Below are 252,500 nucleotides of genomic sequence, written 5' to 3' on the forward strand. Positions count from 1 at the left end.
CGTACCGCCAGACATGAAATAAAACAGCTAATCGCGCTAAAGTATCTAACAAACGCTAGCTAGCTCAACACTAACTGTTTATGTGTCACATGTTAATAATAATAATAATAATACATTTAATTTATGAGCGCATTTCAAATCTCTCACAGTCACAGGATACGTTTTTCTGTGGGTGACGGTGAGCAGCGGCAGCCACATGCCCCAGCGTTCACTCAACTGGGAATAACTCAAATAGATAGAAAGTTAGCTAGCTAGCGAGATAAGCTAGCTAGACAAACTAACGAGAAATTAGCATTGAAATTCTGGTGAATGTAAACATTTGTGTCAATTCTCTTGTCACACACGGAGCAGCAACGCTCCGAAAAAATACTCACGGGCATATATTTTCATTGTTTTATAGAAACAACAGAGGTCAAGGTCGCCCTACAGTCACAGTCACATGATATATTTTTCTCTGGGTGAGCAGCGGCAGCCACATGCGCCAGCATTCACTCAACTCGGAATAACTCAAATAGATAATAAGTTAGCTACAGTAGCCAGATAGATAGAAGGCTAGCTAGATAGAAAGTTAGCTAGGTATACTAGATAGAAAGTTAGCTAGCTAGAAGGTTAGCTAGCTATACTAGATAGAAGGTTAGCTAGCTAGCTAGACAGAAAGTTAGCTAGCTAGATAGATAGAAAGTTAGCTAGCTAGCCAGCTAGATAAACAAACGGGAAATTAACATTGACATTCTGGTGAATGTAAACATTTGTGTGTGCAACGCTCAGAAAAAAATACTCATGGGCATATATTTTCTTCTTTTTATAGAAACAACAAAGGTTTTATCTTCAAGGGACTCGTTTTCACTAGACGGGATGTTGGCGGCGTGACGTGTCGCTAAATTTGCACTGCATACTGTAAAAACCCATCAAAAACTATTGGTTAAAATGTGCCGTGTGCTGTCGAGGGGGCTCGACTCACGATCTGTGACATAGTGGGGGAAACACCGTACCTAATAACGTGTCTGTATACGTGTGTGTGCATAACACTCAGCCAAAGCTTGACCGTGTCATGCTGGGAAGATTTCATTCCCATAGCCAGGCAGAATCTTAGACACACACACACACACACGGCTCTTTTGGTGTAGCTAGCTGTCACTCGGCCACCCATTCAGGGCTCAGTCACGGCCACTTAGAGCGCAGCAGACTCAGGGATTCACATGAGCTGTGATCCAATGACATGTATTTATAATGAGGGGCCGCCTAGACGTCTTTGTCGCACGCACACAATGTCAGGCAAAAAAATGTGTGTGTGTGTGTGTCTGTGCAAAAAGAAAAGAATCAGCGCAAATTCCAAAACCATTTTATCTCTAAAACCAAATAATTGAACTCTCGCTTACCGTATTTTCCAGTGTATAAGGCGCACCAGAATATAAGGCATCCCCCCCCCCCCAATGAATGGTGTATTTTCAAACTTTTTCCATATATAAGGCTCACCGGATTATAAGGCGCACCTTCAATGAATGAAACAAAAAATTCCAAATATAATATGTATATCTTATATAATATAAACATTTTCCAAATATAAGGCACACCACAATTAGCATTTGGCGTGCACAGTTGACCAACTTCATGGGCTAAAAGAAGAATTTTATGGTCTGTTATATACAGTACAGTGTGGTCACAAATGAGTACCACATTTTCCGGTGTATAAGGTGCACCCCCAATCAATGGTGTATTTTCAAACTTTTTCCATACATATAAGGCACACCTTCAATGAATGAAAAACGTTTTTGAAATATATAGGTTTCCAAATATAAGGCACACCACATAAGGCGCTAGAGTCGAGGCTGAGGTTACACACTACAGTACTTCAATATTACTTCACATATAAGGCGCACCTGCGTAAAAGGCGCAGGGTCATCTTTTGAAGAAAATCAAGGCTTTTCGGTGCGCCTTATACACAGGAAAATATGGTATTTTACTTCTCCAATTTAATGGTCATGATTATTTTTATTATTCAATGGCCGTGAATGCATCTGTTGGCATACCCAATCTTAACGCCGGCGATCAACGTTTCTCTGTCTGCAAGCGGCTATCTGCGGACGACGATAGCGCATACATTAAACATTCGGTGGGGACAGCGTGGGCAGTAGAAGAGCTCTGGAGAGCCCTACGGCCACTCATAATTGCACCATGTCTGAAGCATTGCGCCTATCCAGGGGGACTGTATTCAGCTGTAACAACATTCATTCTATTCCTAACTCCCCGTTGTATGAATCTCATGAAAAATATTGTTTTATTTCACAAGGTAACTGAACTTTAAAGGACAACCGTCATCTCCGGACAAGTTGTGTCCATAATTTGTAAAATGGCTTCAAATGACTTCTACTGAGCGTATTTTACAAAGATTCCACCGCATATAGGTATATTTTACATTTTAAGACTCGCGCTGAATATTCAGGAAGTCTTGTTTTTCAGTTGGTGACGAGTCCGTATGTGACGTCACTAAAGGACCGCCCTTTACCGTAAAAAAGACGCATTGTAGCAGTCTTTCTATCACGTCAATGTATTTTGCTGTACTTGTTTGGTCTGGGGACCTCGTGTTGCACCCAAAAGCCGCCAGAAAAGGGCGTCCAAGCGCCATATAAGGAATTTATCAGCCTGTGGAAACGGAGGTGGCGACAGGAGGTCGCCATTTTGTGCCTCTTTTTTTTTGGGTGAGAGATTTTCCCCCAATTTTGGCTCAAAATGGCACAAATAAATTCTTTAATCGATTGCAAACTTGTATGCTTTCCTCTTCAGAACTATTTGAATCATATTCATCACTGGATGTGGAACAAGAAAGCATATTCTCAGAATCTGAAGCCATTGTTTTGATCCACTAGCAATGCAAGACGTCTTGGCGTGACGTCACGAACTGGGGGCGGGACTTTCTGAAAATGCCCAATTCGCAGCTCAATTTTTTGCAGATTTTGAACACTTTAAGTCATTTTTATTGGTGTTTTGCATTTGACTAAAAATATCATACTCCGTGTTTTGGGTATTTTAGATGCTATAAAAAACGTTTTATCGTCTGGTGTCAGTTAAAAAAACAAAAAAGTGACGTTGGTTGTCCTTTAAAAGGCTTCTTGGCTAGTCGGGTTGTCACATAGTGATGGTGACAAAACAGACTATTGCCGTGTCTGGGATGCGGGTGGGTTGTCATTACCGTTGGGAGTGATTGGGCAACTTTTGAGTGAGTTCGGGACTTTTTGGGAGTCCACACTTGATGGTCAAGGGTGATGTGGCATGGACTCCATGTCAGACATATTGCTGGGCGTGATGAGGGAGGAGGTCCTTCTTTGAGTCAGCATGATGCGTACACTGGATTTTTTTCCCTGGTGTTTTTGTCCAAAAATAGGACATATACACGCATTTCTTTGTCTTGCAATTATGATGGATTTTTTAATAGAATTTTTTTTAGAACAGTTGCAAAAGAGCGAACATGTTCACATTGAGCATCATCTGGTCAAGACATGAAAAAACAAAACAGATCACATCTCAATAAAACGTTTTACATTTCTTGCAATTCTGCTGATGCAATGTCCTGTTCACTGTGCCATATAAGAAAGAAAAGTAAACAAATAATGAAAAAAAGAAACAAATATTAGTAATACAAATAAAAATAATAAATAATAGTAATTATAATAGCAATCATTAACATTTTTTTATCTTGGGTGGATTGGGGTTCAGAGGTTAACTTAAATATCTTTATAAGCACTTAGGTTGCTGTAAAAATTTCCCAGGTATCCCATAGTCTCTCAAATTTCAATTATGATTTGTACTATTTTTTTTCCTATGCCTCACTCATGTCCACTTTGTCTATTTCTTTTTTTAATGTTTGTTTGTCTTTTTTTGTTTGCAGGATGTCGTACCAAAAGAGAACGGAGGATAAAGATCATCAATATGTCGGTGCTGTGTGTACATTTTAAAATACACTGCAAATAATACAAGGCCGTCTTGCACTGTTTTTATGTCAAATAAAATCTTAGAACTGTCAATGTTGTATTATTATTATTTTTTTTATTAAATGGTGATTGACTACTTTCACCTCATCGATTTTTATGTTGAAGAACTTACTTTATTGATTTTCAATTAAAACATGCTGTGTTTACCACCTGTGTAAATCTGTCTTGTCAATAAAAAAATAAATTTTGGATTTGACCATGACTCCACAATGAATTATCTCAAAAAAGTTCCAATAGCACAACCCTGGATTTTTTTAAACAGTCTGGAATTATTTTATCCTCAATTCACTAAATGATCACACAAATTCAAAACTCGTTATTCAATTTTAATGTAAAAAAAAGTACTTTTTTTCGGTGAAGTGACCAAAAGGCCGATTCAGTTAAAATACATTTAAAAAAACGTGTTCATGAAAATAACACGAAATCTCACTCAGCGTTAATTTGGGAACTTTACTGTGATCTTACTTTTTAGCGTTGCGCTCCTTTAATGCGTTCACGGTCAGAGTTCAAGTTCACGACTCACACCGACAAATACGATGCGGCTCGGGTACACTCTTACATGGACGAAGCAATGTGCTTATACCACCACCTATCGATCGTTTTTTGGAATTACACATTCTAAATACATTTCTGAGATTCGAGGGCCACCTAGTGGATATTTCTCGCAGTTACCACCCCTCGGTTTTGGGCATATAATAATAATACTACTAATAATACATTTTACATGTATTGGTAAGCGACTTTCTAAATTACGGTACAATCCACATTAGATTCAGAGATTTTCAATTTCCAGCAGTCAAGTGGCCCAATTTTTTTTTACCACCCACCCTTGTCATTGCTCTGAAGTTTCCTCTCTTCACTTCTTTGTATCGAGCTATCCAGCTATCTATCTAGCTGGCTATTTGGCTATCTAGCTGGCGACCTAGCTAGCAATCTATTTGCTATCTCTTAGCTATCTATCTATCTCGCTAGCTCGCTATTAGCTATCTATCTAGCTATCTATTAGCTAGCTAAATAGCTAATAGCTGTTTGAGTCATTCCGGGTTGAGTGAACGCTGGTGCGTGTGGCGGCCGCTGCCGCTGCTCACCAACAGAAAAACATATTCTGGAACTGTCAAGTGACGTTGAGAGTTTTGAAAGGCGCTTATAAAATTTATGTATTATTATTAATATTCCAATGAAAAGAGAAGACACTCCAAGAGTGCGTACTCGTTTTATTTGACATTTGAAAACAGTCATATCAAGAAGTTGAGTCAAGATGGATGCCGTTTGCAGTTGAGGTAAGGACGCACTAACACACAGATGGCACAAATCAATGGAAGTTAAAACAATGGAAGTTGAAACAATAGGTGAGGTATGGAAATTGTTAAAACAATTATTTCGGATATCTGAACATGAAAATGGTTCATCACTCAAATTGTCACGATTATATTCCACGAAGTCTATGAAAAAAATGCCCCCCAACCCACAAATGATATAATCATAGTTTTGATTTTAATAGACTGTCGAAAGACAATCACTCAGAGACCTTATGAACCTCCTCTAACCACAAAAAACAACAGCAGGGGACCATCAAAAAACAAAAAATCAATCTCCAAAATGGTTGGTGATAGTTCAGTCATCGTAAAAGGGTGATTATTCCCTTGTCAGGCACTTCAAGAAACACGACAGAGCTGTGACTGAAAGGCTCCCATTCCATGTGTCGTCCCCATATAACATTTTCTGAACATTTACTGCTACCTTTATAGCGATTTAACCCTGTGAGAAATTGTTAATTGTATGAATTGAACATATCGCACACACATAAATCACAAGAATCAACGTACATTTTGAAAAATATGAGTCCTGTTATCGCATCATCACAGCATTTTATCTCAAATTTAGGCAACTTTATCATTTCTATGGCATTTATAGCGCTTGGAAAAACTCCTTTGTGAGGTGTACCTGGACCCAAAAAGTTTGAGAACTGCTGCTTAGCTACTGATAAACCTAAAAAACAATTTGAAAAGGGAAAAAAGCTGTGTTGGCTTTTCTTTTAACCTAAGCTGAAAATCCACTCAGTTTTCAAAACCTGTAAGTATTCCATCTTACTGTTTTTGTTTACATGCATACATATTTACTGAATACTTTTTAAAAGATTCTGGGAAAAAATGGATGCCGTAACAAAAAAAAAAATGAGTTAAAAACAGTCGTCAGACATGACTCAACGAAATGCGTACCCCAGTGTGACATGATAGAATTTCAAGTTGTGTTTCTTAGTTGATACATTCATCAAATATAGTAACATTTGCTGATTCAGTTTCACACAATAAATATTTAAAGGATGTTAGCAAGCTATGTTAAGATTGTCTCGCTTTAAAAGTGACCTTATGGATTTTTCCTGTTCACCCAGCTAATATATTTAACCATAGTTCTCCCTGAATAAAAAGAACAATGGATAACAAATATTAATTTGAAAATAAAGGATATTGTGTCAAAGTGACATACAGCAGTGAGTTGTTGCCTCTAAATTGAAGCTATCAGGAAAAAAAAAAATCACATCTTCAACTGAAATGTTCAAATGTCCACGAACGTTAGCCAGTTTGGGTCTTTCGCGGGGGGTGCCTCTGGCTGCCTGCTGCAACATCAGCAAACCCTGAAGAAGCATGAGAAGCATCCTCATGGTTTGTCGCAGCAGGGACAGATGGAAAACAAAAGCGAGGCAGCAGACCCTTTTTGGCACCAAATTTAGACATCCATGTGTTAAGGTCAGGTGAACATCAGTACAGTGATACCTCGGTTTACGAACCCCTTGGCTCACGAACTTTTCCGTTCACGAATGTTACATTTATGAAAAATTTACCTTGGCATACGAACTTTACCTTGGCATACAAACTTTTTTCGTACACACAGAGCTGCCTCAATGAGTGATGTGTCATTCCCAAACAAGCCCATTCTTCTCACAACAAAATGGCAGCCGACTGTTTTTGTCCTCTATTCCCCGCCCCCAGTCTTCGGTTAAAGCCACGTGATTGGTCAAGAACGCAACAGTGAGGAGGGGGTGGTATAAACATTAAAGAGACAGGCAGACGACAGTGAGAGTTTCAACTTTGATAGTTCAAAGGCAGAGTGTAGACTACAAGGTTAAAATATCCCATCAATCAGGCTGCACAAATAACCCACACAAGCCATCTGTACACCTGATGCAAAAAGCTATCAACCCAGCTAAACAGAATACAATTGATGAGGAACTAGATAAAATTATCACAGAGAAAGCACCTACAGGGGATCATTCCTCAAGATGGTGAGAGAAGAAGGCTACGTTCCTCATTAAGTGTTTAATGCCATTCCATCAAGCCATCAACGACCATCATAAAGGTAAATAAAACAACTTTATTATAAAGTACAGTTTATTTCTTTAATTATAATACAATCTCACATTTATTATACATAAAATAAGATACATTTTGTGTAGTTTTAAGGTTTAGAAAATTAGAAAGGAGAAAATTATGTTTTATGGGGACCTGGGAACGGATTATTCTCATTTTAATGCTTTCCTATGGGAAATTAATTTTTGGGATACACACTTTTCACCTTACACACTGTCTGGGAACCAATTAAGTTCGTAAGCGAAGGTATCACTGTAATAATACATTTGTGCAATCTATATTGATATAAACGCAAACATTGTCGTTGAGAGATCAAAACAAGTTTGTATTTCAAAGTTATGACAGTAATTTTTTGAAGAATGTGTTTATTTTGCCCGAATGAGAAAAAAAATGTAATTTCTTTAGTTACATGTTAAATATTGGAAGATTGCAATATAAAAAAACATATTGCATATCGTATGTTTTTTTCCTCCCCGCCGGAATATCATGTAGAACTAAATATGGACATTTTGGGAGAGCACTGGAGGATAGTTTAGTTCATAATTTTATTATTCAACAGGAAACCTATTTAAGGCTTAATCTCGTATGTGATAGAATCTATAAAAGTGGGGCAGAAAATAAATAGCAGCTTTCCATTGCTGTAGAAGGCAAACCAGAAGCCCCTCGGCATGTCAGTGACATGTACACCCTCGGTCCTTATCCCAAGTTTCGTCTGCACATGAGTACAGATAATAACCCAGAGGGCATATTTGCACTTTGCCACATGACAACAACGCATGCAGATGCTTAGTCACGTCTGTTGTGGAGCACGCGTGTTAAGACCCATGACCCACCGAATGCGAGTTTGCCTCTATTGTCAAAAAACTCATTCATCACTCACTTTTCCCAGTTCCCAGTGAAGGCATCGCATCCATTACCGTGATGCGGTGCCCATCTCGTGCAGTTTCTTCATTAGGATTTGAGTCAGGTCAAAGGTGGTGAAGCTGATCCCCACCGCAATGGGTCCTTTGACCCAGTTCATACTGAGGCCTTTATAAAGTCCTCTGATAACCCCCTCCTCGGATACGATCTCCCTCATGGTGCCCAGGATGGTGCCGTACGTGTGACCCGTGACTCCCGCCGTCTGCATGCGCCGCCGTACCACGTCCAACGGATAGGACGCAGACTGACCGATGAGGCCCGCGCAGGCCCCAAAAGCCAGCCGCTCATACGAGTAGGGCTGCAGGCGCCCACTTCTCTCTGCATGGGGGTGAAAGGAGGGGCCGGGGGAGGGGTTATCAACATTATGGTGGCAAGGCAATGTTGACACCAAAAACACAAAGAGCTGAGACATGTTATTATGGTCTACCTGCGTGAAGCTTTTTCAGCGTCTCGTATGTATAGAAGCTGAGGCCAGCATAGGGGACCACGCCCAGTATTGTGGGCGTAAAACCTCGATACAGGGTCTTTAGTCCTTCCTCCCGGGAAATCCGCACAAACACGTGCAGAATGTTGCTGTACCTAACAAGAAACAAGCACAGTTTAGTTTTTTTCCCCCATTAACTCATTCACTGCCTGACAATGTGCAAAAATGTGCCCTCCAGTGCCAGGGTTTTTGTCATTTTCACTCAAATTGCAAGACCCACAGAATATTGCGTTTTTAGGACTACATAAACATTCAATTCGGCGTAAAAAACCCTTACACTTTCTTCTTTCATCAGAAAAAAGGGTTAATTCCTAAATTATATGGGTCTGGCGTTATCTGAGCTTGAAATGAGGGTGGCTGTACAAAATACAATACAAAACATACATATTGATTTATATAATAATAATAATAATAATAATAATAATAATAATAATAATAGTACATTTCATTTATAAGCAACTTTAAAAACTCTCAAGCTCACTTTACAGTCACAGGATAAGGTTTTGTCTGAGTGAGCAGCGGCAGCCACACACGCCAGCATTCACTCAACCTGTAAATAACTCAAATAGATATAAAGCTAACTCGCTAGCTAATTGATAGCTGATGATAATAATAATACATTTTATTTCTAGGCGCCTTTAAAAACTCTCAAGAATAGCTAGCTAGCTACCCAGCTAGGTAGCAAATAGATAGCAAATAGATATAGCACTTTAACCAAAGCTGAAGCTGTAAATAAAGCACCAACATAGACAAAAGGCAAATGCTGCCCCCTCGTGGAAGGCAAAAACAAAGGTCTCACCAGCGCTTTATCGACATCTTCTCCCGCCAGAAAAAACAAAACCCAAACAAATTCAGGAATGGCGCTCCCCGTCACACTTTTCAATTCCCGAATAAATTCGGGAATGGCAGTGAATGACTTAAAAATGTCTACACAATTTCTACGCAGTCCGACCCCCCCCCCCCCCCCCTCTCTGACAACTGTTTTTATGGTGACATTTCAAATTGTCTTTTCTATATGCAGGTCATTGGGTCATTCCAATTCAAAGTGGCCTTACATTTCTTTTGGTGTAACGGCCATTCGAGCTCGCACCATGTCCAGAGGATACGTCAACATGGCTGCAGTGGTGCCGGCCATTGATCCAGCCAGTAACCTCGGGAGCGGTGGCAGGACCCTGGATCAAACACCAAACAAGAAAACAGCAGCCTTCTGAAAACCCGGACTTCATTGGAATCAATAAACTGTGAGTGTGCGTGCGTGTGTGTGTGTGTGTGTGTGTGTGTGTGTGTGTGTGTGTGTGTGTGTGTGTGTGTGTGAGAGTGACAAAGGGCATTCCAACAAACACAAAAGTAATTTTTATGAGTTTCCTAAATAAATATTTTTTTCATGTTTGAAATTGGGTTCCCACGAGGCAAATATTTTACACACATAATCCCCACCATGTAGCAAAAACGTGTATGTGTGTGCGCAAAGTTGAGTCTCATACTCACTTCCCCTGAAAGCCATAATAGTCACCCAGGAGACTTTTGTACTGCTCGTGAGCGCAGAACTGTATGGCGGCGTACGGAATGACGCGCACCATGGTGGCGGAGTTTCCGCGCCACAGGGCGAAGAAGCCATCCGTCAGGTATGTGCGGTAGATTAACCTGTAGGCCTCCTGAAATACACGCACCATCTTATGTATTTATCCGCTACTTATGACGAGTGAGTGGCTAGAGAGAAATATTGTGGCGTTCAAACTTCATTAACTTCAACTTACTTTAGCTGAGAATCTTGCTGAAGACACTGGGAGGGGACACAAAGTTTAAACTGAGTTTTTGGGTGAATAAAAAGTTAGTTGACAGTTTTCAGTTGACATAAAAAGTCTGCATACCTGCGTTAAAAGTTTTTTTTGGGAGGGGGGATATAAAAAAAATGAGTGCCTGATAAATGGTACCGGATCAATAGTTGTATTAAGTTCATCCTGTCTACATGATAACTAATTTAAAACAGATGCTTTTCTTACAGACAGTGTATTTTAGGTGTTCAATTACCTGACATGTTTCGGCGTATACTTCCGCCTTCGTCATACATGAGAGGGATCACAGAACGCATAATTATAATGATAGTTATAATTATAATTAATAACAATAATATAATAATAAGAATCAGAATAAGAATAATACATTTCATTTATAAGCACCTTTCAAAACTCTCAAGGTCACTTTACAGTCACAGGATCAGTTTTTCTGTGGGTGAGCAGCGGCAGCCACACGCGCCAGCGTTCACTCAACCCATCAGTAAATAGAATGCTAGCTAGCTAGCTAGTAGATAGCTAATAGATATCCAACAGATAGCTACCTAGATAGCCATATAGCTAGCTAGTTAGATAGTTAGCTAATACACTGAATGTCACTAAAATACACAGATAGAAAACTAGCTAGTAGATAGCTAATATATAGCCAACAGACAGCTCGCCATATAGCTAGCCACCTAGATAGCCATATAGCTAGCTGAACAACAAATGAATGAATACACATTCAATGCAGCGTTAAGAAATTTTAGACTCTTCTTTCATCAGAAAAATAGTTAATTCCTCAATGATATGGGTCTGGAGTTATCTGAGTTTGAGATGAGGGCTGCTGTCCAAAATACAATGCAATACATACATATTGGTTTATATAGTGCTTTAACAACAGCTGAAGCTGGAACAAAGCGCTAACGTGGAAAAAGGGAAATGCTTCCCCCTTGTGGAAATGAAAAAACATTGGCAGAGGCCATTGCGAGCGCTTTATTGGCACCCAAACAAGAAAAAAACAAACCCGAAAAACTTCCGGAATGGCGCTCTACTATTTTCAATTCCCGAATAAATGCGTGAATGGCAGTGAATGAGTTAAAACATTTGAACTACAGTCAAACCTCAGTTTTCGAATGTCTCGGTTCTTGACCAATTCAGTTTTCGATCAAAAAATTCAGGGTTTTTTTTATGCATCAGTTTACAGGCATAAAAGGATTCTCGACCAAACTGAGCGCACCTGAATTCCCCACTCGACTCCCCTCCGTTTCCTTATAGTATGTCACTTCCTTGTGTCACGTCTCATTGTGACTGACGCATTATCCCCGTGTAACCTTCCATTGTCAGCAGGCGTGTTTGTATTTTTCAATAAAATAAAATAAAATAAAATAAAATAAAGCAGATATTGATTACAGTGCTTATAATGGGAAAGGTTTCCGTTTTCGACCAAATCGGTTTTAGAACAGATTTCTGCAACGGACTATGGTCGAAAACCAAGGTTTGGCTGTATAAAGATTACAAGTCACATTAACAGTTTCTGTATTTTAGGCTGCCCCGGCATCCAGATTACCTTGAAAGATGATTTTGGTCCTGTCCAACGGCGCAACAGCCGTTTTGGCCACAGCTCCCGCTAACGCCCCCGAGAACAGCGAGTTGAGGACAGAGCGAGTCTGCTTCAGACCCTGCGGCGAGGAAAGTGTGACTTTTGAGTTCCATCAAACACCTGCTGGGTATGTAAACCATTTTCTGTTTGGATTGCTGTAGATTATTAACTCATTCACTGCCATTCCTGAATTTATTCGGGATTGAAAAGCATGACGTGAAGCGCCATTCCCGAATTTGTTCGAGTTTTGTTTTTTCCTATGAGGGGGGTGCGAATCAAGCTGTGGTCAGACCTCTGGCCATGTTTTTCCCTCCCATGAGGGGGCAACATTTGCCTTTTGTACAGCCGCCCTCATTTCCATTGCAGAACTCTAGAGCCAAATAAAATCAATAAACTTTCTTTTTCTGATGAAAGAAGACAGTCTAACTTTTCTTGCGCCGCATTGGATGTTTATGTAGTCCTAAAACTCTGTGGGTCCCGCAATGTGAGTGAAAATGACAAAAACCCTGGCACTGGAGTGGACACATTTTTTGCACATCGTCTGGCAGTGAATGAGTGAAATAGGAGTTGGCCTGAGAATGATTTGATGGCATCGAATAGGAAAACTAAAAAATCTGACAGGATGAACGTTACAGAATTTGTCCGCATATGCTTGGAAGTTGATATTCAGAGAAAGCTCTCAAAAAAAAAAAAAAAAAGGTCCCCCAAAGGGAACACCCCTTTATCCTGAATGTGGATTCACTCACTTCTGACTGAGTGGAGTCCCGCGATAGCACTTCTCCGTGAGTGAGCGCTGCATGTTGATCCTGGACTCCACTCCCCATGCCCGAGGACTACCAGTAGACGCCGCTGAATCCCACCACCGGGACGGCAAAAAATGTGAGCTGAAGAAAGTGGGGAGGGGGTCAGAAGTAATATCCATTTCATTTCAATAGGGGAAGAACTATTAATTAGACACAGCACCATTTAAGGTTACAGACGCTCCCCAACTTACGAACGAGATACATTCCGAACGGTCGTTCGTAAGGTGAATTCCTAAGCGTAAGGTGTATTTTGTTTTTCTACTTTCATTCCTTTCATCTCTTTGCTGCTGTGAAATGTAAATTTCTCCACTGTGAGACTAATAAAGGCATATCCAATCCAATCCAATCCAATTCGTTCGTCAGTTGATTCAGTACAATACATATTGATTTATATAGCGCTGTAACAACAGCTGAAGTGCTATACAGTGAGACCTCAATTTACAAACACCTTATCTTACAAACTTTTCGTCTTACAAATGTAAAATTTATGAAAATTAAACCTTATAATAAGCACTATTTTCATAATACACACCCACCACGGCTGGCGGAGTGATCTTCGGCGGAAGCCCATGACCGAACAGCACCAGAGGTTAAGTTACCAACAGTCCTTATGGAAGGTGACTCTCCTTCCATAAGCCATCAACGACCATCAAAAAGGGAAATACAACTTTATTTTACAGCACAGTTTATTTCTTTAATTACAGTCCTCATGTAATGCGCCTCTCCTTCCAAACAGCAATTCCCTTTGACCTCCAACGCCCTTCCATCAAGCCATAAATGATGTAAATAAAGTGACTTTATGATACAATGCAGTGTATTTCTTTCATTACAATACAATAGCACATTTATTATGCATAGAATAAGGTATGTTGTGTGTAGTTTTAAGGCTTATTTAGTTGAAAAGTATATTTTATGGAAACCTCATATGTTCATATGTTCCTCCAAAAATGTTCGTATGTACCGTTGTTCATAACTTGAATGTTAGTACGTAGGAGAGTGTCTGTATATTATTTTTTAAAACAATAGAACTAACGTATTTTCCAGTGTATAAGGGGAGCGGAGTATAAGGTATAATATTATATAATTATAAACATTTTCCAAATATACGGCACACCACAATTAGCATTTGGCGTGCACAGTTCACGGATTTCGTGGGCACAAAGTAGATTTTTTTTGGTCCGTTATATAATATTCAGGTATACAGTACAGTGTGGTCACAAATGAGTACCATATTTTCCAGTATATAAGGCGCACCAGAGTATAAGGCGCACCTTCAATGAATGAAAAAAGTTTTCCAAATATAATATAGAAATGTACATTTTTTTCCAAATATAAGGCACATCACATTATAAGGCACTACAGTAGAGGCTGGGGTTACTCACGACTTCTACAGGGGGGCATTGAGTCAGTGGAGTCACTGACAATAGCTGCGAGACATGTTGTGGCTCAATATTACTTCACATATAAGGCGAACCTTCACATATAAGGCGAAAATCAAGGCTTTTGGGTGCGTCTTATACACCAAAAATACTGTATTTTACTTCTCCAATTTAATGGCTATTATTATTATTCAATGGCCGTGAATGCAACTGTTGGCATACCCAATCTTGGTGCGCCTTATACATCGGAAATTGTGGTACCTTTTAGAGGGACTCAAACATTACGTCAAAGTTTGATCTTTATTTTGAAGATTTTACCATAAAAGTAGGTCATTGCTGTTTTCTGCCCTAATATTTAGTCTTCTTTTATTTTATTTCTTTATTTTTACACGGCTTGGCAGAATTGGTCTTTATCTTTTATACCAGACCTCGATTCCCAGAATTACCGGTAACGCTGAATGACAGTAGAACTCGTTCTTATTTATAATTTTATGTGTGGTTTTATTTATGTCGCTGTTCTGAGTTTGTAAAGTGTCCTTCAGAGCTTTGAAAGGCGCTTATAAATAAAATGGATTATTATAATTATTATATAATAATAATAATAATAATAATTATTATTATTATTATTATTATTATTACATACAGCTGAACTGTTATGGTATGGAATCCCTCACTGGTATGTCGGTTTAACATTTGGAAACAAGACCCTGGACTAAGTTAGGTCCCAAAATAACATCTGAAGAGCAACACTGTTGACTTGTCGGTGAAAGGTGTCCGGTGGACCACCGCTGAGTGAACAATAACCATGTCAGTTCCTTGGCGAGCAAATTTGTGCCTCATTTACCAGTTGCAAGCTTTTGTGAGCTCATCATTTTAGCGGGTGGTTACTTATTTATATGTTCTTTAACCTAACAAGCCTCCTACTTCATTGCGACAACATGACGGTCAATAATCAAACTGGAAGATGGAAGTAAATGTGCAGATGTCACTTGAGTGTGTGTGTGTGAATGAGTAGTCGCGTGCATTCTTACAAAAAAAACTCATCGACACAATATTTCAATCAGGGTGACTGCCAAATACCAAGTCTGCAACTTGGGTTGTAAAGGCATCAAAGCCATGTTGAATCAACAGAACAAGATAATGAGAGGTAACTAGGAAGAGAACCAACAATGATCTCCTGTGGAAAACGGAGTTCTTAACACTGGCCTCGTTACAATAATTTCCAGGCAGATTCTGACATGACGAGCCTGGGCACAGAAATGCCCCTTTTCCTTGTAATAATGGTCCTCAAATAATCTCCTCACCACACATGTTTGTAATTCACATCTGTTGTCATCTTAGTTGTTTTTTATGACAATAATACAAATCTGCCGCTCGTGTGTTCATCAAATGCTCAAAGTGGGGGAAAACAACCAAGTGATAAGATACAAGACTGGGTCATGAGTCATGACCACTTTGGGCTCCTTCATATTGACAAAATCGCTGCTCACAATATGGAGTATAGCGGCCATGAAAGATAAAGCAAAATTGATCGAGAATCGAATCCAAGTCGCGGCAGAAGCGAGAGGTACGAATCCTCTCACCACTTGACTCAAGGGGCTCAAAAAGGCAATCACAGAAGTTTGCTGACACGCTGATTAGGAATACAAGTAAAGGAAACGTTAACTTTTGTACTTATAATGTCTAGACTCGCTTTTCATATGCAATGTAGTCAGTCTTTGGGCTTTCGGGCGTTCAGTCATCACCTTGTGCCGTCACCTGCCTTGAAATGACACATCAACAGCATGACAGACAGTTGCTTACCCAATTTGACAGCGGCCCAAATTCCAATACTTTGCAAAAACTTCTCCCTGGTGGATTGTCCAAGTATAAACTAGTATTCCTAGTGGCCGCCTATCGGCATTCAAGTTAGGTTCGATTTGGTTCGATAACGCTAGCGAGCCGTTAGCTCGCTGCTACACAACTGCTTGTGTTCTTTTTTTTTTAATCGTCCTGAATCAAATGCACCGCGGTAGATGTAAGACAACTCTGTCGCGTAAAAAGGACGCTAATTTGTAAGTAATTCTATGATTCAGTCGCACAGAGGCGACTTGGAGCGGTTGACATGGTACATGCTTGCTGGCTGCTCCTGTCACAAACACACTACACAGAACCAACCATCCCTCCCTTCGTCAATTTGACAAGGGTGAGCATCGATGCATTATGGGAAATGTAGTCTGACTGGAGCTAAGCGTCTGAGGATAGGCCGGTTGTTGGGGCGTCAACAGGAGTTCAGAGTAGAAATGTCGACTTGTTTGGCCTTGAAACTCACACCCAAGCGTGACCAAAGTTTGAACCTTTTCCACGTACTGTATAGTGAAAATGCCTTTTAAATTTGACTCACCACAGGGAGACAAATTTGACTCACATTACACAAGTGCCCTTTGTCAACCGTATATGTCAAAGTATGTAATGACTAAAGGTATCTTTCTTCATCTGTACCAATACATTACAATACAATACAATATATATTGATTTATAGAGCATTGGACCACGACAGGTTTTTTTAATACATCTCCCAGTAGTTTGGCAGAAGGTATGTGTATCAATCTATTGTCATTCAGACATCAAAATCAAAGAAACAGACCCATGTTTCACACTTCATTAATTTGAGAATATATTGAGATGAGATTCAGATCATTTCAGCCTACCACATTTTATTTTGGTGTTGTGTCATCAGTTTTCCCATTTAAAAAAAGGGTAAAGAACGTTGCATCAATGTATTATAGATATGTGCAAACGATATATAAAAAAAAAATAAACACACAAGACTATCATGGAAATGATAGACAAAGGATTTACCGTGATTACACAAGGTTAAAAATAGAGATTCCAAGACTGTGAACATGATGCGTATTTTCACATGACAGGTCACCTTTGGTAACCTGGAGCTTCAAGTAAGCCAACTTTATAAAAAAAAATCAAACGAACACAATAGACGAAACAAAAAAAAGGAACTTTCCTTGCGGATTTAGCAAACAGGCTTTTCACCCCCTGCAAGAAATGCCAACTGATCGTTTCCTTAGATGGTAGTTTGTCTTACTGAAATCTTTTCGGTACAATTTAATCGGGTTTCATGGCCGCTCTTTTCCTGTTTCAGTTCGTGATGCCGCCACGTTTTCCGGTCCACAGCTCCCGTAGCTCCACCTGGCAGCCCAGGTCCCTGAGAGCAGCTTTAGCAGCATCGCCGCAGTCTTGATGGGTCCGTAGCGCTTGCAATATGAGGGCCTCCACGCCCATGTCCAAAATTGGTTGGCTGTAGTTAGGCTGATGGGAAACTAGGTTTCTGAGCAGCATGCATGCCTGTTTCTGGTTATAAAAAGTAAGGAGAAAAAAAAAGGAAATGTAAGCGTCTCATTTCTGCCTGGTGAGCAGTCTTTTTTTTTTTTTTACTTACCTGCACATTGACAATACCGAGATGTGACCTCATAGCCTGCACGGCAGCTAAGGCTCCTCCTTCCTCCATAATGACCTTGCAGTTGTTAGGCTTGCGTAAAGCCAGGACGCTAAGGCATGCGCATCCCTGCTCACACACCTGGACAAGGATATAAAATGTATCAACTACATAACAATAGAATTTCTACTATATAGTCCGAATAGGCAAATAGGACCCGACTGATTAATCTGATTTTTTTTCATTAACATATTGACACATTACAACATAAGATAAAGAAATCCACTCAGTCAAAAATATATGAATCATAATAATCATCATCATAATAATAATAATTTTGCCAGCCTTTCTCGCAGTTGGTAAATAAACACTTTAGGTCAAAGTAAAGCCAAATACAAATGCCTTTCTCGCAGTTGTTAAATAAACACTTTATAAACATATGCTGTTGAAATCATTAAAAGACAACCGACGCCTCCGGACAAGTTGTGTCCATAATTTGGAAAATGGCTTCAAATGACTTCTACTGAGCGTATTTTACAACGATTCCACCGCATATAGCTATATTTTACGTTTTCAGACTTGCGCTGAATATTCAGGAAGTCTAGTTTTTGAGTTGATGACGATGCCTACCGTGCCGTCACTGAAGGAACGGCCCTGATCCAGAAAGCGACACACAATGCATTTTGGGTACTTTGTATGGTCTGAAAACTTCGTGTTGATGGCGAAATTAGAAGGAAAACTACATCAATAACACGATGGTGAATCGTTGTGTGTTGCACCAAGACTACTATTTCATTCTAGCTGACAAAAATTCCCAGCAGACAAATCAGCCCATTTCCAACAGAGCTTGGGCGCCATCTTGTGCATTTTCTGGGATGCTACATTGGACTCCAGACACCTCAAAATGACACGGAAGGACTTCTTTAATCAATTGCAAACATTTATGCTTTCCTCTTCAGAACTATTTGAATCATATTCATAACTGGAAAGCATCTTCTCCGAATCTGAAGTTTTTTGATAGAGCAAGGCAAGACGTCTTGGCGTGACGTCACGAACAAGGGGGCAGGACCTTCTGAAACTTTGAGGTCATTTTGAAGCAGTTTTGGGACACTTTAAGTCATTTTTATTGGTGTTTTTCATTTGACTAAAAATATCAGACTGCGTGTTTTGAGTATTTTAGATGCTATAAAATGTTTTTCTGATGTCAGTCAGGAAAAAAGAAATGGTGTCGGTTGTCCTTTAAACATTTTTTTAAACATTATTCACTTAGTGGAAATTTGTTCTGCCAAATATTGCAATCGGCTTTTAAAAAAATCCCTATCAGTCAGGCCCTAAGACAGAAAATTCCTTACAGCAGAGATGGTTACGTGTCTGTTCATAGCAATGACAATAAGTTGGACCCCACCCGCTTTAACCACAGCATCTTTCACGTCATCATTTCCCGCGATGGCTCGTATTGCACTCAGGACCTGCCGCACCAACTCCTGAAAGGGCAAAAATAAGCTCAGTGACAAATGTGCATGGATTACGGACTTCTCTAAACCTCTATGTCTGTACCGCTGACTCATAGCTGTCTGCGAGCAGTGTCATCATGAGCTTCAGTCCACCCAGGTCACAAATATCTTGACAGAACTCGTTCCTTACGGCCAAACGGGACAAGGTGGCACACAGCTCACTCAAAACTGAGATATTGTCGTTATGAGCTAAAGGAAGAAAGATATTGTGGAAATGACATTTACAAAAATAAGACATCCAAAAGATGACACAGAGTATGGTATTGTCTATTTTCTTCAGATGTCACTCCAAAGATCAAGAATCAAACCATTATCGTTTGGGCTGAAACAATTCAATATATATTTCATTGATTATAATAATGATACATGTTATTTCGAAGCGCCTTTCAAAACTCTCAAAGACACTTTACAGTCACGGAATAAGATTTTTTTTTCTGCGGGTGAGCAGATGCAGCCATTCGCGCCAGCGTTCACTCAACCCGGAAGTAACACAAATGTTTGAGCAGTTATGCCGTGAATTAATCAAGTGATCTACTATAAAACTTGATTTTGCATTAATCACAATAAACATAATAAATAGTATATAAAATATAGAATACCAAAATAATAAATAACAAATATAATAATAATAAAGTAAATACAAACTAAAATTAACAAAACCCGTACGTGAGGCCGTTATACTGCTGTTGTCCACATGGGGTCACTATTGTCACCTTCCACCATAGCAGTTTATTTCTTTAAATACAGTCCTCATGTAATGCGCCTCCCTTTCCAAACAGCAATTCCCTTTGACCTTCGACCTCCAACGCCATTCCATCAAGCCATCAATGACCATCACAAATGTAAATAAATTGACTTTATGATACAATGCAGTGTATTTCTTTCATTACAATACAATAGCACATTTATTATACATAGAATAAGGTATGTTGTGTGTAGTTTTAAGGCTTATTTAGTTGAAAAGTATATTTTATGGAAACCCGGGTACGGATTGTTTCCATTTTAATGGTTTCCTATGGGAATTTGTTTTTTGAGATACACACTTTTCGCCTTACACACTCTGTCTGGGAACCAATTAAGTTCGTAAGTTGAGGTCTCACTGTACATTAAATCTGACTGAGTTGCTAATGTTTAATTTGTGACTTTAGTTTAATAAAGCGATTGAAAGACATTAGATTTTCATATTCTTTTGAAGAGTGGAATTATCCTAAACCTTGACCATTGCATCTCTTTTACTTTTTCATAACACTTACAATAAACAAGGAATATTTGTTGTGGGAACATTGTTTTGGAACTCAGAAGTCAACCCGCTTATTGTCTTGTGTACACAAAAGAAATTAGCCAGTCTCACCTTTTGCAGACTCAATTAATATCTTCAGACCGTTGTGCTGAAGAACAATCATCTTGGCATGCTCATGAGCATGCCCAAAAGTAACCCGGATATCATCGTCAAAAGTCATCATCCTGAGAGCTCCAGAGGCTTCCTTGACCAACTCGGCACATCCACTGTGCTGTTTAATGGCACTTGTCAGTAAAGGCAGGACACCTGCTTTGACCAGATCCTGTCTGTTCTGCTCATGTTTCAAACAACAATGACGCACAGCACAGATGGCGGCGCGTGTCAATGAAGAGTCAGCATGGTACCTCTTGAGAACATCCAAAAGGAAGTTCTTGCCATCTGCATCGAACAAGTCCGGCTGGCCATCGGTCAGCGCAGCTAAGGCGGACAAAGAAGCCAACGTGGCTTCCTGATCTTCCAAACTCTTTTGGCAGTAGGAGAGGATGATGGGATATGCGCCTTTCTGGGCTGCCAGGTACCTTTGAGCAAATCCAAGTGAACATTGCTCACTGAAACACTTTATATCTAATGCCACTTTCGTGCAGTCAGGCGAGTCTTGTGCAATGCAGAGGGACTTGAGGGCCTGTCAGTGAAAAAAAAACATGATGCTGTATTCAGGAGGTAGCCACTTACATGGAGTGGATTTTGAGCACGTAGAAGATATATATTTATACCTGTATTATCTCATGCGTTGGCTCCTGTTGTTTGTCATCTGATGGCACACCAGGTACAGCTTTGACAATACAAGTGAGGTCCACACCTGCAATGTCCACATCATATCTCATGTAGATTACACCAGCTCGCTGCCAAATAACAAGTGATCATATATCTTTCAGGAGAGATTTTGCAAAATAAGGTTACTCTGAATCAAACTGTGCACGTATATCTAAAGTTGAGGGCGAAATGTTCAGCCCAGAGATTCATTTCAGTTCATAATCAATTAACTGTCCAATGGTTTAACCTCAATGGTTCAGTACACGCATTGTTTTCCCAATCTAACTTGTCATGATTCAGCAAATTGTGTATGGGAGTTACCAAGAAACAAACCAGTACATTTATGGTAACTAGCCGCAATACCTTGAGACTGAAACTGCTCCACAGCTTCCCTCAAAGCCTCGTCGGGATCCATTTCAAACTCGTCGATGTTTTCCCGCACTGCAGCATCAAATGTTTCTTGAGTGATCCTTCGTAGAGCCATTTTCAGATCACCCGCCCGTTTGTATGCGTTTCTAGTTGAACTCGATATTTTATTGTGCAATAGCGTTCCTTCAATGAACATAACACGGTCGATTTCCGCACTTAACGTATTTGGGGTTTGCTTCTGGTAAACTAGTACGTCGCGTAAATTCTGTCGGTGTATTTTGGTGAATTGCCGTATGCGCAAAATGGTCCTACCTTTTTATGTGCTCGGTTGAAACATACAAATATATATAGTTCCATATGTTTTTAAGCAGCTAGAAATTTTGCTACCGAGTGTCACACCCAACTGTGCACGGGCAGTAGCCGAGGGATACCATGAACCGGTTGTGAGCCAGTCGAATTAAGAGCAGTGGAACATAATTTAATGCATAATGATAGTGATAAATTATGTACATTTAATTGGATGCATTAATAACCATTTGGGCAACTAACCAACAAACTTACTACTATTAATGACCTCTGTAGTTAGTTTCAAAATATATCTATCGAAAAACGGATGGACGGACGGATTGATAATAATAATAATAATAATAATAATAATAATAATAATAATAATAATAATAATAATAATAATAATAATAATACATTTCATTTATAATCGCCTTTCAAAACTCTCAAGGACACTTTACAGTCACAGGATATTTTTTCTGCGGGTGAGCAGCGGCAGCCACACAAAGCAGTATTTGAGCCAACAAGTGTGTAAATGAATTAATTAAAAAGCTTGGCCAAAACAAACGTGAATCAAACCTCTGAAAATTGAGGACAGTGAATCGCCGTGGCGACCCCTGAAGGGAAAAGCCGAAAGGAAAAGTAGAGGTTTTATTTCACAGATCAATTAAAAGCATGAAATGGGAGGCCTCAATCAAACTAATATTTTATCAGTACTATAAAAACATTACATGTTTGAGATCGTCAGCGGTACAAAAAGATGGATGAATAAATAAGTCACCCGCTATGAAGTCATCATTGAAGTCTCACGCCGTATCTGGTGGCCAACAGCACATCAGCCGTTACGTCACACCACCAGGGGGTGGAGACTATTCGTAATGAGTTTGAACTTCTGGGACGCTTGAGGCTTTCTTGGACGCAGCGGAGAGGAGCCATTTCCTGCCAAATAGTGAGCGGTGTTCATCGTCACAGCAGTCGTCTCTTCCTGCATTCATTGTTGCGGCGTTTAATGAGGATTAAGTTGACGCCGTCATCTGGCTGCCTGCGGCCCGTAGACCCCCCCCCCCACCCCGCCCCCGTCTCCCTCACATGGGCAGAAAGAATCCAGAGTTTGATGTAGTTTCATTTTGGGCTAACCTACTTAACGCCTTGGAGCCAGATGATGCCTGAAGACTACTTTAAACATTGGTGCATTGGTGTACAAATATAATTTGATTGATAGTCATGCTCGTAACTGAAACTACACATGACTCAAATCACCTTTGCACAATGTAATACATGCCATTTATTAGCTCCACACCCCATAGTTGGTAAAAAAAACACACCACACACACACACACACACACACACACACACACACACACACACACACACACACACACACACACACACACACACCTTTGACCCGTTTTCATGAATAATATAGCACTTTACAGTATTGCACATTATAAAAATACAGTAATATCATAGTTATACAGGCATGCATACGACTCAGTAAGATGGAGTCATAATTGTATTTCTCAGATGATAATATATACAGTATATATGCCTGTGAGTACTGTTATGTCTGTTTACATTTGTTGCTGCACCATTTGTGTCACTATATCCACCATTTAAAGGATAAAACAACTGCAATGTCAATCTAAGTTGTGCTTTGGTAACTCTATCAATAGACATCAATAGACAAACAAATAAATTTAGCATGTTGTAAACATGATTATTTTGAAATAATTTACATTCAATGTACTCAATATCAATAGTAATATCAATGTTGACAAGAGGGTAGTCACTATATTGGGGTTTAAGGGTGGCAATAACGCCATTGGAAATATGTGTAATCATGGTTAATTCGCTCCTGCATTTTTTTTAATATACGGAAATTTTCTTTAAAAAGCATTTTTTCAGTCTTGACCAGCTCAGTTGAGGCCCCTTTTGCCTCGGTAGGGAAAAAGTCTGGTACAGTAGCTGGTTGGTGATGAAATAAATGACGTATAATCAAGCTAATTATTTTGAACATTTATTGGTTTTGAAGATTCTGAATTTTAATTTGGGACATGATGTAAAAAAAATTGAAAACACACAGCGGCACCACAGCACCACCTATTGGCATGACTGTGCTTCTGAATTTACAGTATAAGATGCTGGAGGACTTCAATAATAATAATAATAATAATAATAATAATAATAATTATAATAATTATTATTATTATTATTATTATTATTATTATTATTATTATTATTTGTGTTTCTAAGCTCCTTTCAAAACTCTCAAGGACACTTTACAGTCACAGGATAAGATTATTGTTCTGCTATAAATTAGAGGGGGTGGCCAGTTTAATAATACTGTACTGTATAAAAAGAAACCATTCAATCATGTTTTGTATGAAAGTACATTTCAATGTCTGTCCTTTATTATATTTAAAAGTACAAGAGTTGAATCGATGCGTCTACTTTCAAAGTATTTTTAACACATTTCTAATTAAATACAGAGTGGGAGAAAATGTTGCCACCTCTGAATACTCTCTGAACACTCTCCAAATATACTGTTACATTTCCAGTTATTCCTGTTAGCGCATACAACATGGGACACAAATAGTCACTTTTCAGGGAGGTCATTACCGCAGCAATTAATTTAGTCAACAGTTGAATGATTCGCATTCTGATATGCCAACATCATCACATTTTGCGAGTCTTAAAGGACAACCGACGTCTCCGGACAAGTTGTGTCCATAATTTGTAAAATGGCTTCAAATGACTTCTACTGAGCGTATTTTAATAAGATTCCACCGCATATAGCGATATTTTACGTTTTAAGACTCGCGCTGAATATTCAGGAAGTCTTGTTTTTGAGTTGGTGATGAGTCCGTACGTGACGGCACTAAAGGAACGCCCCTGACCGAAAAAAAAAGACACATTGTAGCAGTCCTTCCATCACGTCGAATGTATTTTGCTGTACTTGTTGGGTCTGAAAACCTCGTGTTGCACCCAAAAGCCACCAGAAGAAGGCGTCCAAGCTCCATGGAAGAAATTTATCAGACTGTGGAAACGGGCTGATTTATTCCTCACAACAGCTCGGTGGCCATTTTGTGCCTCTTTTTGGGTGAGACATTTCCCCCCAATATTGCTTCAAAATGGCACAGAATAAATTCTTTAATCGATTGCATGTATGCTTTCCTCTTCAGAACTATTTGAATCATATTCATAACTGGATGTGTAACAAGAAAGCATATTCTCCGAATCTGAAGCCATTGTTTTGATTCTCCAGCAATGCACGACGTCTCAGCGTGACGTCACGAACTGGGGGCGGGACTTTCTGAAAATGCCCAATTCGCAGCTCAATTTTTTTGCAGATTTTGGACACTTTAAGTCATTTTTATTGGTGTTTTGCATTTGAATAAAAATATCATACTGTGTGTTTTGGGTATTTTAGACGCTCTAAAACGTTTTTCTGATGTGAGTTAAGAAACAAAAAAGTAACGTCGGTTGTCCTTTAAAGTGAATCAGACTTGTCATGAACCCCTTGACCATCCTGTCGCCGTTGACCAAGCACCATGTTGGATCCATGTAGGATCTGAGAAGACTTGGCCTACAACTTGTATATATCAATTAAAAAATATACAGGTAACATCCGACTTAAGACCGAGTTCCATTCCGACCAAACGGTCGTAAGTCAAAAATGGTCGTCAGTCGAAATCCATTCAAAATGTTTAACAGAGACTCGGAGGCTAAATGACTCGCAAACTCCTCCCCTCTGGTGCCAACACACAGTCGATTGCTGTGCGAGAGTGAAATGCCGGCTGGCTGGCCAAAATCGTCGTACACGTTGCCGGCCTGCTAGCGCGTTGCGGTGCCAAGCGTATAATTAAATTTTTAAAAATAGGGTCTGGCGGTCATGGTTGAAAGTACGGGTGGTCGTAAGTCGAGCCGGTTGTAAGTCGGATGTTCCATGTATTTTCAAGAGGCAAAGTAGAAATTACTGATAAATAACTAAGATAATAAAACAAGAGTTGTTAGAGTTTTGAGACATGACTTTGAAGGTGCCACCTCTATAAAAGGGAAATAACGATCAAGAGCATTTTTACCTTTACCTTCTGTGTGGGGAATTCGCTATACGAACACATTTTAAATATCTTTTCATTTCCTTACAAATTGTTTTATTTTCTCGGACTTCCTGTCATGATGTCACATCCTGTCCGTTTTTACAAAAGCTGTCCCAAACAGCTTCTCTTCCTCTTCTCTCTTCTCTCATCGGGCGGCCTGCCCCTCATGGGAGTAGGTAGTTACATTTTGTAAGTAGTTACATTTTGCTTTTCAAAGATTGAATAATCTTTTTGTTTTAACTTTTGAGTCCTGTAACTTTTGAATAGAGAAATGAAGCAATACATTTCTGCAGACGTATAACAAGTCAACGTATGGCCTCAGGAGGTAGAGAGGGGAGACAATCAGACCTGATGACACAGCATCATCGAAAGAGAAGCTTAGGATGGCAGAATGAAGCTGACAAAGCACTCAATCGCACCAACCCCCACCTGTTAGGGTGCGGTGGCCCCCCTCACACTCCGGTGCTTATGCTGACTTCTTGCGCTCACATCCGATGTACAGTATGATGGGATTGTGGATGAGTTCCCTCCTCAGGGGGACGTAATAAAAAGTTGGAATTACAATCCAGGTGGTACAGTTATAGTCAGCATTCTACATTGTAGTAGTTAGTTAGTCCATTATATGTAAAAACGGATCTTTCAATTCATGTCGCTGACTTTCCTTCAATTCAACAGTTCATCTAATCCTGATTGTAGGAGGGGAAGGGAAAATAAAAAGAAATCAGACAAGATAGCCTATGTTTGAATTTGAGCACACAATTTTAGAGTGCCTCGTTGCCTGTGAGTGCACGTACATCCAAAAGGGAAAAACCAAAGGTGAATTTACAGTACAGTGATACCTCAGTTTACGAACCCCTTGGCTTACAAACGTTTCGGTTTACGAACGTTAAATTTATGAACATTTTACCTAGGCATACAAACTTTACCTTGGCATATGAACTTTTTTCGTACACGGAGCTGCCTCAATGAGTGATGTCTCATTCGCGAACGAGCCCGTTCTTCGAACAACAAAATGGCAGCCGACTGTTTTTGTCCTCTATTCCCCGCCCCCCAGTCTTCGGTTAAAGCCACGTGATTGGTCAAGAACGCAGCAGTGAGGGGAGGTGGTTTAAACATTAAAGAGACAGGCAGACGACAGTGAGAGAGTTTCAACTTTGATAGTTCAAAGGCAGAGTGTAGACTGCACGGTTAAAACATCCCATCAATCAGGCTCCACACACAACCCGCATAAGCACGTACACTTGATGCAAAAAGCTATCAACCCAGCTAAACAGAACACAATTGTTGATGAACTAGATAAAATTATCACAGAGAAAGCACCTACAAGGGATCATTCCTCAAGAGTGTGAAAGAAGCTTATGTTCCTCATCAAGTGTTTAATGCTGAGGAAAACGGCCACTCCTTTCCATCAAGCCATCGACGACCATCACAAAGGTAAATAAAATGACTTTATTCTACTGTACAGTTTATTTCTTTTACTTATAATACCAGAGCACATTTATTGTACATAAAATAAGGTATATTTTGTGTAGTGTTAAGGCTTAGAAAATTATAAAGTAGTTTTATGGGGACCTGGGAAAGGATTATTGTCATTTTAATGGTTTCCTATGGGAAATTAATTTTTTGGATACACACTTTTCACCTTACACATTCTGTCTGGGAACCAGTTAAGTTCGTAAACCAACGTATCATTGTATATGGCCAACTTGTACATCCAACTGATAAAATATCACATAAGAGGTCAAACCAGTTTGAACTCTGTTACCTTGTTAGCATAGCCAGCATATACACATTCTGTACACACAAAATGCATTCAATGAATATGTATCGAGCACTTTAAGTGAGAGAATGTGGTGGCGCCACAAATAACGTTGCGTCTCGAGCAGTTGTGTTAGGGTGGGTTCCTTTCCCCCGAGGCGAATTGGCACTTCTCCAAGCAAAAGACTTTCAATATTTTGCGACTGCACTGGCTTGTAAACTGGCCATCTCCCAGCCCCCAGGCAATTTCGATCCAAAGTATACTTTTGCATGAGTATGTTTTTGTCACGTCAAAACAAAATCATTAAACCAATGATCGGTGTAGCATACAGTATAAGATTTTCTACACAAGGTGAAACCATGACTTCACCTTGGATTACTTTTGTATTTTCCGAGGTTTTATGAGACTTTAAGTGATTAAGGAGAGAGATCTTTGTTTTGATTAATTTGCATTGTGAGCGCATAGAGACTTTTGGAGTGATAGTTGTTATACACCTTGCTGCAATTAACACTACAGTGCCGGTAACATCCGACTTACGACCGAGTTCCGTTCCGACCAAACGGTCCTAAGTTGAAATGGTCGTAAGTCGAAATCCATTTCAAACGTTGAATAGTGACTCGGAGGCTAAATGACACGCAAACCCCCCCCCCCCCCCCCCTTTTTGGTGCCATCACATGGTCGATTGCTGTGCGAGAGTGAGATGCTGGCTGCCTGGCCAAAATTGTCTTACGCGTTGCCGGCCTACTAGCGCGTTGCGTTGCCAGGCGTATAATTATTTTTTTATAGGGTCTGGAGGTCATTGTCGTAAGTACTGGTGGTCGTAAGTCAAGCTGGTCGTAAGTCGGATGTTACCTGTACTTCCATATTTGACAAGTGGATGATTCAGCATACCTTCTTGGCCTGGTTGAGCAGTTTTGTCATGGCTGCAGGACTTTGTTGCAGGACATACTGCCAAATTGTACTCACAAGTGAAGATGGTGGTGGCAGCATCATCATCTCTGTTTTCTTTTCATTGAACTTCCAGAAATCAAATGACATGCAGGTCATGACTAGTTCCAGACAGAACGACAGTCTCAACAACCTCTGGACATTAGGGATATATTTAGGGCCAGAGCTACCAGCAAAAAAAAAGTTAGCTGACGAAGCTTCTCGAATGAGGAGCGAAACGTTCAACACCTTCAAAGAAGTACAGATGATGCTGAAGGAACCTTTTCTTCGATGGGCCACTCCTGTACGACTGTGAGCTTACAGAGATGAAGTCTCAACAATGAAAATGTGTATTTTTCCCCGCTGACGGTCGTTTGTAGAACAGTGAAAGGAAATACATACAATAATTTCTTAAAATGGAACCCAGTTGGGGGAAATTTAACAGCGGCCCCGAAATTGAACCCTGTGGAACACCATGCGACAGTGGTGCAGCGAAGGGTAACAAAAAACAGGCATACATTCCTTATCGTCTGTGTAGACAAAGAAGGACTAATATTAATGAGGAGTACTGATTGGCTCCGTGTTTATATGTAGGTCTACAGTATATAATACTGCCTTCAGGTTGTCAAGGTTCATGGGGCAGGCAACTTTATGGCCGGGCAGGCAACTTTTCAGAGTTGTCTGACCTGGTGTCTGGTATGTTTGTGTCATGAGTTTCAGACACTGATTAAATATTGACTATTTTCACTTCAATGCTGAAAACATAGCTTACACCAGAAAAAAAATGACTAAAACTAAGAAACCGGCTCTAAAATAATTATCAAAACTAACTGAATTTGCATAAATAAGTATAGATAAAATAAACAATAAATAAATAAAATGAACAATTTCAAATGAACCCTGATCTCAAGACCCGACTGTACTCGGTCACTTGTGACCCCCGTGTGCCTGTTGTTAAGACTAATCAAGTGTAATATGCAATTCTGTAACATGCTTGTTGAGAATTCTGTCGCGTGCCAAGGTGGGCAATCAGTCCCGGGTCCCCCCTCCGCCCCTCTCTAGGGGACCTAAAAGGGGCTTCCGACTTTGCTCATCCTCCCTACCTTGAGTCTTGGTGGTCATCGGTCTTACATGATGTGATCCCGTCGCCCTGGTATGCCGAGGTGCGCATGCCCACTAAAGAGGACGCAGCGGCTCCATGTGTATTGAGGCGCATTATTTGGCAACAGACACGGCAGCGGGGAGGGCCGAAAAAAAAGAGGATATCCCCTTGATTTCAAAAAAAGCAACCATTTATCCAGGTTAACAGCAGATTAAACATTCCTTGGTCGACCATCGGCGACGAGCGGGCGACGAAGCGACCGAGTAAGTTGACTGTGTGTGTGTTGGAAGGGTGAAGTCGAAGTTTTTTCTTAGTGAGTGGATCGGGGGGAGCCTTTTATTCGGTCTCGTCGAGAGGAGCCAGGTCTTCCTCCACCTATCTGTGACGATAAAGAAGCTGATGGGCTGTTGAAAAGTAACACTTCTCCGCAGAGCCAAAGGTTGAGTCGTGGGAAAGAGAGCCAGGGTCCCGGCTTTGGCTAAATTGTTTCTTTTTTTTAATGTTCCGAAGCTTGTCGCGCTTACCGGAGCGGATCTTGTTCGGCGAAATGGTGAAATGAAGCGAGGCTTAGAACGTTTCCTCGCCGGCGGCAAGCTCCGCTTGTGGGCCGGTCGGTTACGTTACTGAGTTCCGACCCGACCATTTTTCCCTCGGGAGGGGGACAGAGAGGTAAACACAACCCCCGACGGTTCGCTACACTCAAGTTTGACTTTGTAAAAACAAGATGTTTTGGGAAAGTTTCTACCCCCTTCGTTTGAGATGACGGCTGTCCCGCATCGGAGAGCAGCCAGGTCAGCAATTCGGGGTCGGTTCTGACCGTGTGGGTCTTGTTTACAAGTGATTGTCCGCTCGTGGGACTTTTTTTTGTAAGACCACTTTGACTGGACGTGTTTGTTGTGGCCTTTTTTTGGTGGCTTTATGTGAGCCTTGAACATGCGTGCCGTGCTATAGTGACTGGTTGTTGTTGTTTGTGCGGTGAAGCTAATGTTAGCTCGCTAACTCCTTCGCGAGCTCACCTCCTCTGAGGCAGTGTCAACATGAAAAAGCCGGTTACTTGCACATGTACTGTGGGCTGGCTTTAGTTTTTTTTTAAAGGGCCGACTTTGTTTTCTGGGCTCTACCGGGTGCGGTGGAGGTTCCAATCCGCTTGAAGCCCATGGCAGCAACCACTCTCGGTTCTGCTATCTAGTTGCTAATCTTCCTACTTCTCGCTGTGACAACCGTAGTCTTCCTCCTCTTAAAGCTGAACACGCACACGCAACCAGACCCTCACGCACACCCCGTACACATACAGCGTGTTAAACATTCCATGGCTTCAATGTGTGTCAGAAAAGATCCAGGACTGGTGGCACCCAAGGTATACAGTGAGACCTCTGTTTCTTGATTCATCAGACGGAGCTTGTCTTTTTTTGTTTTCGTTTTAACAAGTTGGTGGCAAGATGGTCAAATGGTCCACCTCACACTGTATAGGTATGGGGTTTTGATTCCCAAACTGCTTCTTAGGTTTTCTCTGGGGATTTTGGTTTCCAACTACACCCCCCGCAAAAAAAATGCAATAACTCATTCACTGCCATTCCCAAAATTAATTCGGGAATTGAAAATATGACGTAGAGCGCCGTTCCTGAATTTGTTCTGTTTTGTTTTTTCTTGTTTGGGTGCAGATAAAGCACTGGCCATGTTTTTCCCTTCCACAGGGGGCATCATTTCCACTTTTTCCATGTTAGCACTTTGTTCCAGCTTCAGCTGTCGTTAACGTGCTATACAAATCAATATGTATATATTGCATTGTATTTTGGACAGCCGTCCTCATTTCAAGCTCATATAACTCCATATCATTTAGGAATTAACGTTTTTTTTCTAATGAAAGAAGAGAGTCTAAGGTTTCTTACGCTGCATTGAATGTTTATGTAGTCCGAAAACGCAATATTCTGTGGGTCCTGGAATTCGATTGACAATGACAAAAACCCTGGCACTGGAGTGGACAAATTTTGGCACGTCTGGCAGTGAATGAGTCAATTGAACATTCAAAATTGTGGTCATGTGTGATTGGGAGTGTGAATGTTTGTTTATCTACATGTGCCTCATGATCAACTGGCAACCAGTTCAGGTTGTATATTTTGTAAATTATCCTATGTCATTGAGGGCAAAAACTATTTAAAAATATTTGGAGAAACACAAAAAGAAACACATTTCCTCATGGATCGGGCCTAACTGAAAATCAAATAATGCAGTTGGCAATTTTTGCCTCCTGGTATGAGAATTTTGATTAAATGCTAGAACAGCTTCATATGTCCAGCTTAAAATCAGGAGTAATGCAACTTTGGCATACTAGTGGCACAACTGATTTTACTAGCGAGTCAAAACTGAACCCAAGTTGAAGACTGGATACAAGCACTCCGATTAACATTAAACTACTTCAAGCTAACATCAAGTGCTTTGCTCGTCGTCTACAAATGACAAGTAGTGCACAGTTTAGCCTCACCAGTGCTAGCCAGAACAAAGAGCATACAAATACATGGACCTTAAGCTGAATGTCAAGAATGTCAATTGCTGCACTAATCACATCATTGTTGTTCCATACTAACAGCGTGCCGGCTCACCGTCAGCTGGTTTGTCTTTGGTTATAAATATTGAACAAATAAATGACAGTATGGTACGGTCTGCGTAGACTCTTAGTCGTGCAGGAGTGGTCCATCGATGAAAAGGTTTCTTCAGCCGTCATCTGCACTTCTTTGAAGGTGTCGGACGGGTCGCTCCTCATCTGAAGAGCTTCGTCAGCTAATTAAAGTTGTGCTGGTAAATCTGGCTCGATTTATATCTCTAATGGACGGAGGTGGCAGACCTCTGCTCTGATAGGTCCCTGCTCTAAGGGTGAGGGGAGCAGTGGACTACTCCCTGAAGCTAATCTCATTACTTGTTCGTATGGTACGGTATATTGCTTTGAGTGTATTTTACAACACGAATGCAGATAAAGTACTTGTATGTACATCAATGTTCTGATGTATTGCTCAGTTTAGAGTCGTTATTTTTGAAGGAATTTCATGCCCAAAATCAAATAAATTTAATTAAACTCTGATGTCACAGTCCAGAGATTTTACTTTGAATGTCTACCTCAAGGAGTACTTTTTAAATGTACTGTAACAACAATTCATTGCATATTAATTTTACAGACCTCAAATTTAAGGCTTGTTTTTTTAGAATCACTGAACACAATTCCGAACAATTTTAATTAAACACTGTCATCTTGTATGTCCATGATTAAGCATTTCTAACCTTCTTCTCTGACAGCTTTCTTATAAAAGAAGCTAGCTTGTGTGCCCAAGCGTGTGTTGTGTGTTCATGTTGTGTTGACAAAGCTCAAGCGCCATTTCTTGTCGAGGCAGAAGATATGATTATTTAACTTCAGCTGTGGCAATGTTTGTACTTCTGATGAAATACTAAGGTCTTGTGTCATAATATCTCATCACTTATCAGATGGGCCTATGTTAGCCAAACAGCCCTCATAACAATGCAGTAGTACAATGGTCTTGTTTTTGATTTAAAAAACAAAAGCTTCGGTTACTTTTCCACTTGAATGTACATAATATTCACACTAGGGTTTTATTTCATTTTATATGCTTGCTAAATGTTTAGCATAGTCACTTGTAAAATAGTCATATGTGTGTACACTGAGTGTACAGTAGCACCAATGCCAGGCAAGCTAGCTACCAATGAAGAACATTAGCCACGTTTGAATGTTATCACATACACATCTTATGGCAGTAATTATTTTGGATCACTACATGGTAATTAACTTCGACTGGCTTCCTTGTGGATATGGTGATATTAGCTCCTTGGTGGTGTCACTGTAACTACTCTGCGCTGTACTTGTATAATATTGGAAGGCGAACTTCCTGCAGCAACAGTAGTGTAAACAATCATTGGGACATTGTCTGTGAACAAACGGACGGTCAGCCTTGGTGAATGGTCAGATCTATGAAGAAGAGTGGAGAAGGCTTTGTCCTGTCACTGGGCTTCGTTTCATGACATACTCTGCTGACATTGTCAGTTCAGTCCGTCAGATGGAAGAACCATGTTGGCAAAGTTCAAATTTCCAGGCGTTACCTGAATGCTTGAGTCAGAACATTATTTTTCTTTTTTTTTACCTTGTGATCCACGCTGTCAAAAGTCCTACTCCACGAATCACAAACAAGCAAGGTTAAAATTGTAGCTAAAGAAAATAGTTTGAAAGGGGAGTAAAAAAGCATTTTTTGTGAAACAGCAAAACCCTTCACTAAATTGCCATGGTGGTGTGAGGTTTAATTTAGACTGTGCTTACAACAGACCTCTTAGGTCGTTACTACGTAGGCTTAGTCATGCTGATGAGGTGACACCAGGCCTAATGGGGTAATCATAGCCAGGCATAGACCATTAGAGGTAATCAGACCAAACAAAAGAAGTAATCAGATTAGCTTCAGGGAGTAGTCTTCTACTTCCCCAACTTAGAGCAGGGACCTATCAGAGGAGAGGTCTGTCCATTCGGGATATATACAGGGCCTGAGTTACCAGCGCAACATTCGTTTGCTGACGAAGCTCTTCGAATGAGTAGCGAAATGTCCAACATCTTCAAAGAAGTACAGATGACGGCTGAAAGAAACCTTTTTATTGATCACAAACAAGACTCACTTTTTGACAAAGGTGCAACAGAAAAGATGATGTGAGCTATGCCTCACATACTGAAGTTCCAAACAATAGAAGAAGGAAGTACTTTGTTCAAGGTGTGTCTGAAAGCTCCTCGGAATGGTGTCAAAGAAGTCTGAGGTTGTCCCAAAAGTCACTAATCCCCTTCCTATTTTTCAGTTTCGTTCTCGGTGTCATTCAAACTGATGTGACATGAGGTAATCATCGATTGGACTCATGGGCTTTGCAATTTGCATAACCATAACATTCCGTTCACGTTGACTTGTCAATTCAAGCCGATGGTCATGATCAGCTCTACATTAGAAGTGTGAACCGCACATGTAGGATTGACAAAAGTCTTCTCAAACACTCAACAATAAACTTCTGTTAGCGACAGGAAAAAAAAAACTTGCTACACTGCTCCAGTGCCAATTGGCACACCACACGCGTGAGAATGCTAAGCATATAAAAAAACTGCAAAAAAAAAGCCTCAGCTGTCAATAGCTCGCGACCTCACGTATGTACGAATGACATCTGAAAAGCAAAATGGAAGAATGTCTACCTCAACAAACTATTGGGGAAAATGACAAACACTTATGGCGCAACATTAGCTGCGTACAGTAGACACCATCTCCGTCAGATCGACGCAAGCTACTTTATTTTGTCGATCTTTTCAGTCTAGGTTGTCTTCAGAGTTTCTAACTAGTTTCATTTGACGCCATATTCATGCACGGTTTCTGATTCATGTCTTAAGAGAGAGAGAGTGTGTGTATGTTGGGGAGGTGGGGCGTCTCAAAGGAAATGCATGAAAAAAAAAAGCCTCAGAGTTGAAATGTGAAACCATTTCGCCATTGAGACCCCTTGTTAAGAAAGATGAGGTTGCTTTGAGGTCCCGGTGTACATGGGCGGCATTCCCTACGAGTGTATCACTGGTACTGTGCGTCCTCCACAACATCACACTCTCTCAAACACACACACACAGATGCACACACTGTCCACACATGTAGACGTTGTGTAATGGCCGCCACTGTGGAAGCAGAGTGTCTGTTTCGGCACCTGGAGGGTTAAAACTAGCTTCGGCTTCTCCCTCAGTAGCACAAGCATGCATATGCGCACACAAACACACACACACACACACACACACACACACACACACACACACACACACACACACACACACACACACACACACACGCACGCACGCGCGATCACACACACCAGCCAACTGGTTTAAACCAGTTTTCGGGAAAAGTGCTTTTGTGTGTCCTCGTGAATCCTGGGAAGGGTCATATCGTGTGATGTAAAAGTATGTATTCAACTCATTCACTGCCAGACATGTGCAATAATAATAATAATACATTTCATTTATAAGCGCCTTTCAAAACTCTCAAGGTCACTTTACAGTCACAGCATACGTTTTTTCTGTGGGTGAACAGCGGCAGCCATACGCGCCAGCGTTCACTCAACCCGGAATAAATCAAATAGATAGAAAGCTAGCCAGCTAGCTAATAGCTAGCGAACAGCCAGCCAGCTAGATACCTAGCCAGATGGATACCTAGCCACATAGATTGGTCATAGATAGCCAGCTAGCCAGCTAAATTATAGTAATAATAATAATACATTTTTAAGCGCCTTTTAAAACTCTCAAGGTTACTTTACAGTCACAGGATCAGTTTTTCTGTGGGTGACCAGGCCCGTGTGGGTAAACGCGCCAGCGTTCACTCAACCCGGAAGTAACTCAAATAGATAGTTAGGTAGCTAGCTAGCTAATATATACAGCAATAATAATAATACATTTCATTTATAAGCACCTTTCAAAACTTTCAAGGTCACTTTACAGTCACAGGACGGTATCCTGCTAAAATAGCTAATAGACAACAAATACGTAGCTAGGTAGCCAACTATATTACTAGATAGCTAGCTAGATAGCGCAATTTTTTTGGCTTCTCATCTACCTCATTTTAAAAATTATGTATTTTTATATATACACAGTATATATATATATACTGTATTTTATTTTCTATATATTTTTACTAATTCGGTTAGGAATTTCACCTATACTGTATATACTGTACTGTATATATGGATTAAAGATATGGAACTGCAGGCATATGAACAAATCTCTCCTTGAGAGTCAGCATTGGATTTGACCCTGAGAGACACGGAGCGGGCGTTGCAGTAAAAATGTCTGTGTTGCAGTGTGTGTGTGTGTGTGTGTTTGTCTGTGAAACCGAACAAGCAACTGTCTGTCATTGCCACGTCCACAACTGGTACATTTTGTTGTTCAATATGGACACGATTGTAAAGAATTTTTTTGGGCTGAAAAAATGGGCAGAATTTTTATGAGTGGACACACACAAAAAAAACGGAATAAAATAGTTTTTCTTGCATTTGGATTCATGGCTAGTGATGAATATTTCAGTCTATGCTCCAATTCATATTCCCCCGTGTAGTTAAATTTTTTTATCTCTCCAAGTTACCTTCAATTTGATGATTTGAACACTTACTGCTTCTATATTGTGCATTATCAGTGGTTGGGAATTTAACTTGGTGTCTTGTGATGATACTAATGCACTGAATTTTGTCCATGAGACTCTTTGTTTTGAAGATAGAAACAAGAGCCTTCATTCTAGAGCAAATCTTAGTTCAATAATAAACCCCTGATGCGAATGGAAAAGTGAAAATTGATCATTTTCTCCATGACGGATGAGTTTTCGGCCATGAAATGTTTTTTTAGGCAGTGATAGTTTGTATTGGAAGCATGGAAATTTGTGAACAAATTGCAGTTGGTATGAGTGAACATGTCCTGATCTTTAACCCACTCTGTAGATATGGTTGAATAATCCACATATGAAACCAAACCCTTTTACCCTGATGTGTCCACAGGGGATGTCTGAGGAAGTCGTCCGCCAGACACGAAGCCAGAAGAGGGCACTGGAGAGGGATGCAGCACCCCAGACGAGAGAACTTTCCAGTCCTGGAAATGGAAGCAAAAAGCCTAAACTGGAACAGTCTCAACCCGCAGATGTACTTCCATCTAGACCTGAGCCACAACCGGAACAAGATGGCCAAAGTCCGACTGGGACTAGATCAAATGAGGAACCGGCTCAGTTGGTGCCACCTTTGGAATCTCAGCCAGTGAAAACCGAGGTGACCGGCGAAGCGAGCCCGGCGGACAATCAAACTGAACGCAGTGATGCCGCAAAGAGGGAGTTGATGGCGGAGAAGGACTCTGATACCACGAGCCGATTCCAGCCCACCGAACCAAAAGTAGCCGGCGGGCTGTTGGCTGCCAGCGAGGTGAAAGCAACCATCAAAGTGGAAATCCAGACTGGAGAGCAGCCAGTGGACATGAGCACTTCCAAAGGGTAAGAAACGAGTCAGTCCGCGAAGGCCGGACCGGTTTTTGAACTCACGACCTTTGCATTGTGAAGTCGACGTGCTAACCACTAAAACGTCGGCTGCTCCCGTGAAATTGTTGCTGTTATTATTGTAATTATTTTATGTGTGTGTTTGTCCTTGAGAATGGCCAGCATTCAGCCTAGGTTCTACCTGCCTCCCGGGTGGCTTTGTCTCCAGTGTACTACCCGAACAAGGACATGCGCTTTGCAAAATGGTTGGCGGTATATACGCCTCATTCTTCAATTAGGTGGAGATTATTTAATTATTTGGGCTACGAACAGACTTTTGTTAACTCATTCACAAATTTATACGGGAATTGAAAATATGACGTAGAGCGCCATTCCCCAAATAATTTGCGTTTTGTTTTTTCTTGCTTGATTGCCGATAAAACGCTGGCCAGATCTCTGGCAATGTTTTTTTCCTTCCACAAGGAGGCAGCAATTCCCCTTTTTTCCATGTTTAGCGCTTTGTTCCAGCTTCAGCTGTTGTTAAAGCGCTATATCAACCAATATGTATATATTGCATTGTATTTTGGACAGCCACCCTCATTTCAAGCTCATATAACTCCAGACCCATATAATTTAGGAATTAACTTTTTTTCCTGATAAAAGAAGAGTCTAAGGTTTCTAACACTGCATTGGATGTTTATGTAGTCCTAAAATTCAACATTCTGTGGGTCCTGGAATTAGAGTGACAATGACAAAAACCCTGGCACTGGAGTGGGACACGTTTTTTGCACGTCGGGCAGTGAATGAGTTAAAGTGCTATTCCAAATTTGATGCCCATATAATTTAGGAATTAACTCTTTTTCTGATGAAAGAAGAGAAGAGTGTCTAAGATTTCTTATGCTACATTGAATGTCTATGTAGGTCTAAAACTCAATATTCTGTGGGTCCTGGAATTCGAGTGACGATGACAAAAACCCTGGCACTGGAGTGGACATATTTTTGCACATGTGTCTGGCAGTGAATGAGTTAAAGTTTGTTTTTCAAGATTGTTTTTCTTACTTTCTACATTCCACAGAACTGACCGTAAAAGTACACTGAGGTGACTCTTGACTTGAGCTTTCGTTCCACCTCCACCCCCCCCCCCCCCGTCCTAAAATCACCATTGGAACCCTAAAAAGTCCACATATACAAAATGAAGTCGTGTGTCATAAACCGGTTCCAGCTGGCTGTTGCCATGGCGACTTCCATGGAAGAAGCAAGGAGGGTGAGGTGGGGTTTATATTCGAGGGGAAAAAAAGAGTCACGTGAGAATGACTTTGAGGTCATGTGACTGCTTTGGAAGTAGTGATTAATCCACAGGAAGTGATGATGGCGCTAAGCCCTGAGGATACGCATATGCGTACGCAGAAAATGGGTGGCTCGGGCACAAAGGCCTCATCTTTTCACGCATCGACTTATGCTTCATAAAACTATTATTGGTGATTGTGTGTGTTTGTGCGTGTCTATGCGGATGTATAGTCACATGTATAGTCTTTATTTTTAGAGGCAACCTAACACGTGTCCCGCCGGTCCGAAACCAAAATAAGCTTTCGATTGTACACCTCACATTTGGCATTTTGTTTCGTATTTGAATTATTCATGTATTTTACACACATACATCAGGCCAAAATCCATATTTACTGTCATGCCATGTGACATTTTTGAGCTTTTATATTACTAATGGCATTTAATAATAATAATAAGAAGAAGAATAATTTATAAGTGCCTTTCAAAGCTCTCAAGGACACTTTACAATTACAAAACAGGGACATAAATAAAATAAGTAAATAACAAAAATATAAAAAGAAGAAAAAAATCATAATTCAGACTTGATCTTAGTTTTACTCCATCGTGCTTTCTACTATCTTTGTGACTGCTTTATTTTTCCTGCATGTGATAGTTGTCCATGTTAAGCGCTTTGTTACAGCTTCAGCTGTTGCTATATAAATCCATATGGAATATATTGTATTGTATTAATATTAATACTAATACTAAGCCTAGTATTACTATTAATAATACTATTAACATTTACATCTATATCTATACCATTATCACTATCATTATCCAACCATCCATTTTCCGTACCTCTTATTCCTCATTAGGGTCGCCGGGGGGTGCTGGAGCCTATCCCAGCCGTTTTCGGGAGTTTAGAAAGGCGCTTCTAAATAAAATGTATTATTTATTTGTTTATTCATTCATTCATTTATTTAATTATTGCAATATTGTTTCGATATGTTGCAGTTCTTTTGGACACAAGTGCGAATTACAGGAGGAACATACTAAGATCCAAGACTTGTCCCCGTCCATCCATGCATGATCAATATCCGCAATCCCTCTTTTTTGATCCTACAGTATAAAAAAGGCGAAGCGGCCTCCATCTCCCGATGAAGAGGACGATGATGTCATCATCCTGTCGGATAACGACTCCCCGAGTCCACCTTTGAACGGTCTCAACCACTTGAAGGAATTGGACACTGACCTCCTCATGGTGAGATGTTGTCATGCCAACAATTTTTTTTATATTTATTTTTTTGGAAAAGCAATCAAAGTCATCCATTTTATGCGTCGGGTACAGAAGAGCAGCCCGGGAGAACGGGAACGCATCATCAAGCAGCTGAAAGTAGAGCTGAGACTGGAGGAGGCTAAGCTGGTTCTGCTGAAGAAACTCAGACAGAGCCAGTTACAGAGGGACACGCTTAAGGTGAGCAGACGTGGCAATCACTTCATTTGACAGAGACCTACTTTACCTCTTTGACTCGCCAATTTTATTTATTTATTATTGACGCGGCTGATTGACAAAAATGAAAGTCCCGTTTCAAAAGCAATGTGAAGTAGAATTTTCCGGATGATTGATGTAAATGTCTGATTAGTTAACCGTTTGTGAAAATGATATTTGAACCTCATTCTTGACTGGGACTCAAAAAAGGTGACTGTGCCATAAGGCAGATGAGACCATATCAACAGTGAATATACAGTATTTCAAGTTAACATTTTGAACTCATTCACTGCCATTCACCCTTTTATTCAGGAATTGAAAATATGACGTAGAGCGCCATTCCCGGTTTTGTTTTTCCTTGCTTGGGTGCCAATAAAGCGCTTGACCAGACCTCTGGCAATATTTTTCCCTTCCACAAGATGGCCGCATTCCCCTCTTTTCCATGTTACCGCTTTGTTCCAGCTTCAGTCGTTATTAAAGCGCCATATAAACCAATATCTTATGTATTACATTGTATTTTGAACAGCTGCCCTCATTTCAAGCTCATATAACTCCAGACCCAAATAATTTAGGAATTAACTGTTTTTTGTGTTGAAAGAAGATAGTCCAAAGTTTCTTATGCTGCATTGAATGTTTATGTAGTCCTGAAACTCAATATTCTGTGCGTACTGGAATTCAAAGGAGTTGACTTTTTGGAGCAGCATTAGATCTAGCTAGCTAGCTATTAGCTATATTGGTATCTAGCTAGCTGGCTATCTAGCTGACTATCTATTAGCTAGCTAATAGATATCTATCAACTAGCTAGCTGGCTATCTAGCTGAATATCTAATAGCTATCTATCAACTAGCTAGTTAGCTTTCTATCTATTTGAGTGACTTCCGGGTTGAGAGACAAAAACCTTGGCACTGAAGTGGACACCTTTTTGCACATCTGGCACTGAATGAGTTAAAAAAAATAGCATATTCACAATTTTTTGTTACTCAATTCACAAGTTTAGCAAAGCTGTAGGAACAAGTTGTTTTGATAGCATCGGTCAAGCTAACGCTAACTTGCGCTGAAACAACAATATGCAGGCAGCGTTGATGCAATTTTCTTCTTGTTTTTGAGCACTGTTTTAAAATGGTCGCAAATAATTGTCATTGTCACTGGATGACATATGGAGAATGACAAAAACCCTGGCACTGAAGTGGACACATTTTTGCACACATCTGGCAGTGAATGAGTTCAATTCATCACATCGCCATTTTACAACGAATCATTTACAAGCGTTCTCACTCTCGTTGTCAATAAATGGGAGAAAGACGCGTTTTGTGCTTTGTCGATGGACAATCGTAAATCATAATAAAGACTTGCCATTCCTCAGGCATCGGGGGTGTCCAGTTCCTCAGCTCCACCTCCTCTCATACGCGGGACGGTCGGAAGCAGCAAAAGCTCACAACAGGTTAACGAAAAAATTAGCATGTCACGTGTAACATTGTCCGACTCGGTTTCTCATCGTCCGCCTTTGTCTCACTGACAGATTATATCTGGGAGAAGTTCAGGCACGGTCATACCGCCGCCTTTGGTGCGTGGAGGGCAGCAGTTGTCATCGAAACATGGCTCCCAGATCATCATGCCGCCTCTGGTCAGAGGACCACAGGTGCGTCATCGGAAAATGTTGTTCACAACGACCAATCACAATACAGTGATACCTTAGCTGACGAACGCTTTGGCTCACGAACTTTTCACATCACGAACATTAAATTCACGAGCATATAGTCTCGGCTGACGAACTAGTTTACGACGGACGAACCAAACCACACAGCTGGCGGACTAATTTTTGGCGGATGAACCACTAAACCACACGGTCGAACAGCGCCACAGTGGCGGACGGACTAGTTTTCATCACCCCCCTTTTTTGAGTACAGACGTGGTTTGTTATCGGGTGGAGTACTTTTGCTATTATGGGACCGAAAAAGACCCCAGCACAAGCTAGTGTAAAGCCGAATAGAAAATTACGGTCGAGCAGAAGAAGGAGATCATCGAAAAACACGAACGAGGTGTGCGTTTGTGTGACTTAGTGTCCCCGTGCCAGTATGCTAAGTCGACCATTGCTAAGGGTGTTTCTGTGTTGTCTAAGCAACAGTCTTAGGTAATAGAAAAGGTTGAAAACTGCTGTTGATTTGGATTAACAAAAAGCAGCTGGCAGGGTACAGTGTGAGTGAGGGTATTATCGCCGAGAAAGCACGGCACCGTCACTCGGATATCATCAAGAGGCAACTACATCAACGACCATCACAAAGGTCAATAAAACAACTTTATTATACAGTACAGTTTATTTCTTTAATGACAATAAAATAACACATTTATTATACATAAATAAGGTATTTTGTGTATTTTTAAGGCTTATTTAGTAGAAAATGATGTTTTATGGGGACCTGGGAACGGATTATTCTCATTTTAATGGTTTCTTATGGGAAATAAATGTTCGGCGGATGAACATTTTGCCTTACACTTTCTCTGGAACCAATTAAGTTCGTGAGCTGAGGTATCACTGTATTTGGACAATTTGAAGAACCTAATGAGATTCATTACAAGCACTGTAGGGGGAGAAAAAAAATGCCTGTGCAAGGGAGCAGCGGGGGGGTCGTCATGTAACAATTTCAGGCTGGTATGGATATTTTGTTTCTTGTAAAAAGTGAAGGTTCACTCCCAAGTCTTTATCTTCGACTCAAAATCTGTGCTGATCTCAAACCCAAAAGCTATACAACAGGACCATCAACGGCGGTTTAGCCCATCTCTATATCTCCACAGCAGATCCACGCTATCCGCCAGCAGCAGCAGTTGGCCACCTCGGGATGTGGCGGCTCGGGGGCGCCGCCTCCCCTCCTGTTGGGCACCCGGACCTCAACCCCTGCCGGCCAGGGTCAGAGAAGCATGATGCAAGCAGGCCTCATCCGAGTCGGAAGTACTGCAAACTCACTGGTCCGTATGTTGACGATGTTGTTTTTGACAGCTGGACTCTACATTTGATTTCTAATTTGTATCCATTGTGACTTTTGGTGCTCCGTGTTCGCAGGTCTCGCCCGGTTTGAAGGTTTCCACCTCTGGAAGTAGTGTCATCTCTGTGGTGGGTGCCAACGAGAGTCCGGCCAGCCGCCAAGCCGCGGCCAAGTTGGCTCTGCGGAAACAACTCGAGAAGACGCTGCTTGAAATCCCTCCTCCAAAGCCCCCCGCTCCCGAGTTTAACTTCCTGCCCTCTGCGGCTAATAATGAGTTCATCTACCTGGTAGGACTTGAAGAAGTGGTCCAGAACCTGCTGGATAGCATTCACAGAGGTATGTTTGTTACGTTGCGACTATTATTGATTGGATTGGATCAGCCTCTGTCAGACTCGCAGTAGAGAAATTTACATTTCCCAGCAGCCAAGTGAAAAAAGTAAGAGGAAAGGAAAGAAAGAAGTGGAAAAACAAAATACAGTGAGACCTCAACTTACGAACTTAATTGGTTCCCAGACAGAGAATGTAAGGCGAAAACTGTGTATCTCAAAAAAAAATTCCCATAGGAAACCATTAAAATGGGAATAATCCGTTCCTGGTTTCCATAAAATATACTTTTCAACTAAATAAGCCTTAAAACTACACACAACATACCTTATTCTATGGATAATAAATGTGCAATTGTATTGTAATGAAAGAAATACACTGCATTGTATCATAAAGTCACTTTATTTACATTTGTGATGGTCATTTATGGCTTGATGGAATGGCATTGGAGGTCGAAGGTCAAAGGGAATTGCTGTTTGGAAAGAGAGGCGCATTACATGACGGCTGTAATTAAAGAAATAAACTGTGCTGTAAAATAAAGTTTTATTTACCTTTTTGATGGTCGTTGATGGCTTATGGAAGGAGACTCACCTTCCATAAGGACTGTTGGTAACTTAACCTCTGGTGCTGTTCGGTCGTGTGCTTCCACCGAAGATCACTCCGCCAGCCGTGGTGGGTGTGTATTATGAAAATAGTGCTTATTATAAGGTTTAATTTTCAGACATTTGATGTTTGTAAGACAAAAAGTTTGTAAGTTGAGGTGTTTGTAAGTTGAGGTCTCACTGTACAGGATTTGCTGTAAAGGTAGCCACTCTCACTGCGCCATCTTGAAGTCAACAACAAAAAAACTAAATAACAAATAATGTGACACAACACTAAAGACACAGACAGCCATTCAATTTTAAGCACTTTCTGCACCATCTTTGAAGCATTTCTAGATTAAAAAGGAGCGGCTCAAAGTGTCCTTTTCACCAGTGGATCAGGGACGTCATGGTGAAATGTGCACGTCTGCTACAGGATAAATGTTGAAAGCAAACACGATGCTGTAGCATCCATTGACGAAAAGAGATGGTCTCATGTAAATCCGCTTCAATTCCAAGCAGCACATGGGCTCCTTTCTTATCATCGCGGGCTTCTCAAGCCTTGCATCCATCCAGCCGCAGACTGTCCAACTGCAGGGGCAAAAAAAGCACAACCGCCCCAGAGCTGTCCAACGATGACAGTCAAATGGCACCGACATTCCTCCCAATCAAAAACGGTGCTGGCATATTCATGCTGCCGAAAAGGCGCAACCACTCAGCAAAGTCTCCTCGTTGATTAATTTTGTGGCCAAAAATGCTGAAAACAATCCGTATCTATAAGCTATAACTCATAGTGACAAAAGGAAATGCAAAAAAAACAAGACAAAAACAACAACAAAAAAGCAAATCTCGTGAGAGGATTCCAAGATGGCTGCCGACTCGGGCGCCATCTTGGACTGTATATATTACATTCATATTTATCTGTATATTATTTTGCGCAAAAATAAATCTCAAGATCAATTTGCACACGCTTGTCCATTCTAAAACAGGTGTTCTAAAACTCTTTTCCATTCAGGAAAGACGGGCTTAGCTCCACCCAAACCCACCGTCAGAGACCCCAACACGTGCACTCAATGCAACACAGACTTCACGTGTCGGTGGAGGCAGGACAAAGCCAAAGGTGGCGTCGTCCTTTGCGAAGACTGCATGTCCTCCAATCAGAAGAAGGCCTTGAAAGCCGAGCACACCAATAGGCTGAAGGCCGCGTTCGTCAAAGCGCTTCAGCAAGAGCAAGAAATCGAGCAACGGATCATTCAGCAGTCATCCTCGTCCATGTCTCACGGTAGCTCGTTGTCGTCGTCGTCTTCTTCGTCGCTGAAGGCCGAGCAGCTGGTCTCTCAGCAACTGAAGCAGGCCCGAGCGTCCTCCCTGCACCGAGGGGCCAACGTCATCCACCATCACTCCATCAAGGTCAGGATCAACAAATGCTTTCTTACTCTTGGATAATTGATTTCTCTGCTGCATTTATTTTTCTGATGACTTTTTGACTTTGATTCTTGACATCTAAAAGTGGATATCTGGGTATTCTGCAAATGACGGCTGAATGCAAGAACAATTAAAATTAACATTAACATTAACATTAACATTAACAATCAAATTTAAATTTAAATTTAAATTTAAATTTAAATTTAATAATAAATAAAAAAATAACTTTGAAATATTTTTTAAATAAAACAATATTTTAAATAAAAAAAATAAAATAAAATAAAATTAATATATATACTGTAAAAATATATACTGTAAAAAAATTACAATAAAAATAAATAAATAAAAAAGTAATTGAAACATCAACTTTAAATGTAAATGTAAATTTAAATTTAAATTTAAATTTGATTGTTAATTTAAATTTGAATGTAAATGTAAATGTACATTTAAATTTTAAATTTTAATTTAAATTTAAATTTAAATTTAAATTTAAATTTAAAGTTGATGTTTCAATTACTTTTTTATTTATTTATTTTTATTGTATTATTTTATAGTATATATTTTTACAGTATAAATATTAATTTTATTTTATTATTTTTTTTATTAAAATATTTTTTTATTTAAAAAATATTTCAGTTATTTTTGTATTTATTATTTTTTATTTAAATTAAAAAAATAAAGAAACTAAAATAAATTAAAAATACATTTTAATTAAAAAAATAAATTAAACAAAATAATTTTAAAAAGTTACATTTAAAAGAAGTTACATTAAAAACAAATCAGGTTATTTTTTTCATTTTAATTTAAATTACAATAAAAATAAAAATTAATTTTAATAAAATTTTAATTAACATTTAAAAATTAAAATCGCAATCTGCAATTTTAAATCACAATTTTAAACCACAAATTACAATTTTAAATCACAATATAAAAAATGACAACAATGCTTTCTTACTCTTCTAAAGTCGATTTCTCTGCTGGATTTATTTTTTTGATGATTTCTCACGCTGTATTAAATGTTTATGTAGTCCTATAACTGAATATTCTGTGGGTCCTCAAATTCAAGTGACAATGACAAAAACCCTGGCACTGAATTAGACAAAAATAGCATAAAAAAATAGCATATTCACTATTTTTTTGTTACTCGATTCACAAGGTTAGCAAAGCTGTGGGAACAATTGGTTTTGATAGCATCGATCAAGCTAACGCTAACTAGCGCTAAAACAACAATATGCAGGCAGGCAGCCTTGACGCAATTTGTGTTTGAGCACTGTTTTAAAATTATAGAAAAGAAATATGGTGTTGAGAAACATGTTTGTTTGTTTGTTTGTTTTTCTCTCAATACTAAAATATCTCAGTATGGTTTTGTACAGTCCGTTTGTTCATTTATGTCTTCTCTCTACACCGAAGGGCTCCCCGGGCCAGCTCTCCCACAGCGGCATGAGGAGTGTCCCCCACTCCTTCTCCTCCTCCTCCCAGTTGCAGAACGCCGTGGCGGCGGCCGCCTTGGTCAATCGGCCAGGTAAGCACGAGCATGTGACCCAGCGCTCTGTCCAGATTTCAAAAGTGAGCAGCAGCGGATTGGGCGGCGGCAGGAATATGAGCGGAGGTAGTGCCTCATCCACTGCATGGAAGAAACAGAGCAACAGCAATAAAGGTAGACTCGCATTCCTAGCAGCCCCGCCTGTGCTCTCTTTCAAACTCCTCCCCGGCCCAAAAAACGGCCCATCAGATGACAATCCTCTTCGTTTTGGTGATCCAACACTTCTCCAGGGTGCCTGTCTCCTTTGTTTACATTTTGTCTCTTGTTGGGATGTGAAGACGGCAACGTTCACACGAACACGGCTGTTGTGTGACATGTCGACGGCACAATTCATCACAATTCCAAAAGTCATGCACCTTGTTGCGACCGACGCCAAGACGTCTTGCATTGCTTGTGAATCAAAACAATGGCTTCAGATTCGGACAATATGCTTTGTTGTTACACATCCAGTTATGAATATGATTCAAATAGTTCTGAAGAGGAAAGCATACATGTTTTCAATCGATTAAAGAATTTATTTGTGCCATTTTGAGGCAAACATTGGGGGGAAATCTCTCAACCAAAAAAAAAAGGCACAAAATGGCGACCTCCTGTGGCCACCTCCGTTTCCACAGGCTGATAAATTCCTTATATGGCGCTTGGACGCCCCCTTCTGGCCTTCTGGCGGCTTTTGGGTCGCTTTTGGGTCGGGTAGGCTGGACCTAACAAGTCCAGCAAAATCCATTGACGTGATGGAAGGACCGCTACAATGCGTCTTTTTTACGGTAAAGGGCGGTCCTTTAGTGACGTCACTTATGGACTCGTCACCAACTCAAAAACAAGACTTCCTGAATATTCAGCGCAAGTCTTAAAATGTAAAATATAGCTATATGCGGTGGAACCTTTGTAAAATACTCTCAGTAGAAGTCATTTGAAGCCATTTGACAGATTATGGACACAACTTGTCGTCGGTTGTCCTTTAAGGCTTATATGAGTATGTTTAAAGGACAACCGACACCATTTTTTTTGTTTCCTAACTGGCATCAGAAAAACGTTTTGTAGCATCTAAAATACCCAAAACACGCAGGCTGATATATTTAGTCAAATGCAAAACACCAATAAAAATGAGTAAAAGTGTCCCAAAACTACTTCAAAATGACCTCGGAGAAGCCGAGTTTCAGAAGGTCCCGCCAATCACGTGGCTTTAGCCGAAGACTGGGGGTGAGGAATAGAGGACAAAAACAGTCGGCTTCCATTTTGTTGTTAGAAGAACGGGCTCGTTCGCGAACGACACATCACTCATTGAGGCAGCTCCGTGTACGAAAAAAGTTCGTATGCCAAGGTAAAATTTTCATGAATGTAACGTTCGTAAACCGAGGTATCACTTTACAGGAGGAGCTGCTGTAAAGGCAGCAACACCGCCATCTTGAAGTCTTAAAAAAAAATCTGCCGAAATATTCAAGTGACACGTTTCCGCGACACGTGCTCTGACATCTGCTCTTGACGCCCCTCCCACTAGGTGTGACAATGGCTTACGTGAACCCCAGCCTGACCGGACATAAAACGTCGGCCAGCGTCGACGCACGCCAGAGGGAGTACCTGCTGGACATGATACCCTCTCGCTCATCTATATCGCAGACTGCAAACATGTGGAAATAAAAATAAAAAAAATAAGAATACAAAGAAGTCAACCCATCAGCCACCTTAAACCCCTTCTTTGCTTTTCCCCCAATGTCTTGGTCAACAACGCACCCTAGAGGACAGTTTGGGAAATACCTTTTTTCTCCTTTCTTGTTCATTTAAAGATTTTGGTGTGCCTCATAGTGTTTAATTTGACTGGCGGCAGACAAAAAAAAAAACAAATACGTTACAAAAAACTTGGTTCTGGGTTGTCTACGGATGATTTAGTTTTGCACCAAACTGAGTCACCTCAGGCGCACCCAATAAAAATACACATTGCTTGAAGCAAATTACATAAGAGATGTAAATCTTTCATTGCATTCAACCCTGTAGTTGAATAGTTTCGTTTATTTTGTATTTACATTAAGTTATTTTTGTTCTTTTTTTTGGGGGGGGGGTGTTTTTTTTTACTTTCTATATTGTGCTTTCCGCGAATGAAGAGTTGCTTTCTGCTTATGTCTCGTTCTGTTTTAATAGCATGCCTACATTTAACACCTAATGTTCATTTTGCACCTTAGCTAACAACGCGTGGTGTTCTCGCTCAAGCCATCTGTAATTAGTACAATTTGTAATTTGCTTTTTTTATATTTATGTCAACGTTGGCATTTCAATTCGGGTGTCACATCTTTACTGACAAAATGCAAACGCTAGAGGAGCTGAATTTCTCCATCCTAAAAACATGATCCATAAATTCAAATTCGACTACACTATGTCCAACTGTGAACCCAGCAGGCGCAAGCCAATTATTATTTTTAATCCTATAACTTCTCACTGCGTTGCATATTTTGGCAGTTAGTCAGCCGAAAATGTATTGTGCAAATTATTGTTCATAATTATTTTGGTTTAATTTTTTTTTCCGAGCTCCTAAGTAAATAAAAAGATATGTTTTAACTTGCTCTCATTTGCTGTGTGTGCAATGTATAAAGCAAGGTGTCTCTGGAACCTACTTTGCGATTTTTTTCATGTTATGCAAGACAATGTAAAAATGATATCACACCTGTATTATTTTATGGGAATTAAACCTACTATTGTTTTAAACAAAAATAGTCACTGGACCAGTCAGAATAGTTGGTAAAAATGGACCAAATTGCTACATGGGCAACACCGCTCTGTATTCGTAACTGTGTTGTTTATTAAATAATAATGGATAAATGCTGAATTTAATCGGGTAGAATTTGTTTACATTTGAAATCTATGCAACAACGCGGTCTATCGTGGAAGCATTGCAGGCTTGTTTCATTTTAGTCGGTGATTTCCTATTTTCAATGCGGTCGCGTAGGGGTGCTCGAACGTCCTTCGTATTTAGTCAAAGCGAAGAAGAATTGTTCAAGTGACGTCACCGTTTTGTTTTTTGCACCGTGGAGGCCCGGGCAAGATGGCGAGCTCCAAGGTGAAACAGGACATGCCTCCGCCTGGAGGTTATGCCACCTTCGACTACAAGAGAAATCTACCCAAAAGAGGACTTTCGGGTACATGGAACTTATCGAGTCTTGCTAAATCCACCACCGATTTTGTAGTTAGTGAGCACACAGGCTATTAATACTTAATGCGGCTCAATGCTAAAGCTAATACTAATAGTTTACGCCAATGGGATGAATGCAGACAACTGATATAAACACAATCGAAATACTTTGTTAGCATGAGAGTATTAAATAGTTTATTTCTGGCTGTCACCGTATTCCGATTGCATGGATACATGAACATAAAACGTTTTGGACAGATTGGATCATTTTTCACTGCACGTCATCACAGTGGTTGGAAATCACAAACCCAAGTTTCCCATCTCAAAACCCACCTATTTAAAATCGCATTTTCTGTGTAGCTCTTTCTCTTGTTTCTATTTATAATTATATTTTATTTATTGTATTCTATTTGTGATTGTATTTTATTTATTATAGTACCTATGCTTGTCTGACTGTAAAGTGGTCCTTGAGCGCATTGAAAGGTGCTTGAAATGAAATGTATTATTATTATTATTATAAGTAATTCGACTCACAAATCGTCATTCAACAGGTTATAGCATGTTTGGCATTGGCATCGGCCTTATGTTCTTCGGCTACTGGAGAATTTTCAAGTGGAACCGTGAGAGGAGGTAGGAACATCTGTGTTATTTGCTGGATTTTGAGGAAAACAGTCGGATGTGAATTCTGAATTATGTCTTTTGTGACCCACAGGCGCTTACAAATCGAGGAGCTGGAAGCCAGGATAGCGATAATGCCACTCATGCAAGCGGAGCAAGACCGCAGGTAAACGGAAATTGGAAAAAAAGGTGGACCAGTCACGATTCCCTTTAACATTTTGATTGTAGCGTCCAATTGCATCTGACTGCAGAACTGCATATCGGATGGAGCATATATGGATCTAGCGAAAACGTTTTAGTCCAAATTGCCATTTCGATTTACATTCTCGGTTAACAGAGGGGTTTAAAGTTGTTTCGGTGTGTTTTTAGCGACTGTGCTCATCAGTTGTGGTCAAACGATTTGGAAAAGCATACATTTCAAGTGGGGTGGGTGCAGTACCAGATCTTAACAACAGAGGGTGCAGTCCCTTGTGGTTGAAGGATGAATTATGTTTTCATCGTGTGTGTGCCATTTTTCTAGCATACATGTTAAGTTGCAGAAATCATAAATCGGGAGATTTTCGTACTCGCGACTCTGTGGTGCGTGTTAAAATACTGTGAGCGATGCAGTAAAAGCGAAGTGTAAATTAGAAGTAAATAAAACACAAAAATACTTTCATTGTTTATTTATACATTCCATTAGCATTAAAAATGTATTTTGTTTATTTACATTTTCTTTTGTTTCACCTTACAAATTAACTGTCTGTTTCGTGTCAATATTTACTTTATAAAGTGAGTATTGTGGTCAAAATCCAACCAACCAAATAGTGAGACTTGATAATAATAATAATAATAATAACACATTTCATTTTAAGCGCCTTTCAAAGCTCTCAAGGACACTTTACAGTCACAGACAAGCGTAGGTACTATAATAAATAAAATAAAATCACAAATAGAATACAATAAATAAAATACAGTTATAAATAGAAACAAGAGAAAGAGCTACACAGAAAATGTGATTCTAAATAGGTGGGTTTTGGGATGGGACATTTAAGTGTAGCCGTGAAGACCCCCAAAAAACGTGGTATTCTTCATATAGTGACCTCTAGTTGAATAGCTTGATCAAACAATAGTAAGGCATTTGTCATGCTTATTAATATACAACAACATGTAAAAGGTCCCCAAGTAGATATATTTTTTATTTACTTAGCATGATGCATACTTGATCTTGGTTTCACGCCCTGGTTCTTTCTACTATCTTTGTGACTGCTTTATTTTTCCCGTATATGATAGCTGTCCATGTTAAGCGCTTTGTTACAGCTTCGGCTGTTGTTAAAGCGCGAGAGAAATCAATACGTATTGTATTGATTGTCCAAGTTGCTATCATGCAGGTTTGTTGTCCGATTGAAGATGACGCTTGGATAGCTATCTATTACCTATCTAGCTAGCTGGCTAGCTATTTATTTCCTATCTATTATCTATTAGCTATCTAGCTAGCTGGCTAGCTATTTGAGTTACTTCCGTGTGTAGTGAACACTGGCGCGTCTGGCTGCCACTGCTCACCCACAGAAAAACGTAACCTGTACAATTCTCACATTGCTATCTAGCTAGCTGGTTATCTAGCTTGCTATCTATTAGCTAGCTAGCTTTCTATCAATTTGATTTACTTCCGGGTTGAGTGAACACCGGCGCGTGTGGCTACCTCTGCTCACCCACAGAAACACTTATCCTGTGACTATAAAGTGACCTTGAGAATTTTGAAAAGCGCTTATAAATGAAATGATTATGACAATCACATGACCTCATCTCATTTGTCCTCCCGGGTAGCCGAAGAACAGGTTGTACCACTTGATGCCATTGTAGCCACTACCTCACTTGCGAGTCAATAGGGTGTACGGCAAGAAAAAGAACTGACTTCATTCTTATTACCCCACAGGGCAGTTTGAAAGAAGGCAAAAACCGCATGATGCAAACAACAGATAATCTTCAACATGATTCTTTAAGGACAGTGTGACTATGATGTACAGTGATAGCTTGGCTTACGAACTTAATTGGTTCCCAGACAGAGTAAGGCGAAAAGTGTGTATCCCAAAAATTAATTTCCCATAGGAAACCATTAAAATAAGAATAATCCGTTCCCAGGTCCCCATAAAACATATTTTTCTACTTTATAATCCTTAAAAACTACACAGAATATACCTTATTTTACGTATAATAAATGTGCTATGTTATTATAATTAAAGAAATAAACTGTACTGTATAATAAAGTGGTTTTATTTACCTTTGTGATGGTCGTTGATGGCTTGATGGAATGGAGTGGCCGCTTTCATGAGCATTAAACACTTAATGAGGAACGTAGCCTTCTTCTTTCACCATCTTGAGGAATGATCCCCTGTAGGTGCTTTCTCTGTTATAATTTTATCTAGTTCCTCATCAATTGTGTTCTGTTAGCTGGGTTAATAGCTTTTCGCATCAAGTGTACAGATGGCTTGTGCGGGTTATTTGCCAACAATTTGTGGAGCCTGATTGACGGGATTTTTAACCTTGCAGTTTACACTCTGTCTTTTAACTATCAAGGTTGAGACGAGTCTAAATGTCAGTTTTCTCTCCATTTTTTCTGTCGTCTGCCTGTCTCTTTAATGTTTAAACCACCCCCCCTCACTGCTGCGTTCTTGACCAATCACGTGGCTTTAACCGAAGACTGGGGGCGGGGAATAGCGGACAAAAACAGTGGGCTGCCATTTTTTTTTTTGTTAGGAGAACGGGCTCGTTCACAAATGACATTGTGACACTCCGTGTGTATCCTGAAAAATAGTTTGCACGCCAAGGTAAAATTTTCATAAATTTAACGTTCGTAAACTGGAAAGTTCGTAAGCCAAGGTATCACTGTATATATTTTTTTTAATCTGTTTTAACTGTTTTCATTCTCTGACAGCAACTTGCGGATGTTGAGGGAAAATTTAGAAGAGGAGGCAATTGTCATGAAGGATGTTCCTGGATGGAAGGTAAAAAAAAAAAACAATGTTTGTCATTTATATGTGTATATATTGCTTAGCAGTGCTTTTTAACTGCTTGGATTTAAACAGTGCCTTTTGACATCCTAGATTTTTCAATGACAAAATTTTTAGTCTTTATTTATTTCGTCAAAAATTAGTCATTCGGGTGAAGTTAAAAAATTAACAGCAAAAATTGAGTAATGTGCGTACAATAAAAATTCCCTTGGAGGCGAAACGTGTGGTCGATGCATATTCAGCCAGTCATTAAAAGTGACAAGCAGTCATTAGCGCATGTTCAAAAAAATGAGCTGCTGCAGGCGACGGACGACTCGCGCTTAGACGTTCGCAACTTTGAGCTTGTCAACCAGGCATCACCCGCTCGGCCGCGCCCCCTTAAACACAAATACGACATTCTGTGCGGCAAAATTGGAACCACTTTTGACAGCGCAATGACTGACAAGTAATTGATGTTCAAATAATTACAATTCTCACATTGGGAAGCTTAACTGCCCGTCACGAATGTATTCGGGAATTGAAAATATGACGTAGAGCGCCATTCCTGGATTTATGTTTTTTTTTCATGCTTGGGTGCTGATAGAGCGCTGGCTATGGCCTCTGGCAATGTTTTTCTTTTCCACAAGGGATCTGAATTTCCCTTTTTTTTCCATGTTAGCGCTTTGTTCCCGCTTCAGTTGTTTAAGCGCTATATAAACCAATATGTATGTATTGTATTTTTTACACCTGCCCCAATTTCAAGCGCATATAACTCCGGACATATATAATTTAGGAATTATCTTTTTTTCTCATGAAAAAAAAAAAGAGTGTAAGGTTTCTTACGCTGCATTGAATATTTATGTAGTCCTAAAATTCTGTGGGTCCTGGAATTCAAGTGACAATGACAAAAACCCTGGCACTGGAGCGGACACATTTTTGCACATATGGAAGTGAATGAGTTCAGTCTAAATATTCCAAATTTGATAACATTTCTCCACAAATGCACTTTGTTTGATTACTGAGGTGCCATTTTGCTAAACTTTGAGCTGATGATTCTATCTCAGCTGAATGAATCAACGGAACAAATCGTGAAATCTTTCTCCAGGTGGGCGAGAGCGTCTTCCACACGGACCGCTGGGTGTCCCCCATGACGGAGGAGCTCTTCAACCTTAGGCCAAGGGAAGAGTTTTTACATAAGCGTTTTGGCTTCTTGTGGTATGTTTAAAATCATCCCACGTGGTCGACAGCACCGTGATGGAGGATCCTCTACTTTGTAAATGTTCAATATTAAACATGATTGTTTTTGTTCCAACTTCATGGAATTGTGTGTTTTGTGTGTGTGTGTGTGTGTAGAAACTAGTTTGATTTCAGGACTGAGCATTTTGATAAGCTCATATTTATTGTGTCGATAAGTTTACATTTCAGGCCAGGCAGGTTAAAGGACAACCAACGCCTCCGGACAAGTTGTGTCCATAATTTGTAAAATCACTTCTACTGAGCGTATTTTACAGAGATTCCACCGCATATAGCTATATTTTACGTTGTAAGACTCGCGCTGAATATTCAGGAAGTCTTGTTTTCAAGTTGGTGACGATGTCTGACGTGACGTCGCTAAAGGAACGCCCCTGACCGAGAAAGCGACACACAATGCATTTTGGGTACTTTGTTTGGTTTGAAAACTGTGTTGATGGCAAAACTTGAAGGAAAACACAAATAACGCGATGGTGAATCGTGTGTTGCACTAAGACTACTATTTGATACTAGTTGACACAAATTCCCAGCAGACAAATCAGAGCCTTTCCAACAGAGCTTGGGCGCCATTTTGTGCATTTTCTGCGACGCTACATTGGAGTCGACACCTCAAAATGAGACAGGACTTCTTTAATCGATTGCAAACATTCATGCTTTCCTCTTCAAAACTGTTTGAATCATATTCATAACTGGATGAGTGACAAGTAAGCATCTTCTCCAAATTTGAAGCCATTGTTTTGATTCTCGAGCAAGGAAATATGTCCTGGTGTGATGTCACGAACAAGGGGGCGGGACCTTCTGAAACTCGCCATTTTTGGGGTCATTTTGAAGTAGTTTTGGGACACTTGGTCATTTTTGCATTTGACTAAAAAATATCAGCCTGCGTGTTTTGGGTATTTTAGATGCTATAAAACGTTTTTCTGATGTCAGTTAGGAAACAAAAAAATCTGTCAATTTTAAAGTCGGTCAGCAAAGTTTTCAGGCAAATTTCACACTGGTAGATTTTCTACCCTGATGATCTAACAGTGCATAATTTAATCAGTTGACGAGATACATCAGGAATATTTCAAAAGTATGTAAATGAAATAATAGTCCAAAGTAAGCTTTACTCCATTTATTTCACAATTCCCAAAAAGAAAAACATTTCCCATAATATCACATTGTTTGTCATTACAATGACAGACACTGAGCCACACCTTATCAGCATCTCCGTAGCAACAAACTGGTCCTGAAAAAAAAGGAACACTATGTGAAAAAATGTTGACATTTAGTTTAGGCATTTGCTGGTATTTTAGATATACAAATTTAACATTGAAAACATGTACTTTCCCGTGTATAAGGCGCACCCAAAAGCCTTGCGCTTTATACACAGGCACGCCTTATAAAGTAATTTTGCGCCAGAACAACTGTTAGCAGCCACCGACTTCACCCTCCTGTAGAAATATTGCATAACGGCAGCCTCTACTCTAGTGCCTTATAATGTGGTATGCCTTATATTTGGAAAACTAATACAGTAAAGTCTCGTTATATCGATATTCTCGGGAGTCGGAAAAAAATATCGATATAACCGGACTGTCGATATATCTGATCCTGCGGCATCAGTTCGCTGACGAAGCCTCTTGGATAGGAGGCGAAACGTCCGAAACCTTCACTTTTGTACAGATGACGGCTGAAGAAACCTTCTCATCGATCCTGCGGCATGCAATTTTTCTCCTTGCGTTCATAGAAATAGTATCGTAATAAGCAGTACTATCGATATAACGAGACTTTACTGTATTTAGATATTAGGAAGACCTTTATTATTCATTGAAGGTGCCTTACAGTCTGATGCGCCTTTATGTATATGGGAAAAAGCTTGAAAATACACCTTTCATTGGGGGTGCGCCTGATAATCCGGTGCGCCTTACATATCGGAAATTACGGTAATTAGCTTTAAAATAATGACCTTAATCACATTTTGACAAAAAAAATACAACTTTCACAGTGCTAGTAGCCATAATTTCAAACAATTATTTCATATCATTTAGCCCTGAAATTAAATTTGGTTTGGACAATATATTTTTCAACAGGCTGGAAACCTGGAAATGTTTAAAAAGTTCTTTGAAAAAATAAACTAGTCAGTCAGTTGTTAGTCTTGAAAAAACAAAATTCTGTGTGATTTTCACTAAATGTGTTTTGTCATACGATTTTTGGAGTTCCGTATTTTCCGGTGTATAAGGCGCACTGGAGTATAAAGCACACCCCCAATTGAATGGTGTATTATCAAACTTTGCCCATGTATAAGGCACACTATAGGGTGCACCTTTAATGAATGAAAAATGTTTTCCAACTACAATATATAAATATAAAACCATTTTCTAAATATAAGGAGGAGACGGGCAACAGACGACGGACGCTTGCTAAACTAAAAGCTATGATGGACCACTCTGACAGCACTGGGCAGCTCCTTCAGCCAAAGACTGTTACACCCGCGCTGCAAAAAGGAGAGGTACCGCCGCTCGTTCCTACTGACTGCTGTCAGGTTTGTCAGTTCTCAATAATCACATGGAAAAAAACTGGACACTTGTACTGTAACTATAGATTGATGCAATACAGCTACATATCAATATACCTTTCTTGATACTTGCACTATGTAGTTTTTTTATGAAACGGTTTTGCACATTTACAGTATACATCTCAGTCTGCTAACATTTGTATTTTAATATGCTTAGAATATCTTGTTTTTCTATCCTTTCCCCCCTACCCCATCCCCTTTCAAATTGCTACTGTGGACTGCAAATTTCCCCATTGTGGGGCAAATAATGGTTTTCTGATTCGAATAAGGCATACCACATTATAAGGCGCTACAGTAAAGGCTATGGTTATGCACTCCCTCATTCTACAGGGGGAAACTGAGTCGGTGGCTGCTGACAAGGCCTCTTGTGGCTCAATATTACTTCCTTTAAAGGCCAACCGACGCCTCCTCTTGGGTAGTTCGGTCTGAAAACGTGTTGATGGCGAAATTAGAAGGAAAACATAAATAACACGATTGTGAATCGTTGTGTGTTGCACCAAGACTACTACAGTAAAGTCTCGTTATATCGATATCGGATATATCGATAGTCCCGGTTATATCGATATTTTTTCGGACTCCCTTGAATATCGATATAACGAGACTTTACTGTATTTGATACTAGTTGACACAAATTCCCAGCAGACAAATCAGCCCATTTCCAACGTAGCTTGGGCACCATCTTGTGCATTTTCTGGGACGCTACATTGGAGTCCCGACGCCTCAAAATGAGACGTAAGGACTTCTTTAATCGATTGCAAACATTTACGCTTTCCTCTTCAGAACTATTTGAATCATATTCATATGAGTAACAAGAAAGCATCTTCTCCAAATCTGAAGCCATTGTTTTGATTCTAGAGCAACGCAAGACGTCCTGGCGTGACGTCACGAACAAGGGGACGGGACCTTCTGAAACTCACCATTTTTGGGGTCATTTTGAAGTACTTTTGGGACACTTTAAGTCATTTTTATTGGTGTTTTGCATTTGACTAAAAATATTAGCCTGTGTGTTTTGGGTATTTTAGATGCTATAAAACGTTTTTCTGATGTCAGTTAGGAAACAAAAAAATGGTGTCGGTTGTCCTTTAAGCTAGGCTTTTGGGTGCGCCTTCCTTATACACCGGAAAATACAGTACCTTAACTTGAATTGTCTGTGTCCACACTCCATTTTCCCATTGCACACTAATCATTTCTGGCACATCCCTCAGAAAAAAAATGTCTACCAGGAAAACTAGCATCAGTTTCAAAATAAAAAAAGACGACATACCCCGTCACCCCGCGCGGTCGTTCTTACACGCCAACTGCTAGGCGCCCACCACATCAAGGTTGAAACTCTTTCGGCGGCGACATCCAGGAAAAGACCAATCGTCAGTTCAACCTGGAGAAAAGGAACAAGTGTCAAATGTGTGCACCCACGACGATTCGACCAGAATACATACAGAAAAATATATATATTTAAAGTAAAATAAAATCCATCGGCATGCAACACTATTCATGGGTTTGAAACTCACCACTTAAAATATTCAAGGCATAAAAAGTTCCTTTTTTTTGGTGGGAGAGGATGTTGTGGTGGGTCGTTACAAGGGCAAATCAGAGGACTAATGCAGTGAACTGAAGTGGACAAGTCGGTACAATCCATGACTCAAAGAGGCCAGTGCTTATTTTTTTTTCACTCGTTTTTTGTGAACTGATGGGAATATGACATTCCAGGAGCAACTCCTCAGGTAGTCCAAAAAAAAATAAAAAAAATTCGGAGCAAAGGCTTTAGCGGCCATGTCATGTTTGTTTGTTGGACGGCTTGCGAGGCAAAGACGACTTTAGATTAAAAAAAAAAGAGCGACTGAACTTTGAGGGCATTCATGGAAACAATGACAACTGAGTTGGAAGGATGTGAGCAAAGCAAAAGGAGATTTTTTTACCTCACGTGCATTGGCCTACTCTCTGTCCACATATGACCTAGGCAAGAGAGCAGCTTTCATCTCTGAGCAGCACTTGTTGGTAGGCGCAACGCTTCACACTCTCCAAGGACTTGTCGGATTTGGAAGTAGCTGACCTCTTGGATGTAATCAAGCATTAACATGACCAAAAAAAAAAAAAAACCAGCTAAATGTTCCCAGTAGCAACGATGACGCTTCCCCAAAGTAGGTTGAAAGCTCGCTAATGTTAAGCTAGTAGTCACAATTGTTGTCAGCAAAGGTTCAAGTTTGGGAAGCGGGCGGGCGGGCAAACAGGCAGCAGTCTTTGTTTGATGGCGTTCATATTTTAACATCCCTACTAAATTCCACTAATGAGAACAAAATTTGACTGGAATCCCTCCCCATGCGCGACACTTTTTGAGGCAAGAATCCAAAAGAACATTTTCCACAATCTGTTTAATGGGCTCCGTGAAGCCGAGCTGACAAAAAAAAAAAAGAAATAAAAATAATAACCCATACAAAGAACATAAAGTACAAATCTGTTCCCGATTGCGATTTTTTTAACTTTTTTTTTTTGAAACGGAGTTACATTTTGACAAGATTAGTCCAATTCACAGCACATTTATGTTGTTTTTTTCCTTCTTTTCTTTTAAATGCAGATGTTGAGCAGAGCACAGAAGATACCTTTGGACAGACTGCAATGCTGCAATTTGCAACTTCATGAACAGCCGGCCCCTTCGGATTTGTAGTTCACCAGTCTGAAAGGAATTGACGCTTTTTTTGGGAAATTGAACATACAGGAGGCGCCAACTAACCTAAACGGTTTAGTTGAAAGACGATTTTTAGGCTGTAAAAAAAATGGCGACACTATCCCCTTCAGTCAGTCTGGTCAAATTGATATCTTTCTTCAGAGTTTAAAAAAAAAAAAAAACAATGACTGGAGGCTGATCGTCGGAACCTCAGAAAGACACAAATGAGCCCCACCCAAAGTGCAAAATAAAATAAAAAAATATTGGAAAGCTTTGGAGAAAGTATAAATGGAAAAGAAAACAAAAAGCAGCCATGATCTCGTCTGACCCCCCCCCCCCAAATTGAGGGTTTACATGGCATTGACCCACTCCTAAGTTAACATCGTCGGGAAAAGATTTGTGGTGCCCCCACCGTTAACTGAAATTGTTGCGAAACACGTTTTTTTTGCTCTCTCCTCCTTGCTTTTAAAAAGACCAAAATACTCATGGCTACATTCTTTTTTTTAAGATGCCTTTGTTACTACAACAGAACTACAAAACTAAGGTCAGCAATAACATGGACGGGTTTTCTTGAGGAGCGCATCTTTGAAATACAGCCAGCCAAGTGATGATCTTGAATCAGGGAGACGGTTTAGTCGTTTTCAGCTGAGGATAAGAAGTGGGCACACAGGTAAAGACACTGAAGTTCCTTGACAACATCCCCCACAATCCAGAAGAGCCCTCCCACATTTTAGTTTGCACAAAGGGGGGCCCCCCTCCCCACCCATTTTGCCCCTCCCCCGTCAATTTCACTTGAGAGCCAGGCAACTCCTATTTTATCGTGCGCCAGCCTTATTTGCAAACCGGGGCGATGCGGATAGCAACATTTGGTCACCGACCCCCCAAAAAAACGACACAACAACTCAGCATCGAGCAGCAAAGCAGACACGTGTGATATGCTGGGGCTGTGTGTGAGTTCGCGAAACAATTGACTCTTTTGGATCAGGGATAATTGTTACGCCAAGAGAGGTATAGACAAACAAAAAAAAAAAAAAAACAGGAAGGGACTGGGCGAACCTCAAATTGGACAGTGTCGTGTGATAACAGCCCCAACATAAATATATTCAGCATGAAATCAGAATCAATGCCTACCATAGTCGTATCCATCGCGGTAAGAGCTTGAACGGTCGCCGCCATAGCCGCCTTGACCCCTGGAAGAAATGCAAATATTAGCGTCAAAGAAACTTATACAACAGGGCAAGTTGTTTGCATAATTTGTAAAATCACTTCAAATGACTTCTACTGAGCGTATTTTACAAAGATTTCACCGCATATAGCTATATTTTACGTTTTAAGACTCGCGCTGAATATTCAGGAACTCTCGTTTTCGAGTTGATGATGTGCCTGACGTGACGTCACGTCTGGAACGCCCCTCATCGGGAAAGTGACACACAATACATTTTGGGTACGTTGTTTGGTCTGAAAACTTCGTGTTGATGGTGAAATTAGAAGGAAAACACATAAATAACGCGATGGTGAATTGTTGTGTGTTGTACCATGACTACTATTTGATACTAGTTGACAAATTCCCAGCAGACAAATCAGCCCATTTCCAACAGAGCTTGGGCGCCATCTTGTGCATTTTCTGGGACGCTACATTGGAGTCTTGATGGCTCGAATTGAAAATGGAGGACTCCTTTAATCGATTGCAAACATTTATGCTTTCCTCTTTCGAACTATTCGAATCATATTCATAACTGGATGAGTAACAAGAAAGCATCTTCTCCGAATCTGAAGCCAGTTTTGATTCTAGAGCAAGCAAGCTAAGACGTCCTGGCGTGACGTCACGAACAAGGGGGCAGCACCTTCTGAAACTCACCACTTCTGAGGTCATTTTGAAGTAGCATTTGACAAAAAAATATCAGCCTGCGTGTTTTGGGTATTTTAGATGCTATAAAACGTTTTTGTGATGTCAGTTAGGAAACAAAAAATGGTGTTGGTTGTCCTTTAAGGTACAACTCTACCTGTCAACCTGCGAGACTAACACCTCAATGTTTCCTTACTGACTAAAAAAAATAATATATGTGCGTGTGTAATTGTGTATCATTGCACAATTTTATGAACAAATTTAACATGTGAACAGGAATACTTTTACCAAGTTACAACATATTTCTATATCAATCAATAATCAAGTATGTTCTTTAATTTAAAACAGATTCTTATTTTAGAGACACTGTCTGTAAAATAAGAATCTGTTTTAAATTAGATATCAAGTAGACAGGATGAACTTAATACAACAAGTATGTTATTTGTTGTAGAGCAGTGCGGCTTTTTTTTTTTTTTTTTGCTGTGGACAAATGATATATATATGTGTAGACCCACCTATTGTCCCTGTAGCCGCCGCCGCCAGAGTAGCCGCCGCCGCCAGAGTAGCCGCCAGTCCTGTTAAAGCTCCTGTCTCCGCCTCCAAAGCCCCTGTCACTGTAACCCCTGTCGCCACCGCCATAACTCCGGTCTCCATTGTAACCACCTTAAAAGAGACACAAATTTAAATCGCTTTAAAATATTTCCCGAATACAAGGGAGTTTAGAATAATAAGCGCACCTCTACCTCTGGAACTCCCAAAACGGCCTCCGCCGGTCCCACGTGACCCACCGGAGCTGAATCCCCCTCTGGAGCGACCACCGCCCTTCCCGGCTTCATCCACACGAATAGAACGGCCATCCAGAGTCTAAGTACAACATTTTGGCTGGTTTATGGGACCATCCATCTTTGAGTGTGTAATATTTGAATGTGATATCCCGAGTGCGCTTTACCTTTCCGTTCATGGCCTCCAACGCATCTTTGGCATCGTCCACATTTTCGTATTTCACAAAACCAAAACCACGAGACCTTCCTGTCTCTTTGTCTCTGATCACATCCACTGATGGGGGAACAAGCAAACAAAAATACATTAGAGGACTACTTCCAGCAGCCTTTCTTTGTTAAGAATGTGATTTCTCTGGAAATTATGTGAATCCAAGAGCCAATAAGCTGAAGTCAAATCAGTTATGTTGTAAAAAGCATTCTGAAGGAGTAACAACGTTGAAAATATAGGCGTTTGAGGAAAACCTGAACATTTATAAATGAGAAAACCGCCAAGGAAATGTAGAAGGCAACATATATTTTAGGACCTTAAGGATACGAGTCTGAATATGGGGATTAAAAAATGTGAATGTATTGATGGCTTCGTAAACGAGGAGTTGTCCATTGAGTGTCTCATATTTTATCACGTGAAACTCCATTAAATTGCAATAGAAACAATGACGACGTTATTTGTGAAAATTGATACGATAAACGTACCTTTTTCGATGGTTCCATATTTGCCGAAGGCCGACGCCAAGGAGTCCTCGGTCGTGGTGAAGTTCAAACCTCCAACGAATAACTTTCCCTCGTCCGACATCTTTAACGGAGGAATGGGGAACGGATTGGAGAAAACGTTGTAACGGGTTCGACCAAAACGGTTTTCGAACGACGTCATTGCGTACTGCGCCACGCCGAGAGGTTAAAAGAGAATATCCATTCAGAAATAGCCCGATTAAAAAAACTACAACCGTGGTCTGTTTGAGTAATCGAGCGAGGTCAGGTTGTTGGTTTAATAACCCAAACCTGTAGCGAATTCAACCGATTAATGGAAATGGAGCTCCAAGGCCTCCAGGCCGCAAACGTGGTCAGTTGTGTTAGCCTGATGCTAACTCGGGTTAGCATTTTTCCTGTCTTCTGGCGCCATTTTAAGTGCAGACGTCCCTCTGCCCGCTTTGTTTCACAAAATTCCCATCACGACCAGATTAGCATCAAATACAGCGACCCGGACCACGTTCATAACTCAACGCACAACACGCATCGAACATATTATATTTATAAATGTATATATTCAAAGATAATCAAAAACTAACACATTCGCCAAATATATATATATATTCGTTTGCCCCGCCGAGATAAAAACCCCAAATCAAAGCATTGCATAAACGTCTTTAAATAACTAAGAACAAAAGCACCATAAAAACCCGTTCTGAACGGTACATGCGTTTGATTTTATAGGATTATCGCTGATTAAAAAGACAGCTGTACATTAAAGAAACACGAGTAATTACCTTTCGGAGGATAAAGACTTCACAAAGAGTTGTTGGGAGCTGCGGAGGGAATGAGGGCGGTAAGAGACTGTGCAAGTGTTTTACTGTGGTGGAGCTCTCCGTGGACCGCTAGGACCAATTGGGGCGGATCACGTGATTCACCAACTCGTCGACTTCTCTGTAGCCTTTACTCGCCAAAGATCGCCTCTGCCATCTCTTTTATATCGTGATGTATATATATATTTTTAAATGTAAAAGAAAAACTAAGGAAGGAGGCTAACAACAATCAGTTGTGTCGCTGGTTTGGAAAAAAACCCATGAAAAAAAATCGCCATGACGTTGCTTTGTGGGGCACAATACGCAATTGTGATGTTTTCCCTGAAACGCAGCATTATAAATTCCGACGAAATATCCTTATTACGTAGTTTCCGATTATTTTGCGCAATTATGTGTATATCCTGGTTGATCTTCGTGGTAACATAATCTCAAAAGAACAAAGACGAACACTATTTTTTAATAGACACTATTTTTTAATAAGTTCTCTCTTTATATTCACCCCATGGAAATGCTTCAAGCGTCTAACGTGTGTTCATATTGTTAATGTTGTGTGTTTTTAGAAAACCATTTCGCATAAATCGAAAGGAATCCCAAGGCGGGCGTTTATGTCACGTGACTGCAGGTCATAACGGTCCACGGAGACAGTCTGTCGAGGGCGTTCTTGACCAAATGTGACGGAAGTGAGGTAAACGGCTCTAAAATGGTTGCTTCCCTTTGACAGCGCCGACTAAAGGAACTCGTGGTATAATCATAATAAAAACAAAACGCTAGGGGAAATAATAAAAAAATAACCACAATACAGTTTATTTCTAAGCACCTTTCAAAACTCTCAAGGACACATTACAGTCACGGAATAAGTTTTTTTTTGTCGGCAGCCAATCGCGGCAGCGTTCATTCACCCGAAAGTATCACAAAAACACACCATTATTGCTCAAGGGGGTTATGTTTTTTGTGTGGGAATTTTAAAAAGAGGAAATAAATCATTTTAAAAGTTGTTTCTTTAGATGGACAATGAAAAGTTTGTGGCGTCACACGTTTGTATGATTTTGAAGTGCACCTTTCTACCCTTTCATGTCTTTCAATTCCTTGAGCTCCTTGATGTGCGTCTCACCCTGACGCACACGCTTGAAAACGGTATAGAAGGAGCTGTCGCGGGACAGAGAGATTGGGCGAACCACGGGGCAGAATCACCTCAGACTCATCTCGGACTCACAGCCTCAAAGAGACTTGCAAAGACCCGCACAGGCACGCCCGGCTTATGCCGGGCGTCGGACGGACTTCACGGCACGACTTGCTCGACTGCACGCCACGATCAAGCTCTGCGCGTCACCTGCCTGGGAGATCTCACAATGAAAAGTTTACAGTACATTTGGACATCATCAGTGAAAATGCTTGCGAATGTTAAAATGTGCCAGAGAAGGAAACAAAGATTATATTGCACACTGCAATGTGTTTTCGACAACACCAGTACACACTGATCATAAAGTATTTAATAATCAAGTCGAGCAACATTTTATGACACTACTGACAAGCCCTGCTTTCCATTGTTGCTAGTCTGCTAAATTAAATTCACTAATTTTATGATACACTGCAGCACACCTTAACGAGCACAAACATTTGAGAAAACGAATGGATGGAATTGAGACTTTTTATGGTGAATCACGGTATTTAATGACATTGGCTACAAGAGTTCAATTTCAGCAACATGGTTGACGCAAGAAAACGTGTGTGCATTGTGCTATCGTGTCGCTATTGAGCAGATGCTTGCATAGACATTATACTCTACGTTTTCACGATACAATCACATTTTATGTTGTTTCAGTTCACAGTGAGATGCGTTTGAAACCATGCTAGGGATCACTGTAATGTAAACATTGCCACCTACTGGCCTTTCAGAATAAACAGGTAACATCCGATTTACTACCGGATCGATTTACAAGCACGACCCCAAGACCCTATTTTTAAAATTGTAATTCTACGCCTGGCACCGCAACACGCTAGAAGACTGGCAACGCGTACAAAAATTTTGGCCAGCCAGCCAGCATCTCACTCGCACAGCAATCGACTGCGTGATGGCACCAGAAGGGGGAGTTTGCGAGTCATTTAGCCTCTGAGTCTCTATTCAACGTTTTGAATGGATTTTTATTTACAACCATTTTGACTTAGGACCGTTTGTTTGGAACGGAACTCGGCCGTAAATCGGATGTTACCTGTATTTCATAATCAAGTCCTAAAAGCAGGAAAAAAATAAAGCATTAACTTGACACTTTTTTTAACGTAATTGTATTGTGGGTAACAAGAGTCATGTGTTCTTTTCAATTACATGAAATTACAAGATACATTGGACTAAAATAACCCAAATTGTGTATGGGTGTTCCCCCCCCCCCCATATTTCAACAAACAGCAGCATGTGCACAAGTGATACCGCCCATGATCACTTCCAAGTCCACTCCGCTGGCCCGCCGCCATTGATCATCAGGGCCGATGGTGACGCTGATACGGGTGAGCCGATTTTGACAAGTGGGAACTTCTGCGAGCTTGCCTGTGATGACGTTGCTGGTCCATCAAAGATTTGACGCGCTTTAACTTGCAGTGCAATGTCTGATTATCTTCTGACTTGGTGTGGAATTCGCGAGGCTCTTCAGCAGCGGATAAGAAGAAGAAAAGGTGATTCAATTTAATGTCTATTGGCTTCCTATGCTGGTTTTTAAACAGCGACCCTTGGTGACAAACGTGATTGTAATATTTGCTTTGTGACATTGTCCTGAATTGAACTTGCAATCATTGTAGATTGCAAATTTCCCCATTGTGGGATTAACTCATTCCCTGCCAGATGTGGAAAAATGTGTCCACTGCAGTGCCATGGTTTTGTCATTGTCACTTGATGATAATAATAATAATAATAATAATAATAATAATAATAATAATAATAATAATTACATTTCACTTTACAGCCACACACGCTAAGGTTCACTCAACCCAGAAGTAACTCAGATAGATAGAAAGCTAGCTAGCTAATATATAGCTAATAGATAGCCAGATAGCAAGATAGCCATATAGGTAATAGAAAGCTAGCTACATCTAATGCTGCTCTAAAATGAGCCAACGCCCTTGAATTCCAGGACCCACAGAATATTGAGTTTCAGGACTACATAAACATTCAATGCAGGCTTTGAAACCTTAGACTCTCTTCTTTCATCAGAAAAAGAGTGAATTCTTAAATTATATGAATCTGGAGTTGATGATCTTGAAATGAGGGTGGCTGTCCAATATACAATACAATACATATTGGTTTATATAGCGCATTAACAACAGCTGAAGCTGGAACAAAATGCTAGCTTTTTGTCCATTTGAGTTACTTCCGGGTTGAGTGAACGCTGGCGCGTATGGCTGCCGCTGCTCACCCACATAAAAAAACGTATCCTGTGACTGTAAAGTGACCTCAAGAGTTTTGAAAAGCGCTTATAAATGTAATTGATAAAGAATATATCTCTAACAGTAATGTATTATTATATTATAACTTGGAACAAAGGGAAATGCTGCCCCCTTGTGGAAAATAAAAAAAAATGCCAGAGACCATGGCCAGCGCTTCATCGGCACCCTAGCATGAAAAAACAAAACCCGAACAAATTCGGGAATGGTGCTATACGTCATATTTTTAATTCCTGAATAAATTAGTGAACGGCAGTGAATGAGTTAAAGGCTTTCTGATTTTGATTGTACTTCCAAGCCACTTCTCTTGTTCTGAGCTTACTCAATCATTTCTAATAACAAATACAAGACAAATATACACGTCACGTAAAGAAAAGTCTGAAAGTTTCTGTCGTAAAAAAACGTGACTGAGCTTACCAAGGTCCTCACTGATTGGCTCGACATTTTGTTTGCAGCGGTGCCCCTGAACCGCAGGGTCCGAAGCAGGACAAAGGGATGTCAGAGCGCCTTGGTGTTGTGAGGCAGCTCTGAGGAGGTCATTGAGGATCTGCAGAATAACGCCGATGCCGCGGCGACGATCGCTAACGGCGCTGTGACTGCAAGGCGCCAGAGTGCCTGGTGAGAGGGGTGGGGCAATAGATCACATGACATTAAGATATTCGCTGTCATGTGATTTTTGTGACCAATTCGTCATCTACCAGGACTCACCAGAGAAAGTTCCGGAGAAAACCCCTTGAGAGTGACTCACAAAACTTTCGATGACTGCACCTGGTTGCTTGCTCGATGTAGCGGGGGATGACTGAAAAGATTGTAAAATAAATAAATAAATAATAATAATAACAATAATAATCCAGTGATACCTTGGTTTACAAACTTAATTGGTTCCCAAACAGAGTGTGTAAGGCGAAAAGTGTGTATCCCAAAAATTAGTTTCCCATAGGAAACCATTAAAATGAGAATAATCCATTCCCAGGTCCTCATAAAGCATAATTTTCTACTTTCTAATTTTCTAAGCCTTAAAACGACACAAAAAATACCTTATTTTATGCATAATAAATGTGGTATGGTATTATAATGAAAGAAATAAACTGTACTGTCTAATAAAATCGTTTTATTTACCTTTGTGATGGTCGTTGATGGCTTGATGGAATGGAGTGGCCGTTTTCATCAGCATTAAACACTTGATGAGGAACGTAACCTTCTTCTTTCACCATCTTGAGGAATGATCCCTTGTAGGTGCTTTCTCTTTGATAATTTTATCTAGTTCCTCATCAATTGTGTTCTGTTTAGCTGGGTTGATAGCTTTTTGCATCAAGTGTACAGATGGCTTGTGCGGGTTGTTTGTGGAGCCTGATTGATGGGATATTTTAACCTTGCACTCTACACTCTTCCTTTGAACTATCAAAGTTGGACTCTCTCACTGTCGTCTGCCTGTCTCTTTAATGTTTAAACCGCCCCCCTTCACTGCTGCGTTCTTGACCAATCAAAAAGACTGGGGGCAGGGAATAGAGAATAAAAACAGTCTGCTGCCATTTTGTTGTTAGGACTGGCTTGTTCGCGAACGACACATCACTCATTGAGGCAGCCCCGTGTACGAAAAAAGTTTGTATGCCAAGGTAAAATGTTCATAAATTTAACATTCGTAAACCGAAAAGTTCGTAAGCCAACGGTTTCGTAAACCGAGGTATCACTGTAATAATAAAAGACTAGATTATAAAGCATGTCTTTTATCCAATCCAACATGGCTGACCTCTCTAAAGGTAGAGGCTGGTAACGGACTCTGAGGTGCCATCATGGAATCATTGAAACCAACAGTCGTCGTTACAGGAAGCGGACAAGCGGAGTGCGAAGAAGGTGTTAAAAGAGTGCCGGGACGGCAGTCCATAGAAGGAACAACTTGGTCAGATTGCAGAGCGGCGTGTGTGATTGAGGGCGAAGAAGATGGCGACGTGGTGGTTGTGTCATTGGGGGAGAAGCTCAAAGCAGATTGGCCCATGTTGACCTTTGGGGGTGGACCTCGAATCACAGCTGAAGTTTTGTCCAGCTTTAACTTAGCCACATCCTGAGCAGACAGCTGCAGCTGCACGTGCATTGTGTGGACGCCCAATGCCAGTTTAATGGCCAAAGGTGAACGCCCGGACAGGAAATCACTGATCTGTGTAAAGTGTAAAGTTAGAAAAAGTGTTCATTACATGACTAAAATGACATTCACAATTTTTGGCCACAAAAATCAAAGAGGAGACTGCTGAGCGGCCGTCAGCACCGTTTTTGATTGGGGCGAAATGTTGGTGCCATTTGACTGCTGGACAGCCCAGTGATTGTGCTTTTTTTTTTTTTTTTGCGCCGCTGATGCGTCTGTGGAACTGTCGCGGCTCGGAATTGAAGCGAATTTACTTGAGACAATCTGTTTTCGTCAATGGATGCTACAGCTTTGTGTTTTCTTTCAACATTTAGCTTATAGTAGTCATGCACATTCCACCATGACGTCCCTGATCCACTGGTGAAAAGGATGCTTTGATCCTCTCCTCTTTCATCGAGAACTGCTTCATACAACAAAGGGTGCAGAAAAGTGCTTAGGATTGAATGACTGTGTGTCTTTTGTGTTGTGTCACATTATTTGTCGTTTAGTTTTTTTTCTCGACTTCAAGATGGCGCCGTGAGTGTGGCTGCCTTTACAGCAGGTCCTGTATTTTTTTTCTACTTCTTCCTTTCCTTTCCATCTTACTTTCATCACTTTGCTGCTGTGAAATGTCAATTTCTCCAGTGCGAGACTAATAAAAGCTAATCCAATCCAATTTTGTCGTACAGTAGTAGCCTCTTTATTTAGGATACTAAATAAAGGGACATGAAAACAGTCGTTGAGATTCACGACAGTAAAATCAACACTTTTACCTCACTTTCCGTTAATCTCTCCAAAACTTCCACCATCCTCTCAACTGTGGCACTAGAAAACTGTGGAGGAAAATGATGAATAAATATGAAGTGTCACCAAAAATGTGTGGTCGTGTATTTGAAACTTACAAATAAACCAGCTTTGACTACCCCGGGAACTTGTAAAGTCAGTCTGCTGCCATCTGCTACACCCTGTTCCACGAGTGTGCCAGCAGTCAATTGCCTATCACAATGCAAGAGGAGAGACTATTTTTAATATCGAGGGGACAACGTTATTCACGGTCTGTGCACAAGTAGTAGTACAGATACTTGTGTTAGCAAAAAAAAAGCATCTGAGAAAAGTCTAAGTATTAAGTGAAACGGTCCTCATCCCTCCACTATTTACTGAAAAAACTATCTATTAGCTATCTAGCTAGCTACCTAATAGCTAGGTAGCTGTTAGCTATCTAGCAATCTATCTTTTAGCAATGTCCTTGAGAGTTTTGAAAGGCACTTATAAATACAATATATTATTATTAGCTATCTATTAGTTAAATAGCTAGCTTTCTATCTATTTGATAGCGCTTTGTTCCAGCTTCAGCTGTTGTTAAAGCCCTATATGAACTAATATTTATGTAATGTATTGTATTTTGAACAGCCACCTTCATATCAAGCTCATATAACTCCAGACCCATGTAATTTAGGAATTAACGTTTTTTTCTGATGGAAGAAGTGATTCTAAGGTTTTTTTACGCTACAAAAAAATGTTTATGTAGTCTTAAAATTTAATATTCTGTGGGTGCTGGAATTCGAGTGATAATGATAAAAACCCTGGCACTGCAGTATACACGTTTTTTCACGTCTGACAGTGAATGAGTTAAGGTGAGTTCAGGAGCTCCCTTTCGAAAAAAAAACATGCATTTTCTGCCATCTTGTGGCTTGTAATGGACCATTTTTTGACACCATCTTTGTACTTGATTGGGAAAATAACATTCGAAAAAAGACTAACTTTACGTACACATTAAAAACTGCTGAAATACTCCAATATTTTGGATTTCGTTACTTTTCACAACGGGAATAAGAAAGCGTCGCAGGCTTACTTGTCTTGGTGCATCACGATGATTTTGTCCGTGTGCACATTAAGTTGACGAGAGAGCCGCGTCCTCAACCCATCCAGAGTCTCCCGTCTGGATACAACCAGCTCCAACTGGCCACCGATGGAACTGGGGCCGACGATCAGACGCATTTTGGAGCCGCTGCGAATCCAAGAAACGACCAACGCCCCCTTATAAAATACACAATCAGGGCAAGGAATGCAACTGAAATAGCCCGTTTAAAAAAACAGACAGCCCTATGTGACGTAAATCAGTAGATCACTCTTCAAAATGTTCGGCGACTACGCTTTCAGATGTAAAGTCAACGAACCGTGAAAGCACAAAAGGGCGAAGCTGAAGCTAGCACGTGAGTCGTCCTAACTAGTCGCGCTACAACCGTTTTAGTAAAACAGAAGACTGTCTTGCTAAGCCCCGCCTATCTAAAACTCACAGCCAATCAAAAAAAACGCGTCGTCCAAGACAAACTGCTTCTTTCGAGATCGTACCGCCCACTTTAGTCCCTCAGGTCGTCATTAGGTAAAACGCTTCTTTACAATAATAACCCACCCTGACTCCAAATTGGAAAAGAATAAAAACTAGTAGGCCAAAGCGATGCATCACAGTGTATGGTTATCTTTGTTTCTTGTCATGTTCAAAAGTGGATCTTGACATAAGCATTGGAGAATTAAAACAGGCCTATTATATCGCAGCAATGCTAATTAGCTCAACGTGGTAACGCATATAAATTGAAATATGTGAACCTTGGCTAATAGATGCCCTTATAAACAATTCCCGTATCAAATTAGTCATACGCCGTACATTATTCGAAATAATTTAAAAAAACACGTTCGGAAATGGTTACTGCGCATGCGCACATTATGCTTCTGTCAATGACCGTACGCAGCGAAGAAAAAAATACGATTGAGGATTACTTTTGCTGCTTTGCCGTGACGATCGGCGTCAGCATTGTCGTTGGCTACGAGCAGTAGAAACGTATTAAATAGGGGGGAAACATAAATTGACATGTATGAGTCACACATCACATCAGTTGGTGCAAACCGTAAAATAATAACATAACCTCCGTGGATGAAGAAAACCAATAGGAACACCGCACCACTTCATTGTCAAGGAAACGTTTCACTTGACTGTTTGGACAGTGAGAACAGGTCTGTTCTTTAGACGGTACAAAACGCATCTGTCATCCCGGCCTCTTTAGTATTCCCGTCACACCTCTGGTGCGCAACCGGGCTTCGGGGCTGCACCTGTCACATGATACACGGAGGGGAGCACAGCCTTGGCAGGGCATAGAAATGCGACTAATACGAGTCTCCTTACAGGGGCTAAAAATAGTCACGCCCACAACACCCCCTCTTTTTCCGGTCTGCGTCACATCTTCACTGCATGGCTCCAACATCGCCTGCCCACCACTCTCATTGTTCACATTCCTATTGCAATCAAGACACATAGCGACCATTTAAGCCCTTGGCAATGCGACGAATATGAGCGCCTACGGACACACTGTCAATACCATTTTCCTTGATCTCTTCTTTTCACTCACTCACTCACTCACTCACTCACTCACTCACTCACTCACTCACTCACTCACTCACTCACTCACCCACCCTCTCACTCACTCACTATCACCCACCCTCTCACTCATTCACTCACTCACTCACTCACTCACTCACTCACTCACTCACTCACTCACTCACTCACTCACTCACTCACTCACTCACTCACTCACTCACTCACTCTTACTTTTTGTGTGTGAGAAGGGCGGGTTGGGCTACTTTACATTCTTAGTCTCGCCAAGAACAATTCCAGTGGATGTCCTGCTCTCCCGTGCAAGCACAGACGTAATTCTGACGTCAGAGCTATTGGAGGAAAGACACACAGACACACACATGCACGCACGCGCGCGCACGCACACACGCACACGCACGCACACACACACACACACACACACACACACACACACACACACACACACACACACACACACACACACACACACACACACACACACACACACACACACACACAGACACCGTGTTACTCTCCTTGGCACTTCTTCCACCTCTCCTTGGTCTCAGTTGCCATCATTTCCCAGATGTGTCAAAATCTTTGGCGTGTCACACCCCAAGAGCTTGAAAATTCACATACTGGCCAGCACAAACACACAAAATAAAGGTCAATGTTTCAATGTAATAATAATAATAATAATAATAATAATAATAATAATAATAATAATAATAATAATAATAATAATAATACATTTCATTTAGAAGCCCCTTTCAAAACTCTCAAAGGACATTTTATAGTTTTTTGTTTATCACTTGGGAAAAAAAACATAACTTGTAAATCCACACAAATTCACTCAAGCATTGTCTTTAAAAGATAATGCCACAATCTTTTTAAAAAAATGTGAACAATGAATTGTTAAAGTTATTTGGCAGAAATATTACATCGGACTCCAAAATTATGTCATGGCACAATGTAGGTTTGCTGATGGCCCAATGCTGCCACCCTCTGGTGATATGCCGAACTACAACATCTTCGCATGATGACGTTCATCGCTTCGATGACTGGTATAAAATCACGTTGACGTAAATAAATAAAAGACTGAAAAAAGAATGAACCTGAATCTAGTCTACCATACTCGAAATTTCTCCTCTAATCGATTAAAAGACGATGAGTGGCAACTAGCTGTGAATGAAGGTGGGGGGGGGGGGGGCGCCGGGAGAGTTGGCGGGGTTGCATGGGGAGTCTCCGCCATCTCGCATCATCATCCTCATCACCATCAATAGCAGCAGCAGCATCGTCACGGCTGGTCACGTGCTGCGTCGGAAGCAGCCACGGGGTGGGAAGTGTGGGTGTGTCCAATGGCGTGCGTTTTTCATTCATAACTCCTGCACATCTCCAATCTCCCCCTGATTCAAGGATGCAGACAGGCAACCAGGCTGGACCGAATCCTTCGGCTCGGCAAGTTCAAACCCACCAGCTCCGAGTTGACCGAAAAGGACCGACACGACACGACCACGCAGGCGAGTCGATGATGATGATGATGATGATGATGATAATAATAAGAATGTGATACTATAAAATGTGATTGCATAATATCGTGGCGGCTATGCAGTCGTGGCTGATTGCTCGGAACGGTGATTTTTGTTCCCACGCAGGCGGGCTGGGGAACAGGAGGGGCATGTGGGACTCGGGAGAGTGGATGAGGATGATGAGGATGAGGGTCTCCACGCAGTGACGGAGGGACGCGGCTTCAACACCTTCTGTTTAGGACGTAAGATGCCAACGCATACGCACGCGCGCGGATATGAACAAAAGAGGTGGATTTTGATGAAAAGTAACTGTAGTGTCAGGATAGCGCCCGCCCAATTACATGCACAACTGGTTGTATGCACATCACAATATTGCATACCCCCACTCCCACTACAAGCTTTATTGATCGTACTTGTTACCAAAAGTGTTCTGAAATAATGATAATATACTGTAAACCCGTGGATGTCAACAGGTTGACTCATGGGGTCATTGTACTTTCTGCCATCCAGTGGAAGAAGAATGTCACGACATGTCACAGGCATCGACGGTTGATTTCTTAAAAAATACCTATATTTAACAAGCAGTTTTTTGGAAGCTTAATTCCTTTTACTTAAATCAACTCTTTTTGAATGATGATACACGACATATATATTATTACAATACATTTCTTTCACTTGAAAAAGTGAACAATTGTCCGATGCAAAATTATGCGGAAACATTTTATTTTGAAAGGGACCTCGATGCTAGTTTTACGATAAAAAAATCCTCTACAAATAAACGACTTGATTCTGAATAATAATGATAAAAATAACAATAGTACAAATAATAAAAAATAACAATAGTAAATAATAATAACATTAATACTACTACTACTACTAATAATAATAATAACAATAATAGTAATAATACTAATACACAAAAAAATAACAATAGTACAAATAATAAAAATAACAATAGTAAATAATAATAATAACAATAATACTACTACTACTACTACTACCAAAGTACTACTACTACTACTACTACCAATACTGTACTACTACTACTACTATTAATAATAATAATACAGTAAAGTCTCGTTATATCGATATCGGATATATCGATAGTCCCGGTTATATCGATACTATTTCTATGCATGCACGGAGAAAATTACATGCAAACAGGATCGGATATATCGATAGTCCCGGTTATATCTATATTTTTTCGGACTCCCTTGAATATCGATATAACGAGACTTTACTGTAATAATAAATTTGATTTATAAGCGCCTTGCAAAACTCTCAAGGACAATTTACAGTCACAGATTTTTTTTTTTTTTTGTGGGTACTTGTTTTGTTATGTTGTTTTTTTCTCAAAATGGAACCTTAATATAAAAACATAACATTTATTATATATATATATATATATATATATATATATATATATATATATATATATATATATATATATATATATATATACAGTATATATATATCGGATATATCGATAGTCCCGGTTATATATATATTATATATATATCTGCCAATGCACACTCACGTTTTGGGTGTGTGTAAAAAATGTTTTTAATACTTTATGCTCACATAATTTGTACCGCCTTTAAAAAAAAATCATGTTTTGGTTTCTGAAAATGACAAAAATCTTACACAAGCACAAACAAAAACAGAAAAATAACTTTAATATTTATTATTATTATTATCGAATCGAAACTATTTATAATTGTGTACGCAAAATAAGCTACGTCACAGTGAACCTTATAATGTCACTTAAAATAGTGATAAACCGATCTCATCTTTACATAGAAAAAATTAAAAAGACCCATCGATTCTGACTCACAAATCGGATTAAGCAGAAAATAGAGTGCGCTTTGTGTGTATGTGTGAGTGTGTGTTTACTGAGATCATCATTCTTACCATAGCTACCTTGGTATTGTATGTATCAGATATTACATAAAATACCATCTGAGTCACATGGCTGGAGAATGTGCTGCAGTTAGCTCTAAGTGCGTGTATGTGTTGTTTGTATGACTAGTCTTGTGAGGACCACTAACATTTTACCACAGGTAGTGAGGACATTTTTGACAAGTGAGGACCTTTTGGCCGGTCCTCATAAGGTTTTCATTTTAAAGGCTTCTAGAGGGTCTATATATGCATCTGTCAAAGTCTCAGAAAGGTCCTCACAAATTCACCCAAAATGATTTTTGGGTGTGTATTTTCATTTCACTTGGATACACACACTTTTTACTCACTGCGTGTGTTTACGTGTGTATGCGTGGTTAATGAGAAGAAAAAGTTCATACCACAAAAAGTAAAACGATATTTTAACCATATTCACTACAGGGGTGAGGACTTTGAATGTATCCATTCAGAAACCTCACCCCTGCTGTTATTTCAGTTTCAAGTCCACTTTTTATTTCTTTGTTTTTAAAGAAGTTGAAGTGGGAGATGGGGTGACATTTAATGTTCAAATGTTACACTAGTTCTTCTCTAAACTTATCAGCAACTGTGGTCGTCACTCCTTATCTGGAGTTATCTGGACCTCACAAAACCATTGAAACAGGAATGTGTGTGTGTGTGTGTGTGTGTGTGTGTGTGTGTGTGTGTGTGTGTGTGTGTGTGTATCAGGAATGCTACCAAGGACCTGATGTGTACATAATTACAGTATGAGATGTGAGCGCTTCTGTCTCATTCTGTCTCGCATGCACATAAACATCCAAAGGTTCCATTTTAAAGATGGGAATTATTTGCCAAAAATAACTAAATAAATAAAAATATATAAAAAAAACACTTTGAAACACAAAAATACCCGGGTGAGCGTTTTTACAAAAGAGGCATTTTCCAAAGAGACAGTATCTCTGCAAATGCACCTGTCTGATGCTAATCCATTACCTTCATGGCAGCGCGGCATTTTGGGGAAGAGGGTGGAGGGGAGGTTTAATCCCCCAACCTTCTAAAATAGTCATCCATGTGGATGCGTCCGGATGTGATTGTTTGAAAGCCTTTTATTGTAATTATTTGTTGAGCTGGGAATGACTGTAATCAGAGATAACAGCTTTAGAGGAGTATTGCGGACAAAAAACATCAAAATCAGTCCCGCAGTTTATGTAATTGCCTACAGTGTTTATCGACGCCAGCGCGGGTGGATTTTCATCAGACACTGTTGACATAATCACCCAAAAATGGTTGTAATCCAATCATCCAGGAATCACTGGTCCATCTGCTTGCTATGATGGCCAACCGAGGTAATCACAAATCTACAGTATGTTGCGGATGCAGGTAGCATAGAGCAATTAGCAAAAAAAAAAAAAAAGAATTGGGGCGCAATATTCCCCGGATAAAATGCACACGCAGAGAGCTCAGCGGCAATTCGGTGGCCATACTATTTCAAAATGAAGCTTGGTGAACTTTGTCCTCTCCCCTTTAGCTCACTCGCCAGGTTCTCAATGGGGTTGAGGTCTGGGGACTGAGATGGAGGTGGTCAAGGCCCGATTTTGTCTGGTGAACCATGTCGATTCTCACCCCTCCATTATTTACCGAAAAAGCTATCTATTAGCTTTCTAGCTAGCTACCTATTAGCGATATAGCTGTGAGCTATATAGCTATCTATCTAGCTAGCTATTTCCTTGAGAGTTTTGAAAGGGACTTAGAAATACAATGTATTATTATTATTATTATTATTATTATTAGCTATCTAACTAGATTTCTATCTATTTGATTCCAGCTTCAGCTGTTGTTAAAGCCCTATAAAAACCAATGTGTACGTATTGCATTGTATTTTGGACAGCTGCCCTCATTTCAAGCTCATATAACTCCAGACCCATATAATTTAGGAATTAACTCTTTTTTTTTCTGATGAAAGAAGAGAGTCTGAGGCACAGGTGTCAAAGTCAAGGCCCGGGGGCCAAATCTGGCCCGCCATGTAATTTTTTCGGCCCGCGAAAGCAAATCAAACATGAAATTCCATGATGTTTGCTAAAATCCTAGCAGAAATTTCATATTTTTGGATGTAAACCACAACAAAAAAATATCCTGTGACTGTAAAGTGTCCTTGAAAGTTTTGAAAGGTGCTTATAAATGAAATGTATTATTATTATTATTATTATTGACTTCAGATTTGAAAAGTAGTTATTAATTAATTTGTTGTGCGCTCTATATGTAATATGTGGAGGGGATTAAACATTTTAATGGCTTCCCCAAATTCATAACGGCCCTCGAGAAGAAACCATAACTACAATGTGGCCCGCGGCAAAATATGACTTTGACACCCCTGGTCTAAGGTTTCTTACATTGAATATTTATATAGTCCTAAAACTCAATATTGTGTGGGTCCTGGAATTCAAGTGACAATGACAAAAACCCTGGCAGTGGTGTGGCAGTGAATGAGTTAAAGGGTTTTTACACATCTGAACCAGAGCCGCCAACAAGTACGGAGGGCGCTGTAGTGACATTTCTGGCGCGCCAGAGTGAAATCTGATCAGCCGGCGTTTCGTCACAATGACATGAAGTCAAAGAAATACACAACAGGTGTTCGTGGCGGCTCTCTGTGACTTTTGGTGGTCTTCCGCAGGCTTCGCCCACGCTGACCTGGACCATGAGCAATGATTCACCCGCTCTGACAAGTCTGACGGAGAACTCAACCGTGAGTAAGACAGCGGCGGCGGCGACGGCGACGCACCCTCACGCAAACAGCTCATTGTGTTGAAGTGTGTTCATGTTAGGTCTGCTTGATCTTTCGTCAACGCCGATCGAGTACACGTGCTCCCTGACACGCGTTCCTTGACGAAAGATGTCAGTCGAGCTATAAAGACAAACAAAAACATACTGAAGAGGAAATAAGGACGTGCTTGCTTGGCCCCATATGAGCATGTTGAAAGAATTTTTAGAGGCAGGATATTGATTTGAAAAGGTTAGACTGACTGCAGTGCAGCGCCATTGTGATTATTGAATGAATGTCTCTCACAGGGTTGGAGGCCCATATCACCTTCATATCGGTTCTTTCACGCTATCCGAGAATATGGATCGTCAAGGCTTAGCACAACAATGTGTAAAAATTGTAACTATATCATGCACTCCTTTCTAACAGAATATTTGTGATTGCCATGGTGGCCGTAAAAAAAAAGTTATTTTAATATACCAATGTGAATGGGAGCCCACATTAGCATTAACATCGGCGCTAACACTCATTTTAAGTCTGTTGCGTTCATACTAGTTCCAAAGGCGGGGAGTGATATTTCAAATGGGAGCAGATATGTAACAAATTTGGGGTGAGGGGGGTATGGATCATTGGTAGATTGGCATGCATTCTTTATCCTCTGCAAAAAAAAAGACAAACGTGACTGACAAACATGTAATCTATCTATCTATCTATATATAATTTTATAAAATTATAATATAATTATATTAACATAATATAATTATATTAATATAAAATTATATAGATATAATTATAATATAGTTATAAATAATTATAATTAAAATAAAATATATATAAAAAAATAAAATATATATAATATATATAATATACAGTAAAGTCTCGTTATATCGATATCGGATATATCGATAGTCCCAGTTATATCGATACTATTTCTATGCACGCACGGAGAAAATTACATGCAAACAGGGTCGGATATATCGATAGTCCCGGTTATATCGATATTTTTTCGGGCTCCCTTGAATATCGATATAACGAGACTTTACTGTATATATATGGCATACATACAGTATATAAATATATATAATATATATAAATAAATAAAAAATATATAATTATAATAAAAAGATATAAATATAATATATATATATAATTTTATAAAATTATAATATAATTACAGTAAAGTCTCGTTATATCGATATCGGATATATCGATAGTCCCGGTTATATCGATACTATTTCTATGCACGCACAGAGAAAATTACATGCAAACAGGGTCGGATATATCGATAGTCCCGGTTATATCGATATTTTTTCGGACTCCTTTGAATATCGATATAACGAGACTTTACTGTATATTAATATAATATAATTATATTAATATAAAATTATATAGATCGATAGATAGATAGATAGATAGATAGATAGATAGATAGATAGATAGATAGATAGATAGATAGATAGATAGATAGATAGATATAAAGTCGCGGTTCGTCCCCAGTAACCCAGTTACGTGACATTAGAACAGATGCAGGCTACTCGGCTCGCTGCGGGGATTGCTCATGTACGTCTGCGTCCTCCCCCCCGTTTCCATTTTTAGCCTACGGAGGCCTCATTTCCCCACTCATTGAGAAGCGCTTGAAAATTGAATTATGGGTCTGGCTGACGTTTCGATTAGCGTCCACGAGGCTCGCTCAGCCAAGACGCACATCGTATTCATCAGAGAGTGCGGCGTCTCTTTGTTACGCGTGAGCCTGTCTGGGGATCAGAATTAAAGCAAGGACTCGTTGGTGTTCATTCTAATTCTTCTTAAATAATGCGCCACAATGAGATTCCGAGGTCATTTTCTACTTTGCAATCCAGTTCAGCATTCAAACTATCCACCATCAATTTTGACGCCACGCTGAGAAAGCCAAAATAGGTTTTGAGTGGCATGTTTATGTCAGTATTGACCGCTTTCATTGAGGAGGCACAGGTGTGGGTGTCGTGGAAACGCCAAGTGTAAAATAAAATGTCTTTTTTTTGGGGTGGGGGGGGGACAAAACAACAGTGCCGAGATGGATCCAAGTTAGTTTTTGCCAACAGGATGTGCCTCTGTCGGCGGACCAGTTGGAAAATTATGTGCTGGTCTTGGTGCTGCTGAGTATTTTCGCCGGGGGGACGCTGGTCCTGCTCTCCCTGCTGCTGCTCTTCTGCCATCGCTGTTGCATGGGTGGGCGCCGTTACTCCAGGTGGGTGTTTCACACTTTATAATAATAATACAGTGATACCTCGGTTTACGAACCCCTTGACTTACAAACTTTTCAGTTTCCGAACGTTAAATTTATAAAAATTAAGACAATTTTACCTTGGCATACAAACTTTTTCCATACACGGAGCTGCTTCAATGAGTGATGTGTCGTTCGCGAACGAGCCCTGTACTGTATAATACAGTGGTTTTATTTACCTTTGTGATGGTCGTTGATGGCTTGATGGAATGGAGTGGCCGCTCTCATCAGCATTAAACACTTGATGAGGAACATAACCTTCTTCTTTCACCATCTTGAGGAATGATCCCTTGTAGGTGCTTTCTCTGTTATAATTTTATCTAGTTCCTCATCAATTGTATTCTGTTAGGTGGGTTAATAGCTTTTCGCATCACGTGTACAGATGGCTTCCGCGGGTTGTTTGTGGAGCCTGATTGATGGGATATTTTAACCTTGCAGTCTACACTCTGCCTTTCAACTATCAAAGTTGAAACTCTCTCACTGTCGTCTGCCTGTCTCTTCAATGTTTAAACCACCCCCCTCACTGCTGCGTTCTTGACCAATCATGTGGCTTTAACCGAAGACTGGGGGCGGGGAATTGAGGACAAAAACAGTCGGCTGCCACTTTGTTGTTAGAAGAACGGGCTCGTTCGCCAACGGCACATCACTCATTGAGGCAGCTCTGTGTCTGAAAAAAGTTCGTATGCCAAGGTAAAACTTTCATTAATGTAACGTTCGTGAACCGAAAAGTTCGTAAGCCAAGGGGTTTGTAAACCGAGGTATCACTGTACTGTACTTTCCTGGAAAACGTCCAAATTTCACTTTCTATGGGAATTTTGAAGAGTTGAAAATAATATTTAGAGGCCAGTTGCGGCAACTAAATGAAATAAAAACACAAAACTCAGCAAATTTGCACATGACGTGCTTCTCATTGGACAGCGACAATATTGGAAGCGAAGCGAATGAGGGATGCCCGACGGTCGTCGATAAAGCACGTGTGTCCTTTTCAGAGCGAGTGATGACCCTGAGAAGACAAACACCACATACGTCGATGATTCTCAGCCCACCCAAGGTCAGAGGTCACGCAGTCACCATTTCCACACATGTTCGCTCATTCCTCGTCACTCCTCTCCCTTCGATGTGTCACTCAGAGATCACCATCCGACTGGATGAAACAGACGCTCTCTCTGCATCGAGCTGCCACGACGGAGAGTCGGAGAGGTTTGTTTCCACCGGGATGACTGGACGCAGAGTCTCCTTCAACGAATCTGCTCTGTACGAACAGGAGAGGATGGCGGAGGATAAAGGACGCAGGTGCGCTTCACAACATCTCTTTTTTTCATAAAAAAAATATAATAATAACAATACATTTCATTAATGAGCGCCTTTCAAAACTCTCATTGTCACTTTACAGACACAGCATATCTTTTGCTCTGGGTGAGCAGCGGCAGCCACATGCGCCAGCGTTCACTCAACCCGGAAGTAACTCTGATAGAAAGCTAGCTAGCTAGCCAATCGATAGCCAACAGATACCTAGCTAGACAGCCAGCATTCTAGATAGTGAATAGATAGCTAGCTATACGTCTGTGTAAGCTCTCAGTCGTACAGGAGTGATCCATCGATGAAAAGGTTTCTTCAGCCGTCATCTGCTAGCTAGATACCGAGCTAGCCAGCCACATAGCTAACTAGCCAGCCAGAGCTAATAGATAGGAAATAGCAAATGATACTACTACTACTACTAATAATAATAATAATAATAATACATTTATTTTATAAGTGCCTTTCAAAACGCTCAAGGTCACTGTACAGTCACAGTCTTAGTTTTTTTCTGTGGGTGAGCCACACGTGCCAACGTTCACTCAACCCGGAAGTAACTCAAATAGAAAGCTATCTAGCTAGCCAATCGATAGCAACAGATACCTAGCTAGATAGCTAGCCAGCTAGATAGATTATATATATTACTCCCTGAGGGGAGTAACTGGAAAAGGTGGTCGGCAGGGTGTGGAGGGTAGTAGTATTTTCCACGCTTTTGTCTTGATTCTTGCAGTGTTCTTGAAAGTGGGTAGGGTGGTGCTAATGATTTTTTTCCGCCTTCCTAACTGTCCGTTGAAGTCGGATTTTGTCCATTGTCCAAATGACACACCCTCCATTTACAATTTTGATTGAAGCTAAAAAAAAACAAAAAACATGTTTTTCACGACATCATGACAATTTCCCCCCGTTTTCAAGACTCGGCCAGTTTCTCTGCAAAATACAACCGAGACCCATTTGTTATTGGCCCAAGAGTGAAATTGGCTAATTTGGTTGTGAATCGCTAACTTCTGACGGTACGCCGGTGCATTTTCAGATGTACTCTAACCGAGGGTGATTTTCACCACCTGAAAAAAGCTCGACTGACTTACCTCCACCTGCCGCCGGCTCCGTGTGACCTCAAGATCCTCACCATCATGGAGTGTGATTCAACAGAGAGCAGTTCCGTCAACGTCAGTGAGGCGCCGACTCCCAAACCGCCTGTCACAGTCTACCAGGTAACTTGGATCAAAACCCCAAACTAGTTCAGGAGAAAAAAACGAAAATAATTATATACATATGGAATACTGACACTAGACGACTGACAGAAGAGTTTCTGACTGGTTGGGTCAAAGCCTGAGCGGAGCTCTGCCAGGAGACACGCATCACTCCATCGTCCTGGACCAGATCCCTAGACGGGGGTCTCTGACGGTGAGCATCAGCAGTTTTCACGATTATTCACCTCGTGCCAATTTAAATAAAACTTTATTCCCGATCACCCTTCACCCCTTCATTGTGTGTGTCAGTTGGAGACTCTCAGGGACAGAGAAGAGGCCCTAAGTGAATACGTGATGCGGGGAGAGATGACGCAGATTCCCGGCCAAACTTCAGTTTTACAGTTCTTGTCAAAACTGCGGCGCCACACCAGCCTGGAAGGAGCCGGGCCATATTTCAAACGATGGAAATTTGAACGGAGTCACCGAGCTGCCAGTCTCGATGCCAAAGGTTTGTGAGGGAGTCTTACCATTCAGAGGGCATTGCGAAAATGCGTTTATTTAAAAACAGGTTGCCATATTTCTTTTGTATGGGATGGTTTGATCAGGATCCCCGAAGAGAAGACCCTTCCAGAGGCAGAGAGCTGCGAGTGAAAACACAGACCAAACTGAGGACGACTCTTCTCTTCGAAATGGTGCAACTGGATCTTTCCCGCAAACTCCAAGTGAGACCAGTGGCCTGCAATCTCTGTCCGCTGAGTCTCTGTCACAACCTTCCATGGGTCACAACACCTCTGTTTTTATCCACGGGTAAGTTTGTCATACCACATAGTAGAATCTCAAGTCAACTTCTGAACAAGTGCCAAGTTATGGCAAGCAAAAACCAAGCAAGGTCCCGATAACGCTATGTTCACATTGCAGACTGTGATGCCTAATTAGGATTTTTTTGATTTAAAAAAAACCCATCACATTTCTTGGAGTGTTTACTGAAGTAAACATGGTCCCGGTTAAGGTGTGTCATCTCATCATCTGATATGGGCAGAAAAGCAAAGTGGGAGGAGGTAGAAATATTTTTGTGCAATGCATCTCGATCTCCTCATTTTATGGTGACTACTAACGTTATCATTCTTCTTTTTAAACCAAAAAAACAGTCCTTGAATCCATACCTAACAATCTTTGGTGCTCCCTTGATGAAATACGTTTGTTGTTCAAACTTTTAGCCAATCATTTTTCCTGATGATTAAAAATTGAATCAAGCCACATGTCTCGAGTCCATAACCTCTGCCACATAGTCTTTGCAGTTTTTGATGAAATAAAACACTTTCTGACTCTGTTCAGGCTAAATTTGGAGGCCATGGTTGTGGAAGTTGGTGGTCACAGCAGCATGACAGAAGAACCATTTTGGCAAACAGATGATTCCTCCAAACAGAGACAAAAGAGCATTTCAGGCAACAAATCAGAAGTGGAGGAACAATTAAAACCAGATGCAATTACAAGGACAGACATTGGAAGAGTAGACGCCGAACCCCAAGAGGACAACGACTTGTTCAGGCCATTGCAGGAAGCAAAAGTCAGTCAATTTGAAGACTCACACAAGAACACTCCAGACGGTGCATCATCGGCTCTTTGGCAAAATTGTGGGAAGGAAATCGAGGATGGAGAGGAAGCTCTGTTAGGAATCGAGAGGAGACCTAGAGCTGATTCAGGTTCTTCGCTTTCATTCGGGTTTCGGCAGGAGAACTTGGAGGCTCCGCCATCTCTCTACAGAGACATCTGGAGTTTGCGAGCATCCCTGGAGCAATATGCCTCCTCAGACCAGAGCAGCACTGATCGAGAGTCCATCCGGAGCGATGCAGAAAGCGTCTCGTCACTTGGCTGTGCCGGAGGCCGTCCTGGGCAGCTGCGTAGCTGCTTGTCCCAAGATCTGGATGATGAACCCGAAGGAGAAGTGATGGAGGGAAGCATCAGAGGTGCATCGGGTGAGGCCAGCGAGATGGGAAGTGGGGTCGACGGAGAAGGGGAGGTGGGACCCCGCAAGCTCCTTCAGATGGATAGCGGCTATGCTTCGATTGAAACGCCGTCCAAGGGGCCTGAGGAGATGCGCATTTTTGGGACTCCTGCGGCCCCTCGAGGGAAGACGGCCTCAGAGAGGAGATTGTTCTTCACAAGCTCAGGTAGAAAAGGCTCCGTGTGCGAGAGTACTGACACCAGATTGTTTCAGGAGGAGCTGGAAGACGATTTAACTGATAGCGTAGAGGAGAAACACAAGGTCGCTCTCGCGCTGCAGGAACCACATCTCCTCATCAAACCAATTCATCCTCAGAAACCAGAACCCCTGTCACACATCTCATCTCAGCTCTTGAAGCAGACCTCTCAACCCTCTAGTCTTCATCGACCTCGCCTACACCGCCGCGACTATAGCATTGATGAGAAGACCGACGCGCTTTTCAACGAGTTCCTCCGACATGACCCGAGATTCGACCAGCCAGATTCGCCGTTTCGAACCAGGCATCGATCGAGAGTGCACCTGCGGAAGCAGTGGCAAAGACATAAGCAATACAGCGACCCCGGATCAGGGGCTGGGGGTCGCTACTCGCCATCTCTGGAGAGGCAGAGGTTTACTCCGCTGCCGAGAGGTGACAGCGCCAGTTACCCTCTGGACACCAGGTACCACAGCACACTGTCGCGCATTGCCAGCGCGGCGGACGAAGAAGCCAGTGAGATTGCAGCCTGCGAGGAGGTAGCCAAAGAGAGCGCCGAGGGTGCGTCGAGTGACGGAGGCGCCTCAGAGATTACAACCAACGTGACCGAGAGCGGCCAGGATGACAGTCAGCAAATTCCTTCCAATACAAAAAGCACAAGCGGTCAGCGGGCCGCCGCCGGGCCTGCGCGCTGCATGGACCCTCAAGTTGACAACAAAAACAACAACAGCAGCCCATCCAACAGCTTGACGGACAAACTGGCAGCAGCGGTAGAAGAAAGGCTATACGGCAGCCTGCGACGAGCCGAGCTCAGCCAGAGAGGAACCCAGATCGTGGTTGCGACCTCTCACACCGCCTCGCCTGACCGCAGTCCCAAGTAACTTCATCATACGTACCCCAGATTTTCATAGATGAAAACATTTGGTGAATTAGTCTGACAAGCGGCGCAACACAAATACAGTGAACCTCCATTTATCCACAGGGAGGCTTCTTTCAAGCTAGTTTGTCATCTCCAGTTGATATTTAGGGTAAAACCGGCACCACAATATTCAACCAAAACCAATGTAATATAAATGTACTGTATTTTACAAAAATCCACTAGATTAATGCTAACATACAGCATCATGCTAAAGTCATAGACTTAGTGTTTTGGAAATTAGCAACAAAGTTGGGCATTTGTCAGCACGTTAGTCTGTCGGTGAGCTTTTGTCAGTGTTTCAGGCTTGACCAGTCAGTCACGAGTCGGCCATATGGCGTCGAGAATGGAATTCCACCAAGGTACTGTGCAGCTGAATAAATAAAAAATAAACAGTGTTTTGTATACCTTTCAGTCCCACAGAGCACAATGACGAGTCCCATATTGTTTTTATTTCACTGAACATCACCCTGTTTATTTATTTATTTGCTTGCGTGGCGCCGGAGTATGATGTGGACACTAGGTTCTCGACACCACTAAGATGGAATGGACTGGGTTCAAGTGGGTCAGAATGAAATACTGACAGGAACCTACTGACGGACAGATGATGCCCAACCCCCAAACAGCTATCTGAACACAGACAGCAGCAGCAAAATATACCGTAAATAGCATCCATTCTTTCTACAATGAAACTAGAACTCTACAATGAAGCGCGAGGAAACACTGCACCTTACCGATGGCCATCCTCCACCCGCGTTTCCTCTCAGACCTTAACCGCCACTGTGATGCCATGTGCTGTGACATGTGACACCCCCTTTTTACCTGCTCAACGTATTGCACATAACTTAGCGCCTCCATCTTTAGAAAGATTTTCAAGCAAATTGTGAGTTTACCGCATGCTACTACGAATACTACTGCTCCTGTATTATTATTAACTTGTATGTCTTGTATACAGTGAAAGACTGTAAAAAAGACAAAAAGCACTTTGTTGGGAAGAAACGTCCATGTCACGATTTCTATCATGAAAAACCATATCCTCCACAAGTGTCCTTGTTTGAGTTTGCATGGAAGGAGTATTTGGCTATAACATCGCCGGTGTTTGCACCACTCTCTAAAAAATGAGGGAAAAGTGTGTTTTTGGCACAATGAATGGAATGGTACGCCATTTATTTTTTTCCCCATTATAATTTTGGATCAAAATATTAGGTATACCCCGTGTGTGTAAGTTCTCAGTCGTACAGGAGTGGTCCATCGGTGAAAAGGTTTCTTCAGCCGTCATCTGTACTTCTTTGAAGGTGTCGGACATTTCGCTTCTTATCCAAGATGCTTCTCCAGCGAACTAAAGTCTTGCTGGTAGTTTCGGCCCTATATATATATATCCTACTGACCAAGCGTGGCGGTGCCGGACTCTGCTATGATTGGTCCCTGTTCTCAGGTTGGGGGGAGCAGTGGACTACTCCACTGATTACTTTCATTGTCCTGACTGATTACTTCTATTGTCCTGCCTGAGTATGAGGTCTACGACTGGCCTGATTGCCCCATTTGCTCTCACTTAACCGCCATGGTGGGGTGAGGTTCAATTTGGATTGTTCGTACAACAGACTGTTCAGGCAACATAGGCTTAGTTATGCTGATGAGGTGATACCAGAGCAAATGGGGCAATCAGGCCAGTCGTAGACCTCATACTCAGGCAGGACAATAAAAGTAATTAGTGGAGCCGCACGGAGTATTCCTCTGCTCCCCCCAACCTGAGAGCAGGGACCAATTATAGCAGAGTCCGGCACCGCCACATCTGGACAGTAGGGATATATATAGGGATGAAACTACCAGCAAGACTTTAGTTCGCTGAAGAAGCATCTTGGATAAGAAGCGAAACGTCCGACACCTTCAAAGAAGTACAGATGACGGCTGAAGAAACCTTTTCATCGATTAGGTATACCCGCACAATCTAACAATAAGGCTCAAATACAGGAGGTGCATTTGCATTCAACGTAATTCATTGAGAAAATGTGATATATTACAATGAATAATGAGAGAAGACTAACTGACCAGTTATAAGGGGAGGGGAGTAAAGAAATAAATGCAACTATTACTGTAATGCTGGTCCTATTGATCATGGCAATGCTTTATAAAAGAATAGAGCCGGAAAATTGGCCATCCTTGAATTGGTTCATACTGTATACTATACAGTATGAACCAATTCAAGGATGGCCAAATACTGTACAAATACTATACAGTATGAACCACAGTAAAATTTTGCTATATAGTGTTTGGCAAAATTTTACTGTGGAATAAACCATTCACTGTAGTCTTCCTCAGTTTGCACATCATGCAGTAAAATCTCCCATGGGGAACGTTAAAAAATTGTGTGGCATAAAAAAATAAAAAACAGGGTCAAATTGCCGCCATCATTCATTCTATGGTAACTGTACCACTGTTTTTTTTTCTCTATGATTGTCGAATAAGCATAAAGTTACCCTCCGTCGAAAATAAAGTTGGACTGTTGTCATGGAGAAGGATGACAAAAGCATTTGAATATTTGAATAGCAATACTGTTAACTAGCGATTTAGAAATATTGCTGGAATTGACAAGCGCGTGTCTGTCACATATTGAGATTTGTATGTATTGTTAAAAAAAAACATATGTTGTGGAGGGAGGGAAAAAAACAATCATGCTTTTTTGGTCATTGCCATTCTCTGATCATAGTGTCAATGGTAGTTCATGATTTCTATTGCTCATATTATACCAAGCGGTCACACCGTTTCCCCACATGCCGCAATAAAATTGATTTGCAGATCTACGGTTACCCTCATACTTGCAAAAAATCTGTATGTCATGTTCACTTAACTCATTCACTGCCAGACGTGCAAACATGTGTCCACTCCATTGCCTGGGTTTAAACCACCCCAACTCACGGGTGCGTTGTTGACCAATCACGGGGCTTTAATTGAAGACTGGGGGCGGGGTATAGAGGACAAAAACAGTCTGCTGCCATTTTTTTGTTAGAACAGGCTCGTTCGCGAACGACACATCACTCATTGAGGCAGCTCCGTGTACGAAAAAAGTTTGTATGCCAAGGTAAAGTTTGTATGCCAAGGTAAGATTTTTATAAATGTAACGTTCGCAAACCAAAATGTTCGTAAACCAAGGGGTTCGTAAACCAAGGGGTTCGTAAACCGAGGTATTACTGTTATCTCATAGGACCTCTCTTGCACTTTATACATTTAGGAAGACCTTTTTCAATCTTGGTTACTACAATGATACCTGAGAAAAATGTTTTTTTTTTGGGGGGGGGGGGGGGGGGGTTAGAGGGGTCGTATGTGATATAACCCATTTGAGAACCAATCGCTCGTCACATTGAAACGTGTCAAAATGGCCAGCTCACTGTATGTTGGAGAGCAATTTCGCACATCCCTTCTCTGTTTCACCTTGGTGACGTACAAAAGTGCGCAGGACTCTTCCTCCCTCCTTCCCACAAAGAGTCGTGACTCACCTGCTCTCTGATGTTCTCCCAGTTGGTGGCTGATGATAGCTTCCAAACAACGGGTGGGGGTGGGGGATGCTGAGTCCCTGTCCATGTGACTAGCACTATACAACACCACAGCTCCGGTAGGTGGTCAAATGTTGATAAATAGAAAAGGAGGATGGGGGGGGGGGGCATCAGAGACATTATTATTATTTTTTTTTTTAAACTTTGTTACTTCTGGGGTAAGTGAACGCTGGCGCATGGGGCTGCCGCTGCTCACCCGCAGAAAAAAATATCCTGTGACTGTAAAGTGTCCTTGAGAGTTTTGAAAGGCGCTTATAAATGAAATGTATTATTATTATTATACTATTCAGGATCTCCTCTCATACACAACTAAAATCCTTTCAGTCATGAAAAAAAACCGTAATGTATGAGAGCAGTTCAGTCATGTTTCAATAGTGTGACAGGAGGGAGTGGTGGGGGTGAACTTGGGTGCGTGAGACAAAAAAATCCAACCAAAAAAATCCAATCGTTAACACATAATTTGGCTTAATGCACATTTTGATGGGAGTTAACTCATTCACTGCCAGATGTGCCAAAGTGTGTCCACTCCAGTGCCAGGGTTTTTGTCATTGTCACTCAAATTACAGGAGATACAGAATAGTTTTAGGAATACATAAACATTCAGTTTAGCGTAAGAAACCTTAGACTCTCTTCTTTCATCAGAACAAGAGTTAATTCCTAAGTTACATGGGTGTGGAGTTATCTGAGCTTGAACTGGGGGTGGCTGTACAAAATACAATACAATGCAGTTATTTATATAGCACTTTGACAAGCTGAAGCTGTAATAAAGTGTTAAAATGGAAAAGGGGGAAATACTGCTCCCTTGTGGAAGGGAGAAACATTGCCAGAGGTCTGACCAGCGCTTTTTCAGCACCAAGGCAAAAAAACAAATTCGGGAATGGCGCTTGAAGTCATGCATTTCAATTCCCGAATAAATTCTGGGATGGCAGTGAATGAGTTCAGAGTGTGCGAAGGAGAGCATTTCATTGAGGACTTCATTACATGAGTGTGAAAAAACAAACAAACTTGGGTATTAATTCAATAGTGTGCGATAATCCTGAATTGTTTGATGCTGTTTGCGCAATCAATTGGAAAAAAAATCAACAAGAACCTTTGGGATATTTTTATATAAATAATTAAAAAACATTCATTGGAAAAACAAAACTAAAAGGGAAAAAAAGCAGAACTACCCGAACAAGACATCAGTCAGTCTGTTTCTCGTCCAACTTTGTACAGCATGCAGGTTGCGCGTTGGTGAAAAGAACATCATGTCACAGATTGATGGAAAAACCCTTTGGAGCATCCAACTTAAAGTCCGCATACCATGACGCTAGTAGTAATTTAGCATACTTGAACGGTGTCGTGTACAGTGATACCTTGGCTTACGAACTTAATTGGTTCCCAGACATTGTGTGCAAGGTGAAAAGTGTGTATCCCAAAAATTAATTTCCCTTAGAAAACCATTACAATTAGAATAATATGTTCCCAGGATCCCATAAAACATAATTTTCTACTTTCTAATTTTCGAAGCCTTAAAACTACACAAAATATACCTTATTTTATGTATAATAAATGTGCGATGGTATTATAATTAAAGAAATAAACTGCACTGTATAATAAATTCGTTTTATTTGCCTTTGTGTTGGTCGTTAATGGCTTGATGAAATGGAGTGGCCGGTTTCATCAGCATTAAACACTTGATGAGGAACGTAGCCTTCTTCTTTCACCATCTTAAGGTATGGAATGATCCCTTGTAGGTGCTTTCTCTGTGATAATTTTATCTAGTTCCTCATCAATTGTGTTGTTTAGCTGGGTTGATAGCTTTTTGCATCAGGTGTACAGATGGCTTGTGCGGGATGTTTGTGGAGCCTGATTGATGGGATATTTTAACCTTGCAGTCTCCACTCTGCCTTTGAACTATCAAAGTCGAAACTCTCACTCTCATCTGCCTGTCTCTCACCCCCCCCCTCAATGCTGCGTTCTTGACCAATCACATGGCTTTAACCAAAGACTGGGGGCGGGGAATAGAGGTGGGGAAAACAGTCGGCTGCCATTTTGTTGTTCGAAGAACGGGCTCGTTCACGAACGACACATCACTCATTGAGGCAGCTCCGTGTACGAAAAAAGTTCATATGCCAGGGTAAAGTTTGTATGCAAAGGTAAAATTTAATAAATGTAACGTTCGTAAACCGAAAAGTTCGTAAGCCAAGGGGTTCGTAAACTGAGGTATCACTGTACCGCGTTTGCTTTGTTCACTTTAAGTCTTTCCCCACACACGTCACAATGTGTCTTTTGACGGTTATAAGGTTCTGTAAAAACAAAAAAGGTAGTCAAAAGCCACTTATACAGATTTTGCAAACACATAAACAAAAAGACACGGCACCTTTAGAGGAGCTTGGGAACCGAAGACTCGTTTTAATGCCGCCCGTGTCAACGCCATCCTGGCAATCATGGCTGCGCTTCCAACCTGCCCCACTCGGTGGAGAAACGTCCCTTTTTTTAAATGTGACTCCCATTCAAGAGGATCTGCTACACAGCGGCAAAGATGAAAGGTGAATGACAGGTTGTGTCAAAGTGCAACATTTGGGCCCCTCACCGAAGGGAAAACAGCGAGTGGATGTCGGGAGATTGAGGGAATGACAAGGTGCAAAGGGGTAGTTGACCACCGTTGCAGATTGTTTTTTTTTTTTTTTTTTTGCTTGAATCTTTCAGGTGTCTTTTTGTCCTTTTGGGGCTTGGCTCATTTCCAGGAAGTGTGCAATGTTCAGTGGGAATTTAAAATTTAAAACTAGGACTTAAAGGACAACCGACGCCTCTGGACAAGTTGTGTCCATAATTTGTAAAATCACTTCAAATGACTTCTACTGAGCGTATTTTACAAAGATTCCACCGCATATAGCTATATTTTACATTTTAAGACTCACGCTGAATATTCAGGAAGTCTTGTTTTCAAGTTGGCGACGATTCCTGACGTGACGTCACGTGAGGAACGCCCCTGACCGAGAAAGCGACACACAATGCATTTTGGGTACTTTGTTTGGTCTGAAAACATCGTGTTGATCTGTGATGGAGAAATTAGAAGGAAAAAAGATAAATAATGCGATAGTGAATCGTTGCACCAAGACTACTATTTGATACTAGCTCACACAGCAGACAAATCGGGAGCTTGGGCGCCATCTTGTGTATTTTCTGGGAGCTACATTGGAGTCCAGACGCCTCAAAATGATACGTAAGGACTTCTTTAATGGATTGCAAACATTTATGCTTTCCTCTTCAGAACTATTTGAATCATATTTATAACTGGATGAGTAACAAGAAAGCATCTTCTCCGAATCTGAAGCCATTGTTTTGATTCTCGAGCAAGGCAAGATGTCTTGGTGTGAAGTCACGAACAAGGGGGCGGGACCTTCTAAAACTAAAACTTCCATTTTGAAGAAGTTTTGGGACACCAACTCATTTTTATTGGTGTTTTGCATTTGACTAAAAATATCAGCCTGCGTGTTTTGGGTATTTTAGATGCTATAAAACATTTTTCTGATGTCAGGAAACAAAATAATGGTGTCGGTTGTCCTTTAAGAGGAAAAGACAACTTTGGGAGGTGGTAGGGGGATTCATATCAAGAGACTGCAGAAACATGACAAGTTGCTATGATTTTACTATTTTTTTTAAACTCATTCACGGCCATTCCCGAATTTATTCTGGAATTGAAAATATGACGTAGAGCGCCATTCCTTAGTTTTCCGTTTTTTTTTTTTTTTGTTTAGGCACCGATAAAGTGCTGACCACGGCGTCTGGCAATATTTTTTTTCCTGTCCACAGGGGGCAGCATTTCCCTTTTTTCCATATTAGCGCTTTGTTCCAGCTTCAAGCTGTTGTTAAATTGCTATAGAAACAAATATGTATGCATTGCAGTTTGGACAGCCGCCCCCATTTCAAGTTGATATAACTCCAGACCCATATAACTTGGGAATTAACTCTTTTTTATACTTATACTCTATATTCTGTGGGTCCTGGATTTTGAGCGACAATGACAAAAACCTGGCACTGGAGTGGACAAATTTTTTGCACATGTCTGGCAGTGAATGAATTAAGAGGACAGACATGTTCATGTGACTCAAATGGACACGCATGACCTCGCTCCTAAATTCAAATCGTCATTACAAATGACAAAATACCGCCTTCAAAGTTTTTCGCCTGCTCAGTTTGTAGTCAAGGATTTTCTCAGAGGGGACGTTTGGATGTCTCCACACAAGAACGCACGCTGGGGAGAAAACAATTTGTTGCCTGTCTGGTTTCAATTCATGATTACGACATAGCCAGAAAGCTAAAACGAACGCGTCACATAAACGTTCGGGTTCGAGCTCGCGTCTTTGCTTGAATGTCATCAGTCAGTCAAGAAATGTCATTTGTCATTTTCTGCAAGTGCTCAAGATGACACCCCCTACCCCCTTTTATTTTTTATTCAAGACCAAATTAGAGCTACAAGCATGATTCTGATCTGTCACAGCTCTAGCGAAGAGGAGGAAAATCTGGTTTCGACCTGTATTTTGGATGGATGAGTACTTATGACCTTCATATTGATGCTTGATTGTGATATAAATGAACCTTCAAAATTTCCAGTTTGAAGATTTTTTTTAAAGTGCAATCTTAAATTCCCCTGGAAATTTATCCAAGCTTTCTGGAAAACTCCACATTCACAACCTTCAGAGCCCACGTTTCCACAAAGGGTGGGTCCACGGATGTACAAAGGGGCTTTTGTCAAACTTCAGCAGGTTTTCCCCTCACAAGCGTGTCCACTGCAGACAAGACGAGGACGTGGGGACAGCTCCACCTATGAAAGAGGAAAGAAAAAGGAAGATGATGCACACTTACCGAAGAAAAGAAAAAGTACACTTAAAGGACAACCGACCCCCCCGGACAAGTTGTGTCCATAATTTGCAAAATCACTTCAAATGACTTCTACTGAGCGTATTTAACAAAGATTCCACGGCATATAGCTATATTTGCCGTTTTAAGACTCGCGCTGAATATTCAGGAAGTCTTGTTTTTGAGTTGGTGACGATTCCTGACGTGATGTCACGTCAGGAACGCCCCTGACCGAGAAAGCGACACACAATGCATTCTGGGTACTTTGGTCTGAAAACATCGTGTTGATGGCGAAATTAGAAGGAAAACACATAAATAACGCGATGGTGAATCGTTGTGTGTTGCACCAAGACTACTATTTGATACGAGCTGACACAAATTCCCAGCAGACAAATCAGCCCATTTCCAACGGCGCTTGGGCGCCATCTTGAGCATTTTCTGAGACGTTACATTGGAGTCTTGACGGCTCCAATTGATATGGAAGGATTTCTTTAATCGATTTACCACCGTACCACCGTTTACTTCGGGAGTGAGTCATTACCTCCGAAGATTAACACACCCCACCACTGGTTATTATTTACTAGCCAAGTCAGAGCGCGTGGTAGCGTTTATGCTAGCATCTACGTAAAAGTGCAACTTCCTAAAAATAAAATAATGGCCTCTTTTATGTTTTATTTTGTCTTCATGGTGACTGTGAAGACTTGTCGGAGACCTGGGTAGGCTGGATGTGGGCCACAAGCCAAACGACAGTGACTAGTTGGTTTTATGTTGTTACGCGATGAGTCACTCTGGCAATCTGAATATCAATACATGCCTCTCTCGACACTTCCTCTGTGCCTCATCACTCTCCCTCCTGCATGAAAATGTGTTGCTCTCTACTCCTGCTATAGCGTAAAAGGTGGTTCTTTCAACTTTCCTTATCAATGACCCACTTACCAAATGACCGCTGCCGCCGGAGACCGAAGAGGAGAAAGGGGGTGGGGGGGTCATTGCTGCTTGCAAGTTGAAAGCTTGCGGATTTTGCTCGCCGTGGACATCCCTTTGCGCGACGGGTTGGACGAGGATGAAGACCGTCGTTCGGTTTTGGCCTTGCTGTTCAGGGACGCCACCTCTGTGCCGTTCACGCAAACGGGCTTGGGGATAGGTGGGCTGTAGCTCGCGTGTCCCGGATCGTGATAGTCTTCGGCCACTTGTCCTAGAAGTTGGCGGATTTAGGGATAAATCACTAAAAATAAACAAACAAATACGGACGCTCCCCTACTTACGAACATTCAAGTTACGAACAACGGTAAATACGGACATTTTTGTAGTAACATATGAAGTATTCGCTCCAGTTGTACATGTACATATCTTTATCGAGCATATATTTTATTAAATGCTTATTTTTCAGCACAAACCAATACAGGTTACTTGTACAAGCCTTCAACATACTTAATCAGACACTGCTCTGAGCTGACTGGTTTCCATTGATGAGCCAGAAATGTCTAATGCTAATAATTACTCTAACGACTACAGTATTTTTGGTGATTGTGTATCGTCTTGAAAATTGAACAAATCAGAATCAAGGAATTAGGACAGACAAGTGATTTACACGGGCGGGACTGACACAAAGGGTTCATATGACACGCTCGGAATGCGTCAACAACTCACGAGAAACGTGATATGTACTTAAAGAGCATTTGCACACGTGAGTGAATCCAGGAAAACCATTCGTACCCCCTCAAGACCAAAACCATCTCCACTGTACTATTTATAGGACACTTGATTCACACTCTGCAGCTCCAATTGGACCTAAGTGGGGCACCACTTCTAGATGCCCGGCCCGCACAGACATTCATCATTTCAGGTTGTTGCCTAGCAACTGATATAGGTTGTGAATTCTTTACAAAGTAAAAAAAAAAAAAAAACTGGGTCATGATCAGTTACGTCATTGATAAAGAACAGTCAGTATGTGCCACTTGAGGGAAGGTCGTCACCAATCAATTGGACACCCTTTTATTTGGAGCTTTTGTCTTTTGTCCCCCTATTGTGGCATTTACTGTCCTCTGTTTGAACCCACGGTGGACTGCGATGATTTTGCCAGTGACATTTGTCTAAGGAGCGCATCGATGGTCGATAGTTGTGTCTTTTGGGCACCTCGCAAGTTTTGAAATAGAGTGATACCTCGGCTTACGAACGCTTTAGTGAACAAACTTTTCGCCTTACGAACGTTAAATTCGCGAGAATATAATCCTGGCATATGAACTATTTTTTGGGAAACACACGTCCATGAGTTATGTGTCGTTCTTGGAGCTCCTAACAAAGATCTGGAAATGCCAGCCGACTTTTTTTGTCCTCTATTCCCCGCCCCCAGTCTTCGGTTAAAGCCGCACGTGACTGGTCAAGATCCGTGGTAGAGGAGGGAGGGGACACACGCAGCAGTGAGGAGGGGAAGGGGTTACAGAAAAACAGAGCTGCACATGAACAGGAAAGGCAGATGACAGAGCTTAAAAAACAAAAATAAACAAGTGAAGAAAAACAAATGTGAAAAGGTGAGAACATGAATAGAAAACAGTGAAATTTAGACTCGTTTCAACTTCATTGATAGTTCAAAGGCAGAGTGTAGACTGCAAAGTTAAAATATACCATCAATCAGTCTCCACAAATAACCCGCACAAGCCATCTGTACAATTTGAAGAAAAAAGACAAGCAAGGGAACCAGCTATTAATGAAGTTTCTAGTGTGTCTGCCTGCATCTGTTGCTGTTGCAATATTACAACTTCTAAGATGTACAACCCAGAGTTCCTTGAGACACTTTATGCAAAAAGCTATCCATTCCATCAAGCCATCAACGGCCATCACAAAGGTAAATAAAACGACAGTCATCACACATTCACCTTTCTCCGCCGTCTTTCACATTCCCACTTAATCATTCAACTATACATTCAATATTGGTGTGTAGTTATAAATGTGTGCTGTGAAGATGTTACTACTGAGGAAGGACTGGAGAAGTGAAGATGAACGTTTCTCTTGGAACCCAGCTAATCTTCATTTGGATGCCAGAGTAACCCAGCTGAAACTTTGTTTATACTAACAGAATTTCCTGCTCACGAGAAACTGTCTACCAAGCCCGGTCACTGTAATAAAAGGAAAGGGGATAGAATGATTGTTTAGAATAGGTGAGAATGCTGTACCCTGTCTTGTCTATTCTCCTTGCAAATAAAAAAATCAACAAAGAGACGTCTTCCCTCCTTTTTGTGTGAGTTTCAATTATTTGTTAATTTCAACTGTGACAATTATACAGTACAGTTTATTTCTTTAATTACAATACCATAGCCCATTTATTCTACATAAAATAAGGTATATTGTGAGTAGTTTTGAGGCTTATTGAGTTGAAAATTATGTTTTATGGGGACCTGGGAACGGATCATTCTCATTTTAATTGTTTCCTATGGGAAATTAATGTTTGGAATACACACTTTTCACTTACACACACTTTCTGGGAACCAATTAGGTTCGTAAGCCAAGGTATCATTGTACTAGCGGCTGCATGTTACGATTGCTTTGTTCCTCGTGTGCATTACACTGCCCTCTGGTAACCAAGGCGCGCACCCGCACACAAAATGTATGCTTTCTATTTGATGACATTATTATTGGATGTTTGGTTGCAAAAGCCCCACCCCCTCAAGAACAAACAAACCTGGCACTGTGAAATCCTGAGTGTAGATGATATCATCCTCTCCATCGTAAAGCTCGTCGTCGTCGTCGTCATCTTCGTTGTAGCCATGGAGATCCTCCAAGTATGGCACCACCGTCATACTGCGCCAAGGGTCCCTGCTCTCCGCACTGGCGGGGATGGGTACGGGGAGCTCCGTCGGTGGGTGTTTTTTACGCACCCAGCTAGCAAGCATACATCGAAGCCGTATTATAAAGGTGGCGTGTCATTGACCTAGCGGCCATTTTGTAACCATTGAGTGAATGCCTTCATTTGCAAGTGCAGACGTTTCCCATCTTACGAACATTCGAGTTTCGAACAACGGTACATACGAACATTTTTGCGGGTACTGTATGTGGAAAAATGTTTGGACAGAGGCTGTAAATTAGATTTTGTATTGAGCGCTTTTTTCTGGCCGAGCTCGCTTGCGATTGGCTACATTGGAGGTTCCAAGGGATGGATGTTCGACGGGCACCAAGGGTGACCAATCAGTGCTGAAGTGATGCAAACGAGTTCAGGCCCCATTCCGCCGAGCATGCTTACGATTGGCTGCATAGAGTATGTGGGCGAGGTGGACGTGATGCATCACAAAAAGTAATGGCACGTATTTCGGTAATTACGTGCCAGTAGCTTCAGGAATTTATTTGATGACTGTTAGAGTGTCTGTGTTTTATAGTACCCTGTTCATTATTTGACTTCAACAAGCATTCCATACAAAATATAGCACCGAAGCAACTTACGAACAAATTCAACTTATGAACGACCGTTCGGAACGTATCTAGTTCGTAAATTGGGCGCCGTCTGTCGTGGCTTTCATGGAAAATGACTAATGAGAAACCGCTTACTTGTGTTGTCTTATGTTTTGTATGGAAAACCTCTTTGCTGGGTCATACTCGAGCATTCCTGAAAAAAAAGGGCGACATTTGAAACACAACCTCTGAAAAATGCTAGTCACCAAGTTACTGCGTGAACGTACAGCTTGCTGTTGATAAATTCGGCTCAAAATGGTCACCGAGTGGAGGCAGTGAAGAGATGTGAAGTGAACAGCGAAACAATTCATCTAGGATTTTTGTCACGGCAAAGTAATCCGTTGTGACCGACAAAATACATTTTGGGCCCTTGTGTGGGCCGAATGTGGGAAAAGCAAAATGTCAGCATGATGAGACAGCAGCAATGTGTTGCAGACACAAATCTAATAATACAACAATCTCCCAGTAGCGCAGATCATACCGTGGGGCCGATTGGAGACAATTTTACAGGCCGGCTATCTCCGATATGACGCATCATCAGACAAAGACGTCACGGAGCCAGAAGACTCGTGACGCCGTGACAGTTGCAGTCGTCACTTTCTATTCAGTGTGGAGCGAGAAATTCAACAGCCATTGATCAAACAAGATGAACCCCCCTCTTTCCTCCCACATTGATGGATTCATGAATGGGGGAACATGGCCATAAAAGGAGAAAAATGGGCGACAGTGCGCACATTTAAACGAATGATTCAGCTTCAGGTCTCGATCTAGCCAGCATTTTTTTATTCCCCAGTATTTAACAGGTAGTTTACCTTGACATACGGTAAAATCGAGTTTTACCACGACTAACTATTGACCTTTTTTTGTTTTAACAAGGGTCGCTTACTACTCTGCTGTTGGCTCCAGAGCAATCGAAACGACTTCAGCAGTTGCAGGGATTTCTACTACACGTGTGTTATTTGGGTTGAGGGAGACCCAATGACTTCAAATGTCACAGCACCACCAGGTGGACGTGCTGACAAAGGACACTAGTGCAGCATCACTGCAGTGTGCAAGTAGTGCAATTCAATTTCAAATCACTCCGATCTCCCAATTTCTACAAACTTAGTCTTCTTTACCCCATCAAATGGACCACAAACGCTGATCTTGTTATATTTTTTATATATCGACTGGATATAGTGTTGTCACTATTGAATATTAGCAGTGAATATACAGCGGAATTAGCCACACGTAGCTTGACAGGCCTGGAGTTTGACAACTATGCTGTAAAGGCATTGGGTGAATCATTCACTTGAAATTCCACCAAGATTCATTCCGTATAGTTAAGGCTCACCTCGCAGCAGGTCTGAAAGGAGAGGTCCGCAATCTTCAGGAATAGTAAATTCTCCTTTTCCAATGTTCTCAAATAGCTTATAGATGTTGTCCCCCTCAAAGGGATAAAGACTTGTCGTAATGTTGTATCTGAATGGCGGAAGGGGGGGGGGGGATTACTGCGAGAGTTGTCAATATCATTTTACAACATGTTAAGGCGTATATAAAGCCTCATTTCAAGCTCATATAACTCCAGACTCATATAATTTAGGAATTAACTTTTTTTTCTTATGGAAGAAGAGAGTCTAAGCTTTCCTACGCCGCATTGAATGTTTATGAAGTTCTAAAACGCAATATTTTGTGGGTTCTGCAATTTGAGTGAAAATGACAAAAACCCTGACACTGGAGTGGACACATTTTTGCACATCGTCTGGCAGTGAATGAGCAAAGATCAATTATTGTACTTATCCAGTGTTTAACTCATTTACTTCCATTACCGACTATATTCGGGAATTGAAAATATGACGTAGGGCACCATTCCCAAATTTGTTCGGGTTTTGCTTTTTGATGCTTGGGTGCCGATAAAGCGCTTTTCCACAAGGGGGAAGCCTTTCTCCTTTTTTCCATGTTAGCGCTTTATTCCAACTTCAGCTGTTGTTAAAGTGTGATAGAAACCAATATGTATGTATTGCATTGTATTTTGGACAACCACCCTCATTTCACGATCATATAACTCCAGACCCATGTAATTTAGGAATTAACTATTTTTTTCTCATGAAAGAAGAGTCTAAGGTTTCTTACGCTGAATTGAATGTTTATGCGGTCCTAAAACTCAATATTCTGTGGGTTCTGCAAATTGCGTAAAAATTCAAGCAATTATTGGACTTATCCAGTAATTAACTCATTCACTGCCAGAAGTGCAAAAATATATCCACTCCAGTGCCAGGGTTGTCATTTTCAGTCGAATTCCTGGACCCACAGAATATTGAGTTTTAGGACTACATAAACATTCAATGCAGCTTCAGAAACCTTAGACCTTTCATTAAAAAAAAAAGTTAATTCCTAAATTATGTGTCTGGAGTTATATGAGCTTGAAATGAGGATGGCTGTCCAAAATACAATGCAATGCATACATATTGGTGTGTATCGCGCTTTAACAACAGCTGAAGCTAAAACAAATAGCTAACATGGGAAAAAAGGGAAATGCTGCCCCTTGTGGAAGGGAAAACCCATTGCCAGAGGCCATTGCCAGCGCTTTATCAGCACCCAAACAAGAAAAAAACAAAACCCGAAAAAATGTGGGAATGGTGCCCTTTGTCATATTTTCAATTCCCGAATAAATTCGGGAATGGCAGTGAATGAGTTAAAAAAATGTGAACATCCTCTTCACATGACCATCAATGACTTTGAGTGAATGTCGCTTTAAACAGCAGTTCCCAGCCTGCGAAGCGATGTGTCAGTCAGCGAAGGAACAGCGGCTGGTTGTTCGCGAGCAAATTGTGCGTTGATTGCTGAGCGCCTCGTGTATCAGTCGCGGCCAAAGCAGATTTGGGATATAACATAAATATAAGTGGGCTAACTGCGCCGTGAAGACTCACAGTGTTACTCCCGCCGACCAAATGTCCACTTTAAACCCTGAAAAGGTGTCCAGGCCGTTGGCGATCTCTGGTGGCTGAAAGGCCGGAGAACCCTGACTGGTGCGACACGTGTCGTCCTCTGCAAATGGATGCAGGGCCTGGAAGGAGCACAGTTAACATCAACATGCAGTCCGGAAGCATCCAACAATAGTTCATCGATGAAAAGGTTTCTTCAGCCGTCATCTGTACTTCTTTGAAGGTGTCGGACGTTTCGCTTCTTATCCAAGATGCTTCTTCAGCGAACTAAAGTCTTGCTGATAGTTTCGGCCCTATATATATATATATCGGTACTGTCCAGACGTGGCTGCGCCGGACTCTGCTCTGATCGGTCCCTGCTCTCAGGTTGGGGGGAGCAGAGGACTACTCCCTGCAGCTCCACTGATTACCTCTATTGTCTTGCCTGAGTATGAGGTCCACGACTGGCCTGATTGCCCCATTTGCTCTGGTATCACCTCATCAGCATAACTAAGCCTATGTTGCCTAAGCAGTCTATTGTATGAACGATCCAAATTGATTTTGCTGTTTTATGAAAATAGCTTCTTTAACTCCCCTTTCAAACCATCTATTTTTCTTTCGCTAAGGTAACCTCATTGTAGTCAAATGAGTGGTTGCTAGCTTTTAGGTGCAAATGTACTGCCGAGGCCCACTAGTATTATCCATGCGATGTTGATTTTTTTTTTTTGAGAATTTGTTTCGTTTCCCCAATGTATTGCTCTTTACAATTTTCATTCTTACAATGTTTTGAATAAACAACATTTACTTAGTTTTTTCATTTGGCAGCCTATCTTTTGGATGCACTGATTTTTGCCTTTAAGTGTTTATCGGTTTGAAATAAGTAGGAATTTTGTGTTGCCAAAGGACTGTGTAGTTTTTCAGAGACTCCTGCAATGTACCTTACATCCTCACTGCTACACCTCTCCTTTTCGTAGCTCTTTTTGTGTCTTCAGAATGTTTGGTTTCATTCCATATTCTTGTGAGTGCTCTCCTGATATGTTTTGACTCCTTTTCTCTACCTTTGACACTTGTTGGTATTAGTTTCACCCTATGCTGGAGGGTTCTGATAACTCTTATTGTTCTTCTATTCTATCTATCTGTTCTTCTATTGTTCATAAAAAAACATTTTTTTGAAGAGTTCAAAGAGTGTGTAAACTTACCTCAGCTACCCCCAGGTCAGAAATTTTAAGCGCCCCATCTGTGGTCAATAGCAGATTGCCCGGTTTAATGTCCTTGTGAACAATTCCCTGACTGTGCAAATATTCAAGGCCATCCAAGAGTTGGCAAAAGTACCTGGACAGAACATAAAAAGTGTGTGAGAAAGTTTCCCAATTGGACGTCGGAAAAAAATGTGGTTCAAGATCTAAATTTAGACCCGGAGCCTTTGCGCAAAGTGGATGAGTCTAAAAATAGAACAAATATGGAAATAGAAGTGGGGGTGAGAAGAGTGAAGGGAAACAACAAAGACATACCCGTGAGCTTGAAATATAGGAAACCTTTTTTCCGGGACGCTGTCCAGCATTTCTTGCATCCCGCACACACAATATTCCATCACCATATACGTAAGTCAGAAGTCAAGGGCAGTCAAAACGTATCAAGAAATACACTCAAAGGTCACAAAATAATTTGGCTTCATGCACATTTTATAATAATATATTTCATTTATAAGCACCTTTCAAAATTGTCAAGGTCATTTTAGTCACAGGACAAGTTTTTCTGTGGGTGAGCTGCGGGAGCCACACGCGCCAGCGTTCACTCAACCCGGAAGTAACTTAAATAGATAGAAAGCTAGCTAGCTAATAGATAGCTAGCTAGATAGCCAGCTCGCGAGATTCATTAATCAAACCCAAGGATTTGGTGCATGTTCAGATCTTCTTAAAATAGATTTTTTTAAATGATGGGAGTTAACTCATTCACTGCCAGACGTGCAAAAAAATGTGTCCACTCCAGTGCCAGGGTTTTTGTCATTGTCACTCAAATTGCGGGACCCATAGCATATTGAGTTTTAGGACTACATAAACATTCAATACTGCGTTAGAAACCTTAAACTCTCTTTCATCAGAAAAAAATGAGTTAATTACTGAGTCATATGTGTCTGGAGTTATACGAGCTTGAAATGAGGGTGCCTGTCCAAAATACAATGCAATACATACGTATTGGTTTGTATCGTGCTTTACAAAAAGGGACAAAAGGGAAATGATGCACCGTCGTGGAAGGGAGAAACATTGCCAGAGGTCTGACCAGCGCTTCCTGCGCTTTTGTTCATGCTTCACCCAAGCATGAAAAACAAAACCCAAACTAATTCCGGAATGGCGCACTCCGTCATATTTTCAATTTCCGAATCAATTCGGAAATGGCAGTGAATGAGTTAATGCTAACATACTGTCAGAGTTACAGAATCCAAAAATATGTATCGTGAATGTAGCGTTGCATGGCGTACAAGCCACTTGAGGATATATTTTCTGCTTCTCCTCATTGTAGAGAACATCCACCAACTGAATCACATTCTTGTGTTGGAGTTTTCTTAGCAGCTGAATTTCCCTGTGAGGCAAAAAAAAACCAATACAGGATTTATCAGAGGGGTTTTTGATCCATGAACCCTTGAAAACCTTGAAAACCGAAGCAAAAATCCCAGGGGAAAGTAACATTCGTCACTGAGCAGTAATGGTTTACAATCGAATGAAGGCAAGCTTTGCTGTAAACGGTGAAAAACTATAAATAATTTATACCCCTTTAAAATGGGTTCGTAAGAACACACAGACGCTACAAGATGTCGATGGGCCAATTGAATAGCACAAGGAGTGTAAATCACAAACATGTATCTGGTGCACACATGGGCAAACTACGGCCCGCGGGCCACATGCGGCCTGTTAGGCTTTTTAATCCGGCCCGCCGAATTTGTCCAAATTATCGTAAAAACAATGTCTGAAACTCATGACAAAAAGTTAGCAGACACCAGGGCAGACAACAAAAGTTGCCTGCCCCATATTCCAGGTATCCGCGAAATAGTATGTACATGCCATATCTTGCATATTCCTTGAGACAATTTTCTTAACTGATAAGGACAATTTTTCACGTTTGAAAGAAATTGGGTTGTGGTGTTCTTACTGTGCGATGAGGTTTGCACACACTACAACAACTGACGCCTCCGAACAAGTTGTGTCCATAATTTGTAAAATCACTTCAAATGACTTCTACTGAGCATATTTTACAAAGATTCCACGGCATATAGCTATATTTTAAGTTTTAAGACTCGCGCTGAATATTCAGGAGGTCTTGTTTTTGAGTTGGTGACGATGCCTGACGTGACGTCACGTCTAGAACGCCCCTGATGGAGAAAGCGACACACAATGCATTTGGAGTACTTTGTTGGTCTAAAAACTTCGTGTTGATGGCGAAATTAGAAGAAAAACACATAAATAACGCGATGGTGAATCGTTGTGTGTTGCACCAAAACTACTATTTGATAGTAGTTGACACAAATTTCTAGTAGACAAATCAGCCCATTTCCAACGGAGCTTGGGCGCCATCTTGTGCATTTTCTGGGCACCAGAGGCCTCAAAACGAGACGGAAGGACTTCTTTAATCGATTGCAAATATTTATGCTTTCCTCTTCAGAACTATTTGAATCATATTCATAACTGGATGAGGAACAAGAAAGCATCTTCTCCGAATGTGAAGCCATTGTTTTGATTCTCGAGCAAGGCAATACGTCCTGGTGTGATGTCACGAACAAGGGGCCGGGGCCTTCTGAAACTGAAACTTTCTCAGATTGTTTTGAGGTAGTTTTGAGAGACTTTCAGTCCTTTTTATTGGTGTTTTTCATTTGACTAAAAATATCAGCCTGCGTGTTTTGGGTATTTTAGATGCCATAAAATGTTTTTATGATGTCAGTTAGGAAACAAAAAAATGGTGTCGGTTGTCCTTTAAACATACATTCCATACAAAATGTAGCACTGAAGCACCTTACGAACAAATTCACCTTACAAACGACCGCTCAGAACGTATCTCGTTCGCAATTTGGGGAGCGTCTGTATTCTCCAAAAAGGCATGTCACCCCTTGACTGTTGCCACGGAAATGACATTGCAAATTAAACAGCACCGAGACCAACGGTGGACACGATACCATCCTCAACAAACATACACATGCCACGACAGGCTCAAGGATCCCACTTATGGCTTCCTCCAACGCCAACGGGACGAAGCGCTCGCGCTCTATAAACACGTTTAGCGCCAAGATTCTCTTGCCTTTTGTGAACTCGTGCGACTGCTTCCTCATGCTTTCTCTATAATTACCGCAGGCTGCCGCAGTAATATTTAATGATGTACGGTGTGATTAAACATTCTGGCATTCGGAAAGAAAATATGAACATTCAGAAATGCTGAATCAGAGGGCAAACTGAAAGGAAGTGGACAGAATGAGGGAGGACAAGTGAGCCTAAATTTGATCAATAATGTACTTTGCAAATACTATATGTTCAAACTAATCAACTTTCCTCCTGGCTTAGTGACTTAAAGGACAACCGACACCATTTTATTGTTTCCTAACTGACATCATAAAAACATTTTATAGCATCTAAAATACCCAAAACATGCAGGCTGATATTTTTAGTCAAATGCAAAACACCAATAAAAATGAGTTAAAGTGTCCCAAAACTACTTCAAAATGACCTCGGGATGGCAAGCTTCAGAAGGTCCCGCCCACTTGTTCGTGACGTCACGCGAAGATGTCTTGCCTTACCAAAGAATCAAAAGGAGAGCATAAACGTTTGCAATCATTTAAAGAAGTCCTCCCGTATCAATTCGAGCCGCCAGGACTCCAATGTAGCGTCCCAGAAAATGCACAAGATGGCGCCCACGCTCCGTTGGAAATGGGCTGATTTGTCTGCTGGGAATTTATGTCAACTAGTATCAAATAGTAGTCTTGGTGCAACACATGATTCACCATCGCGTTATGTGTTTTTCCTTCTAATTTCGCCATCAACACGAAGTTTTCAGACCAAACAAAGTACCCAAAATGCATTGAGTTTCGCTTTCTTGGTCAGGGGCGTTCCAGACGTGACGTCACGTCAGGCATCGTCATTAACTCTAAAACAAAACTGCCTGAATATTCAGTGCGAGTCTTAAACGTAAAATATAGCTATATGCCATGGAATCTTTCTAAAATACGCTTAGTAGAAGTCATTTGAAGTGATTTTACAAATTATGGACACAACCTGTGCGGAGGCGTCGGTTGTCTTTTAATATGCAACGAGTGGGATTTTTTTATTGTCAATTTATTGTATCAGCCCTACAAAGCATTTTTTTTGCATTTAATTATTTAAACACGACGTCTACAAAAAAAAAAAAATGAAAGAAAACTCACTTTTTCACATTGGCTTCTCCATTAGGAATCCTCCTTAGCTTCTTCTTTTTCAGTATCTTGACAGCCCTGCGGCAGAGGGTTTCAGAGTCCAGCATCTCTTTCACTTTGCCATACGATCCCTCCCCCAGCAGATCCCCCATCAAGTACTTTCCTATCAACTTTGCTCTCTTTCTCCGTGGCTGATAAATCACCTCGGTAGAGTCGATGCGGTGAATGAACGTGTCCATCTCCATCAGTTCATTTTCATTCAGGTAGTTAAGGTGATGGATCTCCCCGGTACTCATGACTGATCCACAGACTGAGTGTCGTGTGCAAACTACAGTACTTGGGAACAAATCTTCCAGGTGGCGGATTGTAATCCACCGTTAACCTCTTGGCCCGAAAATGATAGGTAATAAAGATAAATACTGAATATGGGAGGGAGAGGAAAGAGAACTCGGGCTGCGTTAGGGATCAGGCCAGATTTGTAAACATGATTGTTATTTTTAATTGAAAGCTGCACACTGACATGAAAATGTATTAGGTCCACCGTCTTAGTGTTTCATTGTGTGCCTTTTATATGAGACAAATGCACTTCAAAAAGATGTGTGACTTATTTTCTATTTTGTACCCTCAGGTCTATATGATTTAATGTGATTCAGCCTTATGTAGGGACAACCAGCCCTGGTTTAAGGCCATGTGGCACATTTTTGTCAAGGATCCATGTTGCCTGTTATCGTCTGCCTCGGGCCATGTAAACGTGGACTGCATCCAAACACACTTCCACTGCTAAGTTCATACAGCAGTGTCAGCTGCACATCTGTAGAAAGACCAACCCCACTGAAAGTGTGTTGCTCCTGGCTTCATGTGTCCTCCATTCCACCTAAATTATGGCTGCCTAGAAAACAAGGGTCATTTCAACATTAGTGAAACTGCACAGGTCTGAACAAAGTTATTCCATTTGAGAGCCAATCAAAACATTAGCCGGGCCATTATGAAAGACTCGGGGGTCGTTTTACGCATAGTAATGGTAGCGTTCATAATTATATACTGCGGTGACAGCGTTTAATGCAAAATTAAAACGATGCAGCAATGATAATGTATTATGCTCAACTAATTGCTAGCCATAATGCTAACATAGCCCATCTGCTTGAATGTGCCAGCTCGCTACATTGCACTTACAGAGTATACATTAGAACAAATCATGTAGCTTGGTCCACGGACTTTACAACTAAATAATTCCTATGAAGTGCAAAATAAACGAATCCGACTTTGGATGCGCGAAACGTCGTCACACAAGCTAGCGGTGAGATGCGGCTCTAGCTAGGCATCATTGACACTCCAAATGTGAAACCAAGCGCTTCCCATTTACCGGTGATGTTGGACTGAGTCAATTCTAACTGTCCGCGTCTGTATCCTAATACTAAACGAGAACATGCCCCGACGTCCACAACATCGTGGAGATAAATCCCGCTAACACAAGCTAACATGGGTTGCGTCCAAGTCCCTATGTAAACTGCTAGCTAGCTAGTTCTTTGCCAACTCCTCCGGTATGGAAAACTCACCTAAAATCCGCATGTGCCTTTGCTCAGTCGTAGGCTTTATTCGTTTGTAATATATCGCTCCTCAGACAAATCAAAGCGTAATTCCAGCCAAGTTGCATATCATTTCATATTTTTCGAACTCTTCGTATTACTCTGCCCGTCAGGTTGTCGCCATCTTGTTTACCACCCCCCCCTAAACTCAAGTCAACTCGCACCTTCAGACAGAGCGTCACTGCGTCAAATCAAAGTTTGCAAACATGCGAAGTCCAAGCACGGCAAGCAAACCCACAGACAAAACAATAGTTTTACATATAAACAAAAACCACCCCCAGAAAACAAAAGGAAGTGCGCCTCTTCCATGTTGGCACGTTGTCATTTGCAAACTACGAGCCGGTTTCATTCATCGCTTAAAAACGGGATTCACACTCTTAGGGCCACCGTTTACGAATATCCCCCTTCTGAAACTAACAAGAAAAGCATGTGTTATGTGTACATTGTTGTTAAGTCGCTACTTACTGATCCTTTCGCCAATTCTTGAGTGACTTTTACTTGGCTGGGGTCTCAGAGCTATAATTATCTCGAGTAAGCCCCTTGGGGAATAGCAAAGTGAAGGTCTAATTTCACTTATCTGTCACCCTTTTCACAACTCGGTTCCTCCAAACAGCAATCCCTCATTTCAGAGCCAAGGAAATTCCCATTGCTCCGAATAATTAATATGCATGCTGTTAGGTTAAAATATTACAGGCTAATGTTAGCATTAACAATGCGTAAACACCCCCAAACAGTGTATAAAACATAGATCCCAGACAACTCCATAATGCAGTAATATACCGATATTTGTATTAATACTGGAATGTTAAAATAAAACAGACAGGAATAAGAGAGGGTGTTGAAAATGTAGCAATGCTGAAGACAAAAACAATGTGGCACAAAGTGTACAGGACATGTTTAATTATTTCAGGTGAAACACAGAACAGTAATTGATTGTGAGACAGATGCAGTCGGAATATTCAAACTTGAACGAAACCCGACATTTCGGGGGAATCTAGTTTGTTATTCTGTTCACACACACAAGCACTATCAAATATTTCCATTGTGCAATAGAATCACATTTTACAAGCGAGTTCAGTTTTCATTTTTCTTCCATTTCCGTAAGCAGCTGTTTTCTGTCAGTAATATGGTCTCCGTGGATTATTCTGTGAAAACAAAATATTTGATTAAAATCAATGACCACCTGAAGTAGTTTTCACATATTTGTGCTATTCTATGCAAAATAGAAAAGAGCAGGAGGCATTAGGTTACCAATGGATTAGGCCTAAAGCGATAGGCAAGCATCATCCTCTTTCTGAAAGCATCGAACTCATCATCGCTTTTTGACAACTCAGCGGGACGGTCAACGCCAAACCCTGCTCCATTCATCGCTGTCGTTCCCCTGTAACCAGACACACACACACACACAAAATGTCTATACATAATTGTGATCAAACAGCCAAAATGGATCCTAGTGGGATATAATGAAATGCGTTGTGACATAATCCATCTTTTTTTTGTATTCCGTGATGTAAATAAATCCTAAAACAAAAAGAAACAAGTAAAAAGATGAATACGCACTTGTTGACAGGAGCCTTGATGCCCTGACCTTCAGTGCCAAGGCCTTCACCTTCCTTCCAGCCCATTTTCATCAGCATACGGAAACCCAGGTTCTCGACTGTCAACTTAAACTCTTTGTATTCAGAGTAATCAGGATCTCGCCCCTCCTGCAAAAGAAATTAAAGCATTGCATTCTTAATAGAATTGTAAAAAAAATAATCCTTACGAAGCTTCAAGCTAGCGATCTATCCCCCAAACTTATTTTTTTGCAAGCAAAAAAAAAATAATTGATTAATCGTTCCACCCGAAGTAGATCAACTATTCCACTGCTACGAATATTAGAATAGCTTTTATAAAATATGATGCGTGCCATCGGAAACGAAAATAATAGAAATAAAAATTCTGGTAATAACAAGAGTAGAAATCGATACTGATCCCTTTCCTTCAATTTTTTTTGATCGAGGTGACAAAACTACGGACGCTCCCCAACTTACAAACAAGATACGTTCCGAATGGTAGTTTGTAAACTGAATTTATTCTTAAGTTGCTGAATTTGTTCTTAAGTTGCTTCAGAGATATGTAGTGACAAACTCTTTCGTACTCACAGTACCCAAAAAAAAAAAGGCAGAAGAGGGCGACAAAGCTCCGTGGAAATTGTCTCCTGGGACGTTTTGTAAGCGAACATCAAATACACTGTAGTAGTCTTGGCGCAACACATAACGATTCACCATTGCGTTATGTGTTTTCCTTCTAATTTCGCTATCAACACGGAGGTGATGCAAGGTATGTCCTTTCTCGGTTAGGGGGCGTTCCTTCAGTGACGTAGGGTGAGGACTCGTCACCAACTCAAAAACAGCCTTGAGTGCTTTAAGTTTCCATAAACTTATCCAGCTATATATATATATATATACAGTAAAGTCTCGTTATATCGATATCGGATATATCGATAGTCCCGGTTATATCGATACTATTTCTATGCACGCACGGAGAAAATTACATGCAAACAGGGTCGGATATATCGATAGTCCCGGTTATATCGATATTTTTTCGGACTCCCTTGAATATCGATATAACGAGACTTTACTATATATATATATATATATATATATATATATATATATATATATATATATATATATATATATATATATATATATATATATATATATATATATATATACACACACACACACACACACACAACTGGAGGCAATACTACATATGTTACTCCGAAAATATTTGTATGTACCGTTGTTCGTAACTCGAATGTTTGTAAGTAGGGGAAATTATGAAGCAATGATTCCAACAACAGCTGACCTTGAGTGCTTTAAAAGTTTCCATAAACTTGTCCAGCTCTTCAGGAGGCAAAAAGTCTCCAATGAAGTGTTTCCCTTTGCCCATATCCGTCAGAGATTCCGCCCACTCTGAGGAAATTGACACAAGAACAGAACGATGGAATTTACGCTATGATGTGAATTAAAAGCCGGTTGCTGAAACGCTCTTGCCGGTTTCACCTCGTGTCTTCTCCATCTCCATTTTCCGAAGACGATGCTCCCAAGTTCCGGCCTCCTGGTCCACCTCTTCGTCACTGTCGTACTCGTGTTGGTGATCTTTTATGGCCTTGTCCCACATCAGCTGCATCTCGGCCATTGCGCGCTTGTGTTTCATGATCATGTCGTACATCTCTTGCATCTGGAAATGTGATTGTGGTTGGCATTCAATGAACAGCTCACATCCAATGGATAGTCGATCGATTCATGCTTGATTGACGCCGGAGTGACATTGTTTTTTTTTTTTCTCTTCTGGACTGAAACTAACCTACTATTTGTTTTTATTTCACATATTGCATCCATACAATAATATACCTCTTGTTGCTCTTTTAGTTGCCTCTTCTGGTCTTCAGACAATTCTGTGACACCGACAAGACCGGCTGGCTTCCCTTTCTTATAACCGAGACCTTGAAGATCTTGAGCTAAAGGAGAAGGGGATGTTACTGCAATATTTAATACAAGGAGTCATCTCATTCTGCTGTTATACAAAACAATGACATAAAAGAGTGCGGAAAATCCGATTGGACCCTCTGCACCCTGCCCACCACCTTTTCCAGCTACTCATTTAAACAGCTTCTTCCCCCGTCGCCATTAACTCTGGAAACAATAAGACAAATCTAACTGGATCGTGGCTCTTTGCAATTTTTCACAACCCTGTGGAACAGCATCCCGTTATAATCATTGTAACTCACACTCTGTACTCACTTGAACCACTGTATGCCTGATACTTGGCATTGCCTCACAGTCGTTCTTGAGATGTACCCCTTTACATTAAGGAATTCGATTAGATTAGCCTTTATTAGTGTTTTATTTGTCTTGTTTTTTTTGATTGAGAATCGACAGAAGTTAGCATATTTAAAAGTTTCATGCTTAGAAGGCCCACAATGGAAGCACAGAAAATCTGGGGTCAATCTGAGGTGAACAGACACAGCCTGTTAAACTGTCATCTTCATGGAGATCTGGCTTTGGACTAATTTACGATTGAGTAAACTCCTTCACAGATAGAGGTCATTTAGCCAGGTTACAAATCTATCAGTTCATGGAAAGGACAACCTATTAAAATGTCCATATTGTGTTGTTTTATAGTTGTTGGTGCTTGGGAGGTCCAGGGGCGTGGTATTCAAATCAAGTAGACTATGTTACTATGATACTAGTAAAGCGTGTTCTTCTGGAGACAAATTCCTTGTGTGTTCTACATACTTGGCCAATAAAGATGATTCTGATTAAAACATTCCTACTATGTACTGAGCGTTCACGTGTGAAGTACCAGAGAGAGATGGCACGTTGGGGTCTGGAACACCGGTTTCCTGCGAGACAACGATGGGTGGAATGGGAAGCTCCACTTTGTCCTCTTCGGACCCCCATCGACTTTTCCTCTTGCGTTTTACAGGCGGCGTCTCTTCCTCTTGGGGGTGCGGTTGAGATGGCGGAGAGAACGCAATGTGTTGTCGGGGAGGAGCATCTGGTCTCTGCGGCGCCATCGTGGACTCTGCTGCCGGAGGCGAAGAAGTCTGGGAAGCTGCGGCACGATACTCTCGGAGCTTCTCTTTGTAGTAACGGTTGGCCGGGTTTTTGAGGTCAAATAAAAAACTGAAGGGATAGATAAGATCAAAAGGCGTGTGTGTGTGTGTGTGAGGTTCAAGTGAAATATTAGTAAGCTAATGTCGATATGGATTTGAAAGAACCTAACCTGAAGGTAGGGTTATTGCGGTTACGCTCGATGGCGATGTTTTCCACCTCTGGGCCACCCTCAGCCACAAACCTGGCCAGCTTCTCGGCCACTTGCTGGGTTTCCGCGTCCACTGGGGGGGAGACTTTAAGCAGTCTATCAGTACTGGGGCTCAAATGACACTCTACTACTGTATCATACTCAACTGGCAAACATCACCAGTCTCGAGCTAATGAAGGGATAAAAAAAAAAAAATGGAAAAAAAAGAGGGAGGAGGAGCAACGAGGACAGCGCTGGTGATTGCTGAATTCGGTTGGTGGCACACTTGATGAAACAATGTCAACACACAGTTTACAGACGCTCCTCACCTTACAAACGAGATACATTCCGAGCGGTCGTTCGTAAGGTGAATTTGTTTGTAAGTTGCTTCAGTGCTATATTTTGTATGGAATGTATGTTGAAGTCAAACACTGAACGGGGATATATAAAACACAGACATTTGAACAGTGGTAAAATAAATTCACACCGACTGTAGTAAGACAACATATATCCTTGGGTCTTCAGTAAGCCATTACTGAAGCTGCTGGCATGTAATTGCTGAGTGACGTAAGGTGAATTTGTTTGTAAGTTGCTTCAGTGCTATATTTTGTATGGAATGTATTTTGAAGTCAAACACTGAAGGTGAAGTATAAAACACAGATGCTCTAGAAGTCGGAAAAATAAATTCACACTGTTGATTGCTGGCATGTGATTACTGAATGACGGCAGCCATTATTTTTTGTTATGCATCACATCCTCCTGGAGCGTCAACTAGGAAGAAGGATTTCCTCCCCGCCGACATACTCTACGCAGCCAATTGGAAGCGAGCTCGGCGGATCTGGGCCTGAACTCGTTGGCAACACTTCAGCATAGCCGGGCGCTGATTGGTCAGCCTTGCAGTCCGTCATGTAAACATCCAGCCCTTGAAACCTCTAATGTATCTGTGTGTGTGTGTGAAGCACAGTACAAAGGCCAATCGCAAGCGAGCTCGGCCAGAATAAGGCGTGCAATACAAAATCTAACTTACAGCATCTCTGTTCGCACATTTTTCGACATACTTTACCCATAAAAATGTTTGAATGTACCGTTATTCGTAACTGGAATGTTCGTAAGTTGGGGAGCGTCTGTATGTCGATATAACACTTAGGTGCGATTTATATCTGTATTTCCTGCGTCATTGTATTCATGACATCTGTGCATTCAGTTTTTCTATAAGTAAACTTTTAATTGAGGACACGGTTGTTTTGCGCAATGTGAGAAACATTGCCGTGAGACATCACCTTACCATTAACTGACGTTTTGGCAGGCGTTGGAGCATTCTTTCTTAATTCAGCAACTCTTTTTTTGTAGTACAGATACTCCATACAGTTTCTATCAAACAAAAATCTAAAATAAAATAAAATACATGTTAAAGAGTGATTCAACTAATGAGTTCAATAATGCAAATGTCTCTTTTAGACTTACGAGAAAACAGGATCGTCCTTATAGTCTTCTTTGGCCCTCCTCTCCAGTTCAGGTCCCCCCTCCGCCACAAAAGAGGCCAACTTGTTGATAATCAGTCTGGTATCCGGGTCCTCTGGGGGAGAAACTTTAAGCAGGCTATCAGTACATTTACTCTTTGGTCACCTGTGACAAAATTCAAGTTTTAATTCTGCCCAAGGAGCATGTTGGGATTGACCCGGAATGCCCAAGCAGTTTTGATGTCCAGATTTGAAATGGAAACACATAGGTCTTGATTTACCTTTCATATTCAAGAATTCTGACACATCAATCTCTTCCTCCTCATCATCGTCGTCATCTGGGGAGCAAAACACACTTGGCCTCTGGCTGAGAACTGGAGTCTTTTTGGACTGCGAGTAGCTACGAAACTGGCTGAGCATACTGCCAACGCCAGGGCGCTTGCCAGCCAAGATGTTTTTTCTTTGGAATGCGTTTCCACCTGGGGAAGATGACTGACTTTTGTTGTCAATGGGGGAACCTAGTGAAAACAATTTTAAAAAGTAAATTATTACAATGAAAAGCCACAGGAACAGATTTTTGGCTGGACACGAGGGCTGCAGCTATCAGATAGTTTTGAAATAGATTAGATAGTTTTTCCCTAACCTAAATATGTCAAAATACAGACGATTTCGGAATGTATAACAGCTTGTACTAACCAGACACATTGTTAGGTTTCTGCTTCTGCATCATCATAAACTGTTGTAAGAAGCTTCCATCATTTACAAACTTGTTGGAGGATGGTCCTTGCATTGTAGGAGAACTATTCGAATCACAAGAGGTGAAATAATGAATTTATGTTACAGTCAATATAATGAAATTGTCATGTACCACTTGAAAATTGATTTGAAAAACATTACACTGGTGATCAAAGTATGCATTTACCTTTCAGGTAGACATTCGTTTGGGGTTTGTGCATTAATTTTGGCTTGCTCGGCCAATTTGGCCTCAATTTCCTTCTTTTTCTCAGCTATCAGTTGCTCTTGTCGTATAATATTCAAGTTCATCTTCTGTTTCTGTGGCTGTACATTCTTATTTTTCCATCCTCCTCTCCCTAAAAGAAGGGGAGAAAACAAGATTACTAATCGTTTGCAGACATTCCAACAGACTTAGTTTTTGTAAGGGAACGCAATGTATTACTGAAGATTAATAACATTAAACAGACAGTGGAGTGGATGGACAGGTACAGTATAACTCCTCATTTTCTGAGATGTATTGGAGAGTAACAAATTTAAGTGTGTCAGAAGATTTCCAGAACTGGTGCTACGAAATATCGATATTTTAAACCCAAACTGAGTAATCTTTCGAGCTGTATATTCTAGTCCGTTTACAATTTCGAGTAAGACACAAATTGAGTTATTTGGGAAACCCCAAGTATCGACTTCCTTGCGGATTTGAAATCGGTCATCTTAATCTCGGGGGTCAACTGGTAAAATCCGAACTAGCTCGTTCCTACTCGTCGCATGCTATTTACGATGATAAATACTGTGGTCGTTTCTGGCTATATGACGCTAACTGACGCCAAATGCTAACACGAACCACAGTACTACAATTCAAACATGGAACATTTCACTGAAATACAATGAATATACCTGTATCACTAGACTCCATTTCTGTATCAGAAATACAATAGAAGTTTAAAAACGACGTGAACACACAATACGCAAATCTTAGATCGATGCTACGAACACTACTCCACTTGCTAATGTGGGCGTGTAAACACGAATACTACTTCCGGTAAGTGTTTTTTTTTGCCTTCGTAATAAATGTATTGTTACACGGTGCTTCAAACTTTTTTTTACCATCGTATATTTTCTTCATGTGGTTATATTCTTTAACTAAATAAGAACCACTACTAAAGTCACTGATTAAAAATCCAAAATAACCAATAATAAATAACAAGAAAAGAATTAGCGCATGGCATAATTATATTCCTTAAAATATATAAGATAAAAAGCATTTGCATTCGTCATAATTCAAAGGGCTTCTGAGAAAGATATAGTATAATTATTATCCAGGTTTTGTTAAAAAGTTAAATATAGGTTTCAATAGTTTACATTCATGTAGAAAATATATACACATAGAATAACATAGTTTTTACCAAATCATCATTATTTTGTATTGCACATAACAGGGCCCAAAGAAAGCTTTTATGGAAGATAAAATGAAATCATAAGGATGAAAACAGTCACGTGCATCAGATTCGTCTTGTTTTGATAGGCATCCCATAATGCATTGGGAAATGTCGTCTGGTCAGCTTCCCTTATCGGCCGGTTCTCGCGATCGTTTATCAAAAACCTGCCAATGTTCAGCAGAGAAATGGCAGAAGCTTCCCTTCGGCCCTGCCGGTTTTTCTGCCACCGATGTTCAGCAGAGATAAGCCCCCGTTTACCGGTAAGGCAAACCAAGCAGCACTTGATATGCCGATTTGACGAATGGCGTGATTGTGATGTGTCTAAGTCAGTTGCGTTTATGTGGTGGTGATGGTGCGGGGCAGCAGGTTTCGTCGCGAGCCACTCTCGTTGCCTTGTAAATACTCGGAGTTGTTCAACTTGTATTCCAATTAAAATCGAATAGTGAACATACAAAACATTGCCTTCACATAAATACATTTGCGGCTCTGCAGAATTGTGGCAGACTGTATTCAATTAGTTACCATGCATTCCTACGCCCAGGAAAAAATATTACTCTACGCTGTCAAGACAAATTTCTTTTTTTAAATTCAATAACTCTACTATAGTTCAATTCCAAGTAATTTTGTGTGTTTGAGTCGAAACAGCAAGTTTCTCAGCATCATGTGTGTATATGTAAGACACTAGCATATCTTCTCTGCGCATTAAATAAGAGTTATTGGATTGGATTTGCCTTTATTAGTCTCGTAGTGGAGAAATTTACATTTCACAGCAGCAAAGTTATGAAAGGAATGAAAGTAGAAAAACAAACTTTTGACTTTAAGACGGCGCCGCGAGAGTGGCTGCCTTTCCAGCAGCTCATGTATTTTGTTTTTCTACTTTCATTCCTTTCATCACTTTGCTGCTGTGAAATGTAAATTTCTCCACTGTGAGACTAATAAAGGCATATCCAATCCAATCCAAAATACATGAGCTGCTGGAAAGGCAGCCACTCTCGCGGCACCGTCTTGAAGTCCAAAGAACAACAAAAAAATAATAACAAAATAACAAAGACAATATGACAAAACTAAAGACACAGATAGACATTCATTCTTCATGACTTGCTGTACCCTCTTTGTTATATGAAGCAGTTGTAGATGAAAGAGGAGAGGATCAAAGCGTCTCTCCACCAGTGGATCAGGGACATCATGGTGGAACGTGCACGTCGACTACAAGCTAAATGTTGAAAGCAAACACGTCGACTACAAGCTAAATGTTGAAAGCAAACACGCAGCTGTAGCATCCATTGACGAAGAGATTGTCTCACATCTCCTGTCCCACATAAATCCGCTTCAATTCCAAGCCGCGACAGTTCCACATACACATCGGCGCATTCTTATCGCACGCTCCTCAAGCCATGTATCCATCCAGCCGCAGACTGTCCAACAGCACCGACCATCCGCTGAACAAAGCGGGGCTGTGAAGATGGTGCCCATTACAGGCGCAAAAAACACAATGGCATCTGTGGTGTCCAGCGATGACGGTCGAATGTCGAATGTGTAGTTACCCTCAGCTTGCAATTTTACAAACCTCCAATTCTGCCCCTCCCCAAACGTATTAATAATAATAATAATAATAATAATAATACATGACATTTATAAGCGCCTTTCAAAACTCTCAAGGACACTTTACAGTCACAGGATATTTTCTCTGCGGTAGACATTTTGTGCTGCTTTCTTGGATATTCAGACCCCAGTGTGTTCTTCCGAGTGTAATGTGATTCATTTTTGTGTCAATACCTGAAGGATTTTACCTGTCCACGGTGTGACTCTGGATTCGTTGAGGAATTGCCAGAGGAAAGAAGGTATAAGGAAAAATGATGAAATGCTGTACGAATATTGCATATACAGTAAAGTCTCGTTATATCGATACTCTCGGGAGTCGGAAAAAATATCAATATAACCGGACTATCGATATATCCGATCCTGCGGCATGTAAATTTTCTCTTTGCGTTCATAGAAATAGTATCGTAATAAGCAGTACTATCGATATAACCGATATCGATATAACGAGACTTTACTGTATTTCAATCTCTTTTTTGTTCATGCAGAACTGAAGATAGCTCTCCACCTACATCCTCCGCAAGCGAACAGATGCAAACACCCTTCCAGGTTCGTTAAAGGCATCGGTTAAAGAATTTTGCAGTTTTTTGGCATCATCCAATTCATCCCTATCATGTCTTTCCTAGACAACCACGAATCGCCAGCACTTGTTCACCTTTCCCTCCGGGTACAGTCCATTCACTCTGGGAATTTTCAATGAAAACTTTGACCTCAGAACTTGGCTGCCCACAGAAGCTAACAGAGAGACAGAAATTCAACGAGAACAAGAAAACGATTCGCAGCAACCACACGGTCTGCATGAGCCTCAACGACACCATACGCGCCATGAAGGAGTTCCCACGTTGGAAGGGTAAATATACTGTCAAGTCTGTTGTGCGTGACGCACTTTAGTGACCATCTGATATCACAACAAGACACATTATTATTATTATCATTTTTTTTTTACTGTTAATACAGAATTATCCAACAGCTAGTGAATGGGATCATAGCACCAATGGCGATGCCAAATATTGGAATGGGATCATGGTGAGTAACAACTTCGTCTTCTTTTCATCAAGTCTTATTAACTGATTGAAACACTTTGCAGGGGTGTGCTTCATTCAAACCCAATGGACTATGCATGGGGAGCAAACGGTTTGGACGCCATCATAACACAGGTATAACAATCGCCTTTTGTATGAAAATTTGGTTCGAAATGTCTCCCAATTTACACACAACCCTTGAACTCACGTGAGAAACTGTTTTCCCTTGCTGGAATTTTGGATCAAAAGGGAGTTAGCAATATAGCTGAAATGGGCTCAGCTGTTCAGTCTTATTAATCTGTTTAGGAACAATAGCATCTTTGAACTACAGACGCTCCCCAATTTATGAACGAGATACGTTCCGAACGGTCGTTGGTAAGTTGCTTCAGTGCTATATTTTCTATGGAATGTATGTTTAAGGCTTATCTAGGTATGTTTCAAGGACAACCGACGTCTCCAGACAAGTTGTATCCATAATTTGTAAAATGCCTTCAAATGACTTCTACTAAGCATAGTTTACAAAGATTCCACCGCATATAGCTATATTTTACGTTTTAAGACTCGCGCTGAATATTCAGGAAGTCTTGTTTTTGAGTTGGTGACGAGTCCGTACGTAACGTCACTAAAGGAACGCCCCTGACAGAAAAAAAAGACGCATTGTAGCAGTCCTTCCATCACGTCAATGTATTTTGCTGTATTGTTTGGTCTGAAAACCTTGTGCTGCACCCAAAAGCCGCCAGAAGAGGGTGTCCAAGCTCCATATAAGGAATTTATCAGCCTGTGGAAACGGAGGTGGCCACAGGAGGTCGCCATTTTGTGCCTCTTTTCTGGTGATCGTTTCTCCACAATGTTGCATCAAAATGGCACGGAATAAATTCTTGAATCGATTGCAAACATGTATGCTTTCCTCTTCAGAACTATTTGAATCATATTCATAACTGGAGGTGTAAAAAGAAAGCATATTCTCCGAATCTGAAACCATTGTTTTGATTCTCAAGCAATGCAAGACGTCTTGGCGTGATGTCACAAACTATGGGCGGGACTTTCTGAAAATGCCCAATTCGCAGCTCAATTTTTTGAAGATTTTGGACACTTTAAGTCATTTTTATTGGTGTTTTGCATGTGACTAAAAATATCATACTGCGTGTTTTGGGTATTTTAGATGCTATAAAATGTTTTTCTGATGTCAGTTAAAAAACAGAAAAGTGACATCGGTTGTCCTTTAAATTCTGTTCTATATCATTTGAAGCTACTCAACCAGTTTGAAAACACGGGTCCTCCTCCAGCGGATCGAGAAAGGATAAAGAATTTACCCACAGTCTCCATCACGGAAGAGCACATGGGTGAGTTTGAACATAAAAACAATGAAACGGTTAATAATAATAAATCAGATAAAAATATGGAATACATAATTGGGTGTTGAAGTCTTCATCTTGTTGTGTCTTGTTTACTTTTGCAGCTGCTGGTTTAGAGTGTCCCGTGTGCAAAGAAGACTACAGCGTGGACGAGAGCGTCAGACAGCTGCCGTGCAGTCATTTGTTTCACAATGACTGTATCGTACCTTGGCTTGGACAGGTAGGGAAGCAGATACTTGCTGGATGCCCAATGGCGCTCCACGTCCTAGTTTCAATTCCAAAATAAATTCTGGAATGGCGGTGAATGAGTGAAAAAGGAAATTTTAGAGCTGTCATTGTAATACAGTTATACCTTGGTTTACGAACCCCTTGGCTTGCGAACTTTTCGGTTTACGAACGTTAAATTTATGATAATTTTACCTTGGCATGCAAACTTTACCTTGGCATACAAACTTTTTTCGTACACAGCGCTTCCTCAATGAGTGATGTGTCATTCGCGAACGAGCCCGTTCTTCTAACAACAAAATGGCCGCCGACTGTTTTTGTCCTCTATTCCCCGCCCCCAGTCTTCGGTTAAAGCCACCTGATTGGTCAAAAACGCAGCAGTGAGGGGAGGTGGTTTAAACATTAAAGAGACAGGCAGACAACAGAGAGAGAGAGAGAGAGAGAGAGAGAGAGAGAGAGAGAGAGAGAGAGAGAGAGAGAGAGAGAGAGAGAGAGAGAGAGAGAGAGAGAGAGAGAGAGAGAGAGAGAGAGAGAGAGAGAGAGAGAGTGACAAAATCGATAGAAAACAGTGACATTTGGACTCGTTTCAACTTTGATAGTTAAAATTCCCATCAATCAGGCTCCACAAATAACCCGCACTAGCCATCAGTTCAATTTGAAATGAAAAGACAAGCAAAGGAACCAGCTATTAATGGTGTTTCTAGTGTGTCTGCTTGCATCTGTTGCTGTTGCAATATCACAACTTCCAAGATGTACAACCCAGAACTCCTTGAGACACTTTATGCAAAAAGCTATCCATTCCATCAAGCCATCAACGACCATCTCAAAGGTAAATAAAACAACTTTATTATACTGTACAGTTTATTTCTTTAATTACAATACCATAGCACATTTATTATACATAAGGTATATTGTGTGTTTTTTAAGGCTTATTTAGTAGAAAATTGTTTTATGGGGACCTGGGAACGGATTAGTCTCATTTTAATGATTTCCTATGGGAAATTAATTTTTGGGATACACACTTTTTGCCTCACACACTGTCTGGGAACCAATTGAGTTCGTAAGCCAAGGTATCACTGTACCATGATACCACAGTATTTTTTTCTCAAGGTTATCAAAAAGTCTCAATTGAATATCAAATCATGCATAGTGCAATCACTTGGATTAAATCCGATACACTTGCATCTTTTAAATAAAAATTGATTTTCTGTTTGTCAAAATGACATTTTTTTCCCCTTCTCTTTTCCCCGCAGCATGATACTTGTCCCGTGTGCAGAAAGAGTCTTAACGGCCAAAACACAGCCACGAACCCACCGGGTCTATCAGGGATGAACTTTTCTCCCTCCTCATCATCATCATCACCTTCCTCTTCCAACTCACATAGCAATGAAAACGCTTCATAGAGCCTTCATTGTCACCCTCACGTCATATTCTGGAAACCTCACGCTCTCAAGGAGTTTTTCTACAGTGGACACAAATATAGCTGTTAGTCTTAATTCTTACCGACAAGTAAGTTGAGATGAATTTGTCTCCGACTTCATCTGAGTCATCATTCCTCCCACTTGTGCTGACTGGTTGCCGGATGCTGCAATTGAGGACATTCTCCTTGGAAGCCTCCGTTGGACGATCCCGTGGGTACTGAAACAATCGGTAGGGAAAGTAAGATCTGTCTTAAGGTTGGAGACACGTTTTTTTTCAATCTCAAAGTCAAAATAAAAATAGTCTTTTTAAATGTTGCCTGTGGTGGTGCAGATGTGTTGAGGTGTATTCAGTTGTCTGAATCATGCTGAGCCAAGTATACAGCCAAGTGGATCAATTTTTAAGCATCTGCTTCTGACTATGTATTTATTTGCACATTTATTTTTGTTTGGAATTTTGCACAATGTGTAGTATTTTAATGAGACATCGTCTGAACTATTAAGTTTTTTTAAATGGCATTTAATTAGTTTCATGTTTGAAAATTGGAAGTTAGGGGTGCGATTTGGGTGGTGTTTGTATGAATTTATGCTGCATTTTTATTGAGTGAGCAAAGAAAAAAAAAATCACAATTTTATTTAATAATTCCATACAACCAATACCAGGGCATATTAAAAAAATTATCTCTGAAACTGGATGAAAGTGTCAATAAGCTATAGTGTTTTATTTCCTGATTTTAATGTTGTATTTTTACAGTGACAATAAAGTCCTTTGGAAATCGTTTTGGCAGACGTGGTTACTTTTACTACAGAATCATATAATTAACTGATTCACTGCCAGACGATGTGCAAAAATGTGTCAACGCCAGTGCCAGGGTTTTTGTCATTGTCACTCCAGCAGCTCCTGTGTTTTGCTTTTCTACTTTCATTTCTTTCATAACTTTGCTGCTGTGAAATGTAAATTTCTCCACTGCGAGACTAATAAAGGCAAATCCAATCCAAATTGCAGGACCCACAGAATATTGAGTTTTAGGATTGCGTATACATTGAATGCAGCGTAAGAAACCGTAGACTATCTTCAAAAAAAAGTTATTTCCTAAATTATATGCGTCTGGTGTTATATGAGCTTGAAATGAGGGTGACTGTCCAAAATACAATGCAATACATACATATTGGAGTCAAGAATAATGACTGTTACAGACACTCCTCTATTTACAAACGTTTTGAGATTTCACATCAGGAATTATTTTTAAATCAGACCAGGTAACAAGTTAACTTGTTCTCTGGAATACAGGCGCCCCCCCAACTTATTAATATTGAAGTTACGAACAACGGTACATACAAACATTTTTTGGGGGTATGTCGAAAAATGTTCGGACAGAGATGCTGTAAATTAGATTTTGTATTGTGAAGTTAAACTTCATTTTATTTATCTTATTACGTGCATGTACATACAGTGTGTCTCTTTCTTACATATGTAGTATTTTCTCCAGTAGTACATGTACATATCTTTATAGAGAATGTATTTTATGAAATGTTTATTTTTCAGTTCAAACCAATACAGGTTACTTGTACAAGCCTTAACATGCTTAGATAAGCCTTAAACATACATTCCATACAAAATATAGCACCAACACCAATATAGCAGCAACTTACGAATGAATTCAACATACAATCGAATTTACCTTACGAACAACCATTCATCGTATCTCGTTCGTAAGATGGGGAGCGTCTGTACTGTTGTTTACATGGGACAATTACAAATTTTGGTTTGGATTTTGGCAAGCATCATGTTTGATTACCTTTCGCGGGCCGAATAAAATGATGTGGAGGGACAGATTTGGCCCCAAGGCCTTGACTTTGGTAGCGAATTATTTTGAAATAAGTAACAGGAATACATTTTACAGGTTGTAAATGTTGTTCAATGTCCAATTGAAGGAAATCAATTCACGGTGGACGCACGAGAACGCGGTCCGAACCACTTTTGGCCAGGAGGGGGCGCCGCGTCCCTGTCTTCCAGGAGTCAGTTCGCCAAAGGAGCCCAGCCTTCCTCACGCAGAGAACTCATCCTCACGGCCCACTGCTGCCTCCGGAGCCACGGAGACCCGCGCACCTCATCTGGGCGATGCTGCCCACCACGGCCAGAGCAGCAGAGCATCAGGGGCGGAGGCGTCGGACTCGCAACCAACCGTCGTGATAGACACCGCGGAAGCGACAACGGGTGATGGTCGCAGCAGCGTCGCTCCAATTTCCAGCATGAAATGCAACAAAAACGGAGAATGCAGGAGGGACTCGGGCACCGGGAGCCTGCGCTCGATCATCTCCAAGCAGGAGAAGCCGAGTGGCGGGTCGGCGAGGGCCGACGACATCGGGGGCTCCAAGCGCGGAGCTTGTAATTCGACCACCGCCAGCATGGACGGCTCCATCACGCCGGGTGGGTCCCTCGCCGGCGGGCACGCAGGCGAGGGCGCTACCGCCGGAGCGAGCGGCGTGCCCGAGAAAAAGGACGCCAAGGTGTCCTTCTCCAACGCACCGAGCCGGAAAGCCTCGTCGTCCCTGCACGGGTCAAACCAAACCCCGCAACCCAGGAACTCTGTCACTTTCCAGAAGCCGGACGATGGACCCCCGATCGTCCCCGCCGAGGATGCAGAAGCGAGAGGCAGCCAGGCCAGCTTCATGCAGCGGCAGTTTAGTAGTATGCTTCAACCAGGAGTTAACAAATTCTCCTTACGCATGTACGGCAGCCAAAAAGCCGTGGAGAGAGAACAAGAGAGGGTCAAATCGGCCGGGAATTGGATTATCCACCCTTACAGTGATTTCAGGTAAGACCCGGTTGTTTGAGGTCCTCATTGCCCTCTACAACTTCATCATAGTGGGAGACCGACCACATGCTTACCACAGTCACTCGTCTCGTTTCCTCCCATTCCCTGTCACGACTTGTTCTGATCAAATGCGTCATTTGCAACACGGCGCCGTGCACTCAAGCCCACCCAAACAACCTGTTGTGTCAGTCAGACGGACTTAAGAGAGTTGCCAACTAAAAACACCTTTGCGTTGTGTTTCTACGGTAGCGCGTCTGGGATGGCCTGCTAACCCGTCAGACACTCTTTTGTATCGCACGCGAGCGGCGTGTGACAAAAGAGGGTGTCGCTCCAATGAAAACAACAACAAAACACATTCAACACACAGAGTAAATCTTTTTATAGGGTGTGCTTTACAAAAAAAAAAAGGCGCTAGGCTGGATGTGGTGCGTTATGTGCGCACGCTCCACACAGTAATGGAATGTCACCTTGAGCCAAAAGCGTGCTCACTGGAGACGTCATTCTACCCGGATCCTGCATCCTATATGTTGACTGGAGACTCAAACAAGCACAAGAAACGGGGCCATTTTTGTCCTCGTGCCATGCTCAATGCAAACAAGGCGATAACTTGATGGTTTTTTTTTTACTAAACCAATCAGGGACTCAATTGCACGGCATAGGTCAGGGAGGGGGGATGCCATCTTGAAATATCTTGAAATATTGTTTTCAATTTGTAGAAATGGTGGGGTTGTATTTATTTAAATTTTCTCTGCTTCTATTTTTGTATTTTGTATTTATTTCCAATTCATTTTAATACATTTTCATTTATTTTAATTTATTTCTGTATTTTTTTTATTTTACTTTATTAATTTTATTTTGTAGTTTTATTTTGTACTTTTTTGTATTTTTTAATTCTGTATTTTTATTTTGTATTATTATTTAGTATTTTTATTTTGTATTTATTTTGTATTTATTTTGTATTTTTATGTAGTATTTTTATTTTCTATTTATATTTTGTATTTCTATTTGTTTTTCTTTTTCATTTTCTGTTATATTTTGTATTTTTATTTTTTATGTATTTCTTATGTATTGTTTATATTTTTGTATGTATTTTTGATGTGTTTTTAGGTAGTTTTTATGTAATATCTATATATTTTTAATGTATTTTTATGTATTTTTGATGTGTTTTTAGCTAGTTTTTATGTAATATCTATGTATTTTTAATATATTTTTATTTATTTTGATTTATTGACTCAGTCAGTCAGTCAGTCAGCTATTCGTTCGTTCATTCATTCATTCATTCGTTCGTTCGTTCGTTCGTTCGTTCGTTCGTTCGTTCGTTCGTTCGTTCGTTCGTTCGTTCGTTCGTTCATTCATTCATTCATTCATTCATTCATTCATTCATCTTCTCCACCCTTCCCTTCTCCACCGTCACGCCACATCTAGCCCATTTTTATCCCCCCAACCCTTATCTGCGCTCCAACTTGAGTTAAACAAACCGGAATACCACAGGCCACCTTAGAGAGACCTCGGACTCCCACGCAGAACCGAACCGCAGCTGCCTACAACTTCATTGTCATGCTAATGCATGCGTGGTGAATATCCAAAGTCGAGCGTGATCACCGGGGTGCTTATTACTGTTGCAATGAAGCGCAGGAGTCGAAGCGTGTTGTATAAGTCGCAGGGTAGTGACTCAGCGCTGCACCTGTCCTGCAGAGACAGCTGTGACGGACGGGGAGGTGGGGCCCCCAAAACTCAGAGACGTTCACTTTCACGTCACCACGGGGATGAAAGTCAGCGGTCTCCCTGGACTGCATGCAAGACTCTTCAACAATTACTGTGTTTTTGGGGGAGTAACTGTCCAAGTAGCAACAAAACAAACTTTTAAACATTACAGATGCATTTTAAAGGACAACAGACGCCTCCGGACAAGTTGTGTCCACAATTTGTATAATCACTTCAAATGACTTCTACTGAGTGTATTTTATAAAGATTCCACTGCAAAAAAAAAGCTATATTTTACGTTTTAAAGCTCGCGCTGAATATTCAGTAAATCTTGTTCTCGAGTCGATGATGATGCCTGACGTGACGCCACGTCAGGAACGCCCCTGACCGAGAAAGCATTTTGGGTACTTTGTTTGGTCTGAAAACTTCGTGTTGATGGCGAAATTAGAAGGAAAACACATAACGCGATGGTGAATCGTATGTTGCACCAAGACTACTATTTGATACTAGTTGACACAAATTCCCAGCAGACGAATCAGCCCATTTCCGGGACCTTCTGAAACTGAAACTTTCTGATGTCATTTTGAAGTAGTTTTGGGACACTTTAAGTCATTTTTCTTGATGTTTTGCATTGCGACCGCTACATGACCACCCGACTCGACCACGACATCCGACCCTAAAAATGCGACTGGAAACACGCTAGCCGGTAACACAATTTTGGCCAGCCAGCATCTCACTCTCGCACAGCAAACGACCGTGTGATGGCACCAGAGGGGGGAGTTTACGAGTCATTTAGTTTCCGAGTCTCTATTTAATATTTTGAATGGATTTTGACTTACGACTAACTTGACTTATAACCGTTTGGTCAGAACGGAACTCGGTCGTAAGTCGGATGTTACCTGTATTTATTTATTTATCTATTTGTTTATTAATATATTTGTTTATTCATCTATTATGTATTTATCTATTTGTTTATCAGAATCAGAATCAGAATACCTTTATTCGTCCCGCAATGGGGAAATTTGCAGTCCACAGCAGCAATTGAAGAGGGATGGGGTTGGGGTTTATTCATCTATTATTTATTTATCTCTTTGTTTATTCATCTATTATTTATTTGTGTGTTTATTTGTTAATTTATTTGTGTTTAATTATTTATTTAAATGTGTGTTTATTCGTGTATTTATATGTGTGTTTATGTGTGAATTAATGTGTTTGTGAATTTTTTTGTGTTTGTATAATTGTGTGTGTTTGTGTAATTGTGTTTGTGTATTTATTTGTGTATTTATTCATGTATTTATTTATCCATTCATTCAGCATCCATCCATCCATCCATCCATCCATCCATCCATCCATCCATCCATCCATCCATCCATCCATCCATCCATCCATCCATCCAGTCCACAAAGTCCTGGTGACCACCTTAACTCAATGTCAATGTCTTTTCCCCTCTCCAGAACAAGTGTATGGTCTCACCTGAATCTTTGGTTTGATCTTTTTCTATATCCCCCCCCCCACTGCACCCCACACAAACACTCCTCCAAAAGGTTCTACTGGGATTTCACAATGCTGCTGTTCATGGTGGGCAACCTGATCATCATCCCCGTGGGCATCACCTTCTTCAAGGAGGAGACCACCACGCCCTGGATCATTTTCAACGTCATCTCGGACACTTTCTTCCTTATGGACCTGGTACTGAATTTTCGCACAGGAATCATCATCGAGGACAACTCGGACATCATTTTGGACCCTGAAACCATCAAGAAAAAGTACCTCAAGACGTGGTTCATAGTGGACTTCATCTCATCCATCCCGGTGGATTACATATTCTTAATAGTGGAGAAAGGGATCGATTCCGAAGTGTACAAGACGGCTCGGGCCCTGAGGATCGTCCGCTTCACCAAGATCTTGAGTCTTCTGCGGCTGTTGAGGCTCTCTCGATTAATTCGCTACATACACCAATGGGAAGAGGTGAGCCGTAATTGTTTACAAAATGAATATTTGTTACATTTGAGGAACTTCTGGCGCACAGGTTGAACAAATCCACCAACCAAAAGGTCACATAGAAGTTGTCTTGCATCCAACCAGACACTCACTCTGAGCACCTCGGTATTCATGTTCTCACCTCTCGCCTTGTGGTGTGCGCTGCATAATGTTAGGAGGATGTTTGAACCTAGACAAAATTTGCATTCTAATTACTGTTATTGTCACCTGAACCACTAACCCACCCCTCGCGGCGCCCAGCCTCCCCGTTTCCTCACTGTTTGACCTGGAAATCCCACAGGAGGCATCGAGCAGTCTAATAAGCAGCCTGTACTCAAAGGCAAACACAGTTAATCAATTAAGGAGGTGCTGAAAGAACAGGTTGGTGCAGCCCGGGAATAACGCACGGCAATAACGCCAAGGTCGACTGCAATGATATACAACAGAATTGGTGAAACGTCGCTAAAAGTGGTACAATATGGTGATGAACTCATTCAATCCCATTCACGAATTTATTTGGGAATTGAAAATATGACAGAGAGTGTGATTCCCGAATTAGTTCGGGGTTTGTTTTTCCATACTTGGGTGCTGATAAAGCACTGGCCATGGCCTCTGGCAATGTTTTTTTTCTTTTCCACAAGCGGGCAGCATTTCCATTTTTTCCATGTTAGCGCTTTGTTCCAGCTTCAGCTGTTGTTAAAACGCTTTATAAACCAATATGTATGTACCCCGCCTCGTGCCCTAAAACAGCTGAGATATGCTCCAGCACCCCCCACAACCCTAATGAGGAATAAGCGGTAAGGAAAACTGATGGATGTATTTATAGCATTGTATTTTGGACAGCCGCCCTCATTTCAAGGTCATATAACTCCAGACCCATATAATTTAGGAATTAACTAATGAAAGTAGAGCAGATGAGGTTTCTTACGCGGCATTGAATCTTTATGTAGTCCTAAATCTCAATATTCTGTGGGTCCTGGACTTCGAGTGACAATGACAAGTGGATTAGAAAATAGATGGATGAACGGATGGATTTGCATGATGAGATTTCACATCAGGAATTATTTTTAAATCAGACCAGGTGACAAGTCAACTGGTTCCCTGGAATACAGGCGTTCCCCAACTTATTAATATTCGAGTTACAAATAACGGTAAATATGAACATTTTTGAGGGTTCAGTATGTCGAAAAAATGTTTGGACGGAGCTGCTATAAATTAGATTTTGTATTGAGCGCCTTTGGGCTGCACCAACCTGGTCTTGTATTGGCTGCGTACTGTGCTTCAGACACACAAACATTAGAGGTTTCAAGGGATGGATGTTTTTGCGAGGGACACCAAGGCTGACCAATCAGCGCCCGGCTATGCTGAAGTGTTGCAATGAGTTCAGGCCCCGATCTGCCAAGCTTGCTTACGATTGGCAGCGTAGAGTATTTATGCGGGGAGGAAATCCCTCTTCCCAATTGACGCTCCAGGAGGACACCATGCATTACAAAAAGCATGTCAGGGGCGTTCCAGACGTGACATCACGAAAACAAGACTTCCTGAATATTCAGCGTGAGTCTTAAAACGTAGAAATATAGCTATATGCCGTGGAATCTTTGTAAGATACGCTCAGTAGAAGTCATTTGAAGTGATTTTACAAATTATGGAAACAACTTGTCTGAAGGCGTCGGTTGTCCTTTAAACACACATCCCATACAAATCATAGCACTGAAGCAACTTACAAACAACTTCACCTTATTAACGACCGCTCGGAACGTATCTCGTTTGTAAGGTGGGGAGTGTCTGTACATCTCATTCGACTTCCACCCTGAGTCACTTAATTGTCTCTTTTAAAAGCGGAACGGAAAAGGTGAAGAAGGCTGTTACTTGGCAGACTTTGCCATTGGCTTGATTGACTCTCCAAGCGATGCACTTTTTTTCTCCGCCGAGCTCGGAGCTGCAGCCCGACTCCAAGGAGAGGAGGTCCGTCCGGCAATGTCACGAGATCCTTTGCCTTTTGCGTTTATGCCACTATTGGCAGCGTGGCGTTGGCATTTTGCAGTGCTGAGCAGTGCAAGCGGGCCTCCGCTGCTCACTTGACCTTTGGATAATTGGATTTTTGAAGATATGATGTGATATACACACACACACACATGGACAAATGCATGATGGGAAGTAGTACTTGGCATGCATGGAAAATGAGAGTGGAGATGGGGGGTGGGTTGAGTGAGTGTCATCTCCCCTCCCCATCATGGGAGTCACATCACTTATTTTATACGGGACCTTGTCGAGTTACTCCATCGCTCAAATAGGACACGGTGGAGTTGCTCGTACAGTTAAAAAAAAATTGCACAACAGGCATACAAATTCCAATAAAGGTCAAAAAGATTTGAGAAGTTGAGCATAGGTGCTGTGTATAAACCACACCCCATTCTTCTTCAGTGGAAAATCTCAATTCTCCCTCATTGGCACTGACCTATTTTTTTCCTTATCCCTCCATAGCTTAAGGCATTGTTTGGTGAATTTGAACAACAGCAAAACAGGAGAGTGCATGCTCGACTATATCGTGGGCCATCTTAAAGGACAACCGACGCCCCCGGACAAGTTGTGTTCATAATTTGTAAAATCACTTCAAATGACTTCTACTGAGCGTATTTGACAAAGTTTCCACCGCATATAGCTATTTTTACGTGTTAAGACTCGCGCTGCATATTTAGGAAGTCTTGTTTTCGAGTTGGTGACGATGCCTGACGTGACGTCACGTGAGGAACGCCCCTGACCGAGAAAGCGACACACAATGCATTTTGGGTACTTTGTTTGGTCTGAAAACATTGTGTTGATGGTGAAATTAGAAGGAAAACACATAAATAACGCGATGGTGAATCATTGTGTGTTGCACCAAGACTACTATTTGATACTAGTTGACACAAATTCCCAGCAGACAAATCAGCCCATTTCCAACTGAGCTTGGGCGCCATCTTGTGCATTTTCTGGGCGCTACATTGGAGTCCAGATGCCTCAAAATGATCCGGAATAACTTCTTTAATCAATTGCAAATTTATGCTTTCCTCTTCAGAACTATTTAAATCATATTCCTAACTGGATGAGTGACAAGAAAGCATCTTCTCCGAATCTGAAGCCATTGTTTGATTCTAGAGCATGGCAAGACATCCTGGCGTGTTGTCACGAATAAGGGGACGGGATCTTCTGAAACTCGCCATCTCCGAGGTCATTTTGAAGTCGTTTTGGGACACTTTAACTCATTTTTATTGGTGATTTGCATTTGACTAAAATATCAGCCTGTGTGTTTTGTTTATTTTAGATGCTATAAAACGTTTTTCTGATGTCAGTTAGGAAACAAAAAAATGGTGTCGGTTGTCCTTTAAATGACACTAAAAATTCACTGAGGCCACTCTAAAATTTCACTGAGGCCGCAGGATGATAGCTGATTGGCCAAAGTATGATTGACATCCAAGGAGACACGGACTATCAGTTGTTAAGGATCATAATGGTCCCTGTCCATCATGTGTACATATAATGTTGGTCCGCACACATCATGCCATGTGCGGGTGTCCCCGCGGGGTCGTGAGCGTCCGCGCATATGTGTGTGTGTGTGTGTGTGTGTGTGTGCAGGCATTTGTGAGCACTCAATAATGGCATGCCTCTTGCCTGCTCCCTGCCGTGTGTGATGCGGGACTGACGGGAGCCTGTCATTCCCGCTCATTTATCAAACACGGTTTAATCTGAAGGAAACTGCAAAGCCGAATGGTTTCGTGAAATTTGAATTCAAGGGGGACTTGTTCGTTAACTATTTTCAGTCACACCCAATAAAATAAAATAAAAAAAAGCATCTTCACAATGGGATTGATTCTTGCTAGATTTTTTTTCAACATGTCACACTCTAGATCTTCCATATGACCTACGACCTTGCCAGTGCTGTGATGCGGATCATCAATCTGATTGGAATGATGCTGCTGCTGTGTCACTGGGACGGCTGCCTTCAGTTCCTTGTTCCAATGCTGCAGGATTTCCCCTCTGACTGCTGGGTGTCCCTCAACAAAATGGAGGTAAGAAGTAGTAGGACCAGAAATTGCCATATTGAACCTGCAGTTAGATGATTAAAGTGACAATATTTGACATGCCTGCTCCCTGTTCAGATTTTACACATTGTAATACTAATTAGTCACATGACACCAAAGATGAAAAATGGCTAATTAGGCATATTTTGGACAATTTAACTCCATTGTTTCTCGCATATGCTGTATAGTTCTGAGGTTAGGCTTGAGATTTTTGGCTGCTTATTGTAGAATTTGCGTCTTTTCCGAAACGCTCCCATCGGTTTTCTACAGCTATCCAAAGCATGCATGTTGCATTCAATGTCTTCATTGAATGCAAGAGAATCAAGCTCCAGAAATCTGGCATGAAAGAAAATAGATGGCTGAAAAAATAGCAACCTAAGTAAATAAAAAAATAATAATAATAAAAACAAAAAAACAAAATAAAAACATACAAAATACAAAAAAAGCCAAAGTACAAAAAAATACAATTACAAAATACAAAAAAAATTACAAAATACAAAAAAATTAAATGACAAAATACAAAAATAAAATAAAATTACAAAATACAAAAATAAAATTACAAAATACAAAAAAAATTAATTACAAAATACAAAAAAATTAAATGACAAAATACAAAAATAAAATAAAATTACAAAATACAAAAATAAAATTACAAAATACAAAAAAATAAAATTAAAAAACAAAAAACAAAATACCAAAAAAATACAATTAAAAAACAAAAAACAACAAAAAAACACTAAACAATATACAATACACAAAATGCAAACAAATGCAAATCCAAATACAAATGCGCCTTATGCCGGGAAACCCACTTGACATTGTCTTTGCCATGCCCCAAAAATCAGGAAAACTGAAATGAAAACTAGTTTCATCTCATACCTCCACAATTCTGTTCTACATAGATCTCAATCTATGCATATGATTTTAACATGTATCTTCAAAGATACTATGTTGAAAAAAAAACAACATTCATGTTTTTCCATTTACAGGATCTTGAAGTGATCATTGCATTTGTCGCAAGCTTTGGCCACACTGCTGAAAATGCCTCTTTAGTCAGAAGTACAAAACAAAAAACAGGCTTTGAGATTAATAGCTATCGTTGATAGGGTGTCGTTCAAAACAAAAGTCCCATGCTACGCTGTGAACCGCCTATTAGCTCAAGTGGCTGGGGCCGATGCTATTATTGGTCCATGAAAAGTTGTTGTTCGCAGCTCAGATTGTCTGGAGAGATTTTATTTGATTTTTTTTTACAAATACAAAAACGCACAAAAAATTTCACCCTGAGCTTCACCACACTGAGGTCACTATAGGAAAGATAAAAGGGGGAACGGAGAGCTGAAGGTGACTATGACTGGACAGCTGGGCTCTTTGTTGCCATGCATCTCTCGGTGAGATAAAAGCTGCTTGTTTATACGTTTATCTGTCAGCCTTTTAGGAAGTGTGGGGAGACCGCAGGCACACGGCCAAATGCACTTTTAGACAGATTTGTCCTCCCTTCAACGATAGACCGAACGTCTTAAAACCCAAGTTTTGCTTCTGGATTGGGGTGGCTGTCAATCTTGTTTTTACAGCCGCACAAAGTAGGAAGTTAATGAGATCATAAAACAAGATCCCGTGTATTTAATGTGTCGATAGGACAGTTTTAGTAGCAGGTAAGGAAATTCAATTACGATCTGGCAAGCTCGTTCGTGAAACCAAAATGATAGAATAAAACACTTAAAATGGTCTTTCTCCACATTGAATCAATCCAATCAAAACTTTTCCTTCACCAGAAACTAAAACTGGTTGAGGTGACATTTTTTTATAAACAGTTTTCAGTTGTCCTCCAACTTAAAATGGCAGCACTGAGGGTCTTGTAAGGGTCATTTTATCAATGTTCAATTTGACTATTTTTCAATGTATTTTAAATTGTACCTACCTTGTCAAGCATCAATAAAACAGGAATCGAACTACATGACAAAAAAAAAAACCAGACAATTGTCTGGAACACATTTTGCTTAGATTAACCAATCCCAGAATGGATGAGAAGGTTTCTTCAGCCGTCATCTGTACTTCTTTGATGGTGTCGGACGTTTCGCTTCTTATCCAAGAGGCTTCGTCAGCGAACTAAAATTTGCTGGTAGTTTTGGTCCTATATATATCTCCCTACTGTCCAGACGTGGCGGTGCCAGACTCTGCTATGATAGGTCCCTGCTTTTAGGTTGGGGGAGCAGAGGACCATTCCCTGACGCAACCAGCAAATTTTAGTTCACTGACGAAGCCTCTTTGATAAGAATCGAAACGTCCAACACTTTCAAAGAAGTACAGATGACGGCTGAAGAAACCTTCTCATCGATGGACCACTCTTGTACGACTGAGAGCTTACATAGACCAATCCCAGAATGAAAAACTGCTGATGTCATTGAGGGCCAGGTTACCCCGTTGGGCCACCATGAATCATATTGCGAAGGCCCTGCTGGAACTGGGACTCGTGATATCATATGTGAAGTTTGACCTTGGGAAGAATAGATAGGATTGGATTGGATAAGCCTTCATTCGTCGTGTAGTGGATAAATTTACATTTCACAGCAGCATAGTGATGAAAGTAAGAGGAAAGGAAAGGAAGAAGTAGAAAAACTAATACATGGCCTGCTGTAAAGGCAGCCACTCTAACGGTGCCATCTTGAAGACAGAGCTAAATAAATAACAAAAAATCTGACAACATTTCTCCACCCTCTTTGTTATATGAAGCAGTTCTAGATGAAAGAGGACAGGATCAAAGTGCCCTTTTCACCAGTGGATCAGGGACATCTGGGTGAAATGTGCACGTCTGCTACAAGCTAAATGTTGAAAGCAAACACAAAGCTGTCACATCCATTGACCAAAAGAGACGGTCTCGCATCTCCTTTCCCATGTAAATCCGCTTCAATTCCAAGCCTCGACAGTTCCACATACGAAATCTGATTGGACAAAATCATATTTAAGAGCCGCACCTACCACAAGCCATGAAAAAGGTGAACATGCAAGAAAGATCTATATATGATCTAATGTAAACCTACATGGCAGACCGACGGATGACAAAGTGAGGTGACGTTCGTTTCTGACTGACAGGACACTGACTCGTCCATTGCTCGCCCCCTTTTGTAGAACCAGAGACAGCCCAGTCCCCAGAGAGCCGTCACTCTTAAAGTTAAGAGGCATTTGGGCACGGGGCAGCCCGCCTAGAGCCACCTGAGACTACCCTCCCCTATTGAGTGGTTGACAACTTGTAACATTAGCCATTGTGTTGCGAACCCCGGCCATCCATCAAAGCTCACACTCCTACAGTGGCTTTGGTGGAGAGGGAGCCCTCGGGCCGAGACCCGTGGAGGGCATTGAGAACACTGTGTAACGCTAGATGACATCCGCCAGTCAGTAATTGGATTTCATAGAACTTGCAACACCTCGGGGACCGAGGCTGTTTTCATTACGTAGCGCCGCTTCTATCCATTAACTCTATTTGGTTTATATTTGGTGAAACTATCGAGAGCCTTGTCGGTCACTACGATAAGATGCTCTGTGCTGCCGCAGTCGCATGTGTTATATGAGTCAAGCAGGAAAGTCACATTTGGTTTTTTTGTCCATTTTTTTTTGCTAGTGGTTGTCGACTGAAAATGACATCACAATTGCTCAGGGGTTTAGGTCATCACCAATTATGACTCATAATCAAAAAACAGGTGGGCTATGGTTGGTCGTTACTTGGGCCTCGAGGTAACTGTGAAGGAAATTCGCCACACGAACACATTTAAACATCTTTTCTATTTCCTTTTGCATCATTTTGTTTTTCTTGGACTTCCTGTCATGTCACATCCTGCCCGCCTTTACATGACGTCACATTCTGTCCGTCTTTATAAAAGCTCTCCCAACACACCCCATCTCTCTCTTTTCCTCTTGGCTTTTTCCCTCTGCCTGCCCTTCGGGGTAATGGGGGGGTCACAATTTGTGCCGTCCCCAAATTAAAAGAACCTTCTTGTTTTTACTTGATTCCTGCTTCATTAATCATGACTTTATCAATAACTGTGATTTTCAGTCGACAGAAAGTGGCAAAATGGACGCCCCGCTGATATGGATAAATATCAGTGTATTAACGGATATTCCACAAATTCAATTCTCGTTCGACGCTCGAGAAATGCTTCATACAACAAAGAAGGTGCAGAAAGTGCTTCAGATTGAATGACTGTTTTTGTCTTTTGTGTTGTCACGTCATTTATTATTTTGTTTTGACTTCAAGATGGCGCCGCGAGAGTTGCTGTTTTTACAGCAGCTCTGTATTTTGTTTTTCTACTTCTTCTTTTCCTTTCCCTTTACTTTTCTGCTGTGAAATTTAAATTTTGTCACTGCGAGGCTAATAAAGGCTAATCCAATCCAATCCAAGTGTTACAAAAACAAAATATATTCTTCCCAATTTCGGAGGTCAGATTTCAAACTTTGGGCATTCCTGAATTCTGAAAGCAACTGACCAGAGTTGACCATTGAGCTATAAAGCCATGGGGTGAGGTTCAATTTGGATCGTTCCTAGAACCAACTTCTTCGGCAACATAGGTTTAGTTATGCTGATGAGGTGATACCAGAGCAAATGGGGCAATCAGGCCAGGCGTAGACCCATACTCCGGCAGGACAATAGAAGTGATCAGTCAGGACAATAGAAGTAATCACTGTAGCCACAGGGAGTAGTCCTCTGCTCCCCCCGACCTGAGAGCAGGGACCAATTATAGCAGAGTCTGGCACCGCCACGCCTGGACAGGATATACAGTAAAGTCTCGTTATATCGATATTCAAGGGAGTCCGGCGATACCGGGACTATCGCCGACCCTGTTTGCATGTAATTTTCGTGCGTGCATAGAAATAGTATCGATATAACCGGGACTATCGATATATCCGATATCGATATAACGAGACTTTACTGTATATATAGGGCCAAAACTACCAGCAAAACGATTTTAGACGAAGCCTGTTGGATAAGAAGTGAAACGTCCGATACCTTCAAAGAAGTAAAGATGACGGCTGAAGAAACCTTCTCATCGATGGAACACTCCTGTACGACAGAGAGCTTATACAGACGCATTGAGCTATAAGTGAGGCCACAACAATACAATCTGATGAAATCTTGTATGAGGCCAGTCAAAAACTCTTGCCCTTTCAAAGATAATAATCCTCAATTTTGGATCTTATTACTGTAGCGTGCGCAGGTTCCAATCAATACGGTTGCCCCGTGAGTGTTCAAAGAGGCATTTGAAGCTAGTCAAGAAGTCAATGTGCCGCTGATGGAAATGTTGATTATCAACAAAAACAAACGATAGTTCCCAAATGGGAACCACTTGGGAGAGCTGTTGAGACTCCCCTTCCTCTCTCTTGACTGCACTATTTCAGAATCAAAGTGCTCGTTCTTCATCTATTATTCAATCGGTTGCACTCCTCTGTTTCTCTTTCTCTTTCCATATCCACTATTTAGCCTTAGCCCACTTGCTGGAGCTGTGTTTATTTTGGGAGTCTTCCTTGAAGGAGCGGCGCTGCTGCTATTGAGTTGTAACGTTGTTTCTTTTCTGTTGTTTGCATTTGTTCGTTCGTTGACTGCTCTTAGGCTACGTTGATATTTGGTTCTCGGAGGCCATGGCAGCCGAGTTTACGGCCATTTTTTCCCCTTTATATTTCGAGTCTTACTAAGATTTCTCACAGTCGATCACGGGATCTGCTGAGTCCTAGAGGCAAATACACATTTCGGTTCAGCCCATGATTAAAAAGAAGTGCTGGAAAGTTCCCTATTAATCTATTTCATATCTCACATTTATTCAAAAATTCTATGGATGCCAAGTAACATCCAGGAAACTTTGAAATATTTTTTTTTAGCTCTGGAAGAGTCGGATAAAGGGAGTCAAAAAATTTTTTTGCCGCGGGGTCCATGATGAATTTGGGGAATCCATTAGAATGTTTCATCCCATCCACATATTACCGTATTTTCCCGTGTATAAGGCGCACCCAAAAGCCTTCATTTTGTTTAGAATGTGACATTGTCTCCTTATATGCAGATGCGCCTTATATGTAAATTAATATTGAGCCACAACAAGTCACGCAAGTACTGTCAACAGCCACTGACTCCATTATCATCGCCCCGGTAGAGGAAATAGTGCGTAACCTCAGCCTCTACTGTAGTGCCTTATAATATGGTGTGCCTTATATTTGGAAAACTGATATATTTATATATTATATTTGGCAAACTTTTTTTCATCCATTAAAGGTGCACCTTATAGTCCGTTGCGCCTTAAATATGGAAAAAATTGAACATACACCATTCATTGGGGGTGCGCCTTATACTCCGGCACGCCTTATAATAATAATAATAATAATAATAATAATAATAATAATAATAATAATAATAATAATAATAATAATAATAATAATGGCAACCCCACTCATTTCCCCTGTCAGAGATGTGTGTGACATGACCTGATGCGGACGTGAAGCGGTACAAAGACAAGATTGCAGGATTACTGTGGGAGTTTGAGAAATGTTTTCAGGTATTTGGTGAACTTGAGACAGAATTTTCAGTTTTTCAATCACCTACGGCAAATATAGCGTGCACAAAAAAATAATCAATAACTAATTTTCAAATTTGAAGTAAAAATAATAACTGTTATTGTGGTTGACATGAGACAATTTGAAATTTTGGGTCGGACTTTAGCAAGCATCATGAAATTTCACAAGTTTGATTTGCTTTCGCGGGCCGAATAAAATGATGTGGTGGACCAGATTTGGCCCCCAGGCCTTGACTTGGACACCAGTGCTGGATAACGTCACTCAATAAATGTGTAATGATTTTTGTTTAACGACTGCTTATTACCGTTACTCTCTGAGGAAATTATTTCCTATCCGCTGTGCTCAGCTGATGAGGCCTCAAAGAATCCCCCCGACACCATTCCCCTTCTACGTCTTTGTAAACGCAATCCCCTCCCTTGGGTCCTTATTTGTCTAAGCGCTTTTCCATGACCCCGCTGTCCCCAAGGCCTTTTTTTTCTCCCGCTCCTCAGACACACACGCCTTCAAGACCTTGCGTTTTTATTTCAATGACACTTTTTAACTAATTGATTCTCCCTCACTTTATTTCTTGCCAGAATGACACCTGGTCTGAGCTGTACTCCTTTGCCGTCTTCAAGGCGATGAGCCACATGCTGTGCATCGGATACGGTCGCCAAGCCCCGGAAAGTTTGTCTGATATCTGGCTCACTATGCTGAGTATGATTGTGGGAGCCACTTGCTACGCTGTCTTTATTGGCCACGCAACAGCACTCATCCAATCCTTGGACTCCTCTCGACGGCAATATCAAGAAAAGGTAGGCCAGTGAAATAATTTAAATGTGACTAAAATTCAACATTAACTCATTCACTGCCAGACGATGTGCAAAAATGTGTCCAATCCAGTGCCAGGATTTTTGCCTATTTCTATCAAATTGTAGGACCCACAGAATATTGAATTTTAGGACTACATAAACATTCAATTTGGCGTAGAAAAACCTTAAACTCTCTTCTTTCATCAGAAAATAATAGTTAATTCCCAAGTTCTATGGGTCTGGAGTTATCTGAGCTTGAAATGGGGGCAGCTGTCCAAAATACAATGCAATACATACACATTGATTTATATAGCGCGTTAACAACAGCTGAAGCTGTAGCAAAGCGCTAACATGGACAAAAGGCAAATGCTGTGAAAAAACATTGCCAGAGGCCATGGCCAGCGCTTTATCGGCAAGCATGTAAAGCCAAAACCCGAACAATTTTGGGAATGGCGCTCCACGTCACACTTTTCCCAAATAAATTTGTGAATGGCAGCGAATGAGTTAAAGCACCCACAAAGATGTTGATTATCTCCCCGTGTGGTAAACGGTCGGCATCGGTGTGTTTCCTCACCTATATTGATGGATTTATCATCAATCAATGAGTCAATGGGACAAACAGTTAAAAAAATGCAAACAACTGTAAAAAGCTGCTGTAGGTCACAACTCACATTCGCGTTCAACTCTGAGCCACCAGGCCACATCCTACAAAGCCACCTGACGCACAAATACTGCAGTCTGTACAGTAATTGCATTTGATAAAAGCAGCTTGTCCGGTGTATAAAGCACACCCAAAAGCCTTTATTTACTTCAAAAGATGACCCTTGCGCCTTATACGCAGGTGCGCCTTATATGTGAAGTCATATTGAGCCACAACAGGTCTCGCAACTTCTATCACCAGTCACCGACCTCATTTCACCCTGTCAAAGAAGTAGTGCACAACCCCAGCCTCTACTGTAGCGCCTTATAATTTGGTGTGCCTTATATTTGGAAAACTTCTATATATTTATATATTATGTTTGAAAAATGTTTTCATTCATTAAAGGCGCCCCTTATACTCCGGTGCGTGTTATATATGGAAAAAGTTTGAAAAGACACCATTCATTAGGGGTCGGGCCTTATACTCCAGTGCGCCTTATACACCGGAAAATACGATATTTATTCCCACCGATGCTATTTTTCTTTACTGAAAAGACGCAACAGGGGGACTGTGATGGATAAATGCCATATTAAATACATTTCCATGCGGGACTTAAAGGACAACCGACGCCTCCGGACAAGTGGTGTCCATAATTATTAAAATCACTTCAAATGACTTCTACTGAGCGTATTTTACAAAGATTCCACTGCCTATAGCTATATTTTACGTTGTAAGACTCGCGCTGAATATTCAGGAAGTCGTGTTTTCGAGTTGGTGACTATGCCTGACGTGACGTCACGTCTGGAACGCCCCTGACCGAGAAAGCGACACGCTTTGTGTTGATGGCGAAATTAGAAGGAAAACACATAAATAACGCGATGGTGAATTGTTGTGTGTTGCACCAAGACTACTATTTGATACTAGTTGACACAAATTCCCAGCAGACAAATCAGCCCATTTCCAACAGAGCTTGGGCACCATCTTGTGCATTTTCTGGGCGCTACATTAGAGTCCAGACGCCTCAAAATGATGCGGAAGGACTTCTTTAATTGATTGCAAACATTTATGCTTTCCTCTTCGGAACTATTTGAATCATATTCATAACTGTTAATAAGAAAGCGTCTTCCCCGAATCTGAAGCCATTGTTTTGATTTTAGAGCAAGGTAAGACGTCTTGGCGTGACGTCACGAACAAGGGGGCGGGATCTTCTGAGACTCGCCACTTCCGAGGTCATTTTGAAGTCGTTTTGGGACACTTTTATCATTTCATTTTTATTGGTGTTTTGCATTGGACTAAAAATATCAGCCTGCGTGTTTTGGGTATTTTAGATGTTATAAGACGTTTTTCTGATATCAGTTAGGAAACAAAAAAATGGTGTCGGTTGTCCTTTAAAGCAGCATGGTCAATAAAAGCCAAACTAAAATAAAAGTACCTCAGTCGAACAATCATCGTGCATTTTTGTCATGCTATTGCAAATAAGGATGGCGAATTCAGTGCTACGGCAGTGGCCTGTGCAGGAAGCAGAGCAGCCTCTCTGTTTCTAAGCAGAGTCTGTTCAAGTGGGGCGCAAAGGGAGGTCGGGGGATGCTGCTTGCTTCTGAGCAGCCAATCACAGGCCACGGGTGTGTTCAGCCAGGTAGAGGCTCGCACATCGCCAGGGGCGGGGACGATGTGGCCACGCTAATGTGTCGATGTGGAAAGGAGACGAAGGGGCGAGGGGTGGGTAGAGTGTGTGATATGATGTCCCCCTTGGGCAAGCGGGAGAATTGATGAGGTAGCAGACCTGTGTGTCCTGACAATGTCATCTTGAAGGCGACATAGTTAAACATGGCCGCCTGCTTGCTGTGTTTGAAATCGTTTATTACTTGCCGACTCCCATAGCTCTCCTACAGCTGCTATAGTGTGCACTATTTATTTAACACACACACACACACACACACACACACACACACACACACACACACACACACACACACACACACACACACACACACACACACACACGCACGCACACACGCACACACACGCGCGCACACGCACACACACACACGCACACACACACACACACACACACACACACACACACACACAAAACACTCATAGTGATTAGTGATTTTTATACAATGGACGACAATTCATCAGTGAAGTGAAAAATAGTTTTGGAACACAATGTTAATTGCGTGACTGAATAGTTACAAAATGCAAGATAAACGTCAGCCCCTGTGTGTTCAGAAATATTAAAGACATACAAATATTGTTTTCTGCAAGAAGGAGAGATACCGCCGCTCGTTCCTACCGATAGCTGTCAGGCTTCTTAACGCATTCACTGCCATTCACGAATGTATCCGGGAATTGAAGATATTTAATAAAGCGCCAATCCCGAATTTGTTCGGGTTTTGTTTTTTCATGCTTGGGTGCTGATAAAACGCTGGCCATGGCCCCTGGCAATGTTTTTTTTTCATTTCCACAAGGGGGTAGTATTTCCCTTTTGTCCATGTTAGTGCTTTGTTCCGCTTTGTTCCAGCTTCAGCGGTTGTTAAAGCGCTATATAAACCAATATGTATGTATTGCATTGTATTTTGGACAGCCTCCCTCATTTCAAGCTTGTATAACTCCAGACCCATATAATTTAGGAATTAAGTCTTTTTTTCTGGTGAAAGAAGAAAGTCAAAGGTTTCTAAGGCTGTATTGAATGTTTATGTAGTCCTAAAACTCAATATTCTGTTGGTCCTCCTGGAATTCAAGTGACAATGACAAAAACCCTGGCAGCAGAGTGGACACATTTTTGCACGTCTGGCAGTGAATGAGTTAATAAACAAGTTTAAAAAAAACCTGGACTGATGCATTGTAAATAGCACAGTAATCTTATGAGAATCAGAAAACTTTAATTGTCCTACAATGGAGAAATTATGTCGAGTCAATATGGTATATCAAATACTGTTTGCTTTTAATCATTTTATATATTTTTATACTTATGCAGTATGTAGATTTCTTTTTATGAAACCTTTTTTGGTGCAGTTGTACATTTTAGTCTGGTGACATTTTCTTTTGTGCATAGAATACAGCAGGCACTGTCTGACTATACAGCAGAATGTTTTTTTGTCTTTTTTTTGTTTTTAAAGTGAAACATTATTGAGCATCTTTATTGACTATTTTTGAAAACGCATCGGGGGATACATTGAGGGCAAGTTATAGGGAAGCTCACTCCACATCCGGGTGGTGTGACAAAATTGAAAACTCACATTACACTATAAGTGATGATCAGAGAGCGATTTCATACACTGACCCTGTTTTTTGTATTTATTTTTGGTTCCCTTTTTTCTCAAATATCTGTTTTCCTTTTTTACTTCTTTCCCCATCCGTCCCTCAAAGAGCCGCAACTGATCTTTGTCTTGATGTGACCTCTCGCTTTCCCTCTCTTGCTATCTCTTACTCTTTGTGGGTGGTGTCCTTGAGAGATGCAGTGCTGTACTGCTAGCTGGCTGCTACATGGAGCAGCATAGAGGATTAGGCGGGCAGGAGTGGGGGGGGGGGGGGGGGGGGGGGGAGTTTAACCGGTGGGAGATGAAGAGGCCTTGTTGTCACAAGGAATCCTCGTGCACAGTAAGATGTTAAATAGTGCCTGGGCTATTTCGCGTTGTTTACGTTGCTTTTGTCAGCGTTTTTTTTCTTTCTCTTGTGGTAATGTCATCTTGAGTGTGTACTTTATTCTGGATGAGCGGGACTCAAGACACAGTCACTTCCACAAGCATGCTAGTACAGCACTGCTTTTAGACTTTCAACAAATACCTTGTCGGACCTTGTCGACAAATACACAGTACAGTGAGTACTGCTTTACTCTCCCCGAACAAGATAAACACCTGAAGTCTGATGTGACACGCTTATTTGATGTTACAAAGAGCGTGTGTTTGTATGCACTTTAGGTGAATGGAGCTAAATAACTGTAAATTCCATGCTGCTTAAAAAATACATGTATTTGTTGGGGACGGGTGCTGAAGGCAAGGAAGTGGATTTCTAACCAATCGTCAAATTGTCTCCGCTGCAAAGCGTCGCCCCGTGCACTCATATTGCATTTACGAAAACAATATGCAAAGCAGATAGTGTCAAGCCAGAAAGGACAATGATGATGATGGGTGTTTGAATTCACCTCTCAACCACTTCCAGTGATGAGAATTTTGATGATTTTACAAAGAATGGCAATTAGAGTTGTGTCTATTACTGTGTTTTCCGGTGTGTAAGGCGCACCCAAAAGCCTTCATTTTCCTCAAAAGATGACCCAGTAACTTATTTGACCTCAGTGACCTATTTTGAAAGGTCACTGTTTGCGCACTATTCTGTCAATTATATAGTAAGATGGGAAATATCTCATTTTGATGACTATCATATTTTCAGGTGTATAAGGCGCACCCAAAAGCCTTGATTTTCATCAAAAGCTGACCCTGCGACTTATACGCCGGTGTGCCTTATGTGTCAAGTGATATTGAGCCACAACAGGTCTTGCGACTACAGTCAGCAGCCACTAACTCCATTTCCACTTGTATTGTGTAACCCCAGCCTCTACTGTAGTGCCTTATATTTGGAAAACTTTTCTATATTTGTATACAGTATTATATTTGGAAAACGTTTTTCATTTATTGAAGGTGCGCCTTATAGTGCAGTGCACCTTATATATGGACAAGGTTTGAAAATACACCATTCACTGGGGAGGCGCCTTTTACTCCGGTGCGCCTTATACACCTGCAAGTATGGTAAATGACATGTGAAAGTGGAGTATTGAGTGGTAATCTCCATTTCAAGAGGAATAGTAAAATATTTAACATGTAATATTTTGTTTTCCTAATGCTGACTTGTTGAAACCAATGAATTCACAACAACTTGGAATTCAACATTGTCACATGGTGTCCGTATGGGCCAAATGTTATGAAAATGGTGTTCCTGACAGCTTGTTTGCTGTAAAGTATTCCACTTGAGCAGTGTTAAACTTGAGTATTTCTTTTCTGTTTATTGCCTCATTTATCAGCTGTCAGCAGGCTGGTGAGATCGTATCGGTTGGCCAGTTGGTCACGTTGGCTTTTGTTATGTATCATACTGCATGTTTTTGGGTCGAGGTATTCTACAATATGACAAGGCCACAATAATATTGCTTATGCACCATCAGACGAGACTAATTTGTTTCCAGTCTTCACAACGTTTGAGTCATTTGTTTCAGTGCGCATGCAGCAAACCGACTTGTTATTGATCGCTAATTTCTGTTTTCGTTCTCATACAATCAAAAGTTATCTTGACTGAAACAAAATGACATTTTGGCATGTGTTTGAAAATACTTAATCGGCCTCAAGTCACATTATGTATTCTAAATATCCAAAATCAGCTTGAATTTGGTTCATTATCATTCATGCTGTTTAGTGTATGGATTAGTGCGACACGTAAGCACTTTGAGATTATTAAATTACCAGCTATTAAGATGTAAATGCGACTAACACTGGTGTTGCCGCCAATTCTCCAGCGGGGCAATTGTTGACATCACGACTGAATGCCTTTGTTCCAATTTTCAGTGGGGTTAAAATGAATCAGAATCAGAAAACCTTTATTCATCCCACAATGGGGAAATGGGGAATCATGTGCAATCACTTATTCCTGATTTATCGAACAGCTTTCAGAAAACACCACTGCAAAAGATCATCACGACAAGGGCCGAGGACACTATCAATCAGTCACAGAACAAATTTTTTTTTACTCATCAGGACTACATTTGGAGTACACAGACCACATATACTCCTACAGTGAAATACTGTATGGATGCTCTGACAGATTCAAAACCATTCCATGTTTTTCCTTATCAAAAACCCTGGATGAGGATTAAAACACGGTCATTCCTCAAATCTCGAAACTCCATCTTCAGGACAGGTGACCAGGACCACCAGAGCTAATTTGACACATGGCACCAAAGAAGGCAAAAAGGCCGATACACGGACGATTGAGGATCATTTCACTAATAAGTAGCAACCCTCGGAATGATGTGGCAGGGTCTTCAGCACTTCACCAACTACAATGACAAAAAGAGGTTTATGAATGCAGACATCTGGTCATCAGAGGAGCTAAACTGTTTCTTCCATAATAGCATTGAAATCACAAATCTACACTTGTCTTGCCTTCCAAAGGATTATTTATTGCATTGGAAATCTGTTGGCTACTCCATCACTGTCATAAAACTCGAATCTGCTCTCCTCCTGTGTTGCTGGACCAACTCGTCAAAATTCCCAGGACGAGCGAGACACTGTGCAGACTCTGCGCAGTCCGATCCGGTTGGTATGATGCAGCACATGACAGGAAGCAACAATGTTTTCTTCCTGTGCTTGCCTCCGTCGCCATGCGTCTGTCACAACAGCGCTCTGTCTTCTGTCAACAAGACAGCCTGTCACTCATCACTCGAATTATCCCGAAGCAGGATGACCTTGTAAAAGATCTCTAGTCAAACACAACCACACGGCAACATGTCCTGATAAAGGACTGATTTAAAAGATTTTTTTTCCTGAAACATCCTACAAAGTATGTATGATGTTCAGATTACAAAGTAATATCAGTCTCCCTCCCAGGCCTTTTTCATTTTCAAGAGACTTTGTAGAGATTGAGACCCCACAGAATGTTGTGCTTCCCCAACATGCACTTTTGTGAATAGAAGTTAGACAGGACAAGCTCCGATTTACTCTGTATCTGATGTTCTTCTCTTTGGCGAATGTGCTTTATAAGATAATAAGCCGATTTAGCCGGCAATGAACTGAATGAATTATACATTGTCACGACCGTTTGGGATGAGTTTGAATTAGAATTTCCAATGGAGAGCGGTTGTGGGAGGAAAGTGCAGGAAGATGAACGAAGTAAAGTGAAGGGAAAGGAAAAGCAAAGGAGATAATGGTTCTACTGGTCACTGAAAGACAAATGAGAAAATGAAATGAGTTAGTAGTTTAGATGACAAAATGTCAGCAGACAGTTGAGCTGCCACATATGTCATCCAAGTGACAGCAAATTGACGTCATTTTCTCTCATTTGGCTGATGTCGGTCCCCCTGAGACCACTGTGACACACCGGCTAATTGCTTGCTCCGTCTTCTCGGTGAAACTTCATCTGGTTTTTGCACACGGGGTAAATACCACTATGTTACATTGTTAAACACGTTCAGATTGCCAAATACTATGTGTTTATGTGATCATAGATAGCTGAAAAATATCCATCACCTTTTTAAAACTTATTAGCGTCCTCCGTCACTCCCCACACCCTGTCTACGTTACATCAAAAACGGGGTCAGGTACGGAACAGCAGCTGCTCGGGTAGAGCGTCGGGCTCTCCCCAACACCTCTCGACACCTCCATTATGTTCCCAATCAGCACCTCTCATCTACAGTATAAAAAGGACACCAGCTGTGGTGCCTCTTTTGACGCATGGGCTAAAAAACTTGTGACACACTTGCACATGTGAAGAAAGTGACTCATTCATGCAGGTGAGACTCATGTCGTGACAAACTGATACATTACACCTCATCTGGAACAATTCAAGATAATGTCATAGCATTTGTTCACTACTACTACTACTACTAACTAATACTGTACTCAAATACAGCGGTGGATCGTCAAGGCCTGCAAAGCCTTCTCTGCTGGCCTAAAAATATTTGAATCACAGACTGATGTTAATGATATTTTGTCCATGAATTCTTATTAAATAATTCCAAATTATCTTTCAGCTTCCTTTCATTACTTTTCCTCTGTTGCGCTTCTTTCAGATGTGTGTTTTCGTATTGAAGCATTTAACCAATCACATTTCAGCCATCATTTGATACTAGGTTCAAAAATCTACCCGGATGCCTTCACAATCAGCTCTGTCGCATCAAATGTGTCACCCAAACTGTTGCTTTAACCAATCAGATTTTGAGTTGGCAATGCCTTCTTGCAACCACTGGTCAACATCAGAGTTTTGACAAACTATGATTGGGTAGTCACTACCCAATCATAGTTTGCAGATAATGGTACCCTCGAGTGGACTTCACACCATACTTTTTTTCAGACATAATAATAATAATAATAATAATAATAATAATAATAATAATAATAATAATAATCCAGACAAAGCACTACTGAAGGCCTAGCGATGAAATCCACATCTCGCCACTACAATTTGACCAGTGAACCAGAGCCAGGTATGCAGTCACTGTATCCAAAGTGTCCGTACCGCCTCATATAAGGAAAGGTTGACTAATTTAGGTGAAGCTTGATAAAAAAAATTGGAGGAAACAAATTTGTGCGACTTACATTCAGAATTGACAAAAAATGTTCTTCCGCTTTCAGTCCGACTGCGTGACATCAGCGATGACGCCCAATGTGTCCTAATGGCTGTGCGTCAGAGGCTGTAGTCATCTACCAACTGTGATGCATTTAATGCTTCTCTCCGGTCCCTGAAACTAAGAGACTATTCATAACAAGAGCTATACAATTTATGCACGGTCCATATGAAGTGGAAGCAATCACCCTTAAAGTGGAGCGGAGGCCCTGAGCTGAAGCACATAATATTTCCAGTACAGGACATGTATTGAACCTTGCATTAGAGGCTTTGCTCAAGTGTTTCGCACAACGCTGATTAAGATGATCATGAGGCTAATTTTAGCATATCTCACGCCACACCATTACCGCACTGATGGTATGTTCTCAAGGCTTCAAGATGGTGTCACACGTGTCAAGGTTCTATGTTATATGCATGTGGAATTTGGAGTCCACTGATATCGAAAGGCGGCCATGACTTGAGGTAAAACTGGAAAAAGTGTATGATGTTACTTTGCTGAACTAGTTTTTTCAGCCATGTATTGTACTTGAGTAGAGTGTACTTTGTTTTTCAGACTAGAAGTCACCCTTTTTGACATTGTTTGGCTGGTCCTTCCAATGGTACATATTCAAATTTGATCTTGGATTGGCACACAAATCCTCGCTCCCTGATAATATTGCCTTTCTGTGCATTGCAGTCAACTTTTCACCAATGGTAACAAACGCATTTGTCCGAAGTTGGTTTGTCAGTAAATTTTGCCGGTCCATTATTTGCAAAAGAAGAAGAAAAGAAAGAAGGCTGACTTACATTTGACATACATTTGAATGTGATGTAATACATTTTGCATGCAGCCACATCCTTATTATGAAAGGTTGTGCATACTTGGGCAACCATACTACTCATAACTCCTGAACTGCAATTAATCAAAACTCCCACTTATACCTCTGAATGCCATACACATTAAAAAGACGCCTGTTTTTTTCAGAAAAAGGTATTTTTGGAGGGGGGAGCTTCATGAATTTTTTTGAGCTTTTGCCACGGATCTCATTAAATGTTGTACCTATTGAAATGTCCACTGTTGTTGTTTTTTAAGAATCCTGACTTTGTCCAACTTCCCTTCTATAGTACAAACAAGTGGAGCAGTACATGTCTTTCCACAAACTGCCTGCCGACTTCCGTCAGAAGATCCACGATTATTACGAGCACAGATACCAGGGCAAGATGTTTGACGAGGAAAGCATTTTGGGAGAACTCAGCGAGCCACTCCGAGAGGTGAGACATACAATTTGTGTGTGTCCATCCACAATGCTATCTTTGAACACATCATATCTTTGATCTTTGTTCCACCTTCAGGAAATTGTCAACTTCAATTGTCGCAAACTGGTGGCCTCCATGCCCCTGTTTGCCAACGCCGAACCAAACTTTGTCACGGCCATGTTAACGAAACTGCACTTTGAGGTTTTTCAGCCTCACGATTACATCATACGTGAGGGCACCATCGGGAAGAAAATGTATTTCATCCAGCATGGAGTGTGCAGCGTCATCACCAAAGGCACACTTGCAATGAAACTCTCTGATGGCTCTTATTTTGGAGGTAAGGACACTAGCATTTCTTCTTCCAGTATGTCACAAGAAAGAGTTTTGTTTTCCTTTTAACTTCAACACATTGTTTTCAGAGATCTGTCTGTTGACGAGGGGTCGACGGACGGCCAGTGTCCGAGCAGAGACTTATTGTCGACTCTATTCTCTGTCTGTGGACGACTTCAATGAGGTGCTGGAAGAATATCCCATGATGAGACGAGCCTTTGAGACAGTGGCTATTGATCGTTTGGATCGTATTGGTAAGAAAGCACTCTTATATGGCCAATAGTGATAAAGTTTGAACCCATGTATTAAAATATCTATTCTATGTTGTTGTTTTTCTTCAGGCAAAAAGAATTCCATCTTGATGCACAAAGTTCAGCACGACCTCAACTCCGGCGTCTTCAACAACCGTGAGAACGAGATGATCCAGGAGATCGTCAAGTACGACCGTGAGATGGTCAAGCTTGTGGACCTGCAACGGCCACGGGCCATGTCGATGACTCCTTCCATTGGTGGTATCTTCGCTCCCCCCGGCCAATCACAGACAAGTTCTGCTATCGCCACCCTCCAGCAGGCTGTTGCCATGAGCTTCTGCCCTCAAATGGCGAATCCGCTCGTGGGTTCGGGAACTTTACAGTCACCCCGAATGGTGCGTAGGTTCCAGGTAATGCAGAGTTTGCAAAGCCCGGTCTCCGTGTCTCCTCTTCAGTCGCAACCGCCTCAGACATTCGGAGGAGCATTTGGATCTGCGATCTCCAGCCCCCCCGTTCAAAGCCCCTTAGCAGCGTCAGGACGGACTTTCCAATATATGGCCAGCGTGGGGCCCTCGGGTTCCCAGTTGTCCTTAGTACAGCACCACGTACCCAGTCCCACACAGAACCAGCATAGGCCCGCCTCACACAAGAGCACTCACTCCCTCCACACGGGGAGCTTGAGCCAGGATACTCGAGCACTGTCTGCCTCCCAGCCTTCACTCCCCCAGGAGGGTGGGCCGCAAACTGCATCTGCGGTCCCCAGCCCTCCTCCCTCCACTCGCACGTCCAACACCTCCATCGGACCCCCGCACCCTAACATGCCCGGGCCCTCTGGGGTGGGGAGATCAGTAGGCACTCAACAGAGGGTAGCCTTCGCCTCCACACCACCCCCCAGCGGTCCAACTGCTGCAACGGGGGCAGGAGCAGGGGCTGCTGGGTCAGGGCCCCCAGACTCTGGTGTTCCCAAGAAAGATTCCATTGTCAGCCTTCCGGAGCTAGACTCTGCCAGATCTCGGCTGTCTTCCAACTTGTGACCCTGGTCCATTTCAGGAAAGAGGCCTTTTTTGTAGGTGAATCTGTTTGGTTTGGGTCAGTCCCACTAATCCCGCTGACCAATCGGCTGTTGCTGACGCCGCCGGTCATTGGGCCTGGATGTCAGCTGACGGAGCGGTGTTTCAATGACTTGGGACGTTGAGCGAAGAGAAGTCCAATGAAACTAGTATAAGGTGAGGTTGAACTGGTCTAGACTACTGTGCCAGCAACTTTATTCTTAGTATCACCCCTTACACTCTGCTTCCAAACACCTACTGTATATCGTTGTCGTTATTGTAAAGATATTTACAAAAGTATGATCCATGTAACATTTGCATACTGTGTAGAATCCATGCAATGCAATCTAGCAGGAGCTGGACTTGAAAAATCAGGGACTTGAGATCATATGACAAAGTGTTTTGAGTCCATTTTTATTTAACGTATAAACTGTCGTAGCAAAATATTGCTCTTAGTTTTGTTTCAAATAGTAGTAGAGGGGAGGGCGAACATGTTGAAGACCGCTGGTCGATCTTACATCGAAGTGTATATACTCGATGAAAAAAAGTACTGAGGAATATTCTATTCATTGTATCTACCCAAACCAAAGTTGAACTTGAACACAAAGTCTGGTTGTGTCTGTATCAACGGGAAAAAAATGAAACTGAAGAAAATGCCATTGATTTAACTGCCTTGATTCAATGTTAGAAGCCATATATTTGGTTTTTGCGTATCCATATATGTGAGTTTGTGTGGGTTTGTTGTTTTGGGCTCTTGTTTTCGGCGAATGCACATCCTCTTTTACTCCCTCTCTCTCTCTCTCTCTCTCTCTCTCTCTCTCTCTCTCTCTCTCTCTCTCTCTCTCTCTCTCTCTCTCTCTCTCTCTCTCTCTCTCTTTCTCACTCTGCGTCGTCAGGGCTGATTAGTTTTGGCATGCCGACAGCGTCAATAACCGCTTCTCTTGAAACATCTGCCAAGTGGCCGGACGTTTGTTCAGTATTCTGATTGTAAACCTGGAGGCAAAGGCGCTTAAATAATCTAAGCTTTATCAAAATGGAGATATCGAACATCACGTATTGTGTACTTGCTTGTTTTTTTCAAGGTTTATTGATTAACACATGCAATATAATTCTGCAATACTCTACCCCGCCTATATATATATATATAAATACATATGAATATAGATATCTAAACATGTTGTACAGGAAAGTGATTTTTTTTTTGTTTGGTTTCTTTTGTTTTGAACGTGAACTTTTCAAGAAGCCAGCAGCTGTTGCGGCTTCACTTGAGCTATTGTAATCCACCTTAACCAAAAATATTTGAAGGGATTGGAGGCTGTGCAGTATTATTTTACAGGGGAAAAAGAAAAACAAGAAGAAGGAGGGGTAAAAAGACGAGCCAGAGACAAATTCAGAAGAACACAAATCCGCTTCAGAGTGAGTTCGCGACTTCTGAAGGGAGTTGGCGATTTGGGGGGCGAAACCTAAAAATGAACCCGGTCCAAGTCAAAGTCCATCGTGTCCCCAAACTATCATGAATGTCTCAATATTTTGAGTCAAAAGGATGATTGCTATCTAAGGAGTGAGTTGAGGCTTTGGTTGTATTTCTTCGGGAATGATTCTCTTCTTACTGAATGTATGGCATACACAAAGGAAGACAGCTAATCAGATCGAACTGCCATGTAAATAAAGCGATGATGGTTTTAAATAGGAATTGGGTTTTACGATGTGAGGGGGCCAATCCATGTTGTTGCAGCATCTCTTTTTTTTAGAAAACTTGCCGCGTCTCCGGATTGCCATGTATGTGACCACCATCACCGCATCACCGCATCAAATAATCAATTTACAGAGGTCAAACAAAAGAGAGGAGAAGATCCCATTATTAAGCACCTTGTGTTGCGCTACAACCTTGTAATCCAAATATAAATCAATGCTCATAAAATGGTTGCGGGACTTCTCCTGGACCACTTATGCGGTTTAACCGAAGAGAAGCGGATTATATTCCAGTTTGCTCTTTAGATGATTGAGTGCGATCCACAAACAAGGCATCATTTTCAACTTTTCCGCCGTTAGCGTCGGAGGCCAAACTAGTAAAACTGATGCGATGGACTTTTCACTCAGGTTTGCTTCCTTTCTCGAGAGTGATGTATGGATTGATGCAGCCGAGTGGGTTATTGATTAATATACATTTTATCCTCCCCATAATCAAGGTGTTTATGAAGTATGTGGCACTTTTTATTTGGACCCCTTTCACCAACCCTGTAACCTGATAAGATAATAACCTGTCCACTGTGGTAACGGCTGTCCATGAAAGGGTTAAATTGATGGTACCAAGTTTCAATTCAGTGCTTGAAACAAAGTTTCGGTGGTTGTTTTTAATCTAAGGGCTTCATCTCGTCCCTTTTTTTTAATTTCGGATATTATCATGTTGTCACGCCATAGTGGGGTCACCTGCGGTGGCCCCATTTGTCAGCAACTTTCTGTTGCTTTTTTTTCCTATGGGAAAGGGTACAGTACAGTACATGCCAAAAAAGGCAAATATGATTGTGAATGAATTGAGTTTATTTCAGTCCGTCGCTTGTTGTGTGTTTCAATACCGTTCCAGTGCAATCGATTAGTCCTCTACGTGTTCCTTTTCTTGCTAATACCAGAGTTTGCCCTTTTACGCTGCTATCAGGATCGCGCTGATATTATTTTAAGGGGGTTCAAAGTCAATGAGAGCAAAGACAGTCAGAGCACTAAAGAGCTAATGTTTAAGGCAATATTAGAAACTATTCCATCGGATCCACCCAGTCTGTAGTATGTTAGTCACTCTGCATAGAAAGTATGACATCCCAGAAACAAAACCCTTGACCGCCACGGCCAAGCACGTACATGTGATAGCACTGGTCGGGGATTCCGAATGCTGCTTCTGGACCTTTCTGCCAAGTGGGACATGTATATGTTTGACTCTGATTGACGATTATTGAGAATATGAAAGACTCCAACCTCTCATTTGTTGTTGTATCAGATAGAAAGGATACTGAATGCCTTGGTGTTGAAATGTTAGCAAAAACAGGGTCTTCATTTTCTTCACACACATATATATATATATATATATATATATATATATATATATATATATATGTATATATACAGTAAAGTCTCGTTATATCGATATTCAAGGGAGTCCGAAAAAATATCGATATAACCGGGACTATCGATATATCCGACCCTGTTTGCATGTAATTTTCTCAGTGCGTGCATAGAAATAGTATCGATATAACCGGGACTATCGATATATCCGATATCGATATAACGAGAGTTTACTGTATATATATATATATATATATATATATATATATATATATATATATATATATATATATATATATATATATATATGTCTTCTGATTTGTCCGTGTTGTTTATTTGGTCCTTGATTCTACAATGTGCACCATGCACATGGACTGTATATACCTTGTGCCTAGTATATCTAGTTTCCACATAGTCTATTTTTGTTGTATGTATGTACCTATAAAAAAATACTAATTTGTGTTTTTATTTTTTAACTCGCAATATGTGTTTAAAAAAACATTAGTTGAAGACTAGTATTGCTAACTTAAAAAAATGACAATGTCAGTCTTTATAATTTTCCCTGATTTGTGGAATCACAATCTTGCACAGTTTTGTTGGTTTGAGCCTTCCAACACCATACGCGCTGTACTGTCATTTCATGTTCTGTACATATGGTGTGCACGGCAATGTGGGGGGCACATTGTTGTGTTTTTACCGTAACCTGATGTACACGATCCATTTTATACAGTGGGAAGCTTTGCTCTCATGGGCTTCGGGGTGTATATCAACAGCCTGAACGTTGGCTTGGATGACCAAATTGCTATAAAAACAACACCAGTGGAGATGTCTGCGGAGTCGGGATAAAATAGACACACGCTGGGAAATTGCTGCATGTTTTTTTAACCTAAACACCAATGTCGGTTGCACCCCGATGACAAAAACAGACGCCACAAACCCATCCCCGAATTGTGTTTCTTTCACACACGTTTAGCTGAGCGCATGCTGTTATTTATCGAGCTTCACACGATTCTAAGTGGGACCTTCAAATCTAGACATTGTCATGTACCACCAACCATTGTACAATGATTTCATTTGGCAGTTCAAACTCTTGTGTCGTAGCTACCGTAGCCCGCTTAGCTGACCTACCTAAGCCTTCTTTCTGTCTGCTTCAGGACTCACTGTATCGTGTGCTTGAAGTTATTACGTATGTGTGTGTGTATGTTCCTGTGCCTTTTTCCTTCGATAACGTTGGTCCCACTTGAGAATCCGATTCTATTAAGGGAAGGCTTGAAATACACACGAGCAAAAAGCCAAGGCAGTTTTACACAATCGCGACTCGATGAGACGGAAGAACAAAAACTCTGTAAATGTCCTGCAAATGACTTGAGCACATGCAAGTAGCATTCCATAGTCTTGGCTCTGTAATCAGAGATACTTTACCAGCAACATGTAGAAAAACAGCACAGACCGTGTGATGCGGGAAAAACGGTGTCGTTCATTGATGGGTGGATGGAGGGAGGGAGGGGGAGCAGTTTGAAACTATCTTCTGGGGTGTGCGGGTGTGTCTAAGTTAACTCATTCACTGCTATTCACGAATTTATTCGGGAATTGAAAAGATGACGTAGAGCACCATTCCTGAATTTGTTTGGGTTTTGTTTTTTTTCAGGCTTGGCTGCTGATAAAGCGCTGGCCATGGCCTCTGGCAAAGTTTTTGGCTTTTCACAAGGGGGCAGCATTTCCCATTTTTCCATGTTAGCGATTTATTCCAGCTTCAGCTGTTATTAAAGCGCTATATGAACCAATATGTATGCATTGCATTGTATTTCGGACAGCCGTCCTAATTTGAAGCTCAAATAACTCCAGGCCCATATAATTTAGAAATTAACTCTTTTTTTTCTAATAAAACAAGAGAGACTAAGGTTTCTTACGCTGCATTCAATATCTACGTAGTCTTAAAACTAAATATTCTGTGGGTCCTGGAATTCAAGTGACAATGACAAAAACCCTGGCGCTGGAGAGGACAGATTTTTGCACGTTTGGCAGTGAATGAGTTAATGTCGACAAACAATCCATAGCTCAAAGCTGCTCTCAATGTGGCCGAGTTGAGCCTGCATCCAAAACAGCTGTCATGTCCACCACCTCCATCGGCTATAGCCGACAACATGGAGCCACACCCTGGTCTCTCTCAATAAACTGGTCTGTCAGTCAGTGGCAATGTTGTTTAGGCGTTGGTAAAAGACAATTACATTGTTGTGCAATAAAAAGATGAGCGCATTGGCATAATGATCCCTGTGTGCGCGTGGACCTTTGTTCATTGTCACTATCGTTCATTGATTTTTAGTTTGTGTGTGCGTATCCTCCAAGATCATGCAAAGATGACACACAAGCACACACCTCAACCTTGGAAATCAGCCAGTGGCCCCCCCACCCTCTGTCATCACTGCACCCCCACATCAGACGAGATCTCTCTCTGCAGACAGGGGCTACGCTGCATCCTCAATGAGATGTCTGAGCTCAGTCGAAGGGCTTTCTCCAATGTGTGTGTGTGTGTGTGTGTGTGTGTGTGTGTGTGTGTGCGCACTAACACACACAAATGTAATCAATGCAGTACATTTTTGCATTAAGTGTTGATATGAGGGGCCAATTTTATTATTATTTATTTTTTTGTCTTTTGTCAAGTGACAGCAAATGAAGTGGCCATAGTGTGTGTACATGGTGTATGAGTGTGCCTGTATGTGAAAGGGTTGGTGGGGATGTGCGTCAGAGATGAGGGCAGTCCAAGGACACACTCCTCTAGCAGGCTGGGAGCAGCACCCACCCATTCCTTCGACTGTCTTAAAACACCCACCCCCTTCCAACACCCCTCCACCCTCATACATAACGCACTAGTGTCTGGATCTTCAGTGATTATGCACAACCAGACAACGCGCTAAAAATGACATGCAAGGTGAGGCGGTTTCTAACACCGAGCTCAACATTGTGTTGCTACAAATGTGGGCGAGGCCATCCGCAGTGCGTTGAAACACTTTTGCCTTGAATGACACATGGTCTTACCTCGCTTTTTCCTCTCCCTCTCCTATACTGAAACATTTGATCCATCTATCATCTATCCATCTATGGTATCTATCTACGTATCTGTCTACCAGTCTATCCATCCAGTCTACCAGTCTATCCATCCAGTCTATCTATCCAGTCGTCTATCCATCTGGCTTAAGCACCCCCGCAAAAAAAATACACTAATATGTGCAGTTTTACTGACCTGGGGAAGGTTGCGCCATTGAACCAGCAACATTTTAGTGAGCCCTTTTTTCGGGCAACCAAAGACCCATCAGCGCAAGGATACTGCTGTTGAATCAACACGACAGTTTTTCTCAGTCGTTTAGGCACCTTTCTCAAAGTCAGAATGGAATTTCTCAAAAGAGATCATCGTCTTAATTGTGCGTAGCAACAAAAAAAAAAAAGTTTTTTTGTTTTTATGAACGCTTTCATGCTTCCATGCAAATTGGAATTGGGAAAAAATACCAGTAGAGCAAAAACAGAAGGTTTCCTAGAGACCTCGGATGCTGGTTTCACTACCAGCAAGACCAGCATTAAAATGTATTACATTTATAGTCGCTATTGTTCAGTATTTCTATCCAGTTGTTTGCCATCATTGTCATCGTTATTCAACGTACATGCAAATCACAAATTGCAGTGAGCGTAAGATGAGTACAGACGCTCCCCAATTTACGAACAAGATACGTTCCGAACCGTCGTTCATGAGGTGAATTACAGCATCTCTGTCCGAACATGTTTCGACATACCCGCAAAAATGTTCGTATGTACCGTTGTTCGCAACTTGAATGTTCGCAAGTAGAGGAGCGTCTGTAAGAGTATTCAGCTCAGCAACAAATTTGGTAACAATCTTAAGTGGTGAGCATATCCACCTTCATACTGTACACATCCAAGGATTGTCCTCTACCTCGTTTTCATTGCACCGGCGGCCCTCTGCCGTGTCCCTGGCTGTCCTACTTCAGTTAATCATATCAGCATCTCCTGCCTGCGCCAACCTCATAGCTTTTTACCTCTACGGGGCCATTTGCTTATTTAGTCCATTCCGTCCACCAACCTCTCTTACCCTAGGGGTCCTTCAATAATGTTAGCATTGTTTCTTATTGTTTTTTTAACTATTGCTTTGTTGCCATACGGGAGGCATCAGGTAATTTCTTATCTCTGAATGACTGTTTTTGACCAACATCTGCAATGCGCAAACAGGATTAAGCATTAAAAACAAAAAATAATCATCATCAGTGTTAGATCATTGTGGAAGTGTCGCGGATTGGAATTGATGCGGATTTACGTGGGACAGGAGATGGAAGACAATCTCTTTTCATCAGTGGATGCTACAGCTTCGTGTTTGCTTTCAACATTTAGCTGATAGTGGACGTGCACATTCTACCATGACATCACTGATCCATTTGTGAAAAGGACTCTTTGATCCTCTCCTCTTTTATCTAGACCTGCTGCATGTAACAAAGAGGGTACAAAAAGTGCTTAAGAATGAATGACTCTCTGTGTCTTTGTGTTGTCATATTATTTGTTACAGGTATTTGGTTTTTTTGTTGTTCTTTTGACTTCAAGATGGCGCCGCCAGAGTGGCTGCATTTCCAGCAGCTCCTGAATTTTGTTTTTCTACTTCTTTCTTTCCTTTCCTCTTCCTTTCATAACTTTGCTGCTGTGAAATGTAAATTTCTCCACTGCGAGACTAATAAAGGTAAATCCAATCCAATCCATTGAAACTTGCATGGGTCCGTCCGTATATGTGATCGAAAGGAAAACTCTCTTATGTCAGTGTTTCCCTACTATTTCATAAATAAACCACGAAGGATCCCCTAATGTGTTACAGAAAATTATTATTTACAGTGTATATAGGGAAAAATAGGTTACAACAATGTGCCAGTGATTTTTAGCACCTGTGCTATTTTTTTCACTGCTCACAATGAAATACAGACTTGTAGTGCAATGGACTGTATCTACCCAAATAATTCCCACCCACTGAACGCCCGTGTGTCTTAGCATCTGGCGAGCGTCACAAGAGCTCAAGTTTGAAATCGGGATTAACATTCGGTTAAAGCTTCGGGTCCGCGAATGCGTTAGTGAATAAGACAGGATGATAAAGCAAAAGGGGAGGTTTGGAGGGTCAGGGGGGCATGCGTAAGTCAGTCATCCAGAAGCCGCAGGCCTCAGCATAAGCATCACAAGTTACTGGACAGTGAAGCAGGCTGGGGAGGATGTGAGCAGTGCGTCAGGCTCAAATGTTCGGAGGAAAAACAAACAGTAGGAGAGAGAGAGCAAGAAGCGACGCGTTCATCGTGTCATCGGGATAAAAATACATCATGGCACTCTCACCCGTGGCTCCTCAGGGTGTTCTACATTGTTTTACTGCTTATATCTACCAATTAAAAAATACGAGAGAGAGAGAGACAGAGAGTGAGTGAGTGTGTGTGAGAGAGAGAGAGAGAGAGAGAGAGAGAGAGAGAGAGAGAGAGAGAGAGAGAGAGAGAGAGAGAGAGAGAGAGAGAGAGAGAGAGAGAGAGAGAGAGAGAGAGAGAGAGAGAGAGAGAGAGAGAGAGAGAGAGAGAGAGAGAGACTCAATTTGAATGGATCAATCGAGTCTTAGTCCAAGGACACATGACATCCTAAGGATCGCAAGAATCTGTAAATCACTCTTGAGTGTAATGTGCCCATTTGCAAAGGAGGAAGGGAGTTTGCATGACTCGCTGGAATGTCGAGCTAGCCTACAAATTTATAGTATATTGCTGAACCTTTCCCCATCTGAATATATCATTATTTTATATGACAAGCAATGCATAGAAATCAATGGGGAACCGGGGTGTGTGTGTGTAGTCTTTACACATATCCGTACATGTATTTAAAGTGGAATTTGCTTTGAGTAGGGTCTGTGGGGCTTTCCACAGGCAGTAAAATTTGGACTTAAATTGAAAATACGAAACAACCAGTGACGTGCAGTGAGGTTCATGGCTGGTGAGGCACTGACGTCATCACAGTCAGATTTACAAACATATGAACTCTACAGAGTAGCTTATTCACCATTTGATTAGCAACAGTTAACGTGTTTTGTTTAAAATGTCATATCAGCATTCTTAATATAAACTGTAGCATAGAAAAAAAGAATAAAAAAACGTTATCGTGCTACCTTTACTTAAAAATGAAGTCCATGCATGCACTGCTCCTTCTGAAGAAAGGCATCTATACCTTCTTTGTAGAAGCCTTCTTTATCTTTCTTCAGTTTTAAAAGTATCTCTACTTCTTTCAATTGAGATATGTAATCCTCCATTCTGAAAATAAGGCCGAGCAACATGAAAAAATGACTGGATGGTTGCACTGAACTTGCTAACTGTTTACCGTAGCTTGCTCTCACTAATTCTATTATTCTGCAGCCGAAGAGGCGCAAGAGAATCTCTGTAATCACCAGCGCCCCCTGTCTTGAGGCACGAACTGTGTGCCTCACCTATGCACACAGTTTTGATAAAAATAAAATAAGATAAACACTGTAGTACAGTTTTTATAATGTAAAGTGACTCTACATTATATACACCAGCTAAACTGGAGAAATTTAGTTCATATACTAAGTGTTTGAACACTTTAATAGCGATATGCAGAGGGACAGCAATGCGGTCTCATTGCAGAGCAAGCCAGCACAGTTAGCAGAGTTATGGCGCAATCCATGGTGAGGCTCAGCCGGCTGCTGCCTCGTCGCTCGTCTCTACTTGTATTTGAATGGTAAATGTGAAACTTCAGCGATTTTGAAAAAAAAAAATCCAAAAATGTTAAGTTAAAAGGGAAATAACTTTACAGTACAAATCACTAAATAAATATAACTGTTTAATTTATTTTTTCATTTCATATTTCCATGATGACAGGTGAGGCACGGCCTCACCTGCCTCCCCTGACTGCACGTCACTGCAAACAACAATGTAGAGTAGGGCAAGACAGCGACATACGACATAGCGACATAGAGCTGACATACGACATTCATCACGGAGGAGACTATGCTGAGCGATTGTGCCTTTTTGGCAGCACGAATATCTCAGCACTGTTTTTGATTGGGATGGAAATGTTGGTGCCATTTGACTGTCATTGCTGGACAGCTCTGGGGCGATTGTGCTTTAAGGTTGGTGATGTTGGACAGTCTGCAGATGGATGGATGCATGGCTTGAGGAGCGTCAGCGCATAGCGCCGATGTATATGTGGAAGTGCCGCGGCTCGGAATTGAAGCGGATTTACGTGGGACAGGAGATGTGAGTCCATTTCTTTTTGTCAATGGATGCTACAGCTTCGTGTTTGCTTTCAACATCTAGCTTGTAGCAGGCGTGCGCATTTCACCATGACGTCCCGGATCCACTGGTGAAAAGAACACTTTGATCCTCTCCTCTTTCAGCTAGAAATGCTTCATACGACAAAGTGGCTGCAAAAAGTGTTTAAGATTGAATGACTGTCTGTGTCTTTTGTGTTGTGTCACATTATTTGTTTTTTTGTTGTTGTTTGACTTCAAGATGGCGCTGCAAGAGTGGCTGCCTTTACAGCAGCTTCTGTATTTTGTTTTTCTACTTCTTCCTTTACTCTGTTGCTGTGATAATTTCTCCACTGCGAGACTAATAGAAGCTAATCCAATCCAATCTGTTCCTGAGGCATCACATTTTATATATTCTGCACAGCAACTCCAGAGCAACAAAAACAATTAAGAGGAGGAAACTGACACCTCTGTTCGACTACACCTTTCCTATTACTGACAAGTACAGAAATGTCCATGAATCCCTTTGCCAACAAGCATAGCAGTAAAAATGAGAAGAATAAGCATAAAAAAATGCTTCTAAAAAGTAAAATGTATCGAAAGATACAATGTGAATGATTTTTCCCTGTGTTTACCGCATGACATTTACAGGTTACCCTCAATAACAGTGTCTGCGACGCCATTATTAATCTACCAGGTGCTTTTTCAACCAAACTCGTCACGCAAAGAGGAAGCGCAGGTTCCCCGCCCACTAATTTCACTTCATCATCCACTGATAATATTTGCTCCGGGCCGCCCGAGAGAAGTGACAAAAGCCAGGACAAAGCTAGAGCTTCTGACTCACCTCATCTGTTCTGCTCTGTCAAGGTCTATACTCTGTGACACTTGGGCTATTCATCAGAGGCCGACGCACTCGTACATTGAGGTGCACGCACACACACACACACACACACACACACACACACACACACACACACACACACACACACACACACACACACACACAGAATTCTGGTCCTGTCACATCGAGGACGTTGCTGTGACGGACTAATTTCCACACTTACTACATTTTGCCAAACCCTGACCTCAGCGACCCCTCCAGCGCTTCCCACATTTTTACAGAAACATGATTCACTTGAAGCTCTTGCTCAAGGGCAGCTATAAATGACAAAATATGTCATTTATATAGACAACTTATTGTTGCCATCCTCTCAGAGATTTTTTTTTCATGCTATCATGAAAGAATCCAACAATCTTTGTAGAAATCTGAGATCAAGCCCTAATTTGAAGTGGACTTGGAGAAGATTGATGACACTGAGCAAGGATGTGTCAAGTGTGCATTTCATGGAAGTGAGGTGTAGAAAAGTAGTGACAGTTTAAATGTCTATGTCAACAAATCCATCCTCCTGTGTGAACTTTCCCTTGTACGTCCTTTTTTTTACCAAATGCTAATGGGGGAAATCAGAGCCAGGCATAGAACATTTAATCAGACAGACCAAAAGAAGTAATCAGATTAGCTTCTGGGAGTAGTCCCCTGCCCCCCCCCCCCCCCCCCCCCCCCCCCCCAACCTTAGGGCAGGGACCTATCAGAAAAGAGGTCTGTCACTGACACTACAGTCCATTAGGGATATAAATAGGGCCAGTGTTACCAGCAGCACTTTAGTTCGCTGACGAAGCTTTTCAGATGAGGAGTGTCTGACACCTTCAAAGAAGTACAGATGACGACTAAAATAACCTTTTCATCGATGGACCACTCCTGTATGACTGAGAGCATACACAGACATCAACAGAGTTGAAATTAGTGACATGTATACATAAAATGACAAATGTCATTTTTCCTGACATCAGACTGAAAGATCAGCTCACCCTGTGACTGTGAATAGACACACAAACATGAGGCCATTGTCTCTTTGGGCTGTAATTCGCCACCTCACAGTACAGAAGAGTCTGCATTATCTCGGATGGCAGGATAGCAAGGGCCTATCCCTTCTCCTCTGCTCACATATCCCACTACAGTCTATTTCTGTCCGCCAGAGTACATCCGACGTCTCTCCCGGACTAAACACACAAGGCCAGTCAGTTAGTAATGGCCATTCAACCGAAGATTCCACCACAAACCCAACACAATGTGATTAATAGTTTCTCCCCCTCCCCTCCATTTAACCCCATTATGTTTCCACCTCAATCAATGAGGATGTGATGAGTTTCTAAATAGTCCGTCCTCCTTTTACCCCCAACTGAGAGTCATTACAATGATGAGATGTTATTTATGTGTACAAAAGCAATTCACTAATGAGACTTGAATAATTATTGGGTGTGAAGGCTGGGGAGGGAGTAGGAGAAGGTCAGCGGGGAGAAGGAGTGAAGGGAGCAGAGGCGAGGACAGAGGAGATTATTTACAAAATTCATCGCTGAAATTGCTGAGTCATTGGAAGGGTAAAGCTGCAAACTAGCTCCCCTTCTCCTTCCGTCTCTTCTTCATCCACGCTAAGACGCACGTGTCCTCGGCGTACCCTGCCATCAGCACCAAACGCAAACAAGATGTTTCGAATGGCACTAAAATATACCCCCCTCCAAAGATATTTCAACAGTAAGACCAAATATGTATATTTTTTGCGATGTTGACCTTTGGTTATGACATTAAAACACAGGCACGAGACGAGACATTTTTAATGATCCACTGCATTGATTATTCAAAAAAAAAAAGAAATAAAGATTAAAAGACTGAATTTCATATTATCACAGTACAGTATTTGTATGTGCACCTTCATAAACTGTTTTTTTTTCACGATACTGACATTTTTTTAAATTGGGTATGGCCTTACAAGGTTACAATATAATTAAAAAACGAGATGAGTTACAACATGCTACATGTTTTTTTGCCCCTTCGGGAGTCAATGAATTGTAAACATTGTTAAACGTTTACTTGAATACATCAAAGGTTTACAATTGTGGATTGACGAAACAGCGCCATCTAACGGAATAGTTGAAGTTCATAAAATGATCAGAACAGGAAGGCTGAGGAATTCTGTCAATTTGTCATAATTAAAATGACCACAAATGTACCACAACATAAGTAAGTACATTGGAAAAAATTGCTGTTTAAAAAAAGAAATGACCCCTTGTGAGGACCAAGCAGCCCGCAAGATAAATGAATGAATGAATGAATGAATGAATGAATGAATGAAATTTATGATAGTATATTATTTATAGAGTGAGAACGTGTAGCATAACAATATTATGGAAGAGAAGTCAATATAGCTAGCTTCACCCTTCAAAAAATATGTATGTTATGCACTGAAAGAAATATGGTAATTGCTTATTTTAAGATATGAGTACCAACAAAAGAAACACACATAATTACACACAAAGTCGGATTGGATTACTTTCCAGACATGTTGCAGCAATGATATCTCATCTCTCTTAAGGTATCATACTTCCAAATACTTTGGGCACTTGGGCTAATAATAGAGGTAAGTAATCAATGGACACAAATACATAGGCCCACTCACCTTGGGTTGACTTTACAACTCTGCAGTGTATAATCTCAATGCATACAACAGAGAGGGGAAAAAACTCACCTTTCATTGGATGTGAGTCATGTCTGTCTAACGTATCCAGTTCTGAGTAGACAAAAGAAGGTTTATTCATTCCTGTAGAGAACATACAAGGATTTAGGTTTTTTTCTGTAGCTCTGACAAGGACAAGAAAAGGTAACCTTGCGGCTTTGCCTGGCGTGTTCACAAAGACTTCCAGTTTTGCAGTCAAATGACACTGAACCCTATTTTCTTCATTGACTGAATTCCATCAGTAGACAAGTATATTACTCTGAAAAATATCTGATCAGGTTTTTTTTGTGTCTAACCTGAGTGGCAACATTCAAACGGTGCCTAATCTTACAGTGCCTTATATTCATATTATATAGAAATAAAACCATAGTAAATTGTGTTACTTTATTTCAATGCTGGTCTTGATAATGGTTCACAGAAAGCTATCCATTTCTTTTGTATCGACTCTTGGAGTAAAAACAAACAAACAAACAGTGAGAACCAATAAACAATTAAGTTGCAATTTTTATAATCGTAGTATTGATCTTGTCCTGATCAACGATTGGAGTTAAATTAGGACCCAGTGCAGCTCGGAAAAGCATTCACTTACCTCAACTAATCAGGTCGTTTCCCCCCCTCAAAGCCTAATGCAGGAGATATAGTGTTCGGTTGTGACATCTAGTGGCGGTGTTGTTGACTTCAACCGCAAAATGTACCCAGAAGCACTACCTAGGAATCAAAACAATGACAAAATTATGTATATATATATAAAGTAAAACCAGAGCAAATCTACAGACAAGGCCACATCAGTTAAGTAATATTGTGAAATTTGTGGTTTCAGTCGTTTTTTTAAACAAATACTGTACATGGGAGCTACTTTACATCAAGTCTGTTCTTAATGAGGGAAAATATGTATTTCTTCAACAAATGTGTACATACTGTATTATTGTGGTAAAACATCGTTTTCGTTTGCTGAGAAACAAGGTACGGCTACCTAACCCGGAAATACTGGGCTATGTCATAGTGTCTAATCCCAGAATGCACCACGGCTGCGTGTTCGGATCCTGGGAATTGTAGTCCTTAAATCGGTTTCCTTATTTAGCCTACCTTAGGTGGTGGAATCCGTTCTTCATAGAAAAACACACGTAAAAATATTGATCAGGTAGGCAAAACGTCTTATTCAATCAGCTCTCACCTGACAAATCCGTCGAGATGCTTTAACATATGAATTAATTCCTCTCCGTATGTTCTTATTTTACCCATTTAAAAAAATGGAGCTCTAGTCTGGTTAGAAAATCACCGCTTGTACGGCGAAGCGTTTCCTTTTGTTTAGTTAGCTTACTTGCAAAAATGTTGGCGCAATTTTCCAAGTTAATGTCTCACTGTGATCCGTAAAGAAAGGGCATCTCGTTTCATTACGTCCCATTTTCATAATCCTAATCGTTCCCGACGACACGTCGACAATGAATTTAGTTTGCTAATGTTAGCCATTATGAAGTTGATCATTTTTTTGCGAGGCATCCTTCTTCTGTCATGTGCACAAATTAATAACCGCGCTACAGTACGCATAATAGTTAGCATTAGCAATTAGCTCATCAGTAAATGTTTACATCCGGACAGTTGGCTCATTTGCATATGTATGCGATTGTAAAATCATGATTTTGAAGCTTGTGTGAACAGCACACTCAAGTTGCATCAAATGCAAGAATTGTGCACGTTTAACAATTGAAAATCATGTGTAATGTAAGTGTTTGAATTGTACGCACTCAAATGTGCGTCTGTATTGAGATTTGTAAAGGACACGACTGTGCAAATGTATTTTTGCAGCAATTAAAAGACCTACATTGTACGCCTGTAATCCGCTATGGGTTGTTTTGTGGAAATATAGGCATGTGACGTTGACTAACTGGTGTATTTTGTGTTTCAAAGGGTTGTGCGACTTTATGGAAACATGTCAAAGAAGCGGGGCAGGTAATTTCACCACCAAGTTTGATTGATGCTGAAGAATTGCAAAAAACATGTTTATGATTGAGATGATTTGTGAAGGGATTCTGGTTTAACATAAATGAAGATTATCATTGCATTTTGGATGGTGATCTTAAAATTCCATCCTTTATATTTAGGATGATTGTGCATCATGAGCATGTGTCAAAGTTTCACTCAATTAAAATGCCACCAAGCTCATTTAGCACCCAAATCAAAAATAGTAACAAACTGAGTGTGATTGCATTCCTAATGTCGATCAAAAGCAATGACTTGAAAATACTTTCATTTCAATTCATATTCTGTGCTCTGACAGGAAGCGTAGCAGCGAAGAGTTAAGCGAGAGCTCTGCGTCCACTTTGAGCCCTGACCCGGACAACCTGCTCGGCCGCAGAATCCAGCACAACTGGAGGGAGAAGGGCAACGTGACCAAGTGGAAAGGCACAGTTCTGGAACGGCTCACCGTCAACTGCTCGCTTTACATGGTCAAGTACGACGGCTTTGACTGCGTCTATGGCATTGAGTTGTTCAAAGATAGTCGAGTGTCAACTCTGCAGGTGTTGACCGAGAAAGTCGGTGAGTTTCACGAACGTTACATTGATGAAAATTTTACCTTGGCATACGAACTATTTTTCGGATACACACAGAGCTGCCACAATGAGTGATGTGTCGTTCGCAAACGAGCCCATTCTTCTAAAAGAAAATGGCAGCCGGCTTGTTTTGGTCCTCTATTCCCCGCCCCCAGTCATTGGTTAAAGCCACGTGATTGGTCAAGAACGCAGCAGTGAGGGGGTGGGGGTTACAGACAGAGAGAGAGTGAAGCCATTCTCCAAAACACAAAGTGGTAGCCGACATTTTTTTTGTCCTCTATTCCCCGCCCCCAGTCTTCGGTTAAAGCCTCGTGATTGGTCGAGAACGCAGCAGTGAGGGGAGGTGGTTTAAACATTAAAGAGACAGGCAGACGACAGAGAGGGAGTGACAAAATGGATAGAAAACAGTGAAATTTGGACTCGTTTCAACTTTGATAGTTCAAAGGCAGACTGTAGACTGCAAGGTTAAAATTCCCATCAATCAGACTCCACAAATAACCCGCACAAGCTATTTGTACACTTGATGCAAAAAGCTATCAACCGAGCTAAACAGAACACAATTGATGAGGAACAAGGTAAAATTAGAAAGGAAGAAGAAGGCTACTTTCCTCAAGTGTTTAATGTTGATGAAACCGGCCACGCCATTCCATCAAGCCATCAACGACCATCACAAAGGTAAATAAAACGACTTTATTATTATAAAGTACAGTTTATTTTTTTAATTATAATACTATTGCACATTTATTATACATAAAATAAGATATAGCTTGTGTAGTTTTAAGGCTTAGAAAATTAGAAAGTAGAAAATTATGTTTTATGGGGACCTGGGAACGGATTATTCTCATTTTAATGGTTTCCTATGGGAAATATTTTTTTGGGATACACACTTTTCACCTTACACACTCTGTCTGAGAACCAATTAAGTTCGTAAGCCAAGGTATCACTGTATCCCATTTTGGCCTTTTTTTTCTTGTTATATGGCGCTTTGTCAGAACTTCGCTCCATCCGAACGGTTAGCAGGCTCATTAAGTCGCCATGTCTTTCCCCCAGTGAATAATAAGATCAAGGTGCCTCCCGGGGCGGAAGAGCTGGTCGGACGGGCGGTGGAACATCTGTTTGAGAAGGAAGATGGCGAGAAAAACGAATGGAGAGGAATGGTGCTTTCTCGAGCCCCCATTATGAACCACTGGTATTACATCACCTACGAGAAGGACCCCGTGCTCTACATGTACCAGCTGTGGGATGATTACAAGGACGGCGATCTGCGTGTTCTTCCCGAATCAGGTGGCGTAACCGGGGCTTTGATGACATATTGTGGCGTCCCGGGCTATTATCGTCAGACACAAACATGTTTAAAAAATGTGAGAAAGTAAATTTGAGAGAAAGAAATAGACCGCCAAGCTCAGTTTTACACTACATGGGGCGACGTTTTGGTTGCCGTAATGCAGAGATACATCTGGGCGGCGCTCTTGACAGCCACTGGCGCAACTTTGTAAGTCCACTGCGGCAGCACTGGCGCAAGTCTATTGCGATTAGCGCATATTGCTACATGATATGCGCCACATATGACATACTTATCTTAAAATAGATAAAGAATTAAAGGACAACGGACACCATTTTTTGTTTCCTAACTGACATCAGAAAAAACGTTTTATAGCATCTAAAATACCCAAAACACGCAGGCTGATATTTTTAGTCAAATGACAAACACCAATAACAATGACTTAAAGTGTCCAAAAACGACTTCAAAATGAAACCGGAGATGGCCAGTTACAGTTACCTTGTTCGTGACGTCACGCCAAGACGTATTGCCTTGCTCGTGAATCAGAACAATGGCTTCAGATTCGGAGAAGATGCTTTCTTGTTAGTCATCCAGTTATGAATATGATTCAAATAGTTCTGAAGAGGAAAGCGTAAATGTTTGCAATTGATTAAAGTAGTCCTCCCATATCAATTCAAGCCGTCAATGACAGCAATGTAGCACCCAGAAAATGCAGAAGATGGCGCCCAAGCTCCGTTGGAAATGGGCTGATTTGTCTGCTGGGAATTTGTCTTAGCGAATATCAAATAGTTGTCTTGGTGCAACACACAACGATTCACTGTTCGTTTTCTATTAGAGGTTTTAACTTTGGTCGTCTGCCATCTTGCCTTACCGATATTGAGCCATAATCATCTTGCATTTGTTCCGCTGCGTTCCAAAGTTTTGGTAGAGGATATTTCGGGGCTTTTCCGTGATCCGCCGGAAACTGCCGAAAGAGATAATCGATTATTCATTTACCCATGGTGCATTGCAGTATTTACATTGGACATGGCGGATTGTTGCAGTATGGAGCATGAGAACGGGCGTAAAACTCTAAAAGACATTAAAAACAGGCAACAAACAAGCTTATTCTCGTTTTTTAAGAAAAAAAATTGAATGTCTGCGTAGGGTAGTGACAATTCGTTGCAGCAAACTGCTGTTCATGATTTGCATTTAGTGGCTAATGGGAATGATTTCAGAGCCGTTGTAGCACATTGGGAATCTTTAAAGGACAACCGATGTCACTTTTTTGTTTCTTAACTGACATCAGAAAAACGTTTAATAGCAATTAAAATACCCAAAACACGCAATATGATATTTTTATTCAAATGCAAAACACCAATAAAAATGACTTAAAGTGTCCAAATCTGGAAAAAAATTGAGCTGCGAATTGGGCATTTTCAGCAGGTCCCGCCCCCAGTTCGTGATGTCACGCCAAGATGTCTTGCATTGCTGGAGAATCAAAACAATGGCTTCAGATTCAGAGTATATGCTTTCTTGTTACGCATCCAGTTATGAATATGATTCAAATAGTTCTGAAGAGGAAAGCATACAAGTTTGCAATCGATTAAAGAATTTATTCCGTGCCATTTTGAGGCAACATTGGGGGGAAAATGTATCACCAAAAAAGGGCCAGAAAATGGCGACCAAGCTCCATGTGAGGAATTAAGCAGCTGTTTCCACAGGCTGATAAATTTCTTACATGGAGCTTTGTCGCCCTCTTCTGCCTCTTTTTGGTGCAACACGACGTATTCAGCACAAGTCTTAAAACGTAAAACATAGCTATATGCGGTGGAATCTTTGTAAAATACACTCAGTAGAAGTCACTTGAAGCCATTTTACAAATTATGGACACAACTTGTCCGGAGACGTCGGTTGTCCTTTAAATGCTGCCCCCTTGTGTAAGGGAAAAAACATTGCCAGATGTCTGGCCAGCGCTTTATCGGCAAGGAAGCATGAAAAAGCAAAAAAAAAAACTAATTCGGCAATGGCAGTGAATGAGTTAAATTGTTGATATATTAGAAAAAAATGATATTACTCAAATAATGCAATTTAGAAATATCATGCTTCATTAAATGTTTTTTTTGGGTTGATTTCAATCGGTTTTGTATACTTCGGCAATCTAGTTAAATCGGGCCCCATCCATTTTAGAATTTGGCCCCCTTTTCAGACACAAGGGAGTCAGCTGGCCCTGTTTTTATTTTATTTTTTAATTTACCAGATGCATCCCTGATGATGAAATGTGAGACGTTCCTGCCACGTAAAGGGCAGCGATGTTCCTGCGGGTATTTATCATTCAAAATGTTGTCCATCCCACGCAGAGAACAAGCACCTGCTCCCAGCAGACAGGAAGCCGGGGGAGGAGCCAGAGAGCCTGGTGGGCAAACAGGTGGAGTACGTCACAGATAACGGCTTAAAGAGGACGGGCTTGGTCATCTATCAGGTGCCCGCCAAGCCCACCGTGTACTACATCAAATACGACGACGACGTCCACATCCACGTCTACGACTTGGTGAAAACCACCTAGGATTGGTACTGACCAATGTGTCCATTTTGACTCAGCCAGTCGTTACCGGTTGAAGTGTTAGCGACCCCCCCCCCCCCTGGCCCCCATTTCCTGGCCCGGCCTCATACGCATTTCTCGTTTTGTGGGATGGCCAATGACAACGAAGGCATTTTCCGTGTAAATACGACAGTTGTGCATCCCGGCGGTTGATGATGCTGTTAAATTGTTCGCTAGGGCCATGCTCAACACTAAAATCTTATTCTTTAAATTTTCACGCATTGTAATTATACTTCATACAGAATATTTGTCTGTAATGTTGTGCTTTTTATGTGTCTTACTGGGTCAATCGAATATCAAAAGTCCGATTCATTTGAGTGACGTGCCGATTTGACCATTGCGGTAAACTCAAGATTTCAATTTCAGTTGAAATGTATAGAAATTGAATGTGTCACAGATTATTCGGGATTGAAAAAAAAATTCTGTGCTCTTGTGTAAACTGCAAGTTTTCTACTCCAGTAATATATCTATATACTAATGTTAATGTCTGCTTCAACGGTGTTTGTGCTCCGTGCTATTTATGTTTAAATGCCCCGCAATATTTTCATTTTGAAGCCAATCATTATTTGCTGAATTTAAAGTGTGCGCTTATGGCTTCAAAATATTGTAACCTAACCAATTATTGTTCTGTAAATATGAATGGAATCATTTTGATGACGCTAATCAAAGATGTTTGAAAAGTATTTTCTCTCCATGTGATTCTTTTACACATTTTAGTATGTGGAGGGCAGGGACGGGAGTGTATTAACTACTGTACTTTGGACCTCTTTTCTCATCCACGACAAGTGGTGAAGCCGACGCTCTGACATCCGTGCCAACTACTCCGGTTTTGCCGTAAAAACTACGTTTTTAATTATCCCATTCCGTGTTACGGGTTAATAGTGAAAATTACGGTTTCCAATAAAAACAATAAATCCAAAATCGTCAAAATAGTAAGTACTGTACTGTAATCAACGGTAATTCAAAACACAACAGGCGATCGGCACAATGCTAGTTGTTAGCTTCCTTTACATGAATTTTGCGCATGCGCGTGGTACGGGTCTTTCCTGGAATCCAGAGTGACAGCTCATTCCTGCAATCAAGACTCAAGATTTAGCGTCGTTTTTATCATTGTCGTGTAATGGCACCTGCCGGAGAAAAATCAACAAAAAATGTGAAAAGTAAAAGAAAACTACAGTCGTTTCGTGAGGATAACTCCCAAACATTTCCAAGAGTTCGTCTTCGCTCGAGAAAAGGTGAAAATAATAATAATACATGAGGAATAAAGGAAATGCAATTTTAAATACTGTAGGTGAGTTTTGAGATGGGATTTGAATGACGCGAGTTTGAGTTTCATTCCTGTCAACCTTGGCTAATAGCTGCTCGTATAAATGACAATTCCCTTTGACAATGTATATTGTAAAAGTTGTAGTACGCCGTACATTGTTTGAAATGATAAAAAAAACGCTAACAAGCGGAAAAGCAGACAGCTGACTGCGCATGCGCAGTAACCTGGACCCCGTCGTTTTGCCTGTTTTTTTCTGGTTTCAGTTGATTGTACCATGTAGCTAAAACGCAATCTCCGCTCTGCAATCAATTGTGTCATTACAACCAAACTCCGTTTCATATGTGTAGATGGGGGTATCCATCTCAAACTCCAAATGTCAGTCTCAGAGAAGCATGTAGGTGGCGTGGGAGGGTGGCAGAATATTTAAGGATCAACAACGGAATCCGGTTTCATCCTCTCTGAATGGTGATTGTCTGTGCTAAATGTCATTCCAATCCATTTGGTATCAAAGTAATATTGCCACCCTCAGAGGAATGAACAAAAGACAAGCGTACTGAAAATGAGTACCCCCCCCCCCGTTATCCCTTGATGGCTTCACGTTAATAACCATACAGCTAATATATATGTGGTGAAATATACACATATATATATCCACACATTTCACCACATATCTATATATGTGGTGAAATACATACGTTGGTTGCCTTTGTTTGATGTTTAGTTTGACAGGGAGTACAGTGATACCTCAGCTTACGAACTTAATTGGTTCCCAGAAAGTGTGTGTAAGGCGAAAAGTTCATCTGCCAAACATTTATTTCCCATGAGAAACCACTAAAAATGAAAATAATCCATTTCCGGGTCTCCATAAAACATATTTTCTACTAAATAAGCCTTAAAACTGTCATGATCTGGTTGGCGACCAACGGGTGGCGCTGTCGACCCCGCCTGCACCTGCATAGGTGCTGGTCGTCCCGATCAGTGGCAGACTGCCACGTTTGGATTGGCGACCAACGGGTAGCGCTGTCAGGCCTGCCTGCAGCCTCGCAGGTGCTGGTCGTTCCCAATCAGTGACAGTCAAAAGGACTCCCGGCACGACCATTCGGCGTCGGGTTATTGTATGCATTGTGTATGCAATTGTATGCATTGTGTATGCATTGTATGCTGTGCATGTGTCTGTTTCTTCTTGTCAGACTTTTACTCTTGGTTTTTCTTTTGATACTTGGTATTTTTCTGTTCAAATGATTTTAACGTTTTAGATTTTGTTCCTGTTGACCTTATTTTAATACAACTTCTCAAATACAACCTGCTGCTCCCCCCTGCCTGCTTTTTGGGATTAACAACTGCCATCACCACCTTGCAAACCACGACAAAAACGTCACAAAATATACCTTATTTTATGTATAATAAATGTGCTATTTTGTTGTAATTAAAGAAATAAACTGCATTGTATAATAAAGTCGTTTTATTTACATTTGTGATGGTCATTGATGGCTTGATGGAATGGAGTGGAAGGAGGAGGGAGGGAATGAGTTACTGTTTGGAAGGAGAGTCACCTTCCATAAGGACTGTTCCTTGCTAGCTGCTTTTCATCAATCCAAATCAACAGACGTTTTTCAAGCTCTTCTATTGCCTGAGACAGTTTCTTAGACAACACAGAAACACCCTTAGCCACACATTGTAATGGTCGACTTAGTATACTGGTACTGGGATGCTAAGTCACACAAATGCACACCTCGTTCGTGTTTTTCGATGATCTCCTTCTTCTGCTTGACCGTAATTTTCTTTTGTGTCCTTTTCGGCTTTACACTAGCCTGTGGTGGGGTCTTTTTCGGTCCCAAAAAAACAAAAGTATCCACTCGATAACAAACCATGTCTGCACTGAGTGCACTGAAAGAAAGTGGATGTGGAAAACTAGTCCGCCAGCCATGTGGCGCTCCATGTGTTTCCCGAAAACTAGTTTGTATGCCAAGATGTTCATTAGGCGAAAGGTTCGTAAGCCGAGGTATCGTTCGTTAGCCGAGGTATCACTGTATACTTAAAGTACTTAAAGTAAGCATTGAACAGGTTGCAGTTTTTTTTTTTTTTTTTTTTTTTTTTACAAAGTCTTTACTCTATTGTGCCGGGCATCATAGCGTCCTGATGGTTAGCAACTTCGTGAAACATAAAATAGGACGGATGGAGGGATGGATGGACGAGCGTTGTGTAGTGTTGTACACGTCAAATTGGTTGCCTATGTACAAACAGGCTCGATGACACACAAGTATTGACGCGGAAAGCCTTTTTACTCTTTTAACACGAGCTGAATATTTTCTTCTCCCAACGTTTAGGTAAGATCCTCACAGCTGAACTCCAAAAAAGGTAATCTCTTTTCCTCTCTTGCCCCTTCCCCCCATCTCTCTCTTCTGTGTGTGTTCTTTTTTTTTTTCATTGTAGACGACCTACCTTAAAAACCTTGAAACTTACCAGTCATTCTTATTGGCCAATGAACCCAATGTACTTGACTCTTTTGTGTTGCCTAGCAACATAAGCCACTCACTGGTTTGATGTTTAAAAAAAATGGACTAAGAAGACTCAGCATGGCCTCAATCTCTAGACTAGAGCTTGAACGAAACAAGGGACGACGCGTGTTTAATTAAAATGATGATGTTTAGTCGCTATCTATTTCATTTACGGATGGTTTGGGAAGGTTACAAATATGTTGAGTAAAGAATTTGCAAATTTACTTTTCATCGAGATATTTTTTTTTAAATCATGTGATGGTGTAACATGTCGCTAATGAGGCGGGCGTGATTTTTCTGTTCGAGTAGCTTGTTTGCTAAGAGGGTTGGGGGGGGGGGGTCTATCAGGTCACTCATGCGGGTATCCTGGAAACAACCCAAAAAAGCACTTTGTTTTGATTTTTGATATCTTGATGATTTAATAAAATAGAAGCACTGTTAGTACTCTACCTCTACATTTGCTGGGTTCGACTAGAACTGAACTGCGCCCTTAATTTGCAGAGGCGCTAATGAAAATGGATTTGTGTTATTCCCTGTTATGAGTACCGCATCCAAAACCAAAATATTAAATATCTAAATCAAATACTAGAGGCAGGAACACTTCCATAATTATGTCTCCTTCTGAAACAATGAGTTAACACAATTTATATCACCAGGCTTTGTAATTTCACGAATGGTTTATGAGTACTTGGTACTCATGTCACACTGTAATTCTTCATACGTGCATTGAAAGGGGGGGGGGGGGGTAATTAACGGACCATATTAGAATCCCCCCCTGGCGAAAAAGCCTATGAAAATATATCATAGTTTGCTGTAACATCAGCACTGTAAATACAGAATTGATTTTTGAATAATGCAAAGGTGTGAACGTATGACCGATGAATGACAGAGCTCATATTTGCAACATAATAGAAAATTGGGCGAGCCTGGCATATCATTCATATCATGTACAGTTCCATTTTCATTTCTTTGTCTTTCTGTCCACCTTGAGTTATACATTGAATTTTACATTGAATTATTATTGAATTATATATTGAATTATATATCCATCCATCCATTTTCCGTACCGTTTATTTCTTTGAATTATATATTGATTTATTATTTAATTATACATTGAAATATTATTGAATTATATATTGAATTATTATTGAATTATGTATTGAATTATATAATGAATTACATATTGAATTATTATTGAATTATATATCAAATTATATATTGATTTATAAGTGAATTATGTATTGAATTATACATTGAATTTTACATTGAATTAGAAATTGAATTATAATTGAATTATTATTTAATTATACATTGAAATATTATTGAATTATATATTGAATTATGTATTGAATTATATATTGGATTACATATTGAATTATTATTGAATTATATATCGAATTATATATTGATTTATAAGTGAATTATGTATTGAATTATACATTGAATTTTACATTGAATTAGAAATTGAATTATTATTGAATTATACATTGAAATATTATTGAATTATATATTGAATTATTATTGAATGATGTATGGAATTGAATATTGAAATATTGTTGGATTATATATTGAATTATTATTGAATTATATATAAAATTTTATATTGATTCATAAGTGAATTATATATTGAATCATACATTGAATTTTACACTGAATTATAAATTGAATTACAATTGAATTATGATTGAATTATTATTGAATTATACTTTGAATTACACATTGAATTCTTATTGAATTATATATTGAATTACTATAGAATTGTATATTGAATTATTTATTGATTTATAGATTGAATTATACATTAAATTACTATGGAATTATATATTGAAACATTACGGAAGTATAGATTGAATTATTATTGAATTATGTTTTGAAATATATATTGAATTATTATTGAAGTATATATTAATATTGAATTATATATTGAATCATACATTAAATTAGTTTTTAATTCTACTTTGAATTATATATTGAATTATATATTGAATTGTTGAATTATTATTGAATTATATATTGAAATATTGTTGAATTATATATTGAATTATGATTGAATTTATATATATATATACATATACATATACAATAATTCAATATATATATATATACACACACACACACACACAATCAAAGAGTATTGATACGAGGACGTAATAGGACAGTAGGAGATTGAATATGTGTAGAGCAAAGAAAACATAATTTTGCGATTTGCCCAGGTCTTTATTAAAGGCAAAAACATAACACAAATAAAAACACTCGTAACATATTATCGGGACGAAAGTGCAGTGTCTTAAAATCGCTTTGTATGTGTATGTGTGTGTGTGATTTTCTGTCAGTTCAGATGAAGCTTTTGATTGTTTCCAGCTATTAAGGCCCATTCGTAGAGATAGTAGTGGAGGGGAGGGGGGGGATCATGGGAGCGTAATAAAAGTGTGTGTGTGTGTGTGTGTGTGTGTGTGTGTGTGTGTGTGTGTGTGTGGTGTGTGTGTGTGTGTGTGTGTGTCTGTGTGTGTGTGTCGGGGGAGGGGGGTGGCAAATAGGAGCTGAGGCGTAAAATGTAAGCCGCTTGTGAGCTGAGACCGAAGAAGAGTTTTGGCTGGTGCCGAGAGGCAGACTGGGACTTGTTGTTCTTTTGACGAGCATCGCAACAAAATCACTAGTCTTCCACTCAGCACCACCACCACCACCACTTCTGGTACGATTCCTGCTCCGCGCCCGTCTGCAAGGAAAAGTAAATAACTTTTACTTATGTATATATTACACAGAGAGGACATACACAATGTATCACAAAATAAGATGTATTAAAAAAAACACGTCGGTTTTCTTTCAGTTTTTTTCTGGTTTTATTTCTGCCTCAACGAATCCGCTTTTAACTGCTTTTTAAAAATGCCCACCGAAAGACTCAAAACAAAGTATAATCACAATTAGTTTTTAATTTTACGGGAGGGATAATCTGTCAGTGACCAATCACCAAATCCACCACCAACCATTCTGACCATTAAAGGACAATCGACGTCTCCGGACAAGTTGTGTCCATAATTTGTAAAATGGCTTCAAATGACTTCTACTGAGCGTATTTTACAAAGATTCCACCGCATATAGCTATATTTTACGTTTTAAGACTTCCGGAAATCTTGTTTTCGAGTTGGTGACGAGTCCGTACGTGACGTCACTGAAGGAACGCCCCTGACCGTAAAAAAGGACACATTGTAGCAGTCCTTCCATCACGTCAATGCTTGTTTGGTCTGAAAACCTCGTGTTGCGCCAGAGGAGGGCGTCCAAGCTCCATATAGGGAATTTATCAGCCTGTGGAAACGCAATACACTGTCATGTCTACAAAAGGTCGCCATTTTCTGTCTCTTTTCTGGGACGCTACATTGCAGTCCAGATGCCTCAAAATGACATGGAATAAATTATTTAATCAATTGCAAACATGTATGCTTTCCTCTTCAGAACTATTTGTATCATAGTCATAACTAGATGTGTAACAAGAAAGTTCTCCGAATCTGAAGCCATTGTTTTGATTCGCCAGCAATGCAAGACGTCTTGGCGTGACGTCACGAACTGGGGGCGGGACTTTCTGAAAATGCACAATTCGCAGCTTTTGCAGATTTTGGACACTTTAAATCATTTTTATTGGTGTTTTGCATCTGAATAAAAATATCATACTGCATGTTTTGGGTATTTTAGATGCTATCAAACGTTTTTCTGCTGTCAGTTAGGAAACAAAAAAGTGATGTCGGTTGTCCTTTAAAAGGCTTTATTTATGATTGTGTCCTGAATCCTAAAACGGGGTCCGAAATGGGATTTAGAGACCAGCAGCCCCCTTTGAAAAGTGCACCATAGCAGTGTGAAATATTCAGGAATTGATTGATTGATTGATTGTGCATCAGAGCCAGACATCAGAAGCATGCTTGTGAACTTTAGATGCCCCTCCACCTCTACCCACCGCCCCGACTAATTTACCTGTGAAGCCTGCTGACATTCCATCCTTCCTTTGTTGTTCTAATGCCAACCGCTCAAAAGCAGGAGGCCAAGAGAAACGGAGAAGGTAAAAGAGGAAGAAACAACAGAAGCGTTTACAATCACGTGACAAACAATGATCCACGAAGGTGTTTTCCCTTCGCTGCAAAGAGACAGACAGATTGTCCTGCATATCCAGTATGTTTCTGAGCTGGTAGCTATGCAACAAGACCGGGAGTCGGTGGAAGAGAGGAGGAAGTGGGGGAGGGGAAGCCGGGGGGGTTGCATGAGAGGGGGGAAGGTACTTGTGCGATAGGAGAAAAGGCTGATGGAACGGGAGAAGAGACGCTTTGCTTCACATGTAAACTGGATTCCTCACTTGAGGAAGACAAAACAAATGATAGATGTCGTGTTGTGTCAATGAAACGTGGGATTAAAAAAATATCGGTGAAAAGGAAAAAAAAAACGGCGTTGGTTGGAGAGCTGTCCACCGTGGCAGTGCTGAATGACGCCCTACTTTTTTTTCCGCGGCGTCCTGCTCGTACGAAAAAAAACCGCCACCTGTTGCTGCACTGGAAGTTTTCTTTGTAGATTTTTTAAGACTCACACGACAGAGTGCATTTAAGTTGAATTTGTTGTAATTTTTTTTGCATCCAATCGAGGAATCTGACGACATTTTACCGCTCGTTTGACATTTTGACTCGAGGTGGCGACTGTTTTGATTTGCGATTGCCTCATCGATGCGCACCTCTTTCTCCTATTTACGACAGCATATCGTCAAATGGAACAATAACAATGCGAAAAAAATATTAATGTATGCATCATAATACACGAGGCGAAAGACAGACTAACCTTTTCGGACATGATGCAACATCTGGACGAGCGGGTGACAATTCCTTTTCTTCCTCCCTCCTCCCTTTTTTTCTTTCCTTTTTTCTTTCCTTGACAAGAAATTGTCGACAACATCTTATCTGGCCACGGAGCTGTAACTGGGAAGGCTGCAGGGAGATGGATGGCAGCCTGTGTTTTTATATGTCTGCCGGCACAAGGCAAGAAGAGGCGGGGCCACGTCAAGTGACGTCACGATTGTTGTTTTTGTTTTTTTTTTTCAATCCGACCTGTTGAGGGTGCGGCCCAAACCAGTACATTTTTTTTATGAGAGGGTCAGAGACAATTTTATTCGATACACAGTCTAATAAGGTAATACAAGAGTACTCCAAAATTCGTTTATTATAATTACAATACTGTTTTTTTTTATGATTGACATCCTGACAGTGTTTATTGCAAATGTCCCCATTTTGGGTCTATTAAGGGCTTTCTGGTTCGGATTCTGGTTGTCACACTGCATGCAATATTCTATAATTTCAGGTTGCATGTTTTATAATTGCTTAGCACATCTTTCTCACAGTTTAAAATGACAACCGGCGCCTCTGGACAAATTGTGTCCATAATTTGTAAAATCATTTCAAATGACTTCTATCGAGCGTATTTTACAAATATTCCACGGCATATAGCTATATTTTACGTTTTGAGACTCGCGCCGAATATTCAGGAAGTCTTGTTTTCGAGCTGACGATCGATGCCTGACGTGACGTCACGTCTGGGACGCCCCTGACCGAGAAAGCAACACACAATGCATTTTGGGTACTTCGTTTGGTGAAAACGTCATGTTGATCCGTGTTGATGGTGAAATTAGAAGGAGGACGGGCTCGTTCGCGAACAACACATCATTCATTGAGGCAGCTCCGTGTGCGAAAAAAAAGTTCGTATGCCAAGGTAAAATGTTCATAAACTTAACGTTCGTATGCCAAGGGGTTCGTAAACCAAGGTATCACTGTATGTAACTGTATGCTTTGTGTGATGCATTCAAGGCATTCATGAATGTCATTCGTATCTCAAGGCACTACTTTTTCCATGTGTTTTTGGGGTTCAGTGAAGAAAAAACTGAAGAAACCCAAAAGCACTGCTATTGTGTTCAGTTCGATGCAACGACTATGCTTTGTGTGCATTCAAGGCCGAGCATAAAAAAAGAACTCATGAATATCAACAACTCTGTGATCTTGTTTTTTTTCACACTTCTTTTTGATTCCAGAAATCTATTTAAATCATCCTTCACACCTGCCGTGTGACACCTCATCACAAAGTATGGAGGCCGTGGCGCTAACACCCATTCTTGCCCCATTTGGATGAATGCAAGGTGCTTCTGGGGTGAGGTTGTATTTGGAAATAAGATGTATGAGGGATCTTCTCTGTGCTTGATTCTGTACACCGCCTGCCCCCCAAAAAGCTTAGGTGGCTGCAGCTATAATTATTATTATTATTTATTATTTTTTTTCACAATACCCTTGTTCCTTTGAAACCGCCCTGCGAGCTAGTTAACAATGAAGCTCAAGAGGCTTAAGGGAGGAACCTGGGAGATGCTGTCGGCCTTTAGGTGTATAAGGAACATCACACTCTGTGCCTCTTGATCGAAACATCAGGAGGTCGGATTATGCATAGTAACGACACCCCCTACCCCCCACTCGCTGCTTTCAGAGCCCACCACCGAGTAACAAATGACTGTTTCCCATTGTAAGCATTTGTCTGATCACTATAATGGTCAGCATTTCTTATTTTGATGGTTTTATAATTGGGCCTGAAGCAGCGAAAGGCTCCTACTTCTGCTAGAGAGGAGTCTATCTATCTATCTATCTATCTATCTATCTATCTATCTATCTATCTATCTATCTATCTATCTATCTATCTATCTATCTATCTATCTATCTATCTATCTATCTATCTATCTATCTATCTATCTATCTATCTATCTATCTACCTATCTATCTATCTACTATCTATCTATCTATCTATCTATCTATCTATCTATCTATCTATCTATCTATCTCTCTCTCTCTCTCTCTCTCTCTCTCTCTCTCTCTCTCTCTCTCTCTCTCTCTCTCTCTCTCTCTCTCTCTCTCTCTCTCTCTCTCTCTCTTCCTACCTACCTACTTACCTACCCACCTACCTACTTATCGTATGTATATTTTTTATCCACAGACTAGAAAAGCCTACTAGAACATATGAAACTTTATTTGGGAATCGTCAATCCCAGTTAGAAGAGAGTGTACACACTTGTGCTGCCACATTGTCTTGGTTTATTTTAACTTTGTCTCTCCCAAAAAAAAACATGTTCTTGTAATAGTGTTGTCAAGGGCCAAGGTGACATCAAATGCGTAAAAGGTTAAAATGAATTATTTCAATCTATTTTTTTTTTACATTGTAAAAATCTGGCATGTTATAGGGTGGAGATGGGCAAATTAAATGATGGAGCTGGCTGCAATTATCCATCAGCGCTTCCGGGAGGCCACATAGGACCACACCCTATACTCACCAGATATATAACAAAAATGCTATTTTACAAAATATATGCACACATGCAAATATGTCACGTTTAAAGCGCTGGAAACAATAGCACACCCCTAAAAGTGAAAATATTCAAACCGAGAAAAAAAATAGTGATGGATGTACCGTATTCATGAATACATTTTGTCATTCATAGATTCTCAAATAGGTTGACAATCAACGTAAGAAATCAAGGTTAAATGTGAATTATAAAGAGTTTACCACTTAGTTTAAATCAGCAATTTTATTATTTATCATTTATTTATGGTTTTATTGTTCTGTGTATTGGTGTTCTGAAAGGCGCATGGAAATTAAATGTTTGATTATTATTATTATTATTTTATTTTAAGGAGTCGCAGTGGTGATGATTCGGGTCATTTATGTTTTTATCCTCATAATGAATGCAATGGGACGACAATTTGCTGCCTTTGAAGACGACAGATTGAGGCCTTGGGATGTTTTGTAGCCATTCACAGCTTTTTTTTCTGGCTCTAACAAATGCAGCGTGGATGGAGAATAAATGTCTCAAGTCCTTCGTGGCCCTAAGATACAGACTGTTTACGTTATGGGTGTGCTAATGTCGTCCAAGAGTTTAACCGCAGTTTCACCTTGTAGGTAACTTGTTTAAGGTTGATCGTATGGACGTGGCAATAGCAGTCAATCAACGCAATTGGACGTTAAAATGGCTCTCACTGCTGGTCAATGAAAAAGAAAAAGATCCAACTGTCCATGGAAAAGCACACAGGGATGCTGGAATAGCATTTTAGAATTCAGTGAAAAATAGTGTGTGATGTGTGAGCAAAAAGTACCGTATTTTCCAGTGTATAAGGCGCACCCCCAATTAATGGTGTATTTTCATACTTTTTCCATATGTAAGGCGCACATTCAGTCCAAATATACATAAATATATGTACGTTTTCCAAATACAGTGATACCTCGGTTTTCGAACCTCTTGGCTTATGAACTTTTCATTTTATGAACGTTACATTTATGAAAATTTTACCTTGGCATACAAACTTTTTTCATACACGTAGCTGTCTCAATGAACATTAAAGAGAGAGGTGAGTCTCAACTTTGATACTGCAAGGTTAAAATATCCCATCAATCAGGCTCCACAAACAACCCGCACAAGCCATCTGTTTACTTGATTCAAAAAGCTATCAACCCAGCTAAAGAGAACACAATTGATGAGGAACTAGATACAATTATCACGGAGAAAGCACCTACAAGGGATCATTCCTCAAGATGGTGAAAGAAGAAGGTTACGTTCCTCATTAAGTGTTTAATGCTGAGGAAACCGGACAATCCATTCCATCCAGCCATCAACGACCATCACAAAAGTAAATAAAACGACTTTATTATACAGTAGTTTACTTCTTTAATTACAATACTATAGCACATTTATTATACATAAAATAAGGTATATTTTGTGTATTATAAGGCTTAGAAAAATAGAAAGTAGAAAATTATATATTTATGGGGAACAGATTATTTTCATTTTAATGGTTTCCTATGAGAAATAAATTTTTGGGATACACACTTTTCACCTTACACACTCTGTCTGGGAAGCAATTAAGTTCGTAAGCCAAGGTATCACTGCATTTCAATAGTTCATGAGAAAAAAAAAATACTTCTTGTGTTACAGAAGTGTGCGTGACTGAAAAGTTGTTCCTATGGTGTGTCGGAGATCATTTTATATATATTTCCCTGGTGTGTGAAATTGTTTCAGTGGGGTGTGAAAATTATTCATGTGCTTCGTGAGCACCTCTCAGTAATGTGTACGTGTTTAAAATACAAAATATTTCCTTGTGATAACAGCATGTGGTTGCGGTAAAGTTCAAACACAAATTATGATAGAAGGGCTGCCGCTGCTCACCCGCAGAAAAAATATCTTGTGACTGTAAAGTGTCCGTGAGAGTTTTGAAAGGTGCTTATAAGTGAAACGTATTATTATTATTACTGTAGCTATTAGCTAGCTAGATAGCTTTTGATCTATTTGAATTACTTCCGGGTTGAGTGAACGCTGGCGCGTGTGGCTGCGGCTGCTCACCCGCAGAAAAAATATCCTGTGACTGTAAAGTGTCCTTGACAGTTTTGAAAGGCGCTTATAAATGAAATGTATTATTATTACTCTATTAGCTAGCTAGCTTTCTATCTATTTGAATTGCTTCCGGGTTGAGTGAACGCTGGTGCGTGTGGCTGCCGCTGCTCACCCGCGGAAAAAATATCATGTGACTGTAAAGTGTCCTTGAGAATTTTGAAAGGCGCTTATAAATGAAATGTATTATTATTATTACTATTATTTGGACCCCACGCCCCAAACAAACAAATTTAACTCATTCACTGCCAGACGATGTGCAAAAATGTGTCCACTCCATTGCCAGGGTTTTTGTCATTGTCACTTGAATTCCGGGACCCACAGAATATTGAGTTTTAGGACTCCATCAACATTCAATGCAGCGTAAGAAACCTTAGACTCTCTTCTTTCATCAGAAAGAGTTAATTCCGAAGTTATATGGGTCTGGAGTTATCAGAGCTTGAAATGGGGGTGGATGTTCGAAATAAAATGCAATACACATAAATTGGTTTACATACCGCTTTAACAACAGCTGAAGCTAGAACAAAGCGCTAACATGGAAAAAAAGGAAATGCTGCCCCCTTGTGGAAAAAAAACATTGTCAGAGTCCATACCCAGCGCTTTATCAGCACCCAAGCATGAAAAAAACAAAACCCAAACAAATTCAGGAATGGCGTTCTATGTCATATTTTCAATTCCCAAATAAATTCGTGAATGGCAGTGAATGAGTTCAACTAGTTAATAATTGAACGACAGCGAATTTGTTTACAGAATAAAAGAGGAAGCACATGTGGGATAATATCCAAGACATGATGTCATGTTTTTAATTGCCCATTACCTGAGAACAGAAACAGACATCGTTTTACATTCAATGTGTAAGTCAGGTTGTCGTAATAAGTACAATGACGTTAATTGTGGCGTTAAACCGCTCTGCTTTTTTTCCTCTTTCTTGTTCCCCCACTAAGCATGCCATGACTGTACAAAAACTTCTTTACACAACACAAAATAAATAGCATGAATGTAAATGTGGCACACTCGTACACTCGGCAGTCAAACTGGGGAATTAAAAAAAAAGATAATAGAGGGGAGGGTTGCAGGTGATATGGAAATTTGGGCTGTAAATTAGACCAAACAAGCACCTGTACAGAAATAGAACCGCAGGCCAAATGTCACCGTGGTTAGAAAATCAGAGCATTTTACCGTGTCGGTAATTGTTTTGGATTGTAATTGCTGTTACTAATGACACTCATTGGCAATGCTTCAATTTTGCGGTGATCTTCTCCACTTTTTTTGGGGTGCTCAAAACGATACATGTTTTGTTTTTAGCTTGATGAAACATATTCATGACGCAGGACTCACTCGTCTGCCTGCAAACCAAACCCCCTCCTCCGAAGGCAACGGCAGACTCCACAGACAGAAACAAAAATGTTCACTTTGCGCAAATGCTGAATGAAACGACTAAAACAAACATAACGAAATGCGAAACAAATGCAGACCAATAACAAAACACAATAAATTATTACTTTTTTGGAAATTTAAGACAAACAAAAAAAAGACAAACAACTTTTGGCAGTTTTGCACAATTTAGGGGTCTGTGACGATGAATCCGGTTGACGATTATAGTCTGTGATGGTCAAACATTGCACGTGTTTACCATTTTCAAGCGTTCGCAACCGGGCAGGATGTGATGATGATGATGATGATGATCTGCCGATGGACTTGATGCATGCACAGAGGAATTCTCATCGTTTGTCACCAGTAGCTCTGACTGAGGCTGACTACCGGATCCTGGTAAAAAGGTTGAGGACTGACACCGATTCCTGAAAGGGAAACCACACAAGTGTGTAAGTAACTCTGTCACTCTCTGTCACTCTCTCACACTCTCTCTTATACACCCTCTCATTCATTCATTCACTCACCCACACTCACCCACCCACCGACCCACCCACTCACTCACCCTCACTCACGCTCTCACGCTCTCACTCACTCACTCACTCACTCACTCACTCACTCACTCACTCACTCACTCACTCACTCACTCACTCACTCACTCACTCTCACTCACATACTCACGCAGTCACTCATGCACTCACTCTCACATACTCACGCAGTCATTCACACACTCACTCTCACTCACACACCCACTCTCACTCACTCACTCACTCACTCACTCACTCACTCACTCACTCACTCACTCACTCACTCACTCACTCACCGTAACTCACTTTCACTAACTCACCCCCGCCCCCTGTCTCTCTCACTCACCCAAGCCAAACCATAGAACCCCCTCCCTCCAAAAAACAACAACAACAACAACATTACTTTAGTGGATCTCATCTTGCTAAAGACATTCCAGAAGCGGAGGGTTTCATCTCCTGCCCCCGTCACAATGGCCTCTCCATCTGGGGACATGGCCTAAAAAAAACACACACACATCACCCGTAAACTCATTAAGAGTTGATCTTTTTATTGTCATCCTCCAAAGCAATGACCCCTGACCTTTTGTGCCAAGGAGTGTACATAACTGCATTATTTATTGATTTATTGATTGATGTGTTTATTTATTCACAACTACCCGTACCAAGCGGCTACTGTACCACCAACAAGTGGTTAGGGACCACAGCTCTGGACACACCACTTGACAAGAAGCCCAAATAAATACTGACCAGGTAGAGAACTCTGTAGGAATGTCCAGTGAGTTTGGCCACTTGAGTGAGGGAAGGATATTTCCACACTAGGATTTGGTTTTGGGAATAACCATGCGTGCTGACCTGAGAAGGGGAAATAAATACCAAGTTGGAAGTCAAATTACCATTACAGTAAAGTCTCGTTATATCGATATCGGATATATCGATAGTCCCGGTTATATCGATACTATTTCTATGCACGCACGAAAGAAAGAAAGAAAATTACATGCAAACAGGGTCGGATATATCGATAGTCCCGGTTATATCGATATTTTTTCGGACTCCCTTGAATATCGATATAACGAGACTTTACTGTATTATGTCTCCGTTTCCAAGGCAGTATCAGTGGTAGGAAATGTGGGGAAATTATTGTATCGTAATATAAGGTACCGTATTTTCTGCACTATAAGGCGCACCTAAAAGAAAATATAATTTTTTTTTTTCCAAAAGCTGACCATGCGCCTCATAGTGCGCCTTATGTACGGAAAATGTTTTTAAATATGTCATTCGTTGAAGGGGCGCCTTATATTCCAGAAAATATGTTAATTTATATCCAGTTATATGATATACAGTGATACCTAGGCTTACAAACTTAATTGGTTCCCAGACAGCGTGTAAGGTGAAAAGTGTGTATACCAAAATTTAATATCCCATAGAAAACCATTAAAATGAGAATAATCCGTTCCCAGGTCCCCATAAAACATAATTTTCTACTTTCTATGAGGAATAGCTTTGAATACTTTCAATGATAATGAAGGCTTTTGGGTGCGCCTTATACACGGGGAAAATCCGCTAATTTTATCTCACTTTATCCTTAAACGTTTTTGAAATGTGACTCACCAGTTCGTTGGTGTGCTTAGACCAGGCCAAGTTGCACACCTGAGAACCCGTGTCGGTGCACTGCAGGGGCTGGCCAGTCAGAGTGTTCCAGAAGCGGATACAGCGGTCGGCGGTGCCCCCCCCGGAGGCCAGCAGGCCGTGTTGGTGTGGGGACCAGGCGATCGCCTTCACTGCCGCTAAATGCTCAGTATACTGCTGCACCGGGAGGACGCTCGAATGATTCCACACAAGCAACTGCAAACGTCAGGAGGGCACCGATACATACATGACAGTGTTACCTTCTATGCTAATTACACCCCTTTAAGATCTCTGCTAACCTTGTTATCATTGCCGCCAGATGCTAACAGCTGATGGTCCGTGCTCCACTTCAAACCGCACACTTCCTGCCGGTGTCCCTGGAGCCGGCGCTCGGATTGGAGGGGCGGGGCTCTGATATCACGCTGCAGGATGACCCTGTCGCGACTTCCGGATGAGAGCTGGTCGGCGTTCCAGGCCAACGCGCCTAGCATATACATAGACATATACACATTCAGCAATTTTCCAGACTGCTTCATCCTCATAAGGAGCCTATCCCAGCCATGTTTAGGCAGGAGATGGGGGACACCCTGAACTGGTTGCCAGGTAATCACGCACAGACAAATAACCATTCACACTCACACCCACACCAAGGGACAATTTGGACAGTTAAATTATCCTGCCATGCATGTTTTTTGGAATGTGGGAGGAAACCGATGGACCCGGAGAAAACCCACACGGGCCCGGGGAGAACATACAAACTCCACAGAGGGGGGTTTGAACTCACGACCTCTGGATTGTGAAGCCTCTGCACTAACCGCTCGACTACCAGGCCCCCCCATAGAAATATAAAGAGCAATAAAATGAACACAGGTACAGCGCTGACATCATTGCCCAAGTTGCAACATGGCGTCATCTCAGTAAACTACACTAAAGTTTACCAAAAATGAACAAACCCCCCCAAAAAAGCCATTCATCTCGAGATCTTGACACGTGTCTCTCAACTCACCCACTCTGGCCGTGTGTCCCTCAAGGGTCGAGAGTTTCTTCCCTGCGGCGGCATCCCAGATTTGAACGTACCCTTTATGAGTCCCCACAGCAACTAGGTTACCCTTAAATTAGAAACAAGACATGAGAGAGACATACGACATCTGTATTCAGATGACTTTGTTTTTTTAAATAAAGTTTAAAAGGCAAACTTGCTCACAACATAATGCTAACGATTAGCAGTGGAAAAAAGAAACAATAATAATAATAATAATAATAATAATAATAATAATAATAATAATAATAATAATAATAATAATAAATTTCATTTCTAAGCGCCTTTCAAAGCTCTCAAGGACACTTTACAGTCACAGGATATTTTTTCTGCGGGTGAGCAGCGGCAGCCACACGCACCAGCGTTCACTGAACCCGGAAGTAACTCAAATAGATAGAAAGTTAGCTAGCTAATAGATACAGTAATAATAATACGTTTCATTTATAAGGACCTTTAAAAACTCTCAAGGACACTTTACAGTCACAGGATATTTTTTCTGCGGGTGAGCAGAGGCAGCCACACACGCGAGCATTCACTCCACCCGGAAGTAACTTGAATAGATAGAAAGCAAGATAGCTAATAGATACAGTAATAATAATAATACGTTTCATTTGTAAGCACCTTTCAAAACTCTCAAGGACACTTTACAGTCGCAGGATATTTTTTCTGCGGGTGAACAGCAGCAGGCACACGCGCCAGCGTTCTCTCAACCCGGAAGTAACTCAAATAGAACAGAAGACAAATAGATAGAAAGCTAGCTAGCAAGCCAATAGATAGCCAATAGCTATGCAGCTAGATAGCTATTGTACGGTATTATAATAATACATTTCATTTCTAATCTACCCGGAAGTAACACAGCAGCAAAGTTATGAAATGAAGAGGAAAGGAAAGAAAGAAGTAGAAAACCAAAATACAGGAGCTGCTGAAAAGGCAGCCACTCTCACGACACCATCTTGAAGTCAAAAAAGAAAAAAATAGCGTACACAAAAACAAACCTTACCCTTTCCGACCAGCCCACCGATGTTACAGAGTCTCCTTCTACAGAAAGGTCGCAAAGACGGGTCACCTAAGAAGACAAACATGGCGACTGGTTGTCATCGAGAAAGTCTGCAGGCAAACGGAGAAAAAAAACACACAAAGATACCTACCTGGCTGGTGCAAGCACTCCACAAGTACACACAAGTGCCAAGTCCCACACTGAGCACGTTGAGAGAGGACCAGTCCACAAGGTTGAGGTAGAAGTCATCCTGAAGCTCGGGAGCGTCGAGTACTTTAAAAGGTATTTTGGATATCTTGCGCATGGGTTTCCGGGGCGACCGAAGCAGTTTCTGGCTGCAAAAACAAAAAACAAAACAATAGACTGTTTCAGTATGATCCAAACCCACCCGAGCTTAAAAAAAAACACTGGTGGGCATCCTACTGGACCCTCCGCACCCTGCATACCACCTTTTCTAGCGACCAGAGACAAATTCCTTGTGTGTTCTACTTACTTGGCTAATAAAGAGGATTCCGATTCTGATATTTACCTGTTGCTACTGACGGGTGATAAAGAATAAGGAGAGACTGCATTTCCATCTTCTTCTAGAGACCTCTTGGTACTCAAAGAATACTACAAGAAAAAAGCAGATGTTAAATATGATTTTATTATTCGGGAAATACAGTGATACCTCGACTTACGAAAGCTTTCGCTAACAAACTTTTCGCCTTACGAACATTAAATTTACACGGAGCGCCACAATGACTGGCGGACTAGTTTTCGGTGGAAGAACATCAAACGACACGGCCAAAATGGGCCACCGTGGCTGCCGGACTACTTTTCCACACCCACTTTTTTGAGTGCACTCAGTGCAGACGTGGTTTGTTATGGAGTGGGAAAAAAATTACGGTCGAGCAGAAGGAGATCATCGTTTGTGTGACTTAGCGTCCCAGTAGCAGTATGCTAAATCGACCATTGCTACGTGTGGCTAAGGGTGTTTCTGTGTTGTCCAAGCAACGGTCTCAGGCAATAGAAGAGGTTGAAAAATTTCTGTTGATTTAGATTAACCAAAAGCAGCTGGCAGGGGACAGTGTGAGTGGGGGTATTATCGCTGAGAAAGCGCGGCAACTTCACTCAGATATCATCGAGAGGCAACTACATCAACGACCATCACAAAGGTAAATAAAACAACTTTATTATTTAGTACAGTTTATTTCTTTAATAACAATACAATAGCATGTGTATTATACATAAAATAAGGTATATTTTGTTTAGTGTTAAGGATTATTTAGTAGAAAATGATGTTTTACGGGGACCTGGAAAAGGATTATTCTCATTTTGAATGGTTTCCTATGGGATCTTAATGTTTGGAAGACACACTTTTCACCTTCTAGGAACCAATTAAGTTCGTAAACTGAGGTATCACTATGACGAAGAGCGCCATTCCCGAATTAGTTTGGGTTTTGTTTTTTTCTTGTTTGGGTGCCGATAAAGTGCTGGCCATGGCCTCTGGCAATGTTTCCCTTCCACTAGGGGGCATCGTTTCCCTTTTTTCCCATGTTAGCGCTTTGTTCCAGTTTGAGCTGTTGTTAAAGCGCTATATAAACCAATATTGTATTGTATTCTATTTTATACAGACACCCACATTTCAAGCTCATATAACTCCAGACCCATATAATGTAGGAATTTATTCTTTTTTTCTGATCAAAGAAGAGAGTCTAAGGTTTCTTATGCTGCATTGAAGGTTTATGTTATCCTAAAACTCAATATTCTGTAGCTAGCTAGCTAGATAGCTAATAGATAGCCAGCTACCTAGCTAATAGATAGCCAATAGATAAATAAAGCTAGCTGGATAGATAGCGAATAGATAGTCAGCAGGTGAATAGCCCACATTAAACACATTGTTGTACATCGTCTGGCAGTAAATGAGTTAATTAAAAAAAAATACAAGTGATAGGACAAGAATAAAAAAAAATGTTACTTTAAAAAGGCTCCTCCTGGTAGGAGTGGCTGGTTGAAGACGCCGATCTTCAGATTGGGGGTCTTGGACTTTGTCGATTCCGGCTCCGAGTAGCTCGTTTTTCAGCAGCGCTGAGTAAGCGAGACCATCCGCTAAGGGCGCACAGGTTCAAAGATATTGATGAGCATTTCCACACGTCTCACATGGATACATTTATTGTACTGTATTTGTTCCTTTCAATATGTACGTCAGCGATTTTGGCTCTCCTTGCTCATATGTGAGGGTATCTCAGTTGCTTCATCACTGAATTTTCTTTTCATTTCACTTGAGCAGCATTGGGTAAGAAACTAATAGAGAATAGAGAGAATAGAAGTTATCTTTAAATGTTTCATTCTGTTGTATTGGCTGAACACAAGGCCCACAAGGGAAGAACAGACAATCTGGGGTCAATCTGGGGTCAATCTGAGGTGAACAGACACATCCTGTTAAACTGTCATCTTCATGTAGGAGTTTTGGACTTGAACTAATTTACAACTTGGTAAACTCCTTCACAGGAAGAGCTCATTAGCCAGGTTAATAATCAATCAGTGCATGGAAAGACAACCTATTAAAATGTCTATGCTCTGTTGGTTTATGGATGTTGGTGCTTGTAACATGGGAGGTCCAGGGGCGTGGTATTCAAATCATTTGCATATAATCTCAATCAATAATAATAATAATAATAATAATCCATTTCATTTATAAGCGCCTTTCAAAACTCTCAAGGTCACTTTACAGTCACTGGATAAGTTTTCCTGTGAGTGAACAGCGGCAGCCACACGTGCCGGCATTCACTCAACCCGGAATAACTCAAATAAATAAAAAACTCGCTAGCTAGCTATTAGATGGTTAATAGCTAGCCACCCAGCCAGCTAGCTAGCTATTAGATAGCCAGCTAGCTAACTAATAGATAGCCAATAGATAAATAAATAAAGCTAGCTGGATATATAGCTAATAGATAGCCAGCAGGTGAATAGCCAGCCAGCGAGCTAGCAAATAGATATCTAATAGATAGCCAGCTAGATGGATAGATAGCTAATAGATAGCCAGCTAAATAGCTAGATAATTTATAGCTAGCTGGATAGATAGCTAATAGATAGCCAGCTATCTGGCTAGATAGCTAATAGATAGCTAGCCAATTAGCTAGCTAATATATATCTTATAGATAGCAAGCTAGCTGGATAGATAGATAAAAGATAGACATATATCTACATAGATAGCTAATAGATAGCCAATAGATAAATAAATAAAGCTAGCTGGAGAGATAGCTAATAGATAGCCAGCAGATGAATAGCCAGCCAGCTAGCTAGCTAATAGATAGCCAGCTAACTAGCTAGCTAATAGTTAGCTTGCTGGATATATAGCTAATAGATAGCCAGCTAGCTAGCTAGATAGCTAAAAGATTCCCAGCCAACTTCGACAATCTGCCTGTGTTTGAGTCACAGTGTCCGAACAAACATATCTGACAGAAACTGACTCACAAATTTTCAAAAAAAAAAACAACAACCAATTGACGGCTAACAACAATGAAAAAAATGACAGAGTGCATATACCATTCTGAAAAGAAGCGGAAGCAAGTGGACAAGCACTACCTTTGTTGCTATCTGCTGTTCCATCTTTAGTTTTCCTGTTTTGATTGTGTGACTTTTCAATTTCCTACGCCGGCACAACAAAAACACGTTAGCTCCATCAACCGAGACTTCACGCTCGATTTGGCGCAGCATTAAGCATCAGCTCGGGGAATCGCTTTGACACTGATGCAACTGACAGTTGCCTCTTTGCCATCCTTGCGAGCAGACTCACATTGATGCGGTGGAAGTTGACGCTCCAGTTGGCGCCGGCCCGTGACGGGATGAAGCGATCGCCGTGCTTGCTCGGGGAGGACAGCGGGGAGCTGACTGGCGACAGAGTTCGTAGCGCGCCAAGAGATTTCTACACAGAGTGGGGAGGAGAGCAGAGGTCATTTATGACTCAAGAGTGATTTTCACGTGAGTGCTCCCTGATGATATGACCCGACCCCTCACCTCCAAAAGTAAAAAATAGAATACAGTGATACCTCGGTTCACGAATCCCTTGGCTTACGAACTTTTCGGTTTACGAACGTTACATTTATGAAAATTTTACCTCGGCATACAAACTATTTTTCGGGATACACACGGAGCTGCCACATTGAGTGGCACGAACGAGCCCGTTCTCCTAACAAGAAAATGGCAGCCGACTTTTTTTTGTCCTCTATTCCCCGCCCCAAGTCTTCGGTTAAAGCGACGTGATTGGTCAAGAACGCAGCAGTGAGGGGGTGTGTGTGTGTGTGTGTGTGTGAGACATTAAAGAGACAGGCAGACGACAGAGAGAGTGATAAAGTGGATAGAAAACAGTGAAATGTGGACTCATTTCAGCTTTGATAGTTCAAAAGCAGAGTGTAGACTGCAAGGTTAAAATCTCCCATCAATCAGGCTCCACAAATAACCCGCACAAGCCATCTGTAGACTTGATGCCAAAACCTATCAACCCAGCTAAACAGAACATAATTGATGAGGAACTAAGTAAAATTATCGCAAAGAAAGCACCTACAAGGGATCATTCCTCAAGATGGTGAAAGAAGAAGGTTACGTTCCTCATCAAGTGTTTAATGCTGATAAAACCGGCCACTCCATTCCATCAAGCCATCAACGACCATCGCAAAGGTAAATAAAACGACTTTATTAAACAGTAACGTTTATTTCTTTTATTATAATACCATAGCACATTTATTATGCATAAAATAAGGTATATTTTGTGTAGTTTTAAGGTTTAGAAATTAGAAAATTATGTTTTATGGGGACTTGGGAACGGATTATTCTCATTTTAATGGTTTCCTATGGGAAATTATTTTTTGGGATGCACACTTTTCGCCTTACACACTCTGTCTGGGAACCAATTAAGTTTGTCTACCAAGGTACAACTGTAACCGCATATGTACAATTTCGGTTTATTTAAGTTCACTACATTCGAATTGAATCTTTTAAGAACTGTTACAAGTCATTACTGTGGATGTCGTGTACTTACCACTGGGCTGGCATTCGCATTGTGGATGTTAATTTGCCTGAGCAGCCTGGACTCATAGTCCTGATCCATAATGCCTGAAAACAGGTGAACAGTCAACCCAATTGTAGTGTAATAAATTCATGGTGAGGGTTAATCACCATTGCTTCCCCAGTATTGTCAGATATCTTCAAGTGTGCCGTAGAACATGATCTATTTCCTTTATTTGTCAAATATTTATTACTTTCAAATATATCTATAGGTATTTAGAAAGGTCCGTAGAAGCCCGAACTGAGACATGGTGTTTGTGTAGTGGATATAGTGTAGTTAGTTATAAAGGGTAGCTCAGGATGGCTTTTACATTAAATTAGACTAACTTTTATTTGTCACACACTGGAGAAATTCACAATTTCATCAACATGCAAATACAACACCACAAAAAAAATTCAGGTGGCACATATAAACACAAGTAGACCTGCAGAAGTACTCGCTTGGAAGGGATTCAATTTTCCATCTTGCAAATGCCATAATTTTTTTGGGAAAACAAAAGGCATATCAGTCAATCTGTTGTAAATATACGCATTATATATGTTATATACTATATATAATTTGATGTTTATTGTGATGTGGAGTAAATGTGTTGCTTTTGTTTGTTAAAAAAAATCATAGTAAGAACACAAAAAAAATCGATGATTTGACATCATAACCTCAAAATGCAGAGGGGGAAAACTATCCTATATTGTCAAATCACTTTGGGAAGGGGGGAAATCGGATATTAAATGACACAATTATATCGTTATATAATTTTTTTATCGTAATATATCCGTCAATACAGACATAAAAATATCATCTCTGTTATACAAATACGAAGCTACAGAGACGAGGTTCAAATAGCACCTGATCTTTAGGAGAGGACAAATGCGGCAGTAAATATTAAAAATTCTTGTCATTTGAACCACGTGACGGATATCAATTTTTTTTGTCATAACAATTGGAATGCTGAAACAAATCGCTCCAATGTCAATTATAGGTAGCTTCAGCTAGCGATGCTAGCCGACCTTAGGTGTCGAGAAACTTAACTAGCAGCATTTCCAATCCGCATTTGGATTTCCACTCACCGTTCCCAAAGAAAACTCCTTCGATCCCACGCCGGGCACTTTCTCTCCCTAACCGATACCAAACCCAATGCGAATATTTTGTATTTTTGGTGTAATCGATAAAGGTTTAAGAGAAAGGGGCAGCTCTTATTTCGCTAAGCGCAGAAGACAGTAGTGTCGCTAAGGATCACGGGAAAATAGTACGTCATTGTATTTGAATCGCGCATTTTCCGTTGCTAAGGAAACGTCGCTTTCTCCTGCAAAACAATGACAATGTTTCTCAAATTTTACCCTGTGTTTAGGTATTTATTTAGGGTCGTAATATTACGAACAATATAAGATAGGAAACGGAAGTTACATTCTATCATGTATCACCGCCATTTTGGATCCTTCCACGAAAGAAAATAGAAGGGTAAATTCTCCTTTGTATCATTCGTTTTTAATCTTAATTTATAATTGCTATGATAATGTCACAATGCTAACCGTGAAACTATTTACTGGACAATAACTCAATACTACAAAATTACACTTTGCCGATACATTTTACTTAACAAGTGTCATTTAGGTTGCATGTGATTCATAAGTATTCAGTGGATTTACCACTACTATTAGATCACATACTATACAAAAACCGTAATTAACAGCACCCAACAGTAACAAGGCAATCTGAATTGAATTTGAAACCTAGTTGGTTAAAGTCAAGGTCACATAAACATTCAAGTTATGCAGGCAAGAGAAATAAATTAAATGATAGCTGAAAGTAGGTTCACGCAATTTTGAATGTTGTAAGTGTTGGTTTTTATAACAGCAAAAAATGTCTTGCTGTCCCTTGAATTGAAACGGGGCTAATAATTGAAGTTGTTACTGTCCTGGTAGTAATTTATTATCATACCATTGAGTGCCACTTTATTCATTTTCGTCGTACCTGTACTCAGCAAAAAATGAGTATGAACATATCATTTATGGGTATTTTTTTTAATAAAACCGAAACAAAGCCAACAAATCACTTTTGTGAAGAAAACAGGACACATAATGAACCCTCCTTATCAAATGTGTAGGCATATATACTAAACACATTTTCCTACCGTGTGGCAGCCTACAAAACAGTTAAATGCAATGTGGGTCAGAGCTGTAGCAAAAATTTGGAGCAACACACAACAAGAGAGAGTCAAGACTTGCAACTTAGGATGTTCCAAACTTACCAAAGAAATGTGAATGAAAGTGCAATATAAAATGCAAAGTAAATTCAAGTATATTTTAAAAACGACTATAAAATTAATCCTCAAGACCATATAAAGTACAAAGTGCAAATGTATCCAAGTAATTTAGACGAGCAAGAAAATAAACATGTACTTTCAGATACCACCCTACCAAACACACGCACTTGTGGCTCAACTCAGCAGTTCGAATGCCGTTATTGTTCTATTGTCTTACTCTTGTAATCATCTATCCAATGTCAATTGTTTCCTCCAAATGTCCCAATGCGATTCTCCCAGTAGCAAATCAAATGATACCTCCCTATAAATCACATTATTTAAAATTACAGTAGAAAAAAACACAGAGAGTACAATATCAGCCATGATACCTAAAGGAAACAGTAAGCCAGTGTTTTCAGAGTCACACGCCATTGAAGTCCTTAGCCCTGGAATCAACCGATTTAAAAAAAAGGCATGTACAAACAATGTGTGCATAAACTCTGGAGTGCTTACAGTAATGCCACTGTTTGTCAGTCCAAGGTGGTGATACTATCCGAGTGGCTAGGAGAACTAAAGAAGAAAATGTGGATCAATCTTGGCACGACGCTGGTCTACATGGAGGAGGCATCTCGGGAAGAATGTTGCAGGCCGTTAGTGACCTGAAAACGAGCTTCATCAGATATGCCGTACTGCTCCAATGGATCCTGCGGTCATGGTAAAGTAGTCGGCATGAATTCAGGCGTATCAGATTAACATATTCTAAGAGTATAGTTTGACTGATCTAACATGCACAATTTGGTGAAATTCTGTGAACCGTGGCAGATATTCAGGTGAATGATGACAGCTTGTATATAGAAAATATAATTACTTTGCCAGTAAGCCTATGGATCTCTGTTCTGTAGAAGATGAGGTTCCTTCTCATAAATTCGTAGCTGCAAGAGACAATATGTTGTTTCACTCCACATTTAAGATGACACTATATTTTCTTTGGCATTCATTTTGTGTCCAGTAGAAGCACACTCACCTTGCCTTGATGATGGAGGCTACCCATTTCTCACACTGCTCCTCAGAGTCGCACTCAAAAAGATATTTCCTCTCTGCATCTTCGAGAAACGCTGTAAAAAAATGAAATGACGCTTCTGCAAATGAACTGAGACACATATAGTGCAGTAACTCCCAAATAAACATTGTGAGTGAGAGTTTATCAGACTTGTCTTGCTTCATTTTAATTCGCAGAATATTCTGTGATATTTACAATCAGAAAGAATATAATAGTCATTTGGCGTGAAAATTAATGTTTTGTTTTTTGTCTATGTGCTTTGTGATTGGTGACAGGTAGCCAGCCGAGGGTTAATCCCGCCTCTCGCCCAAGGTCATCTTGAATAGCAGACAGGTCACCAGTGATCCTAATAATATTACAGCACTGGGAAAAGGCATATTCTAATAGTGAGAAATTGAAATGTCAAATTATTACTACTCACCAATGGAAAAGGTCAGGCTGTCCTCTTTCTCCACCCGACACTGTTCCAGCAGTAAAGCGCCAACAGGCTAAAAAGTCATTTAGTCATTCAACTGTCAATGAATGGAAAATACAAGACATAGTAGTATACAACTGTAGTTACACTCACTTCTTCCTCATCAGTCTTAAAATAAAAAAGGAAGTTGACAACGAGTTTCACTAGCCGCCTCTTCACAACTGTAACACAAAAGGAACCAGGGTAAAGCTCACAAACCGGAAAGCGTCTTGTGGCTAGGCGTGCATTAGCTGTCAGCTGTTTAGACGTGAAAACGACCAAAGACTTTAAAATATTACCGTCTCCCTTCTTCGGTCCTCGCATCCCAAGCTCGGCGACCATTTCTGAAGGTTGTCGGCTTAAATGCACCATCTCTTTCTCGTTAAAACGCATCACTAATAGTAAAAGTTCACCTCGGATCGACCGCTTGAGACACACTAGGCACTATCACGACCATTTCCCACAAGTAAAAATCAAACGCGTTATTTGCAAACGCCGTCAAAAACACTGACTGGTGTCGTTAAACATGTTTCTCCATCGCAATATTTTGTTTACAACCTTATGAAAGTACTTAAACAACAGCAAAAAATGTCGATTCGCACACAACAGAACCACTCCCATTGGCTCGTTGTACGGAAGTCAGAAAGGGTCAAATAAAGTGAAACTCACTGTCAAGTTTACGTGCGAATTAATTACTACATGGTAATTAAAAGTACCTGTATGGCATCCATAAAAGGTTTGGATTCGATGTACGGAAAGTTTTACCACAGTAGAAAACACATCGATTGATCATTGTAATACATTTTAAACTAATAAAATAAACGAATACACGTTTTTTTATGTAAAAGCAACTGTATTCAGCGAGGTTTTCGCCCGAAATTTAAATATTCTGACAATTTCAGCAGACCTCGTGGTTTCTTGAAATATAGTTCACGGTTTGAGTACTGCTGGTTTACTTTGTTTTATACTGGTTCCGGCAAAGATGATTATTTTATTCTTACATGTGATTCAAGTACAAAAAAATTGGGCACGTCTTTGAGAAGAAGTGATAAGATTTACAAAAGTGTATAATTAGCATTTGAATTTACGACCGCGAATGGCCGCGCTATGCGCTTTCCGGTCGTTAAGTGGCGCTAGTGAGAACTAAACTAAGCGGTCTTACGACGCAAAGAAGAATAAACGACGTACGCATGCTCATTTACAGCATTAGCGTGATGCTTTTGTTGTATTGTTGGTAAGTTTTTTTCTAAGTAACCCGTACATTCGATATGAAATACTTATTAATTGTCCATTTAATTGTTTTTGTATGTGTTATTGAAGTGGGGTACATATGTTTTTTTGTGATTCGGTGGTCGTGTGATGTAAGGTGTTAAGAGGAAGCTAACCGTGTTAGCTTTAGCCCTTCCAGTCACCGATCAAGTAACATAACTATCAAGAAAATAAGTCGGCTTACCCCAAATGTGTGTGTTTTCGGTTAGAAAGTGTAACTTATGAATGTATATAACTGTCGACTTGGTGGGGAAAATCGTAATCTAAATGTGAATTACCACAGTACCGCACATTTATGGTCAGTGATCGCCAAATCATCCACTATTGGAACATACCCACCGTTTTTTTTTGCTGTAGCACCGTTAACATTTTTTTGTCGATAATATGCAACAATGTGGAGTCAAAGTCAAAATTGGAACTGGGCTATTGGCATTATGTTGGGGGTTTGCAGGTTCGCGAAGGGCTCAGTCCCCATTTTGTGATTACTTTATTTCGTGACGTCCCTGAATTAATATTTTCAATAGAATAAACGTTAGTCAAAACAGTATATGTGTTTCTGCTCACAAAATTGTAACTCAAACTGTATTTCCGCCTTTAGGTAACCAAGACAGGAAAGAGAAAAAAAAGTCGTAGCTGTCCAGTGTTGCATCAACTGGCTGTTTGCCTGCAAGCAGCTTCGTGTCTTGATCAATCACCATAAAAAAATGGATTTCCAACATCGAGCTGGAGGGAAGACAGGAAGTGGAGGTGTGGCGTCCTCCTCCGAGAGTAATCGAGACAGACGAGAGCGGTTGCGCCAGCTGGCTCTGGAGACCATTGACATCAACAAAGATCCCTACTTTATGAAGAATCATTTAGGATCATATGAGTGCAAACTTTGCCTGACGCTTCACAACAACGAGGTTATAATTTGAATATGTACATGTGACGTCTTTATGGTTCAAGTACAATATTAACAGTGTTTTTTGTCATTATAGGGCAGCTACTTAGCACACACACAAGGAAAGAAACATCAGACTAATTTGTAAGTACCGCATCTCCTTTAAACAATGTACAATGGCTGGCCCATCATCTATGCCCAATATTTGTTTTCAAACCCTTATGACCTGCGTTTTTTGTTTGTTTGTTTGTTTGTTTGTCAGGGCGCGGCGAGCTGCCAAAGAGGCCAAAGAAGCTCCTGCTCAGCCAGCACCAGCAAAAGTAAAGGTCGAGGTCAGGAAGTTTGTGAAAATTGGTCGGCCTGGTTATAAGGGTAAGTTCCTCAACTTTTTACAGTGATACCGTGGCTTACGAACTTAATTGGTTCCTAGACAGAGTGTGTAAGGTGAAAAGTTTGTATCCCAAAAATTAATTTCCCATAAGAAACCATTAAAATGAGAATAATCCGTTTCCAGGTCCATATAAAACATAATTTTCTACTTTCTAATTTTCGAAGCCTTAAAACTACACAAAATAAACCTTATTTTATGTATAATAAATACTATGATATTATAATTAAAGAAATAAACTGTACTGGTTTTATTTACCTTTGTGATGGTCGGTTTCATCAGCATTAAACACTTGATGAGGAACGTAACCTTCTTCTTTCACCATCTTGAGGAATGATCCCTTCTAGATCCCTTGCTTGAATGATCCCTTGCTTTCTCTGTGATAATTGTCTCTGTGATAAATCTAGTTTCTCATCAATTGTGTTCTGTTTAGCTGGGTTGATAGCTTTTTGCATCAAGTATACAGATGGCTTGTGCGGGTTGTTTGAGGAGCCTGATTGATGGGATATTTTAACCTTGCAGTCTACACTCCACCATTGAACTATGAAAGTTGAAACTCTCACTGTCGTCTGCCTGTCTCTTTTATGTTTAAACCACCTCCCCTCACTGCTGCGTTCTTGACCAATCACGTGGCTTTAACCAAAGACTGGAGGTGGGGAATAGAGGACAAAAACAGTCGGCTGCCATTTTTGTTGTTAGACCTCCCTGTACGAAAAAAGTTCGTATGCCAAGGTAAAATTTTCATAAATTTAACGTTCGTAAACCGAAAAGTTCGTAAGCCAAGGGGTTCGTAAATCGAGGTATCACTGTATGTAACTGTGCACTAATATCACATATTCCTTATCATGGTGGATGTCTGTGCCCTTCTCAGTAACCAAACAGAGGGATCCGGAGACTGGGCAGCAGTCTTTACTCTTCCAGGTTGGTGTAAATTGAAATAAAAAGTGAGTGAGTAAGTAAAAACAAGTGTTAAAGTCGAATTCTACAACCTTCAGATTGACTACCCGGAAGTCGCGGAAGGTATTGGGCCCAGACATCGTTTCATGTCTGCATACGAACAGCGCATCGAGCCCCCGGACCGCCGTTGGCAGTACCTGTTGCTAGCTGCGGAACCTTATGAGACGATTGCTTTTAAGGTAACTCTTGAAATCTCATTTTATTTCCTTTTCCTTTTTTTTTGCTATATTATGATGTTAATACCTGATCTCTTTTAGGTCCCCAGTAGAGAAATCGACAAGGCAGAGAGCCGCTTCTGGACACACTGGAACCGAGAAACGAAACAGGTGATGGTTAGAAGATCAGAGTTTTTGAGCACTGAAAGAACGTGTGCTCTAAATGTTTTTTTTCCTCCCCTCAGTTCTTCCTCCAGTTCCATTTTAAAATGGAAAAAGCTCTCCTACCACCGACTGGTCCACCGCCTCCTGCTGCTATGAAGCGTCCTCCTCCTCTTATGAGTGCACCTCGCCCACAAAACGAGTCCCTGCCCCCACCTCCGGGTGGGATGATCCTTCCCCCGGGTGCACCCGGTACCCCTCAACTGCCCCCTCAAATGCCCATGCCACCAATGCCGATGAGGCCACCACCCCCTGAGGGACTTTCAGTAGCTAACAATTAATCATGTTCAAGTTATACATTGGAAAAACGACTCATTTTTAAGATTTTGGATATAAATACTCTTGGAAAAAAAATCAGTTTAGTGTGTTTGTATGACTTCTCTTCCTAAAATCATATTTGTTATTGTTTTTTTGTGTGTTTTGTTTTTTTAACTTTGTTACTTCCGGGTTGAGCGAACGCTGCCGCAAAACAAAACTTCCCACAAGGATGTCTGGGGCTAAAAAAATATGAAGTGAGCGTTTTAGTATTTGATGATACAAAAAGACAGAGGGTGGGCTTAATCCTTCTGTCACAATTATACAAAGCATCGGTAGTGTACAAAAAAAATTCAAAATAGCACATAACCGAGTCACTTCTATCATCTGGAGCAGTTCAGAATCAATATTAATTCATTTACCACCATTCCTGAATTTATTTGGGTTTTGTTGTTTCTCGCGGGCATGCCGATAAAGTCCTGGTCAGACCTCTGGCAATGTTTTTTCACTTCCACGAAGAGGGTAGCATTTGCCTTTTGTCCATGTTAGCGCTTTGTTCCAGCTTCAGTTGTTGTTAAAGCGCTTTATAACCCAATATCTATGTATTGCATTTTATTTTGGACAGCTTCCCCCATTTCAAGCTCAGATAACTCCAGACTCATAACTTAGGAATTAACTCTTTTTTTCTAATGAAAGAAGAAATTCTCAGTTTCCAACGCTGTATTGAATGTTTATGTAGTGCTAAAAATATCATGTGACTGTAAAGTGTCCTTAAGAGTTTTGAAGGCGCTTATAAATGCAATTTATTATTATTAAAATGTGGTACATAGGAACATACAACAGGTTATCATATTGTTGGGGAAAGCTGCACTCTTTCACTGAAGGACTCAACGTTGAGAATAACAAATAATAGGTCTGTTACTGTAATTAATTTTCTGTAGCAAATGTGTTCCCTAGAGCTTTTTCATACCTGCCAACTACTCCGGTTTTGGTGTAAAAAGTACTGTTGTATGGGTTAATAATTAAAATTACGGTTTCGAATAAAAACAAATCCAAAATCGTCAAACTAGTAAGTACTGTACTTAACGTTCATTCAAAACACGAGAGCAGGTGATCGGCACAGTGTTAGCTGTTAGCTTTCTTTACATGAATTGCGCATGCGCGTGGTACGGGTCTTTCCTGAAATCCACAGTGACAGCTCATTACTGGAATCGAGACTCAAGACTTAGCGTCGTTTTTATCATTGTTGTGTAATGGCACCAGCCGGAGAAAAATCAACAAAAAATGTGAAAAGTAAAAGAAAACAACAGTCGTTTCGAGAGGATTACTCCCAAGCATTTCCAGGAGTTAGACTTCGCTCAAGAAAAGGTGAAAATGACGCGAGTTTGAGTGTCATACCTGTCAACCTTGGCTAATAGCTGCTCGTATAAATGATTACAATTCCCGTATAAAAGTTGTAGCACGCCGTACATTATTTGAAATTATTTAAAAAACCGCTTACAAGCGGAAATGTAGACAGGTGACTGCGCATGCGCAGTAACCTTGACCCCGGTGTATTACTTGTAGTGATGGGAATTCCAGCTCTTTTTAGAGAGTCGGTTCTTTTGGTCAGCTCACAAAAAAAGAACCGACGTCTCCCAAATGGCTCCACAGGTTGTTTGTTGCTAACATAATTCACTACCAAAAATAAGAGAATAATAAAAGAATTACTAATATAAAAACACATACAATATCCTCAGTTTTTCTTTTTTTGTAGTTGCTTAAATTAATTTACCACAAAAAATATACAATACACTTTTTCATTTTTAAAATGTATGTGACTTTATTTGTATTCATATGGGTGCGCGCGCACGTGTGTGGCTTCTACCACGGATTTGACCAATCACGTGCGACTTTAACCGAAGGGGTTGCGGAATCGGTTCCTATAAGCGGCTCCCTATTAAGATCTAGCGCCAGTCGTTCACTTCAAAGAGACGGCTCTAAGCGCCCACTCGTTCGCGAACGACACATCAGTCACGGTTGTATTAAGTTCATCCTGTCTACTTGAAATCTAATTTTCAACAGATTCCTTTCTTACAGAGTGTTTTTAGGTGTTCAATTACCTGAAACACGTCAGGTAATTGATTACCTGAAACATGTCAGGTAATTGAGCACCTAAAAACCACTGTAAGAAAAGAATCAGTTGAAAATTAGACCCATCAGTAATTACTTCGCTTTTCTGCTTTCAGAAGTTTGTAGGTATGCTATATTTTAGGTTGTTTAAAAAAAGTTGGATGTCCTCTGTGATGTTACCTAAACCAATAGTTCATGATCAATATTGTGATGTGTTTGTGCTGTTAAGAGAAAAATATATTTTCGGAGTCATTTCACCTTCAGCAAAAGGTGTTCACAACTGCATAGCTCATTGGGGTTGTTTTATTTCAATTTGTTCTTTATCTATTGACAGATGTGGATGGAAGGAGTAAAATGATACTTTGTTGCCGTACTAACAAGCAAGTTTGATCAAGCGCTGCGAAACAGGTGAGAAATTGTGCATACCGGAGAAAATAAATCATCTTTTTGGATTCTCTTTCTTCTAATTCTTCTCCTCCATCTCTGCGTTGGATACCACCTCTTCCTTTTCCGATTTTTGCTCATGTGTTTTGTCAGATGCCTTCAACATCTTCTTCTCTTTCTTCTTCTTGTTCTTCGCCTTTTGCTTTTGGACTTTCTTAGCCCTCCTGGCTTTTAATGTCCCTTTGCTTTGCTTCATGAGTTTTTTGTCTAGTATTGGCTTGTTTCTGAGACTGCTCGTTGTCCTTTTTTCATCTTCGTCATTGTCGTCGTCGTCATTGAGATCCGGCAGCCACCAAAACAAAACTTCCCACAAGGATGTCTCGGGCTAAAAAAATATGAAGTGAGCGTTTTAGTATTGGACGACACAAAAAGACAAAGAGGGTGGGCTTAATCCTTCTGTCACAATTCTACAAAGCATTGGTACTGTACAAAAATATGTAAAATAGCACATAACCGAGTCCCTTCCATCATCTGGAGCAGTTCAGAAGCAATATTAACTCATTCACTGCCATTCCTGAATTTGTTCGGGTTGTGTTTTTTCTTGCGGGCATGCCGATAAAGCGCTGGTCGGACCTCTGGCAATGTTTTTTCACTTTCACGAAGGGGGTAGCATTTGCCTTTTGTCCATTTTCGCGCTTTGTTCCAGCTTCGGCTGTTGTTAAAGCGCTATATAACCCAATACAGTGAGACCTCAACTTACAAACACCTTAACTTACAAACTTTTCGTCTTACAAACGTCTAATTTATGAAAATTAAATCTTATAATAAGCACTATTTTCATAATACACACTCACCACAGCTGGCGGAGTGACCTTCGGCGGAAGCACACGACCGAACAGTACCAACAGTCCTTATGGAAGGTGACTCTCCTTCCATAAGCCATCAACGACCATCAAAAAGGTAAATAAAACTTTATTTTACAGCACAGTTTATTTCTTTAATTACAGTCCTCATGCAATTCCCTTTGACCTTCGACCTCCAACGCCATTCCATCAAGCCATAAATGACCATCACAAATGTAAATAAAGTGACTATATGATACAGTGCAGTGTATTTCTTTCATTACAATACAATAGCACATTTATTATACATAGAATAAGGTATGTTGTATGTAGTTTTAAGGCTTATTTAGTTGAAAAGTATATTTTTTGGAAACCTGGGAACGGATTATTCCCATTTTAATGGTTTCCTATGGGAACTTTTTTTTGAGATACACACTTTTCACCTTACACACTCTGTCTGGGAACCAATTAAGTTCGTAAGTTGAGGTCTCACTGTATCTATGTATTGCATTGTATTTTGGACAGCTGCCCCATTTCAAGATCAGATAACCCCAGAGTTTTATAACTTAGGAATTAACTCTTTTTTTTCTAATGAAAGAAGAGACTCTCAGTTTCCAACGCTGTATTGAATGTTTATGTAGTGCTAAAACTCAATACAGTATTTTGGACGGATCTTTCCACAACATTTGGAGGTTAACTCATTCACTGCCAGATGACGTGCAAGAATGTGTCCACTCAAGTGCCAGGGTTTTTGTCATTGTCACTCAAATTGCAAGAATATTGAGCTTTAGGACGACATAAACATTCAGTACAGTGTTAGAAACCTTAGACTCTCTTCTTACATCAGAAAAAAAGAGTTCATTCCTAAATTGTATGGGTCTGGAGTTATATGAGCTTGAAAGGAGGGCGGATGTCGAAAATACAATGCAACACGTACATATTGGTTTATATCGGGCTTTAACAATAGCTGAAGCTGCAACAAAGCACTAACATGGAAAAAAAGGAAATGCTGCCCCCTCGTGGAAGGGAAAAACATTGCCAGAGGCCATGGCCAGCGCTTTATCGGCACCCAAGCATGAAAAAAAGACCTGAACAAATTCAGGAATAGCCCTCTGTCATATTTTCAATTCCTGAATAAATTTGTGAATGGCAGTGAATGAGTTAACAAATAATCAAGTAATAATATGATACATTTCATTTATAAGCGCCTTTCAAAACTCTCAAGGACACTTTACAGTCACAGGATATTTTTTTTCTGCGGGTGAGCAGAGGCAGCCAGACGCGTCAGCGTTCACTCAACCCGGAAGTGACATAAAGTATAAAAAACAAAACAAAAAAAATAAAATAATATGACTACACAATTCAAGTCCACAGGTGTCAAAGTGCAGGCCCGGGGGCCAAATCTGCCCCGCCACATCATTTTATTCGGCCGATGAAAGCAAAACAAAATTGTGAAATTCCATGATGCTTGTCCGAACCAAAATGTTAAATTGTCCAATGTAAACAACAATAACAGTCATTACTTTTGACTTCAAATTTGAAAACTAGTTATTCATTAATTTGTTGTGTGCTCTATATGCAAATGACATGTAGTTTAGTGTTTTGGGCATTTTGACAGTGATGAGTTCAACTGAAAACACTATTTCATTTCACCTGCGCTGGTTTGCCTCTGTGTCGTAACGCGGTTGGTGCCCTCACAGTCAATTCGATGTCATGCTCCTGTGATGATGTCCTCTGACCACGCAGGCTCTCTGTTACATTGAAAAGACAGCACTCGGTTACAGCTGGCATATATTCATTGGCCTTGTTCTCAAAAATTTGAACTTGTGGCTACCATGAAGTCTTTGGAAGCCCGAGGTTAGAACCAGGATGGAAATGGCAACAAACAGACAACGGTTGAGGGTGACGTTCTCCCATGGGGTTTCAATCGGAGTCAAATTCTGCACGGACAAGGTTTTTTGGACAGGAACTAAAGAAGAAAGAAAAATGAGTCACTCTTGTTTTAAAGTTAATTTGTGAGGAAGTATAGTGATATCTCGGTTTACGAACACATTAGCTCACGAACGTTTCGCCTTACGAATTTTAAATTCGCGAGAATACAATCTTGGCATACAAACTAAGTTTTCGACAAACGAACCAAACCACACAGCTCTGCGGCGGCTGGCGGACTAGTTTTCCACACCCACATTCTTTGAGTGCAGACGTGGTTTGTTATCGAGTGGAGTACTTTTGCTATTATGGGACCGAAAAAGACCCCACCATAGGCTAATGTTAAGCCGAAGCGGACACAAAAGAACATTACGGTCGAGCAGAAGAAGGAGATTATCAAAAAACACGAACGAGGTGTGCGTTTGCGTGACTTGGCGTCCCAGTACCAGTATGCTAAGTCAACCATTGCTACGTGTGGCTAAGGGTGTTTCTGTGTTGTCTAAGCAACGGTCTCAGGCAATAGAAGAGATTGACAAACTTCTGTTGATTTGGATTAATGAAAAGCAGCTAGCATGGGACAGTGTGAGTTAGGGTATTAACGCAGAGAAAGCACGGCAAATTCACTTGGATATCATCAAGCGGAAACTACATCAACGACCATCACAAAGGTAAATAAAATGACTTTATTATATAGTACAGTTTATTTCTTTAATTACAATACCATAGCACATTTATCATACGTAAAATAAGGTATATTTTGTGTAAAATTATGTTTTACGGGGAACTGGGAACGGATTATTCTCATTTTTAATGGTTTCTTATGGGAAATAAATGTTTGGCAGACACACTTTTCCCCTTACACACACTTTCTGGGAACCAATTAAATTCGTAAGCTGAGGTATCACTGTACTACCAAAACCTACATTTCCTGGAAGAAGTTTGTTCTACTTTTGCGGCCTGAGGTACTGCAGACATTTCCTATACGGCACAAATAATTCCATGAATTAAAAGATAAAATAAAAGAAAATGATACATTATCATTCCCCTCGTTTATCTACTGACCTCTGTAAACTTCCTGCTCGCATACATTTCTGCAACAATAGACAAATGGAGATAAATTAAAGCCAGCAAGGTCAGCCTAAGAGATGAAAGAAGTGTTGAAAATGTCAAGCTAGAAAGAAGCTAACATCATTCACCAATTTGGCACGTGTGACCAAAATATGACACAAAGGGATTCACAGAGAAAAATAATCACAAAGCTGAGTGTTACATGATAACGATAATCATGTCGCGGCTTGGAATTGAAGTGTATTTACGTGGGACAGGAGATGTCAGACAGTCTCTTTTTGTCAATGGATGCTACAGCTTCGTGTTTGCTTTCAACATTTAGCTTGTAGCAAACGTGCACATTTAACCATGACGTCCCTGAATCATTGGTGAAAAGGACGCTTTGATCATCTCCTTTTGCATCTAGAACTGCTTCATACAACAAAGAGGGTGCAGAAAGTGGTTCAGATTGAATGACTGTGTCTTTGTGTTGTCATATTATTTTATTATTACTTTTTTGTTCTTTTGACTTCAAGATGGCGCCGCGAGAGTGGCTGGACTTACAGCAGCTCCTGTATTTTGTTTTTCTCCTTTTTCCTTTCCTTTCCTCTTCCTTCCATCACTTTGCTGCTGTGAAATGTAAATGTCTCCACTGCAAGACTAATAAAGGCTAATCCAATCCAATAAAATAAAATACAATACAATACAATACGATACGATACGATACAATACAATACAATACAATACAATACAATACAATACAATACAATACAATACAATACAATACGATACAACATAATACAACACAACATAATACAATACAATACAATACAATACAATACAATATAAACCACAATAATAGTCATTATTTTTTACTTTAAATTTGAAAAGTAGTTATTCATTAATTTGTTTTGCCTTCTGTATGTAACATGTGGAGGAGCTGAAACATTCTAATGGTTTCCCCAAATTCGTAAGGGCCCCCTGAGAGGAAACCGTAACTACAATGTGGCCCGTGGCAAAAAAAAAAAAAAAAAAAGAGTGACACCCCTGGGCTAAAGCCACATTGGAATCGTTGAGACTCACGGGCATATACAAAAATAGTATTCCTGAATCTCTTCTAGATTGTTTGGTGTGAGCGGTTGCTAGCAAGTGTCAGCACCTGGTTGTCGAAATTGTCGAACAGGCTTCTGTGGAAGAGTATCTTTTCTTGTTGGCCCTAACTCCTCTTCAAAGGTCTCATAGCTTTCCTCCATGTCCGTCCTGAGACAAAATGACACCAAGGGATTGAACTCAATCGAGCAGAGTTTCTTTTGAGATTTCTTGTCGAGAAGGAAAGCTCTGAAAATTCATTCATGACAGACATGTGCAAAAAAAGTGTCCACTCCAGTGCCAGGGTTGGTTTTTTGTCATTGTCACTCGAATTCCAGGAGCCACAGAAAGTTTTAGGACTACATAAACATTCAATTCAGCTTAAGAAACCTTAGTCTCTTCTTTAATCAGAAAAAAGAGTTAATTCCTAAATTGTATCATTCTGGCGTTATCTGAGCTTGAAATGGGGAAAAAATGTCCACTCCAGTGCCAGGGTTTTTGTCATTGTCACTTGAATTTCCAAGACCCACAGAATATTGAATTTTACGACTACATAAACATTCAATGCAGCATAAGAAACCTTAGACTCTCTTCTTTCATCAGAAAAAGAGAGTTAATTCCTAAATAATGTGGGTCTGGAGTTATATGAGCTTGAAATGTGGGTGGCTGCCAAAATACAATGTCACACATAGATATTAGTTTTATATGGCGCTGTTACAACAGCTGAACCTGGAACAAAGCGCTAACATGGACAAAAGGGAAATGCTGCCCTCTTGTGGAAAAGAAAAATAACATTGCCAGAGGCCATGGCCAGCGCTTTATCGGCACCCAAGCATGACAAAACAAAACCCAGACAAATTCGGGAATTTACGTCAGATTTTGAATTCCAGAATAGCAGTGAATGAGTTAAATTGTGTCAGTATTTTTCCATTTAGTATGTTGTTTTTTTTTTTTACCAGAAGTACAAAGTTACTCATATTCTCAACGTAGTTCAACTATCTAAAAAAATTGACTTAATTTTCACTGCCATTGACAAGTTTTATTGATTGTGTATTGGATTTTTTTCAACTGCGATCGATTGGTGCTGTTGGGGGTGAGGGGTTGTACTCCACTGTAAATTTCAAATTTGGGGAAAAAAATTCCTGTTGCACCGGTAAATGACATTGATGCCCCGATTTTAATATAAATTTGTGCTACTTAGCTTTACCCTATCGCTAATCACAAAATAAAGGGAAAAAGCCAATTGAAACTTATCTTCTATTAAAAGAAGAATATATTCTTCCATTTGGTGAATGAGTCAAATCAAAAGCTTTTCTACTTTAATCTAATTACCCTCGTCTTCCAAAGCTGTGTAAACCCAAGGTCAACTTTTTTGAATGGACGTTAAAATATCTCACGACCACCACATTTACATTAAAATGCTATCAGGCCGTTATGACATTTGATGACACTGAGTTAATGTCATCACAACCACTATAAATAGATGTGAGGCAAAAAAATCCCCACACCGAGAACGATGAATGCACACAAAACCAATAAGGAAGGAAAGAAAGTCGCTAGTGTCATAATAAGTTGAGGCCTGACGTTTACAGACAAGCAATGACCTACCTGACTCCACATTTGGGGGTCCCGAACCTTCGTTGAGGGACCTTTGTCAGAGAGTTGTTGTCCCTCCACAGAGAAAGCGGCACAAGTGAACAGATCTGACGGCTGGAAACAGGTGCAGGAGGAAAAAAAAAAAACAGTCCAGCGTTTCAAGTCAGAGGCGTTGACGTGACCATGTGCTGTGCAGCCAGCAAATCACCACGCGAGGGTGGAAGAAGGACACGGGTCAACAAGGTTTTGTCGAAAGGAAGTCACAACATACCCACCAGTTAATTTTCTATAGCCTATGTGAAAAGCTGGAGCCTATCCTGGCTGACTTTGCTCAATTATACGTTTAGACCAGAGCTGATGCCACATGGTAGTTACCGTTTCCTCTCGAGGGCATTAGAATGTTTAATACTGCTATTACGACTACTACTACTACTACTACTACTACTACTACTACTACTACTACTACTACTACTACTACTAATAATAATAATAATAATAATAATAATAATAATAGTACTGCTACTACTACTACTTCTAGTACTGCAACTAATACAGTAAAGTCTCGTTATATCGATATTCAAGGGAGTCCGAAAAAATATCGATATAACCGGGACTATCGATATATCCGACCCTGTTTGCATGTAATTTTCTCGTGCGTGCATAGAAATAGTATCGATATAACCGGGACTATCGATATATCCGATATCGATATAACGAGACTTTACTGTACTACGACTACTACTAATAATACTAATACTAATAATACTACTAATACAAATACTAATACTACTAATACGAATACTAATACTCATTCTACTACTACTACTACTACTACTACTAATAATAATAATAATAATAGTACTGCTACTACTACTACTTCTAGTACTGCAACTAATACTACGACTACTAATAATAATACTAATACTAATAATACTACTAATACAAATACTAATACTACTAATACGAATACTAATACTACTAATATGAATACTAATACTACCAATACTAATACTAATACTCATTCTACTACTACTACTACTACTACTACTACTACTACTACTAATAATAATAATAATACATTTTATTTTTCAGCGCCTTTCAAAACTCTTAAAGGACAACCGACGTCACTTTTTTGTTTTTTAACTGACATCAGAAAAACGTTTGATAGCATCTAAAATACCCAAAACACGCAGTATGATATTTTTAGTCAAATGCAAAACACCAATAAAAATGACTTAAAGTGTCCAAAATCTGCAAAAAAATTGAGCTGCGAATTCGGCATTTTCAGAAAGTCCCGCCCCCAGTTTGTGACGTCACGCCAAGACGTCTTGCATTGCTGGAGAATCCAAACAATGGCTTCAGATTCGGAGAACATGCTTTCTTGTTACACATCCAGTTATGAATATGATTCAAATAGTTCTGAAGAGGAAAGCATACATGTTTGCAATCGATTAAATAATTTATTCCATGGCATTTTGAGGCAACATTGGGGCAACAATGGATCACCAGAAAAGAGGCACAAAATGGCGATCTCCAGTGGCCACCTCCGCTTCCACAGGCTGATAAATTCCTTATATGGAGCTTGGACTCCCTCTTCTGGCGGCTTTTGGGTGCAACACAGTTCTCAGACCAAACCTGTACAGCAAAATACATTGACGTGATGGAAGGACGCAACAATGCGTCTTTTTTACGGTCAGGGGGCGGTCCTTTCATGACGTCACTCACGGACTCGTCACCAACTCAAAAACAAGACTTCCTGAACATTCAGAGCGAGTCTTAAAACGTAAAATATAGCTATATGCGGTGGAATCTTATTAAAATACGCTCAGTAGAAGTCATTTGAGGCCATTTTACAAATTATGGACACAACTTGTCCGGAGACCTCGGTTGTCCTTTAAGGACAGTGACAATGTCAATGGATGGATACTATGGACATTTCATGTGCTTGTTTTGCTGTGGCCACTTGAGGGCAGTCTCATGCAGACAAGCGCTCATGCAGAAAACAAGTTTCTCAATTCTCAGTAAGAGGCAGTTGGCATTTTTTGGGCGGCGGGGGCGGGGATAATAACTATGACGCCTATGACTATTGTTATATTTTCTGACTACATGCATTGCTCCACTGTTTGTGTTCAAATATCCGCTTGCTACAAAAGGACATCTGAAGGTCAGACAGAAATCAGAAATGGAGGCAGACCCTCGTCATGATGTCATTTGCCCTGAGATTATACCCAGTGTAACTGGCGGCAATATTAAGTCATTGGTTGCCATGGCAACAAAAATCTAATTTATTTGGTCTTGTTGTTTTGTAAAGTTCTTTCATGTTTCTATGTAAATCTTCATATTTATGTATTACTTAAAATCCTCCTCAATACTTAATTTGGAATAGTTTGTCATGGACCACTTCCGGTTTCGTGTTACATTACGTGCGAGAGAAATCGCTAGAGAGAGAAATTACGAGAGAAATAAAACGATAAACTCTACGTCATTAAAGTTTACTTTGGGTTTACAAGGTGCACACGTTTGAGAAAAAAACGTGCACACGTTTGGTGCGCACTGATGTCCAAAAACGTTTATTGTGGAAGACCGTGAAAAGCAAAAGACGATTAAAACAACAATCGACGTTACTAAAATATGGTTGACAAGACATACAGTAAATAAGCACTTTACCGGTAATAACGGAACCGGAAATGACAAAATAAAGTATTGGGATTTTAATAAAGACGTAAATATGAAGTAACATTAAACAACTTTACAAAACAACAAGACCAAAATAAATTACATTTTTGTTGTCATGGCAACCAATGAGTTAATATTGGTGCCAGGTACACCCAGCTTGTGCCTCTTTGTACAATAACATGCCATAATAATAATAATAATAATAATAATAATAATAATAATAATAATAATAATAATAATAATACATTTAATTTCTAAGCAACTTTCAAAACTCTCAAGGACACTTTTATGACATCATTCACTGTACTACTGCCTCTGAAAAAAAACAGATACAATAAATGTGAAACCATGCATAAGAGAGTGATAACCATTTGAAATGGAATTTGAGAAGATCCAAATACGTAACACAGAAACACAGGTGGTCCGGGGTGCATTGAAACCGTGTTTGATACGCTTGACTTTGCCAGATCCTCGCCAACGTGTTCTACCGGAAACAAATTCCTTGTGTGTTCTACATACTTGGCAATAAAGATGATTCTGATTCTGATTCTGATTCTGAACTGTGGCATGTCCACCCATGCATGTAAGCTAAAAAATCAATTGCTCATTCTGTGCCTGGAACTCATCACGAATTAGTGACACTGCTGATCAATTTCAGATAATGCTTTCATTTAGACTGAGTGAGGCAAACGGACGCGGGGTGAATTGGGTTTGCAAGAAACAAATGCCACGGCTTTCAAACTAATCATTCATGATGTCAGTTGGGCAATCAGAGTCAGACAAGATGCTTTAATGAAGCATGAGGCAAGAAGGAGTGACTCCCGCCTCACATCGGCATCACTTTCATTTAAAAATCTCATTTGGGATGACACGCCGCTTGATTTGGAGACTCAGAGTCCTTTTCTTTCATTTCCACTGCTATTTACCTCCCCACCACCACCATCCTGCTTATCCTCCGCCTGTGCTGTGTTTGTGTGCTCGCTGCCTTCCAGCCACCCCCTGCTTGTCGGCTGATTGAAGATAATTACTGCTATTTTACTGTAGCTTTCACAGCTTGGCATTTGTGGGAGCACTTACAGATGGAGAACATGCCGAGCAGGAGTTCATGCTTCATAGCATGAGCCACTGAAAATGCCTCGCTAAGAAAATGCAATTTGCTGCTGTTACACAGTGTGAAGTTCAGAAACAAACAACTGTTGATAGTATGAAAAAGAAAAATAATGTTTCATTAACTCATTCACTGCCAGATGATGTGCATAAATGTGTCCACTCCAGTGCCAGGGTTTTTTTTGTCATTTTCACTCGAATTGCAGGACCCACAGAATATTGATTTCTAGGAGTACATCAACCTTAAATTCTGAATAAGAAACTTTAGATTTATCTGAGCATGAAATGGTGGCGGCTGTACAAAATACAATACAATACAATACATATACAGTGATACCTCGGTTTACGAACTTTTCCGTTTATGAACGTTACATTTATGAAGATTTTACCTTGGCATACGAACTTTACCTTGGCATACAAACTTTTTTTCGTATCCGGAGCTGCCTCAATGAGTGATGCGTCGTTCGCGAACGAATCAGAATCAGAATCAGAATCAGAATCATCTTTATTGCCAAGTATGTAGAACACACAAGGAATTTGTTTCCGGTAGCACTCTATTCCCTGTCCCCAGTCTTCGGTTAAAGCAACGTGATTTGTCAAGAACGCAGCAGTGGGGGGGGGGGGGGGAGTGGTTTAAACATTAAAGAGACAGGCAAACGACAGTGACAGAGTTTCAACTTTGATAGTTCAAAGGCAGAGTGTAGACTGCAAGGTTAAAATATCCCACCAATCAGTACCCACAAACAACCCGCACAAGCCATCTGTACACTTGATGCAAAAAGCTATCAACCCAGCTAAACAGAACACAATTGATGAGGAACTAGATAAAATTATAATAGAGAAAGCACCTACAAGGGATCATTCCTCAAGATGGTGAAAGAAGAAGGTTACGTTCCTCATCAAGTGTTTAATGCTGATGAAACCGGCCACTCCATTCCATCACGCCATCAATGACCATCACAAAGGTAAATAAAATGACTTTATTATGCAGTACAGTTTATTTCTTTAATTATAATACCATAGCACATTTATTATACATAAAATAAGGTATATTTTGTGTCATTTTAAGGCTTAGAAAATTAAAAAGTAGAAAATTATGTTTTATGGGGACCTGGGAACGGATTATTGTCATTTTAATGGTTTTCTATGGGAAATTAATTTTTGGGATGCACACTTTTCGCCTTACACACTGGGGGATACTGTAAAAAAAATGCAGTAATTTAACTTTTAACTATCGCTTCTTTTTTTTTTACTTCTTTTGTCCACATTCTCTATCGGAAATAATTTTTGCTTAGTGTTTTATATGTACCACTTGACTCATTTTTGGCTCAAAGATCGTTAGCAAACATCAATTTAGTCTTTATAAGACAAATAATGATCGAATTAGATTTTGTATTCGATTGTAAGCAGGATTTTAAAGCCTAATCCATCTTTCAAGGCACAAAACTGTCCTCAAGCTCTCATCTGCAGTAAACGGCTCGCCGCGCCATTCTGCAGGCCAGAACTGCGGGAATGAGTCAGACTCTTCTACTCGCTGTCCCTTTCTTAACGCCCACCGGCTGTTTGTCACTCCGCTGCCATCTTTAATTTGTCTTTTGCTATCTCTCCATCCTCTGCCATTCATTGCTTACATAATCAAAGCTTCTGCGGACTGACAGTGGAGACTTTGAGTACTTGGTTACGCCATTCCCCCCGATAGGAACAAATCCCTTGTGTCTTCTTGTTTAGTGGGGGGAGCCACGCCAGCTGTGGATACGTATAAGAGCAGAAGCCAACTCAACAAGAACGGATGAGATGCACATCAACTCCTTTCCGCCTCTTCTTTCTCCCACTTGTGCTTTGCTTGCCGACTCCCTGACAGCAGACTCATTTCCAAATAGACTCTGCAATCAATCGCATGAATGACTTGTTAGACTCTATCGCCCCCACCTCTCTTTCACTCTCTCTCTCTCTCTCTCTCTCTCTCTCTCTCTCTCTCTCTCTCTCTCTCTCTCTCTCTCTCTCTCTCTCTCTCTCTCTCTCTCTCTCTCTCTCTCTCTCTCTCTCTCTCTCTCTCTCACACACACACACACACACACACACACACACACACACACACACACACACACACACACACACACACACACACACACACACACACACACACAAGATGAAGATTATACACTGTATCTCCAAAGGCACCTTCAAGTACAGTGATACCTTGGCTTACGAACTTTTCGGTTTACGAACGTTAAATTTATGAACATTTTACCTTGGCATACAAACTTTTTTCGGGATACACACGGAGCTGCCTCAATGAGTGACGTGTCGTATGCGAACGAGCCCGTTCTTCTAACAACAAAATGGCATCGGGCTTGTTTTGGATTGGATTTGCCTTTATTAGTCTCATAGTGGAGAAATTTACATTTCACAGCAGCAAAGTGATGAAAGGAATGAAAGTAGAAAAACAAAATACATGAGCTGCTGTAAAGGGTCATTGTTCGTTTCACCTTGTCAGGTTTGCTTCGTCTTGTCATGTTTTACTCACTGTACTGTTTTGTTTGATACTTTGGACTTTTTTGGTCTGATGATTTTGTTGTTTGAGATTTTGTTCCTGCTGACTTTATTTAATACAATTTGTCAAATACACCCTGCTTTTCCCTCCTGCCTGCTTCTTTGGGGTTCACCACCACCTTGCTAATCGTGACAGAATGAACCGAACAACCACTGGTGCTATCCATCAGACTATTGCCTTTCTGTAGTTCCTCTAGGGGGCCATTATGAATTTGTGTAAGGTATTAGAATGTTTAATACCCTTCACATATTACATAGAGAGTGCAAATTAATGAAATTAATTTGAATAACTAGTTTTCAAATCTGAAGTCAAGAATAATGACTGTTATTGTGATTTATGTGGTAAGCATCGTGGAATTTTGTTTGATTTGCTTTCAGGGGCCGAATAAAATCACGTGTTAGGCCAGATTTACCCCCCGTGCCTAGATTTTGATACCTGTGAAGTAATGTTTCCATTCTGTAGCTTTCGTCATGTTTTTCATATGCACAGACACCTAAAAGCTCTCCAAAAACCCAAATCGTACATCTCGGAAAACAGAAAGAAATTGAAGGGCATTCCTATTTTCATACCTTTTAAGGTCCAGCCATTTTGTCACTTGCTATCGATTAAAAATGACACCGCCGTGCCTACGGGATCAACTTGGGAATGTCACATGATCAGAAAACAGATGACACATCACGACTATTACCTGAGCCTTGAGGCACCGTTATGTTTTTTGTTTCTTCAGTTGATGGCAACGAGCAAAATGGCCGCCCTCATGAATCAATGTCAAACAAACGCAATATTGATCAGAATGCAGAGTTTAGACTAGTCCTTTCAAACATGTGATTTGAAAGACTATTTATGATTCGACTTCCCCTTTAATGAGCAAACATGGCGGTATATGGTCATACATATCCCACCTTAGTACTGAATGATTTAAGTACAGGCACTCCCCAACTTACAAGCGAGATACGTTCCGAATGGTCGTTCGTAAGTTGAATTTGTTCGTAAGTTGATTCAGTGCTATATTTTGTATGGAATGTATGTTTAAGGCTTATATAAGTATGTTTAAGGCTTGTATAAGTCACCTGTATTGATTTGTACTGAAAAATAAACAATTAAATAATATCATGCGCCGTATACGCCGGACAATACATTATATGGAGACACATGCATTTATATATATTTTTTGCTAGGCTTGAAAATGCCTAACAGACATGGTGATTTATACACAAAACATGTTTTATGGCATGCATAATTTTCCGTAACGTGTACTCAGAAAATAGGCAATAACAAATCATCATCGGGCGCTGGCAAGACAATCAAAACCTGCATGACAAATCGGAGTGGTTTGTTTGAGTCCCTGCGGTGCCGAGATGAACTAACATTTGTCACTGTGTGTGTATGCGGGTGCGCGTGTGTGTATATTAGCGAGTGCACGTCCTCCGTCTAAGACGATTTGAGCCTGCGGGAGACCAGAAGCTTCACTTCAATAATTGTGTACTGGCTGTAATTCTTCCTCCATTAGCATCTTTCTTTCTTATGACCTCATTTCATCATCCATAAATACAGCAATGACATGTCACAGTAAAAACCATCATAACCCACCATATACAGGTAACATTCGACTTACGACCAAGTTCCGTTCCGATCTAACGGTCGTAAGTCGAAATGGTCGTAAGTCGAAATTCATTCAAAATGTTGAATAGAAACTCGGAGACTAACTGACTCGCAAACTCCCCCTCTTAAAACGTTAAAAATTGGGTCTGGAGGGCGTGGTCGTAAGTACGGGTGGTCGTAAATCAGGCTGGTCGTAAGTCGGATGTTACCTGTATTCGCTGTTACTTCAAGTCAGCTGCTGGGATTGTGGAAAGACGCTCCCCAATTTACGAACATTCGAGTTACGAACAACGGGACATACGAAAATTTTTGTAGGATGTACTATTCTCTCCAGTTGTACATGTACATATTTTTATAGAGGATATATTTTATTAAATGTTTATTTTTCAGTACAAATCAATACATGTTACTTTCACAAGCCTTAGTCATGCTTATATAAATCTTAAACAGACTAATATAAGCCTTAAACATACATTCCCTACATAAAATAGCACTGAAGCAACTTACGAACAAATTCACCTTACGAACGACCATTCGGAACGTATGTTGTTCGTAAATTAGGGAGCGTCTGTAATTATTTCCTACCTGGTTGAGTATATTTTCTTGACTGTGTGAAAAAGCTGTACGACTGGAAACAATTCACTGCAATTGATTTATTCCTCTAAAAAAATGTTGACCAAAAGATGAAGTTTCATTTTCATGATTTTTTTTTATTTATATCGTAAGGTTTCATGAACCACCATAACCGTCCATTTTTCTGCTTCCATCCAATATGTGAAAATCCACTTCAGTCACGTGACAAGCTCTTGTCTCCACGCCAAAGTCAAATAACATTCCCATTGATTTCCCGATGATAACCGCGGTGCTGCAATTAACGCGCTATGAGCCTCATCTATCAATATTTTTTTACGATTCAAATGCCAAAGAGATTTGACCACGCACTTATTAATTTCTTAATATATCACACCGTAATTGCTGTTCCACCGCGATGGCAAAGCTACTTTCATGCAAGATGTGATTTATTGAAGAACAAAGTGTGTTTTTATCACGGAATCACTTCGGTGGACGTAAGACAATCATTCATCCGAGGCCTGCCAGGCTGCCTCCATCTTGGTCTCAGGTGCTCAGAAACGCAGGGCCTGCATCACCACACACCATTTATTTCCAACCCCCTTACGTCAGCCTCATTCCCTTGCGGGGGCGACGGTACCCTTATCATTCTTCCATCTCCATCAGCACCAGTGATTGGCTTATTATCAGATGTCCTGCGCGGGCGAAGAATGGAATCATGCATCACTGCACACGTCTTTTTTCTCCAAGTGCGCACTCTCGAAAGCTCCCTCCCCTCAACCCCCTTTTGTGCTGACACATTGTCTACACGGACACTAAGGACGATAACACCTTTTGGAGTGTACAGTGATACCTTGGCTTACGAACTTAATGGGTTCCCGGACAGAGTGTGTAAAGCGAAAAATGTGTATCCCAAAAATTAATTTCCCATAGGAAACCATTAAAATGAGAATAATCCGTTCCCAGGTCTGCATAAAACTTAATTTTCTACTTTCTAATTTTCTAAGGCTGTGTTCTAGCTCCAGCTGGAGTGAAGGTCGTTTCCCTCCAGCAGGTGCACCTGTGCCTTGTGTCCTCATCTCGCCTCACCTTTTATTTCAGGACTTTGACCTCTGCTACTCCATTTGTGGTTATTTTATTGTGATTTTGCTTCAAGTATGATTTGCTAGACATTTCAGAACCGTTCATGGTCGCTCTAGTTTTCTTCATAGCTGCTGATATAGTAAGTAATTGTATTTTCTTCTCGCATGGTTGTGTTATTGGGCTTCTGGATCTTTTTGTTAACTATTTTTGGTGTTTTTGAAGAAAATTAAGGCTTTTGGGTGCGCCTCATACAGCGGAAAATACGGTACTACAAATGTCTCAAGAAGCCGAAAGAGCAATTTTTATTCGATTAATTTATTAACATTTTTTATGTGCAAAGAAAGAACGGTTCATTGAGGGCAACAGTAGAGGCATCGAAATGCTAGCTTAGCGTGGGAGGCAGAAGTGAATTGAAAGTAGCACTTTTTAATGCTGGTTTATCAGAGTCGTTTTGTGTTGAGCGCTGTAATTCGTTAAAACTCAAATATTGTACAGTGATACCTCAGCTTACGAACTTAATTGGTTCCCAGAAAGTGTGTGTAAGGCGAAAAGTGTTTTCCAAACATTAACTTCCCATAGGAAACCATTAAAAATGAGAATAATCCGTTTCCAGGTCCCCATAAAACATAAATGTCTACTAAATAAGCTTTAAAACTACACAAAATATACCTTATTTTATGTATAATAAATGTGCTATTGTATTGTTTTAAACAAATAAACTGTAATTTATAATAAAGTAATTGTATTTACCTTTATTATGGTCGTTGATATAGTTGCTTGATGATATCAGAGTGAAGTTGTTGTGCTTACTCTGCGATAATACCCTCACACACACTGTCCCCTACTCGCTGCTTTTCGTTAATCCAAATCAGCTGAAGTTTTTCAACCTCTTCTATTGCCTGAGACAAAAACACAGTTACTATTGCCATATGAAAGTGTTTTTGCAACCACACAAATGATTATTATTGCAGCCTGTGGATAAACCAAAAACTGAAAATCGGGGGAACTGGGATTGTTGTTTTTTTCCATTAAGGCCAGCCAACTTTTGTTTTTGATTGTTTCAAAAGAAAATACTGAAGCTGATATTTCTCTACTCAGAGCCGAAAACCCTCCCACGCTATCCTTTTAGTTTTCTCTCCTGGAGCTACAATTGTGTTTGCCCCTGCCAAGAACGAATACAGACATTGAGGTCGAAATGAACTTTATTCTGTGGTGATGAAAAAAAAATGTAATTGCACAATAACAGCAGCGAGGAGGGCTGAGTACCCGGTGGCGTTTAATTGGCGTCAAGTGCAAAGAGGGCAAAAACAACAAGTTCGAACAGTTGGAGCTCACCAATATTAGATAGTGCTGGGACCTCTGGTCACGTCCTATTTCTTAAGTTCACCAGATAAGGAGCTAATTGCGCACAACTGAAATGTTACGATTTGTAAGTGGGAAAAGTGCACTCGCGTTGGTAAACTTAAAGTAGAGTTTCAATTCCTTTTACTTTGGTATGTATTTGTATATTTATTTTTATATGTATTTTGTTTTTCTACTTTCATTCCTTTCATCACTTTGCTGCTGTGAAATGTACATTTATCCACTGCGAGACTAATAAAGGCAAATCCAACCATCCATATGTATACATGTATATATGTATATATGTATATACGTATACATGTATACATGTATAGATGTATGGATGGGTAGATGTGTATATGTGTATGTATGTAAGTACGTGTGTGTGTGTGTGTGTGTGTGTGTGTGTGTGTGTTTGTGCGTGTGCATATGCATGCGCGTATGCATGCACGTATGAATGCGCGTATATGCGTGTATATATATATATGTGTGTGTGTGTGTGTGTGCGTGTGTGTGTGTGTGTGTGTGTGTGTGTGTGTGTGTGTGTGTGTGTGTGTGTGTGTGTGCGCGCATGCGCGTGTATATACAGTAAAGTCTCGTTCTATCGATATCGGATATATCGATAGTCCCGGTTATATCGATACTATTTCTATGCACGCGCGGAGAAAATTACATGCAAACAGGGTCGGATATATCGATAGTCCCGGTTATATCGATATTTTTTCGGACTCCCTTGAATATCGATATAACGAGACTTTACTGTATATATATATATAAAGATATATATATATATAAGATATATAATAATAATCCATTTCATTTCTAAGCGCCTTTCAAAATGTGTGTATGTATGTATGCATATGCATTTGTATATATATATGTATGTATATATGTGTGTGTATGTATGTGCATATATGTGTATATATATATATATGTCTATATATACAGTGTATATAATTTAATCTGTGGTTTTATTTATGTGCCTGTTTTGTGATTGTAAAATGTTCTTGAGAGTTTTGAAAGGTCCTTATAAATAAAATACAATATTATCTTTATGACTACATGAGGCCCTTGCCTTATTTTTCACATGAAAAGATTGCGGTTGTTTTCCATTCAATACATTGCATTCCCACTCAGCACGTGAATGACTCATTTCAGGCTACAGTCCCATTTGCGAGCCCGAGAAAAAAGGATGATAAAAATGCACATAAAATTCCAGGATATATATATGGCTGTTGACAAATAGAAAAGGATTATCTTGCGATCCATCCAAAGCGGCGGATTTCATGAAATAGTCGAATATCTCCTTAAAAAAAGGCGAGAGAGGCAACTGTAACACAATCACTCAATTGTTTTCACAGGATGAAAATAGTCATAAATATAAATCAGTGCCAGGAACGGGAGGCGTGCTATGCAAATCAGAAAGCACGCCCTCGTTCTGTATTGGAAAACGGAATAAAAAGGGAAGCTATCATGCAATGATGAACATTTTAGCGGAGGTGGGGGGGGAGGGGGGTTACCCTTCACCACATATTTGGCAGCTCATTACTGGCTGCCTCTTTACATTCATTCTTTATCGCCATTTCTACACAGATAAAGGGAGTCTATTTAATGGAGTTTCTCACAGTCATACAAAATATAATTCATTTTCATCTTCATTTCATAGTCATGCGGAGCTCTGGAGATCATTTAAAAATAGCTTCGGACATAAATGCCTTTATAATGCGTGTGTAATATCCCACATGAACGTTACAGTCCGATCTATATATATATATATATATATATATATATATATATATATATATATATATATATATATATATATATATATATATATATATATATATATATATATATATATATCCGGAAGTAACTCAAATAGATACAAAGCTAGCTAGCTAGCTAATAGACCACTAATAGATAGCTAGCTAGAAAGCTAGCCAGCCAGCTAGACCGCTAATAGATAGCTAATAAGTAGCTAATAATATTAATAAATTTCATTTCGAAGCACCTTTCAAAGGTCATTTTACAGTAACACGATAAGTTTTTCTGCGGGTGAGCAGCGGCAGCCATACGCGCCAGCGTTCACTCAACCCGAAGCCTTTATTAGTCCCACACTGGAGAAGATTACACTACACATTAGCAAAGCAATGAAAGGATGAGGGAAACAAAAGAAGAAGTACTAAAACAAAATACAGGAGCTGCTGTCAAGGCAGCCACTCTTACGGCGCCATCTTGAAGTCAAACGAACAAAATAATGACAACACTAAGACACAGTCAATCAATTTTAAGTACTCTCTGCACCGTCTTTGTCATATGAAGCAGTTCTAGATGAAAGAAGAGAGAGAATCAAAACGTCCTTTTCACCGGTGGATCAGCATAAGTGTTGCTGTGTTATTAGAACACTTTAAGCATTGCCTATCCAAACAACAAGGGGGTCACACAAGTGTATAGATGCCGTCACATAAACAATAGGGCACGTCGGACACCTGATTGATTGGAACGCAGATTTTCCGAAAACAGCGGATTTGATATCAGCAGGTAATGTTGACACATTGACAATCCAATTATCGTAACATCGTTGTTGGCATCAGCTTGTGATCTGAGAGACAAAAGAAGCGAACGGAGATGAGAGGTGGCAGCTAAATCACCTCTGGCAGTTTCACACACACACGCCGCCACACTCATCTCTATGGGGGCCTCGGGCGAGTTCCGTTTGATTGTAAACCTTTTATTATGGAGTAAAGGTCCTTGCCTAATTTAAGATGCAATTAATATATTTCTGTGTGTGTGTGTGTGTGTGTGTGTGTGTGTGTGTGTGTGTGTGTGTGTGTGTGTGTGTGTGTGTGTGTGTGTGTGTGTGTGTGTGTGTGTGTGTGAGATCTCATCTTGCCGCAGGTCTTCGCATTATGGCGGTCAATGTTAAAGTCAAAAAGTAAACGTAATGCAACATATGCGGAAAAAATGGTGTAATAACAGTTAACCCACTTGAGAAATTAAACACTAAGCTAGGCTTGATGTTTATGTGCAAAATTTGCATTTTATTTATTTATTCCAATATTAATAATACATTTCATTTAAAAGCGCCTTTCAAATCTCTCAAGGTCACTTTCCAGTCACAGGATAAGTTTTTCTGTGGGTGAGTAGCGGCAGCCACAAGCGTCAGCGTTCACTCAACCCGGAAGTAACTCAAATAGATAGGAAGCTAGCTAGATTGCTAATAGATAGCTAATAATAATAATAATAATAATAATAATAATAATAATAATAATACATTGTATTTATAAGTGCCTTTCAAAACTCTAAAGGACATATCTAATAGATACCTAGCTAAATAGTTAGCTATATAGCTAATAGATAGATAGATAGATAGATAGATAGATAGATAGCCAGCCAGCCAGATAGCTAAAAGATAGCAAATCGATAGTGAGCCAGCTAGAAAATAAGTAGAAATACAGCTAGATAGCCAGCTAGATATCTGGCTAGATGTCTAGCTAGATAGCCAGCTAGATAGCTAGCTAGAGAGCCAGCTAGATAGCCAGCTAGAGAGCCAGCTAGATAGGTAGCTAGAGAGCCAGCTAGTGAGCTAGCTAGATAGCTAGCGAAAAAAAGAGAAATGCTGCCCCCTTGTGGAAAAGAAAAAAACATGGGCAGAGGCTGTGCCAAGCGCTTTATCGGCACCCAAACAAAATCCGAAAAAAAATTGGGAATGGCGCTCGACGCCATATTTTCAATTCCCGAATAAATGTGTCAATGGCAATGAATGAGTTAATTCTCATAAACACAAACACATACACACAAGAATATATTTGATTGTCTCCCACTCTGTAAAGCCTCCATCTGGGTATACAAACACAAAGCTCATTCTATTCATGTCCATTTTACAGCCGCTACGCTTTTCTGCTCCAAAAGGCTTTAAAGTCAAGCCAAACAGTCATTTATCAAACTTCATGTCCCGGGAGTCTCCTGGTCTCCCCCTCACAGAATATAAACAGGCGGCGTTTTTTTTTTTTTTGGTATGCGGTGCCGTCAAAGGCCCCCGATTAGCCTTGTGTGATTGCGAAACAGATGTAAATGAGCTTTTAAGCCCTCGTTGCTGAGGTGACATTCTCTCCAGCTACCTCATTTATCCCCCTCATCCTCTCCTAAGCTGTGCACCAGACAGACGTTGGAGGTATTTGTCTCACTTTTTGGGAGGCCAACGATTTCTTATTTGGGGATGGTGACCCAGATGGTTTGATCTTCTGGCCATCCGGCTTCTGTTTTTTGGGCCTGGAACTATTTTGTGGCTTCAAGTTAGCATGGCCTTACACAGTTGTTTTGTTTTTTTGTTGTTGCCCTATGTCACAGGTGTCAAAGTCAAGGCCCGCGGGCCAAATCCGGCCCGCCACATCATTTTTTTCGGCCCGCGAAAGCAAATCAAACTTGTTAAATTCCATGATGATTGCTAAAATCGGAGCCAAAATTTCATATTTTTGGATGTCAACCACAATAAAAGTCATTATTCTTGATTTCAGATTTGAAAACGAGTTATTCATTAATTTGCTGTGTGCTCTATATGTAATATTTGAAGGGATTTAAACATTCTAATGGGTTCCCCAAATTCATAACGGCCCTCGAGAGGAAACCATAACTACAATGTGGCCCGCGGCAAAAAATGACTTTGACACCCCTGCCCTATGTCATGCATCAGATAACACCGTCATGGTACAAGCGATTGTTTTCTCACAAACTCTCATTTCTGGCACACCTTCTTATGTAAGGTGAGTTGGTTGCTGCTTGCTTTAGAGAAAGAACACACGCTCGCTGCTTGTGGCGGAGTAAATGTCGCAAAACCGCCTCCACATCCTTCACTTCAGGAAAGCAGCCCGAGGACAAACAACAGCTTCTCTCATTCCTTCTCCTTGTGCTCTCCCGTTTCAGCTGTCACCTTTTTGTCGTTCTTTTTCACAAGCCCAAGTTCTCCTGCTATGTATCTTCATTGGTCTTAAAGGACAACCGACGTCACTTTTTTGTTTCTTAACTGACATCAGAAAAACGTTTTATAGCATCTAAAATACCCAAAACACGCAGTATGATATTTTTTATTCAAATGCAAAACACCAATAAAAATGACTTAAAGTGCCCAAATTTGCAAAAAATTGAGCTGCGAATTGTGCATTTTCAGAAAGTCCCGCCCTCAGTTCGTGACGTCACGCCAAGACGTCTTGCATTGCTTGAGAATCAAAACAATGGCTTCAGATTCGGAGAATATGCTTTCTTGTTCCACATCCAGCTATGAATATGATTCAAATAGTTCTGAAGAGGAAAGCATACATGTTTGCAAATCCTTCCGTGTCATTTTGATGCATCTGGACTGCAATGTAGCGTCCCAGAAAAGAGGCAGAAAATGGCGAACCTGTGAGGAATTAATCAGCCCGTTTCCACAGGCTGATAAATTCCTTATATGGAGCTTGGTCGCCCTCTTCTGGCTCTTTTTAGTGCAACATGACGTTTTCTGACCAAACAAACACAGCAAAATGCATTGACGTGATGGAAGGATTCCTACAATGTGTCCTTTTTTTGGGTCAGGGGCGTTCCTTCAGTGACGTCACGGACGGACTCGTCACCAACTCAAAAACAAGACTTCCTGAATATTCAGTGCGAGTCTTAAAACGTAAAATATAGCTATATGCGGTGGAATCTTTGTAAAATACACTCAGTAGAAGTCATTTGAAGCCATTTTACAAATTATGGACTCAACTTGTCCGGAGACGTCGGTTGTCCTTTAAGTCACACCTGTATTAACTCATTCACTGCCAGACGATGTGCAAAAATGTGTCCACTCAGTGCCAGGTTTTTTGTCCTTGTCATATGAATTTTAGGACCCACCGAATATTGATTTTTTTTGGACTACATTGGATTGGATTGGATTTGATTGGATTTACCTTTATTAGTCTCACAGTAAAGAAATTTACATTTCACAACAGCAAAGTAATGAAAGGAAGAGAAAAGGAAAGAATAGAAAAACAAAACAGGAGCTGCTGAAAAGGCAGCCACTCTCGCAGCGCCATCTTGAAGTCAAAATAACAAAAAGACAACAACTAAATAACGAATAATATGACAACAAAAAGACACGGATAGTCATTCATTCTTAAGTACTTTCTGTACCCTCTTTGTTACATGAAGCAGTTCTAGATGAAAGAAAAGCATCCTTTTCACCAGTGGGGCAGGGACATCCTGGTAAAATGTGCATGTCTACTACAAGCTAAATGTTGAAACATATACTGTTAATAGCGTGAGCAACTTTAGACTCTTCCTTCATCAGAAGAAAACTAATTCTTAAATTAGATGAGTATGGAGTTATATGAGCTTGAAATGAGGGTGTCTGTCCAAAATACAATGCAATACATACATATTGGTTTATGGTTTATATAGCACTTTAACAACAGCTGAAGTTCGGATTAAGCGCTAACACGGGAAAAAATGGGAAATGCTGCCTTGCGAAAAAAAAATGGGAAAAAATAGATAGCTAAATAGTTAGCTATGTAGCTAATAGATTGGATTGGGTGTACCTTTATTCGTCTCGCAGTGGAGAAATTTATATTTCACAGCAGCAGAGTTGTGAAAGGAAGAGGAAAAGAAAGAAAGAAAGAAGAAGTAGAAAACAAAATACAGGAGCTGCTAGAAAGGCAGCCACTCTCGCGACGCCATTTTGAAGTAAAAAACAACAACAAACTAAATAGCAAATAACATGACAACACAAAGACACATAGTCATTCATTCTTCAGCACTTGCTGTACCCTGTTTGTGACATGAAGCAGTTCAAGATGAGAGATAGCTAGCCAGCCAGCCAGATAGCTAAGTGATAGCAAATAGATACTGTAGCTAGCTAGGTAGCTAGCTAGATAGCCAGCTAGATAGCTAGCGAAAAAAGAGAAATGCTGCCCCATTGAAAAGCAAAAAAACATTGCCAGAGCCCGTGGCCAGCGCTTTATCGGCACCCAAGCATGAAAAAAAAATGAACAAATTCGGGAATGGCGCTCTACGTCATATTTTCAATTCCCGAAATAAAATCCTGAATGGCAGTGAATGAGTTAATAATTTTTTTTTGCTGTCACCATCTCCATCATCACCCCATTATACAGATATATACATTATACAGAAATTCACCTTGCGGGGTTACTTTCAGACATGATTTTTTTTACATTTTGTCAGTAAATGACGGGTGTAAATGGACAAATTGTTCCATAATTCCCCGGCCACCACTGACATCTTCACTTCCACTTTCCAACCGAATCACGTCCCACTTTTGCTCTCCGTGTCCTCACCCACTCAGCCCTTTGCGTCTTTTATCTGGCACCTTCCTCGTTCACAGCGCATTATCCCCCCTTTTTGATATCTTCCACATGCCTGCCGTTCGTTTTCCCATCTGTGGCTGCCTATTTCTTTTTCCTTATCTTTCAATTTTTACTGTTGCTTTTCTCCAAGTCCTGACGACCACTGCCACCAACCCTCCGGTCTATTCCCTTCCTGCTCGCCACCCTGCTCACGTTCCGGGTCTGTTTCCAGTGATAAGGCGATCACTTCCTTGCGAACACACACACACACACACACACACACACACACACACACACACACACACACACACACACACACACACACACACACACACACACACACACACACACACACACACACACGCATACGCACACGCTCACACTTACACACACACACACACACACACACACACACACACACACACACACACACACACACACACACACGCTCACACTTACACACACACACACACACACACACACACACACACACACACACACACACACACACACACACACACACACGCATATAGCAGTGCTTAACTGCTTTGGTAGTTGGCCTCACAGCAATGTGTTATTTCTGTCTTCTCTACCATTGCAGCTAATGATTGTGTTCTGCAGAGGAGTCAGACAGACAAGTAGTTTTATTTAAAACACGTTTGGTGTGGGCTGCATGAAAAACAAATGTGCTCCTTGGCAGCTCATCGTCATCTTTGAGTGACTCCGAAAAAATAAAAACGACATTGCGAGAGCTGTTGTTGGAGACGGTGGTTGACTATCACACACTATATTTCCACTCCCATATAAATAACTTAACCCGATCTGCGTACTTCCACCTACGCAATATCAACCGTCTTCACCCGTCTCTCACTCCTTACACCACTGCTATCCTCGTTCATAGTCTTGTCACCTCCCGGATCGACTATTGCAATTCACTTCTCCTTGGTGTCCCTCAGAAACTTCACCACAAACTTCAACTCGTCCAGAATTCTTCAGCCCGGATCATCACCAGAACCTCATCCTTTCACCACATCACCCCCCGTCCTCCAAGAGCTCCACTGGCTCCCGCTCAAATATAGAATCAACTTGAAAATTCTTCTTTATGCATTTAAAGCTATCCATTACCTTGCACCCCCTTACCTATCTGACCTTCTTCAAATTTCTATTCCCTCTCGTTCCCTCAGATCCTCTTCCTCTCCACCACTGTATGCGCCCCCTGCCCGTCTCAGCACAATGGAGGACAAGGCTTTCAGCTGCTCTGCCCCCAAACTCTGGAACTCACTTCCTCCCGACATTCGTAACATCGATTCTCTTCCCACCTTCAAATCCAATCTCAAAACCCACCTATTTAAAAAAAATTGAGGCCAGTGGGGACATTTCTTTTGCATTTTAAAATGTGAGATTCTCTCTCTCTCTGGTTATTCTGACCTTCTATTTAACCGCAATCTGGTTTTACGTAGGAAAAAAAAATCCCAGAAGCCTTAACACCCACAATTTTCACACATTGCAATGTCCCCATAACATTAAAATTACGGTCTTGCTAAACTTGGCACCTCGGAGAAGAGTACTGAATGTCATTGAATCGAAAAACAGTGATATTTCAGCTTACAAACTTAATTGGTTCCCAGAAAGTGTGTGTAAGGTGAAAGGTGTGTCTTCCAAACATTAATTTCCCATAGGAAACCATTGAAAATGAGAATAATCCGTTTCCAAATCCACATAAAACGTAATTTTCTACTAAATAAGCCTTAAAACTACACAAAATCTACCTTATTTTACATATAATAAATGTGCTATTGTATTGTACTTAAAGAAATAAACTGTACTGTATAATAAAGTCGTTTTATTTGCCTTTGTGATCGTCATTGATGTAGTTGCCTCTTGATGATATCCGAGTGAAGTTGCCGTGCTTTCTCAGCAATAATACCCTCACACACCGTCGCCTACTAGCTGCCTTTCGTTAATCCAAATCAACAGTTTTTCAACCTCTTCTATTGCCTGAGACCGTTGCTTAGAAACACCCCCTTAGCAATGCGTAGCAATGGTCGACTTTGCAAAGTGGTACTGGGACGCTAAGTCACACAAATGCACACCTTGTTTTTCGATGATCTCCTTCTTCTGCTCGACCGTAATTTTCTTTTGTGTGCTCTTCGGCTTAACACTAGACTGTGGTGGGGTCTTTTTTGGTGCCAAAAAAAGCAAAAGTATCCACTCGATAACAAACCACGTCTGCACTCAAAGAAAGGAGGTGTGAAAAACTAGTCCGCCAGCCACCGTGGCGCTGTTCGGGCATATGGTTTGTTTGTTTTTTCCGCCCAAAACTAGTCCGCCAACCACCGTGGTACTCCATGTGTTTCCCGAAAACTAATTTGTATGCCAAGATTATATTCTTCCGATTTTAATGTTCGTAAGGCAAAAAGTGTGTTAGCTAAAGCGTTTGTAAGCCGAGTTATCACTGTATAGATAAAACATACACAATAAGATTACAATATCTTAAAATCGAGCCTGATTCTGAATTATTTTATATTTTTTACATTTTCATGAAGAAGCTTTTCTGCACTTGTCAGGTGGGCGGGACGTCCCCACAGAATGCTAAGAAAACACAAATCCATCACAGACAGGGACAAAGTGAGTCTAGCGTCCCCTGATGGGAATTAATCAGGGTCATAGGAGATGCCCAGTATTTTTCTGAGTGTGAAAACGGCCACTATGTAAGTCCACTCGGCTCTCGACCGTCTGCGCGCCGAGTGGTGAAATGCGGAGAAGTTGCCAAGTACAACAGTAACGAACAAAGCTGTGATTATTCGCATGACGCCACCACTGAGAGCACGTGATGGATGCGCCCTCATATCAAGTTTCCCCGTTCGCTCCTGAGCTGTTGCTTTTGCTGCGCTATTCATTTGCATATCTGGCGGCGCTTAAGTATTAGGTGACAAGGGAAAGTACGGAGGAGTATAAATCATTCTTGTGACATCAGTCAAAGCCCGGAAAGTAATGACAATCTCAATCTGTTGCAGATGCTTTTGCGTATTGGGCTCTGTAGAGGAAAGCATTTAATTCCACAATGAATTTCCTATGCTAGCATTTAAAAAAAATATTCTGTTGCTTTTATGATACATATTTTCCACAAGTTAGACAGATATGGTTATGTTATGCCTCAGCCATTTCGTATATTTGCGTGAGCTCACACACATGCACATATAGTCGCAAATCAAATGTCATCCTATTCTGCCCTAAATGTCAATGTAATGAATGTCATCCCAATGGTGGCGCTTTACTACTCCGCCGCCTGTAGTATAAAAGTCTCGACACATGACAACGATTTCGTGACCTTGACAATGTGAGGACATGTGATTGACACAATTTCGTTTCCGGAGAGTTAAAATAAACAAAACTAACATGGTCTTCTTCTTCTTCTTCTTCTTTTTCTTCTTCTTCTTATTTTCATTTCGGCTTCTCCCTTCAGGGGGTCACCACCTCTGTATTTATCTGGGCTTGGCACCGGCGCAATAAGACACTGGCTAGAGCAGGGGTGGGCAAACTTTTTGACTCGCGGGCCGCATTGGGTTCTAAAATTTGACAGACAGGCCGGGCCAGGAGCATTTAGAGGGAGTGTTTGGGCCGGAAATACTAAGCCTAAAGCATTAAAGGACAACCGACGCCTTCCGACAAGTTATGTCCATAATTTATAAAATCACTTCAAATGACTTTGACTGAGCGTATTTTACAAAGATTCCACAGCATATAGCTATAGTTTACGTTCTAAGACTTGCGCTGAATATTCACTAAGTCTTGTTTTCGAGTTGATGACGATCCCCATGTGACGTCACGTTTGGACCGCCCCTGACCGAGAAAGCGACACACAATGCATTTTGGGTACTTTGTTTGGTCTGAAAACTTCGTGTTGATGGAGAAATTAGAAGGAAAACACAACACATAAATAACGCCATGGTGAATCGTTGTGTGTTGCACCAAGACAACTATTTGATATTCGCTGACACAAATTCCCAGCTGACAAATCAGCCCATTTCCAACGGAGCTTGGGCGCAATCTTCTGCATTTTCTGGGTGCTACATTGCTGTCATTGGCGGCTCGAATTGATATGGGAGGACTCCTTGAATCAATTGCAAACATTTATGCTTTCCTCTTCAGAACTATTTGAATCATATTCATAACTGGATGAGTAACAAGAAAACATCTTCTCCGAATCTGAAGCCATTGTTTTGATTCTCGAGCAAGGCAAGACGTCATGGCGTGACGTCACGAACAAAGGTCCCACTTCTGAAACTGGCCATTTCCAAATTCATTTTGAAGTCATTTTTATTGGTGTTTTTCATTTAACTAAAAATATCAGCCTGCCTGTTTTGGGTATTATAGACGCTATAGAACGTTTTTATAATGTCAGTGGGAAACACGAAAAAATGGTGCCGGTTGTCCTTTAAATGTAGTCTGTACAAACCTCATAGCACAGTAAGAACCCAATTTTTTAACTGTCTTTCAAATGTGAAAAATATCCCTGATCGGTTAATAAATTTGTCTCAAGGAATATGGCGTTTGCATACTATTTCGCAGATACTTGGAGGAGGAAATGGAAATAGATTAAAATAACATATGCACTGTGATTCATCAAGATTGCGTCTGTTTTTAATAAGTTTTCATTGGAGGGGCAAAGTTAAAGAAATCAACATTTATTGAAAAATGGAATCACTTTCAACATTCAAAACATATTATTCCACAACGAAATATTCAAGCTCAATAATGCCTACTTGTGTTAAATTCCGTCAAATCATAGATGGTTTGTCCTGACCGCGCGCTCAACAAACTCCTCACTGACGCCCTCGCCTTCACGCGCAAACAATACACGTGTACAGTCGCCGAGCACACAGACATAGGCAACCTGCAGTGAAATTTGCATACTCGGCACGGCAGCCAATCAGAAGCCTGCTTCTTTCTTCCGCAATTGGGCGTTATAAAGTCGCCCAATTGCATATAATTTTCCGAAATAGATGCACAGATCCTCAGCCCAGAAGAAAGATTCAAAAGAAGCTAACAACATATGTGACGCTACAAAACGTAAATTTACATTAAACCGTGACTGTAAAGTGTACGTGAGACTCATGAAAGGGGCTGAGTGGCTCGTAGGAAGCAATCCAAACGTTGCATTGTGCACCACAATGACAATCGACTACTGCAGCAAAATCTACAGCCATGCACATTTACCGTAAATTATGCAAGGTAGCATTTTTAGTAGGTACATTCTTGATTTAAAAGAAAACGTTATACTCTGTGACAATGGTTTTTAATGTGATTAGTTGTCTCATGGTGCTTCAGGTTGTGAAAGATGGGGCAGGCAACTTTTCAGTTATCTGCCCTGTTGTCCGCTGACTTTTTGTCATGAGTTTCAGACGCTGTTTTTACTATAATTTGGGCAGGTTCGGCGGGCCGGATTAAAAAGCCTAACGGGCCGTATGTGACCCGCGGTCCGTAGTTTGCCCATGCCTGGGCTAGAGTCACCTTGTGGCGACAGAACCCTAAACAAAAATAACATGGTACGGTTAAAAATTAAAAATACAAATTGAATTAGTTCTGTGCATTTTTTTATGTGAATTCATCTTTCTTCATTGAACCAAGATGAATTCAATGAATTCATTTGTGTATTTTTAGAAATCTGTGCCTTAAAGTATGTTTTATATTTATAAAGTAATTTGCCACCAAAATAAACAAACAAAATGAATAAATAAATACATTAAAAGTAAAAATACAAATTAAAATACAAATTAAAATTATATTTTAAGTTAAAATTAAAAAATAAATACAAAAATGAATGAAAATAATAGTAAAAGTGTAAATGAAAATAAAAATGAAAATGAAAATGAACAAATAAATATAAATATGCAATATACTATCTGTTATAAAGTATGTTTTATATTTATAAAGTAATTTTCCACCAAAATAAATAAATAAATAAATAAATAAATAAATAAATAAATAAATACATAAAAAAAATAAAAGTTACATTAAAAGTGAAAATACAAATTGGATTGGATTGGATTGGATTTGCCATTATTAGTCTCGCAGTGGAGAAATTTACATTTCACAGCAGCAAAGTTACGAAAGGAAGAGGAAAGGAAAGAAAGAAGTAGAAAAACAAAATTCAGGAGTTGCTGGAAAGGCAGCCGCTCACGCGGCGCCGTCTTGAAGTCAAAAGAACAAAAAGAGAGACATTCATTCTTAAGCACTTTCTGTACCCTCTTTGTTACATAAAGCAGTTCCAGATGAAAGAGGAGAGGCTCAAAGCGTCTCTTCACCAGTGGATCAGGGACATCATGGTGGAATGTGCACGTCGACTACAAGCTAAATGTTGAAAGCAAACACGCAGCTGTAGCATCCATTGACGAAAAGAGATCGAAAAAAATTCAAATTATATTTAAAATTAACATTTACAATAACATTAACATGAACAAATAAATACAAAAATGGATGAAAATAAAAGTAACAATAAAAATGAAAATGAAAATAAACAAATAAATACAAATACAGTAAAGTCTCGTTATATCGATATCGGATATATCGATAGTCCCGGTTATATCGATACTATTTCTATGCACGCACGGAGAAAATTACATGCAAACAGGGTCGGATATATCGATAGTCCCGGTTATATCGATATTTTTTCCGACTCCCTTGAATATCGATATAACGAGACTTTACTGTATTACATAAAATATAAAAAAAATCACAAGGACAATGAGCATCAGCAGTGTCTATGAAGTTCACAGAGTTGCTTGTTCTATAACCTCAAGGGGACACAAGCCAGTGTCTTATTGTGCCGGTCCCAAGCCCGGATAAATACAGAGGGTTGTGTCAGGTAGGGCATCCAACATAAAAGCTTGGCCAAAACAAACATGTGAATCAAACCTCTGAAGATGGAGGACACTGATTCACTGTGGCGACCCCTTGAAGGGAAAAGCCGAAAGGAAAAAATGTTCCCTGTAATGTATCATACAGGACATTGCTGAATGACCAAATGCAAATGAATTGAACTGTCCGTGTTCAAAATAAATCCTGTGGAGGAATAAACACGACAGGTTATATGAGCTCGAGGTGACAGGGTTTGACTAATTCAAAGGTTTTGGATTGCACTTTGGACATGGGTTCTTTCCATCCCTTCCTAATATGTTGACATGTGCTGCCCTACGAGCCCATGCAGCGTCACTGGCCAGACTTGTGCCATCAACCTTTCATATATTGCAAGACAGTCATGCAGACGGGTATTGCGGACGTGGGCGCCTGTGTGCGCATGTGCCTCTCCTTGGCGACGTCAGTTTCCCGTGAGCTGATTTGCCCTGACAAGGCAACAAATGCGAGTCATATAAAAGTCTATTTTCTCTCTATCTCTATCAGATATCTCTACCTCTCTCTAGGAGGAGGGGCTAAACAAAACATTTTATTTTTTTCATTTTTAAAAAATAATCTAAAACACCATATTGGGGAAAAATAATAAGGTGAGTGCATGAATATACTCAACACATCCCAATACCGCATTTACCGCATAAAAGCCTCTTTGAGTATCCATATACTCGATGGAGCTATGCTAAAGGGAATAAAGCATATTTCTTTTAGATTGTTTTTTTTTCATATACAGTGATACCTTAGCTTATGAACTTAATTGGTTCCCAGAAAGTATGTGTAAGCCGAAAGGTGTGACTTCCAAACATTAATTTCCCAAAGGAAATCATAAAAATGAGAATAATCCGTTTCGAGGTTGCCATAAAACACAAGTGTCAAAGTCAAGGCCCGCGGGCCAAATCCGGCCCGCCACATCATTTTTTTCGGCCCGCGAAAGCAAATCAAACTTGTTAAATTCCATGATGATTGCTAAAATCTGAGCCAAAATGTCATATTTTTGGATGTCAACCACAATAAAAGTCATTATTCTTGACTTCAGATTTGAAAACGAGTTATTCATTAATTTGCTGTGTGCTCTATATGTAATATTTGAAGGGATTTAAACATTCTAATGGCTTCCCCAAATTCATAATGGCCCTCGAGAGGAAACCATAACTACAATGTGGCCCGCGGCAAAAAGTGACTTTGACACCCCTGCCATAAAACATAATTTGCTACTAAATAAGCCTTAAAACTACACAAATATACCTTATTTTATGTATAATAATTAAAGAAATATACTGAACTGTATAATAAAGTCGTTTTATTTACCTTTGTGATGTTCGTTGATGGTTTGATGAAATGGAGTTGGAGGAGGAGGGAGGGAGGGAGTAACTGTTTGGAAGGAGAGTCACCTTCCATAAGGACTGTCCCCTGCTAGCTGCTCTTCATTCATCCAAATCAACGGAAGTTTTTCAAACTCTTCTATTGCCTGCGACCGTTGCTTAACACAGAAACACCATTAGCCACACGTAGCAATGATCGACTTAGCATACTGGTACTGGGACGCCAAGTCACACAAACGCACACCTCGTTCGTGTTTTTTCGATGATCTACTTCTTCTGCTTGACCGTAATTTTCGTTTCGTCTTTTTCGTCTTCTTCGGCTTAACAGTAGCCTGTGGTGGGGTCTTTTTGGCTGCCATAATAGCAAAAGTACTCCACTCGATAACAAACCACATCTGCACTCACACAAATTGGGTGTGCAAAACTGGTCCGCCAGCCACCGTGGCGCTGTTCGACCGTGTGGTTTGGTGTTCTTCCGCCGAAAACTAGTCCGCCAGCCATTGTGTATTTTGTTGTTATAAGGTATGTTGTCGCTTTTCAGAAACATGTTTTTTAGGTGTGCCTTAGAATATACGGTATATTCATATCAGTGGAACGATGACAATATACAATTTGTCTTTTTATTATCAAGACATAGACCTTCAGTCTTCTAAATTGAAGCTGTTCCTAAAGTGCTAAAGTCATCAAGTACACGGTGACTTTCTGAACACCTTGTACTTTCAAAAGTTCAATATTTGAAACCTGCGGAGTAGTACGTCACATAGAATGTATTTGAGCGAAAATGAGGCCAAGTAAAATTGCAATTTTTATGCATATAGGGCAGCAGTAGCTCATCTGGAAGAACTTTAGCTTCTGTAAAGAAGGAAAAGAGGTTAACTGTTTGCGTTGTGTTATGAACAAATTAGCAACAAATTGCTCGTCTTTTCTTTTCTAATCAGTTTTTTTTTTTTTCTCTTCCAGGCTGAACGTTGGACGAGGCTCCCTCACCCATTCACAAGACAACTCTATGATTTCTGAGTCAAGAAGAACCGATGCAGCAGCAGCGCGGTAGATAAGACTGAAAGTATGAAGGCAGCGAGGGAAGGGGAGGGGGATTTCAGATAAAGAGCGAGAGAGCACGGAGAGAGAAAGAGAGACAGAGGGGGGGGGGGGGAGATGAAAAGCATACTAAATGAGAGCGACTCTCATACTGAAGCGGGTAGAGGCAACCATCACATCCTGCATCTCCTCTGTGACGACCTCAGTCCTGATCCGCAGAAGAAGCTGGAGGGCACCTTGATCCATGACATGCGCTTCCTTCAAGGATGGGACCCATTTCGCATCCCCCCTCTACCACCACTTCCTCCGCATCTTCGTGAACGCTAACATATGTGCCCCTGGATTCATTCGGCGGGCAAAATAACCAACCAATAGTGAAAAGGGAGAAGGTGTGTGGACCAGCCAGAGGGAAGGATCAAAGGGGCGAGAGACGGACAGAAGGAAGAGGTGTGAGAGGCAGGTGCCGATGCCAGATTGCCAGAGTGAAAGGGGGCGACGCTGAAGGGAGAAAGGGGGAGAGGAACCTGAGGAACGCGACACGTGCGGTGGCATTTCAGTCGCCAAGAGAGACGGACGACAGAAAATATATTTGTTTACGCGTCCAGCTGGGCAGATGAGGAGGCATCGGGGACCGCCGTTCAGTCCTGGGTAGGAACACACACACACACACACACACACACACACACACACACACACACACACACACACACACACACACACACACACACGCACACACACACACGATGTGCATGTTTATTTTGACTGTGATTGTGGTCATGCTTAACCGTCGTACGTAGCTATATATGCTAACAAAAATACCATTTTACAAGGATGGTTAATGTGTCCATTTTGTTGTTGTTGTTTTTGTTGCTTACTTTCAACGTTAATTATATCTGTTCAGTCACACAGTTTCAATTGACAAACACCCTTTGTCATTCCCCGAGTGGAAAAGAAAGTGATGGAGAATAATAATTGACAGAAAGTCCAATCACTCGTGCCTTGCTTAACTCATTCCCTGCCAGATATGAGCAAAAACGTGTCCACTGCAGTGCCAGGGTTTTTGTCATTGTCACTCAAATTCCAGGAGCCACAGTGATAGAACGTTTTCCAGAAAGAGATCCATCATTTATTACAAAACACAGAATATTGAATTTTAGGACTACGTAAACATTCAACAATGCGTAAGAAATTTCAGACTATCTTTTTCATCCGAAAAAAAAGAGTTAATTCCTAAATTACATGGGTCTGCAGTTATATGAGCTTGAAATGAGGGCACTTGTCCAAAATACAATGTAATACATACATATTGGTTCATATCGCGCTTTAACAGCTGCTGAAGCTGGAACAAAGCGCTAACATGGAAAAAAGGGAAATGCAGCCCCCTTGTGGAAAAAAAAAAAAAAACATTGCGAGAGGCCATGGCCAGCACTTTTTCTTCCCTGCATCACGGGCGATTTTATAAACTAAAGAAAATACAATGATACCTCGGTTTACGAACCCCTTGGCTTCCGAACTTTTCGGTTTCCGAACATTACATTTATGAAAATTTTACCTTGGCATACGCACTTTACCTTGGCATCCGAACTTTTTTCGTACATGGAGCTGCCTCAATGAGTGATGGGTCGTTTGCGAACGAGCCCGTTCTTCTAACAACAAAATGGCAGCCGACTTTTTTGTCCTCTCTTTCCCCGCCCCCAGTCTTCGGTTAATGCCACATGATTGGTCAAGAACGCAGCAGTGAGGAGTGTGGTTTAAACATTAGAGACAGGCAAACAATACTGAGAGAGTTTCAACTTTGATAGTTCAAAGGCAGAGTGTAGAGTGCAAGGTTAAAATATCCCATCAATCAGGCTCAGCAAACAAGCCATCTGTACACTTGATGCAAAAAGCTATCAACCCAGCTAAACAGAACACAATTGATGAGGAACTAGGTCAAATTATAGCAGAGAAAGCACCTACATGGGATCATTCCTCAAGATGGTGAAAGAAGAAGGTTACGTTCCTCAAGCCATCACCGACCATCTTCTTCTTTCTTCTTTTCCTTTCGGCTTTTTCCTTCAAGGGGTCGCCACAGCGAATCAGTCACAAAGGTAAATAAAACCACTTTATTATAAAGTACAGTTTATTTCATTAATTATAATACCATAGCACATTTATTATACATAAAATAAGGCATATTTTGTGTCGTTTTAATGCTTAGAAAGTTAGAAAGTAGAAAATTATGTTTTATGGGGACCTGGGAACGGATTATTCTCATTTTAATGGTTTCCTATGGGAAATTATTTTTGGGGATACACACTTTTCACCTTATACACTCTGTCTGGGAACCAATTAAGTTCCTAAGCCAAGGTATCACTCTAGGTGTTTATTTCATGGCCATTACCAACCTGAGCAATGGATTACCTCGCCGTTGGCTCGTTAGCCATATTTCATGGCGCGCTAATTCCTGTGGGGAGACTATCTGTAAATATGAAATTACTGCCGAATAAGCGTTGCTTTGCTTTTAATCATGCAATCAGCTCATTATTTCCTGTTCTTCATTAACTTGTTTCGGGAATCTCACTTTATCATGGCGCCCGCTTTTTCTATCCCTACGCTGTGAAGTCAAAACAAAAACAAGTTGCGAATCACCCCCAAGCTCAACAGCGTTGACGGGATTTCAAAAGACAGGCGATATGCCGTGGTTATCTTGTCCTTCGAAGTTATTTCCGCGTCTTATCTCCTCTTTTGCTTCCTACCTTGAAAAGAAACTGTGAGACAAGCGCGTACAACCTCATCGTCGCTATCTGCTGTTGAAGCCCGAATGAAATCCACGTGCGAAAACGACAAGGATGAGACCCGGTGTATTCTCATACTTATCTCAAGGGGAAGATTGATCATCCGGATGGGGAAAGACGGGGATTAAATACAATTAAATCAGTTAGGGGGAAGCTGACCTGGTACAATATAATGTACACTCACCGGTCATTTTCTTAGGTAAACGTCTGTGTAGGCGCTCAGTCGTACACGAGTGGTCCATCGATGAAAAGTTTTCTTCAGCCGTCATCTGTACTTCTTTGAAGGTGTCGGACGTTTTGCTCCTTATCCGAAGAGCTCCGTCAGCGAACCAAAGTTGTGCTGGTAACTCTGGCCCTATATATATACAGTAAAGTATCGGTTATATCGATAGTACTGCTTATTACGATACTATTTCTATGAACGCAAGGAGAAAAATTACATGCCGCAGGATCGGATATATCGATAGTCCGGTTATATCGATATTTTTTCCGACTCCCGAGAATATCGATATAACGAGACTTTACTGTATATCCCTAATGTGTCGTGATGTGTCGTTCGCGAACGAGCTGGTTCTTAGAGACGGATCTCTGAAGTGAACGAAGAGAGCCGGTTTCTAACAAGGAGCCAGAAATGGGAGCTGACTTTTTTTGTCCTCTATTCCCCGCCCCCAGTCTTCGGTTAAAGCCGCACGTGATTGGTCGATATCCGTGGTAGAGGAGGGAGGGGGAAATTACAGACACATTTATTTTTATTTTTTTATTTGCTGTTGCTAAGCTTTAGGTTTTTTTTCCATCTTACCTTCCGTCAACAAACCCACAGTTCACTTTCCGTACTCTTTTCCATTCTCCATTTTGCCCACGGGTGATCCACTTTGACCTTTCTTTCTTGGCTCCAAGTGAGAGTTTTCATCATACCTGCCGCTCAGTCGACTGCGATACGTTGCTCACCAATGAGTCTGACACTTTTCAAAAAGCCTGCCGTTGCTGTAGGAGGTTTTCCAATTCCCATGGACGACAGTTTTATGTGGTTTCTTTTTTTCCCCATCTTCTGCGCTGTGCTTCCTTCGCTTATCTGGATGCCTTTTATTTTCCTTGGGACAAACAATAGAAAAGAACTGAGCTGAGATTATTGTTCTCCTCAGCCTTTGTCAGTTTTTGTCACATTTTCCACAAAGCTCCACAAAGGAGATTAAATCACGTATTGCAATAGCAACATCAGCCATGACAAGACTGGCCAGAATTTGGAGGAGCAATACCATCGGCTTTGCAGTGAAGGTCAAACTGTACAAGTCTCTAGTACTCTCCACCTTGTTATACGGCTGTGAGAGCTGGACACTTACAGCAGACACCGAGCGCAGGATCAGGGCATTTGAGCATAAGAGCTACAGAAGGATGCTCAATATATCTTACAGGGAACACCAGACAAATGACTACGTCAGACAGCTAGTCACCACCCTTTCTGGAGAACAAGAGCCTGTACTCTCAATGGTGAAACGTCGTAAAATGGCCTGGTTTGGCCGCGTTATAAGGCATACCTCACTATCCAAAACCATCCTGGAGGGGACAGTGGAAGGGAAGCGGAGAAGAGGAAGACAGAGGAAGTGCTGGATGGACAACATTAAGGAATGGACCGGCTGCAGCTTCCACACCCTGCTACGAACTGCTGAAGACCGAGAGCGCTGGACATCTCTGACTGCCCAAACGTCCATCATGGCACCCCTACGGCCTTCTAGGCCATGGGATGAGTGAGTGAGTGAGTCACATTTTTTAAAATCTATACACACATTACACACTTATTCCATTTGATGGATTAAGTCGATTTGATTGGCAGGTTGACAAGGGATATAGTAACGTCATGTAGTCGCTCCAGATTTTGGAATGTGCCTTGCATTTAAGTGCTGACAGTGTTTGACCTTGAGGGATACGCCGAAGTGCTTGTGATTGTCTTGCATGAGGCTTCATTTGTGGACAAGGACAAACACATGCACACACTCACTTGTCATCCACATGCATGCAGAATGAAGCACTGAAGCATGACCTTGCGCTAGCATCAGAGGTCATTAACTAAATTGGATTTAATTATCTTTCCAGTTTCATTTGGCACAATATTTCAAGCGGGCAGCACGTGTTTTATGACCCCTGATTGTGTTCAAACATTTTTGGGGGGACATTCCACAGCAGCAAAGTGATTAAAGGACAACTGACATCAGTTTTTTGCTTCCTAACTGACATCAGAAAAACGTTTGATAGCATCTAAAATACCCAAAACACACAGTATGATATTTTTAGTCAAATGCAAAACACCAATAAAAATGACTTAAAGTGTCCAAAATCTGCAAAAAATTGAGCTGCGAATTGGGCATTTTCAAAATGTCCCGCCCCCAGTTCGTGACGTCACGCCAAGACGTCTTGCATTGCTGGAGAATCAAAACAATGGCTTCAGATTCGGAGAATATGCTTTCTTGTTCCACATCCAGTTATGAATATGATTCAAATAGTTCTGAAGAGGAAAGCATACATGTTGGCAATCGATTAAAGAATTTATTCTGTGCCATTTTGAGGCAACATTGGGGGGAAATGTCTCACTCCTGTGAGGAATGAATCAGCCTGTTTTCACAGGCTGATGAATTCCTTACATGGAGCTTGGACGCCCTTTTCTGGCTCTTTCTGGTGCAACACGAGGTTTTCGGACCAAACAAGTACAGCAAAATACATTGACGTGATGGAAGGACTGCTACAATGTGTCTTTTTTTTTTTCGGTCAGGGGCGTTCCTTTTGTGACCTCACGTATGGACTCGTCACCAACGCAAAAACAAGACTTCCTGAATATTCAGCACAACGTAAAATATAGCTATATGCGGTGGAATCTTTGTAAAATACGCTCAGTAGAAGTCATTTGAAGCCATTTTACAAATTATGGACACAACTTGTCCGGAGACGTCGGTTGTCCTTTAAAGGAAAGGAAGAAGTAGAACAACAAAATATAGGAGCTACTGTAAAGGCAGCCACTCTCACGGCGCCATCTTGAAGTCAAAACAACAGAAAAACTAAATTGGGACTTAACCCGGAAGTAACTCGAATAGATAATAAGCTAGCTAGCCAATAGCTAATAGATAGTCACCAGATCACTAGCTAGATAGGTATCCACTTAGATGGCTATATCGCTAATAGCTAGCGTGCTAGATAGCTAGTTAGCTAATACACACTGAATGTCACTAATTAAATACAGTGATACGTCGGCTTACGAATGCTTTAGCGAATTTTAGTGTTTTATTTACTTCTAATTTCCACTTTTGTAACGCATCACATTATTTTAACACGCACCACATGTCGCAAGGATGTCACAGTAGACCGACGTATTTTGCTCCCTGCGCCCTTTTCGTTTGGCTTGTTTTAATTTACTTCCAGCTCTGAATTTTCTCACGTGACCTCCACCTCCCTGGGGTTCTCAGACTGCCTCTATTTCCCCCGAGCTCACTGCTACTTATGCCCTCAGAAGGGAGTTTCTTAGACACTGAATTGACCTTCAAGCTGACCTTGAATTATTGTACTCTGCAATGCTTTTTATTCGGATGACGCAATGCAATTTCAGATATCACGTATTGGGAAATCCATTCAGAAATTCCATTAACACTCTTTTAACACATGAAACAGAATTGTTAATTAGATGTTTACTGTTTTGGGACCCCCGAGCGCCTGTCGCACATGCCTCATTCTGTTGCTAGTAGAACGCGGGCGACTGGGGTTTGGGGGGGGATTGATTGGTCTTTGATGTGACGCCCAGACTGCTGTGTGTGTGCTTCAGATGATTAAAAGTGAACGTAACGAGATATCACTATCGTATTTTCACATTGCTACCATTTTTTTTCATGTGTTAATTAACTTTTAGTTTTGTTGTTGTGGTCTGATATGAATTGGATCACACCAAACACGGAATCATTTGGAAATTCTTAAAAATTGCACCGATGTAAGAAAGTAGTAACATTGCTCATTTTTGACCATATTGGGCTCAGTGCAGGTCGTTGCTTTTCTGCATTGCGAGTTCTTTTTTGGCAAGAGTCTGTGTCGCCCTGGGCTGGCCGCCAGCCAATCGTAAAGTCAAGAACATCAAGCATTTATCAACTTCCTTGAGATTCATTTTGAAGCGACTTTGGTCAGACGATGGCTGGGTGGAAATGTTTTTTTTTTTTTTTTTTTTAGGGATGCGAATGGTGGTCATTAGATCGCTGAATCATATTTTTTTTAAATCACCTCTTTGGGGCTGTATGAGATTGAATTTGACCACTCCCACTAGTGCGCAACTCACCCTCTCACAGATATACCGGCCTGTTAATTTACCAACATCACATCTAACCTGCCTCTGCGCTAAATTACACTATGATGTGCTAAGAATTTAGAGTGATCAAGAAAATACACAAGTAGACAATTCTACACACTAGTAAAAACTCTCTGTTATCTGTAACCCCCCCGTCCCCTGCCCCATATGTATGCCTTTTAGCCTACTTGTCCAAAATTTAACCTTGGTAAATTGTGATACACTAATAGCTACTATTAGCATGTTCCACTCGTAGATATATGTGACACAGTATATATAGTCAAACCTCGGTTTTTGACCATAATCCGTTCCAGAAAAGAGTTCGAAAACAGATTTGACAGGGTGAATTATTAATCAAGCAGAAATCAATAGTGCCTTGTATTCTGGTACGCTTTATTTATGGAAAACTTTTGAAAATACCATTCATTGGGTGAGCGCCTTATACTCCGGCGCGCCTTATACACTGGAGAATACGGTAATCAATGTCTGCTTTTTTTTATCGTGATTGACCAATATAAACACAACTGGTCACAATGGAGGCTAATGCGTCGGTCACAATGAGATGCGACACCAGGAAGTGACATAGAGGAAGTGGAGGAGACTCAAGTGGTGCATTCAGGTGCGCTCAGTTTGGTCAAAAAAATGATTTTCGGTTGTAAACCGAGGCATAAAAAAACTGACATTTTTGGTCAAAAAACGCAATTGATCGAGAACTGAGACGTTCGAAAATCCAGGTTTGACTATATAGACACTCCCCAGCTTACGAACGAGATATGTTCCAAACGGTCGTTTGTAAGGTGAATTTGTTTGTAAGTTGCTTCAATGCAATATGGAATGTAGGTTGAAGTCAAACGCTGAACAGTGAAGTATCAAACAAAGACGCGCTAACAGTCGTAAAATAAATTCACACCTACTGTAGTACGGCGACATATATCCTTCGGTCTTCAGGAAGCCATTACTGAATCTGCTGGGACGTCATTACTGAGATACGCGCGAGCAGCCTTTACTTTTTGTGATGCATCGCGTCCTCCTGGAGCGTCAACTGGGAAGAGGGATTCCCTCCCCGCCCACATACTTTCATTTCTTTCATAACTTTGCTTCTGTGAAATGTAAATTTCTCCACTGCAAGACTAATAAAAGCAAATCCAATCCAATCCAATACTCTGCGCAGCCAATCACAAGCGAGCTCGGCCGGAAAAAGGCGCGCAATACAAAATCAAAGTTACAGCATCTCTGTCCAAACATTTTTTGACATACCCACAAAAACGTGGACTGTAGAGAATACTACATCTGGTACCATGAAAATGTTCATATGTACCGCTGTTCGTAATTCGAATGTTCGTAAATTGGGGAGCGTCTGTAGTAGCTTCCTACTTGTATCCCAATAATAACACGCGGGTGTTCTACCACATGCAAAATCTTGGACATTCATGTACTTTAAAGGACAACCGACGCCTTCGCACAAGTTGTGTCCATAATTTGTAAAATCGCTTCAAATGACTTCTACTTAGTGTATTTTACAAAGATTCCACTGCATATAGCTATATTTTCCATTTTAAGACTCGCGCTGAATATTCAGGAAGTCTTGTTTTTGAGTTGGTGAGGATTCCTGACGTCACGTCACGGAAGGAATGCCCCTGACCGAGAAAGGACACACAATGCATTTTGCGGTATTTTGTTTGGTCTGAAAACTTTGTGTTGATCCATGTTGATGGCGAAATTAGAAGGAAAACACATAAATAACGCGATGATGAATCGTTGTATGTTGCACCGAGACAACTATTTGATATTCGCTGACAAAAATTCCCAGGAGACAAATCAGCCCATTTCCACGGAGCTTTGTCGCCATCTTCTGCATTTTTTGGGTGCTCCATTTCTGTCTAGATGACTCAAACTGACACGTAATAAATTCTTTAATCGATGGAAAACATGTATGCTTTCCTCTTCAGAACTATTTGAATCATATTCCTAACTGGATGAGTAACAAGAAAACATCTTCTCTGAATCTGAAGCCATTGTTTGGATTCTTGAGCAAGGCAAGACGTCCTGGAGTGATATCGAACAAGGGGGCGGGACCTTCTGAAACTCGCCATCTCTGAGGTCTTTTTGAAGTAGTTTTGGGACACTTTAACTAATTTTTATTGGTGTTTTGCATTTGACTAAAAATATCATCCTGCATGTTTTGGGTATTTTAGATGCTATAAAACGTTTTTCTGATGTCAGTTAGGAAACAAAAAAGTGGTGTCGGTTGTCCTTTAAGCGAGAAACTCATTTGGCAGTGGTACATTACATTTTTTGTTAATAATTTGCACTAGAAACGTTGGAGAAAAAAAAGTGATGGTTTAATTTCCCTTTAAAGCCAGAACATTAAAAGTACTGTACGCGTGTGTGAGCTCATAATTGCCTGCTTTAAATTGAGCTCTTATGTTTAAGACTTCATTAAAAGCTGATGTAGGTCATTTTTGTGTCTTTGGTGCTCAATCTGGTCGATTACACTTTACTCTTTCCAACATGCATAAGCGCTCTTATACCCCTCACCCCCTCACGCCCTTACGCCACAACCCCTTTAATGCTAAATGTTAATGCAGATTAAAACAG

General features: G+C 40.6%; 17 protein-coding genes and 4 long non-coding RNA genes across 35 annotated transcripts in view; 10 read left to right on the plus strand and 11 right to left on the minus strand.

Annotated features, from left to right (window-relative positions):
• The window catches only part of LOC148891307 (uncharacterized), a 33,486-nt gene extending 29,265 nt beyond the window's left edge, over window positions 1-4,221 (plus strand). For all 3 annotated transcript variants that reach the window (XR_016116531.1, XR_016116530.1, XR_016116529.1), the window contains exon 4: window positions 3,887-4,221. This is a non-coding gene — a long non-coding RNA (uncharacterized LOC148891307). The remainder of the gene's footprint in view (window positions 1-3,886) is intronic.
• Window positions 4,222-5,129: 908 nt separating this feature from the next.
• LOC148891308 (uncharacterized) lies at window positions 5,130-12,220 on the plus strand. The gene is made up of 3 exons (XR_016116476.1): window positions 5,130-5,269; window positions 9,784-10,003; window positions 12,083-12,220. It is a non-coding gene; the product is annotated as an uncharacterized LOC148891308 (long non-coding RNA).
• Window positions 5,189-16,475, minus strand: slc25a42 (solute carrier family 25 member 42). The gene is made up of 8 exons (XM_089008711.1): window positions 16,123-16,475; window positions 12,884-13,021; window positions 12,105-12,216; window positions 10,520-10,545; window positions 10,251-10,417; window positions 9,818-9,934; window positions 8,706-8,857; window positions 5,189-8,596 (listed from the first exon to the last, which is right to left on the minus strand). Exons 2-8 carry the CDS (start codon window positions 12,959-12,961, stop codon window positions 8,271-8,273), a joined length of 978 nt encoding a protein of 325 aa, XP_088864837.1. The 5' UTR covers window positions 12,962-13,021; window positions 16,123-16,475; the 3' UTR covers window positions 5,189-8,270.
• Window positions 16,476-16,995: 520 nt separating this feature from the next.
• On the minus strand, window positions 16,996-22,150 carry armc6 (armadillo repeat containing 6). The gene is made up of 7 exons (XM_089009034.1): window positions 21,683-22,150; window positions 21,280-21,365; window positions 20,618-21,188; window positions 19,310-19,455; window positions 19,105-19,236; window positions 17,756-17,893; window positions 16,996-17,667 (listed from the first exon to the last, which is right to left on the minus strand). The coding sequence occupies exons 1-7, from the start codon at window positions 21,882-21,884 to the stop codon at window positions 17,455-17,457; spliced, it is 1,488 nt and encodes a 495-aa protein (XP_088865160.1). The 5' UTR covers window positions 21,885-22,150; the 3' UTR covers window positions 16,996-17,454.
• Window positions 22,151-29,973: 7,823 nt separating this feature from the next.
• LOC148891311 (transcriptional repressor p66-alpha) lies at window positions 29,974-50,034 on the plus strand. 5 transcript variants are annotated; one of them, XM_089008497.1, is made up of 11 exons: window positions 29,974-30,124; window positions 37,407-37,888; window positions 40,262-40,397; window positions 40,485-40,610; window positions 41,989-42,066; window positions 42,145-42,264; window positions 43,419-43,589; window positions 43,684-43,942; window positions 45,527-45,921; window positions 47,347-47,458; window positions 48,978-50,034. In XM_089008497.1, exons 2-11 carry the CDS (start codon window positions 37,410-37,412, stop codon window positions 49,115-49,117), a joined length of 2,016 nt encoding a protein of 671 aa, XP_088864623.1. In that variant the 5' UTR covers window positions 29,974-30,124; window positions 37,407-37,409; the 3' UTR covers window positions 49,118-50,034. The 5 variants fall into 5 exon arrangements, with proteins under 5 accessions (XP_088864623.1, XP_088864619.1, XP_088864622.1 ...); XM_089008493.1 differs by having other exon boundaries at window positions 29,975-30,124; window positions 47,347-47,593; XM_089008496.1 differs by having other exon boundaries at window positions 29,975-30,124; window positions 43,422-43,589; window positions 47,347-47,593.
• A 431-nt stretch (window positions 50,035-50,465) lies between these two features.
• On the plus strand, window positions 50,466-55,504 carry ndufa13 (NADH:ubiquinone oxidoreductase subunit A13). Its single transcript, XM_089007834.1, has 5 exons — window positions 50,466-50,607; window positions 51,152-51,230; window positions 51,313-51,384; window positions 54,133-54,202; window positions 55,293-55,504. The coding sequence occupies exons 1-5, from the start codon at window positions 50,514-50,516 to the stop codon at window positions 55,410-55,412; spliced, it is 435 nt and encodes a 144-aa protein (XP_088863960.1). The 5' UTR covers window positions 50,466-50,513; the 3' UTR covers window positions 55,413-55,504.
• Window positions 55,505-56,537: 1,033 nt separating this feature from the next.
• Window positions 56,538-64,916, minus strand: cirbpa (cold inducible RNA binding protein a). 4 transcript variants are annotated; one of them, XR_016116402.1, is made up of 8 exons: window positions 64,767-64,916; window positions 63,976-64,075; window positions 63,450-63,556; window positions 63,238-63,364; window positions 63,016-63,163; window positions 61,786-61,844; window positions 59,257-59,367; window positions 56,538-56,666 (listed from the first exon to the last, which is right to left on the minus strand). XR_016116402.1 is itself a non-coding variant. In XM_089007833.1 (7 exons), the coding sequence occupies exons 2-7, from the start codon at window positions 64,073-64,075 to the stop codon at window positions 60,656-60,658; spliced, it is 549 nt and encodes a 182-aa protein (XP_088863959.1). In that variant the 5' UTR covers window positions 64,767-64,916; the 3' UTR covers window positions 60,343-60,655. The 4 variants fall into 4 exon arrangements, 3 of the variants coding, with proteins under 3 accessions (XP_088863959.1, XP_088863957.1, XP_088863958.1); XM_089007833.1 differs by lacking the exons at window positions 56,538-56,666; window positions 59,257-59,367 and adding an exon at window positions 60,343-60,663; XM_089007831.1 differs by lacking the exons at window positions 56,538-56,666; window positions 59,257-59,367 and adding an exon at window positions 60,343-61,299.
• Window positions 64,917-65,677: 761 nt separating this feature from the next.
• On the minus strand, window positions 65,678-72,606 carry LOC148891314 (midnolin-A-like). Its single transcript, XM_089009028.1, has 7 exons — window positions 72,206-72,606; window positions 71,256-71,349; window positions 71,127-71,186; window positions 69,985-70,389; window positions 68,943-69,033; window positions 68,652-68,849; window positions 65,678-67,441 (listed from the first exon to the last, which is right to left on the minus strand). The coding sequence occupies exons 1-7, from the start codon at window positions 72,349-72,351 to the stop codon at window positions 67,278-67,280; spliced, it is 1,158 nt and encodes a 385-aa protein (XP_088865154.1). The 5' UTR covers window positions 72,352-72,606; the 3' UTR covers window positions 65,678-67,277.
• A 2,420-nt stretch (window positions 72,607-75,026) lies between these two features.
• LOC148891315 (voltage-dependent calcium channel beta subunit-associated regulatory protein-like) lies at window positions 75,027-88,164 on the plus strand. Of its 2 annotated transcripts, XM_089009035.1 has the most exons (11): window positions 75,027-75,243; window positions 75,379-75,494; window positions 79,817-79,888; window positions 81,985-82,130; window positions 83,156-83,217; window positions 83,297-83,459; window positions 84,493-84,673; window positions 84,753-84,866; window positions 84,962-85,160; window positions 85,258-85,459; window positions 85,988-88,164. In XM_089009035.1, the coding sequence occupies exons 3-11, from the start codon at window positions 79,841-79,843 to the stop codon at window positions 87,729-87,731; spliced, it is 2,859 nt and encodes a 952-aa protein (XP_088865161.1). In that variant the 5' UTR covers window positions 75,027-75,243; window positions 75,379-75,494; window positions 79,817-79,840; the 3' UTR covers window positions 87,732-88,164. The 2 variants fall into 2 exon arrangements, with proteins under 2 accessions (XP_088865161.1, XP_088865162.1); XM_089009036.1 differs by lacking the exons at window positions 75,027-75,243; window positions 75,379-75,494; window positions 79,817-79,888 and having other exon boundaries at window positions 82,001-82,130; window positions 83,085-83,217.
• Window positions 83,049-91,412, minus strand: LOC148891316 (uncharacterized). Its single transcript, XR_016116522.1, has 4 exons — window positions 91,261-91,412; window positions 84,548-84,696; window positions 83,249-83,418; window positions 83,049-83,169 (listed from the first exon to the last, which is right to left on the minus strand). It is a non-coding gene; the product is annotated as an uncharacterized LOC148891316 (long non-coding RNA).
• A 992-nt stretch (window positions 91,413-92,404) lies between these two features.
• stk11 (serine/threonine kinase 11) lies at window positions 92,405-110,665 on the minus strand. Its single transcript, XM_089009051.1, has 11 exons — window positions 110,457-110,665; window positions 108,913-109,789; window positions 106,005-106,088; window positions 105,020-105,109; window positions 104,708-104,840; window positions 103,515-103,651; window positions 101,939-102,066; window positions 100,702-100,759; window positions 99,842-100,041; window positions 97,099-97,357; window positions 92,405-96,127 (listed from the first exon to the last, which is right to left on the minus strand). Exons 2-10 carry the CDS (start codon window positions 109,194-109,196, stop codon window positions 97,149-97,151), a joined length of 1,323 nt encoding a protein of 440 aa, XP_088865177.1. The 5' UTR covers window positions 109,197-109,789; window positions 110,457-110,665; the 3' UTR covers window positions 92,405-96,127; window positions 97,099-97,148.
• Window positions 110,666-111,369: 704 nt separating this feature from the next.
• Window positions 111,370-118,500, minus strand: sugp1 (SURP and G patch domain containing 1). Of its 2 annotated transcripts, none has more exons than XM_089008840.1 (14): window positions 118,373-118,500; window positions 117,666-117,834; window positions 117,440-117,543; window positions 117,025-117,261; window positions 116,748-116,871; window positions 116,569-116,669; window positions 115,266-115,377; window positions 114,843-115,165; window positions 113,891-113,997; window positions 113,540-113,717; window positions 113,343-113,449; window positions 112,047-112,192; window positions 111,738-111,867; window positions 111,370-111,631 (listed from the first exon to the last, which is right to left on the minus strand). In XM_089008840.1, exons 1-14 carry the CDS (start codon window positions 118,389-118,391, stop codon window positions 111,605-111,607), a joined length of 1,884 nt encoding a protein of 627 aa, XP_088864966.1. In that variant the 5' UTR covers window positions 118,392-118,500; the 3' UTR covers window positions 111,370-111,604. The 2 variants fall into 2 exon arrangements, with proteins under 2 accessions (XP_088864966.1, XP_088864965.1); XM_089008839.1 differs by having other exon boundaries at window positions 115,266-115,389.
• Window positions 118,501-119,038: 538 nt separating this feature from the next.
• On the plus strand, window positions 119,039-125,313 carry LOC148891319 (E3 ubiquitin-protein ligase RNF126-like). The gene is made up of 9 exons (XM_089009052.1): window positions 119,039-119,174; window positions 120,697-120,755; window positions 121,002-121,062; window positions 121,140-121,363; window positions 121,471-121,539; window positions 121,601-121,670; window positions 122,785-122,878; window positions 122,995-123,110; window positions 124,369-125,313. The coding sequence occupies exons 1-9, from the start codon at window positions 119,085-119,087 to the stop codon at window positions 124,516-124,518; spliced, it is 933 nt and encodes a 310-aa protein (XP_088865178.1). The 5' UTR covers window positions 119,039-119,084; the 3' UTR covers window positions 124,519-125,313.
• Window positions 124,619-134,104, minus strand: LOC148891320 (uncharacterized). 2 transcript variants are annotated; one of them, XR_016116524.1, is made up of 3 exons: window positions 132,906-134,104; window positions 130,670-130,803; window positions 124,619-124,753 (listed from the first exon to the last, which is right to left on the minus strand). It is a non-coding gene; the product is annotated as an uncharacterized LOC148891320 (long non-coding RNA). The 2 variants fall into 2 exon arrangements; XR_016116526.1 differs by lacking the exon at window positions 132,906-134,104 and adding an exon at window positions 130,878-130,999.
• LOC148891321 (potassium/sodium hyperpolarization-activated cyclic nucleotide-gated channel 2-like) lies at window positions 125,953-157,350 on the plus strand. Its single transcript, XM_089009037.1, has 8 exons — window positions 125,953-127,352; window positions 130,601-131,024; window positions 134,924-135,085; window positions 142,225-142,443; window positions 152,516-152,662; window positions 152,744-152,984; window positions 153,067-153,231; window positions 153,319-157,350. Exons 1-8 carry the CDS (start codon window positions 126,445-126,447, stop codon window positions 154,260-154,262), a joined length of 3,210 nt encoding a protein of 1,069 aa, XP_088865163.1. The 5' UTR covers window positions 125,953-126,444; the 3' UTR covers window positions 154,263-157,350.
• Window positions 157,351-169,205: 11,855 nt separating this feature from the next.
• On the plus strand, window positions 169,206-175,274 carry LOC148891322 (spindlin-Z-like). The gene is made up of 5 exons (XM_089009054.1): window positions 169,206-169,317; window positions 170,085-170,126; window positions 170,455-170,714; window positions 171,779-172,012; window positions 174,350-175,274. Exons 2-5 carry the CDS (start codon window positions 170,107-170,109, stop codon window positions 174,553-174,555), a joined length of 720 nt encoding a protein of 239 aa, XP_088865180.1. The 5' UTR covers window positions 169,206-169,317; window positions 170,085-170,106; the 3' UTR covers window positions 174,556-175,274.
• An 11,767-nt stretch (window positions 175,275-187,041) lies between these two features.
• LOC148891323 (fizzy-related protein homolog) lies at window positions 187,042-199,830 on the minus strand. Of its 2 annotated transcripts, XM_089009047.1 has the most exons (15): window positions 199,473-199,830; window positions 198,846-198,868; window positions 198,379-198,452; window positions 197,137-197,265; window positions 196,926-196,989; window positions 195,316-195,446; window positions 193,885-193,967; window positions 193,507-193,690; window positions 193,359-193,424; window positions 192,326-192,428; window positions 191,619-191,803; window positions 191,302-191,535; window positions 190,441-190,545; window positions 190,097-190,189; window positions 187,042-189,594 (listed from the first exon to the last, which is right to left on the minus strand). In XM_089009047.1, exons 3-15 carry the CDS (start codon window positions 198,445-198,447, stop codon window positions 189,553-189,555), a joined length of 1,488 nt encoding a protein of 495 aa, XP_088865173.1. In that variant the 5' UTR covers window positions 198,448-198,452; window positions 198,846-198,868; window positions 199,473-199,830; the 3' UTR covers window positions 187,042-189,552. The 2 variants fall into 2 exon arrangements, with proteins under 2 accessions (XP_088865173.1, XP_088865174.1); XM_089009048.1 differs by lacking the exon at window positions 198,846-198,868 and having other exon boundaries at window positions 187,044-189,594; window positions 199,473-199,557.
• A 1,380-nt stretch (window positions 199,831-201,210) lies between these two features.
• plekhj1 (pleckstrin homology domain containing J1) lies at window positions 201,211-202,786 on the minus strand. The gene is made up of 6 exons (XM_089009058.1): window positions 202,461-202,786; window positions 202,276-202,343; window positions 202,129-202,195; window positions 201,672-201,762; window positions 201,516-201,579; window positions 201,211-201,351 (listed from the first exon to the last, which is right to left on the minus strand). The coding sequence occupies exons 1-6, from the start codon at window positions 202,552-202,554 to the stop codon at window positions 201,259-201,261; spliced, it is 477 nt and encodes a 158-aa protein (XP_088865184.1). The 5' UTR covers window positions 202,555-202,786; the 3' UTR covers window positions 201,211-201,258.
• Window positions 202,787-203,320: 534 nt separating this feature from the next.
• Window positions 203,321-207,709, plus strand: sf3a2 (splicing factor 3a, subunit 2). Its single transcript, XM_089009053.1, has 8 exons — window positions 203,321-203,395; window positions 204,029-204,332; window positions 204,408-204,454; window positions 204,573-204,682; window positions 205,570-205,619; window positions 205,694-205,834; window positions 205,913-205,981; window positions 206,056-207,709. Exons 2-8 carry the CDS (start codon window positions 204,135-204,137, stop codon window positions 206,311-206,313), a joined length of 873 nt encoding a protein of 290 aa, XP_088865179.1. The 5' UTR covers window positions 203,321-203,395; window positions 204,029-204,134; the 3' UTR covers window positions 206,314-207,709.
• A 979-nt stretch (window positions 207,710-208,688) lies between these two features.
• LOC148891326 (uncharacterized) lies at window positions 208,689-215,405 on the minus strand. 2 transcript variants are annotated; one of them, XM_089009055.1, is made up of 7 exons: window positions 215,299-215,405; window positions 213,761-213,861; window positions 212,617-212,645; window positions 212,478-212,532; window positions 211,460-211,594; window positions 211,279-211,376; window positions 208,689-209,168 (listed from the first exon to the last, which is right to left on the minus strand). In XM_089009055.1, exons 2-7 carry the CDS (start codon window positions 213,852-213,854, stop codon window positions 208,863-208,865), a joined length of 717 nt encoding a protein of 238 aa, XP_088865181.1. In that variant the 5' UTR covers window positions 213,855-213,861; window positions 215,299-215,405; the 3' UTR covers window positions 208,689-208,862. The 2 variants fall into 2 exon arrangements, with proteins under 2 accessions (XP_088865181.1, XP_088865182.1); XM_089009056.1 differs by lacking the exon at window positions 215,299-215,405 and having other exon boundaries at window positions 212,617-212,692; window positions 213,761-213,836.
• A 27,462-nt stretch (window positions 215,406-242,867) lies between these two features.
• lingo3b (leucine rich repeat and Ig domain containing 3b) overlaps window positions 242,868-252,500 on the plus strand; it is a 47,178-nt gene continuing 37,545 nt past the window's right edge. The window contains exon 1 of the mRNA XM_089009038.1: window positions 242,868-243,458. The gene's annotated coding sequence lies outside the window, so the exon portion shown is untranslated. The remainder of the gene's footprint in view (window positions 243,459-252,500) is intronic.

The sequence above is a fragment of the Hippocampus bargibanti genome, linkage group LG11 (genome assembly GCF_051943395.1).
Source record: "Hippocampus bargibanti isolate YZ-2025 linkage group LG11, ASM5194339v1, whole genome shotgun sequence".
NCBI lineage: Eukaryota > Metazoa > Chordata > Actinopteri > Syngnathiformes > Syngnathidae > Hippocampus > Hippocampus bargibanti.

Bases quoted from the DNA above. Each gene is read 5' to 3' on its own strand.
- slc25a42 (XM_089008711.1), bottom strand. From the start codon at position 12,961: ATGGGGAGTGGAGTCCAGGATCAACATGCAGCGCTCACTCACGGAGAA. The intron at 9,935-10,250 runs GTGAGTATGAGA...TGTTTGATCCAG, and splicing joins TATTATGGCTTTCAGGGGAA to GGTCCTGCCACCGCTCCCGA. The intron at 8,858-9,817 runs GTAAGGCCACTT...GTTTCTTGTTAG, and splicing joins GCCGTTACACCAAAAGAAAT to GTACAGCAACATTCTGCACG.
- armc6 (XM_089009034.1), bottom strand. From the start codon at position 21,884: ATGTTCATTGAAGGAACGCTATTGCACAATAAAATATCGAGTTCAACT. The intron at 21,189-21,279 runs GTATAAATATAT...TTTCACTGACAG, and splicing joins CAACGCATGAGATAATACAG to GCCCTCAAGTCCCTCTGCAT. The intron at 17,668-17,755 runs GTAAGTAAAAAA...TTTTATAACCAG, and splicing joins TCGGTATTGTCAATGTGCAG to AAACAGGCATGCATGCTGCT.
- LOC148891311 (XM_089008493.1), top strand. From the start codon at position 37,410: ATGTCTGAGGAAGTCGTCCGCCAGACACGAAGCCAGAAGAGGGCACTG. The intron at 42,265-43,418 runs GTGCGTCATCGG...ATATCTCCACAG, and splicing joins CTCTGGTCAGAGGACCACAG to CAGATCCACGCTATCCGCCA. The intron at 43,943-45,526 runs GTATGTTTGTTA...TTTTCCATTCAG, and splicing joins GCTGGATAGCATTCACAGAG to GAAAGACGGGCTTAGCTCCA.
- ndufa13 (XM_089007834.1), top strand. From the start codon at position 50,514: ATGGCGAGCTCCAAGGTGAAACAGGACATGCCTCCGCCTGGAGGTTAT. The intron at 50,608-51,151 runs GTACATGGAACT...GTCATTCAACAG, and splicing joins ACCCAAAAGAGGACTTTCGG to GTTATAGCATGTTTGGCATT. The intron at 51,385-54,132 runs GTAAACGGAAAT...ATTCTCTGACAG, and splicing joins CAAGCGGAGCAAGACCGCAG to CAACTTGCGGATGTTGAGGG.
- cirbpa (XM_089007831.1), bottom strand. From the start codon at position 64,075: ATGTCGGACGAGGGAAAGTTATTCGTTGGAGGTTTGAACTTCACCACG. The intron at 63,365-63,449 runs GTAAAGCGCACT...TGTTGTACTTAG, and splicing joins TGGAGGCCATGAACGGAAAG to ACTCTGGATGGCCGTTCTAT. The intron at 61,845-63,015 runs GTGGGTCTACAC...CATTTCTTCCAG, and splicing joins GGCGGCTACAGGGACAATAG to GGGTCAAGGCGGCTATGGCG.
- LOC148891314 (XM_089009028.1), bottom strand. From the start codon at position 72,351: ATGCGTCTGATCGTCGGCCCCAGTTCCATCGGTGGCCAGTTGGAGCTG. The intron at 68,850-68,942 runs GTGAGTCCTGGT...CCCTCTCACCAG, and splicing joins TTTCTCCGGAACTTTCTCTG to GCACTCTGGCGCCTTGCAGT. The intron at 67,442-68,651 runs GTAAGCTCAGTC...CCGCTGCTGAAG, and splicing joins GCCAATCAGTGAGGACCTTG to AGCCTCGCGAATTCCACACC.
- LOC148891315 (XM_089009035.1), top strand. From the start codon at position 79,841: ATGAGCAATGATTCACCCGCTCTGACAAGTCTGACGGAGAACTCAACC. The intron at 79,889-81,984 runs GTGAGTAAGACA...TTTTGCCAACAG, and splicing joins GTCTGACGGAGAACTCAACC to GATGTGCCTCTGTCGGCGGA. The intron at 84,867-84,961 runs GTGAGCATCAGC...TGTGTGTGTCAG, and splicing joins CTAGACGGGGGTCTCTGACG to TTGGAGACTCTCAGGGACAG.
- stk11 (XM_089009051.1), bottom strand. From the start codon at position 109,196: ATGAGTACCGGGGAGATCCATCACCTTAACTACCTGAATGAAAATGAA. The intron at 100,760-101,938 runs GTGAGCCTTAAC...CTTTTTTTTCAG, and splicing joins CCTTTCAGACCTGCTGCGAG to GAATGCTCGAGTATGACCCA. The intron at 100,042-100,701 runs GTAAGCGGTTTC...TATGCTTGCTAG, and splicing joins CAAAACATAAGACAACACAA to CTGGGTGCGTAAAAAACACC.
- sugp1 (XM_089008839.1), bottom strand. The intron at 113,718-113,890 runs GTATATTATTGT...TCACATTTCCAG, and splicing joins AACTAAAAGAGCAACAAGAG to ATGCAAGAGATGTACGACAT. The intron at 112,193-113,342 runs GTCAGCTGTTGT...TTTCTTTTGCAG, and splicing joins AAACTTTTAAAGCACTCAAG to GAGGGGCGAGATCCTGATTA.
- LOC148891319 (XM_089009052.1), top strand. From the start codon at position 119,085: ATGTTCAGCAGAGAAATGGCAGAAGCTTCCCTTCGGCCCTGCCGGTTT. The intron at 121,671-122,784 runs GTATAACAATCG...TATCATTTGAAG, and splicing joins TGGACGCCATCATAACACAG to CTACTCAACCAGTTTGAAAA. The intron at 122,879-122,994 runs GTGAGTTTGAAC...TTACTTTTGCAG, and splicing joins CATCACGGAAGAGCACATGG to CTGCTGGTTTAGAGTGTCCC.
- LOC148891321 (XM_089009037.1), top strand. From the start codon at position 126,445: ATGTTGTTCAATGTCCAATTGAAGGAAATCAATTCACGGTGGACGCAC. The intron at 135,086-142,224 runs GTAAGAAGTAGT...ATTTCTTGCCAG, and splicing joins TGTCCCTCAACAAAATGGAG to AATGACACCTGGTCTGAGCT. The intron at 152,663-152,743 runs GTGAGACATACA...TTCCACCTTCAG, and splicing joins TCAGCGAGCCACTCCGAGAG to GAAATTGTCAACTTCAATTG.
- LOC148891322 (XM_089009054.1), top strand. From the start codon at position 170,107: ATGTCAAAGAAGCGGGGCAG. The intron at 170,127-170,454 runs GTAATTTCACCA...GTGCTCTGACAG, and splicing joins ATGTCAAAGAAGCGGGGCAG to GAAGCGTAGCAGCGAAGAGT. The intron at 172,013-174,349 runs GTGGCGTAACCG...CATCCCACGCAG, and splicing joins GCGTGTTCTTCCCGAATCAG to AGAACAAGCACCTGCTCCCA.
- LOC148891323 (XM_089009047.1), bottom strand. From the start codon at position 198,447: ATGGATCAGGACTATGAGTCCAGGCTGCTCAGGCAAATTAACATCCAC. The intron at 193,691-193,884 runs GTAAATATCAGA...TTGTTTTTGCAG, and splicing joins TCACCCGTCAGTAGCAACAG to CCAGAAACTGCTTCGGTCGC. The intron at 190,190-190,440 runs GTCAGTATTTAT...TGTTTTTTTTAG, and splicing joins CCTACAGAGTTCTCTACCTG to GCCATGTCCCCAGATGGAGA.
- plekhj1 (XM_089009058.1), bottom strand. From the start codon at position 202,554: ATGCGTTTTAACGAGAAAGAGATGGTGCATTTAAGCCGACAACCTTCA. The intron at 202,196-202,275 runs GTGAGTGTAACT...ATGACTTTTTAG, and splicing joins TTAAGACTGATGAGGAAGAA to CCTGTTGGCGCTTTACTGCT. The intron at 201,763-202,128 runs GTGAGTAGTAAT...ATTTTTTTACAG, and splicing joins CAGCCTGACCTTTTCCATTG to CGTTTCTCGAAGATGCAGAG.
- sf3a2 (XM_089009053.1), top strand. From the start codon at position 204,135: ATGGATTTCCAACATCGAGCTGGAGGGAAGACAGGAAGTGGAGGTGTG. The intron at 204,683-205,569 runs GTAAGTTCCTCA...TGCCCTTCTCAG, and splicing joins TGGTCGGCCTGGTTATAAGG to TAACCAAACAGAGGGATCCG. The intron at 205,620-205,693 runs GTTGGTGTAAAT...TACAACCTTCAG, and splicing joins AGCAGTCTTTACTCTTCCAG to ATTGACTACCCGGAAGTCGC.
- LOC148891326 (XM_089009055.1), bottom strand. From the start codon at position 213,854: ATGGAGGAAAGCTATGAGACCTTTGAAGAGGAGTTAGGGCCAACAAGA. The intron at 211,595-212,477 runs GTAGGTTTTGGT...TTTCTTCTTTAG, and splicing joins ACAAACTTCTTCCAGGAAAT to TTCCTGTCCAAAAAACCTTG. The intron at 211,377-211,459 runs GTAGCCACAAGT...TCAATGTAACAG, and splicing joins GGGCTTCCAAAGACTTCATG to AGAGCCTGCGTGGTCAGAGG.